The sequence below is a fragment of the Platalea leucorodia genome (assembly GCF_965183815.1).
Source record: "Platalea leucorodia genome assembly, chromosome: 13".
In the NCBI taxonomy this organism is placed as follows: Eukaryota; Metazoa; Chordata; class Aves; order Pelecaniformes; family Threskiornithidae; genus Platalea; species Platalea leucorodia.
The window spans coordinates 13493710-13766458 of record NC_138835.1 but is presented as its reverse complement, the minus strand read 5'-3'; the positions used below and the strand labels follow the sequence as shown (position 1 = coordinate 13766458).

Below are 272749 nucleotides of genomic sequence, written 5' to 3'. Positions count from 1 at the left end.
TTCCATTGCTTCGCGTTTCTGACGTAACACACGAGTTTTTATAATGTAATTTGAAAGAGCTGCTTCAAGGTTTTGCCTGTTGTACTTCAGGTGTTTAGTTTTAATTTGAACTGCTTGGTTTTCTGGTAATGTAAAGCTTCTGAAGCAGTTATTGTGAAAGAAAAATATTATTTCTTGGCTCAGACTACACTGATACTCAAACCACAAGCTTTGCTGAGTTATCATTGGGCATTAACTTCAGATACTGGATTAGAAATAAGGTTCGTTATCCTGCAGGGATGAGATCATAGCCACGCTGTCAAACTCGGGTGTTTAGAAGCTCGACAATCATCCTGACCTTGCAGTACTGTATTCTGACACCTCTGAACCTGCTCCTGCTTTGGGTGCCAAAACACACCAGAAATTGTTGCCTGGTGGGTTTGGTTTGGTTTTGTTTTGTTTTGTTTTTTTCTGTGGTCAGCTCTTCACATTCGGCTTTGGCATTGCATTTGGGGAGTGCTGCGCTCAAGGTGCTAGAGCCGTGCTAACGAACCCATGGGATCTCGCGTGTCATTCTAGTGGGCCACTGCTTTTGGCAGTATTATGACTTGGTTATGTCTTAACAGCATTAAGCACTGTATTAAATTGCTCTCCACGATGTTTTCCTATACTGTCTGCAGAAATTGAGGTGCAATAAGTGCTAAGCTAGAAGCAACTGCTGGCACTAAGATACGGGTAGCAGAAAGGGGAAAGAATAGGTGTTCAGAGAAGAGCGCTTTATACTTTCGTGTCTTCCAGTGTCTCGTTAAAATCATCAGCACCTCTATTGGAAAAGAGATTTCTGATTTACTTCCACTATAATTCCACAAGGACTTAAAAGCACGGTGTCTTTTCTAGTGGCATAATGTCTCTCAGATTTTTGTTTTGCAGGAGGGATGCAAGAAAAGGCTATATCCTTTCGTCCAGGTGCTGCTTTTGTGATGGTAGATCTGTTTGCACACAGCAGGTTTATTTGTCAGGTGGTAATTAAATAGAATGTCATCTATGTTTTTGGTAGTTTTAAAATATGCCAGCGTGATATGCCTAGTACTGAAAACTTCCATTGTCAGCCGCATTTTACCAATTCATAATATCTGCATTTATACACAGGCTGTCCTTCAGTTTGTCTGTTCTCATCTGTGTGCTCTCAAGAATTACCGAGAGGGGTTATATCCAGATTACACCGTGTTCGCTCCTGCGTGGTCATCTCTAGGACAGTGTGTGCAGTTGTCCTTACTCCAATCTCTGCACAGGCGCTCTCTCATGATAGAAACTGTTTTGGTGATGCTTTCCTGTTTATGCTGTAAGCTGTCTCCACGTAGAGCTGGTTACCATGTGGCTTATTTCTGACTTGTTTGCGAGTTACTGTGGATGCATGTGGGTGTGGGAATCTTAAGCCTCAGGCTTCTCTCAGGAGAGCCTGGAATAGGGATGCTATCGCTTCTGAACTAAGGAGGAGGATGGCTGAACTACCCACGTGTAGCATCTTTCTCCTTATCTGTATTTTTCTTACTTCTCAGACATGTCAAAATGCAGCATATTCCTTTGGAAGACATTGACACCATGGATGTCTTGAATCTAAGCATAGTGAATCATGCCATGTTAATGTGTAGTTGCAGTGTGGTGTGGTTTTTTTAATTTGAATCGGTTTTTTTTTTTTTTCAAATTATAAAGTGAATTAGGATTTCAAGTGTAAGCCACTGTACAGATCTAATGAAGTACGTAACTAAACCTTTGTTTCAGGAGGAATTTCATCAGAGAAGACCAAAATCAACAGGCTGTTAGCCCTTTTTAGCATATCTATAAACTAAAACATCTCTGGTTATATACATTCTGTCTTCCCACTGATAACACTTGAGTTTATTAGTCCTCCTCCAAGCTGATAGCACTTTTAAAAGATAAACTCCTGGATGTTTCAAGTAAGGGGGAACTCAGCTAAAAAGACCAAAAAAAGGCTTCATGCTGAATTCATGTTGAACTTAATAATACAGAAAGCATGTGAGAGAGATACCTTTTAAATACCACAAGCAGAAAAAAAAATGAACCCACACTTTATTTTTGAGCTGTTTTCTTCTGACATCTAAGACAACCATGAAAGAGGCATTAAAGAAAAAGGGCGGGGGGGGGGAACGGGACAGGACGGGACTGTTAGTTGTGATTCTCCTGGAAATAATTCATTTTTCCAGCAGATAAATCTCTGAAAACACTTTCTGGAAAGACAAATACAGTCTCCAAACTGGAGAGATTTCAGCTTGGCTTATGTCCAATCCTCATTACTTTCCTTTGTACACAGTAAAAGGAGATAAGTTTTAATTGGACTTGATGTTTCTTTCTGACATATCTTAAATTAGCTGCTTCTGCCTTGGCATTAGGGTAGAACTTTAAATAAAACCAGTAACTGTTTACTGCTGATAAATGCCTAGTTTACCGAAGAGTTTAAATATTGTTGACTTGCTTCTAATCCCCTGGGACTCTGTTCGTCCATGTGGATTTCAGTGGAATTCCTCCATAAGGCAAAGTGAACTGACAGCTTAAAAGCTCCAGATGAACTTGAGGTCTCTCAGATGTCTTTTTAAGCAATGAAACTCCATTAGCATACAACTATACCAAATTTACACTTCTGTAATGATTAAGTATTTAAGAATTATGTTGTAATTTAAAACTTTCTTTGCTTTGTAAAACTGATCGTTGCCGTTTGTTTTTTCAGAATTTTAAAAAATTGAAACAAATTACTTTTTCATTAATTTCTTGTCAAAATAAGCTTATGAAATGTTATCGTGCCATATCCTAAAACCTAGTTCAATTGGCAATGGATTAGGGCTAAAGGCTTCCTGAAGTTCACACCGTCTTCAGCGGCGAGACTGCATAGCACATGAGGTCATCTAAAAATTTCTGCAGAATCCTAACAAGGGAGGACATGTGTCCCTTTAAAAATTAATTTTGAGTTGCATTTTCTAGTATTGTGATGTAAAATGTTCTTTGTTTTCCTGGGACAGGAATAGTTCAGATCTTCTAGAGCCATGAAAGGGAATGAACTGTACTTGTACTGTACAAGATGGACAGAGTTGCCCTTACATGGTTACATTGCACCAAGTCGTGAAATTCTTTTCTGTTACTTATGAGGACTTGGCAGTGGCATCCTAAAGACATCTGATTTAACTGGGGCTATTTTAGTGTCTTTGGCCAAAATTTTGCTGCTCAGACAAGAGCCTGTCCACTCCTTAAAACACCTGGTTTTTTTGGGTAGGAGCTTGTAGATGTTTCATAATACTGATTTTTTTCTTTTAAGCCTTGACGTGCTTTTAATGAACCACGTGGTGTGAAAAGCTGCTTTAGTCAATCTCAGCTGTGTGTTGTACTCAGAGGTCCGAGGTTAGGAGGCCACTGCATCTTCTGTGGCTGGGGGCACAGAATTAGCAGCTTTGATAACATCACCCTTGCTTGCAAGGTGCCAAACGGGCAAAACGCTGCCAAGGCTGGGAGAAGACGAGAGGCAACGTGCTTCCCTGGCGTCACCGCAGAAAGGAGCACTGTGACTCAGAAGGGGAATAAAGGCGGCCAAGAGTGGCTTTTGCCTTCGTGTCTATCCGTTACTGCTGCTCTGCTTCCTGGCTCAAGCTCCCAAGGAGCGCGTGGAGCGGAGGCTGTCCCGCTAGTGCTCCCTGCAGAAAGGAAGCCGGGACAGCTTGCGAGGGATATAGTTGATTTTCCTAAAGCATGCCGTGATGCTGGAGGCTGCTGAAAGCCTACCTGGAGGACTGAGCTCAGCTGGTACACTAGGTTTTGGAGCAATGTTGTTTTTCAGTTGGGTGTTAGGGAGAGCTGTCTATTCCCATCTCCTGTTTTGTTTGGTTGCTGTCACTCTTAGCGATACACAGAGATAAAAACACCTCTGCTGCAAATATTACTTTGAACAGGTTAAGGACGGTTTTGATTTTATTTAATTCATTGATGATCATTTGCATTGAGGCATCCCAGGGGAGGCAGCTTCCCCATATGTATGTTAGACTAATCAGCCATGGAAAAAACATAGAAAACTAATTAGGCTTGTTTTTTCCTGCTGGGAAATACACTATTGTTTAATATCAGACAGGAGTTCTCCTTGACTAAATCCTCAATAGGAACCACAGGTACTGAGATTTTAAGAATTAAGAACAATTAATAAGGTCAATGTGGGATTTTTTTTTAATGTATCATGATGAAAAAGGTATTATTTTAACATCTATTCTCAGAGAGCTGATAGCGAGTGAAACAGATGTGGCCAGGCTGAACCAAGCCTATTATTCTGCAGTGTACATACCTGAGCTTTAGTCTGTTAATAAATCCTGTTCTGTGGTTTCTTTCTACTGGGCTGGGACTGTGAAGGAAAGCAGATAAACGTGTCTTCTGCTGAGGATTCGGGACCCTCCGTCTGGGAGCAGAGCGTTAGTTGATTTTTGCGGTCCTGTGGCAGGTTGACCATGGCCGGCTGCCAGGTGCCCACCCCGCCGATCCCTTGCTCCCCCTCCTCAACGGGACAGAAAATAAGATGGAAAAGCTCGTGGATGAAGGCAGGGAGATCACTTACCAATTACCATGATGGGCAAAACAGGAAAATTAATTTATTGCTTAATAAAATGGAGTTGGATGGTGAAAAAACCCTACCACCCCCATTTTCTGGGCTCAGCTTCAGGGGAACACCCGCTCTGGTGCCCAGAGCCTCCCGTCCTCCCCTGGCCTCAGTGCTCGCAGGGCTGTCTCTCACAATTTCTTTTTTTTTTTTTTTTTTACCTCGCCCGTTTTGCCCGTTCTTAGGCACATTTTCCCAGCCATGCCCCCAGCGCTGCCGAGGGGCTCCGCTGCGCCCTGTGGCGGGGCGGCTGGAGCCGGCCGGAACCGGCTGCGTCCGCCATGATGCGGCGCTGCGTCTCCTCACAGAGGCCCTCCTGCCGACGCCTGGGCACCCGCAGCCGGCACGGCCCTCGTCCCGATCAAAAGGTAGTTAAAATAAAAACCTTTGGTGCTACAACTGGTGATAGGCTTCAGCAATGCCTCGTTTTTATGTTGTGCTTCTCCTGCAGCAGATCTCCACTAGCTTTATGGGGACGTATGTATATTTATCCATATTTCGCACCTGGGAAAGCGATGGTGCTCCAAAAGTGAGGTATGGCCATCTGTCAGACATCTGATAGCACCAGGATTAAAATGCAGATCTTGGGAGCCCCAGAGCTGTACGTATATTATCTGTTAACCCACAGCAGATGTTCTTCTGAGAGGATGGAGGACGATCCTTCTGCAGGGAGGCCATTGCTGGGTGTCAACTGGGGATTATTGCAGGGATCAAAGTAAAAGTTGTGCTTTGCATTTTGATGAGCCGATGGTAAGCTGTGCACTAGGACATCAAAATTAAGCTGTTGCTTATCTGGCTCTAAATGCAATAATCTTTACACTGCTTTCATAGGGCACCAGAGTCCTGAGAAGCACCTTGATCCATCCATCGATGCATACCAAAAGGTGATGCACTGGCGTCCTGATGTGAAGTAACTCAGACTGTTGCATGCTTTTATGAGTTGCAGTGCCTGTCAGGTAAGTAAGGTTGAGCAAAACTGCTAAGATACTGAGTGTTTTATTTCACAAAACAGCATTTTTGTAAAGTGTTCAGCACAACTCTATATGGGTTACTCATTGAGCTGGGAAATGTGATAGTTCATGCTCTACACAGTGTTTCAAATGTCTGAGGCTGAATAAAAATAGCCCTTCAAAATAAATTGGGTAGTGCACTGGGGAGGTGGCAGAGATCATTACTTGCAGCTTGTCCCTGGTTCATTCAGTTCTTTCCTCTACACGGACTAGAAAGGCTGGGGATTTAATTCTCCCTTTGACTAGTATGAGGCTAAAAGAAAGGGATTTACACGCCTGATTTCTGTTCTGGCCAATGGAGCCATGCTCGCAGCGAACTCCCTCTGCATTCCTGGGAAAATGGGGTCATTTGTGCCAGATCACTCAGCCAAGCGCACGAGCAGGATCTGTGATTGTACAGCCCAGAAGCCAGCTGTGCTGAGGAAATAACGACCTTAAAAAGTTGATGCTGCCGTTAAATTCAGTGTCTGCTGATGGGTCACTTTTGCTGCTGTCTTGTGTCTGTGCTCAAGTGCCTGGAACCATCATCCCAGAGTTCAGTACATTAGCTGGTAATCTCAAACTTGGAAGAGTTTCTGGGCAGGCTGACCAAAATCTGAGGATCTAAGACTGCCTGTACCCAAAAATAAGTAAATAAAAGGAAGCTAATCCCAGATGGTGCCGATTAAAATGTGAACTGCAAAAGGCAGATTAAGGAAGCAGCTTTCAGGCTGCAAAGTATATTACCTGAGAGGGAGCTTGATCATTGTAGCAGAGAGCTCATATTTCTGGAATCCCAGCACATCTTGACACAGCACTGCCTTTGGAGAGCCTGCATCCTCCTGCAGAAGATAACGGCGCCAAGCTTTGGGTCTTTTGATCGCAGAGGGAATTGATGTCTCGGCAGTCACCTTCTTGCCGAGTGATACAAGCGTGACCACGTTAGGCACAAACCCTCTCAGGGTAAAGGGAGGCAATTTTATAAGATTTTTCTGACCTTCTCCCAAATGCTGGACTTGTCTAGGGACCGGGAGGCTTTGCAGGTGTGGGACAGGTGGCAGCGTACCTGCCTGCCAGCGACACTGCAGCCAGCGTTCACTTCTGATCTTGGCTACTGAATGGTTGATACCAGACCTGGTTTGGTCTTAAGGCCCCAGATGCAGATTTTTTATTTTCCAAAGGGTATTGTTTGTCACATATCTCTGTGGGTTTTCTTTTTCAAGGTGGTTTGAGACTGTCTTGACAGCAGAGTTAATCCTTGCCTCAGCTGGAACCAGTGCTGACTCACTGCCCTAAGTCTTAATTCCCTGAAAACTTTAAATATTCAGGGAAGTCTCATATTCATATATGTATAACAGCTTTCCATGCAGTTATGTAAAAATCTCAAACTACGTCACTTCACCAGGTATCTTGTGGCTCATGTCTGTTCTATTACTCAACCCTCATTGATTTTAGTGCCTTCAAAAAAAAAAAAAAGAAAAAGAAAGAAAGAAAGAAAGAAAGAAAGAAAGAAAAAAAAGCTTTGTTTCTGCTGAGCAGAGAGCTGTTCCTGGCATGCTTCCCATGAAGTGTGCATCACAGGCATTCAGGAAAACTAGAGCAAGGCTCAGGAGACCTAGTTTCTACTTCTGACAGTGATGTTTGTTTTGAGCAAGACCTGTTGACTGCTACATCCTATACTAGAATTTACCCATCTCTAAAATGAATGTGATGAAAAAAGTAGGAAGCTTTGAATTGATTTGAGGAGTACTCAGAAAATGCAATATGAGGTGGCACAGTTCTTGAAATAACTGTTATACAAGGAACAGATACTTTAAAGAAAATCTGCAGTAAACTCAGAGTTGAGCCAGAGGCAGGTGTTCTGATTTACTATTTTAACCCCTGGTTTTATCCTCTATTCAGCAGGGAAATTTAACACCACCAATTTTCTGGACATGCAAATAAAATAATCCAGGTATCTTTTTTTCTCTTTTTGAATCCAGTACCATTTATGGGGGTAGGACTGTTTGAGTGGTTTTTCTTCCTTTAGGGGGTGGGTAATGAGAGGGAGGGTCATATCAAAGTTGACTGCTGGAAAAAATGACTCTGATTTACAACGCTCTGCAGCTTGAGATAATGCCTCTGGTATTTGGAGACTTCCAAATGCAAAAAGCAATGCTCATGGGGAGCCTGTTCTCAGTCACCCATTTCTTGTATCAGCAGCTGGGACCCAGGAGTCACAGCACAGACCCAGGAGCACAAAGGACTGATCATTGTACAACCCACTGCTACTCCAAGGCACACAGTTATAGCTGCCACGTTTGCTCCTACTGCTCTGGCCCAGTCTACAGACTTCTTGGATCTCTGAGGTCAATGGAGCCTTTAATGCAAATTCACAGGATACCATTAGACTTAGATTCCCATCTTCATGAATTTGCAAAAGACAAAGCTACACCGAACACTCCAGAAGTGCTCAGAGCTGGGAACAGAACAAACCAAGAGAAATTCCAGCAAAGGGGGTGGTAACTGATTCTAGCTCCAGATAACAGTTGTTATCAGAGAAGCTCATAAATCCACCCAATTTAAACAGAGTGTCAGGCAGCATCCCATTCTGCAGTGTGTGTCGCCTCAAGGGATCTATAGCTGCTTGTTCTGATCAACGACTTCCATTCGATCTTTCGGGTTCCCAAAAGTCACTGCTTCCTGGAAAACGTCTGGGGGGGCGCTGGTTCTGAGTGTCTGTGTGGCCTTAGGGAGAAGGAGCAGAACATGTTACTGTTCCAATAAGCAGCCCCAAATTATTGTTTGGCTGTCACTCGGGTGGCTGGAAAATGCACTAATGAATAAAACAACGTACGTTGGCAAAAACAACATGCCAGAAGTATGGATGTTGTGTAAATGTTGACTTTGGGATATGATTTTCCTAATCCGAACTGTCTGTTGGAATAAGAAAAGTCTTCATTAAGTGCCAGTGTCTCTCCTGGGACTTGTAATTAGATGCCTGATAGCCCTGTGCTTCTTGAAGCATGAACACACTGATAGCAACACCTTTGCTGCGTCACTGTCACCCTTTTGGTGTCATCGCTGCAGTTGCAGAGCTACCCTGCATCTTGGCAGATGAAGATTACTTGAGGAGAAGGACATGAGACCACACCAAGGTAATCTATGTATCTTAAATCTGGTGTTGCCTCAAGCATTTGTTTTGAGGTACTACAGCTTGATAAAAATGAGGCAGGCCTTTGGGAGAAAATTATGTTTCTTGTTTGGGAAAAAAAAAAAAACATTGTTATGGAAAACTATGGATTTTCTGTTAAAGAATAATGTAGATGTGAGAAGATGAGCATCCCTGGCAAGCAGTTGGTCCCAAGTACAGTGTTAGGCTAATCCTCATGCACTCCAAGTGATTTCTCAACAACTCTCCTTCCTGCTACATGAAAGAAAAATATTTGTATTGTGGTCAGCCATCCCTTTTAGGGACGTGCTGCAACAATTATTAGGAGCAAGAGGGAGTCGTGACCTTGTTATTATTCTAGCAGCTCTATTAGGGGAAAATATGTGGATTTCAGGCACATTTTGTCTCTTCAAGCAGTTTTGTAGTTTCCAATATGCCAAAAAGAGCATAAAGGGATTTTTCCTCCACTATGATGGCTTTTGAATGACCTCACAGGACAAGGACTAGATGATGAAGTGACCTCATAAAATACTCTTTTAGGAGAACACCATGTCATACGCTGCTGGGATGAATTGTCCAGAACAGAATGCTGGGAATAACACTGACATTTTGGATGAACCTATAAAGCAAGACTGTGGGCTCACCCCACAAAGTGGAGAGAGATGTACGAACCTGCGGGACGTGGTGTCAATCAAGCAGATGCATCAAATCTCTGCGGCAGCCTGCAGTGTCAGCGGGCGCATGGAGAGGGGAGGGTTGTTTCTTCTGCCATATGAAAAGGCTCAGCATCTTGGCTACCTTCACAAGTGTGTAATATCGCCTCCCTGGCTTCTGCGGTGAGGAAACTCGGGTCACAAAAGCTGTGTCCTCCTATATATCCAGGTAACTTCTAAATCGTCTGTTTGTGCCTAAGTAGAATAGTAGCTCTACGCTGAGACCCAGTGCTGTAACAGCTCTGGCACCAGGGGTGACACAGTGCAAAGTGGTATTCCCGAAGAACAGCTCTGGGGAGCAGCACTTAAGGGAAGAAATTGATAAAATGAGAAAATAGTGACACAATCTTTTTTTTTTTTTTTTTACTAGTGTAAAAAGAGATTGAAAGAAAGGAGCAGATGGAAATGTTTTGTTTAGTGAAAAGCTAAAGGTTAAGCAGAAAGCTCTTACTGTCCTGAAATGAGCTGCTTACCTAAATGCTGAGCCTGTGATCTTGCTTTAAAAACCATCCCAATACAGCGTCACACAGTATGGAAGAGACATTACGGTGATATGGATTTCTTCCTGCACTGTTTTGAAATGCATTGCGCTAGGTGAATGAGATGTTTTACAGCTGGATGCAACCCTCTCCCATGGCCAAGAAGGGAGGGCAAATGGACCATAACAGAAAACAAGAGGTGAGATGTGAAGAGAGACAGAGGGCTTGGTAGTTAGATAAAGAGCAGGGAAGCCACGAACCTGGACCTGATGCCACCAGAACAGGAGATCTGCTGAGCATCTGGAGTGGGTCTGTTAGTTCCCCATGCCTGGCCCGCCCTGCTTGTAAGGAGGGATAAAGCAGGATAAATGCAGGAGCAATGGACACGTTCAGGCAGGAGGAGTGGGTGAGGAAGGAGCGAGCAGCTGACAGGGCTGAGAGGTGCTCAGTGATCATGACTTAGGGGAAATTTCAAGGAAAGCTGCACAGAGATCTGGAGGGAGGCACTGCTGCCTGCTGGAAGGGATCGGGAAGGGAGAGGTTTTGTGTATTTATATGCTACGTGGGGCCCAGACATTCAGACCACTGTGCAAGCACTGCGCTGCCACATGTGCTTTGTAAATGCGTGGGCAATCACAGCTGAATGTGTACTTTCTAACCAGCAGCGCTGCATTCATCTGCACTGTCTGGTAGTGGTTAATCTTGAAAAGCAGTACTCTGCTGTCTCCTTGTTAGAAATGACCTGAGCAGCAACAGCGTAATCACTTGCACTAAACACATGCCTGGAATCCTTTTGATAAAGTCCAAGACACAGGACAGCTACCTATGCACGCTCTCCTAATGGCCTGGCTGCCTCAAGGGCAGACCTGGCTGTCTCATTCCCCTCGTAGTGAAATTTCAGAAGCAATTTTATTTATTCTGGTTGGTTTTAATTGAACATCAGGGTTAATAACAGGGAGATTCCCAAGGTTGGCATCAGAGTCGGGAAGGAAAAGGAGTCATTTTGGAGTCCTTCCTTAATCCCAGCTTCTTTGTTAGAAATGTCGGTGTTATTTAATTGACTGTTAAATCCTAATCACATGAGCACCCTCCCCGAGTGTAATCTCCTGTGATAAATTGCCCGGTACTCGTGTCAGAGGTGCATTCTGGTCTCCAGCCTTTGCAAGACTGAGAATGCCCTGTGATTACAGCTGATTTTTGGAGCGGGAACAAGGGAGGAATGGATCTTATTTCAGTTTAAATTGATTTAAAAAGACAATTGACTCCAGATTTGGATAAAGATACCATTTTCTAGTCTGCTTGAGGTCTTTGTAGACGTAGCTATTTTTTCCATGCTTTTCAGCAAATGCTTACAGGGTCCAGGTCTTATCAGACGAAGGCAAGGTGGTACAGCCAGCCCTTAGAGGGGAGCAACCAGACAATTGCACAAGGTCTCATCTCACAGGCAGGTGAGAAGGAAGGAAATGGGCTAGGTTAGGGTTAGGTAGGAGCTAGTTATCTGTTGGAAGTGGCCTGCACACAGTCAGATCTCCAGGATTAGGAAAGAGAACTTGAAGGTGTAAATGGTAACGAGATATGAAGAAGGAACTGAGCAGATAAGAGGAGGATGGGAAGGAAGGCCTGTAAGTCTTCAAGAAAACCTTTCTTGTCCTACAATCCTCTAATATTTCCCCATTTGATTCTGGTCATTCTCCCCCCTCAGAGATTTCACCCTGTGTCTTGGGGGTCTCTGAGAGCAACCAGAGCCAGAACGATAGGCCAGAGTCAGAGCAGGGTGCTGGCATGCCTGAGGAGCACAGGTGCTTGTGCAGGGGACAGTAAGTGACTTCTGGGATGCTCATGACTCCACTGGCACTGCGCTCCCCAAACCCTGGGAATTAGGAAGGTGGCAGCTTCTGTGAGCTGCGCACCCGAAAAGTCTCTGATCTCAGACCTCCACACTTGGAAGAGGGGCAGAATTTGTTGGCACTCAGATGCAGATTTCCATCCTACTGTGAAGCCACTTACATTTACACCCAGCTGAGAGGGCAGGTTTAGCTTTGCTCAGGCAGTTTCCATTTAAAGATTCCTCACCTAATGTTTTCTTAACTCTCAGGGCAGCAGCAAAACAGCAAAGGACTCCGTGCCTGCCTCCGGGAAGGTGGTGGTATGCAGCAGCAGCCTAGAAGTTTGATGGGAGCAAAGCCAAGAAACCAACGTTCTGCTAAGCAGAAGAGGAGCAGCCCTGTGGGAAGCAGCTTGCAGCATGGACACATCTAGGTAGGACAAGAAGTCTGGCCCAGACTGGCTGCACATGTGTGCCAGATGCAGGCAGCTACATCTGGCAGAGGCATGGTCTGCAGTGACTGTCTCTGGTGTCAGGCATCTGTCTCCCTTCTGGAATGCAAGGCATGTGCTGAGACCAGCTTGTTGGGTGCTATTTTCCCTGTAATTTTAAAGCTCTGGCACTAAGGGAAATGGCAGCATGTATTGTGGTGGGGTCAGGAAACACAGCCCCGGCTGAGTCACTGGGCTGTGATGCGCCCTGTTTCGGATGCCTGTTCCCAGGCGTGCTGCCTGCGTCCAGCCCAGCAGCAGCTGTGACAGGGCCCGATGTCCCACCACCCTCGCAGCACGTCCTTTGGCATGGCCCTGCTGATAACAGCGTGTTCCCTCAGCCCATCACAGGCACCTCACAGGCCATCTCATTTTATCCAAATACCATTTCCCTCCCCAGTCCTGAATCATCACCAGGTTAATACCAGTGCTTGTGTGTCAGTACCAAAGGAATGCCTGATAATATCCCTTTTTCTCCTCAGCTTTCTCCCAGCTCCCTTTAAATCCAAAATAATTTGTACTTCCTTATGACCCCAAAGGCAGTACAAAACAAATGTATCAACATGAAAGTAAGCACTTTAATCAGTAAAATCCAGGATTTTTTTAAAAAATAATAACAGGACCCTGAAGGGAGAGAGACTGAGAAAGGAAGAGCAAATAAAAAGAAATGCTATGTATGTTCTGGCTAGGAGCCAAAGGCCCTCTGGGCCAGGTTTGGATGAAATAGGGCTTAATTTCTGGTGTGAGAAACCGCTAGAGTGAATCTGTAGCAAACAAAGGCCAATTCACAAAGGGACATAGGCCATGGATGGAGGAGGAGAGGGCAGCCTGCCAGTTCTGCCAGCTCCTGTGATTTTATCATTTCTTGCAATATCAGATGTTTTACTCGGAGCTTCCTTTTCTGCTTGCATTTTTTAAAAAATTGCATTTCTACTCATGAAGTCTGTAGGGAAAAACTTGAAGTGCACCCCAAAGATGGTCCAGAAACCAAAAGGAGGATGAAAAACACCAGAGTTCATTAACTTAATGAAAATTAAATTGAGATTCTTAAACAAGACTCAGGGAGAGGAGGGGTTTTTTTAAATGTTTGGGCTGGGCAGTGTGAAATGCTTTCTTGGACCATGAACAACTGTTTACATTTGAAAAGAAATGCTGTGTCAGCAGTCCTAGCAGGCTCATCGCTCAGTGACAGCATTATCTCCCTGGAGAGCTTCCAGCGCCAGAGGAGTGTGAGATCCCCCAGAAACAGTAGGGCTCAGCACTGCCCTCTTCCAGACCACCAAACCCTCTCCTCTGCCGATCAGGGCGGGCAGAGAGATGACATAAAGCCAACTATGGTAACAGGGTAGTACAAACCTACCAAGGGAATTCTCTCCATAATGGGAATCTTGCCCGATTCTTAAAAGTTCAGTTCACTTTTTCCCTTGGGAGCATACCAAAGAGCATGTACCCAGACCTGTGCCATTTCCATCGCAGCCCACAGCATGGGTGGTACTGATGGGAATGAATCGCGCTCATGTCCTGTTACGTACTCTGATTCTTTCCGATAAACGGAGCAGAGAGAATAGCTTGTTCTGAAAATCTAAAGCTTTTCTATTAGTTGTACGCTGTGCTTAACACCCTTGATAATTAAACAGTTGGCTGGTAGAATATACTTTTTTTTTTAATTGCTCAGATCTAGGCAGTGTCTTGGGTAGTCAGCTCTCAAACAACTAGGCATTTACTGCGTTTACAGAAACTAATGGCATTATGTATAGTGAAGACAGCTTTAGAGTCACGCTCCAGAAGGCTGTTGGGGATATAGGATTGCTTCCCCCAGGGGTCATCCATGTGTTTTCCCATGATATTATCTGATTTTTGAGGCCAGTTGTGGACTCAGGAACTCTGCCCACGCACATTTCTTCTGGCTCTTGTAGGTCCTGGGATGACAGTAGGTCGGCCCACACAGGGCAGCCTGTGGCCATTTACCAGCCCAAGCCAACATAATTTCTTTCCTAATTTTTGATTTTGAAAACACAATTATGCGAGCATAGGGAACAGAACTTTTGGGTCACCATGTCTACTTTGGACTTACCTCAGGCAACCAGGACTTGGGCTTTCCCCATAAGCTTTGTGATTGAACACAAGTGGGTGTGATGTGCATCTGTGGAGGGGTTTTGGCTGTTTTGAGGTTCAGTCCCAACAGAGGCGCTTCTAGAAACCGCTGCTTGAGTTGCTGCCACTCTAGCAGACCAAATCCATTAAGTTTTCAAGCAGAGATTGAGCTAAGGATCTGAGATGTCATGATGTAGTTGGCTGAGAAGTTGGTGGAGTTTACATCAAACTCCGCTTTATGTTACTGAAGCATTCAAGGCCCATCCCAAAAGCAGGGAGGCCGTATATACAGTGGGAAGGAGAGGGATGAAATAACTTACTGCAGTTTGCATGACAGCTTGTGCTAGGAATCCAAATCGCTCCATCTCCTCTGTGCTGGAGGGACACAGCTGGGCACAGATGTATACAGACTTTTGTATGCCCAAGGCACCAGCTTCAGTGACAGCCAGTCTCGTAGCATCGGTGAGAGATACGTTAAGTTACTTTCCAAGACAAATGTACTGGAAGTGACTGAATGGACCGCTAGCTCTCTCCCAGCCTCCCGGTGCCATGTGCAAGTGTCCCTTGCTGGGGAAGGGAGCCATAGCCACCGTGTGCTCAGCCACGTGCCACTGCCTCCAGCCTGCCTGTGTCTGGAGATGAGCCCCGGCATCGTTAGGGACCCCTCGATGGGCTCTGGCCTGCTCAGCGCCTGGAGGTGGGCAGATGCAGGTTTTCCGCTGTGTTACACAGGCTCGATGTGACTAATGGAAGGGAAACGAGGAACGTTTGACCCTCGTTAGTGTCATAATTTCAAGCGATGCCCACCCATTGCCTCAATAGTCTTTTACGCTTGCAGGGCTCTGACAAAGAGGGCTGTGTTCTTGCTGTATATGATTAACTAAATCCCGTGTTAGATGTAAGAGGCTGAATGGGGAGCTGAGGACGCTGTTTGCAAAGATAAAGGATGTGCAACTGTACTGGCACAGGCAGTGCCTCTGCAGTAGTGCTTTTTGAGTGGAAAGAGAGGCTGGCTCCTGTTTTTATCCTGTTTGTAGCTGTGGTACTAACAGTACATACTTGAAATTTGAAAAATCCCTTTGTTTGGCCTCCCTCAGTCTTCCCACGTGGAAAAAGGGTGTGTGGGGATGGGAGTGTATATGGCTGTGAACACAGTGTGCTCTCTGCTGCTCGCATCACCCAGGCTAATCGGGCAATGGTGAGGGAAGGAAAAGTCACTCTCCTGAGTAACGGGAATTGCTTGGCTACTACAGCCGTGGTGGAGAGGCTCTGTACGTCACCCATCGGGGAAGCCCCCCAGGGATCAGGTTGTCCTGTACAAAAACTGTTCTCTTCCCTGCCTCCACCTCAATGTTTCCCACTGTTTAGACACAGACTTGCTCAGACACCACTTTTTTCCTACTGTCTCCACTTGCCTCTGTTCTGAACCAAGACCACATATATCAAAATATTACAAGGATCAGCTTCTTGGAGGATGAGGAGATACCGATGAGTCCCCAAGACTTCACATGCTAATTCATTTCAGCACCACCTGTCTCCTCTGCTCATCATCTAACACTAGTTTTATTACTCATAATTTTTCAAATGGAGTAAAGCAGTTTGGGCAGCTCAATTTGACTGCAAATGCTTTTGAAGATTGACAGGAACAACACTTACATTGTCGCATTCCAGCACGAGCATACCTTTCACATCACTGATTGGGATAAAAATGATATATTGTCGTGGTGTTCCAGGTTTAATTTCACCTACAGCATCTGTATATTATGTGGCAGCAGCCATTAGAAATGAATGATGCCAAAACCAGACAGAGCTTGTGCTCTTAAGTGTAGGGGCCATTTGCTCTGCTGATGACAGACAGTGACTGCCTGTGTACGCTGACTTCACCCCATTCATGTGTTTCGATGTTTTTGCTGCAGTGTTTGCTATGGAGGCAAGTGGGAATACCCTTTTTTGCACCATCTGTGGTGGGGTTTTTTTCCAAATGTTCTGAAAGATTGACTTGTGCTCAGACAAGCGCGATGGCTTTGAACTGAATGGAGAGATGCCCGCAGGAATTCATGCCAGCTTCAGGAACTGGTCTAGGAGACACCTTTCAGAAATATTAGAGTCCAAAAGCTCTCCACCTCATCCTGGTATGGCTGTGTCTTAGCTGAGATTGCTGCCCGCAGCACAGCTCCTTCCAAGCACATTGACTCAAGGGTGGAGCAAGCATAGAGGCAAAGGTGGGACAACTGCCTGTGCAGTTTATTGCCCAAATATGAGTCCTTTGCACGTAGAAGTAGCTCACCGCGTCATAGCGTGGCGTTCGTTAACGCACAGGGCATCATTTTGAATGGGTTTATGTTGGTGTAAATATTTAGCATGGGTTAGGGTGGCCAGTGGGATTGGGACAAGTGTGAGATCTATACGAGATTCTTTCTGAAAGCGTCATTAGAACAGTGTATTTAGTGAGGTTTTTTTCTGTTTGCGAATATTTGCGTGTCTATGTACGCACATGGTGAGTCTCTTTTGTAATGAGTCTTCACCTGCTTGCTAATTGCTGCAATGCAAAGCACTGCTGCGTTTGGCCTCTGGATTCCTATGAACACCTTCACTTCTGGATATCACTTTGGTAATCCTAACGAAAGCCATCCTGACAGCTCTGACTGATTGTCCGCATTTATAAAAATGCCTCTTAATACCTAATCCTCACCACCACTGCCAGCCAGGCAGTTTCAGTGTTAAAAAGATTAAACTATTATCCCATGCAAATACCAACCTCTCATTTTTAAATGTTAGGCTAGAGTCTTGCAGTGATGGAAAATGCCGGGATGCGTGGGACATTGTATTCTCTGGAGTTTCATGGCCAACACGTTTAAACCTCTGTGAAATATAACCCACTGCCGCACTCGTTATTTCTGTAGGTGAATTAGTGTCCCCTCCCCCAATCCAAACTCAGCTGGTTTGTAACTCAGAAATGAAAGTGAAGCATCTTTTGTTTTGATTTTAAAATATTTTTTGAATTCAGCTTGAGTCACAGGCTAAAATTATGGTTGATTTTGGACTATTTACAGCACAAGGATTTTAATAGCAGGCGTTCACTGAAAACTCAAAGAACAGTCCCCAGACATGGACAACGTAAACTCTTTGCTACTGTGTCTTGTACTAATACCAACTTTTTCCCATGGATCAGTATCAGACAGAGACATGATCTAACTGAGGTGCATTTTGAGTCAGATTCCTGCTCTCTCAGAAGAGCAGCCTGCTTGGCTTACATATTTAGGAGGCTTTCATGAAAAGTCATTTGTACCACATTGGGTTTTCAAGCACCTTTGGGTTTTATCGAGTCCGCTTTGAGAGGTGCGATTACACCCCAACATACGTTTTAAATTAAGCCATTTTGGCTGACGGGAGTCTAATGTAGAACAGATTTAAGTAGCTTGAGTTACAGTCAAAGATCCCCACGAGATTGAGTTTGGCCAGCTGAACACTTGCTAAAGGATGACTCATTTAATCTTTGTCAGCACGGTAGACGGTGCATGTTAAACCGCACAAGCGGACGTATCTAACAGTAACCCTTTGTCCAGGCCAGCTCTTGGTGTGGGGCACTGCTGCGAAACAGCCCTGCCGAAGCTCGCAGGGTGGCTGCAGACGCCTGTTCTCGCGCGTGAGCGGAGGCAGCGGCAGCCCGAGCCGTGGGGGTGGTATATCGGGCTGGCGCGTTTGTTCATGTCACTTGCTGGAATTGCTGAGCTGTTGCATGCAAGATCTGGAAAGTCAGCATGGTCTAGAGAAAGTGATTAAACAAAGATACGGGGGCCTAAGGAAATACCCTGGTTAGCTGAGATTTATGAGCCACGGTCGGATGTGTCACTTGTAACTGCCAAAACAGAGGGGGATGGGCCTTGGCCCTTCCTGGATGTGGCAGAGAGCTGCAGGCTGTACTTTCCCATCCATTTGGTGTCCATGCTACAGTATAGCTGTCTAAGCGATGCCTGTAGCTTCAGGTGTCTAGGCTCTTCCTTAGTGTTTCTTGCCTTGTCTACTTTCCTTTAGTAAAAAGAATTCTGCAGTCTCGCTTATTTTACATCTTCAATTTAAAAAAAAAAAAAAAAGATATTTTTCTACAGGGACTTGGCTTTTTCTGCAAATTTCTCACTGAGCAAGGGAGCTGAGGTGAGGAACTGTGAGGCTGCATGGTGGTGCTGTGCGGTACTTGTGGTGTGATGGCACTGCACTACACTCGGGGCAGGATCCGACACTGAGAGAGCTGCAGTATGGGCTGAAGAACAGATCTCTGGGTTTGCTCCGTAGCTGCTGATGTGGCTGGGGAGTCTCCTGCTGGCATTAGAGGGCCTCTGTCTATAGCAGAAAGGGATTCTGAAGGGTTACATTTTAATAATGCAGCATCTCTCTGCTTTGCCTGAAGTAAGAGAATGACTTGGAATTAATGGCTTGTGCTTTGGTGATTTCTGCTCCCACCAGTTCTGGAAATGAAGGGTAGTCACCAGCCTCCAGAACAGCTCCTGAGGCTTCATTTTAGACCTAAAAAGAGCCAGTGTCCAAGCTGGGAAGAAGACAAAGCAGATACCCACTAACTACAGTGCTCTGAAGAACCAGGAGCGACCTGTGGGAAGAGGATCTGTCCTATCTCTCCATGTTGCACAGCTGTGAAAGGAGTGAGAAGATGGTGCCAGGTCCCCTGTGGCAGTTGTCCCCTTTGCCACAGCCACCTCATCATGCCAGGAGGTGACTGGGAAAACCACCAGCCATGAAGCACTGAGATCCCTGGAGTGCTGACTGTCTTCATCTCAAGGGAGGAATCTTCTCCTGGTACCCTTTACCTTTAAAATAGTTTATTAGGGAAAATACGAGCTACAAGGGCTAGAAATGGCAGGGGAATGATTTCAGAGGAAAAAAATGCTCATGAACCTCTCTGCTCCTCCCAGGCAAAGAAGCTGCCAGCCTTGATGTGGCATGTCATTCATCAAGCTGTCACCCCGGGGCCTGGAGATCGTTCCGCCGAAGTCGGTTCACCCGGGAGGGAGCGCGGGCACACCTGTAACCTTTGCCTCCCAGAGCTGTCTGCGGTTGTCCCCAAGGCTTGCTTTTGACTGCAAATGCAACAATAGGCTGTGGGGGAGGTGGGGAGGGGCTGTGGATTTCGGTGGGTGCTCATACCTGCCGGGGTGGGAGCAGGGAGCGTGCGGAGAGTGCCCTGGAAAGCCTCGGCTCCCCTGTTGCAGGGGTGTGTTGTAGCCGAAGGGGCACACTCCCGTTACAGTGAGCAGCAGCACAGCCCATCTGTCCTGGCATTACCTGTGCCCAAACCCACAGAGGATTCATTTTTGGGGAGGGATCCCTAGTGCTGGAGTTGCTCATGCTGAGTGTGGTTGAGAGCTGCTTCAGAAGATTGCTGCTCGCCTTTCTGGGATGCAGAGCACCTCCCAGACCTGACTTACTGCGAGCAGCTAGCTCCTGTCTAAAGGTTGGGGCTGTCGAGTTTTGTTTTGAAGTAACTCTTCCTCTCTGCATCAGCTAAAGACCTGGGCGTCCACGTTCAGATTTTCTTTTTAACGCTAGTTTCCAGATGTTATAGCAGCTTAGTGGCTTATCTTACAGCAAAGCACAAGAGTCCCGTGCCCGTTCCCCAGCTGTGCATGGGCAGGACAGCTGCTATCCAGCCCCTCTGAGTGACGGGGGGCTGTACAGGCTCTGTGTTTGCTGAGGGTATGAGCTGCAATGTGCTAGCAGAGACAATAGCTAGGCAGGAGATGAAAAACACACCTGGTAGGAAAAATGAGTGGATGCCAGCTTTTTTTGAAGTAACATGCGAGTATCTGTATAGAGGGAGTGTTTTTTAAACCAGGGTAAAGGCCTATCAGGCCAGTAAGTCCCGTTCTTCTTGGTTATTGTGTAATTTATATAGTACTTCAAAGGTATCAGGGCACTCTGCAAGCAAATACTAGGAGAGAATCCACTCCCCAGAAAGTCTGCAATATGACCTTGCAACCATTAAATCCCTGACTCTCCCTTTTCGCAGTAACCTGGAACACCTTCCTGCTCCAAAGTCTCCTGAGGTCCCTTTTCCTTCCCTTCATCAGTTGCTTTGTTCTTATTACATATAAGTTTCTAGATTAGAGCAGACTCTGTTCTTCCTGATAATTAAGAAGATGCTGTCGTGCATCAAGGACTCAATTTCATTTCTTAGCCACTGAATATTTACAGATATTTCATTGCCTTTTTTTTTTTAAGGTCTTGCTCCTTTTTTGGTTTTGGGTTTTTTTAAATTTTTTTTTTTTTAACCTTTCAGCTCAAAGGGAAGTGGAAGCCGGGTGAAACCACTTATTGCTTCAAAATAAAAGCTACACTATTTCTGATATCAGGGCTGTAATGTTTACTGAGGATCAAAGGAACCCTTGCAAACATCACTTCCCGCTAAGAGGTGGCAGCCGCTTCTTAAATAGCCAACCTTTTCATCCAAAGGAGTAGGCATTGGTGATTGAGACGCGCTAAATCCAGCAGCATGGGCTGGACTTCAGTTACTTTCTGGTCAATTTGGGCAGCCCAGTTCTTGTAGCCGAGCTTTGGCCCCAGCGAGCCCCCAGGGGATCATTTGACCTTTAGTATGAATTTAGATCAGCACTATGACTTTTCTAAATTATGCCTGCCAGAGGTCTTCGGGTCACAGCGCTCTATCGTCAGAGCACTTCCAGCTCCCAGCACGCTCCCAGCTATGTGGGAGAAGGGATGTAATTATTGATCTTAATTTTAAAAAAAGCTGGATGTAAACTGGGTGGCAAAATGACAATCTGCTTGGGGTGTGTGCTTGTTATTTGTCACTAATATGTATTTAGAGATGCTTCTGCTGATGTAAATGGCATCACCTATATTACTGGTGTAGGACAGCAAATTAGCTTTGCACATGTCCCAGATGGTAACGTTTCTGCCACCATATAAATGGTTAAAGTAGAAGAGCCGCTCTCTCCGCTTAGATAAACAGGGTCCCTGTGTGAATAGCTTGCAGCCCCCGGTCGTAATCCCTTTCTGATCTCTGGTTATAAAAATGATATATGGAATGTAAACTCCATAAAGATTAGTAATCACCAAGAGAGTAGGAAAAATACTGGGAAGAGTTGTAAGGCTTTTCTGCATTCCTGAGGAATTCTGCAGGGATTCCTTTTCTTCGGTGGAGCTTGTGCTATTGCCCAGCTCATCTCCCTTCAAACTTGCTGTCTGGAGACAGTGGAGATGTTCGTGAAGGATTTTCAACTATTTTTAAAGAAATCTGGCATGGACTCACTGTGACCTTGTGTAAATGACATGATGGTTCTTTGCCTTCATTTCTGCAGTTGTAAAGCAGAGTAACAGGATGTATGTACTTGTCAAAGAATTTGGGGATTTACTGCTGGCTCGGATGATGCTGTGATGTTCTCAGGGAAGGAGTCTGACAGTGAAGCATCGATGTTACATGGCAGAACAGCAACCCTCTGTCATTCTATACATTTCAGCGTATTCATGTGGGATCCTGTTCTTCTAATCTTTTGCACCCAGGGCAGCTCTTCTGAACACAGCTATTGATCTTGAGTGTCTGGTGTAAGCATGTCTGATTTTCAGAAGTTCATGGTTTATCTTAAAATGTAACCATTTTACAGTGTACAAATTTGGATTGCAAGTCACGTATCTCTCAAAAAAATCTCAGTCCTTCAGTATACCTTGTGAAATACTCTGAGGCTAAAAAGTGTGAAGGTGGATCTTCCCAAAAACGGAATATTTGGGAACTGGGTTATGACAGCTGCAGCCTTTGAAAAATCCAGCGCATTGCACATATTTTGGGGCATTTGCTGTATTTGAAATAAGTTTCTGCTAATTGGTGATAGTAATGTAATTTGGAGGAGGGGGAAATGCATTCAAATTAGTCTTTACCCACACCTGTGAGTTAGGATTTTGTTGGTCTTGAGATCCACCTGGAACAGTGTGTTCGGAGGTTCGTGATAGATTGGAGGAGGTTAATGATTGATTGCTAATGCACGGCAGGCGGTAAAACAGAAGAGCTAAACCTCTGGCTGGCTCCTGCTTCCTGTTCCCTGGGTGTAAACCGCTGAGCTCCATGGGGGTCCTGGGCGAATCGCCAGCAGCAGTTCACCAAGCTTGTCATCTCACAGAGCTCCGCTTTGGGGAGGCTTTGGATGCAGTTCAACAAGAGAGATGTTCCCATCCTTTGGGATGGGGTGGGGCGGGGGGGTGAAGGTCCCAAGTCCAGCTGGTGCAGGCGGTTCAGTGGGGTAGGGAAGATCTGCTGGGAACGAACTCATCGAGCAATTGTGGTGTGGTTAAACCACCGATGCAGAAGCCATGCCTGGGCTGTAAACTGAGGGATTTGGGGGAAACAAGGAGGTGGTTTCACCTACACTTCTGCAGGGTTTTCCCATGTGCCTCCCACCCTCTGCAGGGCCTTTGGACTGTGTTCAGAGCAGCTGTGTCAGGTTGAAGAGTATGCTCCAGGGACACAGTTGGGCTTTCATTTAGTAGGAAGGTGTTTGTGGTATGTTGCCAAGATGGTGTTTTATTGCAAATTACCAGTGCAAGCTGCATCGGAGACCACCCAGATCTCTCCCTGAGAACATGGCCGTGCTTGGAAACTCCTGTCAGGGGAGCCCATTGCCATCTTGTCCCTGCAGTGGGTACAAGCTGCCTGTCCTGTGCTGATGCCGTGTGCTGTTACGTGAGTCTTTTTTTTTTTCAGTTATCCTAGGAGAGTGTTTTACCTCAGTGTGTAGCATCTCATCTGCTGTGTCTGCAGTGCTATTGGGGTGCAGGCAAGCAATTCTTCCAAGACCATGTAGGAAACTCATGAAAATCAAGGACTCAATCCAGCACCCAGATAAGAACTTCAAATATTTTTGTTTTTTCTCTTTTGCTGCTGGTTGCTGCAGCTGATTTATCTTTCCTGACTAACTCTGCTATCCCTATTGCAAATCTGGATTTGGCTGGAGACTACTTCAGCAAAACATTTGGGATTTTGCCCTAACAAGATCTGTAAGGCTAGCTGAAACAGCACAACTTATGTGTGCTCCAAGAATTAAAAACTCTGCTGTAAGTGCATTGACATGTCTTCCTCTCCCGCAAAATGGATGGATCACTTTCGGTTCTGGCCTAGTGACACTCCACTTTGCTATACATCAGTGCTCTTAATATTAGGAATTGCTGTCTTAAATCAGCAAGAGCTGGATGTTCCTTTCAACAACTTCTAGTGCTTACCTGTGTTAACAGCCTCGCACAGAAATAGTGCAGTTTCACAGGGAGGGCTATTTCTTAAATGGATTAAGATAGCTTAAAAAAAAAACCCAAAACTGTAATAAAATTGTTTACATCCCTTCTAATAGCTGGGTCAGTTCCCTGTTCTGGTTCATAGCCTGGTTCCACAAATGGTTCTGTTGGCACAAGCAGAAGGGGAAGGAGGGCAGAAACAGATTAGGTTAACACTGCTGCCAAAGACAACATGTTGTCAAACCATGGCCTCGGTCCCTCCTGTGTGGGTAGCAGGTCTCCTCTGTTCTCTCCAGCCCTAAACACGGTCAACAAATAGCAAAAGAGAATCCAACGTTTCCTCTCCCAAAGCCAGCGAGTGCCTGTAATAATAAGGATTTGATAAACACCCCAAAGCACTTAATCTGCTTTTTCAGTGAGCTGCAAGCCAGGGAACAGCCAGAGAGACATTCAACAGCAAAAGCAGACTAGATTGTAATTAACTTTAAAACCCTGTGAAACTCGCACTGCTGCGTGTGGCAGGCTCACTTTGGAACAAAGTTGGGTTTAGTGCAAGTTCTAATCTTGGTATCAAGTCAAGGCTTGTCCAGAGAAAGTATATGTGCCTTTATTAGCATGCAAATCACATACCCTCTTTATTACACTGTCTCTGCATCCCTCCCTCCAGAGCGGTTTGATAGAAGCAGGCAAGGACTAATTAAATTCCTTTATTCATACCTCATGCTTGAAGTGCAGAGCTGAAGGCAAGAATGCCAATGGGCACACGCCCATACCCTCTCCGTTTCCAGAACGAGTGTGGCATGCCTGACCTTCACCTCATTAGGGAAGGAATAAATCCCCTAGCATGAAGATGAGGATGTCAGGCACTATATGCATAAATCACGTAAGGAGTTTCCAAATGGCTTTCATCTTGGGAGTCCTTAAAAGTTCAGAGCTATGGATCAATCCAGAGTGGATACCTTTCAGCAGTAATTCCACATCTAAAGCTCTTTAATAATGTGGCTCCTTTAAGTAAAATTCTGAAAGCCCAACCTAGCTGAAATGGCAGTATGCAATCAAGTTAATGACTTTAATTACTATAAAATTACCAGACAGTGTATTTATAATTTTAGTCTCCTAATCCGCAAAGTACCTTTTTCCCTTTAGTGTTCCTAAAGAAAGTAAAATAGCTTTTGGTTTCCTTGCCAGTTTTTCAAGGATCTTTGAAAACTGAGGAGAAACCTCCCACAAATAGCCCAGCTGTGGTTATGAGGTTTCTTTTTTCTGTATTTAAAATATTATCCTTGATATTAATGCGAGGTATTTAAAAGCAGTAACAGGATCTATCCCAGCAAACCAGCCATTCTGAGCCCAAGAAGGCTTCCTTGCTTACCTGGATGACTGTACAAAGGTTATACAATACAAACTTTCCTTAAAGTGCTGAGGAAATTGAAGGTTATTGCAAGGGAGGAAAATCTCATGCTGAAAACCCGTATTCAAAGAACAAACCCAGGACTACTCTCTTCTGTCTCCAGCTGCTTTATTTGAAGTGTTATGGCTGGAAAACCGCGCTCAAAATTCTGCACAGAAGGATCCCAAAGTGCTTCCCCTTGCGAATAAGCAGGGGTTTCTGACCTCCAGGGATGCAGCCACTCTGCACACCAGCTCGTCCTCTGGGAAGAACTGAAATTCTCCAGCTTAGCAGGGCAGTTTGTAGAGAGGCTGCTGTAGCAGCCTGCCCCAACTTCCCGAGCTCATAGCCTTGGAGAATCTCCTGGGCTGCCCTGCGTGTGAGAGCTGACGATGGCTTTTCTATTCACCAGCCTTTGGAGCTGAGTTTAGCGACTGTTGTGTTTCTGAATTGTGTAAATCCTGACAAACCTGTCAGTTTTTGTGCTTGCTGTTTAATCTCCTGGAAGGTGAACTGGAGAGGCTGTGCAGAATGTGTGAGATTTTCACTGAAGTTTATTAAACCTACAAAATCAAGCAGGGATTAGCTGCTAAATCCATTTTTTACAAACTTAAAAATGCACCTACATTTGATAGTTGAGAATCTCACAGCTTTTATTCTCATCATACCCCATGACTGCTCCTACTTTTCATTTTGAGTTGATGAAGAGAGGCAAAGAGAAAGTTGATGCGTCTGAGGTCATGCATGAAACTAGCAGAGAAGGGGTCTGAGCCTCAGCCGTAGCCTAGGCTCTTGGCTGTGGCACCATCTTTCTCTGTGATGTTAGAAACAGGCTCATAGCTCTTCTATTTTGGAGAAAGCACCTATTTTCCTATTTGCTATCTCTTCCTACTGGGGGGAATTATTTTTAAGCGCAAAATAGCTAACTGTTCCTATTAAGCTACTGTAGGAGTAATCTGCATGGAAAAAACTCAGGTGCTTTCCCAAATAGGAAGTAATTTAGATTTCAGATTAATGGCTGTGACAATGGAAATATGTAAAATCTTTTCCTGATATGGAGCCCAAACCATGGCTAGTTCTTATCTATGGTGGACACAGGTGTGAAAACTCATTTGTGCTGCATGCAAGGGACAAACGCTAATGAAAGGCATAAATATCCCCATTACCGCAGCACACCCAGACTGCGGTGTGCATCTAGAGGGTGAATCAGCTGGCACTGGTGAACAGCTTAAGAGCGGGCAACAATATGTTTTCCTCTATCCCCTATAAATCGACTCTTAAAAACTGGTTCGTATGCAACTTAGTGCAGCACAAAACCAAACCGTGAGTCCCTGATGCCAGGAGAGATTGTGCTGCTACAGTTATTGTTAAAGAAGCCTTTTTTCAGGAATAGGCTATGCTGATCAGAGTCCGTGGCAGACACCAGGAGGCTCGAGCACCCCATGCATTGCAGCTGTCCTAGTTTTTACCAGCCGGTCAGGCAAATATTGCAGCCTGAAAGGAGCTCTGCCTGCAGCAGCTGATCTGTTAGCGAATCTGGTGCTGCTTGTTTCAGAGCTAAGGCAGGTACGTCTGCAGGAACCACAGCTGCAGACTTGCAGCAGCCCTTTGTTGCGCACCTTGAGCTGTAGGAAGGAGATCCAAAACTTCTGTGACCTTTTGCTTTCACCAGGAAAGCAAGGCCTTAGCTGGCTGAGGCTAATCGCTGCAGAGGATATGGTTATGGCTTATGTCCCGCTTGGAGATGAAAGCCCACAGGCAGGCACGGAGAACCAAGTGGTCTTGTAGCTGCAATAAGATGTAGCTCAGTGGTTACCTTGTAGGAGCTACACAGCGCTCGCTGAGCTGTGCTGAGTCTTTCAGCTCAAATGCCTGGAGAGCTGCTAGCATCCTCCCTCATTTAATGGAAGAGAAAACATCACAGTGCACATTGTCACCCTTATCTTCTCTGTCTCTGATATTGCAATTGTCCTCTCTCACGCCTAAAGCAGGAGTCTTGGGAGCTTGGTGTGCTGGACAGAAATAGGGGGGCTCTGAATTCTGAGATTATGTTGTCAAAGGAAATTATTTTGTGTATTTCCAAAAAGTTTTAAATAGATGGGAACTCTTGATTTTGCAAGTCTTCCTCTCTTGCAGATGCTCTGCCCCTGATCCCACTCAGGGAAATGAATCGTACTCCTAGAAACAAGAGGAAGAGTGAGAAGTAGGGAGGATCAGGGCACTGAGTCGTTCTCTCTGGGACCTATAAATCCTCAGTCCTGGCAGTGAAAGGAGCTTTGTAAAAGGAAAATTAAGAGTTGGGCGGACAGCTGGGATGGAGGCAGCCAGCACAAGGAGCGAGCCCAAGTTTGGACTAACGATAATACTCTGCTGCTGTCAGCTGCAGCTTACAAAGGAACCACTTAAGTTTCCCCTGCTGTTGCAATCCTGTGGGTGGGATGGTGCCAGCCTTCCTGGGGACAGCAGGACTGCAGTCTAGGGCTTGCTTTGCAGGCTCCTGCTCAAGCAGAAGAAAATCTCTCTTCTTTGCAAGCCTTAAGCTGTACATGGTCAAGGGCATGTACATGAGCAGTTCAGATTCCACCCAGCAGAAGGGGAACGGTGTGCATGCAGCGCCAGGGCGCTTGTAGGGAGGGAAGTGATGGGGGGAGAAAGCTTGTTTAGGTCAGGTGAGGATCTCCGTCAGTGCCTTTCCCTGTGTGCCACGGTTCTGCTGGTTTTCTCTCACACCAAAGGCTTTAAGTTGCTGAGAACTGTCAATTGGATTTTGTGGCAGAGGGGCTGGTGAGGCCTGGACATGGAGTGCTTCTTGCTTTGCATTGCATGAAGGCCCTCCACATTCCCCACGTGTTACGCTCACTGATGGTTAACAGGATAAAGAAAATGTTACCAAATGCATTTTAATAGATATCTGCAATTTGCACTCAGCTGTTTTTTCTGTCTTAGGAAATGCAGAGCGGGAAATCCTACCTTGAATTAGTGAGAGGGGCAAGATGAAAGTGAGGAGCTAATGAATGCAGAGCGAAGCTCTGCAAATTTCTCTTGTATTCAGTCAAACTACAAAATAATCAGATTAAGCCATAACTGTATAAATGGGGCTTGAGTGTGTTTGCTCTGCTGACTTGGTCATGCATTCAGGACGTTCAGAGTGGTGTAACTACAGCCCAGGAGGTATTAGTCACGCTGGGGGAACTTCAGTGAATATAGGAGGCCTTCATCTGGGCAGTTACCAAGGCAACTCTTGCTAATATTTCATTACAATGCTTTCGCTCTCTGCAAGTCCCACGGATTAGGACTGGGAATCTCAGAAAGAAGAGTTTATTGTCAATATTGTGCTTGGATTGAGTGCATCCCAGAGAAGGAAAAAAAAAAAAAGGCAAAGCATTCCCCATAGGCAGAGCCCACAATGCGCAGCTGGAGCTAAACTCTGTCATCCAGCACTGCCTTGTGCCCTGTGCGGAGTCTTGGGTAGTAACTAATCTCTCTCTTTCCAGCTCTGAAATAAGGAGAAAATGCAGGTATGAGCTCATCCTCATCTGTGTTGAGGTGACGCTAAGACACCCTGCAGCAGCGCTGTGCCAGGTTCCATTCAGAGTGGCTGCAGCACAGCTTGCACCAGTACCAGCTGGTGCCCTCAAAGAGGGGCCAGCGTGCTCCAGATGGGCCGACTTCACACCGAACTGCTGCGGCTGCGATCGGTGTGTTTGCTGGAATCGCGTCCCCAGAGCCAGCATGGGGGGGTACGGCAAGCAGAGGCTGTCTGACCGTCCCGGGTCGTGGGGCTGAGGCATTGCACACGAATGTCTGTTAACTTTTTTTCTTTGCATTGCAGCTTCTTCCCTGGTAAAGGATGGGGACTACTGGGCAGAGTTAGTGGTATCACATTTATGTCTCCTAATGCGCTTAAATCAAATAATGAAAACACAAGGGTGTTTAATGTCGATGGTGCATACCTGGGATACCAGCTTCTTCTGTTTGTCCCCAGTGATCTTTGTTACTCCAGAGGAGTTATCCCCTCCCTCACCTTTTGTTGCCCTTGCCTTGCCTGAGGTGAGAAGAAAACACAAAACCTGTGCATCAAGACTGCTTTTTGCCTTGACAGCTTGTACACAGGAGGTTCCAGTAATGGTCTTGGTCTATAATCCTGAGAAGTAACGCGAGGCAGGGTGGCGGATGGCTGGTCTTCGCTTCCCGTCTTGCAGCCGAAGCCCTGTGGCTGCTTGGTGACCCCAGCACAGCCTGCCTGTGTGGCAGAGACCTTCTGGCAGAGGCCCCACGCACTCATTACACCAGTGCTGCTGGTATTGGCCATTCAACTTCCTGGACATGGGGAATGAGGTTATTTCCCACGTTCAAAAACTGCTTTGAAAGGGATGAGGGATGAAACCCTTCATATTTAACTTTTTTTTTTCCAAGCTTTGCATCTAACCTCTTTACCAGCTGGCACTCTTTATAAGACACACAGTTCTCATTTCATCTGGGAAAACATGTGCAGGACAATTAGAAAAGCTGCTGGGGAGCAGCAAAAACTGGAGCTTCGTGGCTGGAATGTGTCTCTGCTGCTTCACTCAGTTTTCTGCATTTTTAAATATCAAGCTAAACCGCAGATTGGAGGTAACAGGGAAATTCCAAATTTAAACGTTTGTTCTGCTAAGTCCAACAAGTCTGTTGGGTTGCTGGGTCTGTGCACCTTTCTCTAACTGTATTCCTTGTGACTGACACGAGAGCTGTTGCTGATTCCTTTGGGGAGCCACAGCCACTGTGAGTTGGACTGGGCCTCCCCTTCGGCTGGCAAAGCACATGTGAAAACCAAAGGACATCTGCTGGTGTGGGGTATTTGTTGAGATGATCCTTCCTCTGGGGCCAGCTTGGCATTTGTAATGTGGCTGGGGTCTGTTGCTTGTTCCTAATTACACTTTTCATTAACGATGTATTATTTCTCACTGAAGAAACAGGACTTAATAGGAAAATGCCAATACTACTATCCCGTATGGCAGAGAAGATAGCCTCTCCATGAAGTCCATGTACTAGAAATTGATAGCAGAGAGGCTTTAAGGCATGATTTGGGTCTCATCAGTCCTGGGTAAATAGGCTCTATATGATATGATCGTGTAATTAGCCCTAACAGGAACCATTTACGTTCGTACTGGGTATTTGAGTGTGTGCCCCACCATCTCATGACTCCAGTTCAATCTAGGTTATAAGCAGAAAGATTTCCTATGCAAAACCAGAAGAGTGGATTTGGATCAATCTGATTATAGGAAAGGAGAAGTCTGACCTTCAAGTCCCTAAGCGTTAAGTGACAAAAGTTACTGACAAAAGACCAGTTTGAAGGTAGAAGTTGTTTTCACAGTAGGAGCTCTGTGCAGGTGTATCTGTATCAGCGCTGTGTTCCCTGCAGACAGCCGTGTCACCTACCAAACACAGCACGCAAGCTCTGTTTTGTGCTGGTTTAGTAGCGCTAATGAAATCAGAGCATTTCCCTGATCTAAGCAAACCCGTAGCTTTCCAGCTGAACAGATGCGCAGTTAATGAAAACGCAGTCACAAGGGCAGGGCAGGCAGAGGCAAACTGCAGTGGTCAGTTGGCGTCTTGCCTTTCTGATCTGGATGAGATCTTTCGCTGTGTTATCTACTAACTTTCTCCAGGACCTGTTGTTTTCAGTGATTTGTGACATTAGCACCAGCTCTCCAGAATGGCAAGGAGCAAAGAAGCCCCTTGAATGGAAATGAAGTGGATGATTTAACCCAAGCAGTCCTTATTGGTGTGAATCATTCCTTCCCCTCCTTCAAAGAAATGTGTGTGTTTGCATTAGAAGTGCTAACTGTTTTTTCTGAAATTCCTGAAGTTCCTTGCTACTAATAATTTCCACCTAGGTTCTGAAAAATTGGATGTGATGTGACGTTTGTGGAAGGCAGCAAGGGTCTGTCAGGACCCCATGCCTGAAGAATATTTGTGCACATAGCCACAGGGTACAGAAACAAACCCGGGTGAAGTAACCTGTGGGAAAATTAATTCCCCGGTATCCAAAGAAGTTATAATGACATAGTAGGCAAAATCCTATTCTCTGAGTCAGGCTTGACTCAGTCTCCCATTTGCAGTGCTGGATATGTCCCACCCGTCAGACAAGAAGTAAAAGCGTGGTCTGTGTGTCTCTAGCTTGCCCCCACTGTTCTTTCACACTCGAGCGGGTGCGTTAACTCCCATCATTGGACTGGTTTTCATCCCGAGCACATTCGCTCATCCCCCTGCTTCCTCTGTGGCTTCAACGGCTTCAGCTTGACACAGCAGCGTTCCTTCTCCTGCAGTGCTAAACAGCTACCATGTCTCACCCCAGAAGTAACTGCACTTTTCTGGTGGGTGAACTGATCTCTGTTGACATGTCAGCTCGTTAAATCTGCAGGGCCCTTCTGGCTGAAGGGAGAGCTGTGTGGCATAAATTTAAAGCATGATTTAGTTATTAACATAAAAGCAGCTGTGTTCCTGTTTGATTTGTGCGAAGAAAAACATGTGGCTAATGATGACCAAGCCTGAAGCGTGCCTAGGAGACAGCACATATGTATGTTTTCAGTGCACCCCAGAATAATACGGAGTTTTAGGCTTTAAAAGAAAGTATTTGGGTCCGTGCCAGGTAGACAGACAGTATGAATGAAACACCTGTTCTGGCTTTGGGAGGGTTTTGGAACCATTTGATTACAGGGAAGGTACAGGCTGACCTTAAAGTGAATTGAATTCTCGGGTGTAGAGTAACATGTCCTGCTACATTATGAAACTTCTTGATCTCTTCGTGAAAATGTCCACAGCAGACAAAACACAGATGCATGCCTCCTTTTGTTTTTAACTAAAAGGTGCCATCCGGGCATGGCAAATTGACCAGCTGTGTATCAAAACAGTCTTTTTCAAATTTGAATAAATGTTAAAGGGGGAACACTATAAAGGAAACAAAGATAAGACATGTTAAAGTAATTTTACGGGGGGGGGGGAAATAACTGTTAATTCCAGATGTGTCCTAATTCAGCTCTTGCTAATGCTCATTTGGCGCTTGTCAGTTTTAGGGGTTTGCATTTTTACGTAACGTAATCCAATTCTGAAAAGATAAAAAGGATGCTCTCTTTCCTAGAGTTGCTTCCTGTTGTATCACCCTATCAGTCTGGTCTGGTTTGTCCAGTTCTAACTATTCCTGTTAACATTGCAAAACCAGCATCAGGAATATTTTAATAAAAGCAGAGCTGTGCCGGGTATAGCACTGTGGGGTGCAGGTTTATGGCCTGTAGCAGGTAGCAGATGAGGTAGTGCGATGAGTCCGTCCCTTCTGGCCTTCGGCTTTATGTGTTCGTAAGAACCAGCCTGAGAAAGCGAGGCAGATCCTGGTCAAATTCCTCATGCCCTCAACAAAACTCTTCAGTCGTTTCCCACTGTAGATTCAAACTGTGCCCTAGCTCCCCACATGCAGAAGGGTTTAAAAAGCTGTAATTGAGCTGTCAGTTTGAAGAACAAACAGGGGAAATGTACTTTGGGTCTGTGTCTGTGGGCTGTTTGCAGAACTGTCTGCATGTGCATGTGTGCGGGGGTCTGTGTGAACAGGGGGGGGACTCCTTTCCGTGCCTCTGAACTCAGCAAACTCAATGAAAGCCTCACTTGAAACCTGCTTATGTCTTTTTTTATTTTGTTTTACAGTCTTCTCAGTTACAGCCCGTGAAGCTTGTAAAATTATAAAGCTGGAGATGTGCTTGAAGGATATTGATTGCTCTTCTGGCTTGTGTTGGTTCAATTCCAGCTCATGTGGAATTAGTTCTTAGCTGCTAGTAGCTGTTCTCGACACACTTGTGTCAAGACACGACATGCTTATGGAAATGGTGATCTTGGTATAATGCTCTTAGGTCACCACAGAGCAAAGCTCAGGAAACACGTTCCTTCACACTGCTTGCAGCAGGGTAGTAGAAAAGTAATTAAATCTTCTGTAAGATAACATGTTCCTGACCCTATACAATACACGGTACAAGAACCATATGCTCTCCTATTTCTCTTGGCTCAGGCACTGCTTTTACTGATGGCTCCTACTGTGGTGGTACCTTGCTAGGAAATGCTGCACGTGAAGGCAACGGTTCTTTTTTCATTGGCCATATGTTCGTTTTCCCAGAGTGAGGAGCACTTCTTTCTTTTCTCTGTGTAATAGACAATACAAAACCAGAGAATTTATTCACAGCAAGCAGAATGTGTTTGCATTGCCACTGAATTACTCGGTGGGCCTTGCTTCTGTCTGTGGGACACTTCCCTGCACTTCTGCAGCAGGCTAAAAGGGTCTGCGTAGACAGGAAAACTCTTGCTTGTAATTTGCTGAATTTTTGCTCAGATTTAGGAACTGGGTTCCCTCATCAAGGCAAGCTGTTGGGAGCCCAAACACTGAATTTATTCTCGGATCTCTTTTAAGCTCTTCCTGTCCCTTGACGCTCCCCAAACAGTCATTCTACAGCTTGCTTGAAGAAAGAGCTTGCGGTTTCTGATGGCGGCTTCTGGCAAGCTCCTCATGGCCCTGCAGTTCGTAGGGAGGCAAAAGTGAAAACTTCAGTGGAACTCAGATGCCTTTAACTGTTGCAGATGGATAGCAGCATGGCTGAAGTCATGTTGCTACATGTAGGTTCAGAGAAGCTTGGAGTAGGATTGCTACGGGCTGGATTTTGTTTTTTCAGTTCTTTCTGTATTCACTGGTAGTGGATTGGTTTTAAATGGAAAAGTCTCTTCTGCTTCAACACCTCCTATTTGAGAGTGTGTCACTATGACCAGTAGCTTTGTGAAGCCGAGCCAAGAAGCACCATTGCTGGGCTCAAGAAACTAGTAAAATTCAAAGAGGGATCAGAGCAGATAATAACATGAATGGTAAATGTCCAGGGCTGTTGAAGTTAACGCTTAGAAAAGCTTCTTAAATGGAAGAAAAGCTTCAGTATTCAAGCTAAGTTCTGGCTGTTACAGGTCAGGGGACATCTTTTTTGGGAGCAGAGTATTCCTTGCCCACCCACAGGGGTTTTCACCTGACATGTTTGCTGCTGGTGACTCTCAGATGAGATGTTGGACTAGATGGGACTTGTGTCCCATCCAGATTAGCAAATATGTCTTGTTTTCCTGAGTGTGGCTGACCAGAGATGGCATCAGAATAGGAGTTCAAGCTGTTAACCGCAACTTTTTGGTTAACCTCGGATATTAAATCAGATGTTTAGCTATGTTATAAACCCTCTGCCCCTTTCTTTCTGTGCTGGGAAAAAAGCCTCAGAATCCTCTTTCTTTAAACCATTTCTATTGCTTCTCGGAAAACTTCAGATCCCCCCAGTATAGGTAGCCTAAGTACATTTTCAGTCTTCAAACTGTCTTTGCAAAGTAGCTCTGCGGTTGCCTAGAGCCGAGTTCAGCCTGCGGAAGGGTCATTTTTTCTGCGTGGTGCTCCTGAGTCATGCCACAACACCCACGTGCTAGCTGTGATTTCACTCTGGATGGATTGTTCATTTTCCTTAATTGCATGTTGGAGGGGTGATTAATTACGCGCCACGACGTTACCACTAGAGGGATTACGGATAGTAGACTGGCCCAAGTGGTTTGCCTTGTAACTCTCTAGAGGGAGTGGGAGAAAGTTATTTTCCTAATCTGTGCCCTGCTTTCCTTGTTAACTCTTTTTACATATTCACAGGTGCCATGGGGTGTAAGTAGCTAATTAAATATGGCATTTGACAAAGTTTAAGGAAGTTTCCTTAAGTTTCCTGTCCTCTGGAGTATTGGTCTCCCATACATAAACATGTTAGTTAAAGATTACTGCAGAGCACATGTATTTTTCAAAGGTGGCCATTCTACTTTCCCCAGAGCAAGCTACCCATTTTCAAGCACAGTTTAAAGGGCAAGGACTGCCTGTTCTCCTTATAAGATTTGTGTTAAAAGGTTCTATTTACCTTTTAAAGGATACATTCATCTGCTGAGTGCTAAGATCTTGCATTAAGGGGGGAAACCAGGGGAAAGATCTCCAAAGAAGCGGACAAGCAGGAAGGGGTTAAAAGATGTCTGAAAGCCCTTTAGGAAGTCTTTCTAACTGAATGGGCTTGGCGGCTGTGCTTCAGTGCTTCCTCGCCATGTGGAACCAGGCACCTCTCACCACCCTGCCTTCACAAGTCCTGATGTCATGCGAATGCAATCTGGCGCTGCGCGGTGCCAGGAGAGGAACAGCTGGCACTGGATGGCTCCCTGGGCCGTGATGGCATCTGGGTCCGCAGTCCTCCACCTCCTGATGGGGGACCGACCAGCTTCCCCAGGCAGCGCCGAGCCGGAGGGCTGCAAGTGTCCGACCGCCTGCAGCACAGGGCGCTGCGGTGAGCAGGGCTCCACTCGCACCCTGCGGTAATCTTACAATAGATCGCTGTGGGATAGGCCGCGTCCAGTGCTTTAGAGACAGTAAAAGGGGTCTTTCGAAGGCCCTCGAAAGCTCCGAAATGAGCGTAATTGCATAGCCTGCCAGGTACACGCCATATGCGAGTGCAGTCTGCGGAGCTACGTATTTGAACTATACACATCACAACGCGTTTTTTTTTTTAAAGAGCTTTTCATATTTAAGACAGTAACTTTTCCAAGAGGGCTGGTTCCTGCTAGGCTGTCCACAAAAGAGAAACAAAGAGGATGATGTGAGGCAACGAGCAAATGCCAGCAGTAGCCTGTGAAGACCTGGACACGCTAAAGAGCTCGTTTTGCTTCTTGCGGGGTTCAAATACTATAGCGATCCAACTGTACCGAGTCCAGACCTGATCTATGTTGGTCTACTCTATCTTCTTAGTTTAAAGAAACAGTATTGGCCAGTTCGGGCACAACATTTTATGTGTATCGTTCAATTCTTGGATTTTAAAAAGTCTGTCTGTGCTAGAAAATCAAAGTAGTGTTTCGATAAGTTAATTTATGTATTGTTATATATAACTTCTTGTAATATGTTCAGTTTCTTATCCGTAAAGCATCTTCCCCCCAGTAGTGTATAAAGACCTGACAGTGTGTGTGTCCTTGCAGGTCACACCAGGGAGGGACTGTCCGTGGGTAGCGAGGGATGGGGAGAAGGTTGGGTGCTCGCTGAGCTGTGTCTTCCCCCGAGGTGAGAAGGCAAAGCCTTTCCCGGACAGCCAGCCTTTCTGGGGAAAGCGGAAGCGAATTTTCACTGTCCAAATCTAATGAGAACCAACAGCATACCCCGAGGAGAGTGAACGGGATTTTGTGGAGCCTTTTACTCTTTTGTTAATTAGTAATAGAGTTTTTCCTGGAGATAAACGGATCTATCGGTTAATGGAGTTTAACGTACTAAACTACCAGCCGGCGCGACCAAGGCAGATACAATGGGCACATTGTTCCCCTGGGGATCCTATCCCCCCTTTGGCTTGGGGGGGTGGGATCACTTCACCCCCTGTGGCCTCTCCTCCCGCGGGGCCGGGGGATCCCGGGGGGGTCCCGGGACGAGGGCGGGGCGGGGGGGGGGCTGGCAGCGGACCCCGCCGTCGGCGCCGAGCGAAAGGGTTAAGGGCGGCGGGGCCGCGCAGGGGGCGGGCGGCCCCTCCCCGCCGCCGGGGCAGAAGTAGCGCGTCCGCGGCGGCGCGGCGGGCAGTGCCGGGGCGGCGGGACCGGGGAGGCCGCGGCCGCTGCCCGCCCCCGCCGCTCGGGCAGCCTCGGTGAAGATGGCGAGGGCGGCGGAGCGGGGCGGTGCGCGGCTGGGGTTGCCGCTGCTGGGGTTGCCGCCGCCGCTGCTGCTGCTGCTGGGTTTGCCGGTGCTGGCCGCCGCCGCCCGCCCGCCCGCCTCCTTCCCCAGCGATGTGAACGGGCACAGCCTCCACCCGCCCTACTTCAACCTGGCCGAGGGCACCCGCATCTCCGCCACCGCCACCTGCGGCGAGGAGGCGGCGGGCGCCGGCAGCCGCCGCGCCGTGGAGGATCTCTACTGCAAGCTGGTCGGGGGGCCGGTGGCGGGGGGGGACCCCAACCAGACCATCCAGGTACGGCCGGCGGGGGGGCACACACGCACCCGCACACGGGCGGCTTGCGGAGCCTCGCTAGGGGGGCAAAGCCGCCTCCCGGCCGGGGTGGGGGGTGGGTGCAGACGGGTCCGAGCCCCCCTTTGTGCTCCCTCGTCCCAGCCCTGCTCTTCAGCCGGCGGTGCGAGAGGAGGCAGAGCTCGGTCTCCCCGGGGGCTGGGAAGGGCAGAGGCTGCGGCAAAGAGTAGGGCAGCTCGGAGATGGGCGAGCAAGCGGCGTGCGGGGTCCCACGGCCCCCACTGCCACTGGTGTTTTCCCACGCATCCCCACTTGACGGCCACCACAGCCGGACCTTATGCAGAGCTGGTGTCGGCCAGCTGGCTGGTGGGTGCTCTGGGAGGGGGCAGAGGGCAGGCAGGGGTGGTCCCCAGGGCATCCTCCCTTGCCCGGGCCTGTGCACCGGGGCCGGGGGCCCATCTGAAGCCCCGCGGAGCAGCGGGGCGATGAGACACGCGTGCTCTTTCTCTCCCAGCCTTGCCAGAAGTTGCACACGTGAACCGTGGCTTGCTGAGTTCCCATGGCATTATTTTTAAAGTTGTTGGTTCTTTACGTTGACAAAATTCTGGGCAAACCAGCTCCTAAATTCCTCTGCCGGTCAGCGAATTAATGTATGATAAACGTGCTAATCTTTACCTTTATGGGTCTTAACTCCACCATTCTCTCTGAGTTCAGCGGGGCATTAGGATGAGCAGAAGAGAAAGATAAGAGGGTGAATTTTACGAGCAGATGTCAGGTGACTTATCTCGGGGGTCCCATTTTGAGTGGACCAGAAGGAGCTTGTAGCCAGGAATGTAGATGGTAAAAACTGCTGTACAGTGCAACGGCTATGGTCCTCTTGAAAAGAGGAAAGAACAGTTGTAAACAGGCTTGTAAAACACTAGTTATAGTTGCAGGAACTCCAGACCCGCTGCCCCCCTCGGGGCAGCCCAAGCTGGGAAGAGCAGCTCTGATTTGAAATGCTTTGCAGCCTGAAGCCTGCCAGGGAGCCGCCAGCTGCTCCTCGCCAGCGTTTTCTGCTTGTTGCTTATGAGGTTCACAGTGCCCGTTCACCTGTTGTGACAGAGCAGTGGGGTTGTCCGTGTTGTGTGTAATGGTAAGGAAGAGCAAGGGAAAACTCAGTTTCTTGGATCAAGCCTTTCTTGGCCCTTTTGGGAGGGGTGGCTTGGTTATAAGATGATCTCTGAAACGTTTTTCTCATTCTGGCCACATTCTCCCGCATTAGTGCTGTACTAGGAATTTTCTGGTTATTGTGTGGTCGTGACATGGAATTTTGCCCTGTTTGTAGTAGAAATTGTTGAAGATGTTACTGGATGGCAAAAAGCTGACGTATCCTCCTCTGAGTTTTGCTACCTTTTAAAGTGATGTGTTTCACTTTGCTGCACTGTAAAATAATGTAACTTGAAGAAACTTTGCTTTAAGTACTAGTAACAGGAGACTTATAGGGACTTAGATGTAGTAATTGTGCCTACAGTGAGGCAAAGGTAAAGAAGTAATTGCTACTATGTGCACTTGCAACCAAATGTGAATGATCTGCCAAGCAAAACTGGGAGGATAAGGCTGCTTGGAAAAGCTGGCAAATGTGGGTATGCATTTATCGCTCCACATCTGTCCACACTGCTGGTTCAGCATGACGCACTGCACTAAGGATGCTGGTGACTAAAATAAACCCCGTACCAGCTTTGGGGGCAGTTGTAACTCATCCTTCAAGTACAGCCCTTTCCTGGCACCGCAGGGTGTGTGCATCCTCCCGGCTTCCCCCTGCTGCCCCACAGGGCTCCTCGCTGCGGATTGCTGCAGTGACCCCCTCCCATCCCCTCTGCAGCTTTGGCACAGGGTCGCTTTGATCTGAGCACCTCTTCCCAGGCCAGTGGTCTTTGGTCACTCTGAAAGCTTTAGAAAAATCCTTTTGTAGTGGCTCCTTTCCATGACCACAGGCAGAACCTAAAAGGGAGGGGAGGAAACAGGAGGCATCAGAGCAGAGGTCAGAGTTCCCAATTCATCCCCTTTAGGGGTTTTGGCACCACCCGGTGAGTAAAGCAATGAGGGAGGTGGGAGGGAAGTGTTCAATTTGAGCAGACTGAAACGACAATAACGAACTCCACACGCGCATGTCCTCGCTGCCCATGTGTCCCACCGGACCGAGTCCCTTCCCTTCTCCGTTCACCTGCTCCGTGCTGCTCGTGCACAGTGCGGCTGTGGTGTAAAGGGGTTTTGGTCAGGAATTCTGGAAGAATGCCTCTTGGGACCCTTCAAGAGATTTCCACGTGCTGTGGTGGTGAAGGGATGTTTGCTTGACTAAAGACCTAGCGTAAACACTAATACAATCATCTAGTCAATCAGTTCAGTCAGCTCTCTGTTTTCTCCTTCTTTTCGTTTGACATCGTAGAAGACTTTCAGGAAAGGGAGTTTATTGACTTTAAAACATGATAGTCTTAAAATGTCGATAATCGTTAAGCTTTCTGAAATAACGCTCCCCTAAAGACACTTGCAGTGTTTTTGGCACAGCTTGTGGGAAGGCTCTAAACCTTTTCAAGGAGTTTCCTTTGCTTTATTCAGGGCTCTTTGGCAGAAGACAGCAATTCTAACCGTGGGGGGCTTTTCGGTCTGCAAGGATGTGATGCACAGCGATGCTGAGGTGTGGTGAAAGGGACTCGCCATGGAGGCTTGCTTCCCTTGTCCCACTCGCTAATCAGCCTGGGCGATCCTACCTTAATGTCTTGAAACTGAGGCAAAAGAGAGATTACAAGTTTATTTTTCTGGTCGAGCTTTACTGAAGAAGCTTGTAGCTGCCTCCCAAGACAGAGACAGCTCTGCAAAGGCGTAGCTGTGTGCTCACGTTCCCCATCCTGCCCAGCTGCCTGGGGGCTGTTCCAGAGACCTGGCAAAGCCGTCAGGGATTGTACGCTGCTCTGAGGCAGGGTTGTAGATGATTACTTTATTGCAGGAGATGAGTTGTATATCAATAAGGGAAGTTACTAGCATTAGCTGAAGCAATTATAGACCTTAGAATTTTAAAACGTGCAACAAAACTCACTGATTTCAAATCAGTGCTTCTTTTGCTTTGTTTGCACGTTGAATTGCAGCACTGAGCTACACTTGCCAGAGCAGCATTGGTGCTTACTGGAGGTCTTGTCCTCTTGCTCTTCCAGGTGTTGGTAACAGATGAGGTCTGAAGCTGTTTCATACCTGAATGTCTCTGAATTAAGTGGCATTCTCTTGCTATCTGCCATCGTCAGTGACCATCTGGCCCTGTGCGCTCTTTAGCCCATGGCATCTCTCGTGCGTGGTGCCGCGCGGCAGGGGGGAGCTGGCTCAGCCCAGGGCTCTCTGGGGTTTGGGTGACACTTGGTGTGGTTCCTCTCTGTACGTGTCTCTTCTGTGTTTACATATGTGATAGCATTGGACTTCAGTGGTGTAACTGCAGCTGAAGATATGCAGTTTTTAAAACAAGTTGCTGTTACCTGCAGAGAAGATGCCTGATGAGATAGCGCCTGCTTAACTCTGGGTGAGCAGTTACTTGATCTGCGAGGACAGCCCCGGTAACAGCTTGCAAGCAGGCGCTTTCCTTGTCCGAAGTATTACTTTTTGCCCCCCGTTTCCTGCCCCTCTTACCTCATCCCCTGTGGCCCAGGCTGGGTCACGCTCCCTGTGGTTTTCCGATAAATTAGGTGAGGAGAGCTGAGGTTGGGTCATGGTAGGGCCAGATAAACCGGGACAAAGCCATCTGCTTTCCCTGAGGCAAGCCGTGCCAGCGGGGTGCCAGGCTGGCCTTTATGCTCAGGGGAAATTTCAAAGTTCCCATTGACGTGAGCAGGAACAGGATCAGGCCTTGCAGGTCTCTGGAAGCTGCCCTCCATTCAAACCTCCTCCTTATCTCTCTCCCTTTGCAGTTTGCTCTGATAGTGGCAGTTTTATGTTCTCTAAGCTGCCTTGCAACTTCTTGCATTGCTGAAGTTCTTTCTTTGGTGTACCTTGGTGATGTCCATGCCTCTCCTGCTCTGGCAACCTGCTGTCTCTGCTAAGCCTGTGGCTCACAATTGCTTTTTAATTAAAATCCTCTGCTGATGTCAGAACTTCTCTCTTCCCTGTAGAGACCTGACTGTGCAGGAGCCTGACTTGCTCTAAAATAGGAAAAGCTGGAAATGATTCTCATCAGGTTTAGGTCTGGCTCTAATGAAAGAACTAATGAGCAACTGGTGCATCAGAGGGGCTAATCACACTTTTAACAGCAAACTTAGTTCAGCTGTTGATGTGTTACCAGCCCAGTGGCAGCTAACACATGCCAGCTGCACAGCAGTGGGGAGGGATAACAGCAGCATTACAAATGTGGCACAGCTGATCCTAATTTTTAGTCCTCTCTCACTAAACTTGAATTGACTGTTGCCCATCAATGTGAACTTTGAGTTCAAAATGGTTTTCCCATCTGTGGCAAGAATTTAAAGTATGAAAACATTTATTTTTTTTTGTTATTTATCCCCATTTTGTAACCTTGCCTCACTTCTCCCCCCGCCTCAGTGTTGTGTATTGTGCAGCAGAAATTTCCACACAACCTGTTGCACCGGTTCCCGTTAAAGGTTTGAGCTGAAGAGTTGGGTCAGTTTTATCTGGTCTGCTCTCCCTCCTCTCTTAGTGCATGTTCAAACGAGTCCTGACCTCTCCGTACAGCCGGAGCTCCCTGCATGGGCATCAGGGTTACCTGGATGGTTTCAGCTGCCCTTTTCTTTGGCCTTGTGCTTGCCTGGCTGCTATTTTCATATCTCTAGAGGAATTAATTAAACGATGTACTTGTTCGGGATAATTTGCATTGCATAATTGCCTGCAAATAACATAGCACATGGCCGTGGGGAAGAATGCTAGGAAATCTCCGTTTCCTTTGCACTGAGATTCCTGCGGAGTTTGGGGCATCTGGAAAAATCACTTGCTCTGCGGTGGCTCTGTCTTGCCTCAGCCTCGTAGGGAGGGAGTACGCAGGAAGGAGATTGCCTGTCTTGAGATCTTGTACCTGGTATAATATTGAAGCTGTCTGCAGCTGGGACAGGCAAGGGCAACTTGCTTGCCTGGGGATAACTGCGCCTTTAAAAGGAAAACTGCCTGTAACAGAGTTCCCTTCTAGGCTGTTTGTAGCAGCAATTTAAGTGACAGAACAGTGGCTCCACAAAACAAATAACTTGCCAATTTTCAGGGCTATTTGCAGGTTTCCTTAAGAGTGGGTCAGATTCATTTGTGCATTAAATGGGAAAGAAAGAATTGCCCCTAACAGCTCAGGTCTTTGTCTGATCCTGCTCAGGAGGTGCTGTTAAAGTTGCAGAGCTGTTTTCTCTGGCAGCGTGTCCATGGAGCTGACAAAGCCACCCGCGCCACAAAAGCAAGGCAGAAAAGTGATTGCAGCTAGGTCCCTGGCCAGCTGACAGCAGGGGCTGTCCCTTTCTGGCCTTGCATTGCGGCATCACCAGCAAAAGGAACTTGGCTGCTAGACTATTAAGCTTGAAAATGCAGCTGAAAGGACTGTACTTGTGAAATGAATAGGTTGACAAGAAACAGATTGCAGGGAGTTGGGCAGAAGAACTGCCGGTCTGGGTCCATAGGAATGACTGAATGGTCCGGGTCAAGATCTCTGGCTGTCAGCAGGGGTGTGAGTGGCAGCCTCAGCGGAGGAGCTTGTGGGCCTAGAGCTTGAGCTACTGCTCTCCATCGTGGTTCGGCTTCTCCCTCTGCATGCTCTTCTGCATTTGGCAACCACTTCTTTGTGTCTGGGTCCCTTTGCCAATGCTCAGTGCATATCTGAAATACAGAAGGGGTGCTTGTTAGAGCAGCCCAAATTCTGCACTGGGTTGTTGTGGGTTTTTTGAGCTTTTTCTTGTTCCTTTTTCCATCTGTGCTCTAAATTGGTGCAAACAAAAAGTTTATATATTGATTTGTATTAGCAGGCTTACACCCTGTGTCTTCTGAATTGCTGCAATACCTGTCTGCTTTGTGCCACGTTTTTCTGGCTACAGTTAAATGTTATTTTTGTACTTTCCAACAGGGCCAGTACTGCGACATCTGCTCCTCTGCAAACAGCAACAAGGCCCACCCCATAACAAATGCCATTGATGGGACAGAGCGCTGGTGGCAGAGCCCCCCTCTTTCCCGGGGGCTGGAGTTCAACCAGGTCAACGTCACTTTGGACCTTGGACAGGTAACCCAAGTCCTTCTTGATTGCTGTAGACCATGCTGGCAAGGAGCTGCCCCTCTGCTTCTAAAATCCTTCAGTGGCCCTTTCTGGAAGGGTGGGACAAAACCCGCTCACTTAATGACAGGGCAGGAGGCTCTGGTTAAAATATGGAAGGGAAAAACCTCTTGTCTGTCTGTTTGTAGTATTAGCTGCAGTCTGTGCTATTTGCTGTTACTATTGAGGCTCTCCCTAAAAGTTGAGTCACTCATGGAAACCGACCACAGTATGCAGGTGCCATTCCCCTAAAGAGGGTACCTGGCTCCCGAAGGGGGACGGTTAGCAAGGCTTCACCCCAGAGCTCGAAAATACAGCCCTGAGGAATTTAAGGTTGTGCTGTAAAACTTCAACTGGTTCGTTTAAAACTCTAAAATCAGCAAGTCCTGCTGAAGATCTTCCTATAAAAGACAAAGAATGACAATGGATGTTTGGTCTCTAATGCTGGCAAGTCAAAGGGAATTAACATTGTAATAGCACGGCTGCCAGTCCCCACCGCCTCCTCTGATGCTCCTATTCATCCGCAAAACTATCCCTCTGGAAATGGGTTATTCTCTCAGACTTTTCTCAGCTTAGGGGAAAGCAGCAGAAAAGATGGCCCGGCTGAAGCCGCAGAGGCGGGAAGGTAGTATAAGCCAGAGAGGTGAAGGGCTGCGGGACGTGGGTCTGCTTTCTGGTATGGGACCATTGCTCCGGCTGTTGGATGGGGGAACTCCTCAGTCCTCTGCCGTGCAGCCTCATCTCTGGGAGCAGCCCCAGCTGGTTGCTGGCAGCCATTAGCCCTGTAATTCAGGATTGGGGCATTTGCTCTGTAGTCTGACAGTTTAGCAGTTAACTACTGAAGTGCCCCCATGAACAGGTAGGGATGGGCTTTCACCTCCTCTGCTGCACTTCCCCGAGCTCTGCTACCAGCCCTGCAGCACCGAAGGCCAAGTTTGAGTCTTCTTGGCTGAAGGTCTGTGGGATGGGGCAGTTGTGGAGCTGTGGACAGCTCACCTCTTGCGTAGGAAACCTGGCTGCTGTGATTGCTCAGGCAGCCTTTCAGGGGCTGAGTGCGCTGCCCCTTTATGTGGGAGTTTGCACTGATTGCAGTGATTTCAAGCCTTGTTGGGCGCTGAAGCTTTGCACTGACCTTGCAGGTGGCTTTTTCACGCTATGTGGTGGAGTAAAGGCTTGTTTGTCACTGCTGTTTCTAAGGCGCCTGACTCCAAATTTACAGCGATAGATACCTGGGATGTATGGGTGATGATACCCTTCTGTTAGATGCCTCAACATGCACTTCAGCCCCCAGGATTGTCTCTGACCCACTCCCTGCCCTGCTGTAGCACTCGCTTGGAGCCTCTCAAACACCCTCCAGAAATTTGTTCTCTCCCATGAGTGCCAGCTATCTAAAGCTGTGCTATACACAGCACCAGCAAAATATCTCCTAACGCCTGGGGCACATCATGCATCGCATAATAGCTGTGTGGGCAAAGCCTCCCGGGGCCGCACACAGTGTGCTGATCCCATTAGCCAATGTAGGTGGCATCTGCTGTGTCTCTTAGAAACTTTCCAGCTGGCGGCGATGTGCTGGGTGGGTGGATTGCTTGCACTCCCTCCTCCGACCAAGGGCCAGCCTGCAACGCTGCTTTCTGATCGCTCACTGCTTCTCTGGAATGGGATTTTCAAAGACTGTCTTTCCTTGAGAGTTTCTCCTCTTTGTCATTCTCTGTGGCAACTTTCTGGCTTTAGGCCAGAGCTAACCCAGCTGTGCTGTGCGCTTGCAAGCTGCTGCATTTGGCTCACCTGGGGATTTGCAGCCTTCAGAGCTGCCACGCTGGGAGCCAGAGCCTGGAATAATTCGGGGGGCTGCAGTACTGCTAAAACTGAGCTGGTGTAAGTTTACCTTCTCTCTCCTGCCTTCCTCTCCCAAGCCTCTGTATTTGCTCTCGGTACCCTGGGAGGTGGGATTGCACCATTGTTTCTGCAAGGTTAACAGCAGAATTTGCACGCGTGGTGCTGGTTGCAGTTGCTTCGCCTGATGGGGAGTTTCTCTGGGCTCACAGATCCTCCGCTTCCCTGCCACCTTTGCAAAGTAAGCGGTTGCCCAGCTGGTCTCAACGGGAGTGCAAACCTAAAGCTTCAGCTCATTTTAGTGGCTTCCTCCTTATACGTGCCCTTATTGTATGTAATTGCTATAATAACCTCTTTATTCTCCTGGTGAGAGTCAGTTCTTTGCTTTTCCCTCCTTTGTTTTGGTAGGTCGGGCAATAGAAACAAGATGAAATATTACAGAATCGCTAATTTCCTCCTTTTGAAGTTGAGGTTGGTTGAAAGGATGGAAGATAAAAAGAGGAATTCTTGGGACCCAGCGGGGTCTGCAGGGCGAGTGCTGGATCAGGCCGGCGGGGTCTGCAGGGCGAGTGCTGGATCAGGCCAGTGTACCTGGCAGCCAGGCTTTGCAAATTCCTTGGATACCTGTGAAACAGCGCAGGTAACACCCTCAAAGGCATGTCTGAGAGCAGGGCTTTTTTTGGCTGGCAAACAAGGCCTCTCCTTGCTCTGTGTAACCCTCTACGGTGCTCTTGGACCAATTAAGATTTAATTTAAGGGACTGACGGCCACTAAAAGCTTTTGTCCCTTTGGGGGATCATGAGTGTCTGGAGTGCTGGTGCTGATGGCATGGTGGGTGCTTTGGCGGGGGGGCATGGCCAGGGTTGGCACAGGAGCTTACGGTGTCAGCCCCCTCCGTTAGCTGCCGTGCTTCCCTGCTGTCTTCATCCCTCTTGAGCCATAAGTGCTTAATTACCAGCTGGAATCGGGTTTCTCCAGCATTTGGCAAGGCTGTGGCAACTGGGAAAGGGGCAGTTAATTAAGCGGCCTGTTGGTCTTTGCTTTTGCTGGCTGGGAGCTTGCTCTCCTCACAGGGATGTTAAAATCCTATGGGAAGGAGAGAGGGAGGAATATTCACAGCCAGCAAATAAGTTAAAGAACGGCTCAGGCTGGCCACCCAGCTGGTGTGAGTATATTAAACACTTGCATCATGTCATCTTACTGCCAGCGGTGGCCTAATCTTAACGGCTTCATCAGCAAGGCGGATCAGAGCTCCCACCACAGCATGGGAAGAGATTGTGTCTGATTATCTGCTGGGGGGGTCGGATCTGAATTGCTCCCGCTGGTGCCGTGTCTGTTCCTGCCTCCTTAGGGAAGAGTAATTTTTCTTTTCAGAATTGGTAGGAGGAAAAGTCGCTTGAGGGTTCCCATGTCAGTCCTGGGTCTGAGCGCCAGGAATATGGCAAACAGCTCCAAGGAGGAAAGCTAAATGGATTTTAGGAGCTGCTGGGGAGGGGGGACTATGAAGATGGAATTATTTTTTTTTTTCTTGCCTTCATTCATGACATTGTGCTTAAAGCTTTAGTATATTTAAGATGAATGGCTGGGCCACTGCATGGATTTGCTGCAAAATACAACATCACAGCACCATGATAAAGCACAGTTCAAGTTTTGCAAGGTGGAAGAACTGAAGGGTGCTGTGTGCTGGGAGGACACTGTTGTGTGTTGTGGTATTGCTGGACAATCCGGACTTGTCCCCAAAACTGGCCATCCTGCCTGGCTTGGAGGGCAAAGGCCCATGTTGTGACGGAGGCTCCAAGCTCTTTTTTCTCCTGCCCGGAGCCTCCAGACCAGCTGGAAATGGGAAAGTGCCTCTGCTGCAAAGGGGTTGTGCAGGGAGCAGAGGGACAAGGAGACCATGACTCACTGCTACCATGAGAATTGTCCCCTGTGATCCTCTTGTGATTAAGTGCCACGGTGGGTGGAGGGGAGGAAAGGGTGTGATGGAAGAGTCCTCGTCTTTTTTTTTTTTTCTCCCCCCCCCCCCCCCCTCTTCAAGAAGGTCATTTGAGTCAGAGCTGACAAAAATCAGGAGGCTTAAAGAAACATGAATGGCTGGCTTCCTGCCAGGGCCTGACATCTTCCTTGCATGAAGGTGAACCCAGGCCAGCCCTTCCCAGAGATGTTTATGGATAGTTGGTGCTTTCTGATAAACTCTGTGGAGAGGAATGCTTGCAGTCATGCAAGAGCAGGAGCTTCGTGCCAGTGCTTGCTTGAGGTTAATTACTGCAGTGAGAAGGTGGCTGGATAGCATCCCCTGTCTCCCCCCGCTCCCCAGAGTCTGCTGGCCCCAGTGACACTAGAGAACAGCAGGATTTCAGACTGAGGCTTTGCGGGAAGTTTTGATTTACACCCCAAAGGTATTTAATTCGGCAGTGCCGCACAGAGGGCGCGCAGCCTCCCATACACACCGGTCACCGGCAAGAACACTTATGTCCCGTTCACCTCTGCCACCAAGAAGAGAAACCTCCTCCTTTGGAGAGCTCCAGGCTGTTACTGCTTAAAATGCAGCTCCCTTTAGGGTTAAATAGAAAAAAATTGCATTCATTGGTAACTCATGAAGATAGAAAGGAAATGAAAAGGATTGAGAGCTGACCTCCCGGGCCAGTCTGAAGGTGTGTTTTGCAGTCACTGTAAGATGTGTCTAGGCAAGGGAGCAGATCGATAGCTTACTGGGTGCCTAGAGAAGTACCTCTTGAGTTTTCTAGTAATTACAGTGGGATCTGCCAAAGTTACCATTTTTTCTGGCCTCTGTTGAACTGATTAACTTATGCTTGCCAGGCTCTTCTGGCTCCAAAGTAAAGGTGTTCGTTGGCACAATACACACTAGGCGCTTCAGCCCTTGGCCAACAGGCTGCTGTTCTGTCAGTGCCAAACTTCTCTCCAAAGGAGGTGGGTGTTTTTCCTGTGATGGATTTCCAGGGCATAAACCTACTTCCTTTCCCTCTTGCACTGCAAACGTGGCCCCTCGGGACTGGCTTTGCACGATGGTTGTACGTGCAGGACGCTTGCAGGTTCTGCGAATGTGGCTGAATGCCTGACTTGCATGAACAAGTCAATCCTCTTTGTGCAAACTGATTTCTTGTTAATGAATATTACATTTGTACTCATCCTTGGTAGATCTGGGCTGGATTCTGTAGGTGAAAATGCCACTTGGCCTAATGCTAAAGGAACACCACTGAACCAGAGCGTAGTACCTTGTGTGTCTCAGTGCTCTGAAATCTTTCACCTCAGTTTCTAGCCTCCCATTTATTTTCATTTAATTGAAATAGTAATGGAAGCTGCTGGTGGAGATCTTCAGGAGCCCTATTGGAAGGAAGGCCTTGCAAACGGATGGGCTGAGGCTTACCTCCCTGTCCCTAGCAAAAGCCTTCAGCACACAGATGAATCTGATGTTTATTCTCTGGCTTAATTAATTGAAAAAGTCCTTCTTGATGAGTAAACTCATGAAATCCCAAGAGAAAGTTCATGGTTGTTCTTGAATGGAGCTGTTGTCCTAGTGGCTGCTTTCCCTAGGCTTGGTGTGGGATAGGGGTGATGGCCATCCAAGAAGAATTTTCAGCTGAAACTAGATAAATTCTCCCTTCTTTCACCTTCTTCCTTTTGCACCTTCATTTCAGTTGCTGTGAGAGTTCTTAACATCTCCGGGTGATGTAGCTGCTGCCTATGTTTCCCTCCAAGGCATCCTTGTTCATTCTTGTTCTACACGGGGAAACTTGAAATGAGTCTCTTCCTTTCCTTCCCCTTGGTGGGGAAGTCTTCCCCATCGTTTTCCCTAGCACACATCGCTGGGAAATGCACAGCTTCCATTTCTCTCGGGGCCACAGGCTGCCTCATCTGCCTGGCACATGTTTTTCACAGAGCATTGCAAGAATGGGTGAAGATTTAAGATTTTTTTTTTTGTACGTAGTTTTTACTTTTCTTAATTTCTGTTACTGGAAGGACTACTTGGTTTTCACTGTACTGGGGCACCACTGTGGGAAAGGGGTAGGAGGGTTCAGTGACATTTATTGTGAGTTTTTGCACCTTAAGTAAAGGGCTGGGGCGTAAAATCTCTAACAAAGACATTCTTTCTCCAAGTTGTTCTCTAGCTCTTGGAGCAAAAGCAGTATTAAAAATAAAGCACGTTAAGCAGGCTGAGCAGAAATCCGCATTGCTTTCAACAGCTGAGCCTACAGTCTCTTCTCCTGTGTCGAGTCCTCTGTAATTGCCATAAAATCCTCCAAAAGTAGATCAAGATGTCTATTTGTCCGTTTACAGCCTTCAGAAACCTAGTTCTGCGATCTGAAATGGCCCGTGGCTCCCCTTCAACTATGGAGCCTGTTCAGTGCTGCTGTATTTTAACATGACTGTCAAGTGGAAGCGGGGTGCATATTTGTAATGCTTCTCTGGGAAAAGCAGAAAAGGTGTGACTGTGAGAGAGCGCGCCGCGCTGGGAGCTGGCGCTGAGCCCAGGTGTGTGGATCTTCTCTCCCAGTACATTTTCCCCTTTATTGTTTGAAATAACTTAGCTTGTGAAGGCTGTTCTGTTTTCTTCAAAGTTGCAGTTCCCCTGACCCGGACCAGCAGCTTTTTTTTTTTTTCTTTTTTTTTGTGCTGTTAAGGGGAGGTTTTTGCCTTCGCTTGGCCCTTCTCGACCTTTCTGTGCTTTTTGCCAGCTCCCACCGGATTCCTGGCTCCAGTGGCTGTGTGGGAGCCGCTCAGGTGAGCGGGAAGGGAGTGCCTGATTGTTAATCAAGTGGGGATCTGTCTCCTCCGGCAGCAAGAGCAGACCCATCCTCTCCTTTTCAAGCAGCCTTGCCAAGTCAGATGCCAAGCTCCCCTCTCCAGGATCCAGAACAGCCAAGGCTGAGATTTCTTTCCTCTTTGTTAGTGCTGGTGGTGGTTGCTGTAAGGGAAAAGATGTGCGGAATATCACTTTCAGTAAATCATGGATGACATGTGAATTTTAATTGTACGTTACATTTACTTATGTCATGAACCAGTACTGCTTAAAATCAGTTTTCTAGGGCTGCAATGAGTATTTCACTTGTAACATTTGATTCCCGAGAGACCTGCCATGCCTCACGTCTGCCAGGCTGTGAGCACAGAGAAGGCTCCCAGTGGAGCAGGAGGCTCTGGGCAGATCACTCAGCATTGTGGCACCTTTTGTGGCCCCCAAGGAGGGGGTTTCTGCCCGTCCTTTGCGTCTTGTACAAATGACCCTTGTGCTTCAACAGCTTAATCTTCCCAGAGGCTGTGCTTGCTCTGCCTAGACCTGAACAAGCTCCAGAGAATTCAGGTGTTAAAATAAGCCTCAGCCTCCCCCCAGGAACAGCTCCTGGTAACAACTGGTGAAAGGATAATTACTCTGTTTCTAAAAAGTGCGTGCAAGATTTCCACTGTAATTTCTCCCTAGATATTGTTGCCTATGTTTAATTTTGGCGTGATGAGAAATGAGGAGGCTGATGGTGAGGTCTCCTGCCACAGAGCTCCCCCTTCCCTCCAGGCTGCCTGTTCCTGCTCAACTCCCTGGGATTCTTCAAAGATTAGGAGAAAGCCTCAGGCGAGCACGAGCTGGGGAGAGGTCAGGCGAGCTGCAAGCAGGCGTATGGGAGGCTTTAGTTTGTAATGAATAGCTGGAAGGCAAGCCTTGTAATTTCTTGCTGTTCTCCTGGAAAGTGTCTGCTTGGCTGGGCTGGTAAACAAGAGCGTGCCTTGAATCGGGTGTGAATGTGTGCAGATACGCGTGCTCCAGGGGTCAGCTTTGTCCGGCCTGTTTGCGGTTGTACCAGGCAAGTTAAAACAGACCAGAACCATATAGGTCAGGCCTCCGTTCGCTGGAGACTTGTGTTTTCCTACTTCAGACAGCTGTTGCAGGGAGTGTTCCGTGAAGGTCAGTGTACCTGGTGGAACCGGAGAGGTTCACAGCTCTGACGTGGAGCATGCTGGCGTCCAAGTAAGTGGGTTAGCATTTTCTGCACTTTGGCTTGTCCCATCTCCAAAGTGGGAATACTGCGTCTGTCTCCATCATTTTGTGTGCGCAGCCTGCGTGCTGGAGCCTGCCCAGCACCAGACTAATGAGTACAAAATCGTTTGCAGAAGAGAATGATTTCTTGAGTCAAGCTCCCAGGATAGCTCTTGGTTTGGCCCTGTGCAGTCCTCCTCTTCTGTCCATCGTCTTCCTCCAGCAAGTGACAGCATCCCTCACCACTGCAGGGGGTGCTTGGCTGTGCATGAACTCATGCCCTGAACACACACCCGAGTGCACGATGCTGAAGCTGAGGGCTGTGAACCTGGAGGTGCTGCTAGCCCTGCTCTTTGCGTGACCCAGGCGTGGGCTGGGAGACGCGCTCGTCCTGTGGCATTGCCCAGTCGGTTCAGTTCTTGACGCCTGTCCTGCTCACGATGAGAAGCCCCTCAAGTGGGCTGTTCCTGCTTCCTGGGGCAGGTTTCCGGGAGCCGTCCTTGCCCTCCGCAGCTCCGGCACAGCTATCTCCTGGCTCAGATCCACCCGGCTGGCAGGGAGGATGCTAAATACACTTCTGCTCATCTGCCTAGTCAGCTTCTCTGCTCTTTCAAGCCTGTTCTAGCCCCCTGCACCTTTCTTTTGATGCTTTACCAAGCCTGGCTCAGCCCTGCTTTCATCTCTGCCTTATCCTTTTATTATAGTCATAAACGTAGGCCTCCGGGCTGTGCCCAGCCTTGATCCTCAGACGTTTCCTGTTTTCTGGATTCAGTGCTCTTCAAATTCCAGACCTGCCCTCCTATGTGTGATGCCAAGCAGTGCAATAAATAGTACATTGCTTCCCTTTGATAGAAAATAAAAGGGAGACCAGCAGGAAGACACAAAGTGAGAGGCGCGTGCCTGGTGTGATGGGATGGGAGAGTCTCTCTAAGTGGCTTATGAGTAGACTCAAGATCAGTGGCAGCTAATTAGGGAAATGTAGCCTGTTCACACAGACCTCGTAACTGAGTTTTTGCTCCTGGAGGCGTACTGAGGAGATGGTTAGAGGAGAGATTGGAACAGGCATTTGTCATACTGGGAGATCCAAGGAGGAGGACGAGGCCTTGAGAGTGGCACGTGGATGACTGCACAAGGTGAGGATGGCACAGTGCTTTGGGGCTACCTTGGTCACCAGAGGCTCTGATAAGCCTGGGCAGAATGACGTTAATTTGTGCTCCATAGAAGGACTTGCCAAGCATGACTACAAAGAAGACCTTTGTTAACATGAGGTCACTGCTAATGGAAGGTGGGTCTGGATGGTGCCAGCTCCTGTTTGAGCAGCTCAGGAAGCAACGCTGCCTGTTTCCTCCAAGTGTCCCAATCCAGCCCCATGAACGCTGCTTTGGAAAGGGCAGCCGCCCAGGGACAGGGAGAACAGAGGTCTGGCTGTTGGTGCAGCTTAGAGACTCAACATCCACTTCCCTTCTCAATCCTCTTCCGAGATGGTTTGTTATGTTCTCTAGGTGGACTGGATATCACCTACTTGATGTCAGCAAGGGTGTGTAGCAAACTGCCTGCCAGCACGGTGGTACCACTGCTAGGATGCTGGGTGGCTCTGGAGCAGCAGGGATGGGGGCGTGCTCCTTCCTGACAGGTCTGCTTGGGGGTGACAGCCTCTGGCAGAGAGGATGGGCAGGTAACGAGGCCCAGCAATTGCTGCTGCAGCAAGAGTTTCTGGGGCTTGTCGGTCAGAGCTCCTGGAGAACAGTGTTAGGATGGTAGTCTGACTGTCTTGTCCTTTTCTCTGTTGAACAATAAAATGTTTGTGGGAGATGTGAGTCTCCTCGATGCGGTGGGAAGCTTCCCACCTTGTGTTCCCAGCCACATCTACCTTGAGGAGCTTTAACCCTGCCAGCAGGGTTAAATTAGCTGAGCTCCTGTTGCACGGATACGTTTGCCTGTGTTGCATGGTGTACATGGTTATCTGGAAGTTAGAACAGTTTCCCTTAGAATAAGTTGCCTTTGTCCTAGAAGATTTGCATATCATTGATGGATTTTATCATTGTACCTGTGTGTGCTGAAAACCACATCTTTGGTGGAGCAGATTAACTGTCAAAGCCTGTGCGTATAACTCAGCTCTAGTTGGTGTGCTCTGCCTGAGAATAATTTTGCATCTTTCGCTTGCTATCCTGAGTCTTTTCAGCGATTGTTTGCATAACCCATGCAGTGACAAGCAAACAGCCAAACCTTGAGAGCTGCTGCAATTTTTCACACATGCATTTAGTTGCTCTTTCCCGTTTCTTTCTTTGCCTGCTTTGATACAGAGCTCTCCTTCACACGCACGCTCAGCTGAGCTCTATTTATGGGTTCCTACAAGTTCCCGTCACTGTGGATCAGACCATGCCCTGTGACCAAAAAACAGTTGGCATGCTGCTGTAGGCATCTCTTGGATCTAGTTAAATGTGTATGATGCCAAGCCCTTGATGGGAAGGAGAAAAGAATGGCTTTCTGGTATTTGCACATAGTTGCAAACCGTAAACAGAGACTCATGACTGCAAACAGAAATCTGTATCACTGGCTTCATCATGACTTCACTGTTGTTGTCCTGACTGTTTGCTAAAGCTGTTCCTTAATCCTTTTCCAGGCTTTTGCAAAGTCTGCATCCACGCAAACTTAGTGGGCACGAAGATTTTGGCTGGACTCCAGGATTGGGCTTCCGTTTTTTCTTTCTTTACCCGTCATTGCTTTCTGCCTTGGAGTAGGCTTACTTTGGGTCTCTGTAAATGGGACTGTAAATACAAGGAGGCTCTTGGGGGATCATGAGTACAAAACCTGTGTTCTTGTGAGCTTTGTATGTCTGAACAGCAGCAAGAACTGCCGCGCGAACGCTGTAGCTGCAGATCTCTGCTGGTGTTAGCAATGGCATTGGGAATGTTAATCCCGCTGTGGCCCTGGTATGCGCTGCTGTTGGGTCAGCTAACCCGGCTCTGAATGGCAGTGTCATGGTGGGGAACTTGCTGACAAATGCTAACGTAGTGCATGGCTATAACGCAGATTTTTAGAAGAATGAACCTGCTTGCACGTGTCGGGTTTGGCTTTGTTGAATTCTGCTAACAACTATAGCTTTAAACCCAGTGTTGTCAAGGCTTGCAGGAGCCACGTAGAAGAATTACAGAAAAGCCATGTTGCTGAAATGTCTGGAAGCTTGGTTCAGTCGGGTTTGGCGTAGGGAGCTAATACGTGGTGCAAGGGAGACTCTTTTTCCTGTTGGAGCCAAGTCTTCTCTGGACCTGTGGGACCCGGAGCTGCTGCCTGACGATGGTCCAGAAAGGGACCTTCCAAAACCACCGCTTGGCCCTGGGAATGGGCAAGGTGGGAGTAAGAAAGACAGGGAATGGAGAGCAGAAAGGAAATGGTATTTGCCACCTCTTAGACCTGGGGTCAGAAGCAGACAGAAATAAGGTGTGGGAGCATCCATATCCTCTTCCAAATGCAACGGAGAAAGGATTTAGGTATACTGCTCTTGGGTGCCAGAGAGCTTAGGCCTCCTCTGAGGTTTGCGTGAGTCATTCATCTTCGGCATTTGGCCATTTTAAAATAAAAAGCCTTTCAGTGGCTTTGGTGGCAAGCTAAGACCTCTCACTTTGTGCCAATTTTTAGCTAATTCATCCTCTTCCGTTTCCTTCCCCTCCTCACCCTTCCCATGCGCGCAGGTTTGCGACAGGATATCCAGTCCATTCAAGGGAATGGGGGAAATATTTGCTTGTAGCGTGGCCAGTTGCCAAGGTTGCTTTGTTCTCCTTGTCGCTGAAAGGACGGCCCAAGGAAACCCTCGGAGCTGAAGCTGGCATGGGACTTGGAGTGGATTTCCTGCAGCTCTGGAAGTGAAATGCACGACATTGGGATTTGTTTTTTTGTTTTTGGTTTTTTTTTTTTTAATCCCATAAACGCAAGGAAAGAGAAGACCTGGGTGGGCTACAGACAGGCTGGGTCTGAAATCCTCTCTTTGATGGGAAGTTGCTGTGTCACAGCCATACAAGTTGTGCCTTGTCAAGGTTAAAATTGGTCTTGGGGGTTTTTTTAGGTGAATTAAGGGCTGAGCTTGTGACAGGCCTGGGTTTTCTAGGAGAATTCAGTTGTGTGGTTAAGAAGATGGTTGCCTCTGCACTATTGAGCATGTTGTAGCTGGAGGCTCTTCTTGGTGACACCCAAGCCCTGCCATGATTGCAGGTGGCCTTTTTGTAACAAATTCAGAGCTGTAATGATGGTGGCAAGAAAAGTAGTGAATTGCAGTGTCTGGGTTTTAACTCCCTGGTACGGCCAAAGCAATGATGTCCAGGGCTCTGGGGCAATGGAGTTACAGGCTGTATAGAGAGGGTGAGAAGAGCTCTTCCTCGGTGAGGCAGGCTGGCGCCTGGGCTGATGCTCTAACACCTTGTTCTGCCCACTGTGCCCTGCAAGACAGAAGATTTGACTTGTGTTGGTCATAGTAGATGAAGTGGAATTTATCTGTGTGCATGCTGCGTTGTGGTGGGATCATTGCATCTCCATCCCAGGGCCCCCAGAAGGCTCTGGGAGCTTCACAGATATCTGATTCGCTGCTGGCCGCAAAAAGAGCAGGAGCTGTTGCAAGCCTCCTGTAGTGCTTAAAGCACAAAATCCTATTTGTATCCTATGGAAGGGGACTCATTTCTTTTTTCAGTCTGTGATTTGGCCAAGGACTTCCTGAATAAACTTAGCAAATCGGCAAGGCTTTTTCAGTACAGAAAAGGGTCTTACTATAGCTCTTTTATAGTAATTTTTTTTTTTTATTTTTAGTACTGCAGGGCCTAGAATGTCTGGTCATGGAGCAGGTCCCAGATTTGTACAGCCCCTAGCATGCTCTGGAGAGCCCGTCCCGACAAGCTTGTGGTCCTAGCTGACGTAGCTGTGCTTGTAAAACTCTGGGTGTAAACCATCCTGCAAGCTCTCTAAAGCAGAGACAAGTGTTCTTTTATCTGGCTTCTCCATTTTGGTTGTAAACTGGCCCAGGAACTCCTAAAAATATTTAAATTGTTTTGCACAGTGAACCTGGATTGGTACTACTGTAACTTAAACAACACATAGAATGTACAGTTGGGAACATTTGTTTGCTCTGGATGGTAGGAATGTCCTCTTGAAAATGTGCTATGCTTTGGTAAGTATGAATAGAGGGTTTTTCCACCCCCCCCTCCAGGTTTTCTGAAGGCCAAAGTCTTGAAACAGCTTAGAACGCTGCTAAGCTGTGCTGATAAGATATGCAGCAAATGTGCTTGAGAGCCTAATGTAGGAACAGAAATGCCTAAGCTGTTTGCTTTCCCCCTTAACAGTGTGAAAAATTAATACGTCTTATTAAGGAGCCTGGAGAATTGTGTGCTCAGAGTAAGGGCTGTGCCGAAATACTATTCCTGGTTTACGTTATCCCTGAGGCTGGCAGCTGAAATGCTTGGTTCAGATTTACTGGGTAGGAGACTGGAGCTGGTTTGGCTCTGCAGAGCCCCAGTCATTGCAGTTTTGTTTCTAGCAGACTCCCTCCATCTCTCTGAGCTTGGTACAGAGATGGGATCGCCTCTCAATACAGCAAGTCCCCTGTTGTTTGGAGATGTGATTTTTCTGTCCAGTTAATTCCTTATTTTATTCCCCCACCACTTTGTTGTTAACTTGGCTCACTGGCTGAAGGTGGCCATCTCAAACAATTTTGGTAGTGGGTCCTTGCAGAGGGGTGCCTGTTAGAAGAGCAGGCCGGGAGCTTTTGGTGAGTCTGGGTTCATAACGCTGTCAACGTGAGCCAGAGGACGGTGCTGCTCTACACCCCCTGTTTTACGCGAGCACTCTCCTTCCCCCAGTCCAGCACCCAATCTCTATCGCCACGTTCAAGATCCACAGGGCAGCTTAAATTCACACCATGAGCACAAGTGCTAGAGACTGTTCCCTGGAGGTGATGGGACTGCACGAAGAAAGCGCTATTCAGTTGTGTGTCACCTTTAATGTGAGCAAATGGCAGATCTGGGTCTCCTGCACTGGCAAATGCAGCTGGAAATCCAGCCTTTTCCAGAACATGCTGCTCGCCCAAACCAGGGCGAAGGCAGATGTAGCCTGCCTAGCAGAGAAGCAGGTTGGCTTCCAGGGAGGGTAGATGGGTGCTGCAGGCAACATTCACGTGGCTTTGCTTCCCTCTTTGCTGCTTGTTGCCTGAAATGCTCAAGCGGTTACCCCAAGCCGTGGGCAGAGGAGTGGGGCGCTCATCTGAGCTGCAGGGCCCCTCTCTGCACCACGCTGGACTGCCCTGACATCCACAAGCCATCTGCAGAGGGCTGCTTCCGTGGAAGGCCAGTTGGACATATTTCATCAGACTGTGGTGCCCTGAGAATGACAGTGCAGTTATTGCTTAAAAACTTGGTTTTAACCTCCCAAGTAAATGACATAGCTGTGCTGTGCCCCCACCCTGGACACACGCCGTCGCACATGCCCTCCCTTCTTTCAGCAGTGGTCTTTATTTCAGTGGTGTGTGCTTACACACCCAGACCTTTCATCTCCACTAAATCACAGCTTTCTTAAGCCCTTGTGTTTTCTGTAGCACTCCCCTTATCTCTGTTCCTTCCCAGGGCTGGGCAGTGGGAGCAGGGAAGCAGGAGGGGCTGAGCGGGCTGTAAATGCGTGTTTGCCCTGCGGTGATGCTGTATGGCTTCCAGCGAAAGGCAAGAGTGAGAGCAGTAGGAGCACCTATGGGACAGCTGGGTTTTTCTGAATTGCTGGGCAGTTGGGGTTTCTGCAAAGCAATTATTTTTTTTTAGGGTCTGAGGCAGTAGGATTTGCAGCATGTTGGTGCAGCACAAAGTTGCAGTTTCTCACATGGATGTCGGCTCACAGAAAGGAGCTGAAAACTGGCTTGAAGGTCGCAGTCGAGTGTGTGGTCTTGTCTCTGTTGTCTGTCCCCTTGTCTCTGCCTTCTCCTTCTTTCCAACCATCAGAATAAGGATACTGTGAAGTCCTGCGAAGCGCTTTCCGTAATTCTAGGCAGACTGTGGGACCAGTATGCATCTGTGGGACCAGTATGCACTTTTGCAGCCTGGTGTGCTCCAGGTGCTGGGGCAGGACTCTGCTGTCCGTGCAGTCGGCGGCTCCAGCCAAGCCAGGGCTGGGCAGCACCACGCACCCCGCTGTGCCTTTCGGTGGCATGTAACTTCATCCGTATGGACGGTGCGGCGGGTGTCCGGCCCAGCTCATGAAATTACTGTGTCTGATGAGAAGTATTGCGGTTTTTTCCATGTTTTCCTTCCCTTTCCTACAGTAAGTGTTCAGCAGTGGCTTTGCAGCATGCAGTCACCTCTTGGCAGCTCCCAGGCTCTGGATCAGTTTTGTGTGTGTATGTGCAGGGTGTGTGTACGTCCAGGTGTGTGTCCGTATGTGTGTATGTGCTGTTGCCCTCTTGTGGTTGAACCTGCAGAAGAGGCTGTGGGTTTTAGGGCTGCTCCTTGCAAGGACGTCTTACTTGCTTGTTGACCCTTTGAGTTGGAGAGCGCAGAGTCTGAGCTCTGCTTCCCAACAGGTTTATCTTCTGTATGGGGGTTTGCCATCCACAGTGAAGGGCAGTAACTCCGCAGCTCGCACCAACTTTGTCCCATTCTGTAGCCAGAGCTGAAGGTTTGGGGCATGGCGCTAAGAGTTGCATCTTCACATGCCATTTTGGGGGAAACCTGTGCAACATGGGTGCATCTGGATAAGGTATGATGCCTGCTGTGGTGAGACCAGCTACGTGGACATGCGTACCCTTTGAATAATATGCAAATAGTTTCACAGCAGTATCAGTTTTGCTCAGTTTATAAGGCATCTGACCTTTCTTTTGCTAAGGCTTTCAACAAGCCAATTTACAGTCTTGGAAGGGACCACCCAGAGTCTCATTTCATGGCCAGCAGAGGGGGAAGAGAGGGAACTCTTCAAAGAGCAGAGGAGGTGAAATTACTACCGCAGCCCGTATATTGATTTCATGAACCGTGAGGCTCAGAGTCAGATGCCAGTCTGCTTTGCTGTGATCTTAGCAGAATGTGACCCCTGTCCCTCAGCAGCACAGGCACGGAGGCGATCGCGTTTCCCCAGGCAGATCCGATTTCTGGAGGCCGTCAGGGCAGTGTACCCTGCGCCTGGGAACGGCGCTGGGAGGCATGGCAGGGGAGGCTTTGGCTGCGCCTGGTAGGCACACCATTGAGTATAAACACCCACCCCAACAGCTTTGGAGATGAGTGCCAAACAGTGTGGATTGCTTGTAGCTACCCTGTTTGCATGAATGGCTTTGCCTCCCCTCCTTTGAAGATGATGACTCTCTTTGAAAACAGGAGATCAAGAATCTGGTCTCAGACAAGTCGAAAGACACTATTTACAAATGTTTATCCTGGAAAATATTTATAAATCTCCCCTTGGGAGCAGAGCCGTACAGTACAGTGGCCTTCCTTGGACTGCGAAGTACAGCTATCTAATGGCTTGTGAGCCAAACCCACTCAGGTTAGCGTGCGTCCTGCTGAGGGATACCGCTTCTTCTCTGCAGCCACTTATTATTGACCCCACGCTATTTATATTGCTGTTATACACAGTGCTGTATTCAATGCCAAATTGCACTTGCAAGGTCCCTGCCTCTCGAAGAACTGCGAGGGTTCAGCAAAGGATAGAAGTTAAATGGCTGCTCTGAGCAGCTGCTCTAAAGGTGTTTTGGAATATTCACACCAGGTTGTTAAAAGCTTCTCGTTAATCTCATAGCAGCATGACATGCTACAACAACACTACTGTGGCTTCCAAAATAACAGCCTCGTGTCCTTCGTTCTTGCTCTGTGGCTCAGAGGAGCAGTACAGGCGCAGGCAGCGATGCGGGGTAGGCTGCACCTCCCCGCGTGCGGTTGCGTGCTGCCCCTTTCGCCGTCCCTGCCCGAACAGCAGAGCAAACCCTGGAGCCTGGCGGCGGCGAGCCGGCGGCGGTGGTGGTGGTCCCACACCTCTCCAGTGAGGACACGCACCGGGTGTTCAGGGCATGCCGAGTTCGTAATCCTGCGCTTACGCTGTATCCATAACTAGTACTTGAATTGCTGTCCTTTTTTCTTGCGTTGAGGGGTGGTAAATCCCCCTGGTGATGCTATTTTCTGGGCAGGGAGCAGGGATAGGGGCTTGGATTTCTGTGCTGGTGGGACCGATCAGTTACCACGTACCTACACCACTGGGAAGGAGGAAACATGAGATGGCTGCCGTGCAGACTGGGACGCTGTCTTTGGTGCCGGTGTTGGAAAGGCTTTGGTGTTTATTTTCCCCACGTCTCAACGTCCCCATCTCACGTCAGCAGTGAGGCCCGGTGCGGTTCCGTGTTCCTGCCCCGTGTGCCTCAGCGTCCCCAGGGCCGGGACAGGATGCGAGCGCATTCGTGGCGTAGCTGCCCCGGGTCGGGTTGCTGAAAGGGAGAGGGGCTGACAGGTGCGTTGCCGGCAGCACCGCCGGGTGCCGCGGCGCAGCTCCCTGCAAATAGAAACCGCCGGGATTTGAAATTAGGTCAGAAGCATGACCCGAACCACGCCGCTGGGCTTGAGAAGTTTTGGGCTGCACCTCTTCCTCCGATCCCTAGCTGCTCGTGCGTGCCTCATCGGCCAGAAACTGGTGTTAAAAATGCGAGCAGGTGGATTAGTGCTGCTTCTGGCTTGAAGCGCTCGCAGGAGTAACGCTGTTTGCAGTTGGCCTCTTCTTTGTGTGCTTTTTGGCCAGGATAGCTGGAGGTGTGTTGAAAGCATCAGTCCTCAGCTAAGCAAATCTGTCACGTTTGAACTGGGCTTGTCTTTCAGCAGCAAGACCTGCTTTCTGCAGCAAAGTACCTCCAAGGCAGCCCTGGGGCAGCTCAGAGAAAAGCAGGGCTCTACAGCCAGCAGAGCAAAGCAGCTGCAGATGTCTGAGCCGCGGGAGCCACTGGGGCTTGAGACCAGAGTGACCGCACGTGTCCGCAGCGTGCTTCGTCTTAATGCGTTGTTTATTTGATGTCCTGTTTGTTCTGGCAAAGCCCAATTGCCTGCTGAGATAGATAACTGAATGCTGGAAAACAGTGTAAGCTAACTGTTTCTCAAAAAGAAATGTCTTGCTTTTGCTGGAAGCAGCTTTTCTCCCAGTGGCTGGTACGTGGCAGCCAGGGACCCAGTAAGGGAGGGGGAGTCTCTTTGCCTGTCCCCAAAGCAGGAGAGGTGGCATGGTTCATTTTGGAAGTGCCTTTGGTGGCCAGGGTAGGTAAAATAGACCCAGACAGAGGCTTTAGGCTTCAGTTGCCCCACAGATACAGGGCATGTGGATGGAGTGCATGGGAAGGCTTTGGCTCTGGACTGTGCCTTCCCTCTTCCCTTGTACCTGCTGCTGGTCCCTTGAGGGGTGTCCGGTGCTTTCGGCGGTCTCTGCTGCATGCGTGCTCCGGCACACGTGGTGGGGACAGTCAGCAGCCTGCCCCAGAGGGACTGCCTTCTGTCCCACCACATAGCGAGCCATTAATTTCCTGTTATTAGTTACAATAACACAGCACGTATTTAAAAACAACCCCACATTAGTCCTCCCTCCGAAAGAATTCGAACCTGTCATGAAATTTAGAGGAGAAACATTTTCCCAGACAGCCTGTCCAAAGCCGAGCATTTCTGTTCTCATCAGCTGCTCGCGCTTTTGGGAAAAGCAATCGATGGGTCCAACAGCGGGGCTTTCCCGGAGGTGCGGGGGCAAGAAGCGCAGCCCCGGGGAGCGCCCATCTGGCAGGAGCTGCCGTAGCCTCCCCAGTGGAGGAAGGTTTGGGCAGCCTGGCACCAGCTTTAAGTTGTTGTGATTCAGACGTGAGGAAGGGCACAGATCTGTGTTAGCAAATAACGCGTAGCCCCGCTCTCTCCCACCGCTCCACGATGTTTAATCAGCAACTGGCTCCAGACTTGGGGTGTGCTCAAGGTGCAGAGAGCGATGGTGTAACGGTGGATGGAAAGAACAGGGGTTCCCTGGTCGTTTGGAAGGGTTAGCGTGAGCGCCTGGCCTGGACAAAGCCGTATTTTGCACATGTGCAGGTTGTCGCTCCCTCTGCTGCATTCCTGCTGACCTGGGTTAGAGGAGCTGTTCCCAGGGACAGCTTGGAGCTGAGGGGGTGAAGGGGGGCTCGCTCGCCACCCCGGGGGGCAGGAACGCGTTGGCATTGCCCAGAGTGTATCGGCCGAAGAGATGGGGGTGGAGATTAAAGAATTCCCTGATATTTCAGTGGCTGATCGAAACCATACTGAAAATCTCTGTCTGGGGGAGTTGCTGCATTTCATTAAATAAAATCAGCCTCTTTTCATCTGACTGGAGTCAAGCTGCTACGGGCAGAGAGAAAACACGTTGTTGATATCACACTCATGATATGATCTTATCGGCTCCTGCCTGTGAATTGTGACTGACTTTAATTGACTCTTTCCCCGGGTTGGTTTGGGAGGGTGCCTCTTCCCCAGCAAATCAGTTTTCCAGATGCTTACTTTAAAGGAAGAAAAAAAATAGTTAGGGATTTTCTTTGGCCACCTTTCCAACTTCCAGCTGTTAAGTACTGGAAATGTGTTCTTCATTATGTCCAAGAGAGAAATGTTTCTTTCTTCCGATTGGGGTGGCAATAAATATTTCAAAACATAATATGCTGTAGACAAGTAAGTTAGTATCATTTGTTTTCCGCACAGCAGCGTGCAGCAGGCTGAGCTGGCCGCGGTGAGGAGCGAACGCCGGCGTGATGAACGGGCCGGGGAATCGCTGTGGTCATGCCTTAATACATCAGCTGTCCCGGGGCTGCGCACAGTCGCTCTCTTTGGGTATAGATTCAATGACCAAGTGTTTGGTTCTGCCTTCAGGCAGCTTTGCATTAATTAAAACAAGCAAAACAAACAAACAAAGTCAAAACCAAAAAAACCAATCCAAAGCAGAAATAATGAGCAATCCTTAGCAGCTCCTTTGCATTAACCTTGACTTGATCTTAAAGGTCTTTTCCAACCTAAATGATTCTGATTCCAGCGCTACCACTTTCAGCAAACACGCTGCTGCCTTCACAGCACATCTGCAGTCTATGACTGCTTTCTCTGCATCTGACCCCAGAGTGGATGAGTTCTGGAGCGAGCCTGATGAGCCACTGATGGGGCTATTTTGGATTAAGAGGAGGAGGGGTGAATTCCAGCTTTGTGGAGTATTCCCTCCTCTGCCAGTGTTGGCTTTGCTCATAGCAAGGATGCTCCAGTCTGCATGCTTTTTAGTGATCTTGGCCAGCCCAGCGTGGCCGGGGCCCTTCCACAAATAGAAGGGTTGCAGGACACTGCCTTGTGCTTATCCCAGCTAATCTTAAGTAATTCAGTTGCTGAAGTTTGCTACGGTTTCCCTCTTTGGTCAAGAAGGTGCCTGGAGTTAGAAGAGATGAATTTGGGCATCTGCAAGAGTTGCTGCCTGCAGTCACTGCATCTGGCTGGGGCTCCCAGAGAGGTGACTGCAGCGTCTGAGTCTGAGGGGATCTTCCCAGAAAGGCAGCGTGAGACGGAGAGAGAGGGCTGTCATTGATAGTTAACAGCGACCCGTTATCTAAATCAGCTCGGCTGAAAGTGGTGTTATAATTGGGGTACATCCATGAATGAGCCCTTGGAGCAGAACAGCAGTGTCTGATGCTGTAAATGATAATTTGGTGTGAGAGGAAAAAAATATCAAAAATTTTGCTACGGGCTAATTGAATTTCAAAGGAGTGTGAGCCAGCGTAAGCCCCAACTGTGAGATGAGATGGTTGAAAGAGAAAGAGTGGAGCTGGAAAATGCAACTGAAGCATTTCTCAGGCAGGAGAGGTAGGAGCAGCCCAGCCGGCGGGGAGGTGGCTGAGCCACAGAGCTGGGGTTTCTCCCCGGTCTCTGATGCCGTCCCGGTTCTGCAGCTGGGACGGACGGCTCTCGCGCAGCCCGTGTGGGGACGTAAGGAGGCACACAGGTACCCGCCTTGGAGTGGATGTGAACGCTGCATCGAGTTCCCACGGGTTTGTGTTGTAACTGCCATCGCTGCAAAGACTAACCTGAAGCTTAAATCATCTGTCGCGCTCTCTCCTGCCTATCTACCTTTAAAGATATCTCCATCCTTTTTGTCTCTCCCCTGTTTTCTGTGGTAACAGCCCAAAGCTAATCGGAGAGGCGGGATGTGAATGGACTTTTCAGATGTTCTAGACCTTCATTCCCAATGTCGGAAATGCTTTAAACTATCTGTTTTGCCCGCAAAGACTGCAGCATATTTTTCCCTTTTAAAATAATGTTTAATAAGATTTTTTTTTTTAAAGAATTAAAATACCAATAAAAGCAGGAGGGTATAAGCTAAACATTAAGAAAAAAACCCTTGAGGATAAAATGAGTCTGTGAGCAATTTGGTCTTGAACTCTGTGGGAATTGGACTAGATCTGTGAATTCTTCCCGGATATCCCTACATAATTTGGAGCCCTAAAAATAACACAAAACTTGAATAGCCTGGATGACCTCGAAGCTGCTTTTCAAGAGACTTGCAGTGTAGCCAGATTAGGTGAACACCCTGCAGCACATCCAGGTTTCAGAAACCCCTGATGAGGCAGTTGGGGGATTGCTAATTGGTTACTGGTCTTCGTTAGCATCAGGCTTTGATGGATAGGGCTCCTGAGTTTGCTTCTGCAATGAGCAAATAGTGATGGGGGACAGTGGCTTCTTTTGGAAATGTGAAGCAAGTCTAAAGGGTCCAATTAAGCCGGTCCCAGGGAGGGCTGTTTCACAGAAGACCGCAGCCCTCGCTGCTGGCAGGGAGCCTGCTGCAGTGATTTATTCTTGGGCTCTGCTGTTGCACGAGCCCCAGTGCTGACCCACGGGGCCGAGCAGCCCAGCGGAGGAGATGCAAGCATATGCAAAAAGGTACTTACAGCGGAGGTCTGGTTTGAAACAAAGCAGCCAATTTCCTTTCACCACAGACAAGCCTTATCTCGGGAGATTAGGTTTGTCTCGAATGGAGCCTCTGGTGTCATAACCGCGCTCTTCCTGGGCAGATATAGGCTTGTGCAAAAATCCCGTAGCGGCAGGCTGGGCTCTGGTTGTGGCTGTGACTCATGAGCCCTGGCCTATGTGGGACGTGTTAGGACCAGGGAGTTTGGGGCTTTTTGGTTTGTTTTTTTTTTTTAAAAACCTGGCAGAGAAGAGCTGCAGGGCTTGTTGTCCTGCACGTTGTTGAGTGGGGCAGCTCAGGTGCCTTTCGAGGCATCTCGTCGGTGCCTGACTGCTGCCGTGGGTCTGTGCCCCCACAGACGTGTGCATCCTGCTGTGCTATCAAGGGAGAGTGCTACCTGCTGCCTGGCATCTGTCTTGCTGGTCTGGCAGGCATGGGGATTTCTCCTAGTAGTCATGAATGCATGTTGCCTGTAGAAAAGGTCTTTTCTGGGACATGGTCTCCTCATCCAGACAGAGAAGGTTGTTTTCTCCAGCTCCTCGGAAACACTTTTCAGTGCACTCTGACAAATACAACTGCAGGAATCAACTGCTACGCAGTTGTTGTCCTAAAAGGATTGCAACATGGATTGCAGATAGGCTGCTTAATTAGTCCATCGTTCCCAAGAGCAGACCATGTTTTATGGTCCTGGCACAAACATAGCTGAGATGTGTTTGCTTTTTCTTCTCCTCCCGTGAACGCAGTGGATGCTGCCTAGCTTGAGATCAGCGATGGGCTGCAGATAGGTCTGTCTGGTTTGACCAGTGCTTTACCCAGCTGCGCTCAAGGCGCTGGGGGAATTTTGTTGTTATCCTGTCCTCATCAGCCAGGGGAGATCGCTTCTCCTCATCTCTGCATGCAAAACTCCATCCTGCCTCTGCAAGTGTGCTGGATAGCCTGGTTGCCAAAGAGTTTGGACTGGTGTGTATATATATATACACTTTTTTTTTTTTAGCTCATTCATATTGTTCTGTGACGTTAAATGTTCTTTTTGAAGCTGGGGCAGGAAGAGGCTGGAGATAAGACGACAATAAAAGGCTGGAGTAAACCCTGCAAGCAGAGATAATGCACTTCAGAGAATACGGGTGAACTGGCAGACTGGAAGGTTCAAGGAAATCTAAACTTCTGGCCAGTCAGGATGCTTGCTCTTCTTGCTAACTGCTCTGCACAGCCAGCTTGGCTTGTGATGTACCTGAAACAGCTTCTAGTTTAACTTGGGCCACCCGTTAGGTGCAAGTTCATTATGTTCAGAGCTGTATGACATCATGTATATTACTCCACTGCGTTTTTATTTTTTTTAATCTCAGTCTATTTGAAGGATTTTGCTCTTATACCTGGCCTAAATCACAAGGTCTCTCATGTACCCTTCTCAGCTTTTTCTCCCCTGCATTCTTGTTCCATGAATCCGTCTTGTGATGTCTGACACTTCTACAAAGAGGAGAAATTCATTGCTGTGCATTTTGTCTTGATTTTCTACCTGCCCAGCCCAGCTTGTTGGGAAGTCGGCGTTACATCATTAGGGATTTGTTACCCCAATGGAGAGAGGTCTCCTGTGTGTCCGCATTGCCGGTTTCTTTCTCTAACTGCCTGAGTTCGGGAGGTGTTGAAGGCAGAGCGATGGCAAGGAGATACAGTGAGCAACAGGAGCTGATTGCAGGGTCACGCTGGCTCCAGGGGGTTTAAGACACTTTCAAACCAAAATACTTTCTTGAAGGATGGGTTTGAAAATTGCCGAGCATTACACCTCATAGGAGCTTGAGAGCGAGCTTGGGCTATCTACTTTCCTGCTCAGTTTAGACCCAACCTGAGAACCAGGCAGACTCTCCTTTCTGACTGTGCCAATTTCTTTGCTTGGCTTGAAATGCCTTCAGGGGTTCTGCATTAGTAGGCACCTCATCTTTATTGGTGTGTAATTTAACCACAAACAGTGTTAGCTGAGCTTAGACATCAGCAATACAGTGTAGGCACCACATACTGTGCCACACAGCGATTTACTTCAGCACTCCCAAGCTGATCTTCAGTGGCCCACGCTGTTTCCATACAGAAATTGTGCAAAAATTGATGGTCGTGCTGTACTGCTGCTGCTTTTTAATTGTGGAGCAGAAGAAATGAAGCGGTATGAAAGGTCAGACCAGATTTCTTAGCGAAGAGCTGTTTGCTGTTTGGAGGAAGTTGAGGAATTTTGGCCCAGGGCACGCTGAAATTCCTGCTTGGTTGTGTGGGAGCTTCAGCTCGGGGGAGGCAGCTCCGCTTGCAAATTCATTGAGGCTTTGCCTTGACTTTTATTTATAAGGACACAAACACTTTGCATCTTGCAAGCTGTATTGTGCCTATCCCAACTGGTGGTGGCTTGCAAGAGTGGGAATCGGAGGAGCTGTGCAGAAGACCCTTGGGCTCTCCCCAGCCTCCTCCCAGGAAGGTTCCCGGAGAATGGGCTGCAGCGCGGACAGAGCCTGGAGGCCCCACGTACCCCAGAGGCTTTGAGCTCTGCTGCGCTGGACCGTGGACCTGCGCTTTCTCACAGCTGTGCCCATACAGCTGGGTCTGGAATGTGCCATGCTTTAATGACTTGCTTTTGTCACGATTGCTGCCAAAGTCACGGATTCCTTCTATATGTTTTAAAAGCAAACAATCCGTGACTGTGGACACTTCATTCTCTGTATCTCAGCACACATGCAGCTGGGTGAACAGTTAACCAAATTAACTGAGAGCTGTTAAATTATACTCGGAGGAAATGAGAAAGATCAGGAGCAGCGCTGAGCTCTGACTGGTAAACTCTTGGTGAAATCCTCTCATGGTGATGTTGTCCTTGGCTGGAAGAGGGATGAATATGGTCTTGTAACGGGATTCTTTCTTTTCCTTGTGCTCAAGGTCATAGTTCCTACCCTGTTAGACTGCATGTTGATAAACAGGAGGTACCAGGCAGGGCCGTCATTACTAAAAGTATTACAGCTCTTGACCTCAAGCCCATTCTGAGTCCCAGGAGCGGATGCCCAGGGAGGCCTTACAGACTGTATCTACAGCTGCTGGGACACTTCAGCAGTAGGTAGGGCCTGGGCTGGGCTCTCCTCCCAGCCGTGCTGGTGCTTGCCCTACAGAGATGGTCAGTCACTGGGGAAGAAAAGATGGACAGATTTTTCTCTTAACGTTGGACCTTCTCCCTTCTGCACAGCAAGAAGTAATGGATAGATGGGTTATTTTACCCATGTGGGGAGAGGTTGTGGCAACATACTGTGCCATCCCCTCCTTCATACGTGTGTATTGTCTGATGTTCAAGTCTTCTTTCACAAAGCAACGAGTTGGTGTTCCTGAAATATCAGTGTAAGGTTGTTCCTTGGGCAAGGGTGGCGTTGGGGTGAGCTGCTTTTGAGGGAGGTTGTCCATGGGGACAGGAGCATTGGAGAATGACCCAGATGGATGCAGAGTAAAGTGGACTTAAAAGGTCTATTTGCAGAGCAGTGCTGTGCCGGAGCTCACCGTGAGGCACTGAGCCCTTCATCCTGGGCATGGGGACCGGCCATGTCCTTCCAGGCCAGAGATGTGCTCGTTGTCTAAAATTTGCCATGGTAGGGTGGGGCACTCCAAGGAGATCTTTTTTCCATTAGCCTCTTGAAGTCTAGCTGGCATTAAAAACTGAGTCAGTTCTTTCCCATTAGTTACCAAAAAAATACTCTCCCTATGTGTGAACTGACAGCTCCCTGAAGAGACTGCTGCTTCTTGCTGTCTCAAGTAACTGCTGTCAGATTACATCCCTCAAGTCATGCTTTTTTTAACAAATTCAGATTTAGGATGCAAGCACACCAGTTAGTATCAGCAAGCAGGAACTTCCTGATTTTTCTATTTATAGAAAAGCACATTTTTCTGTATGTTTTGGGATTACTAGAGTTGGTATAGTTTTCATTTTGCTAAAATTAGTCACAAACTCCTGATAGTTCAAGGGAGGAGAATTAAGGCAATGGATCAAGGGCCTTTGAAAATCAGCCTCAAGAAGGCTTTTTTTCTGCTCAAAGCCATCATCATGTAGGTGGCTGGATTTATTTAGCTGTCTGGATTTGAGTGACTTCCAGTTAAATTCCTCTACAATACCAAGTCTTTCTGGGGCACCTGCTCATTGCTCACCTGTCTACATGAAGCAGCTTGCAGGCAGTTTGGCTTCTCCGCTTCTGCACATCAGACAGCACGGCACAAGCACATGTTACTTCACATGGGGCCATCGATGCCTACCCATTAGTGCACCTTGTGCCTCCATGAGCCCAGAGACAGATCTGCATTTTCCATTTTTCTTCTTTGAGCCACTTTTTTCCTTACCCCTCTTTTCAAGTAATACCATATTTTACTGGGAGGAAGACTCTGGTATGAACTGCTGCTAATCCTGCCAGCGACTAATTATGATGCAGATATTTTCCCAGAGCACTCAACTCCCAAAAAACATTCCCAGAAGCTTCCTAGAAGCATTTAACAGTCAAAAGACAATTGACACCTCAAGGTGAGTAGTCTGAGAATCTGAAATCCTGACTGTTGCCGTGGCTTATCTCTGAAGCATTAGGAAGTTTTAAGGACATCTTTACAGCCACCACTGTGCTGGGCTTCTGCTGGTGTTTGCAAGAGGATTAAAGCGTCTGGGGAGGGTTGCAGTCCTCGTGGTTGGGGCACCCGCTCCTCTCCATCTTCTATGGCCTCAGCCTGCTCCCAGGCTGGGCTGGCCTTGTGGGCCAGTGTTTGTCCCCCTTTATAGGGTGCCCAAGGCTGTCCGCATTGTGGTGGCAGGGGAGTCCACCTAGCACTTCCCTGAGGGTGTGCTAATTCAAGTTTGGGCTAAAAGACAAATATTTAAGCTTTGTCTCTAAGGGGTTACTTTACACTTCTCCCAGCAACCTAGAAAGTGCAAAGGCCGTTTCAGCCAAGTGCAGAGTATCTCCTAATGCACAGTGAAAGCCTAGTGTGGGTGAAGTCCTTATCTGTGAGTGACTGAAGCCTCATCCTGGGGAATTCCAGCCATCCCTTTCTGTCCTGACCATGTTTTGCTCTGCTGTGACACGTCCGGTTACCTACACCCGCCTTGGGCACGTCTGGCTCCAGTAAGTGACACCTGGGTGGCTGTTGGGCAAACACAGAAAGGGCTGGTTCAATTCAGAAGGGACCCCACTTGCTGGGGTTTAAGCACAAGCTTGTGTTTGAGGATGTGCAGGTTGGTCTGTCAGCATCCCCTGAACGCTGCACGTGGAGCTGCGTGGCACTTGCTGTTTGCAGCTCCAGGCAGGCACAGATTTAATGGGATGCTTCCCAAACCCTGTGTCCTGCCCATACTCCTCCATGCCTCTCTCCTTAGTGTCAGCCAGCTGAACCTGCTGCGCATCAGGCTCTGCTGCTGCCCTGTTGGTGGTCATTTCTAAAACTTGGCTAGCCAAATCTTCAACTCGGCACTCTGCAGGCTTGCCAAGCCACAAGTGGTGTTACCTCTCTGTCCTGGCTTGTGCCAAGTGCTGCAGATTTGGTCCCCCAAGGGTTTTTGGCAGGAGACGTGTATGGCGCTGGCTGGGGAGGGACAACTCGCGCAGGAGGATGCTGTGAAGATAAAGCAGTGCTGTGTGTGAAATTAGTGAACGAGCCAAATCCTTCTCAGAAGTGGTGTTTAAAGAAAAAATCCTTTGTGGAAAATGCTCTATGAGCTGTTCACCTAAGCCAAGCTGCTTAGAAAGGGAACAGGCACTGTTTAGAAACTAACATCATAAAACGTTGGGTTGCTGTTGCTGTTATGACACTGAGCAGGTTTCGTGCTGGTTGTGGTTTCCAGGGGAGTCTTTTCTTTGATCTCTCTCAATAAAACTCTTGAGTTTTGAGAGAAAAATTTGAAAACAGGTTGGCGCAAAACTCAGTCCCTTTCCTGTCCCCCGAGTCTCGGCACTCGCCGCTCTCCCCAGCCCTGCAGAGATGTTTGAATAGCTGCAGCTTTCCAGCTCTGTCCTCTCCTCCAGGTATCTCGGGCTTGGGTCTGCACAGGGCTCTGGCTCTCTGGTTCGTGTCCTGGGCCAGGCAGGGGCTGGCTGTCACCTCCCGCGGGCTCAGGGAAGCCAGGGCACTGCTGCCCCCAAGCCTCTGCCTTGTCCCAGACTTTCTGGAGGAAGATAAGCGCTAACCTGCCTACTGGGGCAGGCAGCTCTGGTTTCTCTCCGAGAGGCGTGGGGCACCCCGAAGGGTTTCTGAGCATGGGTGTCATGAGTTGCAATGGACCTGCAGACGGTGAAAGGGGATGGGTGGTTGTTTCTAAAACTTGGCCATTAAAATCTTGGGACACAAGCATATGGGAATTTCTCATTCAGAACCCTGTAACCCTGCATGAATAATTTGGAAAAATGTCATTTTTAGGAGTGAGGACTTGACACCCAGACATATGAGAACGAGGCAGGAGGTGCTGTGAGCAAAAGAGGGGGCAAAGGGTGTGTTTCGATACACGCCTGTCTTTCAAACACTAACTTTTGTGCTTTTTTTTGTGGGGGGTTTCTTTGGTCTCAGGGACTTGAGTATTTTATAAAAAATGACTGGATAAAAAGCCATGCCTGCTTGGAGGGGAAGCACCTTTTTTTACTGCCTTGAAGGGCTGAAATAGTTCTTGTGCGTTTGGAAATAAAAGGTAGGCACATACTTACCAGCAGCTAAATGTGAGGGGTTTTAATAAAGGGTTCTGATGTATGGGCTAGGAAGAAACAAATCCGCTGTAGGACAGCAGAAGCTCAGCAGGGGGACGGTCAGGCTGTTAATGAGTAAATCCATTGCTTCAGAGAGAATAAATGATTACAGGCAAAAGATGCAAAAGGGGCAGATCACTGACCTAGCGAAATTCAAAGCAAGTCAGAAGCTCTCTGGCTTTCTAGGGCTTCTTCACCTTCCACACACTTGTTTGCAGGGATAAAAGGTGCATGAAGAGGCTTGATTGCGTATTAGCTTTAGCTTCTGCCACTGCTGGGAAGGGTGGATGCGGTGCCAGCGCTGCCGAGCGTTTCCAAGCCTTCCGAGTGCTCGCTGTGCCCACGGTAGCTGGGCAGCCACTTGCCTGACTGCTGGTGCCCGGGCTGTGGACGGAGGTGACCTGCGCTCCCGGGGAGCTGCTTTTCCCTGGGGCTGTGGGCAGGTAGCCCCAACCAGGCTCTGGCCTCTGCCACGTCTTCCAGGTGGGCTTGTGGCTGCAGCGTTGGACCAAGGCAGTGCCTGGGGGATGGATGGGCTTGGGAGGAAGCAAAAGCATTCTGCACTTCTGAAAGCTCGGGGAGGGGGAAGAAAAAAAAATGAAAAAACCCCACTACTTTCCACAGTTGTTCTGCAGCAATGCTTATCTGAAATAGTTCATCTGGGTTTTCTCTGCTTTCTCTGCTTTGGTCTAGGTTTTGGGGATGTCTGGAGCTGCAGTGCAGTGGCCCAGACTGGGGTGCAGCATGCCCCGAAATGCCGTGGGTGCCTGCTGTGTGTGTGCTGAAGCCCTTTGGGCTGACCACCGCTCCCGGCTGCGCCGCGTGCATGCAAGAGGCCTCGTGTGCCCCTTAAGAGCGGGATTTATTGCCTGTGCGCTGCGCCGTTGAGCCACACCTGCTCTCCTGGTCCATCCGATCCTTCCAGGAAATCCGAAGCAGGAATACGGCAGCACTAGTAATGCTATCCACACGCGTGCTCCACAGGGATATTTAGCAGCGGTTGGGAAGAGATGAACTGCTTTGTTTTTACATGGTGCTATTTTAATAAGTCAATGCCAAAGGTAATAAATCTGTCCTGCAGAAAATTAGAGAGTGGTTTACTATATAAACTGCTCCTGCGCACTCTGGGGCTGGGAGTGGAGCTGCACATAGCTCCCGGCCAACGTAGCCAGCTTGTACCTTTTTGTCAGAGGACCAAAGAAGGGCCTCTCTTGCTGTTTGTCAAAATGTAGTTGCCAAAATTACAACAATGTGAAGATTTATTTTGCTTATTAAATGCTACCGTATGGCTTTGGGGCACCTTGGAGGAATATCAGGGAGACTTCACCAAAAATCTCTCACCAAAGAAACACAGGATGCGGCTGGGTCCAGCTTGCTGTCTTCTTTCCACATGTGCCTCCCAGAGCTGGAAAACTGAAATTGGTGTCTTGAGGGGAGGGAATAGAGGAAAAACGTGCAAGTTTGCCATCATGTGCTGCTTATGCAGGAGGATAGATGGATGGATGGACAGAGAACGTGCTGCTCCAAAAGCAGCTGAGTTTCTCTTGCCTCTCTGGGTCCTGGTTTTACTCTTCAAGTCTTTGCACTGTCACACTGGGCAGTAATCAGAATTATATTGTCATGGGATTTTGGTGCTGGATAAAGCTGCCCACCATCCAAGCATGCAGAGTGGGTGGGAGATGGAGGAAATGCCCTCATCTCTGTCTTCCTCTGCTGGCTCCAGGACTTGCTCCATCCTTCCAGGCACAGGGGCAGCCACAAGTGATTGTTACTAAGGAAACGTGCTTCAAAACCACTAACAGCAACATCAGCTAGATGTAGGGATGTTACTATTTTCAAAGAAAGCTGGTTGCTAATTAAAATACTCCTGTCAGAATTTCCTGGCTGAAAAACCATTTCATGAAATCCCAGGCGATGGTCGGGGGTTGAGTTGTACCTGTCGTGCTTTCAGAGGTGGCGAGAGCAAGGGATCTGCCCGGAGACAAGTGTGTGCACCAAATCTGGTGCTTCACCTCCTTCCTCCATGGAGAAGGGAAAAAAATTGCCGAAGAGGCTGGGAGCATAGAGGTTTTTATTCATCTGACTGATAATAGGAGCTAAATAAAGGCTTTGGAAAAAAACCCAACCATTTCTTTTGCGATGTTGGTTGGGCAGAACTGTACTGGAACTAAACATGGAATGAAAAGTCTGGCTTTTCTGCCAGCTCTATTTTTAGAGCTACTGCTCCGTCTTTGTATATCTCTTGAGTTTTCTCAGCATATGCACTTGAAGCAGGCAATCTGCCTTTATTTTTTCCGGCAGGCTGTGATATTCTGCAAGATAAGGATGTTGGATGGAGGGGCAGGGGACTCACCAGATTTGACAAAAATCCCCCTGAATACCAGGATGTGGGTCTTGTTCCAGGGTTGATTCGCTGCAGTCACAGGCTCCTGAATACTTTCTGTGCTCCATGTAGGAATGACCCTGACCCTTACGTACTGGAGGGGAGTGGGTGTGCAGTGTTGGCTGACTTCTTCGTGTCCCAAAATTGCGGTCATGACTGGAATAAAACTGAGCAGCAGTCTAACAGCACACAGCAGTGCTAACGATGGGTTTGGGTATAGAGCAGAGGAATCGTGTTTGGCTTCGAGGGTGGGAGCAGGGTAGGAATATCCGAACTGTGATTCGGCGGAGATACTGCTGCCGATCCAGCAAGAGCCCAGAGGTTCTTGTGCTTACCTGTGAAAAGCAGCAATGAAGGACAAAAAGTTAGTGTGCTAGCCCTGGTCTTGGATATTTAACCCTGCGGGGGGGGACGACTACCCTTTCAGAGAGCTCCCAGCAAGCACGGACATAGTTCTCCCCAGTGCCCAGTGTGTGCACATCCACAAACCCACATCTCCCATGACTTAAAATGCACTGAAACCAGCTACATCTTCTTTCAGCTAGCGAGGGCTGGTACGGGTCATGAGCCGGTGTGCTGCCTGACCCTGCCACTCCCCTGTCCCAGGAGAGCTTACGCCAGGGCTTCCAACCAGCAGTACTGGTTCTTTTTTTGGCTGTTGTTTTCACTTTATAAAGTACTGAGCCTAGGCTTGGTTTTGCATGAAGTTTCAGGGTTTGTGCAAAAAACGACTCTCACAATGCACCAATTTGACTGGATCGTAACCCATGCTCTCCTGAGGCGGGGGACTTCTGAGAGCTAGAGGCGTGCGAGGAGTTTGGACTGAAGGACATTTAATTAGGAACATTTCTTTCCAGCATGAAACTGGACAGCAAGGAGGACCCACCAGAAATTCTGTGGGATGTACTGACTATAAACTCATAGCTGGCTGTCTTTGCAAAAAGATAAATGCAGAAGATAGGAATATGCCTCACATTTCTAATTGTATGTTTGTGGTTGCTGTTCATTTAGAGTATTTCCCCCAAGTGTGAGGACAGAAATGCATACCTTGCTCTTTGAAAGTGCTAAAACAGGTGACCTTTTGGAAAGCATCTTTCCTCCATGGATCTCAAAGCAATTTAGATGTGCCACGAGTAAAGCTACACAGTGCTTCTGTGAAAGTGATCTTTCCTCTGGGTCGAGAGACGCTCCGAGTGCGTATTGCAGACCTGACCGGGGGGTTTCACTAAGATGCATTAAAGGCAGCTGAGGGGATTGTACATTGTGGCTCCTTTCACTACCAGTTGCTTCCCATCACTTTGAGCTGGGTACCCCAAAGTCAGTCGCCAAATTCACTGGTTGAAAATACAGATTCCTGATGTCGGGGTTAGGGTGTCTTATTTGACAGTCATTTCTTTCACCACAGCATGAGGCAGGCACCAGTCGTCTTGCTGTTCTTCAGAGGTTTCACCCCAAAATGCCTCTCCAGCTGAATGGCCGATGCTGCGTCCTGCGTAGCTCCTGCCTGCAGCTTGCCTGCAAAGACCACTGTCTTGAGCTGTCATTTCTTCCTAGTTTCCTTTTATTCCTGCCTATTTCTAGTTTGGTTCTCTTGCTTTTGCTGCTGTCGATTAGTTGTAAGGCTTTATCATGTAGCAGTACAGTCCTGTATCAGAGTCTGTCATTCTGAACAGTGAAGCGAGGCTTTTCCCCGAGGAGCTGCCGGCTGAAGTTTGAGACAACGCCGAACAGATGGGGAGATGGTCTGGGTTTGACTTGACACATCTGTCTGCAGCTGCCTGCTGTGTGATGCTGTGTCCTTCAGCTGTGAGCGGTTGGTAAAGGGGTGATGGCTGTCGTGTTTGTGCAGACACAGCACGTGGGGCTCTGCTCCAGCTCGGGGGCTGTTAGATGTAGGTGCTGCAAATACAAAATGATTGTCCCTTTGCAGTGAGTATAAACCCCAGTTTATGGAGGAAAGGAAGGTACTGAGAACGTAAAGACCGTATTTTCAGAGGCACAGAGTATGTGCATCAGGTGTCTGCTAGAGCCATGGAGGGCTGGTAGCTCTGAGGGCAAACCACAGGGATGGAGTTAGCACCAGAACAGTCATTTGAACATGTAACCCCAAAGGGTGCTGTTTTGCTTGGGTTTGCAATATCGCTTTGTTTTATCAGTGCTTTGTTTTGTGTTTTGGTGTGAAAAGGCAGGTTATCCCTTTTGCAGCCCATCAGCTCTCCCGGTGCCTGAGAGCAGAACACTTGCAGGTACACTGGAGTCACAGTGAATTTCGTCTAGGTAAAGGCTATGCCAGATTCCAGCAGGAGCATGAATTTATTCACTGTAGAATAAAGCTGGAGGAGGATTTACAGAGGAGGGAAGGTGTAACTTCACTGGCTGGTACTCAGCGCTGTTCTCATGCCAAGAGGCAGATGTTAAGCTGTGAGAACTGGTCCTGCAGAGAAAGCAGCTGCCTGAGCTGAAGCCTCTTGGGCTTCACTAGCAAATAACAGCTCCACTGAGTGGGTAAGCAGGCAGAAAATGCTGCTCCTCCAAAAAAACCTTAGTCTTGTATGCCTTGACAACACGTAGGTTGCAGAGGGGAATTAAGGCAGCCTTTAGGTCTGTTCTTCTTCAGTTTTTAGCAACTCGAAAAGGATGCCCCTTTCCTCCTTGGTTGGGCTCACAAGTCTTTTGGCAGCAGGGAACGGTGTTGGGTGACGACTTTGATTTCTTCATTCTGGATGGCACCAGTCCTTACCGGTGCAAACCCTGAGAGTGGTGACAAATCCCACCCTCCTGCCCATTCACAGCTGCAGAATGGCCTCTGACTCACTGTGCCTCAGGATCCTGCTGCTTTCCCAGCTGGATCTAATTCACTCTTCCCTCAGCATCTCTCTCAAGCCCCCTTAGCCTACACCCAGGCATAAGTTCAGGTGCCACCAGCCTGCGGTGAGAACCAGAGAAATCCCCAATAAGCAGAGGAGAGGCTGCCTCGGAGCCAGAGGAGCGTCGGCAGAAGCCTGAGGAAGTTTTTGTCTGTGTGTCCTGCTGAGGAGGAGGCTGAGCTGGTGCCAGTCGGCAGGGCTTCACCCGTTCTCTTGCTCCATACCCACACAACAGCACTCAGACCGCCTCGTCTGAATGACCATAGCAAGACAGTACTTTATGGATGACTCGGTAGATTTAAATGCCTCTTCGTTGTCTCTTTTTCCCCTTAAAAAGTCTCCTGTTGATTGTCAGGGCTATTTTGGAGGCATGTTATTATTAATAGTCACCCTCTGGCCTGATGACGCGTGTGGCTGGGGCAGGCTGCTGTTCTGGCCCTCCTGCAGCTGGTTATGGCTGGGGCGGGCGGGCACGGAGCCGTCCTTTTCCTCCCTTTGTAGAAGTGTCCCTCTGGGTACCTGTTAGTCTTTGGGGGATGTATGCTCCTGCAGCAGCAGCTTTGTATCAGGAGGGACTCCTGAGCTATAAATCTCTGCTTTTCAAGCACTAAACTCCCTTTTGGGTTGTTTTTGACATTAGGAATTTTCTCTGATAAGAGAACTTTATTTGCCTTTAAATATCACTTTGTGACAGGATGATGGAGTGGGGATTCTTGGAGCGAGCCTGTGCCAGCCAGGGAAGGGAAATTCTGCTGGGGCTTTTGTTTCTCTCTAGTACTGATATTTTAGCTCTTTAAAAGAGTATGTTTGTTCTATTCTTGGTAAGGGTGTGTGTGCACACATTGGTGATCAGACAAATGGGAGCAGCCCAGCGTTAGAGCTGGGTGTCCTGCCTCCCCTCCCTGCGGCACCTGGGGAAGAGGAGCTGTGCTGGCTCACAACGCAGCTCGCGTGGGTGAAGCAGGGCTGTCATGTAGAGAGCCTTTAAAAAACAAACAAACAAAAAAAGGATTTTGTGGTATTGTGTGCAAGGTGCGGTTGGATATTTCTGGGCTGACGGTCCAGGGTGTCACCTGCTACCCCAAGAACAGCCCAAAAGCCGAGTCCCCCAGAACAGCTTCGTAGCTGGTTTATAGTGCTGCCTGCTGCGGTCAAGGCTAAGTCGAAGGTGTCGCCCAGCCCAACCTCCCAAGTACAGCCCGTAGCCACAAAGTCTGTGTTTTGTTTGCATTCAGTCTGGTGGGAGCTGAGCTCCCTAATCTGGCTCTCTCCAGCAGCTGTGCTGTATCACGATCCTTTTAGATACGGATGATTTTGCTCCACAGGCTGCTTGTGGGCAGCAGGATCTGCAAAGTGCCAGCTCATTTATTCAGCTTGGATCCCGCTAAGCTTTCCCTGGTTTTCATGATGCCTTGAGCAGCCAACTAACTCTGTGTTCCTTTCTTTCAGCTCTTCCATGTGGCATATGTCCTGATCAAATTTGCCAATTCCCCTCGTCCTGACCTCTGGGTGCTGGAGCGATCTACTGACTTTGGCCTTACCTACGAGCCCTGGCAGTATTTTGCCTGTAAGTATGCCAGTGTTACAAGAGAGCTGCAGCTTAGCGCTAGGTAGCGAGGCCACAGTGAAGGCAGCTCTTTGTGCGAGTACTGGGCTGGGTTTGGAGTTGTTTCTGTGTCATCGCTGCGATGCGGTACGTGTCCTCTCTTTCTTCTGCCCAATAAGGCTGCAAGAGTTGAAGCTCAGATCGGAGCAGCTGGGTGAAATTGTGGTGCTCCTCAGGGCAGGAGAACTTCTTTGCTCTCTGGGGACTAAATGTATTTTTTAAAGTATTATCATTGGTGCCCACCCACTATGTGGATGCCAAAGTTGGCACCAGTGTCAATAGTTGGGCATTGCTGATCTAGGTCTGGAACATGAGATTTCTTATCATCTCCTCCCTGCCCTCCTCTGTCTGTCTGCCCCAAACCATATCCAAACTGGTGTTTTTCAGCTCCTCCAGAAGCAAACCAGCAGCTCGCTTCCAAGTGGCTGCTGTAACAGAAAAGTCTGGAGGCAGAAAACAGTCCGCTTGCACTCCTCAGTACCGGAGATGGGATACAGCCTGTGCGGGGCAGGGAATCGCTGTCCTGCCGCTGTGCAAGGTGGGATCAGAGAAAGACAGCTGGAACGGATGGCTGCAGAGATCCAGGCTGTGCATTTGACTTCCCTATTCTCTGATTAAAACCGGATCCCTTTAGAAACAGCTGGTTCTACAAAACTCTTCTCCCAAAGGGTCTATGGGGTAGCCGGATGCTGAGGAACTTGTTAACCACCAGCCCCTCCCAGAAGCAGCAACAGTAATTGGGAGAAGATGTGAGTTAAGATCTGCAGCTGGAGCTTAAAACCTGGCAAGGAAGGCCCTCGGAGCACTCAGAGGCTTTGCCCTGGGCTGCCCCTAAAGACTTCTATTTCTGGCTTACCTGTCAGCCCGTGCTTTAGCTTTACTGGCCTTTTCTTGTGCAGGAGAGAGCTGCAGCCATTTTACCTGGTGTGTTGCCTTAGCATGGTAGCTCTTCTCCAGTGCGGATGTTTTCCCCTCTGCTGTGTGATAGTGGGGAATTACTGCTGTCAAATTGTTATTTTTTTAATCTCTGAGAATTTCCCTTCCAGCCCTGAAGCCTCTCTTGGGGCCCGTTACGGTCACGTTATTGCATGGTCTGGGGCTGAGCGGGGAGCTCTTGTCCCACTTGCTTGTTCCTGCGTGTAGCGGCAACGCTGCAATGTCTGGAGTCCTCTTCCCTCCCGCACCATCAGGCCCTGCCTAAGCCACCCCCTCAAGAAGTGACATGCAGTGATACAGCCCAGTGGAAAATTCCCATGGAAATACAGAAGTGGCTGCTCCAAAACCTGCCAGATTTGCTAGCACAAGAAGTCCTTTGCAGAGGTTTATTTTTGGCACGGGGAATTCTGTAGGTGGTCTAATAAAAACACTGGTCAGTTCAGTACGAGGGTTAAAAGCAGCCAGCAGAAATGTAAGCGTTCTCCAGAGACGCCAGCGAGCCTTGCTATGGGTGACACCATCCCCGTCGGCTCAGCGCTGCCCCTCGAGCCCCGCTCGTGGTGGGAGGTGGTCAGTTCCCCAGGCTGCCCCGTGACCCCGGCCAGGCTGCTGAAGTGCTTTTGGGCTCAGCTCTGTGGGAGGAGGGAAGAAATGACTGTGGTGGAAAGCATCTGTTGGTGCAGCTGATGGGCTCTCTCGGGGAGCAGGGGCTGGAGGGACCATGGCAATGTGAATCCTCCGTGCATCGCGGCGGGGAGGCACCGTGCTTTCCTCGGCCACCAAAGGAGAAGCAGGAGCGCTGGGGAGAGATTTATGGTGGTGTTTATCCACACGAAGGGTTCCCCACGTGGCGTTTCAAATGGGGACAGGACATGAAAGATGCCTGGTCCCAGCTGTCCGTCCAGGCCTGCAGAGCCTTGCCTGCCCCAGCTCAGCGTGTTGTGCAGGATTAGCCCGTTTCGTCTCGCTTTGCTGGGCAGTGGCACTGCGGAGGGGAAGGCAGCCATAGCGCAGAGCGAGGCTCTGTCCTTTTCTGCTCTGAGGGTAGGCTTCTCCAGTCTGCTGTTTCCTTAATGCACTGCTGTGGCTTAAGGCTGATGGGTTACTCTGGTTTAGCTCAGAGATAGAGTGCCTGGCTTCTGGCTCACATGGTTGTGTAGATTTGCAGTAACTGGAGGAATTTTTTGGTTTTCCCGAGTAGCTGCTCTTGCTGTGCATCCTGTCTCCATGCCCAGCCGTGGCAGCGCTCTGGAAATCAATCAGCTCAAGCCAGTGGTGACAGGCTCCTCGCCTGGGGCTTCAGAATAAATTGCCTTTAAAAAAGCACCCGGTAAAGCAAAGCTTGGTGGCCAGAGACCTGATGTTAAATGTTTCCACACCACCTTCCTGTGGATGCAACTGAGCTCCTGCTGTTGCCAAAACAATGTTTCATGGAGCGAGACCATGTTGCTGGAGATGAGGTGTGGGCGGGTGCAAGCCAGAGGTGAAGGCAGGGGAGGCAGAAGCTCTCCGTGCTCCCTCCTGCTCCGTGCTCCCTCCTGCTCCGTGCTCCCTCCTGCCTGGCTTATCCTACCAGTGCAGCACGTGGAGTGAGGGGCAAGCCTCCTGGAGGCACACTGCAACAGATTTTGGAGGGTTATTCCCATGAACTAGGCTAACGTTTCCCCATCAGCTCCCTGCCTGAGCTGAGCAGCACTGGCAGGAGCAGCAGGTTGTGTTGGCTGCCTTTTCCTCCCTCTTCTCCCCATGGAAACGCCTTCAGGAGCGCGGCAGCGACGTGTGCTTCGGCACGCACTGCTGAGAGCTCCTGGCGCAGGTGAAGCGGGAGTGGGAAGGAGCAGCAGCCTTTGTCCCAGGCCCTTCCCTGGGGGAACAGCCCCAGAGAGCGGCCTGAGAGTGGCACTGTGTAGGTTTTTGCGTGAGTAGATGTGGGTGCTCACCACCCTGCACAATCAGGTCCTGAAGTGCCCAGCACGTTCACTGTGGTTTGGCTGGCTCTGCTGGCACAGGGATGTCAGACATCCTGGGGATGAGGGTGCTGGACTGGCAGGAGCGGCTGTGCAGGGAAGCCAGGGCGCTCCTGCAGCTGCAAGGAGACTCTTGGCATGCAGTGTCCCCAGAGCAGGTTGCCGGGCCAGCAGTGTGACTGCCTGGCTGTGCCTGTCCCCTGGCTTTAGCCAGCCTTGCATTGCCACTTAGTGGCAGGAGCCCTCGATTGCTGTCCCCAAGGGGCTGTTCTGGGCAGCTTCAGTATTTCTGTTCTGTAGCGTTGGTTTAAGAGCGATTGCAGAGTTCAGAGGAAGGTGAGAGGAGATGTCCTGCAGGCAATCGCTCTGCTTCTCCCAACCACCGCAAGCCCCCTCCCCACACCTGTGTGTCCCCCCTGCCTGATGGGAGGTGGCGCAGCGGTGGCTGGGGTTTGTGGTTGCTCCCATTGTGTGGTTCTGGGCCAGCTCACTTTTTGGGAATTACCCAAGAAGTTAAGGAGCCATGTGAACGGGATGGTACAAGCTCCTACAACAGGAGCTCTAGCAGCAGGTAGTCCTTCTTCAGTTCAGCAGAAGCAGTGTACCAAATCCAGTGCCAGCGAGGCAACAAATTCAAACCGGGTTAGAGCTCAAGCTGGCTAAACTGTGAGCTTAATGCCAAAATTAAGGGGTGGGTTTCTCTGCAGGTGGTCGCAGTAGGTGCAATGGCCGTTCTTACTTCCCTCATTTACTGCAATGAGGTGATTTGGGGGATTTTCTGACCATGCATATTACTCTCATAGTGACTCCCTCCCTTAGTGGAGTACCTGTATGTTAGCAATGACAGAGTTAATGATACAAAGCAATCTATATGTAGTAAATGCTTAACAAAGAGTATAAACCCTTCTTTCCTGTTGGGCAGTGTGGGAAAACCAATACAGGGGTCTGAATTGTTCCTTTTCTCTTACTGCTCTTATCTCTGGTTGATGAACAGCTTCCAAGAGGGACTGCATTGAGAAGTTTGGACTGCAAACCATGGATCGCATCACCAAGGACGACCACGCCATCTGCACTACTGAGTACTCCCGGATCGTGCCTTTAGAAAATGGGGAGGTGAGCAGTTGCACGTTTTCATCCCCTGGAGTTTCCAGGGTTTCTCAGTGACTGTAGGTACTCTTACTAATTGGTTCCCTCTTGCCTTATGGATGCCACTTAAACTACTCAGTTAAACCAAATGAGACTGGCAGGGAACTGATTCAGTTGTCTTGAAGGGAGGTAAAGATTGGGTTCGGCTGAGGGAGAGATTAATTTCCTCCCACTTCACAGGATTACACAGATTTGTTTTCCTTCCTTGCATTCACAGATCGTTGTCTCTCTGGTAAATGGGCGCCCAGGAGCCATGAACTTCTCCTACTCTCCTCTGCTGCGGAATTTCACGAAAGCCACCAACATCAGACTGCGCTTCCTACAGACAAACACTCTGCTCGGACACCTGATGGGCAAAGCTTTAAGGGACCCTACGGTGACAAGGAGGGTAAGGCAGGCCTTGATACCTCTTGCTAATGAGGTGGAAATGTTTGAGGGCTGTGCATGCCACTTCTGAGGAGAAGACATCCCTGGATGTTGCCTGTGGGGATTTTTTCTCTCTGTCCTTGTGCTCCCCAAGCTGAAGGTGTCTGCAGTGGATGCCACTGCTGCTGTGGCTGGAGCTGGAGGCTGCCTGGGAAGAACTGTGCTTAGTAGCAACAATGTGAAACTGGGAAACACCTCTTGGTGTCACATGTGGCTTTCTGGCTGTGCTGGGAGGCCCGACTTGTAGCTAATGGGCTCTGTTAGTGGTGGTGGGTCTTAGCATAGGCAGATATTGCAGCCTACAAGGTCCAGCTTGTCACTCTAAGGGAGACACCCCAACACACCATTTTACTGGATAAAGTCCTGCTGAATCCTGAGTAGGGCAGTTAAGAAACTTATTCATAAAGATATTAATTGTCAACTTTTCTTGTGCTCCCCAGTATTACTACAGCATCAAAGATATCAGCATTGGAGGGCGCTGTGTCTGCCATGGCCATGCAGACGTCTGTGATGCCAAAGACCCTAATGACCCTTACAGGTACATTTTTTTTCATTTTTCTTGAACTCGTAGTAGTGCCAGCACTATTGTTTGTGGCTCTGCCCTGAGAACGAATCAGAAACTGATCCAGTCAAAGTAGCAAAAATGAAACGTTCTGGCAGGCTATTTTCCAGCCAGGCAGGCTCCCTGGTCTGGTTTCCCTGCCTGCAACTTTGCCACCCCCACGGGAGCAGAGTGCTGGAATGGGAGGGTAGGTGTGCAAAGCTGATACTGTTGAACATGGAGGTTTCTCGTCAAAACCCAGGGCTGGTTTCTGAACTTGTTCAGAGAAGTCTCTTGCTTCCCAGGTGGCTTCTTACGAATTGGGGCAGCGCTCTCATAAATAGATGGTCTCCCAAGAAACCAGACTCCACCATCCAGTTCTACTCATAAGAACCATAGATTGGTCATGTACGTAGCTGTGTGTAGCTAAACAACTACTCTCTGCAAAAGAGCATGCCAAGCCGTTACATTTTGGCTCACGGGACTCTTCCCATCCGCCTTGGCAACTTGAAATGCCAAAGAGCTGCTTCAGACCATGAAAGTGTTGCTGCTTAGCCATCTGTTTGCAGCCTGAACGTTGCCTTTGTGAAAGGGATGGGTAGATTCAGCTGGATGAGGGAAGCTTATATTTCTTTCTCATCAGGATCATGTAGAGCTTTTGGATCTTCTAAAATAAAATTCCAGTGAGTCCCAGCCAAGGTTAAAAGCTGCTAAGTGTTAAAACAAAGATGTATTGAAAAGCAAGTCTGTGTTAGTGTGCCTAGCTCTCTGACAAAGGGAAGTTCATAAATATTTGAATGTACAGTTCCTTGGTTTTGTTTTAGACTTTGGTGTTGCTGGATGCACAGCACACCCATGTACCAGGGCAAAAGGGCTTCACGGTGCAAAGTGATTCTTTAACATAGAAACACCCTGGCATTTCTTGAGTATATCGATGGCTTGGGGCTCTCCGGGAAGGGAGGGAAAATTGAGGAAGAGGAGATGTGTTGGGATCCTTGTTCAATGCCACTTCTGTTGACAACTGTCTCTGCCTCACAGAATTCCCCTCCTCCACTCTCACTTGGATGCATTTGGCATCTTCGCTCTTGGCCCCAAACTGTGCTCTAATGTTGCAGCACATGTTCGTAAGCAGCTGTTGCATTTCACCCAGAGCAGATCGCGCTTGCCTGGAGGAGAAAACATTTCCTACTTAAGTGCTTTGTACAGTCAGCACGTAACATCTGTAAAGCCCTTTGGGATGCATCAGGACAAAGATGCTGGTAAATAGAAGAACTTCTCATGGTATTGCTGTACCCTGTTAGCAAGCCCAGGAGCACGCAGAAGTCAGCAGAAATACGATACTTTCAGTTGAGAATATGAGTAATCAGTGAAACGCTGCCATTCTCCAAGGCTCCAGCAGCAGCTGTGTCCAGCCTTCCCGCTGAAGCGGGCACTGCTGGGCAGGCATCCCACCCCTGCCACCCTGATGTAGCACAGAGCCAGCACGGTGATACCTGCCGTAACGCTGCATGACGAGAGGCGTCGCAGAGGCAGGTGGGGCTCAGACACACTGTCCCTTCGTGTCATGGGCCCCAGCTGTCAGAAACACATCCTTCCTTCAGAGATCTGCGTGACCCGTCTGAGCAGGAGGTGCATCCCTCTGCATGTCCTGCCTCTTCAGATGCTGCTGTGTGACAGCAACAGGGCAGGGAAATGCAAACAGAGGGAGACAAGGAATGTGAATTGGCCCAGCCCTATTAAAAATCCCAGTTATGTCTCAGCCTGTCTGGGAGGTCTCTGCTTCTCATTTTAACTTCTCTCTTCTGCACATGCCTGTGTTTCTTGTGCCTGTTGCCCAGAAAGGCAGGATGAGCACTCTTGATAGAGGTGAGGTGAGCTAGAAACCTTGGCAAAGACTTTAGGACATGATGGAGCATGTTCATGAGCTGACTTCCTGGCCATTATAAATGATAATGTTTATCCAGCCTTGGAAAGTTTCTCTGAAGTGCCAAGTTACGGAGGCTGCACATCCAGCTGTGTTAAGTTGGCAGCACATCTGGTCCCCGTGTGAGTGTGTATGTGCAAGGGCCTACAGTGTGTGGGCAGATACAGCCTCCTCAAGGGTCCTTGCACTTTTCACAACTGTCTCTCTTTGCCCCAAGATCGAATGGGCTGAATTAAGCAGAGGGAAAGAAAGTTCTCCTGGTTAAAGGTGAACACCAGCAAGATCAGGCACAAACCTTTCTCCTGGCAAACCCCGTGAGCAGTGGGATAAGCATCAGCGGGGACCTGGCACATTGGAGATGGAGAGCCCAGACAGTAATAGTGTGTTAACTTGGGGCTGCTGTTGATGTGAGCTCAGGAGAACCCTGCAAGTGCTCTGCATCTGTCTGATGAGAGCAACTCTTTCCATGGATTCACTGCCCCATCACAGATGCCACAAGCAAGAGAGGAGACAACCGGAGAGTCCAGCTGCTGCTTCTGTGCCTGATGCTGAAGGTAACCAGCAAGACAACAGCAGCCCGGCTGGTCAGAAGCAGATCTGCAGGAGGAGATCAAGGATGCTTCCCCGCTGCTGGATCCGGAACGCTAGCTTGCTCTTCCCCATTTTGGAAGGGAAAGCACCATCTGTGCTAGTAGATGGGTGCCATCTGTGAGTCCCTTTTGCAGGTGGTTTTCCCTCAGTACAGTCAGAAGCAGTTAGAGGAAGGGGCTTTTTTTTCTTGATTGCGCTACTCAGATGTCCCGGCCAAATCCAGCTGCTGTAGCGCTTGTGTGCCGCTCTCAGCTCTGACACAGCTGCTTGCTGGAAACTGTTCATAGTCTCTGTTATTGAGCATCAGTTCCAGTGGGAAGACTGTGGGTTTATTTTTTACGGCAGGATGACCAGGAAATATGTGCTATGTGAACACAGCAGCTCCCTCTTCTTCCTTGTATATATTCAATCAGTGAAATATTGTAGCTTATGCACATTTGTCCATGATTCATTAGCAGCACAGACTTGGCACAAGGTGTGGTAAAGCTGCCGTGATAGATGAGCTCTCTGAGAGGTTGTTGCTAACTCTGGACAGCAGAGACTAAATAAATAGCTCCTTCTCCATCTGAAATGTGCATCTTTACTTATTGAATGCCATCTTTTTGCATTCTGGGAGCTGAACCAGTGCTTTTCAAACGTCTTGAACATTAAAGAGCTGGGGTGTGTGGCTGGAGCCACGTCCTCCAGCCAGGGAGATAAACACTGCTCAGCAGGTTTGTAACTTCCCTGACTCAGTGACCAGCTTTCTCCACACATATGTATATGGACGTTAATCTTGATCTCCAGCTGCTGCCATGGAAAAAAACCATAAAAATTTGTTTCCTTGGAAGTGCTAAGTGGTAGTCAGCCAGGTGAGAGGTCTGCAGGCAGTTTCATTACAGAGGCATGGCCAAGATTTGCCTCTCATTGAGTCTCCTCCTTGGGTCTCCAAAACACGGGGAGAACAAAGTTCCTGGTGAATATGTCAGGGCTCATTTCTGCCACTTAGGCTCCAGCCAACCTCTCAGGGGCTCGGGTTCATGCCTGGGCTCTGCCAGCCACAGCCCAGCCTGTGAATGTGGGTAGGGACGGGGCATCACGGGCGCTCAAAGAGCTGACTGCGGCCAAGCGTTTCATGGCATCTGCAAGGGAAGGACCGGGAGCAGGGCCAGGACCTCCTGCTGCTCAGCCTCCCTGGCTGAAGCAAACATGCTGAGTGTGGATCCTGCCTATGTTTCCCCAAACTTTCAGATCATCCCGTATTTCATTAAAATGAGTTCACTTGTCCCATGCTGCTGCCTCTGTCTGGCCATTCACTATACATACACTTGCAGGTCTGCCATCTTAAAAATAGATGTAGGTGGTAACCGTGACACTCAGCTCACTGCAGCCATGGAAGAGTGTGTTTGCACCCCTGCATTTCACCCAGAATGACTGCTCCATCTGCTTTTAATGTCTTAAAAAATTACATTTATTTTTAAACACTGCTTTTGAATGGAAAAGCATTGGAGGAGGGAGAGATGGGAGTGGCAGACCGGCCCTGAGGGGAAATGAGTAATTGCACAGATAAAAGCTGGAACATGCTGTATTATCCATAAGTCTAATACAACAGAAAGCGTTTGTGTTGGATGGGAATCGCCTTCTGCTAAGTGGAAGTTTTGGAGATGATGTCACCGATGTTAATGAATCACCGTTGCAGTCGAGTAGGGACGAGATCCATCAGTCGACCGTCGAGATTTCTTGCCTGGCGCCTCCGGAGCCGCCTGTTTACCCAGCACAGCCCTGCCTGTGCCGGCTGAGAAAAGCAGGAGGTGCATTTCACAGGGAGCGTGGGGCCAGCATCGGCTAAAAGACTTAATTCAAATTTCATGGCCATCCTCTCTGCAAGCGCAGGTATACTTGGAGGAGCAGGTGGGACTCATGTCGCCCCATCCCTCTCCCGCTCTGGGCTATCATTTATTCCTTTCACGCTGCCCCTGCACAGTGGTGGGGACACCTTTGTGTCCCTGCACCACGCAGCTCCCTCTCAAGTAATTTACTTCAGCTCAGGTTTCTACTACTGCCACCCCCAACTGTTTCACATTTTATTGTCTGTAGAGCTGGCTAGGCAGTGGCACGCTGATTTTTATCTAATCCTTGTCTCCCTGTGAAGAAAAGAGGAGTGATGGTGGAGGAGAAGAAAGGGAGAGAATGGCACTGGAAGAACAAAGTTTGCTGTTTGGCTCAGAAAAAAAAATAATCAGCAATTCAAAGGTTAAAAAAGCCTTAGAAGCCTCTTTTCCAGATTATTTGGATTAACAAATGTCAGTCATTTGCGTATGTGACTAGCGATAGTTATGCACAGCAGGGTTATGCGGCGGCTCCCCATCCCACACATCCCCGTCGTTGCCACAGAGTTGGCTGAACCTCATTCCTCTCCCTTGCAGGCTGCAGTGCGACTGCCAGCACAACACCTGCGGCGGGTCCTGTGATCGCTGCTGCCCTGGCTTCAATCAGTTCCCATGGAAGCCCGCCACTGCCGACAGCGCAAACGAATGCCAGCGTAAGTTGGAGTTGGGTTTTTCCTTCCTTTTCCAACTGTTTTGCAAAGCACAGATTGACCATGTTTCACCAGTCCCTTGCCGTTCTGGTGCAGAGAAGCCATGCACCCGAATGGTTGGTTTTATGGTGCGTGGCACTGGGTGGAGATCACTGGCACTGCAAAGAGGACAGTTTGCACAGTGGTTAATCGTGCTCAGTTAAGGCTCGTGCAGGGAGGCCCACTAGGTCTGTACGGGACTTTGATTGTGCTTACGTTCCAGTTCCTTCTCTGTGTCCAAGGGTTCATGCAGGCAAGTCTCGTTGCTCAATTCTGTCTCCAAGATGAATTACATTTGGATGTGTTTACATACAGGACATCTTTATTTGTCTAGAGAAACCTTTTGGTACATGCCGACAGTGGAATTTATGCTGCACTGGGAACGCAGAGCATGGAGCATAGCTACATCACACAATCTCTTATAAACGCAGGGTGGCAAAGGACAGTTGGATCTTAATCCTGTGGGTTTATAAAGAGCACCCTCACCGTGCGCTGAACTTTACAGCTCACCTCCATCCCGGATGGGATACGAGGCGAAAACATTGCCCTCTAAACCAGACTACTTGAGGCCCCAAAGTTGGGTAATTTCTCTTTCTCGTCTCTACTTGCCTGCACATATTTTACTTCTGATTTTGGCCTGCTGCATTTTTTTAGTTGCAGACTAGACTTTGTGAGAGAGTTGCTGCTTCCGCGCTTTTGAACTGGAAGACTTCTGGGAGCTTGGGTGATCGTGTAATCCCCCAGATGCATTCGAGCAACTTTCCTCATTGATATGTAACCCATCTAATGTCAAACCCACGAGGAAGAGTTCATACCTTGAGATCCAGCTGGTGACTGAAGGACCTCTGTGGGCTTGCGGCTTAGCTAACGTGTCTTTGTATTTTCAGCTTGCAATTGCAACGGCCATGCCTACGACTGCTACTACGACCCAGAGGTGGATCGCCACAAAGCCAGCAAAAGTCGTGAAGACAAGTTTGAAGGGGGAGGTGTTTGCATTGACTGTCAGGTAGGCCTGAAGGGCTCTCGTGGAAAAGCCTGTTGCAGATTCTTGCGTTTGTTTCTGCTGTCACCCTGGAGTTCAGCCTTGCTGGCAGCTCTGGCAACCCCATCACACGCTCTCTGTTATCTTAATTAGGTCTCTCCCTGGAAAGTTAGTCTCTTTGCCATAGATTAAAGGAGTGTGCAGTTAGTAATGAAAACAGCACTTGGGTTCCTAGCTGTCCCCTGGGTAGTACCATTACCTTTCTGATGCTTTAGGGTTAGGTCTGCTGAGGCACTGTGCATTGGGAGCGACAAGTTGGCGCTGAGCACGTTGGAAGGTCCCTGCCTAGTTTGCAGTGTTCAGGTGCTGTCATCTCTCTGGATCTCTCTCTGACCACCAAAATGCCAATCTCCTTAGCCTCTGAACTTCCCGATGGAAGTGGGAAAGCAGCTCTTCCACTCCCAAGGTGACTGTGAGCTGGTTAATTCATGCAGTGGTATGAAGCTGGAGTGACTTTTAGATGTGCTTTATTGCTGGGAGGAAACAGATTGCTCCCATCCTAGCACAAAGTGGTCAGGACGTTTTACCATCTGAAGCAAGTGAAATGGGCTTGAGGTCAGATATGAACCTGAAACTCTGACTGGGCTTATGGGAGGATACACAGTTTGCAGGAAATGCTTTGTTTTCAAATCAGTGTACGTGGAATTTTGAGCAGATTTAGGTCTTCTGTGTGCTGACACTTCTGAGTTGCTCCCTCTGGACCCTGAAGCTGTTAGTAAACCTGACAGATGAACATGAATCCTGTGGGCAGAGGAACTGATGCCCCTCTAACCCACTGTCTTTCAGCATCACACCACTGGCATTAACTGCGAGAGGTGCATCCCAGGATACTACCGGTCCCCTGACCACCCGATCGACTCTCCGTACATTTGCTACCGTGAGTGTAATTTCCTCTGCAGGCTGTAGATGCCTGCTTGGGCTTAATAACGCTGGGGAAGGCGGTCTGAAGGATGGGGCTCAGAGATTTTTCTGGTGTAGGGAGTCCAGCACCATAAGAGATGTGGCGATGTGAGCTGTTCCTGCTACAGCTGGCATTGCCCGTGGAAATGTATGTGTGCATACAGCCATCTGTACATGCAGACAGTATGTGTGTCTGCAGCATCCGTGAAATCAGAAGTGGTGGCATGTTCTAAGGCTGGAATGAGCTAAAAATGTGTTGTTACCCCTGCTGTTGCCTGCAGGACAATCCAGTCGTAGCTGTCATCTCTCTGCCCTTTCAGCTGCCACTTGCAGACCATTGCTTTCCATGCCCTGAGACAGGGATTTCTAGGCACCAGTGGATGTTATCCAGCTTGCTGGGGAGCCCAGCTCATTCTGGTAGCTGTGACACATCAGCTGTTCTGCACTGCGTCCTCATGGCAGTGTGCCACCACCACCTCTCTGGGGAAATTGGGGTCTCCTGGAGAAGCAAGTTGGGGCTGTGCTGCTTTACTTGGGACCCTGCACAGTGGGAGCAGTTCCTCTAAGCCTGACCCCTTTTGAAGAGGCAAAATCACACTTTTTATTTTTGGAGAGAATTGACAGCAGATGGCGGGGTCTCTTATAGAGGCTCTGTGTTGTAGTGATGCTTCTGTGGTGCTCAGGGCTGGCCAAGGGTCTCAGCTTGTGACAACCACTGCCGGCTTGTCCCTCTCTGCAGGCTGTAACTGTGAGTCCGACTTCACTGATGGCACATGCGAGGACCTCACTGGCCGCTGTTACTGCAAGCCCAATTACACCGGGGAGCACTGCGATGCCTGTGCTGAGGGATACCTCAACTTCCCCCACTGCTACCGTAAGTGGGGGGTGCGGGGCCGTGGGGTGGCCCAGTCTGGGGCCCCACAGACCCAGCGGGTGCAGGAAGGGCCAACAGCTCCAGTTGGGGCTGCTCTCCAGGTGTCTTTTCCCTGTGCCACACGGCACTCCTGTCCCAGGAGGAGTTGCTGCAGGTGGGAACAAGCCTGCGTTTGGCTTTGGTGGAAGCTGGACCAGAGCTGAGCTGGGCTGAACCTGGCTCTCTGGAGTCAACGGGAGCTTCCCATTTAGCTGGAGTCTCATCTCTTGCTTTCTGTGAAAGACGTGTTTCCAGAGCCCAGGTTAAAAACGGTTGTAATGTATCTTTGTTTAGTGGGATATCTGCACTTTTTTCTATATTCCATGTTTTCATTCAGCCTGTTCAGCTTTGGGACTGTCAGCCCATTGACGTCCTGACAGGATTTCTTTGACCGTGTGTGATGACGAGTGCAATGTCTCTTTCTCTGTGTAGCTGTTCCAGCTTTTGCTCACAACGACACTGGAGAACAAGTGCTGCCCGCGGGACAGATAATAAGTAAGCAGTGCAATTTTCCTTGCTGCTTTGGTAATCGCCATGCTATTGTTGCTGTTGTATTTCACCACCCAATGCAAGATCAGGTCTTCAGCTTACTGGGCACATAAGTGGTTCTGAGAGAGGAGGCAGCTGAAGGGTGGGGGAAAGGAAGTTTTATGATCTCCTTTTTATAGCCAGGGAAAGTCTAGCCTAGAGTGACAGTGTGATTGCATGCTTTTTTCTGGGGCCCAGGCCATGTGGGTACATTCCTTCTGGCCTCCCTTTAAGGAACCTCCCAAGACTACAGAGGGGCTGTGGCTGAGCTGGAACCCGAGCTGAGTTCTCCCAGATCTCGGCCTCTGGGTTTAGATCCAAACCTGTCCTCCTGCCACACCTGCATGGCCTGCGTTTTCCATGTGGTGGGCAGCACAGTGGGTCTGCACCGATGGCCCCCTCTGCACAAAGCTGTGGGTAGCACGGCTGCGGGCGCCTGGGAAGCGTGCGCAGGCGGCCGCTCGCTCCGTGTCGCTTTTTCTGTTATTTTGAAAGCTCACCTGTGCCCTCATCCCTGCTCCCCTCCACCTTCCTCTTCTCTGATGCTCACTCTTCTCGGTTCATCTCCTCCCTTGTGCCTTTTTTTCATCTCTTTTCCCACCGAGTCCTCCTCTGTCTCATGCTCCCTAGTGTGCTCCAGATAACCTTTTCCTTCCTTCTGATATTTTGAACTCTGTATCTTCCAAACAGGTTTTTCTTTCCTGAGCTGGAATTTCTCACTTCCCTTCTCATTCCCCCCCACCCCCCCCCTGGTTCTTGGATGATTTTTGCCCTTCCCTCTCCCAGCCCAGCACCCCACACCACTGCTGTTGGTGAAGGCAGGGCTGGCCGAGGGCCTCAGCACTGCTGGCCCGGAGCACCCGCCTGCCCTGGGTGCGGGAAGGTCTCGGATGCAGCTGAGCATGGAGTGACCAGAGAGAAACCCCAAACCCCACCCTGGTTAGCTGAAAACTTTGGTTATTCCCACACAGCTCTTGGGCAGTGCTGCATGAAATCAGCCCTGTCTGGGCTTGTGCAGCAGTGTTTCTCTGCCCTGTGCATTGCCCTGCAGCACCTTGCACATCTGCGTGATGCTGAGGTCTCCCAGCCACGCTGCGACCCCACGAGCCAGGCGTGCTGGTTGCCTGAGCAGGGTTTGGTTAAAACATTTGCGTCTCATAGGAAGGCTATTAGGAGGGAAATGCTTGAGCTGTTGCCTCTCATGGCAGCTCCTTCCCTGTCCTTATGGGAGCTCTGCCCAGCAGCAGAGATCAACTGACAGCCGTGTGTGGTGTTGCTCATTGTGTGTCCCCACTCCAGACTGCGATTGCTACGCCGGTGGGACAGAAGGCAACGCCTGTCGCAAAGACCCTCGGGTGGGGATGTGCGTGTGCAAACCCAACTTCCAGGGAACACACTGTGACCAGTGCGCTCCAGGACACTATGGACCCAGCTGCCAGCGTGAGTGACTTGTGGTTAGCGGCCCCCAGCTCGCCCTGCTCGCCTCCCTGCTGGGGAGGAGCGTGCCTCTCCCTGCTCTCTGCTCGCACTGGGGAGGAGGAATTCTCCGGCCCCACTTTCAAGTGACAAATTCCCATGACTTTTGCTGGTATTTTCCACCCCGCCCTGACCCTCCAGCATCCTCCCACCCTGGGGGGGTTCTTGAGAAATCCCCTATGGATGTGAGCTATGGGTCAGGCATGCTTGCCATCAGCTGTGTCCCCCATGGCTTCTCCAACGACTGCATTTCTTCCCCAGAGGAACAGGCACTCTGGTTCCTTTCTTAGGAAGGGGAAAGACTAAGAAGCTGTTTATCTACTAGAGCCCTTGTTGCTTTCCAGCCTGCCAGTGCTCCGGCCCCGGTCAGTACGATGGCACCTGTGACAGCGAGACAGGACAGTGTCTGTGTCGAGCAGGATTTGAAGGGCACTTGTGTAACCAGTGTGCTCCTGGCTACTTCAACTACCCTCTGTGCCAGCGTGCGTATCTGTCCTCCCGTGGGCCTGGGTGGGCACGCACAAAGCCAGAGTCTTCTGGCAGGGTTTTGGAAGAGGACTGGGAAGTGGTTTTGTGGGCGTTTTGGAGGATATATCCAAAGGGCAGAGATCGATGGTTGGAATGCTTAGAGCAGCACCTAAATGCCCATCTGAGAACCTCAGAAAAAAACCCATATTGCCATGAGCTTTGCCCCGTGCTCCCGGCACAGGGCAAACGGTTTCTCTCTGTTGCAGTATGTGGCTGCAGCGCGGTCGGGACGCTGCCGGGAGGCTGCGACTCTGTCGGGAGGTGTTTGTGCAGACCCGAGTTTGCTGGGCCGCGGTGCGAGCAGTGCAGCCCTGGGCACCACTCCTACCCCCACTGCTACGGTAAGGACGTTAACGTTCAGTTCCTGCTGGTCTGTCACCTTCTGAAAAACGTGCCTGTTTTTGCAAGACTTTGGTGTGTCTCAAAATCAAAACCCATGTGGTTTGCACTGTGGATTTGGCAGGCTTGTTCTGGAGGTCATGGATCATGCCAAAGCCTGGAAGACAAAGCTGGTTTTATTGGTCACACTTCCTCATCACAACCCCGCTGTGACCTGGTTTCTCAGCTTATGCCTTTTTTTGTCTTTTTAGTGCATTAAGCTACTAAACTGCTGAGGAACATTGAGTGGGCTGTAAAAAACTCTCAGTGGGATTTTCCTGGTATGGCCATGACTTTAGCTGAAAATATTCCCCATCTCTTCAGGAAATTAAGAATTAATTTAGTTCTGATGGAAGCGGCTAATTCCTGTGGGGCTGAATGACAATTCAGACCAGCAGTGGTTGGCCACGGATCACATGTGTCATCAGACTTATTGAGACTCCTGCTCTTACAGCTTGCTCCTGCGATTCCCGGGGTGCGGTGGACAACAACTGCAGCCCAACTGGCCAGTGCCGATGCCACACGAATTTTGCGGGACACACCTGCAACCAGTGTGCCCTGGGCTTCTATGGGTACCCCAGCTGCACACGTGAGTAACCACTGTCGGATCTCAGGGGATGGAAGGGAGTAGCTGCTGCTACTGGCTTTGTAATGGTTTTCCTTTCCATAACCTGTCTCCCAGGGTTGTATACAAATCTAGTTGGCTCTTCAGCAGGAATCAGTTTTCCTGTGCACAGTTCACCTGGCTATCTCATCTGACATGCGTGCTCTATAATGAGTAAACATCTCAAAGAAATGCTTCCCCAAAGGCCGTGTGGTTTGTCTCCCCCAGTTCATTCACTGTCACTAACAGCAGGAGCTTGGGTCTGCCTGCTCAGTTTGGAAATAAAACCCAGTCTGGACGTGTGGCCTCTAATCCAGCGACCTATTAAGAAACAGAGCTCCAGAGTATGACTTGGGGAGCAGCTGTGGTTCGGACTCTCTCTCTGAAAGCATTCTGTGCAGATGCACATAAAACACGTGCTGAATTGCATCTACCTATCCTCAGGCTCAAGTGCCTGCAGCCAGAGAGAGCAGGGCTCTGAGTGGGGTAAGCAAAGTCTCAAACTAGATGTTCGGATTATACCCTGGTGCCATAAGATGCTCCGATGTGGCTCACATGACACATCCAGGCTCTTCAGGGCTTATTCCACCTTTGTTCACGCCAATGCACAGGAGGAGCAACTGTGCTGAAACGGGTAGGAGTACAGTTGTGTAACAGGGTGAACAATGAGGATCAGGATTTGGGATTTCATGTCAGCCCCGAATGCAAGGTGTCTGCTGGCATGGTGAGAGCTTTGCATCTGCTTCGCTGGGCACTGCATCGCTCCTGGAACAGAGCTACTGGTGCCAGAGCTGAGCAATGCCTGTGGCAGGTGCCTGTGGCCCCAGATACTCCGAATAGCCCTCCCCAGCTCTGGGCAGAGTGTCCCCATCTCCTCCCTGTCGGCAGTCCGACTGGAAGCCAGATGTACTCTTATGTCTCCCAGCAAGAATTTACTGCTCATTAAAAAATAATCTGTGATACAATTTCCCTGAAGCAACAAAAGAGCATCATCACCCTCTTGCACCATACTAAATGTAGACGCCTGAGCTGCAGCCAGCTGGCAGAGCACTGCTTGCAAATGCTGATGCCGGCAATATGCCTTTGAAGAGGCTGGAGGCACAGATGAAATGGTCTCGCAGGAGTTCAGTACTCATTTAGTCACTTCTTTTTTTTTTTTTTGTCTCATAAGGCAGTGTCCAAACTGCAGAGCTGTAGAGGAGTCACAGCAAGGAAAGAAGAGGCGAACCTGATTTTATTTTTCTTCTATTCTGTTGTTTTATGAACAATGTTTTGCTGATAGCCAGTCTAGGGGTGTCAGCCTAAAACATCCCCTTTGGCGGGGATTTGAGGAGCGCTGTCTGGGCAAGGAGGCATGGGCAACTCCCTGGCAGCTCGCTGACCTTTCATGCGATAGGGCAGCAGGATCTCTACGTGCGTTTGCAGAGCCATTGCCCTGCCCTTGCCCTTGGCTGCCAGCAGCGCCATGGCTGTGTTGTCGGCCTCCTGACCGCGCACAACGTCTGCAGGGCAGACACTGATGGCCGAACACTGCTCTTAGGTGTTTGGGTGCAAATGGGCTTTTGTAGGGTCTCATCTGTCACTGGTTGCTGACCTTGTGGGGATGAGATCACACAGTCCCCTTTTCCTTATCCAGAACTTCTCCCTCCCTCCCAATATACACATAAAAGTATGTGAATAGGTGCGATAAACATTGCAGCTTCTATTGTTTTTCTTAAAAGATGGGGCGTTTTTAACCAAAAGCAAAGAATAAGCGTGTATGTTATTTATAACCCATGTTTCTGGCTGCTTTGATGGTGGTGAAGGTCAGGCAGACAAAAGAGGTTGTTGGTGGGAAGCCTTGAAGGCAGGAGTCCCTGTGCCCTGCGGCTCCAGCATCGCTCTCCCCTCTCTTGCAGCTTGCCAGTGCTCCCGGGAGGGCTCTCTGCACAGCACCTGCGAGCAGGAAACGGGGCAGTGCAGCTGCCGGCCCAGAGTGACGGGACTGCGCTGCGATAGCTGCGTGCCGGGCGCCTATGGATTTCCACACTGCGAAGGTAGCTCCCTTCTCCTCCCTGATCGGGGGGAATCCGGTGTCCTGGCACATAGCGGTGCGGTGCTGGTAAACGACAGAATCATAGAATAGTTTGGGTTGGAATGGGCTTATCATCCCCCAAGAGCTTTGCAAGGGAAGAAATAACCCCCTTTAGGAACAGCTGGGGTGTGAGCTCTCTCTTTATAAATCCCTCCTTGTGCCTCTCTTTTCTAGTGGGCACCTGTAACCCAGCAGGGTTGGTGACTGCAGATCCCTCGCTGGCCCCGGTGAGTATGAAATGAACCCACCAACCCCTGAAGGCCATTTCTGTGTGATCCCCCTCTTTTACTCACTTTGGGCCAAGTCCTTCCTTAAGCGCAGCCTGAAAGCAGCCATTACCCACGCCAGAGCAGCAGACACCATGTTCAGCCACCGTGCTGCAAATTCTCACCTGCTCTTTTCTCCCCCTCCCTTTCCCTAGGGCTCCTGCGCGTGTCGGGCGTACGTTGAAGGCCCAGCTTGCGACAGATGCAAGCCCTTATACTGGAACCTGACTCCAGAGAACCCCTACGGCTGCATGAGTAAGGAAATGGCATTTGCATGGCCCCAAAAAGTCCCCTCCATGCTGTAATGGTGTCAGACCCAAACCTAAGCCACTGGGGACCGTCACTGCTGGATGGAAGTGATACCCTTCCTTCCTTCTTCACCTTGAAGTGACATGTCAAAGCTGGAGTGCTCTGGGTAACCCCCACTTGAAGAGGGGAAAGACTGGAGCCTGGAGCTTTTTGCTTGGGATGAAATACAGGGCTCATGCAGTGAGTTGTGTCATTCTCAGCCCTCCCTGCAGACTTTGCACACTTACGTTTTCATGGCCAAATGTGCAGAAAAGGCAAATGTCTTTGGCAGTTGTCCTCAACAGTAACTGTGCAAAATTAAATGTGAACCCTTGTGCAGTGCTACCCTCTACTTGACCAGTTCTCAGCTCCTTTTACCCTAGCCGATGTCCTCTGGTGTCGTGTGGGTATTGTCCCCCATCAGGCTTCTCAGGGGCTGATTGATCTTCCGGCTTTCTTGTTCATCTCCCTCTCTCCAGGCTGCAAGTGCAATACCAAGGGCACCATCAGCGGAATCGCAGAGTGCCAGCAGGTGGGTTTGCTCCTCTCTGCCTCCAGGCACCTCCAAGCGTGTGCTGTGTTGGGAGTGTTTCAGCTCCGGCTCTCCCAGCAGCTGCTGGAGAGGCCTGTCCTGACGCTGAGCTCTCAAACGTTGCACCACAATCTGGGCTTGTGTAAGAACATAGGATTAAGACCTGTCATAAATTAGGCACCTAAATATTTCTGGGTCTGGCCCAGGATCCCTGGATTTTTGTTTGCCTGCTTTGTTGGGTAATTTAACTTATCTGGCCCACCCATGCGCAGGAAGCAGTGTAGAGCTTGAAGCTCCAAATGCTTCTCCAGTGTCTCAGACTAGGACCCAAATAACTGAGAAACAGCTTGGCCGTGACGAGCAACGGGAGGGAATGAGCTTCCATGCCTGCTTCTCTCCTAGGGCAACGGGCAGTGTTTCTGCAAACCGAACATCTGTGGCCAGTTCTGCTCGGCGTGCAAAGATGGCTACTTCAATATGGAGAACGCAAATTACTTTGGCTGCCAAGGTGAGCCCCCTTCATGATGTGTTGGGTGAAGGAGGGGGGCCACAAGCAGCTCTGCATATACCAACTGACTGTGGGCTTTGGAGAGAAAGGGCAGGAGATGTCCCACTTCTTGCCTTTGATCATACCATGGCCCAGAGCAGGGGCTGGGTCTTGCTGTGGATCTGGAGACCTGGGTTCACACTTTTGTCACCGTTGGACAGAGGTCTGCCAGGCTGGGGAATGAAAGGCCAGGAAAGGTGCCCCTTTGGGTGCCAGAAACTGGTGTGTTTTAACCGCTGGCTGTGACCTTGCAGCTCTACCTCTTCCTCCTGTTGGGAGCAGGTGGGCACGGACGTGTGGGGTTGGCTGCTCTCCATCATGCCCATGGGCAGCAGGGAGGGAGGAGATCCGGCCACTCTCAGACGGCCCACGTGGTGCTGGCAGGGCTGGGAAGAGGGAGCAAGGCTGCTGCTGGCAGCAGGGCTGCGGCGGCCAGCCATGAGGGTTTGCAGACCTAGTTCCTCCCGCAGCCGTCAGCTGTCTGGAAATAGCTCGGCGCTGAGGTGGAGAGGAGCTGATCCAAGTGGGGCCAGGGCCAATATGAAAACAGATACAATGGAATAAAAATAACGGCCCCAGCCTCCCCGCCCGCTGGGACGCGCCTTTGATTAGTGACCAGGCGCTCGTTAGCGTGGCGGGAATGTAAACAGGCGCTTCCTGCCCACAGGCTGCCGGTGTGACGTCGGCGGGTCCCTGGGGCCATCCTGCGAGGAGCGGAGCGGAGCCTGTCGCTGCCGGCAGAGCACACGCGGCCCCACCTGCACCCAGTAAGCTGCTAGCGGGAGATGCACCTTGGGGTGCTGCGCTTTCTGTTCACTCCCTCCGGAATGGTGTCCTCGGCCACCATGAGGATGGGGACCTCATCATCTGGGCTGCTGTCACATCAGCCGTGTGCCTGGTGGAGGTGTCCTCTTACCTCTCCCTCCAGGTAGCCCAGCAGGTAACAGTGCCCTCTCTTCCCCAGACCCGTGCGGGACCATTATTTCCCTGACCTTCACCACTTGAAATTTGAGCTGGAGGAAGGCACCACGCCGGCCGGGAGGCCTGTGCGGTTCGGCTACAACCCCCTGGAGTTTGAGGGCTTCAGCTGGCGAGGATACGCACAGATGTCCTCCATCCAGGTACGCCTGGTGTCTCCATCCCAGCCCGGCTCCCCCTGGGGAGGATGCAGCCAGTGGAGGACTGATGTGCTTTTGGCACACATCTTTCACCCCAAGTGCTTCTCAGCCCTCCAAAGTCACATGATGGCCAACATAAACAGCACAGTGTATATATAGCCTGTTTGCGCAGATATTTCCTGTAGTGCTGGGGATGGCATAGACTGATGAGGGGAAAGATCCTAAATTGGGAATCCCCTGACATCCTAATCCAGTTAGACAAAGGTGGTAGCTTGGTGATTACTTACAGGGATGTCTATAAACACTGTCTTTGGGTTTCCTTGCGACTCTTTCATCTGACTCTGCTCTTTTCCTGCAACTCTCTGCATAATCTTCCCTCTCTTTTCCAAAAATAAATTAGCTCCTCCTTACCTGCCATGTTCGGCTTGGACCTCTTGTTACCGTTCTGCCTCTGCTCTTGCTGTTAGATGGTTTGCTGTAACGATGGTTTACACTAACCTGGAGTTGCCCTAGCCCTAGAAGTGAAGCCATTTCATCTGTTGACCCTTTTTTCTCCTCGGTGGATTCTTCTGCATGGCCCCTGCGGAAGTGTTGCCTGTGCGTGTGTGTTTGGGGATGGGGTGCAGGGCAGCAATTCTCTGACAGTCTTGTCCCATGTAAGATGTTCCTTATTCTGGTGCGTGTACTTTCAATTTTCTTTGCTTTTTCATGCTTAGGTAAAATAACAGAGGGGCCAAATGTGTTAGCCATTTCCCATTGAATTTGTAGGTAGGAGCTAAGCAACTAACTCCTGTAGGCACACTTGAGAAAACCCCAGCCTTCAAGCTTAAGGATGGAGCTCATGCTCAAGCGCATGGCTTTTGTTTTGCATCCAGTGTTGGCATTTGAGATAGAAATAGGCCTTGACAGAAGGGCTAGCACATGGCTTTCTGCTGGCAGGTCTCACCTGTAGTCTCCTCTCTGCAAGACCCTTCCAGTTTGCTCTCCAGTGGGAAGCTTCAAGGAACACACAGCCCTCCTTAGGAGCCTCCCTGGGCAGACCCCAGCTTTGCCCTGTAGGCAGGAGGGTATTTAAGCAGGTGCTTAGATCTCTTTGAAATGGGTAGGACTTAAGTATCTGCTTAACTGGAATCTTTCTGAACAGGTCTAGGCAGGAGGGTTGATGTGCCCATCAGTGGCCCATTGCCTTAGCACCTCTAGTCCTTAGCGTTGCCAGTTCCGAGGCACCATCTCCATTTGCAGCCTTCTCTGTAGGCATCTGGGCAGAGCCCCGTAAACACAAGGGCAGGCGCTTCAGCATTTGGTACCTCCTGGCTGGTTATGGCACACTAAGCCCAAAAGCAACATGCCGATAACAAAAGCAAGAACTTCTTAAAACCTTTCCTCTGGCATGGCGTGTGCCCCAGGGATAGCCGAACCTCCCTGCTGTGCCACAGCATCTTCCAGATGTGAGCAGAGCCTTTCCACCCCCTTCCCGTAGGCAGGTTGCTCCCTCGGTGACTGGCCCCAAAAGGGACAGCGTCGCGAGGCGTCCGTGCCGTGACTGTGCAGCAGGGCCGGTGTGCTTGTCTCCTCCTTGCGCTGTGGCATGTTGCTTTGGGAGCAGTGAGCCGAGCGGCTGCGCTTGGGCTGGTAGCTGTCGGCGGTGGAGGTAATTGAAGGTGTGCTCTGCTTCTCTCCCCTTTCTCTCTCCCACCAGCCCAAGGTAGTGGTGACTCTCAATGTGACCTCCCCCGACCTCTTCCGCCTCGTCTTCCGCTACGTCAGCCGGGGGCCCGCCAGTGTGGAAGGGAGGGTCTCGGTCGTTGAGGAAGGAAGGTTTAATGTTTGTGGCAACTGTAAGTGCATTTTTCACTTCTAGACTAACTCAGAGCATCCCACGCTGCGACACTGCTCCTCTGCCCCTTCTCCTGCCCCAGGTGTGCCCATCCCAGGTGTGCCCATCCCAAGTGTGCTCGTCTCAGGTGGCCGGCCAGAGCCGTGCCGTGGGATGGCGAGGGAGGGGGAAGAGAGGCAGGCAGGCAGGCAGGCAGACAGGCGGGTACGGCTCTCCCGCAGAGCGGGTGGGCGGTCAGGAGCTGGCCCCCCAGTGACGTGTGCCCCATGTGCTTTTTTGCTTTTTGCAGAATAAAATCAGAGTCTCTGTAGACGTGAAGGAGGCAGAGCTCTATCTGTTCCATGTCATCCTGAGGTATATTAATTCAGGAGGGGCCACTGTGTATGGCAAAATTACAGCTTATCAGCCACGAAGGAGAGGTAAGGATCCCAGACTGCTCTGCTCCCCTGCACCATCGCCACCTCCTCCCCATCCCAGGCAACCTTCTGCATCATCCTTTCCAGAAGACACTTCCATATGGCTTTACCCATTAGTCCTGCCCTTCCAATTGAAAGGCTGATTTGAGTTTGCAGCCCCCTTTATTTAACAAAGCAGCAGCGAGCTGGCCCCCAGTCCTGGGGCTGTGCACTGAGGACTGTTATCAGCCAGGCTGGTGTGAGATAAGGCTATCGTATGCTTCGATACAACCTTTCCAGCATGGGACAAGATCACCCCAGTGCCCCAGGCAGAACTGAGCTGAGTTTCCACAAAACCAGAATGGGCCAAGTGCTGGGAACTGGATCCAAACTTTGGCAGCTGGACATGGTTTTATTTCGCAGGTGCCTTCATGTGGCAGTCTTGCCCTTGCCTTGCGCTTCTCCCAAACCGGGCTGCTGGCTTCACACATGGCGTGGGGTTTGGAAGTGGTGTGGAATTCCACGTGTTATACAGGCATTGCACTCTCGTGCAATGTCTTCTCATCAAGCCATGAGCTGCTGGAGAAGAAGAGCCACTAAAAGATGGCTGAACAAGCCTAGAGACCTGGACAACAAATATTCTGGGAATCAAAATGAGCAAGACTGCATGGGGACAGAACTGAGGCCATGCAAGTGCCCTAATGGGTGGTTGGCTGATTGATTTTACCCCTTTGGGTGCTACAGCCACAGCATCCTGCTGAAGCTCTTCCTCTGGACCATATGTGCACAGCACAAGGCTGTTGACACCAGCTACCTAATTTATCAGTGTGTGAAGTTCTCCTCTGTCTTGAATTGACATAGAAAGTGTTTTGTCTTTGATGTGATACACAAGCTTTGAAACGGCAAGATACTATTTTTCTACTTTTTTTTTGAGGGGAAAAATAGCTGGTTATTTTTATGGCCAGTCATATTACGCAGCAGAAAGACAAGAGAAGTGTGAGCCGTGCTCAGGCTTTAGGATCCCACCAAAGGTCAGGAAGTGTTTAATCTGTCCTGTCGAGCAGCAGAGCCCATTTGCCTTATAACGTGCTTCCCTCCTTGCTTAGAAGCAACGTTTGATTTTTCTAGTGCTAAAGGTAAGCTGCCAGACTGAGGCACCAGCAGTGGGATCTGGGAGGGCAGCTTCCTTGATAGGCCAGATCAGCTCCAGAAATGCTGAGCCACCTTCTGCCTGGGTGGAATGGGCTTCACACGGTAAAGGACAAGCAGCCTGGAAAGAAGATAAGTTGGAAGATGCGGCTTGCAAAAAGGGAAGCCTTTTCCGAGTGTATGATTTGCAGACCAGTTTCTCCCACCCCACCTCCAGAAGCCATCTCAGTTTGAGTTGTGTATCGTCTCAAAGGGATGTGAAACTTGAGCTTGTCAAGAAATCTACCCCATTGCCTGTTCAGGGAAATCTCTTCATTCCTTGCATCCTCACCTCTGCTTCCCATCTGAGAAAGCAAGGGCTTGGCCTCAGCTGATGCCAGGCATGTCGCAGAGCTAGCACACATGGGAAGGGGCTGACCCATCCCAGCAGTAGCACAAGCCCTTGCTTTAGCTTCTGCATTATGCCTGGATGTCCGTGTACCACACCAGGACAGTCAGCGTGCCACATTCCCTACTTTCTCTTCGTCTCATCTGCTCGCCATACGCGGTGAATCCCTCTCGCTCCTCAGACTGCTAGACAGGCAGGCAGTCTGCTTCTAGGTGCTGTATCGTTATTACATCCAAAGTTAATGAATTCAAAGTTTATGGGACTGTATCACCTGAGCCAAGGAACTGTTCAACAGCAGGAGGATCAGGCCTTAAACCCGTTCTGTCCTATCAGTTAAAATTACTGTCTGAATCTCGGGTGCAGAGTCTGTGGCTGCAAGAAAGACAGGAGCACAGCTTGAGGGTCTGAGAGTTTGCCAGAAGACAGGTATCTCGCCTGTGGAGCTGGAGTCAGAATCTCCCTAAGGGAGAATGTATCTGGGTGATTCTTTTTGTCTGTCTCAGAATAAATTCTTCACAGATGAGTTCCTTCCTTCTCTAGCTGGCAAAACACTCCTTGGCGTGCAATACTCCATGCTTTGCAGTCTGGGGATGCAGAGCACACTGTGAGAGCTGCGGATTAGCACTAAGGATTGCAGTGATTTATTTTTTTTTCTCCCATTAAGCTACTGAGTAGATTCAGAGTGGATGTCTCTGTTACAGGACAGTGTGGGATTGTGGTGCATCTGCTACAGCAGCGCCGAGAGAGCAGGAGCCCGGGGCTCCCCGCTGCACTACAGAGCTGCTTCCCTGAGCGTAGCCTCCTATTTGCAGCCCCAGGTTTTCCATCCCAGTCCCTTCACAGCCTCTCATCCCTCCCGCTCCAGGTACAGAGCAGACCAAGCAGATTGTCTTTGCTCCCAGCACGGAGCCAGCCTTTGTCACCGTCCCCCAGAACAGCTTTGGGGAGCCCTTCGTACTCAACCCCAACACCTGGTCTCTGGTTGTTGAAGCAGAGGGTGTGCTCCTGGTAAGGACTAGGCCCTGTGCTCTATCTGCCACAGGGGGCTTCAACAGCTCCCTGGGGGCAAGGGTCCCAAACATAACCGACTCTCCCATCTCTCCTCCTAGGACTATCTGGTTTTGCTACCCAGCTCGTACTATGAAGCTCCTATACTGCAGCTAAAGGTCACGGAGCCATGTACCTACCAGCCGTCCCCAGAACAAGCCACCCAGAAGTAAGGATCTCCATGTCTTTGTGCTGTGTGGGATGTACTCAGCTCCTCTTGGCCTGGGGTTAAGAAATATATACAGCCCACACTCTGGGAGGGTCTGGACGCACTAAAACTGCTTAGTGGAGCACTTTGCCGTGGTTGATAAAGCCTGCTGAACCTGCACTGTCCCAGAAAGCCAACGCGTAGATCTCCTCATCCACGGCACAGTCAGTCAGTGTGTTCTCATGGACCCTGAAGGGCCAACTCACCCAGTAAGACCATAGCTCTCTCCTCTGCTAGGCTGGGTTCCCAGTGCCAGGTTGTATGTTAGTCAACAGCCCTGGAAAACGGCTACAATGAGTTAGGTCTTGCTGGACTATTTAAAATGAATGGGCAGAGTCTGGTAGTGCTTAAAGCATCTCTGTGCATCTGCTTGCTCTGCCCAGGACCTCTGTCCATCTTGGCAGAAAGGCTGGTTGGGCTCTGGACACCAGTTGTCCCCTCCACTATAGCAATGGTCCCCAGGATAAAGCATATTGCAAGGGGAGAAGCTTTTTGTTGCTACTGCCACCATGGGTCCTATAATACAGAATCTCTTGTTCCACCCTAACCAGAGATGTTCCTTTGGGCAGTGGAGCCTTCACGTTGGACCAAAGCCTTTTGCAAATCTTGCTGGGATAAGGCTGCACGGGTGCTCTCGGTTCTTACAATCGTGATGTAACAACGACACTTTGCAATTTTTTCCTTAATGTTTTTAGCTGCCTCTTGTATAAGTACCTGTCCGTGGACGGCTTCCCTGCTGCGTCAGGGGTGGATGCGGTGTGCAGGCTGGACAACCGGTTACCCAGAGTGTGTCCCACAGAGCAGCTCAGCCCCTCCCATCCCCGGATGGCATCATGCAGCGGCAGTGATGTGAGTGGCACTTCTCTTTCATCCCTCGCATGGGCACTGCGGCACTCATCCCTTTGCTCCCACCGTCTGGTGCTTTACATACACCCGGGCAGGTTGGCAGAAGGGTTTTGCACCCAGGTACACCCCACTGTTGTCCCATCAATCTTGCAGCTGTGTGCTTGCGTACCCTGTTGTTCAAGGCACCCAAAAGCAGTGTCACACATGCAAAGGGCTTGCGAGGGCACGCATGGTATCTGGTAAGAGTTAGCCCGCTGTCCGCTCAGCTGCAGAGGAGGCTGGTTTGTAGCACAGGCATCCTGAACGCGCTCACTACGGGGAGTGGGATGGGAGACCCTCACTCAGTCATCTCTCTGTCCTCCAGGTGGAAGTCCAGCTCTCCTTGCCTATTGCCCAGCCTGGGAAATACGTGCTGGTGGTGGAGTACGCCAACACCAATGCTTTGCAGATGGTGGGCATTGCTGTGAGCTCGCCACACTTAGCCATGCAGCAGGCCACATTCATCTTCTACCCGTGTGTCTACAGGTATGGTCAGCTCCGAGACAGAGAAAGGGTTCAGTCCTCCGCTGACATGGCAAGGACAGGCCCCCCCAGTTCAGCTTTTTGTGCTTTATCACATGAACAAAGCAATGCCTCAGCGTTGTACATCTAAGCTGTGTGTGTCCAAAGTCATTCTAGCTGGGCATGGTTTTTAGTGACTGGGAAATGCATGGCATCCCTGGCACACTGCCTGTGCCAATGTAGTCCTCTGATGCCTCTGCCAGGAGATAATCTGTTGCTCCCATTTACAACTGGGTACATTGGTAGGGGCCCTGATTTAGGGAATGGCCTATGGGCTTATTGAAGCTGTTGGTGCAGGTCAAACCCTGTCCCTTACTGTAAAAATGTCTGACTTCAGACTGCAACCTTTGTGACAGGAAACACGTCTGGGGTGTCCTTGGGAAACTTCACTCTTATGACTTGCCAGAAAAAGCATCAAAAGATTTACAGGGACTTCGTATAAATACCTTCAGGACCTATAGCTGGCAAGACAAGAAATGGGTCATGACCTGGCTCAAGGCTGGCTTCAAAATCTGTGTTTCTCTTACAGTTTCCTTTGTCGAGGGATTGCTGTAGATTCCCAGAGCCGCATGGCAACATTTGAACTTACCTCAGAGGCTACCGTTCGGTTCACCTCTGATCTGGCTGACTTCTTCCTGGTAAGGCTCCCTTGCGAGGGCAGCTCTGGTTGCAGGTTGCAAGGAGGAGAGGCAGGAGCGGTACCTATCCTGTAGAAAGGTTTTCTAGTCCTGTTTGGACTGGATACTAGATCTTAGTCTATGTCATGAGCAGTCCAAGGTGGAGAACATGGTCAGTGGTGTGTTTTGAAGTAGATCATGGGACTGGGATTTTGGAGAAGATGGGGAGAAGTAGCTGCTCTTTGCAGAGGGAGCTCTGCAGCAGTGTGGCGGTACTTCTTTTTATTTTACCTTGAAGGCATTCAAAGTTGCTTAGCCAAGGATAGAACAATCCCATAAATATGTGGAGTTTCTAAATACCTTAGGGCTTGTGCCAAGGAAGAGAAGGGGCAGTAAGCAGAGGCGTGACCTGCCCTGCATTAGCTGATATGTCTGATAAGGAGGTGCTTAGCGTGGTCAGCCTTGATCACTGGTGGGCACAAAAACTGCTGTAGGCTCCCAGTGGCAGTCTGTTGTATAACTGGGCATCTCTCTGTTTCATGTGCGGCAGCACAAAGTGTACCTCGTACCTGCTGCACAGTTCACCATGGAGTTCATTGAGCCGAAGGTGCATTGCATCAGCATCCATGGCACATTCTCATCCAACAGGTAAGAGTCTTGGGTCCCTCAGCATAAATGTGGCTGTTTCCAAAAGCAATTGCTTCCCCCACTTCCCTCAGGTTTGGAGCCTTTTCAGTTCTTGACCCAGGAGGAAGAAATCTGTGGCTGAGGCGAAGCGCCTTGCCCATGTCCACCCAGCAGGCAGCAATGGAGTAAGGACTGAAGTCAGGCTGCTGGCCCTCTACCTGAACACCACACTGCCTCCTGTGGCAGACACTCAAGTGTCATCCTGAATAGCCTTTCCTGTGCTTGCTCACATAAAGCAAGAGACACTTGCTGTATCTGAATTCTCGATGCTGCTTTGAATCAGTATTTGCACAGGAATCAGCCTGTGTAAGGTTCCTGTTCTTCCCACTGAGCCTGTGTCCCAGAGCCCCCGGGGTCCTGGCAGAAAGCTCTCCCTCAGCAGGCATGCTTCTTAATCTGCCAGGTGTTACAGGGCGTGATTCTGCTGCCGTGACCCCCATAGCCTCTCTCTTTCCTTGTTGGAGATCTTTACATCCCATTTTCTCTTTGTCTTGCAGCAGCTCCTGTGTTCCCTCAAGGTTCCTGAAGCTTTCTCAGTCGATCATTTTGGAGGGGGGCCAGGCTCTGCCCATCGCTCCTGATGTCCCCCTGGCTCAGGCAGTCCACGTGGCTCCAGCCGGGGTCCCGGTGGAGCCTGCACCTCGGCCTCCCACAGCAGTGGACCCCACCGCAAAGCTCATCCTCCTGCAGTCACCACAGGTAGTGGGATGGGTATGGATTGGGCTGGTTTGCTGGTCCTGTGACACCAGACACCTGGGGCACAGAGATGTTTTCCTTCTCTATTCAGTAGCTTTAGCAATAGCAATTTAGTGATTAGCATTTTCAGAATTTAATCAGGACTTTAAACTTGTCCCTGAACCTGTAATTCCTGTGAACTCTCCTGTTTTGGCTCCATCCAACCCTGCTTGGTTTTATGGGCTCCCAGGAAAAGCTTTGCAGGTGGCACCATTAGAGGGGGGAGTATGGAGATGGGGGGATCAATTCACCAAAAGTCTCAAGACCTGGCAGCTGTGCAATAAGAGCACAAATTTGTGCAATAATGAAAAATATCCCAGCTGTGAGTGCAGCTGTAAGGTGTGGGGTTTTGTCTCTCTGTTCTCCTGTTTTGGGCCAGGCTGCTGTTGTGTTTAACAGCCGGATCCAGACCCTGGGACGCTATGCTTTCATCCTACACTACTACCAGCCCAACCAGCCCACCTTCCCGGTGGAAGTGTTAATCAACGGTGGGCGTATCTGGCAAGGTGAGAAGAGCGGGGACCTGGGGGAAGCTGCTGGTAGGCAGAAGCCCTGGAAAGTTTTTCATGCCGGCGGATAACTGCGGGTTCTCTGAGGAGTGCAAATATGAAGCAAGACTGACTCATCTCTTCCAAACTGGGAGGGTGTGATGGGGACCGCAAGGGAAATGTGGGACTGATACGTTTGTTGTCTTTTCAGGTCAGACCAATGCTACTTTCTGCCCACATGGCTACGGGTGCCGGAGCCTGGTAGTTTCTGAGGACCAGATTATCCTGGATGTTACCGATAATGATCTGACTGTGGTTGTTCGAGTGCCAGAGGGCAAGCAGCTGTGGCTGGTGAGCCTCTCTCTGGGAAGCTCCCAGGGCATGCTGGACCAGGCTCCAGCAGGGCTGGAGTTTGTCCTTGGGGATTTTTGTCACTGTGTGACTACAGAAATGTTTCCCACCATCACTCAGTTTCTGAACTACCCTAGAAAGTTGCAATCTCCGGCCTTAGTGGTGTAGAATTGAGGGCAGAATTCTCAGAGACGGGATCTGTATATGACAGTTATTCTTCACTGTGTGGTTTTGATACCAAAACAAGGCAGAAATGGAAGCTGTTGCTTTGCATACAAAGCTTGTGGTAATCCAGAATAAGCCTTACTCCTGCCCCAGCAATATTTTGCACCTGCATAGCATTGTTTGTCCAGGCAGGTCTCATCATGGGAGCAGGTAGCCCTTGTTATCCTCAGGCAGCAGACTAGAAGATTGACCAAAATTTGGGTAAATGGCTGAAAGACAGAATTAGAACTGAAGTGCCTTCATGTCTAGGAGTTTGAGACGACAGTGACTGCCTGCCTCTGTGCTGAAGCACAGCCAGTACTGCCCTTTTGGAGTATCCTGCCTTTTTTTATTCCAGTGAATTTGGGCCACTTCTCACATGGAGCATTAGAGTAGAGGGGTGCTGATGGACAGACCCCAATAGAGAGGTGGTCCCTGGTCTTTCAAGTACTTGGGGACTTTATGTGTTATGTTCTGTCCCAGCAAGGGATGAGCTGATGAGAAGTTGGTGCATTTGGACTTTTGAGTGAACTCATTTTGGACTGCATCTGTCTGGCTCAGCTAAGGAGCCTGGCTCAGCCATCTTGTCCTTGCTACGCAGGATTACATCCTCGTGGTGCCTGAAGACAGCTACAGCTCTCAGTACCTTCAGGAGGAACCCCTGGACAAGTCCTACGATTTCATCAGCAGCTGCGGCATCAACAGCTTCTACATCAAGTGAGACCCTTGGCATTGGGTGGCTGCTCTGCTATCCATGGGCTGCACGCTCCTCAGGGAGCAAAAACCCCTTCCCTTCGTGGGCCCTGTGTGTGTCAGGGGAGGGATTTGGTTAAGACTTTCCTTATCTAATGACCAAACCTGCAAGTATTAAGGGGATGTCAGTGTTACAGGGCTGTCCCTCCCACTAATTCAGTACCTGTTGCTGCAGGAGATCCTGCTGGATTTTGGGGTGATGGGGAGGCTGTGGGGGTGTGCAACACAGTGATTCCTCCTGCCTTCCCCTGCAGCCCCAGCACATCGTCGAGGTTCTGCCGCGACTCTGCCATCTCGCTCTCCCTCTTCTACAACAACGGGGCACAGCCCTGCCGGTGCCACGAGGCAGGGGCACGAGGCAGCCAGTGCGAGCCCTTCGGCGGGCAGTGTCCCTGCAAGTCCAATGTCATCGGGCGAGAGTGCTCCCGCTGTGCCACCGGCTACTGGGGCTTCCCCAACTGCAGGCGTGAGTTGTCCCATCTCCTGCTCTGCTTTCCCAGCACTTGCTGGTTTGCCTCTTACAGGGGTGAGGCTGATTTGGGAAATGGCCGCATTTTCCAGCTCTGTAATGGCTCCACTTGCATGAAAACAGCCCAACCGCCCGCAGAGCAGTGGAGCTCTGCGTCCATTGCCCCATGCTCTCCTTGGGCTGCCTGGTCTTGCTCCCCCAAACACAGCCCCTTTTCTGCCCCTTCCAGCCTGCGACTGTGGGACACGTCTCTGCGATGAAGTGACGGGGCAGTGCATCTGCCCTCCTCACACCCTGAAGCCGGAGTGCGTTGTCTGCGAGCCCCAGACCTTCGGCTGCCACCCCCTCATCGGCTGCGAGGACTGCAATTGCTCTCGGCCCGGTGTGCAGGAGCTGACGGAGCCGGGCTGCGACGTGGACAGTGGGCAGTGCAGGTGAGGGAGCCCTGTCCCAGTGCAGGGCACGTCTAGCAGCATCCCCAGTCCCTGCTGGAGTGATGGGACTCATCCCAGGTGCAGGATGGAGAAATCCTCATCAGCACTGTGTCCCTGCCAGTGCAGGGGAAGCCCTGAAAGCCCGGCTGCTCCCCGCACAGCAGCACAAGGCAGAGGTTTCTAATGCTGCAGCTCTTGCGTCCCATCCAGGTGCAAGCCCAATATCATAGGGCGACAGTGTGACCTCTGTGCCCCTGGCTTCTACCACTACCCCAACTGCCGGCGGTGTGACTGCCACCAGGCTGGCACCGAAGCAAGCGTGTGCGACCCAGTCACGGGGCAGTGTCACTGCAAGGTCAGTCCTTCGATGCCTTCACGCGGTGTGTTTCTGCTCAGCTCAACTCTCCTGCTCTGGCAATACAGCTGGTTCAGCCGGGGGGGCCTGTGGGTGTCTGGCGTGCCAGGAGAGAGCAGGGCTTGAGAAGGAGATTACCTGCGTGCTGAGCTGCAGCCAGCCCACCCCATATGGTGGTGGGTTCAGAGCAGCCTGAAAGACTCCTTCTCCTCATCTTTCCTGGCCATGACTGTCACTGGGGAGACAGGCAGTCTGAGGCCAGCCCTGTGTCAGAGCCCACTGCAGGTAAAGCTGTCAGCCCTGTTGACTCCTCCTGCTTCTGTGTGACAGCAGAGTAGCCTAAACTGCTGCTGAGCTACCTGCTCTGGCCCCTTTCCAGGGCTCACAAGGGCTTTCTCCAGGTGAATTTAATGTTTGGTGGGTGGTGTGCAAGCAAACCTGTTTGGGGACTGCTTGATCATCTTTCAGCATCACATCATTGTGATTTGATCACTCGTACGGCCATCTCTGTCCTCCACTAAGGTCTAGTGAGGAGCCGCTTACTCTGTTGAGCTTTGCTTGTCTTCCAGGAAAACGTGGAGGGCCCGAGATGTGACCAGTGCCGCCTGGGGACATTTTCTTTGGATGCCAGCAACCCCAAGGGCTGCACCAAGTGTTTCTGCTTTGGTGCGACCGATCGCTGCCGCAGTGCTGAGAAGCACCGAGCTGAGGTGAGAGGGGCCGGGGGCCACCAGAGCCTGCAGGTCAGTTGTGTTCCCATCTGCCTGGCTCCTTGCTGCCCTTGGGTCTCTGTCCTGCAGTAATCTTACCCCTCTGGAAGCTACACTGTGAGGAGGGTTATCTTTGTCTCCCTGTGCCCATCTCCCACTTTCAGCCCCTTTTCCTGGTCTCTGGGGTCTCATAGGGTGCAAAGTCATGGTGTGGGGGGACTGTGCCGGGGGTGGTGCTCAGCTTTCCAGTGGCTTCATCAGGATGCATGTGAGGTTGTGAGCCTGTTGGCATCCTTTCTGCTCTGGGACTTGCTCTTCTGAAGCATCAGCACCCGAATACATTCTGTAGCTCCACCAGATCTATGGTTGCTCTTCCCCCACAGTTTGTCGACATGAGCGGGTGGCTCCTGCTGAGCAGTGACCGCCAGGAGGTGCCGACAACTCTGAGCCTGCGGGAGCAGCTCCTCCGTGCTGATCTCAAGAACCTCCTGGATGCCTACCAGGAGCTCTACTGGGTTGCACCCAGCTCCTACCTTGGGGACCGGGTAAGAGCACAGTGGCAGCTGGACCAGCAGTCATGCCCATCCCTGACCCCACCAGCAGCATGCCCGCTGACATGCAGGCATTGCTCACACTGTGGTTGAACATGGACAGCTCTGAACCAGCTCAGTGCTGTGGACTTGCAGCAGCACATGCGATTTGGCTCTCCCTTAGGTTTCCTCCTACGGTGGGCACCTGCGCTACGAGCTTCACTCCGACCCACGGAGGGGTGACGTGTTCATTCCCATGGAGTCCCGCCCGGATGTGATCCTGAAGGTGCAGCCCAAGGAATTCCCTGGTGCCCCCTGCTAACGCGTGAGCAGGATGAGGTGGTGACTGACACCTTCCTTGCTTTTCCCAGGGAAATCAGATGAGCATCATGTTTCTGGAAGGCACCTACCCTTCCCCAGGGGAGGTACATGAAGGCCAGCTCCAGCTGGTGGAGGTGAGTTTGCACACACAAGTCTGTACCAAGTTAAGTGCTCAGATGCTACTGAAAGGACAAGACTAGCACGTAGACAGAAGGGACAGTTGCTTTGAGCTCAGTGTTGTAGGTGCTGCCTATTGCAGCAGAACTGGCTGTGAAGACCCAGGGGCTCTTCTGCCTCTGCTGTCCATCTCAGCAGCAGGGAAGCGAAGGCTGGGCTGCGGATGTTCAGGTGCCTGTGCTTCCCACCAGTAATGTCAGGTCTTCTCCCACTAGGGTAACTTCAGGCACACAGAGACACACAACCCTGTGTCTAGAGAGGAGCTCATGATGGTGCTGGCAAACCTGGAACAGCTGCAGATCCGGGCGCTCTTCTCCCAGCTCTCTTCCTCCGTGTCTCTGCGCCGTGTGGTCCTGGAGATGGCAACAGATACAGCTACGGGCATCCGCGCCAGCAACGTGGAGCTGTGCTTTTGCCCAGCTAACTACCAGGGGGACTCCTGCCAGGTAAGGGTGAAAGTGGACGGGCTGCTCCAGGCAGAGGAGGGTCAAACAGTCACATTTTGGGTCTCAGCCACCCCTCGTGCTTGGTGTGGGTGGCAGCCGCAGGGTTTGGATGTTTGTGCAAAGCAGAGTACCAGCTTCCAAGCCAACCCCTGAGGGCTGCAGTTGAAATTACAGCTCAGGTCGTACCGGAGGAAGGAACAACATCTCCCTGGCTCCCCAGCATCAGCCCGCACCCAGCTTCCCTCCCACCACAACACAGTGCACCTGGGAGAGGTGTGTTAGCTGCCTCTGCCCTCTTGGAAGAGGCACAATGGAGAAATCGTTCAGCTGGTGCAGACCAAAATTAAGTGCATGGAATACCTTGGAGTGGGTCCTTCTGTCTGGCCAATTATCTCCTATTGACGAGGAGCAGGAAGGAGCTGCACTGAAAAATCTTCGTTGTTGCTTTTAATCTCTTTTCCATCAGCACACCCCTGTGGGAATTCTGTCATGGAAACTAAATTAGTCTCTTTGCTTTGCCTGAATGTATTGGGCTGTTTTTCAGATCTCCATCTTTTTCTCTGTCCTCAGGAATGTGCTCCAGGTTACTACAGGGACACCAAGGGGCTCTTTCTGGGAAAATGCATCCCATGTCATTGCAATGGCCACTCAGATCAGTGCCTGCCAGGCTCTGGGATATGCCTTGTAAGTAAACAGTGAACCAGTGTGATGTTTTGGAGTTACAAGGTCTGTAGCATGTGATTAAAAAGCTCTTCACCTACTAACAGAGCTGGCAGGACTGTGCCTGAATTGGAGCATTAGCTGCATGCGCCATTTCAGGGGTGGTCCCGCTCGGGGTCAGCTTAGGGTGAAAGACAGTTCTGGGAGAGAGGAAGGACTGAAGCATCCAGATACCTGGTGGGGAATTCTTTGTGCAGCCCACCATTTCTTGTTGTCAGTGCTGAGCCCACAGCCTGCCTTCTCCTTGCAGAACTGCCAGCACAACACGGAGGGAGACCACTGTGAGCGATGCAAGGATGGCTATGTGGGCAGCCACTCTGCCGGAGAACCCCTACAGTGCGTTGGATGTCCGTGCCCTCTTTCAGTTGCCTCCAACAAGTAAGCGCACCCTTGGATGGGATTGTCTATTTGGCGTCACTGTTTAACCACTGGGAACCACACTGTGCCACATCAGGGCACTGGCGGGTGTCCCTGTGCCAGCCTTGTCCATGGCCCCACACCACGTCCGTGGCCTCTTACCCAAGGCCCCAGCAGCCCACGCTGAGTGATCAGCTCCCCTGGCACCGCGTCAGGGGTAATGGCACCTTCCTGTTCACCCCTTGTCGTTTCAGTTTTGCCATCGGTTGTGCCCACAAGGGCTCCAACACACAGTGCCTCTGCAAGCCCGGCTACGCTGGACCCAACTGTGAGCGGTAAGGGTGATGGCACCCATGTTTCTGAGGCCATGCACACCCAAGTCCTGTGCAGCCACTGCTGTGGCAGAAGTAAAGTTGTCCTCATAGAGACTGCAAAGGAGACGGTTGGCTCTGCCCCCAGTGTGCTTTGCTCTGGCAGGATTTCTTTCAGTCCTTTTCTGCCTGCAAATGCCCTATTGCTGTCTGCACTGCTGATGTATTGTGTTATTGTGGGTGGATTACTTAGCCGTGCTTTGCCTTGACTTGCAGTGTGCAATAAAGGCACCTTTCTGGGGTATTGTGAGGCAAAACACAAAGTGCTTGGAGATCCCCGAGGGTTGCAGCAGTTACAAGTGTTGGATGTTCACACTGTTGTGATTGCACAAGACTCGAGCGTGGTGCAGGCATGAGCTGTGGCGATCCCCCCGATGCCTGGCTGTGTTTTAACTTGCCGTATTTCTCCAGGTGTGCCCCAGGATACTACGGCAATCCCTTGGTGATTGGCAGCTCGTGCCAGCCCTGTGACTGCAATGGGAACACGGATCCCAACATGCTGTTCAGCAGCTGCGACTCCCTGACAGGCGCCTGCACAGGGTGCATGCACCACACGGCCGGCACGCGGTGCGAGGTCTGCACCGCCGGCTACTACGGGGATGCAGTGGTAGCCAAGAACTGCACACGTGAGTGGGGCAGGCAGCAAGCACTGCGGGGGGAAGATGGACAGACTGACAGCGGACATGTTTAGTACCTTAGCCAGGCTGTGTGTTGCCCCGATGAGTCACGCACTTGGTTGCACACATTGCAGGCATCCTCCAAAGGCGATAAGAAAAAAAAAAAAAACTCCAAAACCCTGCCCTCCAGCATCACAACTCCATAACCTCCAATCCACCCCTGAATATGAGCCGCCAAACCACACCCAGGCTGGAATGGTCTTGCCTCCGAGCAGCTACCGCAGCAGCGGTGCCGGCACTCCCTCAGGAGCGTGGGTCTGCACAGCCCACTCCCAGCACTGCTCAGCTCCCTCTGAGGAACAGCAGCCAAATTGCAGCTCACAAAAGGGAGTCTGCCCTGGGCGGGTGTCCTGGGAATAAGTTGTTGGCAGGAGTAAATCCAAGAGGAGAGAGGCTCTGTCTTTGCTCTGACTGTGATAGATAAGGGAGAAATAGGATTCCCTGTCGGGAATAAGGTTTGCGAGTGGCTGAGCGGTCTCCTTGGCATATAACTGAGTGTATTTTTCCCTTGCAGAGTGCAACTGTTCGCCTTGTGGGACAGAGTCGTGCCACCCACAAACCGGCCAGTGCTTCTGCAAGACTGGAGTGACAGGCCAGCGCTGCGACCGCTGCGAGGTGAGGGCCACCTGCGTACTGGGATGGTGCCTGTCCTTGGCACCGGCACGAGGGGCAGCCCCGGTGTGTGCCCCTGGGCCTGTGAGCAGAGCAGTGCTGGCAGCTGCACTGGCAGCCAGGTGGTTAAGACTGGATTTGCTTGATGTGCCTATGCATGGCAAAAGCCTATTAAAGATTGGCAGCAAGCGATGGAGGAAGCATTCAGCTGCAGCCTGGGCAGTAATGTGGTACCCTTTGGGAAACTGCAATAAACCCCATTTCCTTGCATGCACCCAGTGTGGGCGTTGCAGGGCAAGGGCAGGTTTGCAGGGTGGTGCTGCAGTGTGTCTGGGCTCCTGTTGCAGCTCCACATCTTTGCCATGTTGATGAGAGTTTTGTGATGGTCAAAACACTCCTAGAAAGCAAGACTGGGGTCCCACATCGCCTCAGCCTGCCCCAGGAGGGAGGCACGCATGCCCTCTTGCTGAACAGGGCACCCACTGCTCTGCTTTTCCCTAGGAGGGGTACTACGGCTTCGAGGGATGCTCCGGCTGCCGGAGGTGTGACTGCGACGTCGGCGCTGTGGGGACCAGCTGCCACGCACAGACCGGCCAGTGCAGCTGCTTGCCCGGCGTCAGCGGCTCGCGCTGCCAGCAGTGCGCCCCGGGCTACTGGGACTTCAGCGAGAGCGGCTGTACAAGTGAGTCCTGCTTCCCGGGTGTTGGGTCCCACGCATGGAGGAGTGGGACAAGGCACTGGGGGCATGTGTGCTAATTGAATTGCTAAAGGTGAAACACAACTGATTGCTATTTGAGTTCCTGTGCATGTTGCTAGGTTGCACAGGGAAACCCCTAGCAGTGACATGTAGATAAGCAGGGATGCAACTGCACAGCTGGAATAAAACCACCCTTTCCCCTCCCTCTGGGGTGGCAACAGCACAAAATGATGCCGCGGGCGTTTCCCTGTTATTAAACTCTGCAGAGTGTGAGTGCAGAGGGGGCTCCTGCGACCCACGCACCGGGGAGTGCACCTGCTCCAACGGGCTGACGGGGAAGCAGTGCGACGTCTGCATGCACGAGTACGAGATCCCCGTGGCAAACGGTCCAGACAGTGTGAGGTGTGAAGGTCTGTATCCTGCAGTCCTGGGGAAAGAGGCAAGGGAATCCCTGGGAAAGGGCCCTTTGCTGACCGCTCCATTGCCCTGGCAGTGTGCGACAGCTGTGTCCTGCTTCTGCTGGAGGATCTGCAGAGCATCGAGATGTCCTTCCCCTCCATTCGCAGCCAGTTGGTTAACCTCAACGCCAGCTCCATCGCCTGGGCTCGCCTCCACGCTCTCAACAGCACTATGGCGACCGTCGCTGTACGTGGAAGGTTTAACGTCACTTTCTGTCCATGTTTCCTGGCCCATTCACCCGATTTCGGCTCTTTTTTTCCAGAACCAGCTGCGTGAGTACCAGAGAGCCATGAACAAGGTCAGGCAAAGGGCTGACGAGCTGGAGGATGAGAACGTGGACCTCACGCAGGACTTGAACGCACTACAGCACAAAGTAGGGTATTTTTCCATCTTTGACAGAGCACAGGTTCCTCCTTTTATATATGAGGTCTTTGAAGGCTGTGAGGAGCCTAGTTCAGGCAGGATGGGTCTCCTGCCCGGCTAGCACTAGGCTTGGGGGTCGGAGTCTCATACTTAGATGCTCAAGCTAGATTGCCTGTATTCCTCCGTTGGAGGGCTGTTAAACATCTTGTGATATTGATGGTTGCTTCTTGATTTATTACTTGCTTTTCAGGTAGCTCCAACTTTAACCAGTAAAAATAAATTCAATAAAATGTCATTTATAGAGGAAGGATACGAGGAAAGAACATAAACATCCAGGTCCATCCTGGATGTATCCATGCTGTGGCAGGGAGAGCCTGGGCTCTGTCAGCAAATGAGCCGACCTTTTTTATTGTAATAGTCCTCGGAGACCTCAATACAGCAAGACCTTTTGCAAGATGCAATCTATATACAGTCTAAAAAACACCAGTTGTGTCTTCAGAGAACTTATAAACTGAGCAAGTCTTGATTTGATTTGATTTATAAACTGCCTGCTCCTAATCTAAGGGAGAGGGAGAAGTCTCTATTTTATGGTGTATGTCCCTGGGCAGCTGCATGGATAAACTGCCTCTGTGTATACGTACGTCTGCGCTCTGAACGGCTAAACTGCAGCCCTCCATCTCTTCTTGTGTCCTGGTCAGGGTTTTTTCTGTGTTAGGAGCGCAGGACAGTGCTGTCCTCTGTGGTCTTAGGACTGTTTCAGGATGCAGATCCTGCAGCATTGGAGCTGCATTCATTGCTTGTGCTTCTCTGAAGGTGCTAAATAAGACCATCACTAAAAGCATTATAGGTGAGCAGCACAGGGCAAGCTGTTGGAGGAGACGTGGTTCAAGGACCTCAAAAGCTGCACATTCCCAAGCCTTATGTGCCTTTTGGGAACATCTTTCCTGCTGACAGATCACATAAAACATAATCTCATACTTCAGCTAAGCCAGTGTTTTTTGTTGTAGATGACAATGACTCGCAGAGAAGCAAACCAGATTGAGCAGCACACGAGAGAGACTTACCAGAGGGGGGAGCAGCTCCTGCTAAATATCCAAAGCATTCAGAAAGGCATTGCAGGTAGGTAAAGAAGGGTCTCTGTTTTGTGGATTTTTCCTGCTGGGAATACCAGGCTCTCACTTTCAAACAGCACTGAGTACTGCATCACTTAGAGCCGTGGAGAAAACAAGGGGGCATACAAATGAAATGGAGATCCCTGCAGAATTCTGGCTGTTCAGGTAGACTAGGCTTATTGTGAGTCCCAGCTGTTTGACTAAACACAATCTTTGGAAAAAACACGTTATACTTGCACAAATGTTATTAAAATGCGTAAAACTGGGGCAGTCTGCACTGCTGCTTCAGGACAGATTTAGCAAAACAGGGAGTGACTGGACCTAGGAAAGGAGGTAAAGCCACAAAAAGATGCTTGGGATGTAGCGTGCGTTACTGTAACGGCCAAGGAGACAGAAATGAGGGGCAGTACCTCTGAGTGATCTCGAGTAATTCGGGTGCCTGAGTACTGCATGAAAGCTGGCTGCAGTTTGTTGAGAGTGATGTAAGAGGAGGAGGAGCTCGGGGGATTGTGAAGGACCTGGGCTGGTCAGTGCTAACGGGGGATCTGGATTTCTCTGCAGACTTGGTGCGGCAGATGGCCAGGTTTGGGGCAGCAAACGCCAGCACCACCTCCACTGAGGAGTTTCGGCAGAAGATGGCTGAGGTGGAAAGAATGCTGAGGGAGATGAAGGAGCGGAGCCTGAGCAGCCAGGAGGAGCTGGCAAGGCGCGAGCACGAGGAGGCTCAGAAGTGTGAGTCTGGCTCAGTGGCATGGGACAGGGCTGCACAGATCCTACGGGGTCGAGCCATTCCCCAAAGCCTGGCGTGGAGCCCATGTGAATGCTACACATCATGGTCACGTTGGGAGAGTGCTGTTAATAAAGCAGGCAGCCCCAACAAGTTTTACAGTAGTTTTAGGGTCCCCTGTGACATTCCATTTATGGTTCCTTTTCCCGTAAGGTGAGTTTAAGGTGAGTTTTAGAGCAGATTGTATTAGCTGGGTAGTTCTGTTTGAGGACCAAAAATGAGAACCCTTAGAACCAGGAGTTACCATTATTATGTATGCATCACATGTGGACGTGAATAAGTCACCCCATGTTTCTTCATATTCGCTGTCCCAGGAAGGGGGTCTAGAGTAAGAACCAGCAGCCCACCAGCCTCAGCAGCTCTGCCATCCCGAGGGCATCCGTTGCAGGAATCCCTTGGATTGTGCTCCCACACAAAGCCCCGCTGCATAACCAGGCACGCTGGCACTGCAGGGAGCAAGCGCTTCTGATTAACAGGCAGTGGCAAAATGTAGTTCAGCAGCTGAAAGCTGGAATTATAAACTGGCCCTTGCTAGAAGTAAGTAATTTTTCACAGTGGGAGTAATCAAGCACTGGAATAGGTCTCAGGTGGGGTTTCTCCATCATCTGGAGCCTTTCAGGCATGGCTGGGTGTCTCTCTGAAAGAGATCCCATCCCTTTCACCAGCACTGGGGGTTTGGAGACAATTTTGGATAAGATCCTGTGCTATCGAGGCTGAAGGAGGGAGGGAGGGAAGATGGTCACTTCTGGCCTTGATACCTGCCAAGTGAGACCAGAACCAGGCTTTTCCACAGCCAGGCACAGAAAGAGCCCTTTAACACAGGAGGATGAATTAGCAACAGTTCTTATCTCCTCCGTTCTCAGTGCTGCATCGGGTGAAGAGTGAGCTGCACACCCGCTGGGAGTCCAACCAGGATCTGGTGAGCAGCATCCGGGACCGGCTGGCGCAGCACAGCTCCCAGCTGATGGATCTCCGCGACGCCCTCAACGAGGCTGTGAACAAAACCAGGCAGACGGAAGACTTGAACAGCCTGAACCGCAACAACCTGGAGGAGAGTCAGGTAGACCTTCACCGGGTGGTCCCGTACTGCCGTGCAGTGAGGGGGGGCCTACCTCAGCCCTGCCAGTGCCTAACCCTGCGTCTGTGTGTCTAGCAAAAGAGCCGTGAACTCCAAAAGCAGCATGCGCTGGTGCAGGAGACCCTGAGGATGGCCAAGGACTCCCTGGCCCAGGTCTCTGACTTCCTACAGAAGATGGAGAGTGCAAAGGAGGTGAGTGGTGGAGGTACTTCGGCATGGGCAGAGTGCGAGGGGGTGGCAGCCCTCAGGAGTGATGCGTGTCCTTGCAGGCGTACGAGAAGCTGGCAGCCCTGCTGGATGGGGCGAAGCTGCCCCTGACTGAGCGGGTCAAGAAGTTCTCCCCGGCCAGCAGCAAGATCCCCATTGTGGAGCAGGCAGAGGAGCATGCCCGGCTCCTGGATGAGCTTGCAAGGAACCTGTCCAGGTGAGGCACCGGTCTTGACACTCAGTAGTCAGGCCATCTCCTACCAGAGTTGGGGATGGAAAACTGCAGCCCCATACCATGGCAGGGGAGCTGCGGGGTGCCATCTCCAAAGCTTTATCCTGGAGAACATGTTGTGATGAGGAACCCAAAGGGGTTTGTCTGTGGAATCCTGGGCAAGAGCCCAGCCTGAGCAGTCTCCATGGACTTGATGGCTTCATCTTCCAACACAGCATTATCCAGGGCACAAACCAGGATGGCTTTATCCAGCGGGCGATTGATGCCTCTAATGCCTATGCCAGCATCATTGAAGCTGTGAAAAAAGCCGAGCGAGCAGCCCACGATGCTGATGAAGCAGCCAGCGAGGCTTTGATGGTACGTGCTGTGGGGAGCCCCGTGAAGATGAGCAAAAGCCAGACTCCCTCAACAGTCCTCCAGCTTTTCATATCCACAAGTAGGGCTCTGCTGCCCCTTCCCTCTGAGACTTGAGCACTTCGTTCTGTGCCAGAGAGCAGAGCCTCTGCCACAGCTGGGCCCAGACTCTGGAGGTTTGGGTCTCCCCATCGCACCCCTGCAGCCCACCCCACTGCAGTTGTCTGAACGAGCATTTTTGTGTGCAGTCAGGGCCAGAGACTGGAATTCCTCTTCAGACTCCCAGGCAGTGCATGTTTGTTTTACAGAATGTCATATCGGAAAATCTCGGAGCCATCTCTAAAGAGCTGAAGAGGAACAGCAGCAACCTGGAGGAGGCTGTCAGGAGAGAGCAGAGAAAACTCAACGGGGGTGAGAGAGGCTCCTTGCAGGGTGTGGTGTCCTTCAGGCTGGACTGAGATCCAACACACAACATATGCATTTCTTTAATTCCAGCTATTAAAGGCACTCTGCAGGCAGCAAAGGACAAGCTGGCTGACCTCCGCATGAAGAAGGAGCAGCTCCTGAGCCAGCTCCAGTCTGTGCAGGACATGTTGGGCAGGGACCAAGGTTTGACCTGGAGTAGCTAGACTGGTTCCCTCTGCTCCCTTCCTCGCACCCAGGCTGTGATCCAAGGGTGCTTCCTCCCCACTCCTGGCCATCCCAGAGATTTTTCTCCTTCCTTTCCAGAGGACACAAAAGAGATGATCCAGAATGCCAAAGCGGCGGCTGCCGAGGCCAACGAAACAGCTGCAAGAGTGGAAAATACCCTGAGCACCATGAGAAAGAATCTGGATGAGTGGAAAGACCAGTACGGAGACCTTCGAAATGAAGACCTGAACCAGGCAGTCCAGGATGCCAGGAAATCTGGTGAGTGCTGAGCCTGCTGGGCTGCCAGGGCTGTGTCTGGCATGAGCCAGTGCATGGACAGATGTCCCCAGAGAGCTCTGTGCTTTTGGAAGCTGTGCTTTGCAGCTCCAGATCAAGAGCAGAGGGAGGTAGCAGCCAATACTGGGTGCTTTAAGTCCTGTCCCTTTATTTTTTAATGTCCCTGCAGTGCCTATATCACCTATACCTTTAGTGCAGGAGATTGCATGCACTAGAGCATTTTCACAACATCCAGGCTGTTGGATTTAGGGGATCATTCTGTGACTCTGCTCCCAGCTGCCACTGCTTTGACTTGCATGTCTCAAAACTGCCTGAGCTTTACATCTCCCTTCCTCGCTAACCTTCAAAACCCCTGGCTCCTCCCCAACCCCAGTGTCCAGCCTGGAAAGCACCATCCCACTGCTGCTGGGGAAGCTGAGCAACCTGGAGAACAGGAGGAACAAGAATGCCACCGTGTCAGAGAACATTGTGCGGATCCGGCAGCTCATCACGCAGGCGAGGAATGCTGCCAGCAAGGTAGGCTCGTGGGAGGACTGTGCATGGGGTGCCCGGGGCTTGGGGTGAATGAGGCCTTGCCTGAGGGTAGTATGCAAATGGGAGGGTATCTAGAAGAGCTCTGGGCCCACCAGGCAGGGTCCCTTTCTCATGGGAAGACTCCAGAAAATGCTTCGACTTGGTAGAGCTGGCAATGACACGAGAGGCAGCAGCAGTGGTTTCAGTGCTATGGGTTTGGATTTCTCTCTGGCCAGGTGAAAGTCCCCATGAAGTTCAACGGCACTTCAGGTGTGCAGGTCCGGATGCCCAGCAACCTGCAGGATTTGGCAGCCTATACGTCCCTCAAATTCTACATCCAAAACCCTGAGCCCAGGAGCCGGCAGCGACGGCAGGACGGGACAGAGGAGGGGCGGTTCGTGTTGTACCTGGGCAGCCGCGAGGTGAGACAGGGCTGTGCGGGCAGGAGGAGCCCGTGTTGGTAGCGTGGATGGGGGATCACGCCTGGACATTGGCTCCTCTCCCTTCATCTGCTCCCTCAGTGTCTTTGTGGGGAACACAAAGAGGTCCTGAGTGCAGGCGTCAGCCTGGCTGGCGGTGGATGGGGAGGGCAGTGCGAATGGGGGTGCTTGGCCGGTGCAGCCCTGGGAGCACCAGGGAGAGGATTGCTTCGCACTCCTGCCTGTCCCAAATGCCAGCGTGTAGCCCTGTCTCTCCCTGCATTCAGGCCACTGGAGACTACCTGGGCATCGTGCTCAAGGACCGCAAAGTGCAGTGGGTCTACAAACTGGGCAATGAGGAGCCAGCCTCCCTAACCGTCGACGAGGATATTGGAGAACAGTTTGCCACCATCAGCATCAACAGGTAGGAGACTGATGGGACACATCCCGAGGAAGTTCAGCGGGAAACCGTCCCTGCAGCAGATGCGGGTATTGCTGTGCCCAAGCCCAGACAGGCCCTGAGCTTGCAAAGGTGCTGCAGACTCCATCATCCAATCATCCCTAGATGATCAACACTGAGATATCTCAAAAAAACTAGCAGGGAGATGGTGTCTTACCAGGTCATGGAGGGTCTGGGGGTTCCTGCAGGAGAGGAAAGATGAAGCTCATCATGTAGGGTCCATTCAGCCTTGTGGCAGCACTGATAACATCAGTGCTGACTCCTTTCAACGCACTGCTGCTGTGGGGCTCCCCAGTGGGAGATGCAACCCTTTGTGGTAGGGCTGTGTGGGGAGGCCCTTTGCTCAGGGAGGGCAGGGTTTGCTCCTCTTTGGGGGTCTCCCCTTGTCTTGACCATCCCTCCCTGCTGCAGGATCCTGCAGTATGGGCACATGTCAGTGATCGTGGAGAGGCAGACGGTGCACGAGACCAAGGGAGACAGTGTGGCCAAGGGGGAGCAGGGGCTACTCAACCTCGACCCGCGCAACGTGGTCTTCTACGTGGGTGGCTACCCTACCAGCTTCACGGTGAGACAGGCAGTAGGGAGGGAGGCTTGGTTTTCTAGGAGGTATCAGCGATACCTTTGGAGCTTCTTGTGGGGGAAAACCCTTGATTTCATGGGAAAACCAGGATCAAACTTGCCCTGACTGTCCGGTTTCATTCCCAGCCTCCTCCCACTTTGCGCTATCCCAACTACCGCGGGTGCCTGGAGCTGGACACACTGAACGAGGAGGTGGTGAGCCTGTACAACTTCCAACGCACCTTCCAGGTGGATACCACTGCCGAGAAGCCCTGTGCAAGGTAGGGCACCGTGCCCAGGCCGGGGGCAGCTCTGGTCCGTGGCACTTACCCTGACCCTTGGCTGCCCCAGAGCGTGGCAGTTGGCTCTGGAGTGATGCCTTGGGTCTCTTGCGTGGCTCAGGTCCAAGTCCACAGGAGACCCCTGGCTGACGGACGGCTCCTACTTTGATGGCACTGGTTACGCGGAGATCAAGTTTGAGAGCCAGTTTGGCACAACCAAGCGCTTTGAGCAGGAGATCCGGGTAGTCTCCTACAACGGCATCCTCTTCTTTTTGGAGAATCAGGCAGGTGCTTGCTCCCCTGGGGAGCCTTCACCCCTCAGCCAGTGGGCTAGGACAATCCCAGTCCCACTTGCAGTCATTCCCAGTTCAGGGCCCTGGGGAGAAGAGGGCTTTGGAGATGGCAGTGCTACTTGGAGCAGCGTTTCTGCGCTATTGTTAAAAACCACAAGAGGGCTAGACCCAGACCTCATGGCAGAGGCACTTGTCTGGTGCTGGAGGGACTCCCCTGAACTCCAAGAGCACCCACGCACAGACCCTCCGAGCTGGGCCAGGGTTCACTAGGGCAGGCAGTGCTGCAAGGAGCATTTCCCGCCTGCGGTGCCATCCCTGCGCCCCACCAGAGGGCTGCCATTTGCAGATAAATCCCCAGTAATTGTAGCAGTGGTGCATCAAGGCACCCGCAGCAGGACCTGTTCCCACTGGTGCTAAAGGGCAGGTCGGGCTCAGCGCCACAGCTGCACGCTGGACACCGGGACATGGGGCTGACTGTCCCTCCTGCCTCCCCCAGGGTCAATTCCTGTGTCTGGCCATCCGGGACGGGAAGCTGGTGCTTTACTATGACTTCAGTACCGGCCTGGAGATGGCAAAACCCAGCAGCAACTCCTCCTCCCTCACCATCAGCAGCACCACAAACAAAGCGGTAAGGGGGAACAGCTGCCTGCCCAGCTTGCTTGGAGGGCTCCTCATTGGGGGCAGGGGGGCATGTGGACCCTTGTTTTTGGTGGGGGAGAGCTGCAAGAAAGTCTTTGACTAGAGCCATGAACCAGACACATTGTGCTGCCCTCTGTGATGGACCTAATTGCCCCAGGCTGGCGGATCATTTTTCTCCTCTGTCTCCAGATCCAGATTTTCCTCCTCAAAATGAATAGCAAGAAGCGCATCCTGGTGCGGCTGGAGCGCCTCACCATCTTCATGGTGGAGCAGGAGAACTCCCTGGAGAACGCTGTCTCCTACTATCTGGGTGGTGTGCCCCCAGCTGTGCTGCCCCCCAGGTGAGTCCAGCCCGTGGTGGGGTGGGGCAGTCCATATCTTCCCCTCCAGTGGCCCTTGTGGTGGCCCTGGCCCTTTCTCAGCCATATCCAGGGCTGTTGGGGCCCTGCTGAAATACTGGGGGGAGATTTCCTCTTCCTGCCCATCACCATGAGCTTTTGAGGGTGGGACATCATCTCTGGTGAGGAGTGAGGTGCTGGTGGGTGTCGCCAAGTCCTCCTTTGCTGTGCTGGGTGCTCTGGAAAGCCTTGTGCCTGGGGTACTGGAGATACCTGTGGCCATCACGGGTCCTTCCCAGGCACTCTGTTTGAAGGGCTGCAGGGCCAGGTCCTGCGCAGAGCTGGATCCTGCCTGGTGCTGTCCTCATAACACTGCTTGCTTCTCCTGCAGCTTGAAAGCGCTCTTCCCCACGGGTGGGCCCATCCGGGGCTGCATGAAGGGCTTGAAGGCTCTCGGCAAATATGTCGACCTGAAGCGCATGAGCACCGTTGGCGTGAGCTACGGGTGCACCTCGGACCTCCTGGTAAGCACAAAGCCCTGGCAGCCTGGCCAGCACGCTGGGGAAAGGGAGCACAGGCCCCATCTCCCCTCATTCACACAGAAACAAGCACAAAACCCCCAGGTCCTCGGTGCAGGGGGGGTGTGGGAAGGTGCTCCACATGGCTGGCCATAGCACTGGCCAGACCCAGCGAGGGCCTGAACACCTTCAGTCACCCTCCCAGCACCCCTGCAACGCCAGGGCCGGGCTCTCACCTCATCTCACCTCACCTGCATGGTGTCCTTTGCAGGTGGCTCGCTCAGTCAGTGTCCATGGCCACGGCTACCTGACCCTGGCCCTGAAGGACGTGCCAGGGCTGCAGGACTTCTACAGCGGCTTCGGCTTCCGGACGAGCCAGCGCGAGGGGCTGCTCTACCACCATGCCACCCAGGTGGGCACCTGCAGTCCCCCCAGGTGTCCCAGCAGCAGGGCATGAACATCCGCTCCTGCTCTGGGGATGGTGCTGCTCCCCCTTGGGAAAGGGGGGGATTTTGATGGGGCCAGGGGGTGCATCCACAGTGAAATCTGCACCCTGAGCTCCTAGAAGGTGGTGGGGAAATGGGCCTTTCCTTGGGGTTCAGCTCCTGAGTGGCAGTGGGGCAATGCTTTCTGCAGGAGGGGATGTGCCAGGTGTCCCTCCAGAGGGGCCAGCTGACCTTGAACCTACTGGAAACAGAAGTCACCACTGAAAATGCCTATGCGGATGACAGGACCCACTACGTGGCCTTCTACAGCGATGCCCGTGGGTACGTGTCCTGGCAGCGCACAGGGGATGGCGTGCTGGTGGCCACGGGGACCCACTTGGCCCACACTGTTCCCCCCCGCAGGGTCCGGCTGTACGTGGACGATGAGCTGCAAGACACCACAGCAAGCACTGGGCCCAGCCGGCGGCAGCGACGGCAGGATGGGCAGCCGCTCTTCCAGCTTGGGGGCTCACCAGAGCCGGGTGCCCTCAGCAACCTCACCGGCTGCATTGGGAATGTCTTCGTCAAGCGGTGAGCATTGCTGCGCCCCTTCCCAGAGTGCAGGGCGCAGCCCCTTCCTGCCTCCTGGCTGGCCCGGTGACAGGGACCCCTTCTTGTGTGTAGGATGTCAGAGCCACAGATGGTGGTGGACCTGCAGCAGAACCTGGAGAGCATCAACGTCACCATGAGCTGTCCTTGGGGCGAGCAGCCGCAGCAGCTCAGAGTCACTCTGAAGAAGGACAGGCGGAAACCCAAGGTATGAGCTGCTGCCAAAACTCCCCACATCTTCCTCCTCCTCATCCTCAGATGCCACCATTGCCCCCTCGCTGAGCACTTCTGCCTGGTGGCACCTGCAGGGATGCTCCCCTCACTCCATTCCTTGGTACAACTTGTGTAGGTGCCGGGCAAGCCTGCCTCGAAGGACCGCCGCCATGATCGGGATGGGCTCTGCCGGCTGCACCCACAGCCCCATGCAGCCGGGGGCACCTTCCGCTTCGGGGGTGCCCCAAGCAGTCGGTGGGAGTTTGAGGAGATCCCAGCCTCCTTTGGCTGGAGGTGAGGCTCACCCTACACCCACCCCACACCCACCCCACACAAGCTTGGCCCTGGGGACCATCTCTTGGAGAGCAGGTGTCCCTTGCAGTTGTGGGAGAGCAGGGTGCTCTCATCACCCCCCTGTTCCTGCAGGTCGCATTTCTCCCTGGAGGTGAAGCTGAACTCCTCCAGTGGGCTGCTCTTCTACGTGGCGGGCAAGAGGGGCACCTTCATGGCTCTCTTTGTTTCCAACGGGCGCTTTGTCTTCCTGGTGGACGTCGGCGGGCACCGGCTGCGCATCCGCAGCAAAGACAAGTACCGCGACCGGCGGTGGCACACGGTGAGCGGAGGGCTGGGGCTCAGCAGGACCTCCTTGAGCCACGTCGCTTCCATGAGCCCCGCATTGCCGGGTGCCTGTGCAGGGGTTAGCTCGGTGCAGCCCTGCTCTGGGCATTGCTTCCTAATTGCACACGGGACACCCGCGGTCCCACGGGAGCAAAGCGGAGAGCAAAAACACAGCCAGGGCTGGCTGAACCTCCCAGCTGAGGTCTCCCTTCCCTGGCTGCAGCCCTGGGGCTCCTCCCAACCCAGGAAGCCCCCAGCCCTGGCTCTGACCTTTGGTCTTTGCAGGTCGTCTTCAGCAGAGACCAGAGCCGAGCCCAGCTGGTTATTGACGGGCTGCGAGCCCAGGATGCTGCAGTGGCCACTGCGGGGTTCTTTGTGGCCCAGACACCCTTGTATGTGGGGGGGATCCCAGATGGAAAAGCCAAGGCTCACATACCGGTAAGGGCTTGGTGGTCCCATGGCACGGCCCTGTCTTGGCCAGTTCCCAGTCCCGTGGCATTGCCCCATGCCTGCCCTTTTTTGGCCCCTCCACGCTCACTCTGGTGGCCACTCTCCACAGGTTGCATCGGCCTCCAGCTTCGATGGCTGCCTGAGGAACCCACAGCTGGACGGGAGGCCCCTGGGTCCCCCCTCACGCACCTTCGGGGTGACGCCGTGCTACGAGGGCGCACTGGAGAGCGGGGTCTTCTTTGCTGCAGATGGCGGGTCCGTCGTCCTAGGTAGCCCACAGCAGCCTGGGCTGGCTCCCACGGCCCTGGGACTGGGAGGGACGCGTCTCATGGGAGGTCCCTTGTCCCCCTCCTCACCAGTAGCATTTCTCTTCCAGCTGATGCAGTGGCAACTGAGCAGGACTTGGAGGTGACGCTGGAGGTCCGTCCCCGCAGTGCCTCTGGCCTCATCTTCTACATCAGCACGAGGAGAAGCTACCATCTCCTGCTGTACATGGAGGAGACAAAGGTAGTGAGAAGGTGGCTTCCTCACAGGTTTTCAGAGGCAGCGGCCATCTCCTGCCCATCCCGCTCAGCTCACTGTGCTCTAATGGGTTTGTCTCACACACCAGGTCACCGTGAGAGTGAACGCTGGGGCTGATGAGTTCTCCGCATCAGTGACATGCCCATCTCTCTGCGATGGGCAGTGGCACACCATCGCAGGTGAGGTGACAGCCAGCACTTGGCTCTGGGACGCTGCTCCACTCCTGCTGCTCAGCCCACATCTCCAGGGGGGGAGCCTGGGGCCCTTCCTTGGGTATTTAAACCCCAGCTCCCACCTGTGTGCACTTAATGTGGGAGATCGTAGCTGCTATTAAGTCATTTCCTAATTAAGAGCCCTTGCCTGATCTTGTTAGTGCTGGCAGATCTGGTGGGCAGGAGAGACAGGGTGCTTCCCCAGGTCACGGAGCGGCCGGGGATGTCCCACGGTCCTGCTGGGCCAGTGCTGGTCTCGGCTCCATCCAGGGCTGTCCTGCTGAAAGCAAAAGCCCGACTTGTGCAGATTGTGTCCAAAGGCTCAAAGCCCACAGCTGGGGCCACGGATTTGCAGGATTCACGCTTGTATGGGCAAAACTCAGCCTTTAATGTATTTGCCATTGACAAGTGGGTCTCTTCTCCCCAGTAACAAGTGATAGGATGAGAGGAAACGGCCTCAAGCTGCGCCAGGGGAGGTTTAGGTTGGATATTAGGAAAAACTTCTTCACTGAAAGGGTGGTCAAGCATTGGAACAGGCTGCCCAGGGAAGGGGTTGAGTCCCCACCCTGGAGGTATTTAAAGGACAGATAGACATGGTGCTCGAGGACATGGTATAGTGATGGACCTGGCAGTGTTAGGTTAACGGTTGGACTTGATGATCTTAAGGGTCTTTTCCAACCTTGACGATTCTATGATATATGAAGTGCTAAGGTTTTGCACCAAGCCCTTTCTGGGGGTGGGGGTCCCAGCTACAGCCCCCATCTGAGCGCAGCTCTGTTTTAAACCCTCATCTTGCTCGACCCAGCGCTGGGTGAGAGCCAGCATGGGCTCCTGGTGCATTTTCAGCTTCAGGACCTCCCCATCTGTGGCCAGAGCCAGTCTGAGCTGATCCCCTTAGGCCTGGCATGTGCTGTCCCACCCCGCTGGGAGAGGGCAGCCCTCTTCACTACATCACGACTCAGTGCTTTGTGGGTGGCTGCTGTGGCCAAAGGACAGATTTTTGGGGAGGATCTCCAAGCTCTGGCTGTTTCCCCAAGAGCCAGGCCAGGCCCTCTGACCCTCCCAGAAGTTTTGCTCTGCTCCAGCACTGGTCTCTGCCAGAGGGCATAGCGGACTTGCAGCACTGACTCTTGTTTCCTTTCGCAGTTACCAAATGGAAAAACATAATCCAGGTGGATGTGGACACAGAAGGCAACTACACGGTGGGACCCAGCCAGCCTCCTGCGCCCAGCGCAAGGGCAACCTTCTATGCGGGAGGGCTGCCAGGTGAGTTGGGAAAGATGCGCTCCAGAAAGAAATACCGCACAGCCAAGAGGGATACTGTTCCAGGTGCAAGACAGAGGTACTTAATCCCCTGCCCTCCTAATAGCCAGGCTAATGCTTGCTGTTACTTGCTCCTTCTGCAGAGACAGACAAGGCCAGCACAGTGTCACCGTTACCTCCCTCATTACGTCCCCTCCCTCATTATGTGGGCTGCATAAGGAACCTGGTGATTAACCGGAGCCACGTGGACCTGCCACGAGCCGGGACTGTCAGGGGCTCCGTTGGCCTTAAGGGTTGCCCTGTGCTGTAAGTAAGTGCACCTCCGTGTACAGCCTGACCGACAGAAAGCTGCGCTGCTCCCCGGGCCCCAGATGTCACCTACTCGATAGCATTAACTGTGGTCAAACATACTTGATCTCCAGTGACTGCGGGCGCAAGTCTGGGGCCAAAACCAGAGAGGGGCCACGCATCCATGGGGAAGGAGGGCAGGGGAGGAAGGTGGGGAGGAGGGGGCACTTTGGGGACATCTTTCACAAATATAACCAAAAAGTTGGAGCAGGATGCGGAGGCAGGTCCGAGTCCTTCCCCCGGGGTCGAGCATCTGCAGCAGGACTCGTGCTGCCGCGTGGCTCGTGGTGAGAGCAGCTGTCCTCCGCGGAGCGTGAGCTGACGCGCGCAGCAGCTGCGCATCGTGTCCCAAATCCTGTTCCCTTTACCCCACACTTACAACGCACATAGATTTAGTTCACGGAACACTTGAGGCTATTAATAACAGTCACAGACTGTCTTCTGCTAAAGGCTGTAGGCAGTTTCTGTTTTATAATAAATGCAATTAGGACAAACTGGATTAATTCAGTCACTTTTGTGTTTTTAAAAGCAAAGACGCATTTAACCTCCCCCCAAGAGCAGTCGCAGTTCACCTGCCGCTGCTACGCGGAGAGCTCTACAAGGGGGAACTTGGACAAAATTCTGGTCACAGAATTAGCATCTTCTTATCAGATTAATTTATAAGACTCAAAAAAAGGAAGAAAATAGGCTGGGAGAACTGCTGAGGGAAAGCAGAAAGACACAACCACCACTCTGACTCTCTGCAGTTGCATTCAGCGCTGGTAGATACACTGACAAAAGTCCTGTTGCGTGAAGCAAGAAACTTGCTTGAAAGGGAATGAAGAAAGGTTACCTCCGAGCCTGGCGGGCACGGGCGGCGCTTGGCCCTCGCCCGCCCTGCCAGCGGTTGCCTTCTCCTGCTCAGCCTCACTCACGCCTCTCGTAGTGCAGCCTTCACTTGAAAACAACTTCTCCCAAGACACCTAGCTCACTCGTGCACTTACACGTCATATATGTATCTGTGTGTGTACATATATAGCCGGCCACCTGGGGACAAAGTCTTGCTTCTGAAATGGACTTATAACTTATATCATTACACTGCGGGATTTTTTTTATGAGGGGTAAATATTGTAAAATGCGTTTTTAACATGTCCATCTTAAACAAATGTAATTACGACCTGTTTCTAAGTTGTAGCATTAAAGATGGTCTTTGTAAATCACTGGTACATACTTTGGAGTCAAATAAAGTTTTATGTTACTCTCTTTACTGGTGAAGAGCAAGTATGAGGCTGATGTAGAGCTGGAAGAGGAACAATCACCACCTCAGGCAGTGGCAGTTTGTGTTTGCCATAAGCAGCTCCCTCCTCGTGCGGCAGCTGCGGCAGCAGTGCTCCAATGTTCACCAAGGTGCCCCTGCTCCTGTTCAAGAGCGAAGTCCTGCAGCCAGGACAGGACAGGACGTCTGGGACAAGGACGGGGTGAGCTGGCAGCCCTGCAGATCACAACCTGGTGGGCCCAAAACTGCCCGGCCGTCAGCAATGCGTCCCTGAGGTGCTCGTTACTCACAGAATCACAGGGCTCGACCCTCTTAGCACAAGGAAATCAGAAGAATTAGTGGAGCCTGATGTCAAAAGCATCAAAACCGAACAGTAAGCAACTCCACTGACAAGGAAGAGCAAGTACTGCTTTAAGTGTGCACGTTAAACAGACTGAGAAGGAACAGTATGGCAGATAAAGAAAATTCCTTTATTTGTAGATTTATATAAGCATAATATGAAGTTAGTAATCCTACTGCAGTTGCTTAAGTTAGTATCTAGGAATATCTGTAAGGAAGAGCAAATAACTTAATCTAAACTCATATCTTCCTCTTCGTCTTTCTTGTCCTTAGAGTCTCCTTCCTTTTGGTCTGACTTGACACTGTTCTGCATTGCTTTGGCAAACGCTTCTACATCTAGAAGTTAAACACATTAGTTACTTAACTTTGCGCTTTCTGGGACAGAGTTCATTGTCCACAGGAGGTTAAGCTTCATTACTTGGAAAGTAAACTTGATTTAATAGGAATCTATTAGTAGGGAAGAAAATTTTAACACATTCAATATATAACACGCCCTTGGATCTCTCTGACACAGCCAGCATTTTAACTCCTTTGCACAGGCAGCCTAAGACCAGAATTACATCAGTTGTGGAATGGAGTCTAAAAGCTCATCAGGGAACAGTGACAGCCCTCCCCCCAGCTGCAGACCCCCCGTGTTCACTTAATTCAGATGAATCACTAAAGACTCCCACAAAAAGGCGTTCTGAACAAGGTGACTCTGACATCTCGAGTCCTTTGCATCTCTATCAAGAACACAACGCCAAGGCTGCTCAGCACATCTCTTTGCAGAACCCCGGCTTCTCTAAATGCACACCTGACAGCACCCCGTGCCTGCTGGGGAACACCTGAGCCACTCGCCTTCGTAAAAAAGAGCGGGCTCCTGACAGCCACTCAGCAGCTAATCGTTACATTCCCCACTCAATGGCTGTGTGCAGTGAAAAACCAAAACAAAAAACACAACCCAACAAACCACTTCACTGTGTTCCCAACAGCACCAATACTTACCGCCTTTATTTGCTGCATCTACCGCCTCTGCGGGTAAGCCAAACTGACTCATTAGTGGGCCGAGCTGTCCTGAAGCTAAGGCAGCACTGAACATGCTCAATGCCTGTGAATTGGAGTCAACAGCGTCAAAAAAAGTTTGCATCATGTTTTTCCAGCATCAGGTGGCTGCTGTGCAATACCGGCCGGAGAGAGCCGCCCCGGTACGGCGCGGTGACGGCGCGGCCGGCCCGGGAGCAGCCGCTCTCCTTTACAAACTACTGCGCTGTGGGCAGGCTTCGAAATGCCGCTACGCCACAGGCGCCGTGCGGATTCTGCCATCGGGAACAACGTCTGCTCTGAACCAGCCAGGTGCCAGTTAGCACAAACTGGTACGCCCCGCTAGACTGAGCGACGCAGCAAACCACGGCGCCGGAACCTCCGGTCGGTTTAGTGCCTGGACAACTTAAAGTTTTGTCTAGATGCAGATACTCTATCAAGTCACCCCAATTAAAAACATCCCTCATTTCCGAGTCATGTCTGCACAAGAGTTCCCATGGTTTAAACTAAAAGCAGTCATCTTTTAGCCACTGAAATTTTGCAATTTGACAAATTTCAATCACTCAGTGTAACCAGTTCAAATTGGCCTGTGATAGAGCTTTAATCACACACAGCCAGCTCTGGAACTAAGCACTAGCGGTTCAAGAGGAACAAGGGACGCAGTGCTGTAAACGTGAGCATCTCTTCCTGTCAGTCACTTGACCATTACGGAGGCTGCTGACAAGCCGCTCTCCGACAGGGACTGATGAATTTGCTACTGCTCCTGTCATTTGCCAGAGAGCATTTATAATAAAGAGAAAGGTAAAGCCCAATTCCAAGCGAAAAAGTAAAAAAAAAACATTCTGATCTGCTCTTGGGTGACCGCAGGAAGGAAGAACTAGTGCTCCATTAAATCGTGTCCCTCCTCCTTTCCACGTCTACAGAGCAGCTTCCTATTCTGAACAGTGTCAGGAACCTGAACAAGCAGGGCAAGGCGGGTCGTGACGCACGGGGGAGGAGGGAAGGAGAAGTGCACTTCCCGTGACAGCCAGGCATCTACCTGCTGGAACTGAGGAGACGTCAGGGTATTCTGAATCTCTTCTGCAGTCTGCGGCAGAGATTCCCCCGAGGGAAGGTAAGGCATCAACCGCTCTTGAACTTCAGCGTTGGCCAGGATGGGAGCCATTATCTCGGGAGTCAGAACAGTTGCCAGGTCAACTAGGAGACAAAGAAATGGTTGGCTGTTAGACTATGCACACAACCCCATGGTTTTGCCATGTAAACCAAAAGAGGAGTACGGAAATGTAGTTGGCACACTGCGAGCATCCCTTCTCCCTCTCTCAAGTTTTGGAGTGAGAATAAGACACTTGAAGTGGCCAAGAACAGCAGTCAAAGGGGAAAAAAAACAACAACAACAACAACAACAAAAAGTAAGAGACCTTTCAAACCAATTTGGACCAGGATAGGACAGTAAAACAGCTCCAAAGGACTCCCGGATCCAAGGGCAGCACACCGTTACCTTGCTGTCCTCCGGCTCCGGACGGCACGTTCATGGTAGCTAAAATGTTCTGCAGGTCACTCAGTTGAATGGGCTGGGTTGGGCTTGTGGCCGAGCTGGTGCCATTACCCGAACTCGGTACGGGGCTCGGGCTGGTCACAGCCGCAGCCGCAGGAACGGACGGGGCAGGCGTTACACGTGTCGAAGAAGTCGTGGAAGATGGCGTCACAGCAGCTGACTGGCTGCGAGAGCTGGAGGAGATAATTAGTATAATTAATTCCCTGGGAAAAACAGCTTTGCCTCTTTTATTTTGAAAAGCTTCTTGTCAAGCCCTTACAATATGAAGGGCTCCTACCCTGATTTTAGAGAGGTAGGAAGCAGTCTTAATCCGCATCATGCTTCCTATTCAGTAGGCCACGATTCCTCCCACAGAAGTGGCAACTCTACGTTACGAAAGTACTACAAACCCAGACCTGACCCGACCATCCTACCTTGACGACGAACTGCTGGTCGGGGGTCCCCCGCTCCCAAGCAGACTGGCCAGCCCAGGACCCGTCAGCGCGCCCAGCCCACCTTCCGTAAACATAAAAGAAGAACAGGTTTAGAAACTTGTTTCTTCGGGTTTTTTGCACCCCTCTGCTCTAGAGAGGTCACTCTTGTACCTGAAAGGTTTTATTTGCTAAAACAAAGGAGGAGGGGGTGAAAGAGCCCAGACCAACCCCCCCACCCCTTCTGTAAATCAACAGCTCTCATTTTCTGATCTTGCATCCCTGTTAGAAACTGCCCGAGAGAGCTGCACGTTTCAGAAATGACTCAATTTCTAGATGTACACAAGGATAACATTACTTCCGTTTGTGCCGTATGTACACCATCATTGTAACACAGCCCTCTCCTCTTATCTACCGGTTCCCAAAAATCCAACTTTTCTCTAAACTTTAAAGCCAAGGCCCTCAGCAGAAGATGACAGAGGCAGCCTTTGAGCCACCGCCGCCGCCTCCCCATACACCTGGGTTTTGCAGCTTCAAACCTATCGCAGAGATGCGGCAGCAGAATCAGCTGAGTCCTTAAATGCTTCATAGGCAGAGCAAAGGAAGGACAACCGCACGCAAACCAAGTGCTCCCAGCAGAGCAGCGATAGGAAACACAGCAGGAAACCAACACCCGGCCTTACAGCCGGCTGCCCTAAGGAATCAGAATCGGCCTCCTTCATCCACACATCCCAACTACCAAGGACTTATCGCAGCATCAAGAACATCAGCTAAAAAGAGCTGGGGAAAGGCCTGGCTTCTAGGTCCGCTGGCGCTGTCAGTGACCGACTGTCCCCCTACAACTCCTTTGAGCCACATCGGCCAAACGAACGCTCCACTGACCACACGCTTCGCATCCAGCGGTTTCTTGCACCACATCCAATTAGATACGTGTCCCTGCGCAAGCACCTGCGTTCATCACCCACCTTTTGGGAACTACCTGCAAGCAGAGGACAGAACGGCACCGCTCCGTTAGCAAACACATGAGTAACTGAAGCTGCAGGCCACCGGCGGGCAGAGCGAGCACCAGCCACCAGCTCCTCCTTCGTACAGGACCCCTCCTACGGAACCATGCCCGTAACGCTCGCGTTCACCGGTCACAGAGCTTCCGCCGCAGCAGGAGCGGCAGGGCGAAGCTACCCGGGCTGTTCCACACGCTACTCTGCTCAGTTTGTCCTGGCTAGGAAAGCTTACCCAGGAGCAGGAAAGCTCCTTTGTTGCAGGAGCTCTGCAATACAGGCAGAGTCCTGAGAGAGATGCAAACCAGATGCAAAAGAACAAGATGCTACTGGGGGAAGAGATGCACACAGATTCACCACAACCACTGTTTGCCGAGGCAAGCAGATGGTTTTCTTTGTGTTACCGTAGTGAGTTTCACGTCAAGCTGTCTTATGGTTAGATGAAAAGGCAAAGAAAGAAGAGCTGCTGAGAAAAAGTGTTGAGAAGAAGAGGAACAGAGTCTCAGGAGTCACATGAAGCTTCAAGAAGGAAGATCTTTTCCAAACACATCCTAAAAAGCCAGAAACTTCCAACACTAACATTAGATTTGCATCTGAACATCCCGCCAACGTGAGATTCGCATCTGAAGCTAAAGAGACACGAGCTAGATCCACAAAAATGGACTCTGGAGCTTAAGCACAGAGCCTCAGTCACTGCCACCTGCTAAGTGTTACTTTGCCTACTTCCATTCGAGGGTCTGACTTCTCGGGAAACGCTCTACCGGGCTCGGAGCATGGACAGCGTTAAGAACGGACGACAGCAGGGACCCCAACACACCTCTCATCCCCTTCAGAGAAACAGCACGGTGACCCAAGCTCTCCCCAGCGCTGCCCAGGAGAGAAAGCCCTAACCTGAGCCTTACTCCTCTGACTAGAGAGCGCTGCGGGGTGGGTACCTCCAGCCTTCCTCTGGAACGCTTTCTGCTTCGCACACAAATATTCACTGGATCAGAGACAGCAGGAGCAACTCCGCAGCTCGGTAACTGGGACATTCACCAGGGATGAGTCCTTGGTTTTCAGTCCCTGCTCCAGTGAATATTTAGGAGGAAGAGGAGGGGTGGAAAAAAAGGAGGAAAAAAAAAAAAGCAGAAGATTCAGTGGAGCAAGGAGCAGAACCGACGTTCCTTGCGGATCAAGCCCTAAGAGGAGTGCCGTGTAGAATCTGGTACCCTCCGTTTCCTGCATCCTTTTTTTGCCCCTTAGCTCATCTTTGAGGCAGGGCCTTGCTTTCTCACATGAAAGCAGCGCTATTTAAATCAATAGCACTACTTGAAAATATTGTCAGGTAAGATTTAACCTGGCAGGAGAAAATACCATTTTGGCATAAAGATATTAAAGCATTTTACCAAGTCCTCCTAAGCCCGTTGGTCCGATCAGCTGCATGAGCTGGTTATGGCTCATGTTTCCAAGAAGGCTTTGCAAGCCACCCTCACCTAAAAACAAAAACATTCTGAAACACAACATATTCACATAGGTTTTTTTTCACAGCACTCCGGCTCAAACAGCAGGAGATTAATTGGCATCACATTCTGTATGGAAAAAACAGTTTCAAGTGTTTACTGATTCATGATGCTCATAAAAGATAAATGCAACTTGGCTTCGTAAAGAGGTAAGACTCCAGAGAATCTACTGGAAACAGAGAGAGATTTCTTCTGGCAGTCTTAACTTTCAGCCTGCACCTACTACAACAGCACAGTTTATTTTGCTAAAAGCACGTTTACCCTTCTGGTATTAACATTGGCCCCAACTCACCCTCCACAGCCATCAGGAATTTCTCCCTAGGGAACTGTAAGTGCTCATTCTAAAAATAAATTTTAAAAAAGCCTCTCACGTGAAGGAGCAGAGAATGGACTGTACCTCCTAATGCCGAGAGCTCGTGGCCTCCGCTCGCATTTCCACCCAAAGCACCAGGCATTGGTGGATTGTTGAGATACTCGTTCACTTTACGGCAGTGTTCTTCATCCTTGTCCGTCTTCGGCTCCTGCAAGAAAGCTGCTCTTGGTACGAGGCAAACTGGAAGTATTTTGTTCCAAGACCTTTCTAATTGGCTTCCCACAAACCTGCATCCAGAAGAAGAGTCGCTTTGATCCTGCCTTGAACTTCAATACATACACACGGCCAGTGGTGCACTGAGGTACCCTCTTGAATTCACAGTCATCAGGAAAAATAATCAAATCCTGGAAAATGTGGCAGTAGAAACAAACGTTTGAGGAAATACATGAATATTCCTTTTAGCCTCCCAAAGACCTTGGCCCCCCTCCCCAAACCTCCTTCCATCTGCTCTGAGGAGCAGAGAGGATTTGGAAGCGCAGGGCTGTCAGGGCACAGTGGCATTCTCATCCCAATTTGTCTTGGAGAAGCTCTTTCAGCAAGGCCAGCAGAACAAGAACAAGACAGAGCGTGACTTAATGCCTCAGCACCGAAACACAAAACCATACTCACATCTTCGACGTTGCCCGAAGTCCTGTCCTTCCAGCAGAAGTGAATGAGGGAGTCATCGGTTTGCTGGATGTACACAAGGCCTTTTCTCTTGTCTGGCGTCACCGTGCTGCCTTTCAGGGACATCTTCCCTGCTCGAAATTCCACCAGGTATTTGCTCGAAGAGCCACGGGAGCCTGGCACCAGGCTTGGAAATAACGCACCTGAAGACATCCTGGAAAGAGAGAAAGAGCAGCAGATGTGATGAGAAACCTTCCAATATTCTCTCTTCTGAATATCAAATTTCAATCTTTATCAAGTGAGCTCCACGAGAGGATCCTGTCCCACCGCCCGCGGAATTTCAGGGCGATCCGCAAGAGCTAAAGCGGAGCCCAGGATGAGGACGGGGCGCTCCGCAGCTCTCCGCTAATAACGAGGAGCGCGTCGGCTAAGGTACTCGAAAATGAAACCACCTTCCCCCGACGCTTCCTTCTTCGGTTCCTATCAGGGTTCACAGGATCAGGGGCGTTTTAATGGCAAGAAGCCCTGCGGTAACGCGAACCTTCAGACTGCTGGCCAGCACCGCAGCGAGGACCGCAGCCGCCCCGGTGCCCGGCGGCCTCCTCACGGCTCAGCGCCCCGCCGCACCCGGCCTCGCCCACGGCAGCTCCGCGCCCCCCGAGCAAGGCGTTCGCCGGCCCCGCGGGCCGAGGCCGGGAGAGCGGCCGGCCTGCGTGACTTGGCAGTTGCTCCTAAGCTCGCACGGCCGCTGAGCCCCCCCGCGCCGGCCGATCCGAGCGCTCCGCCGGTAGCGGCCGGTCAGGCCCGGCCCCGCCGCAGGGGAGCCCGGCCCGAGCCCCTCACGCAAGGCAGGAGCGGAGCTGCCGGCACGCCGGGCCCGCGGGCAGGCCGCCGGGGCAGCACAGCGCGGCCCGGCCCGGCGCCCCGCAGGCCGCCCGCCCGCCGCCGGCGCTCCCCGCCCGCTCAGGAGCCGCGATCTCCAGCCGGGCCCCCCGAGGCCGCGTCCCCCCGGGCCTCCCCCGGCAGGGGACCCCGCTCCCCGCACGGGGCGCAGCCGACCCCCGGGCCGGCCCCGGGCGAGCGCCGAGGCAGGCGGCGGCCCGGGCCCCCAGGAGCCCCCCCGGAGCCCGCCGGTGCCGGTGCCGGTACCTGCCGCCGCCGCCGCCGCCGCCGCAGGCCCCGCGCCGCTCCGCTCTTCCTGCCCCCCGCGCCGGAACCCCGCCCGCCGCGGGGCGGGGCGGGGCGGCAGCGGGCGCCCCCGCGGCCCGGCGCGGTTGGACGGCGCGGCTGTCAGTCAGGGGCGGCGGCCCCGGCGCCCTGCTGTGTCACGGCGGCGGAAGATGGCGGCGCCCCCGCGCGGCAGGGCCCGGCCCCGGCGCTGCTCCCAAGCGGCCCCGGGGCCCGGGCCGCGGCCAAAGACGGCAGAAATGAACCCCTGTCGCTGAAGCGGGGCCCGGCGCGGGCAGGTCACCGGCGCAGAACTGAAGTAGTGCTTTGCGGTGCAGGGGTCCCAAAGCTCCGCTGCTGCCAAGGGGACGGACAGACAGACGGACAGACAGACGGGTCTGGTCCCAAGAGGAGGGCGCCGAGCAGCTGCCTCCCCCCGCCGCTCCACTGAAGAGGGTGGGGGAAGTCTTGATGTTGGTTTTTAAAAACATTTTTCGACAAAAAAAAAAAAAAAAGATTCCTGAAAAATTATTTTTAATTAGGAAAGAGGAATAAATACTGCCAGTTAGCTTTCTGGGTAATTTAGGGTACGTGCTTCCTGTCCTCATTAATCTGGGCACCAATAATGATATAAACACCCGATGCCTGAAAAACCTCCTCCCGATTCACGACGACGTCTCCTCAAAGACACAAGCGCAGCCGCTACGCAGCAACGATCGAGCTCGTTTTTCACTCCTGGGACGGGTCTGAGCGGGAGGCCGCTCGCCCCCGACGCCGTCGCCCGCAGCCCCTTCTCCTCCCCGCCGCCATCGCCCCGCGCTGCTCGGGCCCCGGCGCCGCAGGGCAAGGGGCTGCTCGGGAACCGAGCCCACCCACGGCTGGGAAAAAGCCTCGACGGCAAAGCTCCGACTTAGATCATCGTCGGCTGACGGGCGTCACGGGGAAAGCAGGCAGCACAGACGCGGAGCTGGCTGAACGAAGCCAGTCGTCCCCAGCCGTCCTCTTGCCCTGCCAGACAGCGGCCCTGGTACGGAAAGTCTCACCTACACAAATCTCTCTGTCACCATCTACGGGCCCAAAGGGTAGAAGTATTTATTATAATTTTCTAGATGGTTTCTCTACATAGCTCTATTAACATATACAAACACAGTTATCTTATATACAGTGTTTAATCAAGTTATAAAAGTGACATTCTTTCAAAAGGTGCAAAGTTATTAATGTTTTGACACGTAAACTACTGAGGCGAGACCTGCATCGAAAATAAAAACTTTTTCACTTTCAGAGCAATCGAGATGCGGCAGTAGGAGTGCCATGGCCAGCCAAGCATAGACGGGGCGGCAGTGACGGGAAAGTGTTTTATAAGTGTTGTCAATGAAGAACAATAAATAAAAAGAACGGATTTGGAACTAGTATGAAATTGTACTAAAATCTTTACACTAAAAGGAAGGCGAGAAGGGGGTAAAGACACAACTAATGAAGTGTTCTTACTTTAGAAATCTTCCCAGTTTCTTTTTAAATCCCATGAAGATTGTATGCTGAAGTTTGGAATAAACACGTTGTTACAATTTTTTCATGCTTTCACATAATGAAAAGGGGTTTTAGGTCTTCGAATTTAAATCATAACTTAGATGAGAGGGATGCTAACCCATACACTTCTTATAAACAGAATATTTCTTTAGCAATTACTCTACAGTTTTTCCATTCAGGCAATTTCTATTTATATGTATTGGTTTAAAAACACTACTCCAGCATTAAACATACGATTTAGTTTAAGCAAGTTTTAAACTCCCATGAGATGTTAAACTGGTTTATTACGTGAATCCTCTCACTCCTCACCTAACAAAGGGTGCCCTACGCTGCTTGCAGTGAGTTTGGAAAGGGGGTTACAGCGCCTGGCGCCGTCACTGAACTTCAGCAGGTTTTAGAAAGCGTTTCCGTGCTGTCCCACGTGGGCCAGCCACGGCTTTGTACAAGGCAAGTGTCTACGCACTCATAAAGGACAAATCCAGCCCTACTGTCTGCACCGCACTGCCAAGCCGAGCTCGTGAGCCCTGAAGACTTGCAATCAGCACGAAGTACGATTTCTGGCGACACAATAAAGCTGCCACGAGCACGTTTCAGACTAGGCCCTTATCTATTGCCTTGAAGTTTTACAGCTTCTCTTATTTTTCCAAATGAAGACAGCAACTAAATCTCCCCAAAATTTAAAGTTAATCCAATCATTAGATGCATGATTGGACAGAAAAATGTTTCTCCATGAGTATGTTCATTTTCTTTTGCTTTTTAATCCTGTAGCTGGGAGAGAAGCACTTCAAAAATCTACTCTTTGGATGAAACCACAGATGTGTTTGGACATCCATCAGACCAGTTCTTCCCTCAGTTCCTCAAGCTGCTGGAGCTTAACACCAGCAATTTCTGAATTACTGTAAACTTAACAGCAGTGTAGCTGCTCTCCATTTTTGCCTCGTTACCCAATTCAAAACATTCATAAAAGCAGCAGCAACATTAGGATTAGTTTTAATTACTGGACCTAATCTTTCAAGCCTCTCTCCCCCCTGCCCCCCAGAGTGTACCACTTGAAAGAAAATCAATGCGTCAATTCAGTAATTGATTATTTCCAGTATTACACGGCTTCGATGGTTCGATATGGAACAAAAAATATCCCACTTTTTGACAGCACGTGCTCACAGAGAACTCGTAACAGGTATAACTGCCAAAGCTTTAAATTGATTCTGCTTTTTCACAACATACAAAACAGACGTGACCTAATAATGAAAAACATGCAAACCAAAACTTCCCCAAAATATGAACCTGTGTGGATATACATACCAAAGTACTTCCAAATAAAAGTTTAGTCTAGAAGCATACATAGCGCCGAAGCTGCCAAAGGTAGTGCAGAAGATTTAAGCCTCCAAGTGGTAGCAAGCAATATATTTTACATTGTAACCACCTCTACATTCCTACAATTGCTTCTGAAGCTTCTCCGATTTTAAGAACAGCATTTGACTTCAGAAAAAGCACACTTTTTAATGCAGCCTTCCCTTCTCCTAACGTATGCTTTATGTAATTTTATCACAGGTATACAGTTTAATGCTCACAGTGTCCAAAAGTTGTGAAGACTCTGTAACAGACAACTACAGTTTGAGAAGCTCAGGTTGGTTTTTGTTTCCCCAAGTCTCTGAATTATTGAATCGTATCGAGAGAGAGGGGCCAGGAGCTCCAGCCCCCACGTAGTGCTACATACCGTATGGAAGTTCACATGCCTCTCTTCACGGGGAGTATCGACAGTACTAGCTTTGATCCTGTTGGTACCATATTAGCTTTTCATCCCTGCTCTGAGTTCCAAAAACTTCAGATTCTTCACTATTTGTACTAAGTAACAAGGATATTATTTCTATTTTATTTAAGTTACGTAGTTTTCAAGGATGTTATGTGCTCTACTGGATACAGCGTATCTTCCTGACAAAGAAACTAGGGAAAAAAATGAAGAACCAAAGGTCCCTTTGAAAATTAGTGAAAACATGATGATTTCAGGTGCAGCTTTATGGAAAGAATGCAACAGTATTTAAATATTTGGCAATCCAACATTAGTGATAATTAAATCCTTGATTGTTGACCGATAGAATTTTTGTTAAAATTTACTTAGAAAAGCTGGTTTTTGCTATCAACAAAACCAGAGTTAACTGGCTTGGAATGAAACCTAGTAGCTAGATGTCCAGATGAGATGAGCAATTGGCTCCGTAATTTCAGTATATGTCTGGACAGTCTGAGAAATTTCTATCAAAATAGCCACCTGAGTACAGCCAATCTGAAGTCCCAGTGTATGGGTTAGTGCCTTGATGAAACCACCTGTAAAAAAAAAAAAGAAACAAACAATAAAAGAAAAAAAGCAAACAGAGTGAACAGTTATTAACAGTGGAAAAGAACAACTTTGCTTCTTTCACAAAACATTGTAAAAAGGCACTGGCAGTTCTTACCAGAAAAAAAAATTCTCAGGAAATATTCTGAACATGAAAAAATAAGGCATTCAGCTTTATACACAATTATCACCACACCCTATAAAGCATCCTTTTTTAATTATTTTTTTTTTTAAACATAAAGTCAAGGAGGAGTATGAAATCGATATTAAAATTGCTGTCCCATTCCAAATAAAAATAACACTGATACTCTAGATCATATATTGATTATATATATTAATTTCTACTTTAAAAGAATGCCAAATCAGTTACACAACCCTTTTTGTGAACCCGTCCAAACTGGAAACAGTTTTCTGCTGTGGAGCCGTACTTTGCACAGAACATGAACAGATGCTCACTTTTTAGCCATGTTGACTGAAAACAATTTTATGTTCTCTGGAAGAGATTTTCAAAGATTAACTGGAATTAGTCTGCGGCTGCTCCTCCAGGCTTCGGGAAGAGAATGCTTTCTCTTCTGAATTTCATGAAATCATGGGAGCATCCCAAAGTTCTTGCCTTTGAAGGAAGCACCTGCAGTAACTGGCCATGAGCGTACACCTGACTGCACAGCACTGGCATCTGTGAAAGCAACCATCAGGAGCAGGAGCCAAATCACACATGACTCCGTGACGCCTTCTGTGACTGAGAAGTCACCTGAATATGCAATCAAAAAAAGCGATTTCTGAAGTATCCAAGCCAAGAAGTCCCAAGAGTGTGAAAATAAAAGGCCCTAAAGGCCCACAACATTTTAGTCAACTGCCAAAAGCTGGACAGGAATTGGTTAAAGGAGAGAGGAGATTTAACATTTTATTCATTCTAACAAAAATGTGACCTCTGTAGGTTTCAAAAAACAAAACAAAAAAAATCCAGGATTACCACAGTAGTTAATTATGACAGGTTTCAGCATTTATTATTTGATAATTTCTCCAGGACAGTTATCAGCAATTTTGGCTTCCAGCTACATTATTTAATTGTTGACCCAGCAAATGCTTTAAGCGACACTACAAATTGTGCTGTCATGCAGGAAATCAAACACACGCTGTCTTGAATAAAAACATTTCAAGCAGTATACCAAACCATTCCAAGCATCAAACAAATGCCCAGCTTCCTTCCCCCTTACCGTGTGTGCCACTCCACTTCATCTTTTGCACGCTCCTTGCGAGCAGCTCTTTGTTTCTCTTCTAGTCTCTCTTTTTCTTTGCTAGCCACATCTAACAAACATTTCAAGAGAAAGTGGTTACTTAGCAAAATAGAAACGAAAATGCAGAAAACACAGAAAAGACTGCAGAGAGATGAAATATAGTTCATTTAAGCAAGAGAAAGCATTTGCTGTACACAATCTCACGGAACAATGAAAATCGCAGGCAACAAAAAACTAAAACTGTCATTTCAGAAAAGCTGCTGCTACAGAGTCGAAATTGAAATTTTGGCTTTTTATCTATCAGAAACACTGCACCGAGACAGCAGGAAAGAACTCAGATGAGGGCATAAGAGAGTGATTTTTTCATATTTGGCCATGTGTTTTTTCTGACAAAGGCCAGAGCAACAGAGCATGTCTGTTCACCACATGTCTTTCCAGACAAACTCCAGAGCAAGAGAGCATGTCTGCCAGATCCCCACGAGTTAACAAACATGCAAATACACCATAACAGAGGATAGCAGTCTTGGGATCTGCCTTGGACACGTTTGCTCTCCCAGACTTTTCTGGGAGAAAACAGACACCATACATTGTTCAAAAGCGTGTTCATTAACACAGGATGAAGAAGAGGTATGGTTACTCTGGAAATGAGAAACTGAAGACAGCGTTCCTGTATCAACCAACGTCCCTTCAGTCACCCCTCTCAAAACTTACTCATTTGAAAAGATTTCCTCCAGCAAACACATACCCATGTTTCCGTTTTCCATATTTCTGATATCTGGACGTAGCCGACAGTCAGTGGGAGCCAATATTGCTTCCATGCCCTTTTCTAGCTCATTGAGACTCACAGCAAAACTGGTGAAATTGTACATCTTCAAAGCAAATTAAAGATAACATAGAAGTTATTTTGGCCAAGTGGCACCGGGTTCCCTATTTCAAATGGATACAACAGAACTTCCAAGAGAAATCACTGAGTCAAACATTCTCCTGCTGGCTACCCTGAAAGCAAGGTTTGGTTCATACAAAATCAGTTTTTTTTGTTGGAGGGGAGGGACAAGGAAGGGCAGAAGGGGATGGAAATCACAGCTTTCATTTTTTAAGCAGTCTTTGCTTCAGAGGATCAAGACAGATTTTCCCCCATATCTGATATTTAATGTCATGATTTTTATGAAAACAACACCCACAGCTAAAAGACCAAAAAGTCTTGTTGAAACTACTGAAGTTAATATCCAGCTGCCCAGTTACTGCATTTTTTGGAAGCCTGTCTTCTAACAGCAGGGTCAGCAGAAGGGACCGTGCGTCCGTATTTCAGCCACTCCAAGTGCGAAGATCTCGCAGACAGACAGGTTAACCTAGGACACCAGACTCACACTGAAGCAGCTGCAGTCAGAGCGTGCATTCTTCCTACCAGCTTCGACACGGCAGTGATGCTCTCAGCCCAGGAATGAAGCAGAGCGCTTGCTGTAGTACAGTTTTACTGCTGCAGCAAGAACTGCCAGAGCCTGTCAATAGGACAGGCACTTCAACAAGGCTTCCCTTGAACATTACTCATGTTTCCTTGGATAAGTCACTAGCGATAGCAATACACAGACTGATTGAAACAGTTACCTGTGATGAGTTTGGTGGCCTACAATTTATTCTCCAAAGCAATTTACTGCCTGGTATGAACTGCACTGTGTCTTGAACCTCTGGCATATCATCAGCCTCATCATTTTCGGATTTAATAACATCTTCACTCTGAAACAGAGGTAACATTTGGCAGGGGAACAAAGGGAAATTGGACAGTTTCATCTAGAGTGACTGTTGAAGAATCTGTTCAAATTTGAGATATTAAACACTCTCCTGTACTTCTGCCTCACCCCTCGTGTTTGCTTTTCCTCACTCTGTATACTGTTCCTTTCATTTTTGTTGTAATGTCTTGCTCCTGATATCTCTGAATAGTATCCCACCACCTACGTGCAACTTGAACGTCTGTTTAAAAAAAAAATAATAGTAAATTAATGTCTTTCAGAAGTCTTTTCTCTAGCTTCCCTTCTATCCCATGCCATAGCTTAATTTCACCTAACATGACTATTACTTCTTCAGGTTGAAATGAGCAGAGACTGCAATTTAAAGCAGTTCCCACAATGGCCTAAGATAGATAAATAGGGCATGCCTGCTTTTGGATATTGCTTCATCATTTGCAAAAGATTTGGATGTGTGATTAAAAAACAGATATGCCCTAGTTTCAGTCCGATTTCCTATGATCTAGATTCTAATAACTATTATCACTACCAGTTTTCTCACTATGAGGACTGCGTACTTAAGTTTATAAACAGTGTCTTTCCTTCCAAGTTCCTTTGTTACCAGATGCACTGCTATAATACATATATAAAATCAAACGCAGCATTCTTCAAGAGGCTGCTCTCAGAATCTGAGAGAATCTGACTGTTGTAGGACACAGACAGCTACATTGTAGGATTTCAGAGGATTTCACCATGAGAAACCATTTAAAACCACAACAACCAGATGGGAAGTTTGAGGCAATAACATCCCAGAGTGACAGTATCACAGTTTTCCTCCCTCCCTTCACTCCCACCCCATTTCTATTTTCTTTCTGCCCCCTCTGACATGGCTCATTTATTTTATTCAAAACTACCCTATTAAGTTAAACAGGGCCTGTTTTATACACTAGAAAACAGCTCCATATGGTTAAGAGTCTAATTTCAATCATTTGGTTTGAGTATTCATTATTTTAAAAGACTCTTTTAGGCTACTTTCCATGTCAACATCTGGTTTACTGTTAGACAGTTCCCCATCTAAATATAGACTCAACAGGAAGGAAGGAAAGAAAGAGTTGATTTTTGTAAGATGAACAGAACCTTATTATTTAAAAAAAAAAAAAAAAAAAGTCAAAATATAAGCCTGTACCATGATGGAATCCAGAGCCAAAAGCAAGGCCTGTTGCTCTAGATTCTTCTGATGTGAATACTTTTTAATAAAAAGTTTGAGCCTCTTAACATTAAGAGTGACTAGCTTCTGTCAAACTTCTCATTTTCATTTGCAATGAGCAACCAGGGTCTGCAAGACCCTGTTGATATCAGGAAACCCAATAGCCATCTGCTGCTCCACACAAGATTTTACATTTTCCATATAACACTGAGGCTTTAGTAGTAACTCACCTGACACTGCTTACATGTAATGAAGAAACCCTGCATGTTTCCAGACCCCTTTGTTGCCAAGGCTGTCTACATCATAAATTCCGAAAGGCTGCATTGCCAAGAAGTATAACTGACTTAAAAAACATGTAAATTTTTTTTTTAAATGTCCAAATCCTAGTATTTTTACATCTGGAGTTGGCAGTAGAGCCACTTTCCTCATTCAAGGACTGAACAACATCAGCTTGGGGGTTGATATTTGATGACTTCTCGTTGACAAATCTCTAGCAAACACCAGTCCTGTGAACTCTCTTCAACATCAGCAGCTCACACTGAAGTTTACACAGGTTCTAAGTGCAATGCCTTCTCATGGGACTAACACTGCTCGCATCCAACCCCTACCAAAAGACAATTTAAACCCTCCATTCACCACCACCTGACCATTTCCGTAAAGATGATGTTTTCCTTCTCATATTTCAATATCTTTTCTCCCTAAAAAATCCTTAACCTTACCGGCTTCAGTTTCTTCTGCTCACCACCTCTCTTCTCGTTCTTTTTGTAAGTCTCATACGTAGTGGGATCAGTGCACCATAAGCATTCTGTCCACTTGCCATAGATCACGCACAGCTTCTTTCTGCTGCAGAGAAAGCAAAGGAGACTTAGCTTTTGCTTCTTATAAAGCCTTCTAAGCCAAGTCATGCAGATTCTATATTAAATATTATATCTATATTAAATGCCCAGCTTCCTACTTTGTTGTATTTTGTGCTTCTTTGCAGATTTCTTAGAAGTCAGATATTTGATAATGCAAAGAAAAGGCTTCAGCTTATTCCAGTCTTTCTGGCATCCAGTCCTGCAGAACACATCCTCATGACTTAGTCGCGCGCTTTTGCCACTGTTAAAATGAGCGTGGGTGCCATAAAGCCAACAGTTTCCAATATAGAGATTCAGAATCACAAGACAGGTTTGGGTTTGATTAAAAATTTCTAATAACCAAATTGTCATTATTGTAAACTGAAGACTGGAATTGTGACTGTACAACAGTGAAATCAGTTACGAGTACTCTGCATTTTCCCTGGATATCTTTATTTCCAAAGACTGGACCAGAGACTTTTTCTAATAACACTTAAAATGATCATCCTAGAATCAAGGGGTTTAATACTGACACAGAGAACTGAAATGGGTTACCATCTGCATTGCTGGCAACTTTGCAGTCACATCAGTTGCGGTTACTATGCCAGCACTAAAGAAATGCCACAATGCTGAGAAACGGAGAGGCCAAGAGGCTTTTATCACTTACTTTTTGTCCTGAATGTATCCCTCTACTCTGTGAAGCTCTTTCCCAAACAGTCCACACGGTTTAAAATTAAGGACACATTTATCTCCAGTACTGTAGAGGAAATAAATACATGCTTAAAGCAGCAAGCCCCTAAATACATTAGTACATTTACTTTTTTTATCTTATTTAGTGTTTTTCATATAGTTACAGTTAGTAGTTAGCTGGGGGGTAGTTATTTATATAATTATTTTTCTTTAACTATGATTTATTATCTGACTAGAGCATTAGAAAAGGCACACACATTTCAAAATTCCACAAAAAGGACAAAAAAGAAATCAACGTGCACACGAAGACATCAGCCTGTGAAAGCCAACTGAAAACATGACCATACTTCTGAGTTTCATGTATATCTAAAATTTATCAAAAGTACTAGGAATAAAACAGAATGCAGTCTTGCATACTAAACCCACACTATTAGCACACTGCATTTCAGATTAATATCTATTTACAGCTAATCGTAATGAGAAAAAACTTTTACAAATGACCTGTGCAGGAAAATCTAGTTAAGCGCATTCAAAAGTTACCTTTAAATTGAGTATCAAAAATTCTGAACTAAATATTTTACAAATGTAAACCAGCACGATATTTCAGCATCTTCCTTGCATTGAGATGTACATGTATGTCAATCATCTCTCCCGGCGAGGTATCAGGCCCCGTTTCTATGTCAAGCACAGAGCACACAAAGACCATCCAGGGTCTTTTGTGCCAATATAGGAGACAGGATTGTAGATTCAATGCTATGAGAAGTACCAAAACAGCAGCCCTGCTGAATTAAAGCTCCCATTTATTGACAGAAAAACATGTGCAGAAGTAATACCGTTTTCACAAAATTCTCTCCATCATTACAGCAGGTAATTTATTTTATATAAGGTAAAAAGCTTTTATTTAGGCAGTTGGCAAAGCAACTGACATGCTCTAAGTTCACATTACTCTACTCTGCAGTCATTTTTCCATGCTGTACCCTTAATCTAAGACATTCTCTATTTTCAAAACTAAAAAGAGGGCCAAATCACACTCAACATGATGGAGGTCCACTGCAAGCCTCCAACAATTATTCCATTTAATGGTTCTGGAGTTAAATTTAATTTCTGTTCTCTGCCAATATGGCTGAATTTAATGAGTAACTCACAAACGTAAAATCTTTGTATCCCATAAGCCATCTAGCCCTGTGCCTTTTCATTAATATCATCATGATACTAAGCCAAGTCTAACAAATAGTTTGTATTTGTCAGAAGAAAAAAAAAAAAAACACAGAAAAAAAGAAAAAAAATACAAGACTTTAGACCTACAAAACAAAGCTTCCTGTGTAATCTGACAAAAATCAAAACACCCTGTAACAAAAGTGACCATGCACCAGTCCCTCTAAGCCAACCCTCAGTTTCATGATTAGCATTACCTGTGATTTACAATTTCTACCGTTCCGTATTGTTCTAACCACAGTTTACCAATAATTACATTATGTACACAACAGGTTGGATTTGTCCATGTGTAAGCTTCATTATGTCTGTGAAGAAAATAGAGAAATAAATCATTTTCTTGAGTTTGAGATGGAATGTAAGCCTGTTTTCAATTCTGCTCATGGCAGGGCAAAATATTTAGCACTCCTATGAACAGCCAGCAGTTAACTTCAAAAAGAGAAAAGGAACAGATTTTTCTTTATAAGCCAACAATGCGTTGTATCTAAACATTAGTGCAAGTTAATAAAGTGATATCTTCCTTCTCACAGAGTTGAAATAGAAAGTTTTACAGTTGCTGTGCTTCTGATTACAAATTCCAGCCCAATGTAAACAGCACTCCAGGAATTCATCTTTTTCATTTGCACTGTTAAAGTTGTATGTGATAAACCATAATACTTGCAGGAGAACCAGACTGACAAAATAATGCCTAATAGTGCCTTCTATTCAACTACTGCAGCAGCACTGCAAACTTCTTCCTAAAGCTCTTTCTTGTGAACCTCTAGTACCCTTTTGTGATAAAAAATCACCGAACATAAATATTTGAGCCTTCCAGCAGAGAGGTTAATCGCTACCACTTCTGGCAAAGGTTTGATATGAAGACACTCCTCCTCGAGGGTGGGTCAGACTAACCCACTTAAACAAGTTTTCATTTTACAAACACCGAGTGGTAAAGGGTTTTGAACCTGAAGAGAGTGACACGAGTCAGCAAACTGCATAAGTAGTTTTCATAAATAGGCCACAAGCTTCCACATCGGTATATGAGGTCTGCTCCAGTGTCACTGAAGGCAGTTTGGGGATTTTTTTTGGTTGGTGGTTTAACACCAGTGGGACATGATAGCACTATATTCAAGCTTCATAAACATGACATTTAAAAATCCAGTTTATGACTCAATTCCATCCTTTTCCCAAAGATTTACTGAGAAGAAGGAAAAGTCCTGGAATTGAAGATTTTTCCACTTAGTTTCTTGTTGCTCTTACTGTTTTGTGAAAAGCTTTACAAAGATGAATTAACAGATGCTAAATCCCTAAAAGGCATTATTCTGAAAGTGGTCAAAATGTTAAACAACAGGATTCCTATTATCACTAGCTCGGCAGAGTCATAGCCACCTATTCTCACTCATCTTTCCATGCTGGTAAAAGAAATGAAGTTACGTGGTTGGCAATCAATCCATCTCAGGAAAGCTTGCAAACTCTATTTTAATACAAAAAATAGAGAAACAAGCAGTGTCCTCTCTGTAACAAATGCCTCGTACTTCTACTTCCATTAAGTATGGAGAGAACACTCCTATTTAATGTTTCCAACTGCTCTGTCATTTTCCAGTACAGAGAAAAGCCAGATCATTGAAGTCTGACTATTTTCCACAGCAAACTGTCTTCAAGCATACTGCAGAACAATGACTACTCTTCAAGTGGGGAAAAAAATACCATAACCCCCCCAAATCCATCCCACCAGCCTTAGCACACATTTTTATTCGTGAACTACTTGACACCAGAAGCTGTATAGCATAAAACAAAACACAAGACACTTACGGCCAGTGCTGATAAATTGAAACACTTATTTGTGCTGGAAAAGTGAGGAAGAAGTACATTTTCTAATGCATGTTTTGAAAACATAGTCATGGTTAACATAAACGCAGTACTTAGCATTGTCTTGCAATTTTGCTGCCTAAATGGTTACTTGTTCACTCAGGCCCTGAGGAGTTCTCAGACTACTCAAACTAACAGAAAGGTATGAATCACAACACTGAGAGGCTCAAAATTTGATTTCAACTTCTGCTGCTAACTTGAAGCAATTATTTAAAATAAATGCTTTAATCATCTATATTCCAGTTTAAATCTGTGTCCTGTAACTCAATTAGGCAGAGCAAGAATCTTAATAGTCTTCTAAATAAAGGCGCTCTGTCAAGCAACAAATTTTATTTTTGTCACGTCTGCATTCTACACTAACATCCATAGTTCCTTCTACATTCAGAAGAAATTTCCTCTATTTCCATCACCATTTAGATCCAAGACCAGTTCATACTTTCATAAGCTTTGGAAGATTAGATGCCAGCAGCTTGAAAATTAAACTATGCTTTCAAAAGAAACTGCAGGAAAAGTCAATGCTTGATATGGCAGGCAGGTTGACTCCTTATTGAAACCAAATGTCTAGAAATTTCATAAGACGACATTTCAAAACAACCTCAGAGTTAGGGCTGAGGAAAGCTTTTATAAAGCACTTGAGTGTTCAATTGCAGAATACTTCTTCTGCAACTATCACCTAGTGCATCCTTGTGTCCTACTTGGGAAAGCTCAAGAGTCTTTGTGCCATCAGGGCACAAATGAACTTATGGAAAGTCACATACTTTATGAGAGACATACACAATTAGAGACAAACCTGGGAGTAATCTGGAGAGGCATTCTTGATTTTAACGGGAAGGTGATCGCACACGGGAAGTGTTAAACAGGTGACAAGGCAACCAGTTTCTCACATTCCCTTATCACGCAGAACAGCTATTCTGAAGATGCAGTTCTTTCCATGCAAACATAGGCACGCAATCAAAACCAACAACAATATTTAAAAGTGAGATGAGCTTGAACAGCCTGGTAATAGAATTTTATCTCTCTATTTAAATTTTACATGCCTTCACAGAACTAGCTTTCAGTAGCATTCAAGTTTTACAGAATGCTAATTTTCATAGTGGAAAAACTAGGTCAAATTGCTATAGCTATGCAAGCATGGCATAACTTAAAAAAACAGAGCCCTGAAATTAAGCAGTGAAAATTAACTTGTAAATAAACTCTTACAACCTCTTCAGCAAGAGGTTTTTGGATAGTCACCTATGAAGAGCCAACAGGACGATTATCACCTATCTTTTTATTCAAGTAAATGTTAAGGAGATTAACATAAAAAAAGGTATTTACTTCTCATACTCACTTCAGAAGCTCCAAAGTAATTGTTCCCCGAGGCTCCGCTTCTATGCTCTTTCCCCAGAATTTTAGTTTGGGATAGATTGATCCATGAAAAATAAAGTCCTTATTGAGGCCTTCGGAATAAAATGCACTAATAGGTGGGTGGTGGCTGACTTGCTCAGATATAAACCTAAATCCTAAATCCTCCCTAGCAACAACAAAAAAAGAGCATTAAACAGTAAATATTTTTTTTAATATTGCAAGAGAAAAGAGTTACTTGATACTTTAAAAAAATTCGAAGGATTTTTAGATTAAACTGAAGGTGAGATTTTTCCTTTTCTAGTCCCACAACACATTTACAATTAATGAAATGAAAGAATTTGTACTCTGAACACTTTCTCTTTATACCCAAACCCAACCCACAAACACCTTTTACCCAGAACTTTTTACCCAGACTTTTTACCCAGAAAGGCATTTGAAAAAATTTCACTGAAATAACTCACGAAAATACCAAAACTGTTTGCGCAGCAGGAGAAGGTCTGACTGAAAATTCTTTTCTCCACTGCAGACATATCACCCATTTATTTAAGCAAGCTGGAAGCCCTTTAGACTAACTCCTCTGACATGATGAGTAAAACACTATTTAATAGTGTCTGGTCAGGAAGTGTCTTTGGTGGAAGGACACGGACCAATTTTTCTCTGAATAATTCAAAGAATACTCTGCCTAAACCTAGAAATAAAATTATTAGCTTTTATAACAACTTCTCAAAGATTTTGAGATAGTTGGGGGAAAATAATTTTAGCTATACTCAAATATATTTTAGTAGATTCCCATTTATTTCACTGAATAAACAACCATACTAGTATGAGAGTCTGCTAACTCAGGAACACAAATAGCCCCAGCTCCCAATTTCAAGTAATTATTACCTGGTTAATTCATAGGTTTCTCCTAACAGTGGGTTAAATGGTTTGCCAGTTCTCTCCCACTGAGAAGCTACAGCAGAAACTGCAAAAGCAGCTACAGCCTATAAGCAAATTAAGAACACAGTGTTATGAGAACAGTACATTAAAACTTAAGTTTAGTATATTATATTTGTTGCACATTACAGTAATTCATTATTCTTCCAAAAAGAAAGCGCTATCTATTGCTTAAGGCCAAAACATTCGTAAGCCATAGGATTAATGATATAGAAGTGGGGAAATATAGGCAGTTAATAAGAATCTCATTTCCAAAAGGAACTTTTTACTGTAGTAAATTTTGTCAGGTTACACTCTGCCCCATGCTTCTCCACATACCTCTAAGAGAACAGCCTCATTTTTTAAATCTACTTTTCCCCTATTTTGACTGTCCCTCACACTCAACTCATTGGGAACAGAGTCTTGCTTTTCCTAGTGTCAGGCAAGCATTATTTCTGACACAGATGAGCTTTCTTGAATCATACCAGCAGGTACAAACAACACTTAGAAGCTCCTGCAGGCTGATAAGTAGGGGTACATACTACACAAACATTCCAGTTTCATTTAAATAAAAACAGAGCTATGAGCAATACCAGTATAACCTAATGTACACAGGCCTAGTTTCACCATATTCAGTTCCTTGCTGTAAGACCAGCCAGTTACTATATTATTTTCCCAACAACAACCATTTTTGGCAAAGAAAAGAGTGGTAAGCTTGTCTCTGTCACAACAATTTTTCATCCAGTAACTTAAAAATCACGGAGCCACTCAACAAATCAATTTAGGGTGACTTAAAGCCAAGATTTCATCTTCACAACACATAAACCCACAAAAAGTCACAGTTAAAGCAGTCCTGAAAAGGGTTGAGGTCCTTGGGCAAAAGGGTTGAGGTCAGTTGCGGCACCCTCCAGCACTAGACTTTTGGCTCAAACTGCAGAGCATCCAGTGGGAAAGTGTCACAAATATCTGATACAGACACTATGAAACAAGAAACTTGTCTAGACAGGCAAATACGGGCATTCTTATGACAGCCCCAAAGAAAGAAATACACTCAAGTGATAAACTGTCTTAAAATGAAAGATTTTGGGAGAGAAAAATTTCTTCTGAACTAACCAGAAGGTGGTAGCTGTTACTTACCTGCATTCTTTCCAGGGGGTCTGCATGACTGCAAGCCTTATTAATGAGGTATATATGTTCCATATATTCTGTTATCCGTTGAAGGAAACTCAATGGCTCGTTGAAGACAATAGGCATCGTAATCTTAGACAGCTCCTAGGTAACAAAAGGATAAGTTAATTTCTTAGACACAACACTAAGTTAATAACTGACAACAACAAGAATTTTGAAAATAAGTTGTGGGTTAGTTTATTTGTAGCATCATTCAAAAGACATATGGCAAGCCCACAGTAGACCTTGAAATGCTACAGCTGTAAGGGGCTAGAAGCGCTGCAGAACCCTACTAGCAATCTGAAAGAATAAAGTTCAAAAATCGATCCAGCTAACCTAGTAAATTCAAGAAAAATGCTACCGTCTATGCTGTGATCTACATAAACCAGAAAATGTTAAGATTTCTGTAGATAGCAGCGATAATGTGCCAACCAGCTCATTACTGATATTTAAGTACCACACATTCCTTTGAAATCCTCATGTACCTATTTGCATAAAATCTAGCTATTTTACTGAAGTAACCACAAATTATTTTTTAAAAGGAACAGTTACATAAAGAATAGGATTTGGATTGCTCTAACAAATTTTAGTGGCTTTATTTAAGCACCCTGTTATTTACATCAGAATGTTTCTCATTTCTCATGTGGATACAAGACAGACATGAAGTTCACACAGAGATTTCCAGTTCCCCAGGTCGTCTACTATATCTAACCAAGACTGACTGTTTAATTAAAAAGTTGCACTCATGACTGAGCACTAAAGCATCGTTTAAGTGTTCAAAACTTAGTGGAACGGAGAAAGCCACCAGTTAAGTTAATGCAACATTTTCCTCATAATGTCACAGGCAGTAAGGAAAAAAAAAAAAGTTACCCCTAACTCACTTAAATTGATTTGGTCCCAGCAAAGCATTCTAGTAGACAGGTCACTCATCCTAACAAAAGGAGTTTTGACAGTACAGCTATATCTCTTTGACGACATAAATTAAGCTAGCGGAAGGGCTCACCGACTTGCCTGTTGCATTCACAAAGGACTGTACTGGCAGACCTAGACTAGATATGAATGTAATTGCTTAACACTTCTAAAAAGCGGCTATGGCAGCAACGCCCTCCAGTGCAGAACATCATTTTCCTTCCTAATAAGAATGAAGTAATCAAACGTGTAACTGAATTCTCAAAGGACTGAAAGAAAACAGCAGTGATGGCCAATAACGACGCAAGCGTCGGGGTCCTTTACCAATGTAAAGGTCTGTGTTTCTGAGTCCAAGAATAAATCTTGTGATGCAATCACATCACACTGTTAATACTCCAAGCCTACACTGGGCTCTCTAAGAAACTCTAACAGATCCCAAACTTTTATATCTCTTCAATCAGATGAAAGCAATTTTTTTGGCACAAACCACTTAAATTATGGAGGGGAAAAAAAAAATAACACAAACACACCAAAATAAAGGCCTAAATCACAGTTTGCTAAGTAAAGAATAAAAAAAAAAAGCAGAGAAAAGAGCATTACGTTAATCAAACCATATTTGACTATATTTTTAATGGGTTTAGTCTAGTTCTTATAGGACAGCATTAGAAATGCCAATCCACATGCTCCAAGAGCTAAAGCAAGTAAGGAAATAGTACCATTAGTAAATGGATGTTGAGATTTAGAGAGTTGCAGTTTAATATGATGTTCCCTACAGAAAAAAAATGCAAAATGCACCAGGTATTATTCTGTGTCTTAAGGTTTAAGCAATAAAATGAACCAGTTGAGGTCAAGAGACCTAACATCAGCATATTTCATCCAAGCTAACTTACCAGTCCAATGCATTTTTTTAATATGCTCCACACACTAAAATCACTTCTAGAAAACATTGGGGCAGGTAATGATGTCCTGTAATTGGAAAAAAACAACTGTCATTATCAGCCCCTTAAACAACAGGACATTTTCATTTGTAGGTATTGAAGTAATTTATAAAGGAAGCAAAGCATTAACCTAGAGTTGACATAGGAAGCAGACAAGTGAAGTATCTTTTCAGTTCCAGAGAATTAACCTCTTGCAACGAGAACAGTAATGCCCCAAAAGATAATGAGCCAGCACATACTCACTTCTCATTTACTGTGTAGTACTATGTGTTTACCTGTGTCTCTTAATTCCATTTTCTTGAATCTCTGTCTCTCCGTTATGCTTTCCAGTCCTATTGCTTTGGTGTGGATCTAGATCAAGCATTTCTGCAACTTTATGATTTGCTTCTGAAAAGTCGCCTGAAGAATTGTCAGAATCAAAGCCTGTATAAAAATCATTAGGCAATAGTTTTCTTAGGAACCTTATTATGCCACAGAGTGCTACTCACATTTTGTAACTCTCACAGCATAAGTACACTTATACCAGGTTATTTTATTTCAAAGAATATCAGAGTGAAAACCCTTTATTAAGCGACCTGATTTCCAAGAGTATTCAGAGCCAAGTATTGCATTAATCAAGCATTCTCGACTAATTTTTCACACTGCTGAATATAAAACCAATTTAGAATCTTACAAGCTCTTTGTAGCTCCTAATCAGATTAGCTGTACTGTCTCTTCTTCAGAGCTGCAGTGTGATTACAGTAATTTTGTTCAGTTATGTAGTTTTCCTCAAAGACCTTAAAAAATTTAACTTAGCCTACTTATACTGCTAACAGGCAAGGACAAAAAAAAAAAAAAAAAGGGGGGGAAAAACCAGATAAAATGGCTATTTCACAATCCAGTGGCAAATATCCAGACTACGAGAGCAACAGACATGTAGGATATCAACTTCTTTTTGCCATCCACGTGTGCAAACCAGGTAACACTTCCCTAATGGTTACAGCAAGAAGCTGTGGACACCAGGATGACCCAAAGCATGACCTGCAGTAAGTGGCTTCATTTCCTATGACCCAATTCCATCCCCTTGGGTAGACAGCTACTGGAAACACCGTTGTAACTCAATGCCAGCAGTAACAACATACTTTGAACAGCTTTAACCATAAAAAAAAAAGTTAAACCAACAGGAATCCTCAGGAAGACAAGTTTCTGTAATCAAGCAGCCCTAAGTACAAGCTGGACTAAACCAACAATCCCAAGATTTTAGTCTAATGACTTTATTAAGTCACACTACTTCCCCACACACACTTAGAATAACAACAATTTATTTTTGCATATGCCTTTAAATCGGAAAATTGTAAAAAAAACATTTTATGCCTATACACACACACACACTCTTGGTCACTACCAACAGCAACAGGCCTCTTGTCAATGCTCCTACACAGACTGACTGCAGAAACAAAACAATTGCTAAGGACAAATAAGGATCAGTTGCAGCATCAATACAGAGCACCCCAAAATGATGCATTAACACAATCCCCCTTCACAACTGTTGCAGTGTGCAGAAAGCACCGCTGATCGTTCAGTGTAATAAAGGAACATTTTTGTTGAAAATAATTCAAAGAGCATTAAGTCCTTTCTGAGTGCCACAAGGGTCAATGCTTCATCGAGAACCACAAGACAGCTTTAGTCTCCAGCTTCCAATTTAAGAGTCAGAACCCAAAACCAACATGAAAACATGCCTATTTGCTGGCATGCAATTCTTGCCACAGTTTTAAGAAATACACCAACATCATTTTTGTATTCCTTTCCTTCCAGCTATCACAACCTGGGCAACCACTTCTCTATGTGCTGACAGTTACCATCACGCTCAACTCCAGCCTATCCCAAAGTCCAGCTGTGGGTACAGAAAGATTCCGAAATATTACAAAGCATATAAACACTCTAATGGAGAAAAAAAAAAAAAAAATCAGTTTTGACATAGATTATTTTGATTTTAAATAGAGTAAAATGTTGCGATCCTCTGGCATTGACTTTTTAAAAATAGATAGTATCTACTGTAAGTAGTACTTCAACTTTTCTTTTCGTTACCATCTCCAATAGGGTGCTTTTACTTTATTAGAGCAAGTCATGCAAGGCACACGTTCAGAAACAAAAAGCTGCATCTTTTTTGGGGATCAGGACCATGACAATAACATTCAAAACTGCACAAGGAAGTACCACGGATATGATCTTATTTGGTAAACAGCCAGTGTAATGGGTGATGTCATGTATTAAACCATCTCCTACATTTTGATGTCACAAGCATTTAATTATACAGCAATAACCACACCTTAGCAGTCTTAGTACTTAACTGGAAACTATGATAGTCATATATATATATATTCAGGTCATTACAATGAAGACTACCCTGAAACACCTGTCTTAAGAAAACATGTGCCTATCTTCAGTCAACCCACAACAAAATATTTATAATTTTAAAATGGCATTTCTAACCACATATTAGCTTTTTTTGGAACCTCTTATAGTACAAGGAGATGGAAAAGGCAAGTACTGTAGGGCGTAACAAAATAACTTTTATTAGTTTGACTGATGAAGTTGGAAAAAACAGATGAGCATTCTGGTACATGTGCCCTCACCCAGAAAGCTGACCAAGCACCTACAAGATAAGGAACAGCATCACATTTAATGGGCACTTCAATGAGATACACACACCTAGATGTAAAAGTAAAGCTTTATAACAGGAATAGTCAACTGGCTTATAGGGGAACAGTTATGAAAAACGTTACTGGAATTACAGTCTTTACATTGTACCTGGAACCTTGCAAATCCTATCAAATGTTCATTGTTTTTATCCACATGAGTATTTCTGCTGCTCCATGATTCAGAATTGTTTTGCCCTGTTCCTGTACAGCACAACGGGAATTTAGATTCAGATATATATTATTTATGGACAACAATGTGTCATTGCTAAGTAAAAAAAATGCCAATTCAAACAAGTATCTTGCATACAAACAACAAAAATTAAACCCCTGCTCCAGAAAAATAAGATATCAGAAGTATGAAGTCTGCTTTATTAGAGTGCATCTCCACCTAAATACTTTAAAAAACAAAAACAAACAACAACAACAACACCCTAGGGTACACAGCTAAATAATCACTAGACTTTCAACTATACTTTCAACCTTAAGTATCAGCTGACTTATCTACTACAAGCCCATTGAGAAAGTTTTAAAAGCCATTTCTCAATGAAGTTCTAAGTATTATAGTTCTGTGAAGAACTCTCCAGAGAATGTTCTTCACAGACGAAGTACTGATCTGGAATAAAAACAGTTTACAGAAAAACTGCAACAAATCATTTCAAAGTTACAAAAAGAGTCTTTCTCCAGCTGCCATTAAAGTGTTGAACTTGCAGAACTGATTAGGTAAGTTTTACTTACAGGACAGTTTTTATGGTGAAGAGCCACTGGGAGCAAGGATAAAAATGGGGATTTAAAAGGAGAATAGGGGATCACACACAGAAATAAAATGTCAAAACTTAGCTTAATCAAAAGTTCCAACTTACGTGTATTAAGGGTGAAATAAAAGCTTTTAAGAAGTCTTACATTTTCAAAGTCAAATACTTAACTTGGGTGCCAACATTAATCTATTTCAAGAGCTTAAAGAAAAGTGACTTGCCAGTAACTCTAGTTTTCTTAGCCTTCTTCCTCCACATCCTGCAAATGAAACAAGTCCACTCAGACTACGCTACACATCCACCTACGAGGGAGCAGAGAGGCACACTGTTCTGTGAGTCATGTACAAAGACACAAGACCTCCCCTTTCACACCGTCAGCAACTTCCTTAAATACTAATTAAGCCCTGTCACTCAGGACAGAAAGGGAATCAAAACAGCGTAGTGCCGAGAACCTTCAGCCCTTCAGAATAGGGACAGTTATGCCAGAAGCGTAGACGGCAAGTGACGTGAGAAGTAATTTTTATTTGCCAGAAATTACCGTTCTCCACGTTTCAGAACAAGTCCATCTTCCCAACACGCAGCCGTATCGCGCTGCTCCGACAGGAGGCAGGCTGGTCTTTCACAAGATTTGCAATACTTAAACATTATGGCAGAATCTGCTGATTTACTTCGATCCAGACAGTATGAAATTATATACATTTGGCAGCAGATAGCTCACTTCCTCCTCCCCAAGCGAAAGCAATAGTTTACAGTGAACAACAGCCAAGCAATAGGAAACAGAAGGCCAATATCCTCACAAATACACCGGGCCAGATTAACCTCATGGGCACAGAACAGATTTCCATGGAACTGCAGGTTAATATTTAAAAAAGCAAAACTGAACTATTTATGTTTGTCAAAAATAAATTACCCTGTAACTAACCAAGCATTTTCCTGTTCTGGGACAATCCTTTCACAAAACACTTTGGCAAATAGATATCAGACAGAATTAATGAAGGATACAGTTCTGACACAGCAGAACCTGATGGCACACAGTCTTTAACAAGCCTGCAATGAGATTAATAAACCCAAGGTGACATAGGCTAAGGGCAAATGATGAAAGCTATATGCTCCCATAAAATTTCCAAGAATCTGAAATTCATCAAAGGGTTGACCACTTTATCTGATCCAGTCTCAGCAAAGACTATCTCTTGTATTTGAGAAAAAGCAGATGCTGTGCTGTCAAGAGTTAACTGAGACCACAGGTAACATTTCCAAGAGATTCCCAAGGGGAGTATTCATTCATAAAGTAAGGATGTCAAGTCTCCAACTAATCAGCAAATGCTAATAACCTCTGAACGCAAAGAAACTTCTCTCCGTGGAAACTCTTTACCGGTCACTAACTGGATTCATCACTTATACAACACAGTCCATCCTGCATGTTTACAAGCGTAATCATCATCCAGTCAGGGTCAAACCATCTGCCAGGAGGGCGATTCCCAACCACACAGCACGCAATTCCATCACATGAGCATGGCTTTTGGATTATGATGGGGACAGTGTCAGAAGCAGGGAACGTCTCAGCCAAAGAGATGAAATCCACCGCAACAAAACCCAGGGTTTTCTTTAGGATAGATTCCCATTCTAGAAGTGGATGTCACCAATTAATAACTACAGAAAAGTTGTGGCTTCCTCAAGGAGTGAACTCATAGTTTGTTAAAGGAGGCAGCATACTACTTGGGCTGCTGCTGAGACTGCTGCAGAATTCTAAAGCGTAACTTCCCACGGAGCTCAAGTGCTTTACTAAGCCTGGTTTGCTACCTACAGGACACAAACCACAGTACCCAATTACTAAAATCAGTGAACTTGTGGGAATACATTGCAGCTCCCTCTGGGAAAAACATGGCCCAGGACTCTGGGGGAGCAAGAGGGGAAGAGTATGGTGTACATGCTGTTTTCATCTCAACATGGAGCTAAGACACGGCTGGAGAATGTGTTTGTACCTGGTAGCCAAGTCCCAGTCCTAGGAAGGACCTAAAGGAAGGAGAGTATCCTTGGAAAGAACAGACTGAGGAGTCTGCCAAGGGCATTTCATTTTTTTATCAAAATTTGGAACCCCAAATCCTGAAGTTTTCACTGTGGAACCTGAAAGCTCACCTTGGCTCAAAAAGGACCTTGATTCTGAACTTGATCTCATGGGCGTAGTGGGTCTACACCTACCATGTCCAGACCATCCAAAAACTACATGATACGCAGGCACAATCAGGACCCATTAGAACCTAAAAAATTCAGCAAAGCACCGTCTGAAAGATACACAGTCCATGGTGCTAACAGGAGCAAAGAGTTGCTACGGGCATCAGCAGTTGGGCAACATGAATGCAGAAAGACCAATTTACAGTTGTTCTTAGCATCACATTTATGTATGACTTGAACAAGACACAGCTACAAAGAACCAGGTCCAGATTTCACTAGGTTTGTGCAAGTAATCCATCAAACTGTCAGCATCTTCTAAAGCATCTAGCTGGAGAAAGAGATTGAGCACCTGTCTTTAAAGACAGTCCCGAGGGAGAAAGAATCTGAAACAAACTATTCCAAACTTAGCACTCCTCTTAAACAAAGTACCTGTGGGGCACACTCCGAGGCAACATATGTAAGGGAAAAAAGTTCAACCTCGTTTAGTTCCTGGAGTGGCTGCTCTCATCAGATGAGAGCCTATGAAGACACCAGATCTTCTTTTGCTTAGAAACTTCTCTCTTGCCATCACATTCCTCCCTGTGGAAGGATAAGATTAGGACAGGACAAGGAGTGCTCACAGAACTGATGCACAACATCCTGCTTCTGAGCAGAGCCAGCCAGGACTGCAAGGTACAAGAACATCTCACACACAATAGCTCAGAAGTCATTCACCTTGAGCATTTGTGGGATAATCAATCTTTTGAGGTTGAAGAAAGAGGAAAAAGAAGCGGAAAGTGGACAAAACCAGAGTGTTCAAATGCAGATGACTCAAACACGGAGGGCTGTGTATTTCTGCAGCAAGAGACAAAGGAATGCGTCAACATCAAAGCTGTACGACACAGAGCTCATGCACACACATTTCTGTTCACCTTTTTCAGTATAAAAAAAAAAAAAGAAACCAAACCAACTAGTTCACTTATGGCCGTGGTCCTGAGCTCTTGGAACTGAAAGATTACTAACGACATGCAGAAACAATCCATTGTGTTTTCAAGATTTTTATGGTACAACGATTTGACTTTACAGACGAATTTGGAGTACTAGCCCCTATCGCTCCTAGCTAGCATGAATGCAATCCAAATTTCCTTCTCTTCCCCCTGACATAATTGTGACAAGTCCGATACAGCCTGCTGTCAGTCACATTGCTTCACCCAGCCCCCTCTGTTTACTCCTCATATGAATTTCCAACCAACCATGTCTAAGTCTACCTCACCCACTTGTATCTACCATGCTACTTCCATTCTTTCATGCTTCCCATTATTCTCTTTTCATTCCCATGATTCTACGTTAAGCGCTCTACACTCACCATTGCCAGCATTTCTCATTTCACCTCTATTACAGGATTTCTAAGGAGACATTTAAGTGGAAGACTTTAAAATTGTTTGAGAGCTTTGAAAGGATTTCTTTTTTTTTTTTTATTAAAATACTTTAAGCAGTTTATTTCACCACTAAAACCATGTAAGGCTCTTATAAATAACCATTCATCCTTATTAGTTCAAAGAAAAGTACTATTTGATACACTGCTCAAGTTTGAAGTGATTCATGTTTGCTTTTCTAGAAAAAACACTGGATTGCAAAGACTTCTGGCTCCCTATCTTGAAAGCATAATTTTACAGTAATTTGTTTCTGACTAGAAAAACATTTTCTACTTCAATTCTTCAGGATAAGTTTTCCATCAAAATAAATAAAATAACAATAAAAATAATCCATGGAAGATATTGCACCTTTCAAAGGGTGTTAAAAGCATTACTTCAAGCTGCTATTAAATTACCTGCATTTTACAGAAAATGAAAGCAAGACTTTGCCACTAAAGGACTGTTATAGTGATAAAATGATAGCGAGCATTAAGCTCTCATAAAAAGCCTCTTCATTTCCAAGTCTGAACCCGAATTATAATTCTTTCTTTCTTCTTTTCAGAAAACAGCACTACAAGTTTTACCAACAGCATTCTACTTTTTATTTATTTCTTAACAGCAATATATTACTAGCCTCTCACCACACACACCATGCAGTTTATAGTGGGAGCTTTTTCCTTTTTTTTTTTTATGGCACTGTGCCCATCACTCACCTGTAACGGCATCATAAAACTCTTCTTCACTATTCATCCTTCAGTGTGAAATCTCTGTACAGCCAATCCAGCTTCCTCTAATGCATTGTTGAACTTGATTTAGCGATTAAGTATCTGTGTGCTGTCGAAGTCTTCTTTTGCAACTACCCAGCTGCTTTAGATGATCTATTTGACAAGACAGGGAAACAGAATTAGCAACTTCCACATTTCTTATGTGCACAAACATGCACACCTGACAAATACCAATTTTCCTATTTCTTCCCATGGCAAAAGATGGATTCTTGCATTCATAAGTAAACAGCCTTCTTTGATACCAAAGTCATTCTGAAGATGAATGCTACCTACCACAAGAACAGCTGATGCACTATGCCACGCTTCTCTCTGTATAAATACATCATATACATTACTGTAAAACATACCTTATTTACTGCAAGTTAAATTTCAGGCAAGTACAGCTAGAAGGAGCAGAGAACTGAAAGAAGGAAAAGACAGCTGGCAAAACAGAAATTCTCCTCTTCAGCAAGAGGATAAGCCTTACGGCATCCTTAACCAAGAAAGCTGGGAACAAGAAATAGAACCTTATATCTCAAAATCTCACTGTTGCATAAAACTGTTGGGCCTCACTGTGCACCACGCAATCAGCATCTAGTGACCATTAGAGAAGTTTCGTCAGGCTACTGCTATGAACTCTTGAAGGGACAACTGGAGATTTTTCCCTCTAGAGGGAGAGTGTAAAGAAACAACAAACTTTTTCTCAGTAAAGCCAAGCACACTGCAAATAACTTACAGATTTATGAAGCATTCCAGCTCTACTTTATGGATAGACTAAATTAGATTTTTTCCAGATGGTTGGCAATGGTGTAACGTAAACATTTTTCCTTCACCCAATTTTAGTCAAAGGAGAATAATGAGAAAATTTAGTTTGCACTCTTACAAATGTTCATCAGGTACCAATGACGAGCCAAGCACACAATGATAAACGACAGCATGGCAATGCTATCGATATCTCCTCCAAAACAACCTCAATCTGTCAGTCTCAATTTTTTATGATCCTTGAAGATCCCACCGCTTTTGTGACAGTAGTTTTTCCAGAGTAATTATAACTTGCACAATTCCATTCCAATTAAGAGAAACAAAGCCAGAAGCGCACTCTGTTCCTAGTAGAAGAGCTTGCCATATTTGAAGCCAATTCCTTCTGTCTTCCTCTCTGCAAGAAACCAAACTGCATGATTCCTCCTGTATTTCAAGTCTTTTTACCTCCCTGCCCAGGACAAAAGCTATGTGAATGTCTCACACACATACAGCCCTTCCAATTCTCCATTCAGAAGGAGGAGCTAAAATAGCCTATTTTGGAATCTAAGTTAATGAATGTAGCGTTCGCCTTGAAGTGTTATGTCTGTCAAAGCCAGGTATCTCAGTTTGGCGCTTTTCCCTTAGGAACTCCCTATTTTGCTTGCCACTATAGGATTTTACATCAATCTCTGCATCACGGTGAGTATCTAAGCCTCCACATAATCTTCAGCAATTTCATATTTACAAGTCCTCACCTCCGCAAGGACAAAACTTTATGCAGCTGCTTCTGACTGTTGCTACAGTGCTGTTGCAACTGCTCTCAGCTGGATGATCGTTTCCTTCCCTTTTTCCCATGCTGTTCTCCAGTCACGGACCTTTAACCTTTCAACTTTCTTGCTCATCAGTAACAAGTTTCTGACTTACTTTTGTCAAAGTGCTGCATTCTCCTAGGCAAGGATGCTCAAAACATTAAGAAGTCAGATACATGTATGTCTGAAGACTTCCAGTGCAAGGCTATCGGCAAGCGCTCTGCTTGCATAAGGCAAAGGAGCAGCAGCTTCACTTCAAAAAGATACAGGCGGTTCAGGCCACGGGCAACCGTGGTGCCACAGAATCAAAGAAAGGAAGAAACCCTCTTAACGGTTGGTTCAAGAGTAGCAGCTACCTCAGGTTTCTGGGTAAACTAAACAGCAGAATTGATTACATTGTTCTAAACCCGTACTGTAAGTACAAGTCAGTGTACCTATCCCTGTGTTATCTTGCCTAGCAGAAGCCAGTCCTTGACTCTGTAAAAAAAAGAAAATGCTTGTTCATACCAAAGCTGCTGTCAGTCTTACAGTTTCTCCAAACTTTCCAGCCCCACCAGCAATGTATCTGGAGGTATCACTTCCAAGGTCTCCAAATATGTCATATCTTTGCAGAAAATCTGTCCTTGAGGCTGCAACTATGTAAACCTTTCAACAGGGGCGGAACGAGGGAATCTAAAGAAAATTATTGCTACAGAAAACAGGAACTCGACGCCTCGGGACAACTGTTCACCCCAGAAGCCGTTATCACCACAACGGAATGACTCCCCTAGTTTGCCAAAAAAGAAGTTACATTAGAGGGCTTCTTTAACCCTCCAAGGTACTGTATCCTTGAAGATGCAAGACATTTATGGTTTCAATGGTCTGCAAGTATTGCATCCTTCTAGCAAAACAGCAGCCAATATTTCCAGAAGGAAACTTGTATATGCACAAGATACAGCCCTCATGATCAGCGCTACAATTCCCTCATTTAAAGTAACATATTTTGCATCAGAGTTACACTAGGAATAACTTAGCGCTCATACCACTTCTCTTACATTCAGTTCTTTTATTTAGCAGAGATTAACGTGAATTTGCATGTAGCTGAACACACAATGATAACATCATTTGGCTTCATGAGCCAAAAAGCTAGGATTAAGTCCTTTTCTCTTTACTCAAAGCAACAACAAAAAGTTACTTTCAACTAGGCTGGAATGCCAGAAGACAAAACCATCTTGTTTGCTTCATATTCAGCATTTGTAATCCGTATTTCCTCCTCCATGTCCATGATGTACGCAGAAGAATTCACTTACACACTAGCTTTTATCAAAATTGCCCTTCGAGGAAGGGTGCAATACTGCGTCAGACAGACCTTCAGGAGCTCAGGACCAACTGCCACCCTGGAAAACCTTTCATAAAGCATAAACATCATATCCTATTCACACCTTTTAGCCCTACAGTGTAGAAGAAATACAAAGTATATTTAGATGTTTTCTGACCTACATAGTAATCATGAGGAATGTAACAAACAGTTTTCCATACAGGACTTCGCTCGCTCTTTGTTGTAGAGAACTCTGTTTCAGCAATCAGGGTTTGCTGGTTTACAGGTTAAAATTATCTTGGTGGGCTTCACTTTAACAGCCAGTGCTAATGGGCTGGGGCTGGGCCTGGGTACTCGAGGCACGGACACCTAGAAAGGTACTTTTGCCTGGGGACTGCAGCCCAGCTGCATTGCCACATTTATGACCAAAGAGAGACTGTACATAAATCATTTTATAAATAATAGGAAAAAGCTGCAAGTAGAGGCATCTTAAGAGAACTGGAAATTTGTAATTTAATGATGATGACACACCCCTGACCACAAGCAGCCCAGATTTTGTGGTTTACAAGATAAGCGACAAAGCTCATATATTTCCTCATATTTTAAGGCTATGGATTTGTATATACTAATTGGATTTACTATGGGATTTGTGTGCATGAGTAAAATCTGCCACATTTATTTTTATTTTTGTAATGGATTGATTTCCCTACAGGAGAGATGCTATTTTTAAAGCTCAAACTGAAAGACAACAGAAAAAACATCCAAAAAAAAAAGTATAATACCCATCACAACAGTACACCTTCATAATTGGTTGGTAAATCTGTACTGCAGGCTGTATTATTGTATATTTTGTTCTGAGAAATTCTCTGTACTGGGTTGTCCAGAATATTCACAATATAATTTTACTCTTTGAAATTACATTTAAAGTGAGTGCCAACGCAATTAACAGAAAACAACGAAGTTTAACATAATTTATTGAAGCAAGTCTTGAAGAAGTTATTTGGGCAGAAGCTAGTTTTTCTAGTCATCTTGCTTATTTGCATGCAAATGCCTACAATACACAAAACCAGACTAGCAAGAGTTAAGCTAAGCATAGCATGCAAGTCAAAAACTTGTAAGAGCTTCTGGTATCTTCTAATCAAAGGACTACCATTTTGGTTCCTCTGAAATAAGCTTTGCACCTTAGCGATGTTGTAAAGCCATCCACAAACAGGTTAAACAAGATATTATGCTGTCCAATAACACAATTTAGAAATGCAAATACCAATGCTGAAATAAGAATGCCATGTTGGCCCCAAGCAAGTAACCCAAAACCTGAACAGGTAAGGGATGGAAACATAACTAACTACTAGTCCCATGGGCACAAAGTCTCTTTTGTACTTCTGTTATTAAAAGGTTTCACTGGTGCTGCACAACTAGTTGAAAGCAGGTTACTCATTAAAACTCCTTTAAATTCTCACAATTTATCAGAAAAGGTTCACATATTCCTGTATGACTGATGACTACGGACAGTCCTGTCCTTAAAGGACATGAGGATGTTTGCAAAGGCAAAGGGCAAAAACAAGCATGCAGTTGCAATAAATGCTGTGGAAACACAAGAAAACACCTGCACCACATCCATAGCACACCTTGAAATAGGTTCTACAGAGAGGAGGGAATTACTGAGACTGACGTACTTCTTCCCAGAAGTGTATCTGTCAGAGCAAACAGAAAGGGCTGTTCCTAAACACGCATGGCACGCCAATGGTCACAATACGTACTAAGATCCCGAGAGGCTCACTCTCAGGAGAAAACATGCTTCTCTCAGTGATCTCTGCAGCCTTGATGCAGAGAATGTAACTATTCATACCACCTACGCTACGGTCCCATGACGAAGGAAGGAACAAAGTCATACCGTACCCGTCCATCAGCTGGTTATGAATAACGTCCCAGCGTCCTGTCAAGCACTGCACTGAACATGTAACTCAACAGTAACTCGTACCAGGTGATCTGGCTTCTGGTAAGATGCTTTGCTTTCAAAAGCTTAACTCTGTGCAGATGGCAGGGTCCTGTACAAGCTCACAGTCCCCAGCAGCAGAAGGTACAGGGAACTCTTTTCCAGGGATGCAGCATCAGTAAGATCAGTCCCAGACTTTGCACAGTTCCCACCTATTTTAAATGATTTACTCCCACGTTAATTTATTTTTAAAACCTGGACAACAAAAGTGAAAGACTTTGCCATCACTTTATAAAGTATCTAATTTGCTCAAGCCGTCCTGTGACATGCGTATCAGTGCCTGTATGAGGAGAGATGCAGGCACTCCTTGCAAAGAGAGTTTACCTTCATAGCTTCTCTCTGAAACCAAAGGTGTGGAGATCCACTGCCTGCTGAGCAGTCGAAGCTGCTCTCTGGCACCTGTACTCTCCACACCTATGCGCCAGGTGAGGCTGCGGAGGTGACCTGTCACAGTTGTCCGTAACATCATTTCATTTGCTTACAGCTCTATCAAGTACTAAAGATTGAAATTTCCTATGCCATTTATCTGGATGGGTTAGTAACCCCTCAAATCTGTCATCGCATATGCTTGCTCCTTCTCAAATGCCATTCCTCAAGGGAAAAAAGAAAAAAAAAACCAACACCTTGTCTGTGTCACTAAGATCCTGGATCCTCACAACTTATGCACCAATTCAAAAACCCCAAACATTAGTACCTTTCAAAACAACCAGTAAGCGTTTGAGCATGCGATTACTAAGACTTAGTTAATTTAACATAACTAGCTACTCCATACTAACTTGTTCTTCTATGTTAATCCTCAACAATAACCCAGCTGGTTAACCAAAAGTTACTCCTCCTTAAAGAAGCATTTACATTTCCATAGAAAGGTAAGCATTTACAGCTGGAGTAGCTACTTTGACTGGAATGCGGTTCAGCAAGATCAGTTTTGCAGCCTGCCTGGCTGACTACAGCTGCAGTGTCTTATTCCTCCAGACCTGAAGGTGAAATTTCACATCACGCAGCAATTCTGCAAAGCCACTGCTTTGTTAACACCATCCTGCTACCTTTACAAATCCTGGGTTTTTTCCCCGCTCTTAAAACACATGTTAAAAGACATACAAAACACTATGTCATGTTCATTATACAGACATTAAATCTACTTGTGAGATCAAGGAGCATTTAAGTAAAACCAAGTACGGAAACAGTAAGCAGTCATGAAAATAAACACAAGCGTTCACCAGCATGAGCAGGTAGGGCGTTAGAAGTTCAATACCCTGGAATTAGAGTGCCACCAAAGAATGAATGAACTAGCACATTCATCAGCTTTTTCACAGGCCTAACAAGGTTTTGTTGGATATGCACTTCCACAGCAAATTTTAAAACAAATGAAGTTTATTAACTTGAAAGGAGAATACTTGCAAGCAAGGGGAGGGGAAAAAAAAAAAAAAAAAGTAAAAAAAGAAAGTCACTTGAGGCCTTCCTCACAAAAAAGAACCTGAAAACTTTCTGTCAAATCTCACATGATAAAAAAACTGCACAAGTATTGCCGGGGGAGCAAGAGAAGGGGCAAATCCCATGAACTCTGAAAAGACACTCAGTTTTCAGGTTTTTGCTTTTCTTTAATGGGTCAAAAGGGCACAAGCTCAATTTAATAGAAATAGTATCGACATAATTTAGAAGTAGCTCGATACAAAGGAAAATTCATTCCATGCCCCATTTAATCCACCTAGCAGCATATGTTAATAAAGAGCAACATCTTCATTAGTTTGATATCCTGCGTCCAGGATGCACCGTCTGTCCAGAAAGAAACTCCAAAAGAGCCAGTAGAAGGTCAAATATACACACCCTTCATATTAACAGTAAAAATAATAACTGAAAAAAAAAGGAGAACAAAAAAATCCAACAGTTCTACAGCATGACTGGTGGAATAAGAGCCAACCCCATCTTCTCTTGAGTTGCCAGGTGAAATAAAACATAGCTATAGCACTTTAAGGGACAGAAATAAATAGCTTGAACTAGAAGATAAATATTCATGTGTTTTTGCTTCATACACATCTCTTGAAAGCTTCAAACTGCAGTGTTTCATCTCTGAATGAAAGCTTCAGCAAGGATGAATCCTAATTGACTCATAAAATTAGGTTACCAACAACACTGGATCTAAAACATCTACAAAAATTAGCCAAGAAGTCAATTTAATTGGCAATTTAGATACCTGCTGTAATTATTATGCGCTTAAAATCTCTTCAACCAGAGAACAGCTACACAGATGGCAGGATCCAGAAGAGGATTTTATTTACCAAGTTAGATTTGTTTCTTACTCCAAAGTTTGAATGTGATAGCATCTTCCACCAAGAGGTCTTGGCAAGACGAAACTCACTCCGCAGCCACAGTAAGAGAAGGGCAACTTCCTTCTCACGTCTGTTAAACAAAGTGCAGAGAGGTTGAGTGAAGAGGATCAGCCGAAGACCTGGCCCACTGTCACTTTTCCACTTCTTTGAAGACTGCAGTTATCCCTATTATAGGCCTTAATGTAGCGGGGAGTTACTAAATGCCCTGGGGACAGCTCTTGACCTGTATGGGTCCTGCTGGGATGGAATTAAATTCCTTTCTAGCAGCCTGTATGGTGCTGCGCTTTGGATTTGTGACCAAAGCGGTGTTGATGACGCACCCATGTTTTATTGCCAAGGAGTACTTACGCAGCATCAAGGCTTTCTCCCTCTCCCACTCTGCCCCCGCAGCGAGCAGGCTGGGGGTGGACAAGAGGCTGGGAGGCAGCGCAGCCGGGCCAGCTGACCCCAGCTGACCGAGGGGATATTCCACACCACACACCCTCACGCTCAGCCATAAAACTGGAGGGGAGTTTTGCGAGGGTTGCCGTTGCTCATGGACCGGCTGGACACGGGTCAGCTGATAGCGAGCCATCGCTTTGGCATCTCTTGTTTTTCTTTATTTCTATTTGGCTTTTCCCCCTACCTTTACTTACTAAAGTGCCTCTGTCTCTACCCCCAAGTTTTCTTGCTTTTGCCCTTCCGATTCTCTCCCACACCCCACGGGGCAGGGCAGCTGTGTGGGGCTCAGCTGCCTGCCAGGGCCAACCCACAACAGAACCAAAGCACTGAAGCATCCTAAGCTGATAGTTTAGCTGAACTTATTTTTAAAGCACTTGAAACAATGGTGGCAGCAAACTGAACATCGGAAAATTTAGCTTTGAACACATGAGCCAAACAGATTTATGGCAGAGAATCACGTTCTGTTCTCTCAGGAATACAGATTTTTGGTGATACTTCACAAGAATTAGAGCCAACTGAAACGCTAGAAGTCTGGTTTGCAATTGAGTTCAGGCTACAAAAATTTGTTTCTGCATCAGAACAAACCACAATAATTGTCCCACGCACTGAGTACTGCCCCCAGCACAAAGCTACAGTGCTGCTATCGGAAACATTATTTATTGAACATAAAAATTAGAAAGATGAAACTGGACAGAAAATACCCTAGCAGCATAGTGCTCAATCACCTACAGAACCGACAGCTATCCCCAGTTTCACTTCAGCCAAGAATTCTGTTCTGTGGCTAAGGATACTGGTTCACAAAACTTCTACCAAACATAAACAAGCAAACCAAAAAAGACCAAGGAAACGTGATTCCAGCAGATTAATATTTTCTGATGCAAAACACTTCCCTGAAATTCCCACAAAATTCTGTACATGTTCTCCTTTTTTTAACGCTACACCAATATTTGAGACACTTTTCCTCCTGAGAGCATCTGGTACAGCATTCTTTGGACTTTGTAGCCTTCCCTTGGAAACTATATCATTGTCCACAATTATAAAAGATCGCAAAATTCTGGTTTACATGCCTTCCCTACCAATGATGCATAATGCAAGGCTTGGTCATGACTGATACACCAGCTCGCTTCTAGCCACACTGTTAAAAAAATGAGTAATTCAATACTGTCTTGTAAAACTAGTTACTTCTTACTAGCTTCCTGAAGGATTTGTTTTATTTTATTTGTAAGAGAGACAAGGTGGAAAGTAATCAATAACTCCAACCACAGTGGCTTTGGACACAAGTGTCAATTGATACATCATCAATCATTTATGAACACTTCTCTTTGAACCAAAGCTTACTTTGAAGGTAAAATTAAATATGCTTGAATATTCCTAACCACCCCTAAAAATTGATCACTGAAGTTTAAGAATGCAAAGACAATTACAGCATATAACATCACTAGAGAAAACTCCTAGAACAGTAAAAACAGTTACAGGTTTAGTTTATAGATCTTCCTACTAAAAGGCACTTTTTAAGCTTTGTCTCTGTGGACTCATTCTCTCTGGGTAGGCGTAGTTTTACATTTATTCTGTACAAGGTATCTTACAAATCATCTTCATGGAGACACTTAAACAATTATGATAGCAATCATACTGCAAATAAAGCAGGACAACAGCTGACTAACCTACTGCAAAGCCCTACAGCATAAGAAATCATATTTTTATGCCTACCACCAATTCCTCACACACTGAAATTCTGCAGCACGAGCTCATGCACACAGCTACTGGACTATTTGCTAAAGAGTTTTAAGATGATACCACAAATTTGCAAAAGCTTTAGAAAGTCGAGTTTCTGCTGTGGTTGAATTTCCTTTAAAGCTACATTTATAGTAGATACTTAATGGATTCCATTATAAGGGTGTTACTGTGTTTGCTGTTGTCAAAATATTAAAAAATTGACTTCTCAGGACAGGACAAGTATCTCTAAATAGAGTTCAGTTTTAATAAAGAATCCACCTAGCTATCTGCTCAGTAACATTAACCCACTCAGATAATAAAACGAGTGCACAGCACTTAGAACTATGTTTAAGACAAAATAAGGCAAAATAAGGCCATGTAAATAAAGTTATTTGCATCTCTAAATAAGGATAGCATTTTTGTTTCATTATGAAGCAACTGTTCAACAGTTTCATTGATGTTGTGCAAAACCTAGAAAGAACACATGTACGGGGCAGAAGTTATGTTCTTCTAACAAAGTTCTCGTTTCGTCCAGCAAGCAAACGTGCTGCTAAATGGACCATTATAAGCAGGCCGGTGAGCTAACTTCTCCATAGCCTTACCGTGTACGAGTTTTATAATTGAGCGTTATTAAAAGGATTCTCATTCGCACTTGATCACACTGAAACATTGTAGGAAACAGAGTCTCTCTCAGTGGCCAGAGCTGGTTAGGTCTGAAGTGAGTGACGTGAACCACAGACACCTCAGAATTCAAATGCTTACCATCTTCAAACTTTCCATATCATCATTACTTTTGAACTATCATTAGAATCAAAACTCAGTAAGATACATCAACAGATTCTTTTGGGAGCCCTAAAAAAAAAAATACCCTGACTCAAAAGAGTAAGAATAATGCTAGTAAAAATATAATGAAGTCATCCATTCATGAAAACACATTTCTTGACAAATATCATAAGCATGCAAACTTCTTTGTAATAGCCCAGACGTTCATAGCATCCCAACAGCCACAAAGCTTATCTCATCTACAACTCTGAACAGCATAGCAAAGGAATTGAATTCAAACAGGAATGCCACAGATCAAGGTTTCCATTCAATCTAATGCCAAGCACAGACGTTAAGTGTCCAACAGAGCAATATCCAGTTTAAGTTTTGGACTATAAAACCAAGAGGGACAAGATTAAAAGGTGCAGATGTAACTCTGCAGCTGCAGGCACAATTCACCTTTTGTGCACACTCCCGCCAGATTTATAAACAATTACAGGCAGACAACGCTATCCAGCCTCCTGCATTTTCTGAATGGAGGGCTGCTGTAATTTGCTAGAAATCTGTCTCATTAAATTATGTGCATAATAAAATATACTGAAATAATCTAAAGGATCTGTCTAGACCAGCAAATGAATTTCCAATTGTAACTGTATTAAAAAAAAAAAATCAAGTTTAAGTAAGCTTAGTCTATTCTTGTAACTTATTGATCCTGAAAATTAAGACTTTATCTTTGTGCACTGAATCAACAACAAATTTTTGAAGAGTATAACTGAAAGTAATGGTAAGCCACATTTGACACATTCTAATTGCTTACTGCTCTCCTGCAACTTGCTGTTACAGGCCTTTAAGAATACAAAGTAACTAACTACATCATCATACATTCTTCTGCATAGTAATTATTAAGAATTCGAGGACTGAGATAATGTATTCTTTCATTCCAAGTTCTATAGTGGTCTATTCCATAAAATAATAAAAACCATAAAAGAATCGATGTAACGCATAACCTATGTTTTTTTGCAACAGGAAACATATCACAGTCCCATACCTTCCACAAGCGGCAGATACAGGGTGACCAGCTTTTTCATTGCTCTCACTTTCCAATTTACTCAGCTAGCTGAAGATGCCCCCGTGCTCAGTTACATGTTCAAACTCAGCAAAAAACATTCAAGATGTTGAGCGCTCCATATTTAACGCATATTCTTTCCATGCCCAATTTTGTGCATTTCTTCCAAAAAATGTAGGAGAACCAAACATTTTAGTCATTTCACAGAGAACACGCTAAACGCTAAGCATTTTAAAACATCACATTAGTATCAAATACAGACATTTCTTGTCAGATCTCTTCATGACTCAGGTGACAAAATTGATACCGAGTGAAAAAATGTCAGCTTGTAAACAGAAGTTCTAGTTATCAAGTAGCATGATGTAACGTTGCATTGTTCAAGGACAAGTTACTTCAAATACCAAAGCTAGTGAATTAGCTCCTTAAAAATTCAGTGTACTTGCATGTGAATCTTGCTTTCAAACAACAACAACAACAAAATCATCTGACTGGCACTACAAACAGTGATATAAAAATACAGCCTTATCAAAGCCAGAAAACCTGATTGGTATGTTTTCCAGCCAACACTAAAATAACAGAAAGCTAAGCTTTCCACCTTAGTTCTAGGTCAGCATGTGTGAAGTTCGCACAGTAGAATTCACAAGAAGAAAGACTGAAAGAAACACCAGCTTCAATCAGAAGACCTGTCAGCTTAAGCATGTACATATCACCGAAAGCAGTAACAGTATTAAAATTGATTTAAAGAAACCATCCGGCAGTGACAATTACCCTCCACGATCAGTTACCAATTAAGTGGATTTGCATAGATGTTAGCAAACAAACAACTACGTGCACCACACTCTTTTTCAGTATTGCATCAACTGAAACCTTTAACCTATCTAGTCTTCGACTACTTGCAGGCACAGAGTTTGTTGTCTAATCATCATTTTCTATCTTGAACTTTTGTCTTCTCTTTATAAGATTATATTTGCATGGCTGAAGAGCTAGTTTTGGAGAAAAATGGCATATTTATTCCTGGACAGCAGATGTCTCAGTGTTTCCTTTTGAGCCTTCCCTGAAGTTACAAGTTCATTATGAGGTGCTGTTGGTTCAGGAAAGCAACATTAAGAATCACTCCTGATCTTATCCTAGATTGCCCTCAACTTTCTGTCACGTGGTCAAACATCCGTATGACTTGACAACTATTTTAAGAAAAGCTCTCTTTACAGTAACTGAAAACCCAGGGGTTACTTAGGGGAAAATCACTGCTCAGAATTTCTCGCTTCTGTGCTAGTTTAGCCAGTTCTCCTACTCCCATCCCACAGTGCAGCACTTTATGTTTGGAAGTTACCCAAGTCACTGCTTCCAGAAATTGCCCTGAGGTTTCAGAAGTCCCAGAGCATACTGGTATAAAGTTTGTTAAGATGGTATATATGTGGCTGCCCCCAGACGTCAACGTGAACGTGGAGTTACTGAACTTTGGAAGGTTAAGTTGGAATGAAACATATTTATTTTTCCTTGCGTGCATAAGCTTTAAAAACGGAAACACTATGAGAAGAGTGGTACAGTAGTGCTACTCTACACTGCAGATCTGCGTCTCCTTTTTACTTTTCCTTTTTGAAATCTTAAATGAAGGCTAGTACTTTAATTGAGAAAATTCACAGTAAACAAAAGCAGTATCTGCTTGCATTCAACATGCTTGGGCAGATACTTCTGAGGGGAAACACAAGGCTATGGCAGACATAAAAAACAGAAGGCGATTTCGAACCCACATCTGAAATTCTGGCCTGCAAGTGCTGCAAAGTAACAAACCGCTTCCAAAAGGAGTCCTGAATCCAAACATACAGATAGCACAAACATGATTAATATCCAAATTAAATAAACGGCAACATAATTTATACCTTTGTTACTATGCAGAAGTTCTGGTGGCATGTTATTTAAAAAAAAGCCTTTTTTCCTGCTATTTTTCCCATCTTGCTTTTCTCCCTTTCAGGAGCTCTGTAAGAGAAATATTGAGTAGGTAACTGAAGAACAAAAAAAAAAGCCAAACTCAAATAAATCCTAACTGCTCGCTGTGCTTCAGCTGTGGCCTGAAAGGCCCCTCGAGGCTCCCGTATCGTGCTGAAGCTGAGCTCAACACTTTCATCTTGGGAACTGGGTGTCATAGACTCCTTCGCTAAACCACCCAGCTCCAAAAGCAATCAGGGGAAAAAAATAAAATTAGAAAAATCCCTACAGCAGGGCTGACAGGGCTCCGCTGACCCGCAGCCCGCGCTCCGCACAGCCATGCCCTTCAGCCCCCGCCACCTCCCCTGTCCCACGGCTGAGGAAACGGTTCTGCCACCCAGCCCGGGGCACCCGAGGTTCTGCCGCCTCCGCTGAAACATGGAAGGGCAACAATCACTTCAATCCACCAGGCTACTGCCTCGGCCGCCCAGGCCTCCGGCTCCCGGCGCCCTGAGAAAGCAAGCGAGCGGGTCAAGGACCCCGCGTCCGCCGGGGAAGGGAGCGCAGCGCTGGGGCGGCCGCGCTCCCCCGGCCCGGTGACGGCCAGCGGCCGCCCGGGCCGGCCCTCGCCCTCGGCCGGACTGACAGGAGGCCCCGCGGCGCTGAGGAGAGCCGGCAGCGGCCCACCGGGGAGGGGATCCCCGCGCCGGGCTGGGCCGCGCCAGGCCCGGGCGGGGCTGGGGGAGGCGCTGCCGCCCTCCCCTCAGCGGGGGCGCCGCTGCGGCAGGTGGAGGGGAGCCCCGAGCGCCCGAGGGGAGCGGCGCGGCGGGGAGCGGAGGGCAGGGCAGGGTAGGGCAGAGCGGGGCGGCCCGGGGCAGGCGCGGCAGCATTACCTGGCACCGCGCTCCCGCGACGGCCCCACCGCAACACCCCCCCCGCCCGGTACCGCTGACACCGAGGCGGAAGTGCGGCCCTCGCAGCGGCGGAGTGACGCGCCGCTTCGCCAATCGTAGAGCGCGGCCGCGCCCCGCCGTCGCCGAAGCGACGAACCAGCTTCCCCGCCCACCCGCTGGGAGGCGGGGCGAATGCTAATCAGGCGCCGAGCCTCACAGCCCCGGGCCGCACCACTGCTGGGCAGACTGCCGACCAATGGCGCGCCGGAGGGGCGGGACTATGCAGATGAGGACGGTACCGAGAGCCCCCGCTGCGCCGGGCGGTCTCACCTGCGCGTCTCGGAGGGGACGGTGCAGCCTCCGCTGCACAAACGCACACAGTTCTGCTGCAGCCGGTACCTTCCCGTGGTGCTTTCTGGGACGCTTGTACCGTCAGCCAGCTGCGGACCGTGAGCCCGGATCACCATCACCTCTGTAGCACTATCTGTCCTCCTGGTTGAGGGCTGGGAGGAGTTGCAGCTTTCCAGCCGCGTTCAGCCCCCCCCGTGGGTCCCCGCAGGGCCCCGCACGTCCTGTAGCGGTCTCCAGGCCCACCTGCCGGGGCTGCACCTGCCGTAGTTTGCTGTGCACCGATATGAATTTAACCAATTTTGTATTTTTTTAACATTCTAGCCAGCTTTGAGGCATGGCACATGCCACCCCTCGGCTGCAAGATCCGAGAGTTTGATTTTCAGGGCATTCCTTCATCCCAGTGAGCTCCGACACGCGGCTGCAGCCAGCGCTGCTCCGAGCAGGTTAGCGGGGATCTGGACGTCCCAGAGACATGGTCAAGCTGGCGGGTCAGAGCCGGTCCCTGCCAGCAGAGAAGCTGGCAGCTGCTTTTATGTCTGTAGCCCTGAACTTGCACTTGTTCAGACACGACAGGTAACGGGAGGCAAGTTCATAATCATCCCCTTTGCTTCAGAGTAGCTACTGGCGTGCTAAAGCAATTGAGGCTATTTGTAGAGGTTGATGCAAGCATCAAAACTGTGAGTCAAGAGTTTAAAATTAATGACTCATAAAATTTCTTTTAGATAGCACCTGTTCTGCTCTTTTTATTTACCTTTGAATGTCTGAGTCTGCAAGGTGTTTTCCTTCACATGCTCTTAAACTTCTAACGTGATCAGAGAGATCCGAAACTCTTTTCCACTGAAATGTCTCCTTCCCTCCCTTTTTGTACCTGAAAGCTAAGAATGGAATGAAATCTCATTGGACCCAGCCACCGGGACTGGAGAAGGAACAAAACTTAAAAAATGGCAAAGCACGCACGGAGCGAGGTGCCTCAGGAGATCAGCCACAGGGCTAGCAGGCACCCGTGCTGCGGAGCGACGAACCCATCGGTCGGGGCGAAGTCGTGTCGCTGCGACAGCGCGACGCCCTGCTGCGATTGCCGAGGGGTCGCCTCGTCCTCGTCCGCGGGAAATCCTACGGGGCGTCAGGAGGGGCCAGCGCAAGAGGGAACAAAAACCGCTCGGGAATGACGAGCTGCAAAGGAACGGTAGGGAGCGAAGGAGGCGGATGAGTCACAGAAATATTTATCCTCAAAATGATCTTTTACCATTGATACACTTCTCAATGCAAAGCAAATATAGGAATTAGCATATTAATTCTGTAGCACAGAAGTGGTTCATCAGAGGTGGATGTAAATGCTTTTTAATAGGGGAACGGCTGCAAGGCTGGCAGGGGACATCGTCGCTACGCCAGAGCTTTGCCATCAGACCAAGTCACCGGTGCGGGGGCTGGGAGGGGGGTCGGCGGGGCCGGGCAGGGCTGGAGCGGTCCTGGTGGGGTGCTGCGTCTCGGGGGTGGCCCGGGGCTGGGCACCGTGCGAGGGCTCCTGCTGGAGACCAGAGTCCGGCCGCAGACGTAGCACCACGGGCGCTCTTCTCCTTGCTGCTTATCTGCCCTAGGCACCGAAGAAGCCTCGCAAGGAAGGGTGATGGTCGGAGTGACGGCAAGGGCCCACATCATGATGGGATTTATTCCTCCACCAGCACTTGTGTAAAGTATGTTTTCGGAGGTGCAGCAGCAAAAATACAAACCACTCCTTTGCTGCACAGCTCCCTCCTGCCTTCCCCAAATACTTTACCTGGCACACTTGATTCTGGAGTATTGCTCATCCCGAAATGAGCTGACAGCTCCTGGCCATCAGCCACCTGCTGACAGTGTATGAGACATGAATTAACAGTGATAACGCTCCTTGCTCTGGCAGAAATGTAAGGTTTTAAATGAAACCTCCACTGAGAGTTTCCCACACGCGCTGGGATTGAGGGGCGTTTTGGGGTGGGCACAGCTGGCTCTGAGGGTGTCCGTCAGTCTTTGGATCCAGTCTTGCTATACCCTCCCGTTGTTTTATCCCTGCGTTCACCCAGGCGAGGTGTTGTTGGGCTCGTCTTTAGGGAATACAAATCTTTAGGGGTAGAGGATAATTTGTATCATTCCAAATCTAGTTTTAAGATTTTCCTGATTTGCCCAAAAAAACGATGAGTTTTTTCCAGTAAGCCCTGATTCAGCAACCCACTTCTGGATTGCTCAACATTATAGGCTCAACATTAAGCACAGAAGTATTTCTGTCATCATCGCAGCTTTTAAGCAAAGGCTCACAAACAGAAAGTAAGCATGAATTTAAATTATTTTCTGACTGAACAGGCCTTTGTCATGACTAAGCAGCTGATCTGGAGGAGTTCTCCGAAAGGATCATGGAAAGAGAAATCCACTGATTAGATGACCAAGGAATACTGAACTTGTGTAGCTTTTTCAGGTCTTAATTGAAGGCACGGGCATTCTGAGCCTGCCACAAAATCCTCTCCCAGGCATTTCGTAGGCATTTGAGCTAAATGCCCATGCTCAAAACGAGGCTAATTGAAAATTTCTTCCTTTGTTAAGTATTCAGGGGCTACTCTCTAGCAATCTAAAACCACAAAACCCCAAAATTGGACAAGGAGAAGAATCTAGCTCCGTATTTGTCTCCCTCCTGTGTTGGCAATGAGGGGAGAGAGCAGCTACCTTTTAAAGGAGATGGCATGGAAAATTTTGCCTTGCTGGCAAAAGTTTTGCAACATTAAAAGTAATTAAAATGGGGTTTTACAGTGGAAAGTCTTGAGCAACTGTCTCAGGCATAGGTGTAACCATCAGCTCCACCTATAATCAACCCAACTGTTCCCCGCCTGCGGAGGAACGCAATCCGCTCAGAAAACTGATCCAAGCAAACCTTGTCACTGCGCTAGATTTACAGAACCTAAATTGCGACGGAGTAAGGAAGGGCAAAATGAAAAAACAAGACACATTGATCCTGTGATCTAGATATAATGCAAGGAAACGTGGCACGTTACAGCGAAAATACTGATCGTCTTTCACCAGTGGTACTTAGGCAGAGACAAATGCCTCTTCTCTCCTCCTCCCAATAAGCCGGTGGCCAAAGGCCGCCACTTCAGTCCCAAGATCTGTGGGCAAGTGCTCACCTCTGCCACGGGAAGCTCTTTTCAGACAGCGACTTCTTGCCAGAGAGCTTCAAAACCAAACCTATTTGTTTAGCAAGTGCTCCAGCATCTTCTGCTTGGCGTTGCTGTGGTCCCTCCTCCATGCCGTGCCCGTCTGCAGCGCGAGGCCGGGGTTCCCGGCACACCGTGCCTCCACGGCGTTTCAAAGACACAGCGTCGTCCTTATAGTTCTGTGCCGAATGTGCTTGGAAACGCTCCCGCTCCTGTTTACCAACAGCTTCACCTCGGAGGAGTACGGGGCTTGTCCACACCTGAAAACTAATTTGGATTAAGGGAGGTTGTGAATTAAAAGCAGAGCAGGACTGCCAAAATATCTCTGGGCGTAAGCCCCAAGCTATCAAAACAATTGATTAAATGTACCATCACTAATTGCAAAATCAGTGGAGAAGGGAAATAAGCGTGCTCAAGAGAAGAAGGTCACGCATCCCGGCACCGGCAGGGCCGGGGCAGGTTTGGGTTTACCCTCAGCCACAGGGAGACGTGGAAGCGGGACGTGGGGAGGGAGCAAACCTCGTGAGAGGATGAGCGGGACAGCAGCCAGAGCACAGCCCTCGGCTGGTTATTGCCCGTCGGGGGGTCCCGGCTGCGGGGCAGGAGCTCACCGGCCCCGGGGTAGGTACCAGCCTGGATGACCGCGCTGTGCCCAGGTGGAGACGATGGTTTTCACATCCTGTTCTCTGCAGTTTTCTTGTTAAATATTAGCTGTGATTCTTCTAAAACGGCACACCCCTGTCACGCCGTGCCGGAGGCTGTGCAAACATAGAATAGAAAGAAACTTTCTGCCTTAAAGAGCTTGCGGTGGCAGGCTCTCCCTCTTCCCAAGTGAAAGGAGGCTGCATCCAGATACGCGTGAGCCAGACACCGCTTTGCAAAACGGGTAGCATGCAAATCTTCCACAATCTGAATAATAAAGATTTCCCCCTATAGCGTGTCCCATCTCACAATATGAACTCTATTGACAACGATAGTGTATTTTGAGTTGCTGGCACTAAAAAAGGGAAGATATTGTGAAAGAGCTAGCATCACATAAATTTATTTAATATAAAAAAGACATTAAAGAAGCAGACGTTGGTAACACTGATGGGGCTCTAGTGAAAAACATGGTAATGCTGAAACCACATGAATTTCAACCAGAATCTTGAAGAAAAGCAATTCAAGAGAAAAAGGAATCCATAAATAATGAGGAACATGGCAAAAGCTGAATAAGTAGAAATAGCCAGGCTGTTAAAAGGCTGAATAAGCATGTTCTTTGTAGCGGCATGGAAAGGAAAAGACACAACAGCCTGTATCCTCCGCTTCAGCGATAATTTCCCTGGGAGCTGCACCCATTCAGCTGAGGGCAGCTCAGGGTCTGAGCCACTTCTCTTCAATATAAAATAAAGTTTTGAAAATCTCTGTGGTCAAAGTTGTGAAAGCTTAAAAGCTAGATGCTGAGCGTACCAGAGGCTTTCCACAGTAACCCAGAAAGCTTCTTAAGAAACATGCTTTCTCACAAAGTCTAGATGTTACTCTCTGCTGAATCCTGAATTCTTCTCATTCCAGATAGGACTTCTGGCACTGGAAACTCCCGCTCCTGGAGGGAGCAGGGATAAAAATAGTCAGACAAAACTAGGTCGCTTCCATATCCCATCTCACCTTCCCTGGGATGAAAGTCCATGGTTTTCTTGCATCTCCATAGCAGGACAGGTGGGGATGGATCAGCTTTGACCCACAGCTTCCATCCCCCCGCCACTGGTAGAGGGTTTGGGAAGCACCGCAGGGGGATACCAGAGCCCCCCCGGAGCCCGACTGTTAGAAACCCGCTCCCACTGGGTACCCACCAGCTTCGGCTGTCTCTGTTCCAGGAGCAGATCTGAAGATGCTCTATTTTCCCAGTGCCCATGGGCCATCGTGCTGCCGCCAGTTGATCTGCCAACGATCAATGATGCTTTATATCCTAATAGAGGTTTATTTGTCAAACTTGGCCAAAAGAGCGTCTCATTTAGAATTAATTACAATGTCTGGTTTTAGCTATATGTACGGCAGCATGGCAAGTTACACTTGTACTCTTTGGACCAAATTTCTATCTATGGATGGCAGTAGTTACATCAGAGACTAATTCAATGGCTTGTATGATGCTTTCTTTCTGGAAATTGAAGTCAATAGAAGCTAATTATACTTATTGATGCAAGACCAGAATTGACGTGTGAGTAAAATTTAACCTGTCTGAGTGCTTCCTTGGTAACTTATCTCTGTCTCCAGGATCTCACCCGTCACAAGCGGCGGAGCGGGATGGGTGTGCAGGAGGCAGGGCAAAGGGATGCTCCTCGCAGCCCACAGCGTGAGGGATATTTTCCTTTGGATACTCCCCATGCTAAGTCAGAAAGTAGAACAGATTTCTACTGCCCAGGTAATATGGAGGTGTTTCTGATGTCGGGTAAATTAATTTCATTAAGTTATTCAGTGAATTAGACACTATTAATTCAGTAGCACGGTGTTTCCCCAAGTCAGCCCCAGTTCCCTCTCCATTTTGCTGGCTTCGTGGATGAACAGATGGCAGAGGAGTGTTTCCCGTGGCATCCACATGTATTTTTCAAGCGTTCCTGATAACCTGTCTACACTGTGCCCCACAGCACAGCGAAGAGCCGCCGGGGCTGGCAGAGGTCACAGCACGAGGACAACTGCTCTCACACCCCGGGTACCACCTCCTCACGCATCTGCCAACCCTGGGAATGGGCTCAGGCCCGTTCAGCCCTGCAATTTTGTAAAGAATCCCTGGATTTTAACCCTACCGCTTGTGGTTGCCAGCAACACCTGCAAAAAGAAAAAAAAAAACAAACCAAAAACCAAACCACTGGTATAGCAGACTATAAATTTTTTTTTAGTAGTACGCTATAGACTGTTCCAAATCAATTCAGCATGTAGTTTTCTTTAGCTTTGTAAAATTAGCACCTTTGAGCCAGCAAATATTTATATTCACATATTGCTTGCTGGGACAGTCTCCTGCACTGAACGTAACAAAGTCCTGTTCACTGGTCCCTAGGCAACCACTAGAACAAACTAATTAGTAACTACAAATTCACACACATCCATCAAAATAAGATCCAGATTAATTTTATGTTGCCTCAGTATCTTCTGTGCTTGAAAATTAGCATCTAAACTTGCCCAAAACAAATGATACTAATTTACAGATTGGTTTTAAAAATAAGTATAAAAAGGATCTCATCGTGAAATTCCACCAAAAAAAAAAAAGTAATAAAGTAGATAGGATATTTGAGCATGAACAACAACAGAAAAATCAGATCCTGTCCCAGATCCTGTCCCAGATGGAGCTGGGAAGTTTGGCTCTGGATCTGAAGTCCGCTATACAAGCAATCCCTGACAGGCAGACAAAATAATGTGCCTCCCTCATCAGCTTCTGTGTCAGCTACAGCTGACTCTATTTACTTTTAGCCCAGAGGAGGAACTGGGAGCAGAAGGAAAAGAAAAAAACCTTCATTGATATTCACAATGATGTCTTACATGTCCAGCATTATTTTTGTCTAAGGAAGCTCTTTCAGAAAATGGGAGAAAACAAGTGATTAGGTGGAAGAATGGCCATCAGGAGTGAAGAAAGGACCCTGTTGTGGAAGAAGGGGCTGTATTACTCTGTCTATTAAAGTACCATGAATCATTTTGATTACTTTGTGTATATTTGGTAACAGAAAAGTAAGGTGGACTCAGTCTGGGCACTGTGGAAAAACAGGGTTTTTTACCTTAACTAAGTGCCAAATTAGAAGTCTCTAACGATGAAGGCAGATTGGTTGAAACTGCACCAACCCGTTTCCCTCACCCTGATGGGGAAAGAAGGATAAAATCCCTCCTTGTCCCCATTTCCACGCAAAAGAACTGATGTCTGAACCCAGAGCACAACCCTGCCGCAGCCCAGGGAGCTGGGCTCAGGGTAGGTGTTCACCACGGGTGCAAATCCAACCGCTGAGCTTTGTAAAGAGAGAAATCATCCCCGGGTGTCTGCCTGGCTGGCTTGGCGGCGGCGTTTCCCAAGCGCCGAGCACAAACACCCGCATCCCCGGCCATCCGGCCCCACGGCCGCGGGCGGGCAGGCAGGAAGGAGCCCTGCCAGCTGGCTGCCTGCTAAGGCTTTCCAGCAGTGAGAAACCGCTCTGCCCGCATCGCTGCCCAGGGCCCCTTTCACATTTCGATTTATTCCTCGTCCCCGGGGGAGAGGACCTGGCTGGGAGGGGAGGAGGAGAAGCTGCTTTACCTGTGCTCGGCCGCTCTGGATGCAAAGCACGCTTGCATTTTTCAAGCCCTGTCATTGGGAAGCAGATTTTGCAGGTACTTTCTCCTCATTTACACATAGGGAGGGCTTCTCCCTGGCTGACGGAGCTCAGTGTTGGCTCCAAGCATGGCATTTACACTGGTGTGAATAATGTCCAAGAAGGCACGACTCACAGGAAACTTCTAATTGACCAAGATGTGACTCATTAGTAGGCTTGCACTGGCTGAATTAAAACAGCATCACCAAAAAAAACCAAATCACTGAAACCCCCAGGCTGGCTGGCAAGCAAGTGTCCCAGTAATCCTGCCGTGCTGGTGGGGGATGGCCAGGACTTCTTGCAGGCTGCTGCGGTGCCGGAGCTGCTGCAGCCCCTCAGGTGCAGGGCTGGGGTCTGCCGATGATGCAGCTCGAGCTGGGCCCAGCTGAACCATCCTCCCTCCATGGCTCTCCAGGTGCAGCCACTTGGTTTTTTGGCAGTGGCTTTGCACAGCTCAGAAGCTGCCCTTCTCTGGGAGCAGGGAGGCAGAGGGAACGAAGGCTGGGGCAGGAAGGAACAATGGCCAAAGAGCCTCTGATTTCCTCAAATTAATCATAGAATCACAGAATGGTTTGGGTTGGAAGGGTCCTTTAAAGGTCATCTAGTCCAGCCCCCTGCAATGGGCAGGGACATCTTCAGCTAGAGCAGGTTGCTCAGAGCCCCGTCCAACCTGACCTTGAATGTTTCCAGGGATGGGGCATCTACCACCTCTCTGGGCAACCTGTGCCAGTGCTTCACCATTCTCATCATAAAAAAATTCTTCCTTGCATCTAGTCTGAATCTACCCTCTTTTAGTTTAAAACCATTACCCGTTGTCCTATCGCTACAGACCCTATTAAAAAGTCTGTCCCCATCTTTCTTATAAGCCCCCTTTAAGTATTGAAAGGCTGCAATAAGGTCTCTCTGGAGCCTTCTCTTCTCCAGGCTGAACAACCCCAACTCTCAGTTGTCGTAAACACAGAGCATCCACTCCAGAAGCACAGAGCAGAGATCTGGGAGGATTTCAGGCAGCGGGAAGGATGGACCTTGAAGGGACCCCCAACTCCTGCCTCCAAATTAAAGGCTGGAGTGAGGCTTGTTGTGACTTACCATCATCTCTGCCTTGGCAAAACCCTCTGCTCATCCAGGGCCTGCTGCGAGGTGGATCGCTTTTCCCGTCTATTCCTCTTCCCATCTATTCAATCCAAACTCACGAATTTGTGCGCGTGGCCCCAGACTGTGGCCCCATGGATATCCCACCACTGCTTCGCCAGGCAGCACCAGAGGAAGGTCTCCTGCACACGTCTGCACAAGCACAGGCAAAACCGAACACGCAGAGGCAACTGGAAAGCCAGGCAAGCGACGGGGACAGTCGGGGAAGAAATTTCAGCCCACCGAGCGTGAGCACGAGAGCGGCCACGCACCCCTCACTTGGCTTGTGCCATACGTGGTCCACCTGATGATGCCCAGCAAGCTCAACCCTCTATCTGGTGGTAGAGGGGAATAGATACACTCCCAGGGGAGGGACATGGTGATATTGGGCTTTCCAGATTTTTCAGGCACCCAGGTGCCAAAATGCAATGGTTGGAAACTAGACAAATAGCCACCCCTGGCAGCGCCCAGGTCAGCGCTGGGCGTTTTTCTAGCCCAGAGGGGGATTAGTCCAGAGCGGCCCTGTGCCAAGTGTCAGAGAGGAGACACAAGTGCCCTTTCAGCCCTGGTGAACTTTATCAGGTTTTGAGTAGGAAAAAAAGATGATCTGCTCACAACAGCAGCCTTGTGGGGCTGCACATGTTCTCACCGCTTCAGGCAAACAGAAGTGGAAGGGCTTTTTCCTATCTTTTGTATGTGCAGCCGCTATTTAATGTAAATGTACTTACCAGAAATTGAATAACTCCCACACGAGTAATTTTATACCCATCCAACATTTAAATTATAAATGCAATAATCTGCAGCACCACGAGTTGCAAGGCAAGGCTAGAATTCCCGAGGCAAGAAAAGTCTATTTTTAGACCTTTCAAGCTGAAATTTTTCCTAGATGTAGAAATTTGCTTCCTTCCGCTGCCTTCGGTGTTCATTTGCATTAAAAGTTTCAGGGTTTTGTTTTTCACACTTTTGGGTGGTGCCTGGTCAAACAGCAGCAAAACAAACCAGCTATTTTCTGCCACCCATCACTGGGGAAAGAGCGCAAGAAGGAACCCCCCACCCGTGGCTCTGCAGCTCTGCCCGGGTCATTGATTGCCTAACAGGGTTACTTGAGATCACAGGGAAATGATGAAATCGGTTGCTTCCCCTGATGCCGTCCGCTGGCCGGGATGCAACCTGGCTCAGGAGCTGTGTGCGTCCTCCTCGAGCAGGGGCTGTGCTAACCCTCGCCGAATCGTTCCAGTTTCAGCCCGCGTAGCTGGCAGCGGTTGTACGGCTCTGCTGTCTAGAGATTTCAGAAAAGATGCTTCTGACTGATGTTTGCAAATGCCATTTAAATTCATGGGTTATTTTCTTCTCCAGCCTTTTTGAGGCTTTTTTTGTATTGCAGGGACTTGATGTTTTTACTTGTTGCTCTTTTTCTGTCTCTAGTACCCAAGAGAGACCAAAACACAGTGCAAACCTCTTGTTACCCACTTGTGCGTGGCAGTAGCAGAAAATAAATGAGAGAGAGAAAAGGATCAGATACACCACAATAACCAGGAGCTCCTTTCTGCTGGGCCCTGCGAGGGGTCTGTGTCATCCAGAGCACGGAAGAAGCATCGGTCCGGGATGAGCAGCTCAGGGTTAGATCACTTTTTGCTTCATATAAAGGCATCTATCAGCAGGGCTGATAACAACTGCTTGGCGAAATGCGATGCTCCTTCCAAATGAGGACTGTAGAGCAATGCCTTCCATGCCAAGCTCCGTCTGGGATTACAGCAGGGCAAGAAATCCCAGCCCTGGCACTCTCTTCTCCAGACAAATCACCCCATCACCATTTCTTAATCAAACACTGCCAAAATGGGAGTGCTAGTACCAGCTTCTCTGCCCAAACCCAGCTGTGTGGCAGCTCGGTGGCAAGAGCTAAGCATCGTTGTTGTGCTTCTGAATATCATATATGGATAAGGTACAGAAACAGATGCTGAAGCTATGTAGGAGCCCAGGTTCTCCAAGACCCCGTGAAAGGCTCTAGCAGAGTAGATGGACCTTAATTTCCTCCCCTCTGCAGAGAAATGCACTGCTTTCCCTGATGTCATCAGGCTTCAGTTGTGCTTCAGAAAAAAAAAAATAAAAGATTGTGGCAAATGGAGATGCAATTCTTTTAAAATGTTGCCTTTTTTGAGAAGTAGCAGCAACAAAAATTACACGAAGATCAAAGAGAAAGGAGGCTGTACTCAGGCACAACTCAAAAATAATGTGGGGCAGTTGCTGAGCAACTCTCCAATGCAAAATATTGCTGTTTTCTGGTACCTCCCCCATCTGTACCAGAGGGATGGTGTCTAGTATTAGCCAAAGAAAAAGTCTGTGTGATTGCCTGAGTACAATTAGATCTAAGGTCTTTGCAAACAGCTCCTATCAATCAACCTCAACCCATTGATCTTACATCTAAAGCACTTATTGCAAAATAAATTATGCTTTTTTGATCTGATCAACTATTAAGGATTCTTTTCTTCTTTTTTGAGGCTGGGTAAATAAAATTCTTCCATCAGAACTTGCTTAATAATTACTCTGGACCCACAGTGGACCAAATCCTGAGTGCGAAGCAAAGTGATGACTCAGAAACCAAAGGCTGATTTCTTTTCTCTGGTCTTCTTTTTTTGTTGGAATAGCTATTCTTCAACCGGGCGTGCACACGATTTGCTGCACAATGCTAAATGCATTCCCATAATCAGGGTATTGTCTGTTATCTGCCTAGAGCTGCAAAGCACATGTGCCACGGGGATCTGCCTGCTTCAAAGTGGTACCCGAGGATTTTACCTTTCTCCTCCAGCGGTTGGTTCATCCCTGTCCTGCTTTTGTGCGGCTCCAGATACAAAAATGCTTTTGTCCTCCGAGGAGGGGCAGCGAGCATCCGTCCGTGGGGATCCTCCAGCATCAGGACTGCGCTGACGCTATCAGACGGCGCGTGGCCGCGGGAAGGGCCTGGAGGGGCTGATGCCATGACAACTCCATAGCAGGGCTGGGATCTAAGTCAGGTGGTCGCCATCCTTCGCTCCTGCTGGGGTCTCTGGAGAGGAGATGTTTAGATCCCTGATAGCCATGGATATATGTCACTTCATCTCATTTTGTCACAGAAGTGAATAAACTTGAGGCTCCAAAAAGTGAGGAATTAGCAGGACTGGCTTGGGGCTGACGCAGGCGAGCCATGCAAGGAAGCAGGTCTGTGTGTTCTGCTCTCTGCCAGCGCACCTCTGGAGGACCAGGCTGTGGCCCACTGCCTGCAACCCCTCGTCGCACACAGAGTGATGCAGGGGAAAAGCCTGGAGCTCCCCAATCTCCACCCCAGCCCACAGAAACGAGAGGACCCCATTTTTCCATCACCCTTTCCAGCGGGGTGGGATGGAGATGAGACTCAACACCTCGCCGTGCACCCCACTGGGAAGGGTCCCTGCAAGCGTCCCCAGAGCGGGGTCAGCTACAGGATCAGGGATCGGCCAAGCCCCCGCACGGCGCTTCTTCCCAGGGGACGGACCCAAGGCCAAACAGGTGCTTGACCCAGGCGGGCATCGGCACGGCAGGGCTTGCCCTGCTATTTCCCAGTGTTTTTTTAAAAATACCCCTTGGAAAGCAGCGGAGCCAGCTCAGCTCTGCCTCTTGGGTGTTGGCAGGCTGCCACCCTTTAATTAAGTCTGCTGTTATATCTAACGCTGGTGGCAGCGTTTCAGGGTGGCTGTGGGAATCAGCAGCGGAGATCAGGTGGCTGCGGAGCTGTGTGATGACTTAGACGTTCGGGCTAATATGCCAGCGTAATAGTGTCGATATTACCACCCTTGCTGATCAGATTGGCTGGTGAGCACAGGTCCAGCCAGCGCATGGAAAAACTCCTTTGCCTGCAGGGAAGAGGGTGGCTGGAAGCAGAGAGCATTAGTTTGAAACCCAGCTCCTCACTTCGTGGCACAAACCACGGGGAAAAGTGCTGCCGGAGCCCTCTCTGAAGTCCCCTGGTACCAAGGTGTCTGCCCGCAGCATGAAGCCAGCTCAGCAGGCTCGCAGCCACACTCACCTATGCCCCATGCCCACGGGCAACCAACGCCTTGGGGGCTGCCGCTGGTCCGTGCCCAGCTGAACTGGGCCTGAGCTGAGTTTCCAGCCCAGGTGAAAGGCTCAGGGACCGAGGAAGGGGCAGCTTTTGCATCTCTCACTGTGCTGGAAACCAGACCGCAGGCCAAGTCTGGGTAGGTTTGCCTCCACTTCTCGTCACTCTGCATGCAGCAGCTCAGATTCACGCTGTATCACATGCAAATCGATAAAATTAGAGTCTGTGACCAGCTGCATTTCACTGTTACAGACCCTCTTTCTTGCAAGATGCAACTTTTTTCGGTGCTTTCTTCAACCTCATTTCTCCTCTCACAGCCTCCCAGGAGGAGAGGTCTGTTCCTCTCCGGTCCACCCAGCTGCTGCGGTTGTGCAACCCTGGGATTGCGTTTTCATGCCAGCGTGCAATGACGGTGCACAGGACACGGTGAGGAGGCACAGCAAAGTCCGTGCCCACCTCAAACCCAGGTTTCTAGCAGCCACGCTGCAACTCCCTGTCCCCGCTGTCAGCTGCGTCCTGCGGAGAGTGTGAAAGCTGAAGTAGATGCTTTGGAAAATCACCTTCATGTCGCAAAGTGCTTTGGGATGTGGGACTCTGCCTCCACCAAGTGATCAGCAGAAAGAAGAGGAGAGAAAAGCCTGCTCCAGGCGGCACTTGTGTAACTGCAGACTGGTGCCCAGCGCCCTGCAATTTGTATTCTGCCTCTTGATCTTCATCAGCTGTACCCCGCTGCCCCGGGGAGGCTAATCGCTCCCTTGTCCCCACAAGGCAGGCTGATTTGATCTGCTCTGCTTGCAGATAATGCCATAGACAGAGCGGTGTTGCAATTAAATATTTTCCCCGCTATGCTAATGAGAAGCAGAAAGAGCTAACAGAATGCACAATGGCAGATAATTACAGGCCAGCAATTACTGAAACAATCCTCTCTCCTCCTTGTCCTTGCGCTGCTACAGACTTGCCGTGAGCCTGACGCAGCGCCTGGAGCTGTGAAGGTGATGAGCAGAGCAACAGAAGAGCTTTTTGAATCCCATTCCCCCGAAGCCCCATCAGCCCTGATCATCTCTTCACGGCGTGCTTCTGCAGGGCTGCACGGCCCGGGCGGGGAGGCGGAGGTTGGCTTCAGCTGGTCTGAGCTGCTAGAATTAGTACCATTTAAAAAAAAATCTTGATCATGATAATTGAATTAAAGGACTATTATGGAATATTTCCTGCTTGTTTTCAAGAGGGCCTGTAACTTGCTAAAACTTTTTGAAGTCTAGCCGCTGTAAATAGCAACCCACGTGCTTTCCCAATCGCTTTAATTTCTTGCTCAATACAGAGTTTCTGTTTAGGAACTGTTTTTCAAAATACTGTGTACTTTGCACAATTAATTTGGATGTGAAAGCCTGCCAGTGTGTGCCGATGCTCAAAAAAGGGCTGTGACAGGCTGGGGAGATCACACGTATAACATCGATGCGTGCGAACAAATGAGCACATTTTTATACACGCAAGCTTGGACGGGATTGCTTTGAAACTGGTGAAGTGCTTTAAAACAATGCCATAATATTCTTAAATGCGAAGTGTCACATGAAATGTTCTTCAGAATCACTTCCCTCTCCTTCCCAACCTGCCTGCAAACAAGTGGGATCTGCAAAGCCCGGCTGTGGGTGCTGGGAAGAGCATCAGCTGCGTGTGATGCATTATTAACAACTGGAATTATTAACTCCGTTTCAGAAAACTGTTCTGTGCCTCTACACACAATTGTTTGCAAAATTATTTGGACAATTCATCTTGTACCTGAGGAAATGCAATTAATTTACCGCCATGCTCTGCATTCCCTCCCTTTTTTTATTGCACCATGTCATACTGTCAGACAACGCTGACAGACAGCAGAAAACAAAAAGGGCAAATGGCATCTGAAGTGACAGGTAGAGCCTTTCCCGCAAACCACCCAACTCACAGAGCTAAAGCAGAGCAAGGCAAGGGGAAATTAAAAGAGAAATTGCCCTGGGGTCCTGGCTGGGAGGCGGCAGGGTGGTGGGACCTGGGTGGGAGGTGGCGAAGGTGAATATCCCAGCTCCACACCTTCTGCCGAAGTTTTTAGCCACCAGGGAAATACTAAAGGCAACTGGCACCAGTTTGGTCCCCTCCTCTGTTCCCAGTTGCTCTGACCATGCCCAGCACCAGCGGCAGCTCCGGGGAGCACCCCTCTGCCCATGGGGAATCGTTGCTTTTTCTCTCCTTCAGCATCTGGTTGGGAAATAGGAAAACCACCTCCGCAGAGCGGCCGGAGAGATACCCCCGGCCCCGCGGGAGCTGTGTAGCCACAGAAAACCTCAGCGCCCTCACTCCAGGTGCAGGTCTGCATCTCATTCCTGTTTTTGCTGCTCTCCTCTGTTTTCCAAGCAAATTATTGAGGAATCTTCCACCTGCCTAGCACCAACCCAGCCTTCATCAGCTAATATCACCCACGAAAATTGCACGACAGAGTTTTGTGCCTGGTTGGCATTCATTTTCAAGCTTTCTCGTGTCTTGTAGGCCCTGTGAAAGAAAGGAAAGAAGAACAAAAGAGACAGGTGGGAATTATTTCTTGCTTCCACTTCCCTGCTAACAGGCGATGTCTCACAGCCCCCGCAGAGTGGGGAGGCGTGGGAAGTGACAGGGTAAGAGGAGTTTCTGTGGCTGCTGGTTTGGGGATAAGCAGGTAGCGTTTATCATGCAGGCTAGAAGGAGACCTGGCTCCTGGTATCCCCCAAATTCTCACTCCTAGAGCGTGCACTCCTGTGCTACAGGAAAAATGGGTGATTGAGCGTCGTTCCCTGGAGGTGCAGGATCGGATCAGTGACCCTGTGCGTTACCAGCCAACGACCAGGGGGATGACAGCAAACGCCCTCCAGAATGAAGTCCTGGCTCCTGCACAACTTGTTTTCCTACAGCTCTTGTGTGATTCAGTCCCTTAATTCACACTGGAGGCGTTTGACGTTGTTCTTTGTCCTCAGCTTCTCCCAGCACCCCGACTCCCACCTCCAGCACGGCTGCACCCCGGTTAGGCAGCGATCAGTGCCGGCAGGACATGATTACTTATTGCAGAGAGGAGGACTTTTGGTTTTCCTTTCTTTTTCCCATTATTTGGTCCAGGATGTTCCGAACTCTGCCAAATCACAGCGACTATTACATTCAGTGGCAGCTATGTAGCATTTGGAGTCCCCCGAGACAGCTTAGCTGAGTGGTTTCACAAACAGAGGAGTATCATAAATGCATTCAGAAAAATGAGAATCCTGTTACAGCAGCGGCAAACTCCCTCTCTTTACAGAGGAACAGCCCAGAAACCTCAGCAAACACCAGGCTGGGTGGTGAGATGAATTTGGTTGCTAAAACACTGTTTGCTGCAAGCCAGCCCAATAAAAAGAGCTGCTGGGGGTTTCAGCTCCTCTCCGGACCTGGGAGAGCTCTGGTTCCTTTGCCTCGCACTCTTTCTCTCTGCACAAATCTGACTCCAAATGATTGGCTTGTCTAGAGGCCAAAGCAGCTCCAGGAATGTAGATTTAGGCTTGGAAGGGGAGGATGGTAGATAGCAGCACAGGCAAAAACATCCTGAGCATCGTCTGATGCTTCCTAAATGCTTTGTCTTCCTCCTGTCACCGTGTCCCTTTTGATCCCTCTTCCCCATGCTTTTGTAGTCGGATGCCTGACATACTGTCTATTAGTCTCTGCTGCCTTATAACGAACATCAAAAGGAAGCCTGAAAAGATGAGGAATCAGAGATCAGGACCTGGAGCAATAGCTAATAGAAGAGAATACATTAGGCACACGGAGGCTCAATATGAAATATATTTTCCATCTGCCTTTGTTAAACAGATCTAAGGGCAGGCTTGGCGTTGTCACGAGCAGCAAGAGATGGGGTTGAGACAGGGGCTTTTATGAGAAAAGCCAGGAGTCATGGAAGATCCTTGTACAGATGAAGGTCTTTCTAAATTAGACTGATCTGGAGACGGCAGGCGACTGGGGTCAGGCTCTGGAAGGCAGCGGGCAGGCGGGGGGAGCAGCATCCCTCTGCTAGCAAACTTGTAACTGGGGAGCTGAGCAGAATCCAGCCTCTTCAGACACGGAAAAGAAGGGTCACGGTGGGACAGGGAACCCGGCAGAGCTGACGAGGGCTGGAAGGACAGAGGGACATGTTCCCTTCTCCCCAGGAAAGGTACCTTCCTTCGGAGAAAATGCACTTGATAACTAACTATGAAGCTGTTGGACCTTTCACAGATTGCCCTTGAAAGTGCTTTTAGCAGCACAGCTGCTTGAAATTCCTGCTAAGAGTGACAACAACAGCACCTCCAGTAACTATTGCCTGCCCTTCACCCCCAGGATCCCTCGGGAGCTGGGTCTGCGGGTCAGCCCAGGGTGCCCGTCTGACGAAGGTGCCGGTCACAGCCCATAACCATACAGCGACTTTTTGGACAGGCAGCTTTGGTCCAGCCAAGCCAACTCCACCTGCATCTCCGCTTGTTCCTCCCCAGCATCTCCTCCCTGGCCTCCTGGGCAGCAGAGCAGAGTTTTTAATTTTAATGCCCTGTTCTCCCCTCTTAGAGACAACCCGCACACTTCAGATGAGGTCTCCAGCCGGCACGGAGGTCACCGGTGAGAAGCCGTGTCCCCGTCCCAGGGCTCCCTGAGCGCGGTGCCGGGCCGGTGCAGGAGCCTTTTCTGTTTCTCATGGCTGGCTCAGATGAAGAGTCCCCTACCCCGAAGAGGTGCAGCCCAGCCTGGGGCAGCAGGGATTGCCCTGTCGGCGTGGCAGAGGCACTTCTGAAGAGGGTGTCTTGGTGAATGAGAGTGCTGTCCATAGGACCTGGACAAACACTGCTGCATCATTTCACAGGAGCCACCGGAGAGGGAGAGAATAACAACAAGCTTCAGTCTCTGTTGGCTAGACAATGTCCAGCAGCCTGGAGACACGAAGCTTCATTATCAAGGGCTTTGCAGAAGTCAAATGGTCAAATAAACAAGTTAAAGCTAGCTAGACTGCTGATTTTCCTAATCTCAGCAACAAAGATCTTGTTTGCCTTCTGCTCTTCAGAGCAAAACCTTTCCTTCTGTGCTGTTGTTGCTTTTACGACCACATATGCTTGGGGAATAAGTACCAGACAGCGAATCCAAGCTTTGACTTACAGAAAAGCCCCTCAAATATTGTGCCTGAAGGACCCTCCAGCTTGTAAGACACCGAGCACCTGATGGAGGGTTTGGGGACAGCTTCTGCTCTCTACTACGCCGGCGTGACTCTGAAGGAACTCTCTTGGTTCAGTCAAGTTGTGCAGAGACAAGAGCAAAGTTGTCTTTCTATTTCTGCTTGGAGACGATCTGGCAGAACGAGGGCTACGTTGTCCTCCCTGTTGCACACAATGAATTAATGTGGTGGCATCTTTGTAAGGGAGAAGAGAATTGGGCCCATGTTGACTGGCAGTAATGAATTAAATTTTGATACATATTAGAGACATGTTAGTTACTATATAAAGTAATATACTTAATTAGCCCAGGAAGTCCGTTCAATATTACATGAGGTTACCAATGAGTTCCCCGCCTCCAGGCCCCCGCGGGCCAGCGGGAAGCGAGGGAGCTGACATTTGTAGGTCTTCTCCCATGAGAACCTGGTGGTAGCTCTGAAGAAAGCCATGGACACCAGAAGTGGGCTTAAACTCTACCCCTCTAATTGCATAGCGTCATGAAGTTTTATAAAGTTTGATGAAACGCTGCACACGCTGTGCTGCAGCTTGCACCACGGCCCAGAGAAACTCAGCTCATTTCTCTACAGCTGCTCCGTTTTTCCATCTGCCTGGGCACAGCGCAGGCTTCAATTAGAAATTGTTTAGTCCTTCCCAAATGTCCTCACTTCACTCCTAACCTACACCACTTAATGCCATTAAGAGTATTGGGAACGAAGCCCAGCCCTGCTTCTTTAAACCATCCCCTGATGGAGTACCAAATTTAACTCATACTTTTTCAACAGAGCTTTAACATTTACTCCTGCATGTGGCAAAATGCTTCCAGCGTCGTTGGTAGCAGCTGTATGGGGATCTCATGTCTTGTTATTCAGACCCTGCTGTCTCTGAAAACACCTATTGGTCTTAACAGCAGCTGCCAACTCGGTCCAAGCTGACAGATGCCGGATGACTTTTGGGTTTATTCCCCTTGTGCTCTGAAATTTTCCTTTCAAAATGCGATATTGAATTGGCCTTGACAAGAACCAGGTGTTAATTCTGATCAGACAGTTACTTCATTACTAACCATATTACTCATCCTGCTCTGCTGTGTTTTCCTCCCCCAGAGTAGCTAAACTCAGCATTTTCATGCTCACAAAAGTGCGGTTGGTTTGCACAAGACTGGAAATGTGATTTTCTTTGATGACGAGGTGATTTGTAATTTTAAGAAGTTAGTTCCCAAGAAGCCAAAAGCAGTCACAGTAGTCTGGGACAAGTCCAACTACGAGCAGTCTTCCCGCGCTAAAGGATACATTTTTGAACACTTGGGGAGTTTGGATTTGCAGGTTACAGCTACAGCTGGGAACAGAGAGAGAGAAGGAAGAAGAGGGAAGAAGGAAGGAAAAGAAAAAAGTGGAAAAATATAGGAGTTTTTCTGAGCACAAATGACACACACCATGCCCAGGCTGGGGACAATTCCCCTCCAGTGGTTGTGGTCCTTCTCAGAGACGCGGTGGCTTTGGTGCCGCCGGTGCCGTGCAGTATGGCTCTCAGCACGGGCTGCTTTGAGAGTAGAGGTGTTAGTGCTCTTCCTACCTTTTTGAAAGCTGGTTCACAGGATATTTCTTACCATTTTTGAGGACTATTCTTGTCAGCATCATCGTCTTTGTCCAACATTAAACTTGCTCAATTAAGTCCCTTGCGATATAGGAAAAGACCTTCTGCCACCTGCAGAAGTAATTTTGGCATCTGGCTGAGCCGCAGGGTGAAGCGTACCCAACAACTGATGCCATGATGTCCCATCCAGGTTTGGATTGCCATGCTACTTTTCTGTCCTAATAGCTCCCCAAGTTTGATGGGCAAGTTGTTGTTGTTGCTTTTATTTTTAAAAGAGAAATATATATCAAAGAGTAGCATTTCACTGGAAAGGTGTCTCTAGAATGGGAAATGTTCCCCTGGCATTTTCTATGTCCTATCTGCTGATGCTACATGTGAAAAATTTATAGCGGGGGTTGGCTTCCCTGTTTGTGCAGTAGCTCGATGGTCTGGCAAAGCAGGAGCTCAAGGGCTCCTCCGGAGATTTCATCCTCAGCTGCTCTGGAATCTCTTTTGTCTGCCACACTGCCCTCACCCTCACCCACGTGTGCCGGTAACTTGCAAGGGGATCTCAAAAAAGGGAATTTTCCAAACTGAATAAACATTTCCCATGATGAAAGGCAGAAGAAAAGGAAATAAAACAAAGGGATGGGTTTCATAGTGACAGATACTTGTGTGAATGCCAGGGCACTTTCAACCCTCATCAGTAAGGACATGAACACAAACAGGTTTTTTAATCATCTCTTTCTTTAAAGTTTGTTTCACAGACAAGCTGGCTCCATGGGACAGAAATAAGCAATGGAAAAACTGCAATTCATGCACAGCAATGACAGCATCTCTCCTGGAGGTTTGGAGCTTGCGCTGCCTCCAGCCCTGTGCATCCTCGCTGCCCCTGGAAGAGCAAATTCCTCAGCGTGGAAGCTCTGCCTCCATGGAAATGCAAAGACAGACAGACATCAAAGAGAAGGTATTGAGAAAGGTCTCATTTCCCCATTAAATGTTACTGATGCTAATGTGTCTTCCGATTTCCATAACTCTTGGTTTTGGGACACAGCTGTCCTCACTGTGTAATTGCAATGATGCGTATCTAAACCTGTACCGAAGTGCAAATTCCTCCATGGGAGGGTGGGATGAGGCTGATCAGCATCCAGGGGACGTTACTTCTGTCCCTACGGATCATGAATAACCCCTTTGTCGTTAGCACCTAATTTACTGGTTTTACTTGATTTATTCCAGGAGAAACGGGAGCTTCCATCTCTCCCCTTTGCAAAGAAGCAAGCGAGAGCAACGCCCAGACGGGCACACGCGTGTGCCCCGGCGCAGCTGAGCTCACCCACGGCGGGGAGGCTTTGCCCACACATCTGTGCCCCACGACGGAGGCACTTCTACGGATGCTGAAGAGCCATATGATTCCTGAGCTGGAGCCAGGCACATCAGTGCAAGCACTGAGTTATAAATGTGCCTGGAGTAAAGGGGCAGCACATTTTTGACCCTTTTCAGCCATCTGCTGCTTCATAGAGTTGGGGGTATTTGTACGTAGAATTTGGCTGTGACCATCTCGGTTGGTTTGGACTGGGATGTCTGTGAAAGCAGTTTCAGGTCATGCATTCTCCAAGACAGACCACAGAGAGACAGTGTGTATTAAGTATAAATTTGGTTTTGTTTTAATGACTCAGGCATGATTATCACTTTGTCGTTTGTAGAAAATCACAGTCTCTGAAGGTGGGAGATGCTGTCGATTATGTAGCAATATTTAATCAACCAGCTAAGAAGCAATATCCTCCTAGCTCCGGGTTTCTGTAAGAAGAGCTACCTGTGGGCAAGTTGGTGGCATCTTTAAGAAACTCTTTAATGTACTCTTCAGAGCTAAAACGACATTTCGTGGAGTAAAACTTAAGTGGGTCACATAAAAATAACAAAGCAAGCCAACAAACTTATCTCATCACAGACATATTGACATGCCTCCCAGAGCAGGGAGCAATCCAACTCCTTGCGTCTGGATTTCTTGGTTCATTAGAAAGATAATGAGCATCTAACCAAATCTAAGAACATGAACAAGCATCTAACAAAATCTCAGCATCTCTACAGCACTCCTAAGAAGCTGAAAACAGGCTTTGTGGCATGATTCTCCACATCTAGTGTTTTGGCCTATGTTGTCCTGAGATTTTCATGAATTGCAAATAAATGCATGAGGTAAGCAGTGACAGTGATCCAAGACAAAACAGGCGCCTGTATAATAGGCTCTGATTTGACATGGACTATAGCATGTGCCTTGTAGCTCAAGGAATCCCTCGAGTGCTACAGTGAAAACATCTTGAACTGGGTATGTAATGAAACCATAGCGTCTTTATAATATGGAAATTACGGGGATTTAATACAACTACAGGATGCTAAATTTTAGAAACAAGGAGAATTAAATCTGGCCTGCTGAAGAATGCGCCTCACTGGGAAGAGTGGATCCCAGCACTGTGTCTTCGGTGACCAGGATTATCAGTCCACATGGGAACTGTATTTATTTGGACGAGAGTTTTTGGAGCAGGCAGAACTCCATACCTCCTCTGTCCAGTTTGTAAATCTATGTGCAATTCTGCATGTCACAGGAGAAAACAGAAATGAGATGCTGAACAGAGGAAATATATCTGTGCAAAGGAAACTCCAAATTGGTGCCTCTAGGACCTCCAAACTAAAATACTAAACAACGGAAACAGAAGCAAGTGGCACTAAGCCCCATGCATACAGAGCATGTACAAACACCCCGTGAGCCAGACCTGGCCTGTTTCCCGCAGTAGCCGGTACCAAGCAGAGAGGCGATGGTCACCAACAAGGCTCAGCAAAGCCAGCAGCAGTTGATGGTCCCCAGGCACTGCTCTGCGCTGTGGCAATACACAGGCTTTGCGGTGCCCAAAACCCAGGATAGGGCCAACTGCTAAATTACTTCCAAAGCTCGAGTTCCCTAAACACCAGGAGGCTGCAGAAGCTATTTGTCTCTTAGCCCGAAGGCTTCACATCATAGAGAAACTCCCCAGAACAGCCATCTTACAAGAGAGTTATTCACTTCTTACTCACCCCCTGCTTGAATTCGAAACAACTTTCAAGTGCAGACTTCTCTTCCAGTACAAGCAGCCTTAAAAAAGCCACATATTACCCTTGCCTCTTTTTAAAGATATAGAAGGTCTGTAGAATTCATGTTCAAGCTAAATGCTTCTCAAAAATAAAGCAGGGAAGGAAGCAGAGAGGGGAGGAGAGCTCCTGGCCCCTTGCTCAGGAGCCCCCCGGGAGAGGAATTGCTTTGCAGGCAGTGGCAGCAGGGCTGCCCCAGCTCTTCACCCTTCCTGGGGGCTTCGAGGGCTTGTCTGCTAGCGTAGCTGAACCAGGCGTGTGCGGTCAGGGGACACAGAATTACCTTAGCACCGAGGCTGCGAGCTGCGGCTCTTCGCTTGCCTCGCTGCAGCCAGCTGGGACGTCCCTGCCGCAGGGCAGAAGCCCTCGGGAGCGGGTTCGGGAGGGAGCTCAGGGCTGGGACGCCTGCATCTGCTGTCCCCTGTCCCTGTTTCTCAGTCACAGCCTTAGAGGAAACAGAAATCAGGCTCAGGAGAGCTTACAGCTGAGCTACAGCTCTGACCCGCCAGCGAGGTCCCATTTTGGCCCCTGTATCTACACAAGAATTAAGCACTATTCAGGCTCTGAGGCTCCGGAGGCCTCCTGTCCCAGAAGAGGACCCCATGGGCTGACTGCGGGGTGATAGATACAGCCTATATGAACATATATAAGCGCTTACGAACGTAGGGGATATCTACATGTGGCACATGTACTGCGTAAGCCAGGTCAAAACGTCAGCTGTCATACCATCTCCTTGCATGGCTGTATGTAGCCTGCTTTACCTACCCCTTCCAGGCTGGGTGATTTCCTTTGTTTTATTACCAAGATAGCATGTTTCCTGAAATATATTAGAAATACATTTGTCCTTCTGCTGAAGCAAGAGAGAAACATCAGGACCAGGAAAACTACAGTCTGCTAAGCTCTGTCATCTCATATTTACCTAACATTCCCAGCAAATTACTCTGGATAAGCAATAATTGAGATTTGTCTACGTTACATTTTGCAAATCACTTTATAAATTACCTTAGGTACAAAGTACGGTTTCTGCTTTCTATCTGGATGGTGAAAACTCTGAATAATGAATGACAGCTAGCAAACAGCAAACAGCTCCTAGTGATAAGGCTGCAACATGCACACAATAACATGGAATTTGTAAACATTTCAATGAATACTAATGATTGTCTGAAGAGCTAGAGATCACAAATAACACCAGATCACAAACAGTCACAGAATGAAAGTGGTCTGAGTGTTCATTAAACATCACGGGGAAAAAAAGCCCTTTCTCCACCACATCTGAGGCAATATGCACAAAATTCGGGTCCTCTCCACTGCGGCCATGCCACAGCTGCACAGCCGGGCTGCTCACCACCCCGCTGGGAACGCAGCTGGGTGTGTGGTTAAATCCGCTCTTCCTCAAGGCAGCTCCGAAACCACGTGTGAAGTTCCTTGAAGCCTCCCATGGGTGCACGGCACCCTCCAGCCGTTATCCCACCGACCGGGAGTTTCTCGCACGCAGGCAGCATCCTCGGCTCTCCCACCCGCGGCTCCCACGAGCCCACAGTGACATCCTCCGTCGGGACACGGCAGCGGTGGGGACCGAGTGCTCTGCTTCGTGGAGTGGCCTGGGGACACTTGGCTCCCCGAGGAAGGGGACGCATGGTGTCAGGCAGCTGCAGGCCTGCCCGCTGCCTGCCCGCCAGGCACAGCCTGCCTGCACTGCTCCTGCACAGCACCTGGAAAAAGAAAGCCCGGATCTAAACGCGGAGCCAGCATGTTGCCGCAGTGCTGGGCAAGTTAAGGGACAGGCTGAGGCTGGTCCTTGCTGGAGGCCACCCTTCGGTGGACCTTCGGTTCCCTTCGGGAACGCTTGGCAGGCTCCCAGCCTGCGCTGCGCTCAGAGGTGCTCTCACCTCCCGGCTCTGCGGGCTGCAGATGATTTACCGTGATTTAAAAGAGCCCTTTCAGCCTCCTCCCAGCAGGATCAGCACCTGCTATCGAGACAGTGGCCACGGTGGTGGGTTTGAAGAGGAATTCTGCGAGGCTCTAACAGTTCCTGATGTGAAAATAGGTTTTGGAGTGACCAGAAGGCAGCAAAGCCCCTGGGCATTAGCTTCATGCATGTTTCTGGGTTTGCACAATTTTCTTGCTTTGCTTCTTTTGATCTCTGTTCTTCAAAGATGTACACAACTTATCAGACTTCCCCAGAAAGAAAGGCGCTTGGCCAGGGTCTCCAGCCAGTGTCCGTCCCTGGTTTCCAGCGTTGCTGCTCTGCACGTCCCCGTGCCGTTCTGCGGAGGCGGTGACTGTGGTGAGCTGATCCTGCCCTGGTGACACGACACCCGTGAAGACGTTTCCACTCCCGCGGTCTGGAGCAGGCACTGCGCACAGGGGTTTTACAGTGGTAGGTAACGTCATCCTGGAGTATCACCAACCGAAGAAATTATTCAAACAAAAGTTATTCTCTTTAGCTATGAAAAGCTAAACAAGTGGAGTGGAGGAGGGAGCATTAATCATCCCGCTGTGGGGGTGTGGGCAAGGACTCCGTGGTTTGCAGGCCAAGTGGCATGGCCACTTGGTAAAGAGTTGCCGGCTCCCAGGCAGCTTTACCTCCTCCTCCTGCTGCCAGCCAGGGGCACAGGCCAGGGCATCACCCTCTTTCCTCTGCCTGCCCAGAGACCACTCCTGGCTGAGCTCTGATTAAAAGACAAGCTAAGCCTTGGCCTCCTCTCCTCTCCACTGAGGCAGAGACGCCAAGGCAGGAACCATAAGCGCTCCCCGTGGCCTTTATCCTGGGGGGATGCGCTGGGGAGATGCAGGGACGTTCCTGTGGGGAATGCAAGGACACTCTGGGAGGAATCGAGGATGCTCCCGGGTTCAAGGAGGAACGTAGGGGTGCTCTGAGGGCAACTCGGGGATGCTCTGGGGTAATGCGGGGATGCCGCTGCGTTGAGAGGGGAAGGGCGCTCTGGCGGGATGCAGGGACGCTCTGGGGGATGCAGGGTGGCTCCGGGGGGACGCGGGGACGCTGAGGGCTGGAGCGCGGGTCCCCGCGGCCGCTGCGGCCCCCGGCGGGGCGGGGAGGCGGGGCGGGGAGGGGCGGCAGCTCCGCGGCGGCGGCGCGGCGCGGGCGATGGAGAGCGGCGGGGCGCTGAACGGCTCCGCCGCCGCCGGGCGCTTCGCCGCCGCGGGTACGGCGGCGCTGGGAGCGCTGATGGCCCTGCTGATCGCCGTCACCGTGGCCGGTAACGCGCTGGTGATGCTGGCCTTCGTGGCGGACTCCAGCCTGCGCACCCAGAACAACTTCTTCCTCCTCAACCTGGCCATCTCGGATTTCCTAGTAGGTAAAGTGCCGTCCCCCGCCGAGCTCCGCGCCCGCCGAGCCGCTCCCCGGCCCGGCCCGGCAGCAGCGGGCAGGGGCGCCGGGGCCGCCCCCTGCCCGGCTCGGGGGTTCCCCCCCGGCACCCCCGGCTCCGCCCCGGCGCTGCCCCGCTCCTGCCCCCCGGCGGCCTCCCGCAGCCCCGGGGACCCCCCGCCGCCCCCCGGCCGGGCGGGCAGAGCCCGGCGGCTGCGGCTCCCGGGGGGGCAGGCGGCGGGGGGCTCCCGCACCTCGGTGCCAACGGACCCCTCCGGTTGCAGGTGCCTTCTGCATTCCCCTGTACGTGCCCTATGTGCTGACGGGGAGATGGATCTTCGGGAGAAGCCTCTGCAAACTCTGGCTGGTAGTTGATTACCTGCTCTGCACCTCTTCGGTCTTCAACATCGTCCTGATTAGCTACGACAGATTCCTCTCGGTGACAAGAGCGGTGAGTCCTGTCATGGCAGCTGAGAGGGGCATAACCTTCCTCCTGCTTTATTCTCCAGATTCTCCGCAATAATTAAAAGCTCTTTGAATCCTCCAGAAATTATGAATCTTTCAGCCTGGTGATGGAAAGCAATAATTATCCACAGATACATAATTCAGCTGTGGTTTTAGATTAGTATTTCTGGCATAATTAAATCGTTTAAGGTTCAGACCCCATTGTGCAGGTGTTCCCTTCCCAGATGACAGGACAGTAGCGTACAAGTGAGTCAGCGAGGTAAGCAGACCTATTACTAACTTGCAGGGACTTCTTAACTCCAGGACAAACAAGCGAATTGCAGTGGGACTCCCAGCTTCTCCCTGGCTGCCACGGCAGGAGATTGCAGTGCCAGCTTCGGCAGGGCACTGCCCGGAGCTGGAAACACTCAGCCTTTTGCAGGAGGTAATGAGCAACCTGCAGGCAGATGAGATCCATTGCTGTTTGCTTGTTCCCCAGCTCCAGATACACTGTGGATTAGCTACGAGGCTCAGAGAGGGGCAGAGTTGGGTGCCTGCCTAGCCTGGGAGTTTGATGCATGCCTCTGCCCGGAGTTGCAGAGAGCAGCTGGGGACAGCTCAGCGAGTGGTGGGGCGCAGCAAACTGCCGGGCTGCGAGCAAGTCAGGACATCTTCACCAAGCAGAAGCCACATCTGGTTTTGGAGCTGCAAAATGAGGGGTCTAAGTCTTCCCTGCAGGAGTGTGATTTATCTAGCAATTGCTCCTGTTGCCTATGGCATGTCAATTTGTTACCCTGCTGGGATATTGCCTAGCAACTTTACCAGGAACGCTAACAGTTCATTTGTGAAGAGCCTCAACCAGTTGGGGTGTGTGGCCGTCCTTAAGAAAAGGTTTCCCTGTTGCAGGTCGCCTACAGAGCCCAGCAAGGCAACACCAAGCAAGCGGTGCTGAAGATGGTGATGGTGTGGGTATTTGCATTCCTGCTTTACGGACCTGCCATTATCAGCTGGGAGTATATATCAGGCCAGAGTATCATACCCACCGGGGAGTGCTACGCTGAATTTTTCTACAACTGGTATTTTCTCATGACAGCCTCTACGCTGGAGTTTTTCACCCCTTTCATCAGTGTAATGTTTTTCAACCTGAGCATTTACCTGAACATACAGAAGCGTACCAAAATACGCCTGGATGTTTTCCACGAAGTGCACAACCAGTCCTTGACTGAAGAGATGGAAATGAGCCCAGAAGCAAAGCTTTCTTTGAAATGCTGTAAGTGGGAGCAGAAGGAGCCAGCTGAAACCCTCGACCTCTCTAACAGCAAAGCTCAAGCAGCAGCCTCTGCTGCCAGCCTGGGTGCCAAAGACCTGCTGTCAACAAGCTCCGAGAGCTCCGGGAAACCGAGGTGTTGCAACAAAAGGAGCTGCAAAAATTCAGCATCCACTCTGTCCTTAGAGAAGCGGATGAAGATGGTGTCCCAGAGCATGACTCAACGCTTCAGGCTCTCTAGAGATAAGAAAGTGGCCAAATCGCTGGCAATCATCGTGGGCATTTTTGGGATTTGCTGGGCACCGTACACTCTGCTGATGATCATCCGCGCTGGCTGCCACGGCCACTGCATCTCTGACTACTGGTACGAGACTTCCTTTTGGCTGCTGTGGATCAACTCGGCCATCAACCCTGTCCTCTACCCTCTCTGCCACTACAGCTTCAGAAGAGCTTTTATTAAACTCCTCTGCCCCAAGAAGCTGAAGATTCAACCTCGCGATCCCCTTCAGAACTGCTGGAAGTGAAGTGTGCGGATGAGAGGAGCCTTGTTTTCATACACCTGTGTTACGGAAAAGTGCTGTGGCTTCCTTCCTCGGAAGAACCTGGGAGCCCTGGTCTGTCTGGGGCATGTGAGGGAGGCAGCAGCGAGACCACTATTCGTTTAGTCTAGCCCATCAACAACAAAACCACGCAGAATAGAAGGGGAAGGGGGTTCCGGCATTCATCGCAGGCAGTGAAATCTGTGTCCTCCACTTGAGGTGCCACAAAAGAGCTCTGCTGCCACCTAGACAGCCAGAGCGGCACCAGTGTTTTGTTAAAATAAAAATAAAAAGCTAACAAAAATAAATGTCTAGCCTAAAACCACTGGACTAAACTACAGTTTACCTGCTTGCAGACCTGATTTTCCCCATGAATGGGAGGGTTTTTCCCTTACACTTCCGATATTACACGTGTGTGATGATACAGAACGAAAAGAACGAACCTCAGAAGGAAAACACCTCATTGATCATTACTGCTACAGCCAGAATCCAGATTCCCGCTGCACGTGGTGCAAGAGGTGGCCCTTCCCCTCCCCAAGAAGGGACAGATCTCTGCCCGAAGGAGTCTACAGCCAGACTCGGAGGTGCTGAGCATCCTGAAGCACCCCCTTGGCATTCCCTGATCCTTGCTTCAAAGCTGATCCGGTTTCCTTTGCATCCAGCCACGGGCTGACCAATGCGCCCGCAGCACATGGGAGCGCTTCCCTCCTGCCCGGAGCTCAGTCCCTGGCCCTGAAGGACGTGGGAGCCCGGGCAGACCCAAAGACGACCCAAAGACATTCTAAAATCTTTTCTGCAGGATCTTAAAAATACTCTTTTGGCAATATGCTAGTGAATGACAAGCACTGGGAGCAGCAAAGCTTGTGTTTCATTTTTTAAGTTAGTTTCAGACCTCTTTAATTTTAGCACGTTCCAGAACTCTTGCGTGCTGCCTTTTAAAATACATCATTTGAATGGAGACCTGGGTCGAGCTGAGCCAGGCAACATAAGCATCAGTTTATTTATTTATTTATTAAGGAGTCACCTAATTCCACAGGTAGAGCACCAGATCAAGAGACTAGGGCTCTATCCTCAGTCTTAACGTGAGATCTTGAGCGTTTTATCTCTGCTTCCCATCTCATGCTTCATCATACTTGCCCATTTAGTCTGTAACCTCTTTGGGAACAGAGGCAGTATGACCATAAAGTGAAACACTTCAACTCCCCATCTCTGTTGGCGCTGCTCAGTGATACAGTAATACAAATACGTAATGAGTTGCCATGGCAAACGCTCATATTTAACAGTATCGTAGAGGGAAGCTCAAGATCATTGTCCTGGTTTCAGCTGGGATAGAGTTGATTTTTTCTTCCTAGTAGCTGGTGTAGTGCTGTGTTTTGGATTTAGCGCGAGAGTGATGTTGATGGCAACAACTAAAACATCAGTGTGTTAAGTAGTGCTGTCCTGGTGAGCGAGTGATACATGATACAATTCACCACCCGCCGACCGATGCCCAGCCCGTCCCGGAGCAGCGATCGCTGCCCCCCAGCCAACTCCCCTGGTTTCTATACTGGGCACAATGCCATACGGTATGGAATAGCCCTTTGGCCAGTCTGGGTCAGCTGTCCTGGCCGTGCCCCCTCCCAGCTCCTTGGGCACCGGGCAGAGCAGGGGAAGCTGAAAAGTCTTTGACTGGTGTAAGCACTACTTAGCAACAACTAAAACATCAGTGTGTCATCAACATACTCTCATACTAAATCCAAAACACGGCACTACACCAGCTACTAGGAAGAAAAAATCAACTCTGTCCCAGCTGAAACCAGGACAATCATAAGTCTGAAAACTACATTTACAAATAGAAACCCAAATGCTGTGAGTAGTACCCCAAAGCTTATGATGTTGTGATTGCCGGTTACACTTAGCTGTTGTAGGCAAACTGCTTTTTGGCTGCTGCTAGGAATAAAAGAAAATGCTATCCAACTTTATTCCAGTGACATTTGTTGAGCAGATCAGTATTGTCATCTGAAGTCAGGTTTTAAATGATGTCTCGTTTTATGTATATGATATCTCAGTCTTGTGACATGTTCAGTCAGCCCATTATATATGGGTTAAAATATATCCTTTGAAGTGTGTGTACTGAGAATTGACAGTATGTACTCTTGAGCCTGCTTGTACCTTTCCTCGTGTCTGCTACCGTCTGAAAACCCCAATAAAGTATTTTTATATGAAGTCTGCCAGATATTTTATGGTAAACAGTGTTACTGGAAATTATAAAATCCAACTGAAAGTGAAACATCTATGGATTTGTCTGAGGAGACAATTAAAGCATACACATTTTGCAAAACATTAGCTCCTGAAACAGTTGAGTTTCTCTCACCTCTGATTAACAGGTTCCTGACAGCACGGTGAGGGTGTGGTGAGAGCACATCACTTCATCCTTTCCAACTCGGGTTCTTTTCCAGAGCATGTTACACGCAATTTAGATCTGAAAAGTGTACGTTAATGTTCCTCTTCCCGTGATTTACAGAATCCACTGGCCTGCCTAAAAATGACAAAGTCATAACGTGAACAAAGTACCAGTTTCCAGCTTCATTTGTTCAGAAAGAGAGGTAGGACTACGCGATTGTTCAGTCTGATAAAAAGAAAAGCTACCGACTGCATTACACCTTAAGGAAAGGGTGGAGAAATGGTTGTGTCTGTCTGTTGTTTTTTGGTTTTTTGTTTGTTTGTTTGTTTTTTAACCTGGTATTAAATAGCGGTTACCTGCTTCATGTTCTCATCCTCCAGAAAAAGGATTTTGTTTTCCTCTTTTAAAGGTCATCCTGCATGATCTTCACTGGATCAGTGGAAGGTCTTTGAAATACATTAGAGGCCAAGTAACTGTTAAAAGGATACTAAATTGGTTGCAAAAGAGAAATAGGCCCCGTTTCATGTGATCCTCCATCATTCAAAGAGCCAGCTTTCTCCAGGAAGGTTTCATCAGCTTCTGAAGTCATGCCCACAGCACTTGCTCCTGTGCCGCTTCTGCCCGCACGTGGCACACGAGGCCATTGCTTGTACCTGCCGAACACGCGTCCCTCTGGTCCCCTGCCTTCTGCTCACCGGTCCTCAGCGTGCTTCAAATGAATGTTGATTGCATGCCATCTCCTGCCACCAAAACGAGTACGATGCTACAGGTAGCTACTGAAAAGCCAAAACAGATACCAGTTATTTAACAAAACTGAGTAAGGTTACAGCATAACGCACCTTGCTGGGTTCCTTCCCTTCTCCCATTTTGGGGGTGGGGGGTGTTTTTTCATAGAAATACCGCGAAACATAACTGAAAGCCCAGGAATCTCATTGTCACAGACACTTCTACCATTTTAAGAGAGAGAAAATTTAACAGAAAAGATGAAAGTTCATCTAAACAAACTCTCGCAGCTTTCTGTGGTTAACAGCTGAATCTCTGACAAACTAGACCTGAGAATACTTTCCGTACTGCTGTCTTGTTACTTCTGACTAAACGAACAAAGAATTTATCAGTCTTTCCTATATGAGGCATTTCCCTGAGCAGGGACTGGTAATTGGGCGTTCTAGTAGCATAAACCAGAAAGATGACAGAGGGGGTTGGTTTTGTTTTTCTTATTTCCTCCACTTTCCAATACACATCAAGAATGTTAAAACATCATTATGCAAGAAGACCAGAGCTAAGCAACAGGGAGCATAGCTGAGTTATTTTAGCAGGCTTTTTTTCCCCATTTCTCTATATTTCCCCTTCTTAGAGCTTGAATTCATTGAATCAAATAAAAAAATAAACAAACAAACAAACAAACAACACATTAACACTCCTAGCTCCAGAACTGGTTTTCCTGCACGTGATGAGCTGAGCAAGCAGCCATTTAAAGAGGGAGTTGCAACTGTTTAAATTTTGAACATGACTTTTTTCCAGATAGTCTGAGCCTCTGATCTCAAATTCTTAGCTTATGATTAAGTAGTTACTTACTGAAGGCAAACAGCGGGTTTCCCCCTACAACCGTTAGTAGTAACTCTATTCAAAAGTGATGAGACCAGCTTTAAATTTCAAGGTGCATTTGCAAGCACGTGGGCTAGGAATTCCCTTCTTTCACACGTTCACCCAGTCAAAGAGCTAAAGCTGTAAACAAAATACCCCGTTTTAAGAGACTCATAAAATTCATAATACTGACAGGGAGTTGCTGGAGATTGGGTTTGCTTTCAGTGATGGATAATGCCATGATATACCCGCACTGAAGTGCAGGTGCCATCCGTAGAAGCACCATGCTTTCTCAGAGTCTCACTGGTGACACCAATATATTTCTGTATAATTTAAAATCCTAACGGTCCTTTTCTCTGGGCTTTCAGAATGCACTTTTGGTCTTAAAGTCCTTTCCCCACAGAGTAAAGAAACGGACACGTTTCACTGTGAGCCTTTTGCACAGCATTTTTATGGTCTCTGACCTCCATATGGGCAGAATCACCTAAACTTAGCTGAAAGTCATTTTATTCATTGGTGGATTTTGCAGGGAAGATACTTATGTTCCTTCCTGAAAGAATAGCTCTTGCCTTGCCAAATAAAAAAAGAAAAATAACTACTGAGGTCACACCTGAGCCTGGTTTTCAGACTGAAAATGTTATAAGCTGGTTTGAAGTTTCCGAGTAGCTGATGACTAATTCAAATATGCTTAAAAGAGTATGCGAGTTCTGCTGGTTTTTCGTGTTCAGAATATAAACGTCTGTATGCATTTGGAAAAGGCAGGGACTAGGGAGCTTCTAGGCATAATCAAATACGAACTGTGAAAACACATTACCATTAGGCAAGGCAGGACTTCTTGTCAACTAACTTAGCTAAACACCTACATATATTTTTTGCTACCATACCTGCTAAAATAATGCCCTGTTCCTATTGTCTAGACGTAAACCGAGCAGGCAGGACCTGTTTTCAAAAACGATGTAAGACGACTTGCTGTAATTATGAATATGCATCAAATATTTGTGGGAGCACACAGGCTTCCACACAGAAAAGAAACCCAGTTATTTCCAGAGAGAAGTATCCAATTTACACACAGTGTTCAGTAAACAATGTTCATGCAGCTGTAAATCATACCCAGGAGATTTTTAAAGAAGCGGGCTAAGCGACTTCCCCTAAGACCTGCGCAGAGGCAATGCCGGTTCCCTTCTCTTAACGCAAACCTACACTCCATTAACTCGAGGACGTAAAAGCCACCGTAACGAGGTCTGTGGTCCTTCCACAGCGCAGCGTCTGCATATCAAAAAAACTATCAAAGAACATTTTTCAGCACAGCTGCTTTCTTTTTGGCTCTGTAACGCTTCCTCCCTCATCACCAATAACGAGAGGAACTTTGCTCCCACCGCCGCTCCTCAGCGCCCGTCCTCAGTTACCAGCCCTTATTTGTTCTCTCCAACCCGCAGTTATACAAATTGCTCTATTGTTCCAAAAGCATCACTGCAGCTTCATTAGCTCAAGTAGGAGGCTAGAGAAGGAGCACGCAAGAAGGAGCTTTTGGTGAAAAACACCTGTCTGGGATAACTAATGAGATTTGCCGAGAGGGATGGACTTTGACATCAGGAAGATGTGATTATATTTTGATTTGAAAGAATACTAATGGGTTTCCTTCCATGTTTGTAAATGAACATTCATTTTCGTAGCAGAACTAGGCTGGAAAAATCGTAGGTTAGCAGCCTTGCTGAAAAGAAGTTTAACAATGTGATTTCTGTGAGGGAGGATTAATTTTTCATAACTCCAGCTCCCGTGCAGTGACACCAGCACAACTTTGCAGTACAGACCTGGTCTTGAAAGAGACCTTCTCCACTCTACAGAACTCATATCTTCATAGATAGGACACAATAAGGAGTATTATCATCTTTACTTCTGATGTGGGAATTGCAGACAAGAACAAACACACTTCACTAGCTGCCCTGGATGAGTGCCACAAAAGGGATTTCCAACACCACCAAGCGAGCCTTTCATGCAAGATTTCACAGATATCCTTGTGGATAGTCGGGAACTCACAGCACTTCTGTGTTCCCTTAACCTTGACTTAAATCTCCTCCGTTCCTCCTTGCCATCGCACAACATACTTTTCTGCCAATATAGTTGTATTTGCAGGATTAAGGAATTACGGGGCTTAGAAAAGCAGCTAGGAATTCCGCAGGGTGAAAGGTATTATTTCTAACCTGGTACCATCATTTTATTGAGATATAAGGGTATCACTGGGATTCACTTCAACAAACCCAACTGCTACCTGGGAGAGGAAGACTTGTACATACCTCAAAGGCAAGAAAACCCAGGTCTGTCCCTAAACCCCTTGCTGTGAGCTCAGGAATGCTGACGACTCATGAAATCAGCACCATTTTTATTGCTACAGTCCAGGATGCATGAGCATTACTCATTACTAGGTATTTACAAGCCCCACATTTTTAGTCCATAATTTACAAGCTGCTTGCACAGTCTGGGTACAAAAGGGAACTAATACTTAATCCAATTACCAAACACTATAGGTAGAGCTATGCATGCACATTTGTGGGGGAAGAACAAGACTATTATTTTTCCATTTGTAAAATTCTACAACCTGAAACATTTCTCTAAATGACTCAGATGCACCAAGCAGGACTTTTTGTTGCGTTGTAAAGGCTTTTCTTATACATCAAATACCTGTCAGTAATTCCTGGGACCCCCTGCCATAACATACAATGATTATATATTAGAGATGGCAAGGAAAGGGTATGAAGGTAGGCAGTTGTGGCGCGCGTGCGTACAAACATCACAAGCATCCTTCCTGGGCATGGAAAGGCACAATGCATGACAAAAGTAGAGTTTTTATAGGCAGACCGTGCCCACAACTTCGGCATCTGCTCTTTTAAGCACAAAAGCGCATCTGTGATGTGACACTGACTTTTGAATTATTTTTAACACAATATCCTAGGATTTAGCAGCACAATTAACACTGAAGGAAAACTGATTGCAAAGTAGTTCATAATCTGATTCAAGATATCTCTGAGTGTTCACAAACAACAAGCTCTCTGCTAGAAAGGCAATGACAGTTCTGGCAAATTTTTTAGCCGTTAAGTAACAGCTCACACACAGCTTTAGTCATTAGAAGCTGTTTATTGAACAACAAACAATAATGGGAGTTGCATATATAATTCCTTGAACATGAGGTTGCGCGTACACCCTGCAGTGTTCATGAATTGATGATGGATTGACAAAGCAGAGCAATTACCCTCCATTATGAAAATAATTTACACTCTAAGCAGCACAAATTTAATAGACCATTACAGCTAGAGCACTGTTTAATATCTCTGATACAGCTTGCATTCAAAATACACAGGGATAAAATAATAATATGTATAATACTTGCATGAAGCCCATGTTAAGCGCTCTGAGAACTAGGAATTAAGCTGTTGTTCAAGAGCTTTCATGAAAGTAACAAGTAAGAAGATCCTTTTTTCTTGCCGTTAATACTTTTAATCAAAATGAAGGTCGCAAAGTACTTTACAGAACTATACAGAGAGAAGAATGCTGACACATAGCTAATTCTAGAGTAAGGGAAAGACTGAAGTCAAGCATGCGTGGATGATAGTCATTGCAAGTATACAGCAACAAGGTAAATTAAAACCTCAGCAAAGGACCAAAATGCCCAACATACCCTTTCTGAAGTTCTCACTGGGAAGAACTCATGCAGACTGAAGTATGCAGAACAGGTCACCTATTTCAGAAAGATAAAGAGCTGAAATCCCTTAGAAATTCCCCCTCAGAAATCCCACATGTTCCTGACCTCTGCTTCAAAGTCACCATCTCAAGAACGGTTTCTGAGAACACGGGGTTTATAGTAATTTCCTTTGAAAAACCTATAAATACAACCTTCCCTCATCCATCTCTGGAGAGGTTGCCCCAGCTAAAGTACTGAACAGAAGACTATCAAGGAAATCAACTATTTAAGGTCATTACGATCAACTCATCTCAATAACCGTATTTTCACCTCAGCAATTAACTCACTCAGTACTATTTGCTGTGCACCACTTCAGTAGAGTGCCTTTCAAGCACAATTTATAAATAGGGAAAATTTCTAATCAATATTAATCGCTCACAACTGTGGCATGACAAGTTATCAAATCAGCAGGTGACAGAAGAATTGCCTCCTCCACAGCAAAGCAAAACAAAACATGAACTTTAGGTAGCCGAAATGCCACTTGTACAACAATCTCTAAAGAGGTATTTGCGTGCTGACAGGATCTACCAAGCTGCCTTAGAAAAACACATATATTAGCTATCAAAGACAAGAACAAGCATAAAATATTTTCTGAGAAAATCTGAACAAGTTCCTTCTTTATTCAATTACATTTGTGACCCTCTGCAATTATTTTCTCCATTAATACATAAGCATTTAGGCTTTACTAGCATGGAAGTGGGAATATGGCTATTTTTTAGCTTGAATATTCACTAAAAGCACGTTTCCAACTATGCATTCATTCATCAAGTGACCTGGTTAGTTAAATGTATTATTGGTTTTGTTCCAGACTAAACACGTTAGGAAATCAACTTCTGTAGAACTAACTTAATTTAGTCTTAATACATGTTTCTAGAACTGTTCTGTGTTGATCAGCTTCATAAGCCACTTCAATACATCTAATAAGCATTAAAAAAATCACTATCTTTAGAACATTTAATTAGTGATAATTTACATGAATTAGCAGCATCAGTTAATAAACTGTACATGTTTCACATGGCAATTTTTGCTATTCATCCACAAATCACGTTTTATTTACTGTGGAAAAAAATCCTGAATACCTTCAAAAAAAAAAAAAATAGGAGATATCTCGAGTCGCCTCACAGAAAGCTCCTAAACACTAAACCAGCCTGCAATACCATGAAGAGGGTAAAATGGGTACTGGAGGATTTTGTGGAGGGCAGATAGGAAGCCGCATGCTGAACTGGGCATCTCTTCAGCGAGCCGTGTGTTTCTGTGCTTCTCTGCACACCTTTAGGTGAAGCCCTTTGAAGCTACAAATGCAAATATGACCTATATGGTTAGCTATAAGTTACGCTTGTACAAAGTACCTAGAATAAAAACAGTGTTACAGGACTAGCACTACACTGGATTTTTTCCAAATTCCAGGTCCTCTGCCTTGCCGCAGATTTCCTATGGGACTGTGCAAGTCACTGGGCGCCAAATCCAGACAGATATTTAAATTCAGATTTTCTAAAATTCAGTGGGACGTAGGCTTTTCCCAGCCTGGCTAGATTTGGACCTCAGCGTCCTGTGATTCAGTTTCTACCAGTGAAAGAAGGTTAATAAGTCACTCTCAAACATAAGGTATTGCAAGATTAAAAAAAAAAAAACAAAACACATGATGTAAAACACATGAAATTTTCATCCTTCAAAGCCATTTCCCTAATGGCAATAAATTAGCTAATGAAGCTAGAAAATTTTGCTTGATAGAGAAACAGAGATGAGTTAGCTTCCCAAAATAAAATACATTTTTTACATCTATAGTTACAGGGGCCATAATGACCTTGCAGAGCTAGTATGGGACTTAACCCATAGCATAGGTGGGCAAGCTTCAAAACCACAACTTCTGGCACTGAAGTTATCAAATGTTACCAGTTTTTGTTTTTCTAGACAGAGCTCAGTGTCCCAATAATTGCTGATTTGAATTACTGTTTCAATCTTCCATTGCATGTCTGGTGTGGGGGTGGGTAAAGGAAGAAAATAAACATTTTCTAAAATAAAGCAATAAAAAAAATGTCGACAATACAGTGACCTTTTACCAGGTTATTTTTTAAATGTGATAAATGTGTGTCCTGTCTGGACAAGGCAAACTGGCTGCCCAAACTCATCTTCCTGATTTGTAACAGAGGAAAACAACAGGAAATGAATAGCCACAAACCAGTATGATTTCACGAATAAGATAATCAAAATATGGATACTTCATCTGTAATATCACAGATGTCCTATTGACAACCAGTGTTTTAGCAATTACATTGCCTCATGCAAATATTTTTCTTCATAAGCATTTTCCACTTTTAGTGGAAGATTAATTTCTCTAGATTTAGACAGTGAATAGCTAACTTCTGTCACTGGTTGATTAGTGTGTGTACAAAGGAAGCACGGGGTGGGGATTCGCGTCTTTGGAAAACAGTGATGTTCCAATCTCAACGGTAATTAAACCCTGAGGAAACAAGTATCAGGATTCAAATGAGTAATCTTTAAAACTATGACCAAGCTTTTCCATATGCTAAAATTGATCCCAAATCATAGATATTTTCTAAAATACTGACTCTTACCTACAAATGAGTAGACTATCCATTTCTCCAGTTACAAAGACAAAAGGCACCCACTGAGGATTTGGAGAACGAAAGATAAATTTGTTCTGCAGTTAGTTTTTAGTCCTGCTTTTCAATCAGTGCTAATAAGTCTGGATCTAAGTGCATTTCTAAAGCGTGCATTTTGAAAGGTGATTTAGTCTGTGTAAAACATTTTCAGCGTATGTGAATAAGCACAAGGCTCTTCATGTTTTGTGCCTTATTTTACCCAATAACCATGACACAAAATAACAGTGTTTGAGTATACTGAAATGCTGCATTCAGGTTAAAAAAAACCCCACCAACCTGGGCCTGGGTCACCACTGCATTATGCCAGAGTGACTCCAATTAAAATTAATGGAACGTTACCAGAATAAAATGGATTGCAAGAAAGTAACCAGCCATACGCATTACCTCTTACTGAAATTGAGCATGCAGACACGAGTTAGTTATTAAACCGTAATTATATGGTTTAGTAGTATGGCTAGTCTTTTGTCTTCACTCATCATTCAGGAAACACATACATCAATACACAAATACTTCCACCTTGGTGACTTAACAGCATAGCAATAAACAAAGAATAGAGCTTAACCAAGGAATGCACCCTTCAAGGAGTCAAAGCCATATTTCATATAAACAAGGGCAGAGAAAAAAAAAAACCCAAACCTGTGGATATGAAATCAGACGCTGTTAAGGCCTCCTTGGACAATTCTATTTCAATCAGGAAAAAGGAGATGAAAAATTACTCTGAGTGGGAAAATGAAGGACAAACACAATCTCAATATTAAAACAAGGTTGATAAAAATCTCCCTGCCTTTGTCCTACCAGCTATGTTTTGTGTCGCAGAAAAATGGGCACATACCACATAATAAATTTCAGAATCGCATAGAGAAAAATTGAGAGTGCAGCCTGAAGGTAGCTTTGTTCTCTTATCAAGAGTTGCAAAATCATCCTTTATCATTATTGGCACGCATATATAACTTCCCCTCCAAATATTAATAACTTCAGTCTTTCCAGACCTCTGTCATGCAGGCACAATTAATCCCTATTTAACAAGATGGGGAAACTTAATGGGCAACAGCACTGGAAACTGCAGTGTGGAAGACAAACAGAAGAAAACAAAGCTGTTCTTTAAAGGCCAGGCACACATCAGTATTGGGATGAAGTTTAGCAATATCAGGATGAAGTTTTAATTTATATCAAACCCATTTTCACAACGGTGATGAACTTCATTATTAACAGAAGCGGTCCAAAACCAAAACACAACTTTCACGGGAATGACAGGGCTGTGGACCTATTGAAGAGACGCCGAGCTCCAAACTTGCCTGTTCTCCCTACGCACGCTGTAAACGTACCACCTCTCCCAAAAAGCCTCATCTCTCATAACTTGTATGCAAGATAACAACCTCCAGATTACAGGCTACGGTGTCCCCAAAAATAAGAGCTCCCAAAGTAAAGGTAATCTTGCTCCTAGTGAAAATCCATTTTTACACAACAATGATATTTGTAGAAAGATTAAGCCAAAGCATTTATTCATTGTATTTTAATTTCCATTGCAGAGTTAACAGTTCAAACGACACAGCAGCCTGTTGCTCCCTATTTATGTTCCACCTGCAATTCAATTAGTAACTCATTAAGCTGCACACCTGCAACCCGCCTAACCTCTGGTCCCAACCTCAACCTTACATTACAGGTGTCGGACAGTGAGCCCAGTTAGCAATATCCTGTGGAAGACAAGACAGAAAGAAGTTAGACTGGTGTTCTGTATCCAGGAGCTTGTACAAACACATGCGAACTACGGCAAGGTCCCATTCTATCCGTACCAGCATCTCTGGTTTGTAGCCATCCCTGTAATTCTCTAATTTGAATCAATATTTAAAAACGACAGGTTACAAGTTTTTAAAGATGTTTAAGTCAGAGTACCTATTCACTTACCACAAATTTACTTAAAAATAAAAATCACTATGAAGAGGCTTAATAAATACACATATAATAATGAAATTTTCCTTGCAACAGAAAAAGAAACCAAGTGAGATCTAACACTTCTGGCAGCCTTCACTCTTCATTGCATTCGAGCAACTGGTGACCTACTGCTGCTGTAATATCACAACTCTAAGCATACATATGACCAGAACGAATGCAGGCAGACATCACCTAGCATCTGGCGTCGTGTCCTGCGTCCCCTGCCCCGTGCTGAGGCCCCGAGCAGCGCCGTCTGCACGGCCTCCCCAGTGCTGGAAGCGGGGTGGTGGCGGGCCTTGCTCTCGTCCCAGCGCGGCGCTGCAGCAGAGCAGAACCACTCCGTACAAGTGCAGCGAGGGTCTCGGTTTTATTGCTGTCAGTGCAATTCATTGCAGACACATTCTGATCCACCTTAAAAAAATATTACGTAATACAAAAAAAGTTCTTAACAAAACCGTATAAGTAAAGCAGATTGCAAAATATACCATGCTGAAGCACATTCAGTGTTTTATTTAATGTACTGCAATGAGTCCTCAATATCCATATGCTTAAAAAGTGTGGTCCTTTTTAATGCTTGTTTTTACGTTAACATTTAATTTGCTTTTTCTGTTCAATTGATACCACCTACAGTTTCCAAGAACCTACAAAGGGGGAGAGGATTGAAAATAAATATAAAAACACACAATTAGCACTAGAACACTCTTGTAATCATGTACTAAAAAAACGTATTAAAGATGAGTACCAGAACTGTAAAATACTAAACAAAATTATGGCTCAAGCTTCTCTAGGAAATGTAAAGTAGACTGGACTTCAGTTCACATTAAAATAAGGCGTATTATCAGAATGAGAAATAAAAATCCCTATCTCTTTCCCCTTGTCAACTTGAAAATCAAGGACAGCATCAAAGGTTTCAGCAGAGGAAAGCAAAAGCTAGTTAAGGAAAGTCATGCAGAAGAAAGCCACCAAAACCCCTCCAAAACCTAAAACAAAACAAGCCCACCCACCCCAATCCCAGCAAAAAAAAAAAAAAAAAAAAAGTGGGAAGAAATCCTATAGCACATCATTCTTCTCTGAAACAATTCATCATTCTCTCTCTTAACCTGATTATTTTTTCTTCTTTGTTCCTAGACATAAAACGAGTTCCCTTTGTAAGTACCTTATTTTCAGCAGAACCAGAGGTTACTCCCCAGTTCTGTCCCTCATAATTAGAATGGGATGCAAGAGATCTTCATGCAAAAGCTGAAGGAGCGCTACGGGGAAACGTGGCGCAAGCTGTTAACTCAGTACTGTGCTGAGCAGCAGGCAGGCGCTGCTTTTGTTTGGCGTTAACACACGGACCTCTAGCACGAGGTTACCTCATTCGGTATAGATGTATATTGACGACAGTAGGTTCAAGCTCCTACAAACAGTTGTTCCAACACGAAAGCTGGAGCTATTTGGCACTTTTCATCGACAGAGGAAGGAGTATGTTCTCCTGTAAAGCCACTTTGAACCCTACAAGCATGTGGTTAGGAACGTGGTACTGTCACCTCAGAACAGGTGGCTGAAGTGTTAAGAACAAAGAAACCAATTATATGATCGATAAGACATTCTGTTAAGCTATCTAGCAACCTGCTGGGCTTTTTGCACATCAGTACACAAAACACTCTCCACTCCAAGAACCGAGGTTGCACGAGCACTAGAAAACAAGGGTGAAAGCACCTGTGAGTACAGAGGCTTTTTAAACAGCCTCTGTCATTCTCGAAGACTGCCAAACACTAAAAATACAGTCAGAGAGAGCGCAAAGTATTTGTAGGTGTCCAATGTTCTGCGAAGAAGCTGCACCAGCTTTTGTGTTCAGGCAATCTTCTCCTGGTTTTATTAAATGTGGCTGAAAAACATGTAGCAATAGAAGGAGATACGACAGCGAAGCCTAAAAATGCTGCACAAAACAAAACAGAAGGACGGAACTGAGAATTAACTTCTACCTAATTCAGTCTGGTAAATCCCAGGGATGAAACAAGTACGAAACAAAACATGAGAGCGACTCTGGGATTTGATACTTGTTTTCATTTTTTCATGATTATACCAATATCACTGCTTATCATGCATAGATTACTTTCCACACCTGACCACAGACAGAAATACTCAGAATGTGAATTTAGGCGAGGTAATTACCTGTTTTGCCCATATTTTTATTTAATAATTCAGGCATTTGAGTCGACCTTGCACTTTTTCAGAATAAAAACCTGCTGCTCTTAAAAATAAGGGGCATGCACGATCTTCCTTATACAGGCAAAGTTAGTTCTAATTCATAACCACAGAGCTGATCCCAACACTGATACAGCAGGAGGGTGCGAGCTGAGCTTTAATTTAGAGATTGAACAAGACTGCCCCTTTCCAGTCATAGACAGTCTGGGAAAAAAGGCCATCGTTCCTGGAAGCCAGGAGAAAGCCAGCCTTTTAAGGATGCACCATCCAGAAGCATTAGAGATGAAATCAAACAAAGTGTGCAAAGTGACAGAAACCGAGAGAATTATCACCTTCTCTGCAGCGTACAGAAGGAAGTAGTTAGAGGCTACAGCTGATTTTCTTTTTTAAACCCACCAAGTAATTCCTACTACTGCTGATACAACAGAAAACAGACAATTTTAGCTTAAACAAATTCTTACTTGTAAGCTAACAAAGCTTAACCAAAGACAAATGATAGGTGCATGTTGTATAATGCACTAAACTGTCCATAAAACTTAACTGTTGTATTTCCTGAAAAAACAAAGCCAAGTTTACAAACATCACATCTTCTGTTTTATGATGGTGCTAATGAGTTTACTTTGTACTTCACTGATGTGACAAAGTATGCGCAAAGTCTGTAATTCCAGACTAACTTTGCCTTCCAAACCAGCAGTCTGCTTTAAAAATCAAGAAACTGAAGTAAAGGCTCAAGTACAATTGTTTCTCTTGACTACTTAAGTATTTGTGTCTCCGCATTCCACAAGTCTGCTAGGGTTCCTTATGAAAAAGCTTAATAATATGTTTTGATAAATTTTGACTTTTCATTACTAAGATAATCATCTTCTACACATAATATAACCAGAATATACAGAAGCAGGTCTTCTTTCAGCATGAGGAGAGGGCAACGACCCACTGTTCCAAATGAAGATTTCTGAATTCCTAAAGAACAAAATTTAAGAACACTGTCCACAAAATGACATAGTTAAAAAAAAAAAAGAGAGAGAAAAGAACTGTATTTTTCTTTTATTTGGAATATCTAAGCCTAGGATTTCTCAGAACATTGCTTGAGATACCTCAGGGAACCTGGAGAAGAACTCAGAAGCGAGTCACAAATGACTGTTCCCTGGCTAGTTTGTACAGCTAGGGAGCTGCTGCCAGCATTTAAAGATAGTTATTCATACTAAGGAGGAAATCATTTCAATCATTAATGGCAGCTGTTTCGTGGTTCTCCTCCCAAAACCAGTGAGCAGCTGTGCCTCCTCTGAGAAAAAAACAAAAAACCCACCCCAAAACAGGAGAAAAGTTTAAGAGAAGATGACTGAAAGTGGTTACGGTATAAAAACAGATAAACATAGGACCACCTTATCTTTATTCTAGAACTTTTGATTAGTGAAAATTGAGAAGTCACTTCATTCCGATTCAGAACACAAGCCAGCATCTCCTGCAGATCCTGAATTTCAGTCATTTCTACTAGATAGCATTCTCTTCATTTCATAATTAACTATCTAATGCCAAACAAGATCCAGGTTTCCAATTCAACACCTGTCATGGTTACAATTTTCAAATTTTGTTGTAAAACACCTGAGACACCTCAAAGGTGAACAGACAAATCTTTCCAATGTAGCAGTCTAGAACAAATCCAGATGCTGTGCCCCCTGCATTTAAAAAACAAAAACAAAAACAAAAACCCATAAAAACACACAAAACCACACAGATGCAATCTAACCAAATTATGATTTTTTTTTTCCGCCTTCCAGTACAGTTCACAGTAGTTCTGGCTCCTACCACTTGACCGGGCTTTGCCCTCGTGATTGTTCTGTCCTCACGTAAGTGTCATACAGTTCTTTCAAATGCAACAACAGTTCCTCTAGGTTGTCTCCTGTCAACGCAGACAACGCAATGACCCGCTCATCTATCTGTTCTTTAAGGAGTGGCAGATTGATCCTCGACTGAGCAAGGTCAATCTTATTCCCGATGACAACGCAAGGCCTCTCAGACAATCCTTTTCTATATTGCTCCAGTTCATATTTTAAGTCTTGCAGCTGAATCCATGGCTGAGACGCAGAGAGATCCACCACGTATAAGAGAAAGCGGCAGCGTTCAATGTGCCTTAGGAAGGCCATCCCGAGGCCCCTGTTTTGATGAGCACCTTTTATTAGGCCAGGAATGTCAGCAACTACAATGAGAGAAATTCCACAGTGAATCCAATATATCCAACAACAACAACAACAACAAAAAAACCAACAAAAAAAAAAACCCAAAACCCAGTCTTTTACTGGCCAGTGCAAGTACTTTTAGAATTACATCTCAATGCATCAATATTAAAGCATACCTCATGTTAAGTTTGGCTGCTATTATCTTTTTAAACCCCTAAATTTAGATTATTCCAGTGAAGACAGAACACAGATTGCTACTTGATATTAAGGGCAAATATAAGTGAATATGAGGTGGGCTTTCAGTATTGTTTTGTTTCAAGTTCTTTAGAACTAGTAAGAATTCTACAGCACTGCTAAACTTAACTTCTGCAGCATTTCAAAGAATAACCCAGGTGACACAAATTGCTATCAAGGTACACACAACGTACTATGATTCTTACCTGCTACTTGTTCATAGTCGTGATAGCGGACAATGCCAACATGGGGATTTAGGGTTGTGAATGGGTAAGTGGCCACTGCTGGCTTTGCATTGGAGATCGCTCTCAAAAGCGATGATTTGCCAGCATTAGGAAAGCCCACCTGGAACACAAACACTCATTAAAGCCACAGTTCTAGGTTAATCCCAATTAAAAAAAAAACCTGCAAGCCTCTGCAGATGTGCAAGGTTCTTCCAACATGAATATAACAACAATAATTTTGCATGCTTAGTTCTGAAAAGCGTCCTGGTTTCCCTTTTTTGTTTCTCCTAAACCCTGTTTTATTTACATGTGTATTTGCTCATAAACATTAAATAAATCAAACGTAGAAGGGTCCCCTTAACTTTTTTTATGCCATCTGAAGTATTTACTTTGTTCGGAACCAAAAGATCCATAAGATCTCTTTTACCCTGAAATAATGTTATGACACTTTGCCCTGCACTTCCCATTATATCTGTGTTTTCTAACTCTGATTTATTATTTTCCAAAAGAATTCAGAATTGGCTTTGTCCCTGATTCAGTAACATAGTTTGGCCTATAAGTAAGCAGAACACCTCCAAGTTTGGGATTTTCATCGTCTCAACATCAAAGAATTAAATTGAAACTTGGCCTTCTGCGGAGAAGGCAAGAATTTAAACAAACCTATCCCAGAAATGAAGTTACTCTGGGATATCCTGTAGTTGACAAGCGATAGCTACGTACATGGTCAATACTCCCCAGATGAAAGTAGATCAAATCCTAAATTCTCCTATTTGCTGATGTCAGACATTCCGAATTCTTGAGCAAGTGAAGTACAGAACCAATTCATCTCAGATTTCCAAATTAGTGCCAAAAATGTGAGAAGTGGACCAGAGTGTCCAGCTGGTCAGAGAATTAAGTGTATTGATCCACCAATGCCAACTCTTTTCTTAGTCTCTAAATAAATTCACAAAATTCTGCTAGACCAGACAGTTATTCTGCAGTTGTTGAACTACAGCAAGAAGTCTTTGCAGCAAAGCATAATTCTAACTGCTTTACCAGCTGGTGTTAAAGCATTTCCATACTTAAAAATGAAAACAGCTTAAGCTGTAAATTGACTTAGCATTCATGTCTAAATAATATTTTCGTATCAGAGGATGCTAAACCTGGAACTAAAAGTCAAATGTTTAATATCTGTAAAAAGAGAAATATAGAGGTGAAATAGAAGATGATTTGAACTTTACCCATTTTCTTTTTTTAAAAAAACCAAGAAAACAGAAATTAACTTAGAAGAACTCTCCATACTGTTCATCTTCAGCACTGGCAGACAAAGCCTGCTGTACATCATCAGTGAGTCTGTTGCTCACTGATAAATCTTGCACATTGCTCTTCTATATATAGTGATTTTGGTAAAAGTAGAATGACGTCAAGTAGCAAGAGTGACAGCTCTGCAAATCACTTTGGACACCCTTGTACCAAGTAACAGCAAGAAAGCATCGAGTTCCATCTCTAAACAAGCAAGCCAAAAGGCTAATGAAAATGTTATCAAGCATTATTTCTTCAGTCAGTCAAGTGTCGTCCTACAACGATAAGGAAGTTGAAGAACCACAGCGACACTCACCAATCCTGCATGAGCTGTTGTCTTGAGTTCCAGATGAAGGACCCTCTCCTGACCTGGCTCTCCTGGAGTAAATAACGTTGGAGCTCGGTTTTCATTGGAAAGAAAAAAACGATTACCTTTCCCTCCAGCTCCTCCATAAGCTGCAACATACTCTTCACCATGTTGAGTGAGGTCAGCCACAACTTTCCCATCCTCCTTAACCAATGTACCTACAGGGACCTTAAAGTGAAGAGAGATGCAAGCATTACACTGAAGCTCAAACTCTGCAGCAGAGCTGTCTTCAGCAGATCCTTTACCAGCTGATTTCAGATTTGTTGAAAATCATTCCTCCATATTCTCAAGCTGGGGAATCCAAAAAGAGAAGTGTACTTCATGAGGCTCGCTTTCTGGACCCAAACAGCACTGTCAGACGTTAACACTTCATTAAAATGCTAACAATACCATAACCCTCTTTCTCTCCTTTTATGCAAAGAAGCCTAAGCACAGTAGTGAGCTATGAAACATATTGTAGGTGTGCACCAAAAGAGGTATGTTGAAGAAAAACCAAAAAGTATGGAAAAAAAAAAAGTCTGCTCCTGTTTACGAAGTTCTGTGTTCTGATTGCTCTAGGCATATGACTCCTAGAAGTAAAGCAAATCAGAATTGTATTTGTTTTGGCCAGATGTACCTTCCAAAGAAGTCTAATTTTTACAATTTAAAGCAGCCTGATCTGCCTGTGTGCCAACCAGCCCAGCTCAGCAGAGACAGCACACAAGGCTCCCTGAAAAAAAGCATGTGAGATTTTCTCACAATGCGGTCACCCAGCTTGAATATCAGCAATGTTAATACAAAGCTAACACACTAGCACGCAACCTTAATTTACTTACTTTAACATACACATATGCACCATTAGCTCCGTAACAGTTTTTGGCTCCTCCTTTCTCTCCATGAAAACCCTGATAGAAGGGGAGGACTGAAGAAAGTGATTTCATTTGCTGGTCAGCTGTAAAGCAAAATATACATATTTTAAACACATTGTGTTAGCTGAATAGGCATAGAAGAGCAACCTTTTGACTGTTCTTTCCCGTTCAGAATATTGCATGAATGCATATCCTATTTACTGTCTCAACAATAACGTATCAGGGAAAACTAACACTCATTTAAGTTGTGATGAAGTTTAACTGCCTTTACTTAGGTTTATTAACCATGGACTTTATTATGTGGTCATTCAAAAATCAATCATTAGAAAATACTCTGGAAAATTAATTTGCTAGATTAGCAGATTTTGCAGCAGGGTGGTGGCAGAAGCAGCTTTATCCATCTTAACAGTAAAATTTGATCAGATCCCAGCCTTCTCATAACATAGTCAGGCGCCAGCCACTAAAACGTCTGCAAAATATCTTGATTTTCAAAATGCTTTCTAAGGCTGCCAGTGTCATTTATGTCCCTGTTACCACAGCTCAGGACAAAGCTTAAAAAGCAAAGACATCTTATACAGAAATAACCATTTTAACATTTTTGACATTCACATTTACCAGCTCCCACCATACAAAGTGTGTTGTAGGGTTGTTTTTGCTGCGGAGGGTGGGGTGTTAAGCAATAGGACAACATAAAACAAAACAGATTTAGTGAGTCTTACCCTTCAAAATGACATGGCCCCCATCACCTCCATTTCCACCATCAGGCCCTCCAAATATTTTTCTGGGTTCACTATAAAAAGAATGACCCCCTCCTCCTCCTTGTCCTCCAACCACACGCACTTTCCGGTGATCCACGAAATAGCGTGTCTGTAACAAGGATGGGTTTTGTACCCTTTAAGTACAGTTTATCAGAGTCATCTTCCAACAAGTTGATTGTTCTGTAAAACTTAGTAATATGCAGACCTGCTATTTTTAGTCATGATGAGTTCCATTCAACAGTGGAAAAAAAAAAAAATCAGAACTCTGCTGCCATTCACAGATCAACTAAACACAGCATACTAAATATAATAATAAAGAAAAATAGACCTCATTTTTCAAGTATTTTTAAGAACCCCCTTAAAAGTACATGTCTGAGGCTATGCTGATAGAACCTAATGCAGCAGCTCAGACACCAGAAGTAAAAAATTCATGTTCAGGGAACTAATAACAGGAAAAGTATCCTTTTAATACACTTATATAATGCTGACAGGTAGCTCAAGACAGCTACCACACTATAAACCAAAATCACTCAATAATTGTGTCCCTACTCATGAAAACAAAAATTTAAAAAATTAGATAAACTTTTTACTTCTTTACATTGAACTGAAATTTGCAAAAAGGACATAGTGCACATGTGGGAGGGATATTCTCATACTGATTCATGCTTTCTATACCAGGTGATGAAATTAAGGCAAACTTCAACCTTCTATCAATTAGGAAAAGTATTAAAGATAAAGAATAGGAAGTATTTGCAAACAGAATAAGCAGAGGAGATCTTAATATATGCCACAACCAGTTGCTCAGGGGGTAAAAAAGATACAGTGTAAAGAAAATCACAGATCTTGTTCCTATTTCTGACATGAACTTAATATTTGACTTCTGGCAAACTAATTATGCTGCATCACGTTTCAGCTTTTCTGTCAGCAAAATAGGTTTGATGATATTTACCTCTCTCTAGGAAGTGGGCTGAAATCACCAAGGGAAAATATTAGAGAATTATATTCCTACAGGTAGGTGAAATTGTTTACGTATCAGGATGAACAGAGAAAGCATGACCTTGACTGTGGTAACGTTCAAATTCTGTCAATTACTGAGGGACTTCATAATGAGAATGAGCAATAAGGGTCACTTTAATCAAATAGCCCAAACAGTATGCGAGGGAGAAAAAGTCGTATTAGCATTACGATACCAAGATAAGGAACTGAAAAAAAACCTAACTCTTGATAACTAAAGTTATACTACGACCAGTGATTTCTTAAAAAGCCTCTTTTAGAAAAGTATTTAGCACCACCACACGGCGAGACAGGAAACTATTGCTTTAAATGGGAAGTGGTTTGTTGATCATTAGAAAATAGGATTTTCCATAGACGCATGATTAGAAGAACATGAAGAAAAACTGCTAGGACTCCGCAGTTTCTCTGACATAAAATGACTACTATGCAAGACTATAAAACCAGCGAGAAAAAAAAAAGGTATTTTAGCTTTAAAGCTACATAAGAGTTTTTGCTTTCTCGACCTATGCATGCTTTCAGCCCAAGAGGTGCCTTCTGAACACCGATAATGTCAGAGGGCAGACTTATTTCCTCACTATTCACAAAGATAATCAGATTTTGGAAAAATAATCCCTCACATCAAGAGCCTATACTTGATCACTGTGAGGAGAGAATGGCAAGCAGCAGGGAAGCTGTTTTCTAAGGCGCGTCTGGGAGGTGACCGCCCAGCAAGGTAACTGCACCGCAGGCTTACAGCTGATTTACTCTAGAACTTACCAGTTTCCTTTCCGAAATGACTCTTTTTTGCCTCAGCCGCCTGTTCTTTGAGCACCTCACGCAGGTTGTGGAGAAAGTCGGTTGCCGGCCCCCCACCGGCAGCGGCACCGGGCTGAGGAGGAGGAGTGCCGGCCGCCACGGGGGCCGGCCGCCCAGTAGGGCCCAGCACCGCGGCAGCATGGCGCTGACAGCCGCCGGGAGAGCCCGGCCGCCCGGCAGGGCCCAGCGCGGCGGCAGGATGGCGCCGGCAGCCGCCGGGACGGCCCGGCTGCGGCGCAGCCGCGTCCCGCCCCGCCGCTGGGCGCCCGCCCCGCCCCACGGCCGCCCCCGGCCGCTCCCCGCCGTGCGCAGGCGCAGCTGCGCCGCTGTGGAGAAAGCGCGGGAAAACCGCGGCCTCCGGTAGTTTCCCTCCTGCCGCGCCTCAGCCCACGGCTTCTCCTCACACAGCGGCCGCTCCGGGGAGGGCGTCGAGTCTGGGCGCCGGGCTGTGCACGAAGGCCCGTGGTACAGAGTTAGCCCGTGGCTGAGCGGTGCGGAAAGGCGGCGGGAAGCCTGGCAGGCCCGGATTTGGGATCCCTTCCCCTCAGGGGCGCGCCGAGTGTCCTGCCCGCTTCGGACTTAACGGCGCCAGAAGTCGCTGTCCCCGCGGTGAGCCTGGAGCGGGCTGCGGCCGCTCCCGTACGGCGTGTGCCGCCCCCGGGGCTTGCTGAGCGACCGGCGGGTGTCCGGCCCCTTCGGGAGCCCTGCGCCATCGGCCGGCGTGCCCGTGTCCCTGCCCGCCCTGCCCGTGAGGTGAGCTCGTCCTTACATACATCCACTCCGCGCACACAGGGCGCTTGATCTTTGCATAATTTGCATAATTTGCCAAGCTGGGACAAGCTTTCATCATATATAATTATCTATGAAGTGTATCGGAGAAGTGGGGAGAAGGTGCACCTTCCCTTTATCTGTTGTTTCCATTCAAAAGTCTGTGTCGTAAGAAAAGTACCACCAACTTCATTTTCAGATAATTTTTAACCTAAACAATTTTCAAGCATTCTGTATTACGAAACAGAAAATGATACAATTAATGGAAGAAGTCAAAATGCTGGCATCACTTTGTTTCCACATTAATACATAAAAATGGACAACACATTAAATAAACATTTTGTTATTAACAATTAGAAATATTAACACCAAAAATCATGTATAAATTAGGAAATAAATGTACAAACTATTTCCAAAGTGCTCTTTCAAATACATTATATACACAACATTCAAGAAGTTCTTAATGTAAGACATTTCAGATTGATGTAATGTTGCTGTTTCATTTTAAGTGTTGTTCATATTCTCTCAAAAGTATTTCAGCACTTTCAAAAACCACATAAAAGGCGTATTTCCAAGCTGGCAAAGAGCAATATTGCATTCTTCTGGCTACCTGTAATATTAATACATTGTAAAGAAAACAATCTTACTTCCTTTCTGTTCCTTGCTATTTGAGAGTACTTATTTGTATGAAAACACCAGCAGGAAAGGTGAGAGAAATGAGGACTGAATAAAAAAGGTCTTCTGTTTTATCAGTAATTAAAATTATAAATGTAGCAAGGGCAGTGCTTGGACAACATTTAATAATAAACTCTTTAGCTGTCCAGTTAAATACTTTCCTCTACAGGAGAAAAAAAAAAAGTAATGAATTGAGAGATCTTTTATTTTCCTTGTGGTTTTGGTTTTTCAAAATATAAAGTACTAGAACTTGAAATTCCCTAAATACACCAGCTCAGACAAAGAAAAGGAGAAAACCCTACAGAGGGTGTGTTTACTCTATATTGTAAATTTGCAATTAATCTCGTATTAAAAAATGCTCATGTAGTATAGTCATCCTAGCCTTCTGCCTCAGAGAAGTTTGGACACAGTCTTTTGTTCAGCACTTATATAAGCACTTTGTAAGTGCTGTTTTTCAACACTTTATGAGAACATATAAAACTGAACAGAAGTGACTTACATTGTTCATACTGGCTTTTACATACCACTAGTTTTTATTTCTAAATTCTCCTTCTCTACCTGGTTATTCTCTCACTGGTTGACCCCATTAATAGTTCTTCTCTCTATATGCATAATATTTTTTCACAATTAAAGCTGAATTTAGTTGCTTATCTGCAATAAAGATGGATTTTTTTTCTTTTACTTCTGAACTATTTCTGTCAAGCTACAAGAGAAAAATAAAAGTGATGATGAGCTGTAAGAACAGTCAACCAAAAGATTTGACAATATTTATGGTTATAATGCTTGCTGGGAAATCTGAGCAAGGGCAATAGAAGAATCAGAAATAAAGAAGGATGCCAGCCACCTGCTTGCAAAATTTGGCATGAAAATGTATATGCAAGTTATAAAATTTGGAGTAACATATTTAAGACTGGAGTTTTGCCAGATGTTTTTCTCAGCTAAGCACAATATGAAGCAATATTGACGTCTAGTAGGCTGACACTGCAGATCTCGGAGCTCCCTTCTATTTTTCTTTCAGTGATAGAAATACCGTAGTTTATATGGAGATATAAAAGGTGCCTCTAGTGATTAACATTTCCTTGAATATAGGTTTTGAACCTCTTTCTGTACCTTTTGCAACAGAAATATGGACTTATGCAGATTATTGAATTAAAAGACTTGGGTTGTTAGCCCTGGTAGGTATTGTAGAAGTTGCAGTTAATTTTATTTTTATCATATATCATAGAACTGTCTTCACATAAGGAATGTATCCATCCCCTTATTCTTAATTAGTAAAGTTAAGAGCCATGGATTTCAGAGGCTGGCGGGTAATCTTCAATGCATTCAGTTTAAAAAAGATCAATAACCTACCACAGGATACCTCCCTGGTCTGAGATACGACTGCATGGCTTTGTATTGAGCCAGACTGCAGAATAACCTGGCTCTTTTCCAGAACGGGGCACAACTGTGATCAAATGATCCTAAAGCTATTTAGAAACATCAAGAATGGGGAAGGGGAGGGGGTGAATGAAAAACTTCTGCATTGTATCAACATACAGTACTATACACAGCACCAAATATCAAACCATTAAAGCATTGTCTTGTTACCAGTAGTGCACTGCTTCATATCCAGCATGAAATGAACACTGTTCACATACAGACGCTGCTTTGTGCTAAGGGGTAACCAACATATTACAATTAATCAAAACTGCCTGTACATCCAGTTCAAAAGATGGAGATACTATTGAAATGAATCTGACACAGGATCATATTCTTTTATTGCTGGTAATTTCCATATTGTCCCTATAAAAAAGAGAAATAAAAATGTTGGAGAATAATACATCAGAGGTTTACAAACAGTGAGTTAGACAATTTCTTTTGGTCTATGAATTTTGAAAGACCCACTGAAGTATCACCAATACACCTCCACCAAATTATCAGATGGATTTATATGCAGAGCTAACAGCTAAATCTGCTTTTTCATAGCAGAGATTTAGACAATTTACCTGCTCATAGCCGTAAGGCCTCTGTTGCTGAGCAGATGGGCCTGTCTGAGACGCTCTGTAACTTCCATATTGCTGCCCCTGTCCCTGTTGGTAGCTGGAATACTGTGAAGAGGCTCCTTGTGCAGGACCTGAGAAGACAGTGACATCTATTACTAAGGCTCGATTTGCTAGGGGGAGTTCTTACGGTGAACATAATGTAGAACGTGATGGTAACAAAGTAAGCTCTGCAGGTGTGAACTGTGAGTAAATTTTGCCTAGACTTCCCCTCTAGCTTTACACTAGAAAGTGTTAATACTAATAATGATCTAGTTGCAGCAGTGTAAACTTCAGTTCAAGTTTTAAACTTCGGTCAGAAAATGTGATATACTTCTGAGTGATTTGCCTCTCTGAAATCTGTATTGGCCCAGCTCAATTATTACCTATATGCAACCTACCTGGCCTTTATTTTAGTAACAACTGCACGTTTAACTTCCTATTTAATCAGGCTGGGCCACCATAAGCACTGCTGACCAGGTAGAACCTAAGAAATCTCTTGCATATAGAGATAATTTTAAAAAACATGTAGATCAGACACAAAGCTGCACAGGGATATTGATTTCCTTTTATTTGGGACTGTGTATGTTGTGTATAGACTGCTATGTGCACTTCTTAGCATTATTGGTGGATTTCTATGAAGGAGAACCTTTAAAAAGAGGAGGACAGATTTTAACGTCATAAACAGAATTTTGGGTACAGTTTCACAGATTATGTCTGGTTTGAGTAGTCCAAGCTATCGACTGGCACTGCAGAGTCAGGTGTTAATGATTTAATTAACTTTTGAGGCAGGTTCTATTTCATGAGATCTTACATTTCTAAAATGGATTTGCTGTTTACAGCAACATTATCAAGTTTGGTAAATATTGCCAGTTCAAGCTCAAGCACCATCACATTTGGGAGATGCACCAGAAATCCCTTGCCTTGAAGCTAGTATTTAGATTATTCCAATTTCTACGGCCCCTCTTTTTGTACTAAATAACTTGAAATGATTTCTTTCTCCCGAAGGCTGAGGATACATACAAGATGCCTCCAGCTGGTCAGAAAACTCTAAGACAGCCATCAAACTCGGATTTTTTTGATGGCAGCGGGGAGATTTGCCACTGGTGACCTGAAGGGTTTGAAAGCCCTGCGCCAGTCTTAGCTGCATGTTCAAAGCACTTCCACTTTTTTCCTTTCGCCTCAGTCCCTCACCAAGGAAGAAAACCCCCATGATGTTGCAAGAAATCTAAGTGAGGGAGTAGTGATTCTCTGGACTGTTGATGTTATTTTTTCATGTTAGTTGCGGAACTATTAGATGTGTAGGAGGCGTGAGAATCCAGGCGCTCACCTCCTGCTCACACTTACCAGAAAGTCAACGTGAGGCAAAAGTGTACTTTCTAACTTTCTAATTTTCTTTCAAAAGAGAGAGGGATTCAGGATGCTAACATACCGGTCTGGAATGCAGTGCTATACTAATGTATGTTACTGCCCAGCATCCCTTTACATGCTATGCTCTTTGGCTAGTTTTGTTATGTGGATGTCCAAGATTAATCAAGGAAATAGTTTACAGCATATTTTAGTTTAGGAATGGAGGCGTGAGGATGAAGTATTGCAAACGCTTGACCGGTCAGTGACAGTTTTCTTACCGTATCCTTGCTGTTGTCCTGGGTAACTTTGTTGATTTGGGTATTGCTGCTGGGAATATGTTTGCTGTTGTGCAGCTCCCTGTTGGTATCCTGCCTGCTGCTGGCTGTACTGAGAATTTCCTGAAGAGGGGAAAATTTGAAATAGTTTGGTTATAGATGAGGCAGGTATTTCACTGTCCATGCGGATCATAAGGAAAATAAAGGCGTAAGGAGCCTTGGTCTGGAATTCATAGGCTCTTTTCAGATATAGATGACTGCATTTTGCCTATCAGGATGTTTATTTCTTCAGTGATTTTTAGTTCTTTTGAATGGGAGAGAGTTGTTTATTTGTACACATCACTAAAGAAACAAACAAGCAACCTGTTCCCCAAAGGATTTTTTTTTACCCCAGAAGTGTTTCAGAAGAAAAACACAGCGTTACAAAGATAAGGGTGCCAGGGTAAATAGCCGGTTTCTCAAGAAGCCCTCCCACTGTATTTTCTTCCAGATAATGATGTTTATTCATATATCTCAGAAAGACCACTTATCTAGTTGTTACTGGTATTTTTTGAAATACCTATGATGGAAAATCCATTTGCAGTATCCTGAAACAACAAAATGAACAGAGACTATACAGATGACATTGCTTTTCCTAAATGCCACCTCGCTGTATCGTAATTAATATTTTGCAGTTAATTTAGAGTTCTGATATCTTAATAGTATGACTGAATTTACTCGTTGAGAGTTTTTTAGTGGTAGAATTGCAAACTCATAGTATTGGTGATTTTCAAAGATTAGTTTCCTTTAACCCATTGTTTTTCACAATTTGTAAGGTGAATTAAGTAAGATTAAAAAAAGTTGGTCCTGGAATTAACCAGTAGGCTTTCTTACTTTAGAGAAATTTCCATTTATGGCTGCCATTTTTTTCCTGCTCTGAACCCCATTTCTAACTGCAAGCACATTAGTTTACCTTTGTCAGCATAGCCTTTTACTTTAATATAGCCTTTTTTACTTGCATTATATAAAATGTTTGTTAAACAGCTTTGTAAGAGTGGAGGATACTGATATCCTGGAAGTCTTTTCTCTTACTGCAAAAAAAGTTCAGTATCCATAGCTATAATTCCACCTGCCTCAGCTACAACCGAGGATCATTTTTTCTAATGAATATGAGGCTACGCACAAGTTGTTAGTGATCCTACAAGGCTCCACAGCATGACACTCCTTAAGTAACAGCTAAGTAGCAGTTAGTGATGCAGAAATTGCAAGTCATATTTTACATTTTCATAAGCATTTCATTAGTATTTTAGGGGATTAGAGCTTTGGTTTACAAAGATTGCCAATATTTTTTCCTACCTCCTTCATAATAGTGTTGTGTGGAGTCATCAAATGACCTGTCATAGCTCTGCTCAGTATAGGATGACTGCTGATAGGCGTAATCACCATGTCCTACAAGGAATTGCAAAGATTTATCAGATACATTGTTAATATAACTATAGATATATTGTTGAATGATATATTGTGAAGCTGCTTATGCACAAAGATGAGGCTAAGAGGAAATACAGACCACTTAGGAGATCGAATACATGGCAAGGAAAGTCACACCTGTGGATCAATCTCTTGCCTTTACTAATCCAAACTTTGTGCTCTTTTGGAAGCAGTTTGGATAGCAGGGTGCACTGCTGCGTATGTTTGTGTACCGGGCTCCCATGCCCTGGGATTAGAATTTTCTAGCGTTTAAATTGGATATCAAATGTAATGGGTTTGCCATGTCCTTGCATGTGGCAGTCATGCTGGTCTACACTTGAGCAGTATTACAGTGACTACAGCTTAGAGGAATTACCGTCTGGGTAATATTGCTGATTCATAGGTTCTGATGAGCCTTGTCCATGACTGTACTGTTCACTGTAATATTCTTCCTGACCCATGTACTGCTGCGAGGAACCTGCAAGGCGAAGGCAAGAGAGAGCAAACTGAGCCCATGGACTCCTAAGGGATGTTTTTTTTCTTATCTAATTTATTTTTAAGAAAACAGAGTTTACATCTGGATAAATAAACAAGCTATGTATGTTGAGAGCAGTTTCAAAGATGTTTGGCTCACTAGCAAAAGGAAATAAATGCGTATTCTCAGAAAAAGCTGGTTGAAATTGAAATTACGCAACTCTCAGTAACATGTCCTAAACCCACTCGCTTCTGTGGCAATACCAAAAGTAATGGCTACATTTCATCTACTAACCTGAGTTATTAGAAAGCACAGGAACGTATTCCATGCTCAAGAACACAGAATGAGATCTATTTTAATTAATGTATTAATTTGTTTCTTAGCAAAATTCAGTTTATGTTAGAATCAGTCTAGCAGCTTTATTACCTCTTAGTACTTTTTCCAGAGAGGTCTTAGAGCATGGTAGTTATCCTCTGGTGTTTTCCTTTCCTTGGCCTAATTTTTCGTACTAATTGCTGGCAAACTACATCTTCTTTGCAGAAATGTGTTCCTTGTTAACTGTGCCACGTTATGGCTGATCCAACACCATTTGAAAGAACTGAAAAGATTCCCAGTGGCTTGAGTGAGCTGTATATCAAATTGTTCATCTTTTCTTTAGAGATATATGATCCCTTTTAGACAGAATTATTTTTCTAAACACCTGAAATAATTAAATAGATAAATCTTGAAAACAGATTAAAGCTCATCTGATTGTCGTGATACTTCCACCATTCGAGATTTCCTGTGTTCTCAGATGGGATTCCCTGTTCATAAACGTGACTTGGAAATTTTGCTGACTTACCTACCCCACAGGACAGACTGAATATCATCAATCTAATAATAATTATATTAATAATCTAATAATAGATTTTACCTTGCTGCGAAGCTCTGTAAGGGCCCATTGGTCGCTGACCCATCATGCTGTTGCCTTGGTTGCTCTGACTCATCATGGCAATGGAGGACTGCCCCTGGTAATGCTGGCTCCCTCCTTGTGCTGAGTTGTAATGTGACGTTGCTGCTTGCTGGTGCATCATGGAGACTACAATGTACATGGAAAATCCTGTTTTCTAAAAGGATGTGACAGTTCTCTCCCTAGTCTCTTTGGAAACAAGTTAAAACCTTCAACCAACATGCATCCTGATAATTCTGTGAATTTTCCACAGGGGGAGATGTTTTCCTACTACATGTATATAACTCTTCTGCACTGTAATCCAGAAAGGATGTTATTACATGGTCATTTGCTTCAGTGAGACATTTAAAAATACATCTAGCCTTGATTATTGTTAGCTTATGAATGTAATCATTATTACAGTAGGATTAAAGACAGAAAGAAGAACTGGTATTTGTTCCTCTCTGCCTCCTGACTAATTCATTGCTGCACTTCTTTTCTAACCAACTCTTTCTTCTACTTCCATCTTATCTTATACCTGATGATTATACAGTTTAAATAAACTGACATTCTGGGATTTATTTGATCCCTAAATTTCATGTTGTCAGAAAGAATTCTTAAGCATTGGACATCCCATTCAATACTCAGTAGCAAACATTTTTACAAATTAAGAGATGAACTCTGAGTTGTCTGCTAGTCTCTCTATGCCCTGCAAGCAGCGTGAAGTATCAATAAAATAACAAAAATGGGGTAGTGATGTACAAACAGTAAATGTGTAATACTCTTTGGCAGGCTCTTTCAGCTAGGACAGAGGTGCTTCTCAGCTCCCTCCCACGGTTGTGGGATCTGCTGCCAGGGGCTGTCAGATAGTGCTGCTGCACTTTTAGCGAACCCTCTTTTCCCAACTCATTGCTAACCACAACAAGTCGGTGTAAGTTAAAGCCAGCCTGAAACTGTTCTGACTTAAACTGGTGCCTGACACCTTGAAATTCAGAGATGTCTTAAAGCTGTCTTTTCCTCTTGTATGTTTGTCGCTGCCTACAGAAAATATTTACAGAACAAATACATGTGTGGTAAACCTCTGAGGTCACTGAAAAGTCAAGTTGGCCCAGAAGGAGGAAGAGGGAGTTTACCTGGATTAGACTGCATGTTGATGTTTGTTCGAGAGACATAATTGCCTATTGACCCCTGGCCTTGCATTGGCACATTCTGAGATGCAGGCACGGTATGGCTATAACCAGGCCCAGTTCCATGACTGCTGACAGTCATACTCAGAGAGGTTGTGGGCATAGTGTTCTGGCCTGACTGCTGCATAGACACGTGATTAGGACCTAGAAAAATTAAAGAGAGCAACAAGAAAATCTGCGCTATTATTGGCAACGTACAGTGAGCATTAAAGCCCTCGCGGCCTTTCTGAAATACCTTATGATAAGGCAAAACAAAACAAACCAAATCCTCATCATTAAAATTCCCTGTTATCTACAGACAAATTAAAACTGCCTACTGCACAGTTAGAGTGATCCTCCTCTTCCTGGCAGCCAAATCCAGGCTGTCCAGAATTGCAGACGGGAAGAACAAAACCAGCAGCAATGCCCTACAACCAGTTCCTCGCAGGCAGCAAAATTAACAGATGCCAGTCATTTCAGATAGATAGTTCAGAAAATACATGGACTCTGAAAACATCCCAGCCTTCTGAAATCTGTCCTTTCCTTCCTCCCGTCCTGCTGTTGACTCCTCTTCCCCCTTCACACAGAGGGTGACAACGGGAAAGCACCGTAGTGGCTGAGAACCACTTTGCACATTGCTGCATCCACTGGGTTCCTCTATAACCAGCTAGCCGTAGGAGGTCCCAAGGGACCCTCTCTTCCAGGGACAAGCCTGTCTCTCCCTTTCCTCAAGTTTGACTGAAAGTACCTCAGACTTTCGGAAAGTAAATTTTCCAAGTCACCATCATAATCCCTGTTGTTACGATACTCCCTTCCCAACATCACCGTATGTAATTATCAGACTGCTCCAATTACATCCTGGGTTTGAGGGTATCATCCTGCTTACCTGGCAGTATGCTTATTTTTTAAAATTCTGTTGTTGCTGTTGGGTAACTAAAATTGGAGAGAATCTAGTCCTTGTTTTTTGTTGTTTGTTGCTGTAAATACTTTTATGAATGAGTTTTGGAAAGTTGTTTTCATTGTGTATTGTTACTGTCTAAATTATGATAGTGTGTATTGTTGTCAATCTAAATTAATTTAGGTAGAATGGAAGACATGCACAATCCCTAGAAGAGACAGAATTATGTTGTAATGTTTACATAACAGTATTTTAATTCACAGTTATTAAGTGTATCTACAGCCTCTGAAAAATGTGTCTAATTCTCTTAGTACAAACCTCTTAATTACTCTTAATGGTTTTTATAGACATCAAAATGAGGAAATTTGCTGTAGATTATTATGTTTTCCTCTGATGGAGAAATGCAGGCAGCATTTTCAGTAAGAGGGAGCCATCTCTACTGAAATCAGTGGAGCCGGGTCAATGTACCACTACAGAGATCTCACCCTGTGTTTTGCTACAATTTTGTATGTTTTGTAAAGCTGATACTTCTACTTGTGCAACACAAGACCACGTGGTGTTTGAATGGAGCTAGCAGTTGCTTTGAGTGAGAGATGGAGTAAAGCAAGTGTTGGTAAACCTTGCCATATTTGTGTGGGAAAACTTAGAGAAACTTGGCCTTCTTTAAAGCAAAAAAAAAAAAAAAAGTTTGGCTAATTTGTCATTGTAAGGGAAAATATGAAAGCATGACCGAAAGTGTTTAAATAAAAACACTAAAACAATAAGATAAATACAAAGCATTGAACCTCTTTCATACTTTCATGAATCTAAGGCAGTTGGGTTTTTCTTTGAAAGGCCTCATTCATGATTTCTGAACAGTTAAAGTTGTCAGTTGGGCCTGATTCTGTCTGGAGAGAGCTGAGTTTCACTGGTTGGTTTATTGAATCTCACGGGTGTGACTGCAGGGCTGTGGCATGAAGAATCACTGACTTGTGAACGGTGGATTACTGGAAATCTGTGGGTTGTTTTTTAACTTGTCCCCATCAACAGAATTATCATTACAATTGACCTAGCTGCCACTACAGGGAGTTATCATGTATGTAGGGAATTACCTAGTTACTGTCCTGCAGAGCTGGTTCCCGTAAAGTCCCGCCTGAGGACAAGAAAGGCCAAAATGTAGTAGCTTCTATGTCTTCTTCCCTGTTCTTCCCTCTTTTACAATGCTGTACCTGTTCATTACAGACTTTCATCTCTATTGCCATTAGATTGAGAAATTTTCACAAGTACTAGAGCCCATATATTTGAATTGTTTGTGCATATTTATTCCTAATTTAAAAAAAAACATGCTGTCCAACCATTCTTGATCAATGTGAAATAATTTCTCAGTCTCAGTCTACCTGCCCATCAAGACTGCTGTGTCATATAGCATCATTGTGCTAACTTGATTCTAGCTGGCACAGAGACAGCAGCAGTAGAGACTGGCCACCACAGGGAGCGTCCCCAAGCCCAGGGGTGTGAGGGCCCTACTCCCACAGCAGGCACGAGCAGCGTGGCACACGCCATCACTGCTGCTGTCACCTAGGCTACTCGGAAGAGGCAAGCTACTGCATTCTCAGTCACACCTTGGCTTCGAAGCGTAGCTACGTCCTCAGTCTGGTCTCCAGTGGACTGATATTTTCATGGTAAAATACCTGGTGACAAAGTCTCAGTGACTGGGCAGAGGGAACTACCCTGAGACGCCCACAACTCAGGCTGGGTTTTAGTGCTGCGTTGGGGCAACACGAGGTGAACTTGCAGCATGAGGTAGACTGCCCTGGCTGCTTCTGTTCTGCCGATGACTCGAGTCTTCAGGACTGCCAGTCTGGGCCTTTCAATCAGCACTAAATTACTATAAAGAACTGAAGGGTGGGGGCAAATAAGAAGAAACAGCAACAGTAACACTGAAAATGTAGATGCTTAGTAACACTGACTTATAATACTTATACTAGGTAATAAATCTTTCAAAAAGAAGGCCCAGATAAATTTAGTAAGTTCACTTTACAAGCTGTAACTCTTTAAAGTAGGTACCTCATCCATTAGTTTAAAAGTACTATCAGCTTGACCACAAATGGATTTTTAAAAAGTCAGAAGTAATTTCATGGCTAGCATCTGCTCTTGAGTCCCTCTGCTAAGGCCTGTGATTTTACAATCAGATACTTCTATTTATAGAAACTGTTTTCTCTCTCTGTCACTCTGGGAAGGACCCACAGAAGCAAGAACTGACTAAATAACTATGAACTACAAAATAAACAAACAGATTATTCATACTATAAAATGCATAGAGTAAAAAAAAATATTCTTTGTCTTTCAATTAGTTTCTTTTAGTTGCACCAACAAAAACAAATAGACAAGGTACATTATCTTATTCACATGAAACATCTGTGCAAACTCTTTGGCTATGTAGTACAATCTCTGCAAGCTTCTGTAGAGGGCAAAGACTGATGCAACACCAAATTATTTTTAAGAAGGCATGTATCCTGGAAGGTCTTTGCAATCTAAAGGCTTGGTTGTGTGGTTAGTCATGCAAGCAATTCCATTTTACCCTGGCCAACCCCACCACCTTCAAGAGAAAAAAATACCACAATACATAATTTTTCTTACTAAAAACTTGGATGCGTCTTTACTTGCTGATTTTGATTACGCTGTTTTTAAGAAATGTTTTTGATTTCCCCTATAGAAATACTAAGCAGATTGGAGTCCTTGCAGAAGCCAACGTCATTACTGACTGTAGCCATTTTGTGATGATTTCAGCATGTGCCTGAAATCCCCATATGCCTGAAAGGTGAGTTAGGAGAGGTCTTTTACAGCTCTGTAAGTATATTCCGCATTAATGATTTTGTTGCCAAGCAACAGCAAAGCAGCACAAAGGGGACTGAAGCTCACCATTGCTAATCTGACTCTGCATGAGGGAGGAAGGAGGAAGGCCCGTCCCAATTGCATCGCTGAGATTGCTCTGTGAATGGAGAGATTGGTTGGATGCGCTCTGAGTCATTCCTCCTGGGCCCAAGTTTATGTTTTGCGTTGGTGGCTGCAAATAACAAGGAGGAGAAGCAAATTTTTGGTTAGGTTTTAATTAGAAAAATAATAACGCCCAAATTAGCCTGACTAAAAACTGCCTCAACTAAATGTGTGCTTTCTTCACTTTTTGGGCTTGCTTGCATAAACCTTTCTTCGTTTGACTACTACATGTGAATGACATTCAGCACGATACAGAGAAGCCGGCAGGCAGCACAGTGAAGATCTTAAAATTGTGCTTATAATAGAGTCTGGCTTCTGTTCCCATTCTTCCGTGCTTACATGAATTTCATTTTGTGCTGGTCAGAACATAACTGCTGAGGGGATATGCGTTAGCAAAGTGCGTTGACAAACTGACCTTTGTCAAGCATAAAGCTACGCTGTATTTTGTGTTATGTGTGATACCTCCAAAATCAGTCCATTTAGCAAGAATAGCACAATGTCAAACCAATGCCCAAATGCTGAATTAGATTTTTGACATAAAATAGTGGCATTTTTTCCTGAGTAAAGAATACAGTAAGAGTAGGTAAAGAATAATGAATCTGGAACAAATGGAGCCTGTTCAGATCTGTAGCACTGCACCATTTATAGCATACAGCCCTTGAGCTACAGAGACAAGAGATTAACACAAGTGTCCCAAAGAATGCGTTTTAAACACAATAAAAGTAGCTTTTGAATCGTTTAGTGGTCTACTTGACACCTGCAAAACTTTTAGCTGGAAAAATACTAAAAAATGGTTTATTGACAGTTATCAGTAAGAGAATCAAAGAACATTTCCCTCTGGCATAGTAAATGTATCTGATGGTAGCACGGGTACTTACAGCAGGAAGCAAGGACTGCATATTCTGGTTAGAATCTGCTATTGTTGCCAAGTAAACCAGGTTTCTGTGCAAGATTTGTTGGTATCTACAGAATAAGGAGTAAAGCTTATTTGGAAAGGGTTAACAATACAGAAAATTCCAAACCTTTCTTTTTTTTTTTTTTTTTTTTTTTGCTATTTACAAATGATTAGTTAAATTACATTAGCCCACTTTTCATCTGTCATAATAAATAGCAATACTAATGACCTGTATCTGTGCTGTCATGCTTTTCATCAAGGATCAGCGTATTCAACACCTCTTTTACAAATGGGTAAGCTTGGGGGAAAGGAGAGGTAAAATACACTCTCCTTTGAAAGCACTTTGAGTGAACTGTGAAGCTGGGACCTCAGTCTTTGAGTACTGACACCCAGTCAGCTGCTCTAACAATTAGCCGCTTTTTCTTCCTCTGTTTAACAAGGGTCCTAGTAGTAATGAAATTCAAGAACTCCGAAAACCAAAACCTGTTTGCCCGACCAGCAAGCTGAGAAGAACAAGATTTTTGTCAAGAGTGCTCTAACTGGAGTGTTTACTCAAGTAAGCACCACCAGAACCATTTACGCTTCTTCACAGTTCTCAATGAGCTGGAAAAGCTCATAATAAAGAACAGGAGGGCACCCAAAAGCTGTGCCACTGAGCAAAGTGGAGTCAAACTTTTGGGAAAAGGGAAGGTTCCAAGAAGGCAAGAGAAAATGCTTTTTTTAGTATGAGTTTTGTTCTCATAAGGGGAAAATGCCTGGGAAGTGGGAAAAGTGGCAAAAATGAAGCCAGAATGGTGACGTGACTTCTTTAGCAAAGGTATCTTTTTTAGACAATTTTTTTGAAAGTACAGCTTTCTGGGTTTGGCCCCGTAACTTGACCTTTCACGGGGCAGACTGGCTGTTCTTCCTGACTGAGGTTTAACCCCTAAAGTTTATAAAAGTATTTTGCTTTCAAGATTAGGAATAGTAAGCAGTGATGCAAACTAGTATGTCTACATGCATATTGTTTTGGCCATAGGTAACTACATGGCTGATCCTTAACATTTAATTACTTTCTGATGAAAATGTGTAAACAATTTTGTACCTGATTCTACTTGTATTTAATGAATCTGCATAGAGCAAATGGTCCAATAACCATAATTGTTTATAATTATTTTAATAAGTGATCTGTTAAAAATATTGTAAATACTAAATACTCAAATACTTCAGAAAAAAAGCCTCTGTTCCAAGAACAACATGCATTTCTTAATACAAGCAAATCTAAAAAAATAGCCCAACTATTTTCTCAGTGATCAGTGAACAGAACTGTTCATAGTACTGTTCTTGAGAAAAAGTACACCAAAAATTTCTAACATGCTCCACAACTCGTAATACTCACTGAGTACATTCTGCAGTTTTCCCCTTGCTCTGATAATCCATAATACATTGTATTAGGTGGTGATTTTCATCTAGCATCTGCATAAAAGACATACAATCAAAACACGTTACTGCGAGAATCATACTGAAGTCCTGTGGTTTTGTGATACTCCACATTCACCCTTCTTGGCAGTGGGTGGTGTTTTGTGCAGTTTTGTTGCCTTGGGATTTTACAAAGCACCTACACGTGACTTTATCGAGCCACGAGATTGTACTTTTCAAATAATTCATTTATGAACAGTTATCTTTACAGGAGGTAGTTGAAATACCCAACGCAGAAGAATTAATGGACTTACCTTTTTTGGTAGATAGATTTTTACGCTGAAGAAGGGAAACGCTTTTTTTCACTATGAAATACCTCTGCCTCATTCTAAAATATCACCCAACCCTTTCCAAAACTTCAGATTTTACTAACATGCCTACTTTCAAATCAGAAACATACTCTCAAACAATTCAAACCTACTAGTTTTCCTGCACAGGACTAGTGTGTGCAGACTACTGAACTTGATGACGTATAAAATTTGCATTACTGGATCTACTGAAACCACATTTAAGAGAATTACATCCCAGAATGTCCTTTGGGGTAGTTCAGTTCTAATACAGGGAGGACTTAAAATGAAAACACAGAGTAATTATATATCAGTTAATTTATGTGTATCGGTGGCTGCTAGCTTAGCTTCCTTCAGTAAATTCTAGTGACTGACTTGTTCCAAGAAGATCAGAGCTGCTGGACAAAATGACCACTGACCTTTATTTAATGAACTTAAAATAGAATTAAAATATCCTTGGGTTTGTTTTTAAATTTCAAATACAATAGCTTGTCTCTTTCCCCCAGCTTTCTTGTGAATGCAGCAAGCTTTCTGCAGGTGAATGAATGGAAAAATAACAACAGTATTTACAAATTTAGATTTGCCTCTGGCAAAAATTCATTACAGAATACGGTTTGTAGGTACTGCTGATATTAAGTGCTTGCAAGATTGGGCCTTTTGAACCACTGTGTCATCAGGATAGAAGAACTCTTGAGGAAAGAATAACACGTTTTCATACGAGTTAAATGTGAATTAATCCGTGTGGGTATGTGTTCTGATCAGAACAAACGCTTGACCCATTCAGATGCAAATAAAGGGCTAGATTATAGGGAAATGAGCAGAAGAGTCTTTTTGATGCACTTGCAATCTAGCTAGTCACTCCCTTAGAGACCTCAGCTTGTCCTGCTTCTTGCTTGCGATCTGCAGGTTGGTGTCAACTTTGCTGGACACCCTCGTCCATCGCGGGCTCTGACTGCTGGAACTTGCAGCCATCCCCTGTGGCTCACGTCCGCGAGGGTCTGAGGCGCAGAGGCGTTGCTGTGGCCTGCCACGGCAGGGCGGCGGGCTGCTCGCTCCCACGCTGACAGGGAACGTCAGAACCGTGTCAGTCAAGAATCCATCTTCCTCCTGCATGCGTGCCTATGCTCACATGGCAACCCGGGTGCAGCATATAATTTTAAGAGAAAATATTCCTGCCTGATGCACAGTGCAGCTCTTTGTTTCATGCTCTGTACTCATTGTCGTACAGAATTTTCACCTGTGTCAGTGGAAATTTGGTATACAGAATTAGCAAAGAATATAAACCCGTCCTTTTCAGTTTCCACAACAGATATCACTGACAATATTTTCATATTCAGTTAAGATGCGTATTCAACAGCAGGAGTCCAAGCAGTATTACAGGTATCTTCGTCAGAAAAGGGCTACGCTTCTATAATTGGCTGAAAAACATTTTGCTCACTGAAAAAGGAATTGGGAATAGCTCTTTTCCTAACTTACTAGGAAAAAAGAAACGAGTTCTGATCTCCAGTACGCAGAAGAAACTGAAGTTTACTGCCCTGCAAATGCTATTTGATGAACTATTTTAAAGCACCACCATCACTGCTGTCTTGTCAAAAGCTCTACCTTCCTCCATGTGAAGCCTATTTTAGGAATAGTTGGTACTGGAATAATAACAGCTTTGAAAGACTATCAAAATTGAGTTAATAAATAAAAATAAGCTGCTTATATATTACGAATGCAAATAAGAATAATCTTGTTTTTCAATTAAATTGGTATGTGTTCTAAAAAGCTCACTTTAATGAGGATTTTCTGAGTTCCTAGCCCAGCACCTGCTCCTTCTCTCACTGCCCCATTTCTGTACTCGTCCATAGCGCCCGTCTGGCTACTGCGCCTGCAAGTCTCTTCCTCAGCATCGCCGCTCGTCAGAAAGAAAATCACTGCCAACAGCCCACTGCTGAGGAACACTCCTGAAGTAACGTGCCAGCGAATGCACCTGAGGCGGGAGATGTTTTTACACGTTACCGGTAAAGAAATAACATTTTGAAGCTCCCATAAAGTTTATGAATGTGCAAAAAGGAAAGGGCTTGAGAATCAAACTGAAGATACTTTGGCTGCCCTTTGTCTGTGGATACAGTCATGGGTTTAAGTACAAATTGTCTGAGTTATGAAATTCTGTCCTAATTCAACCAATCTGGTGGTTGGAGAAAAACTTATCCACTGAGTCTGAAATATTTTAGTATTGAAAATCAATTTGTGCCCAATACTACCTGTGCTGCAAGAGCTACACAAAATGGGATTAGTTTCCAAATAGCCTCCCGAGATCCAAGTCGTCTCTTCAGGCTCTCTTAGGGCAGTTTGTTCTGCCTTAACCTCTGTTCTGTCACAGTCTTCCACTGAGGTTTTCTTCCCTAGAAGTCATAAATTGGCACCAGATGATGGTTTGGCTGCAAAAGCCCCTGATGACCGGGTAATTGCTGCACTAGCAATGGCACTTCTTCATTAGCCGCTGTTTCCAAATGGCCCGCGTAGGACACACGCCCCTCACGTCCCCCGCGCTACGCAACTCCACAGAAACAAAACACCTCCGCGGTGGGGAACACGCGAAAAATACGGCAGAAGTACAAACGACAAATAGCGGTCAAAGTAAAAACATGCACGTTCTTTATTGACATTTCCAGCCTCTTCCCCACTGACCCTCGCCTTCCGCGGGAGGAAGGGGGTGCCGGGCACGGGCGCGTGGCCCCTGCTGCCAGCCCCGCGCTATAGGAAACAATAACTTCCCGACGGGCAACCCTCCGCTTCGGCCTCCGCAGGAGACCCCGGCGGAGGTCCCCTCGCCAGGGGAAATCTCTCAAAACCTTTGTTTGTCATTAAACGTCAATGAACACATCACAAATAATAGTATATGAGAGATACCAGTGGCTGGTGCTCCCTCTGTCTTCTGAGAGATTAAAATTCTGCATCCAAATACAAAAGAAAACCCTTGCAAATTCAATATTTTAATTCATTTTTGAGGTTGGTTTTTTGGGGGGCCAGAAGCTGACATGCCATCGGAAATTAATCATATATTTGCAGATGTTATTGCCATTTCCCAATGTATTATTGGCAGCTTTTCTCCCCTCTGCGATCAGTGGCGATAACGTGCCATCCCAATTTTATGCCCCGAGTCCTTCCCTCGCTCTCTTTGCGGTGATCTGAACACCTTTGCTTTGTTCCACCTCCTCCTCCTCCTCCTTCCCCCACCTCTCTCTCCAGCTGTCCATCTCTGCAGCCCTCGCAAATCCACTAGTTTTCCTCATCGCCCTAGAAATAAGCCTCCTTCCTCAGCCGGAGGAGCAGGGACGGAATAAACGTCTAAAATTGTCTGTATAAAAGCATGCTTTTTTACCTTCTGGATAGTTTGCTGGGTGACCTCCCCTTTGCCTCTTGGGCGAGCAGAAGCAAAGGCAACCGACATGGTGGGGTTTTTTTTACGTGTCTATAATATATCGGTTCCAGGCTCTAATAATATTGTTATTATCTGGCCGCTATTGCCGTGCGCGGATTCTCCGCAGTGCGCGGGGAGGGGAGCCGCCGCAGATGGTACGATCTGCGCCCCGCAATGAGCCGCGGGCACCGCACCGCCAGCCGGCACGCACCGCCCTCGCCCCGCCGCCCGCCCCGCCGCCTCGGGGCGGGGAAGGCGGCGGCGGCGGCGGGGATTTGGGGAAGGGGCGGGAGGCGGCCGCCGTCGCCCCCGCCGCCGCCTCCTCCTCCCCGCCGGCCGCACATGGTGCGTCCCTGCTGCCGGGCTTCCTGTCGCGGCGAGCGGCGGCTCCTGCCTCCGCCAGCGGCCGGCGGCTGCGCCAACTGCGTAGGGCGTACGCCAAGTGCGCCGGGGAGGGGAGGGGAGGCGAGGCGGCCGCTTACGCCGGGTGCGTAGCGCGGGCTCCCTAACGCCAAGAGCGTAGACGGGGCCCCGCCTCCCGCCCCTCCGCGCCGGGCTGCGGGGCGCGCGGCGTACGCAGTTGGCGCAGGGATGGCGCGGCGCTCCGGAAGCGGCGGGCGGGGATGAGTGTGCGGTTTTGAGGGAGGCGGCTGGTTCCGGCCCCGCGGGGAGGCACGGGCGGCAGCCATGAGCTACGACCGCGCCATCACCGTCTTCTCCCCGGACGGGCACCTCTTCCAGGTGGAGTACGCCCAGGAGGCGGTGAAGAAGGGCTCCACCGCGGTGAGTGAGCGCAGGGCGGGGGGGCGGCCGGGCCGGGCCGGCGGGGCTCGCCGTGAGGGAAGGCCCGGGATGGGGCCTGCCCCTCGCCGCGCTCCCCGGCCTGCCGGGCCCACGGCACGAGTGGCGCCGGCCTTGCGGGGAAGGGTGGTCGGGGGCGGGGAGCGTGACCTGTCTCCGGAGAGGTGCCCCGAGGCCGCAGCAGCGGCGTTCGGCCTAAACACGGCATTTATGGAGCTGCCTTAAAAATCGCCGTTTTCTTCAGAGTGGAAGGCGCGCTGCCGGTGAAGCTCTGGCTCCGTTTCAGGCCGTTACTGGGGCCTGATTTTGCATCGAGGCGCGGACCGTGCGGCCCGGTGCCGGCGGGTCCCGGGCGGCCGTGGCGCTCCTCGGCCCGCAGCCCCCAGGCCGCCCCCTGCCCCGCGGCGGGAGCGGAGCTGCCGGGCACCCGCAGCAGAGCAGCGAGCTCCTTCGTTGTTCTGCAAAATGCGGATTCCCGGTGGGCTGGGAAGCCTGTCAGGAGAGGCATGTAGAAGGAGCCGTCTGGCTCCGAGCTTCCCGTTGTCCCAAGCTTTTGTTCAATGAAGGGTTTTTTCATTTAGGAGGGGGGAAAAAAAGTATTAATTCCCAAATAACAAAATACCTGGAAGAACATTTACTGCCTTTGGGATAGGAGTAAATGTAAGAAGACTTAGTGCCAAATAGGCTCTTTTTTTGTCTTTTTTCCAGAAATGAAAAATACCGTAAAAGTAGCGCTAACATCATATATAATCTACCTCTGTCTGGTCGAGCAGTTGGTTGAGTTTAATGTTTTCGGAAACATCTGTAACACAATAACAGCAGGGCCGCTCCATAAGAAAAAAATATTCCCATCACCCTATGAGAAGCAGTGGGAATGAGTGTGAAAGGCCAACTTTTTTTTTCCACCCCTCCCTGATGTTGGAGAAGGTATATTCAAAGTATGAATTAGGACATTAAGGAAACAACCTACTGACAGGCTGCTTGTAGATTTTGCTTGGTTTAATCTTCCGTGTTTTGGGTTCTGACTTGAGCAATACCAGTGGACTAGTTGTAGTGGTAGTTTTGTTGTTGATCCTGCTTCTGTGGCTGCAGAAACACGAATGCTGGTATCAGGGAAAACACAGGTGGTAAGAGAAGTGGGAATATATCTCTTGGGAGCCGTACGGATTTAAATTGGTATAAGCCGATTATGAAACTGCACCCTGGAATCTAATGCAATTTTTGTTACATCAGTCCTTCTCCAGGTTGTGGCAATAGGCAATAAAATACTGACTTCAAGTTGAAATCATGCTTACAACGTGGGGTTGTTGTGTGTGCTTGTTTTTTCGTACTCATTCCAGTGAAGTCTGCAACTACTAGGTTTTTGGGGCCTAGCTTAACTTTTTTCTTCTTTTTCTCTTAATGCATTGAAGGTTGGAGTAAGAGGGAAGGATATTGTTGTTCTTGGTGTGGAAAAGAAGTCTGTGGCAAAACTTCAGGATGAAAGAACTGTGCGGAAGATCTGTGCTCTCGATGACAATGTCTGCATGGCTTTTGCAGGTATATGATCCCTTCGGGGTTTTTGGCAGTTACTGGAGCACCTGTGGGTATGTTTATGGATTCTGAGAACATAAAATACTTAGCGCAACTGGCTGAGGACTGTGGGAAAGGAATGTATTTCTACGGTTGCTTATTCTTTTTTAAGTAAGAGTAGCCTACTGTATGGATAAATATAGAGAGCGAGCCAGTGATCTAATGAGAGGAAATAAGTGTTGAAGTTAATAAGGTCCTCTAGGTTTAATGTGAGGATGAAGACTGAGAACTGATGTGTCATTGGCACAGGTACACATATACGCTGTTTAAATACATGTATTTGAATGTTTATGTGTATTTAGTTAATATATTTTATATATTATATATAAAATACTTATTATTAATATGTATCACAGGAGCTATAAGAGACATTTGTCAGTTACGGGGACCTTTTCCCACATGCATCAAGCCAAAAAAGCTAAATTTTGCAGTCTTGCATAAAACAAAGAAAAATCTCCTCTGTTCTAGTTCAGAAGACTCCTCCTGAATAAACAGCTCTAGATTTGAAGTGTAAATACTCTAGTTCCACATTCTTTCTGTTCCAAATGCCTTAATTTCCATTGTTGGAATCTTAAACGGGAGGCGTGAAAGTTAAAGAAAACGACATAAATGGAGAGAAAACATATTTCAGAAGGTTTCTTCTCTCTTCGAGTAGTTTAGAATCTTTGTGTCAGTGTTAGTAACGCTTTAAGGGGAGATCTGATTTAACCGGCAAAAATAATGGGGTTTAGATTTGGTGTGCAGGAGTGATAGGCTCAGCTACTTCTGCTGCCTTAGCTAAGAGTTGTGATATGTGCAGGTGGGTTCACAAGCTTAAAGAAAAGTTCTCGAATAAAACAAGGCTGTCAATTGACATCATGTGGCATCATAAGCTAAAAAGTAAAATAAGTAATAAGTTTCTCTAATTTTTTTCTCAAAGGGTCATACTCATTTTTGTCAACTAACATCATGCTGCTCTAGCCTCATCAACTAGACAAGATTTGCTGCACAGATAAAGCTGGCTTATAGTTAGGGGTCTGCATACGAAATAAAACCAATGTGTGTGAGAACTGAGATTGCTTTGCTAATTTGCTGTTGGATGGAACGCTGTCAGTCTGTCAGTAATATTCCGCTTACCTGGGTCAGAATTGCGTGTGTTACCTTACTCACAAACACGAAAGCTGTGAACCGAATCCTCTACTTATTTTGGTACATTAGCTTCTTTCTGTTGCCTTAAAAATGCTGTTCTTGCCCAGCAAACCTGAGAAAGTGTGATCTCTCATTTGCTTTTTTCATTGCTGTTGACACTGACCTTGTGAGCCTTTTGGGGCAAGACTTGTTGTTTTACTTGTGCGTGCTGTACGAAGCATGAATCTGAGAATACGCTGTCATTTCAGGGCTGACGGCTGATGCCAGAATAGTTATAAATAGAGCTCGTGTGGAGTGTCAAAGCCACAGACTCACAGTGGAGGATCCTGTCACCGTGGAGTACATCACGCGTTACATTGCTAGTCTGAAGCAGGTATGTTGGACCGCACAGAGATGCTTAAAATACGTCCTGATGAATTGAGTGTGTAAAGTGTCTGTCCTGGCCTTGTTCTACTCAGCTGGTAAAAATCAGCGTAACAAAACACATTGCGGGTGTTTATTGGAAATAGGGATGTAGTAATAGAAAAGGAGGATTGATTATTGTTTGGGCTTTTCTTCCACAGATGAAGAAATTAATTAGTATTTGTAAGGACTGCATAACTACATTTGTGATATCTTTAGGAACACTCTGCTAATCGATAGCTCTAATTCACTCTCCTAACAATGGTGCTGTGTTATTGTCAAAACGTCTTCATGGCTCTGTTCGTTTTCCCTCCTACTAAGCCATTGCAGGGGAGGGGTAAGAGGGCAGCAAATCCGTGCAGTACTTAATATATTTTACATCGGATATTCGTGAATTTAAAATGAATTACAGTGTCAAAATAGGCCCAACTGCATTCTGTGATAAAATTATTCATTTGCCAGTGTATTAAACTGATTTTCAGCAACTAGTGGGGATTAGAAAAAGTCTTAGTTACACACAGACATGTTTTAGTACAGTGCTGATGATAATTGTGTAATTCTTGTAACAATCCCTGGCCTGCCAGAGCAGAATACCACTTTCCGAAGTTTCGCTGCGTTCCTTTACAGTAATCTCACGTCTGTGTCTCATTCCGGCACATTCCTGATTTCTCTCAAACTGTAACAAACCACGAATCTCACGCAGTATTCCCGCTGCGTACTGCTGCTGGCGTCAGGCCTCCTCGATCGTGGGCACTTCTGGTGCGTGACGTGGCAACGGCTTTGCTAAGCCGGTGTCAGCAGGAGGGCTGCGACACGGGCTTTCCTCCAGCCGGCTCGTGGCCGCAGAGGGTGCCGTGCTTTCTAACGGAATGGTTGCAAATCGTTGGTGAAAACTGACTTCGTGTTCAGGTGCCGTCGTCCTTTCCTTGGCTTCCCAAGCATCCTTGTCAAAGCAGAGCGCTGCGCCTGGGCTCACAGGCTGGGCGCGCTCTGCCTCTCGGCGCCGCCCAGCCGAGAGGGATCCTTCCCGGCAGCTGTAATCGCGCAGCAAACTTCAGCGGGTGTCAGGAACAGGGGTTGAACAATAACCGCCTCTTACTTGCCTTGCTTATGGTCTCCTGTAAGACACGGAATCCTAACTTCCACAGGTAGATTGGTAAGAGAGCCCGCTAAAAATATTTCTGGTGCCCCTTCTGGTTGGAATTTCTATGCTGTCTGCTTTCCCCTCTAAAAATGTTTTTCGAACGGCTTCTGAAATAAGTGTCTCTTCTTTCTGATCAGAGGTACACACAGAGCAACGGCCGCAGACCTTTTGGTATCTCTGCTCTCATCGTGGGATTTGACTTTGATGGAACCCCCCGGCTGTACCAGACCGATCCCTCTGGTACATACCACGCTTGGAAGGTGAGGTGATTCTGTCTCTTGTGGAGAAGTAACAAAATATTTGTGAGTTTTTGTCTCCTTTAAAGAGAGACTGGTGTGGAAAGGAGGTCTCACTGGCCAGGTGATACTGGCTCACAGCTGCAAAAATCCTTAGTGGTCAAATTTACTGAGAATGGCCGTCTGCAGTTCAGCTTTCCTGGGGAGATCTTGTCCTGTTTTGCAAAAAACCATCTGTGCCTGACAGGGGACTTGTGGGACATTTGGGCAGTAACCTGTTCAGTCTCCTGAAAAATACACGGTGATCACAAAACGGTTTCAGATTACATAATTTTGCAACTCGTATTTCTTGCTTATTCTGCAAATGAAGTCTTTTCTGAACTTCCATTCATTATCTTTTTTCCCCTCGATGTTTCCAGGCTAACGCCATTGGCAGAGGAGCCAAATCTGTGCGTGAATTTCTGGAGAAAAACTACACCGATGAAGCCATTGAAACGGATGATCTCACCATCAAACTTGTCATCAAGGCTCTTCTTGAGGTGAGTCTTGTTTCAAATCCCTTGTGTGACTTCTCACTGTACGTCCGGATTAACCTCATAAACGTGAGTACGTTCGCTTTCCCGTGATGCGCACGAGGATTTTCTGTGAAAGGATCTGTGAAAACTCTTCGTCGTAGCCCGTACGTGTGGGAGTAAACTCAAGGTTGAGAATATTCCAGGTAACGGTTTCTGTAGCGTGCACAGAAGAACGCAGTAGCAGTTCTCTGAGGAGGAAAACAGACATCAGTTCTGGGCATAAAAACAAACGCACCAACGATGTGCTAAACCATGTGCAGAATGTTGTGCTTTTTTATCGAAGTTTAAGATACAGAAAATAGCAAAAGCCAGATGGTGGAAACGAGGTGTTCTTCGCCAGCCACCGAGCGCGCTGACGCCAGAGGGAAGACCCTTATTATTTGAGAGTTAGACTGCTGCTGGAGTTGAGAGCTTAGAGCCAACGAGCGAAATCCTCCCACCCCTCTCTCCTTCGAAGAAGGCCCGGAAGGGGGTGTTAGAATTAATGAATGGACGCGCTCCTAATGCCTGCCTCTAACTCCCGTTAAGGTCGTGCAGTCTGGTGGGAAGAACATCGAGCTGGCGGTTATGAGGCGAGAACAGCCGCTGAAGGTGAGGGCTTTGTTTTGCTTTTCTCCGATACTGTCCTTGTTGGTCGGCGTTAGCTTCCAGCCCTTAATCTCGCATTCTGCCCCGGCAAATACTTCTGCCGATTATCAGTGGCCAAGGAATGCTGTTGTGTCTGCTGTGTAAATACCAGTTGACTTTCCCTGTCAGAACTGGAATTGCTTGAACAAAAGCCTCTAAGTTGTGTCTCGAGGGTCACCTGTGTTTGTGTTTTAGATCCTAAACCCTGAAGAAATTGAGAAGTACGTTGCTGAAATTGAAAAAGAAAAGGAAGAAAATGAAAAGAAGAAACAGAAGAAGACATCATGATGAATGAAATGCAACTGCTTAGCTGCTTCTTTTTAATTCAAGTGCTGGGTTGTTCTGTATATTCAACATGTAGGCATTCCACTTACTCATACTGTGCCCCTCTTGAGACCTACAATAAACCTACTGATTTTTTTTTTAAAGCTGTTATTTTAAAAGAGATCTGTCTTGGATTTTAATTACCTGGGCTTGTTTGGTTGGCTACAAAACAGCAGTTGTGACCCATTAAAGAACAAAGACTTTGCCTTTTTTTCCTTGGACACTTCAGATGGTTTAATGATTCTCTCCCACACTCCGTTGTTAGCTGCTTTTTTTTTTTTTTAGTAGCTGTCTCAAGTGTTGTGTTATGACCTCAACAGAACATAACTAACATGGAATTATGCGTTTTCTTCCCCCACAACCATCTTCAAGTTTAGGGGCCTGGCCGTAAGCCTGGCGGCAGCCTGCGAAGGCCAGCGCGGAGGCGTCGGGGGTCGCGTTTTGGGAGGCCAGCAGGAGAAGGGAGCGTTGCGGGCGGCTCCTCGCAGCGGAGGGGCGGGACGCGGTGCATGATTCATCGGGTTCAGAATAAAGCGTTGCTGTTGTGATCGCCCACTAGGGGATTTATAGCCCAGTCGCTTCCTAACGCTAAAAATAACCACACCGAATGTTACATACAGCAGCTGAACCATAAAGCTCTGGTCCAGGGTCCAGTTTCTCCTTTTGCATTTACCCTCACGCTGCTTCCTCCGTGCCCCTTACCCAGGGGAGCTGGGTTTAGCTCCACTTCTGGGGGAGCCTGTTTGGTCCCAGCGCTGGTGTGAGCTGCTTCTCCCTTCCCTTCGGCCCCGGGAGATCGCTCGGGTGCCGCAGGGGGCACGGAGAGCTGCTGCTGTGCACCACAGCCACGTTGCTGTCGAGAGGCAGGATCTGTGCGTTAACGTGGATAACGTAATAAACTTAGAAATATATGAATTTGAGGGTGGCAGGTGACAACTGCGTACTGCGATGGTGTAAAACTGGCCCAAAGGGGCTGGGAAGAGAGCGTTCGTTTCAGAGAGGTATTTGCATTGTGGCACCTCCACGCTGCGGTGCTGGCTGTTGAAAAGCTCTTTCCAGCTGACTCATCTGCGGTCAGCGTCTCTGCCCTGCGCAGCAGCTGGCAGGGCGGCTCGCAGGGCGCCAAGGCCCTTTGCGACACGGAGAGGGGGGAGAGGGGCAGGAGGCCCTGCTCTGGCTCCCGCTGGCCCCGAGGGGCTCGAACCACAGCGGGGCCTCCCGTCCCTCACGCAGCGCAGGGGTGAACAGGACTGACACCGGCCCCGTCCTCCTCCCCGTCTCCATGTTAAAAATTGTACTTTTTATTGCTGGCGCCTTGCTTATCTTTCAGCACAACCCTGAAGTTAAGCACAACAAAAGGCTTTGTCCGTCCTGTCTGTATTCCTAAGGGCGTCTCTGCTCCGGCTTTCAGGGAAGGGGAAGTTGGGTACCCGTGGCTGCACTGCGCTGCTTGACGGTGGCTTTTCCTACCTCAGCCTCGGGCCTCTCCCGCCCACAGCCCTGACCCCCGGGACCCAGCACCTGCTCGCAATAGCAGTAGGTGCCACTCGATTGTCACATTTCCCTGTTTCTATCCATGAAAGCTACTGGCAGCCAGCACGTGGTTTTACGGGCCTAAAGCCACAGGGAAGGGCTGGAAGGGCCCCAGGGCCCTGCAGGAGGGAGCTCGGCTACAGCACCCCAACCCCAGGACCCCTCAGCCGGTACCAAGCTGCAGGAGCTCTCGCGCTCCCCAGCCGCTCGCAGCACAGCCGAATGCTGCGAAGCACAGTGTGGGCAGAGCATCGCACCGGAATCAAGGACAGGAAAGGTGCAGGACGCTCCTTCAGCCCATGGAAGTGAGCTGCTGGGATACAGTGGCAGCTCCTTTATCAGTCCTTGGACAAGAGCTGTGTTTGGTTCCCCGCCCCAGTCACCACCATCCTCCCTCCTGTTGGGAATCTCCTCCCAGAAGCCGACAGGGCTGCGGCGGAGCCCCCGGCTGCCCCAGAGCCCAGGGGAAGGAGCGCTCCTGCGGGAGCGGGGCTCACGCTTCGCTAGCCCAGGGGCCGAGCCGCAGCCGTCAGCCCCCCACACCAGAGCGAGCCAGGCACCGTGCCCAGCACCGAGAGGCTGGGACACGTCCCTGGTACAGCAACTTCAGGGGTGGCAGTAGCAACGCCCGGGTCGTGTGTTAGAGTGGAGGCTTTCTGTAGGAACAAGGGGAATTACTGCCTTCAAATAAAGGCATCCTTACGCAGAAGTTAAGGACGATGCCTCAGTTTGCCACAGCCACCTCGGACGGTCAGTTGACTCCGGCAGCACAATGCCACCCTCACACTTAATGTCACGCTGGCTGTTCTGCCAGCGGAGAAGTTGGAGGCTTGCAGAAGCTTCCAAGGAAGCTGTTTGAGCACACGCCGTTTGGCTGGTACGAGCCCATTTGTGGCTACTGCCCCAGCAGCGCTGCCACCCAAAACAAGCTCCAGTTAAGCCCCGCCAGCCAGGGACTGGGGCTGTGCCAGGCACTGGGAGGCACCCGCTGAGGGGGCCTGGGCAGCGAACGCTCATCCCGCCCACTCCTCACCAGGAGGCTGGAAGAGAGGAGCTCGGGGAACAGAACAAGGGCTCAGTGCCCGCGTTGGGGTTTTTAAGCCCGTTTCAAATACCGTGTAACGCTTTCCAGCGCGGTTTTCTCTGACCTAGGTGTGAGCGCTGCTAGGAGAGGGACCGGAGAAGCTGTAGGGCCCGACATCACCGAGCTATGTACAAACCAAAGTAGGAGGGAAACATGAAACATTTACATGTTTATTATAATTACAATTTACATTACCCCAAAGAGCAGCCCCACTGCTATGTTCTAATTCTTCGCAATGAAGTCCTACAAAAATAAATCCAAGCTTTTACAGTAACCTAGGTCAATGCATAACTAAAAAATTCTAGCTATGTAAGGGGTTCAGTCATCAAGGTGCTTTTTCAACAAATTTCCCTACCAACCAAAGAAGGGACACATGCCTATAGCAATTTACCCCACTTACTCATGCAAACAAATGTAACCCCCCTCCCAGCCCCTCTCCCCACATACAGATTTTTAAAAACAAAAAGAAAAACAACTAAACTATTTACAGTAGGGAGGGTATAGAGATAACAAATTAAACATGCCCATCTGTTAAGCTTCATTATATGGACTCCCAAACCTAGTTTAATGAAAACATTCCATAGTGTTCCACCACAGCCTACTAGTGTACAGAGAACTGTTTGCGTTTGGCACTGCCCACGAGCGAGGCACAAACCGAGGCAGGCGGCAGAGCTTCGGGTCTCCTTCCCAGCCAGCCCGCTGCTGCCAGAACCCCTCCATTCCGAGCGCACGAGCGGAGACGCTTGCGGCTCCTGTCCCACGAGGGCACAGCGCGCTGTCCCCCCGCGCTGCCCCGACCCCGTAAGGAGCTCCGAGCCCCCGAGGAGCGCCCAGCACCCTTCAGCTCGAGGGAGAGTCACGGTTCTGTGTAAACCTGCAGCACCTCCGCGTTAGTACCAGCCGACAAACAGTTGTACATTTACGCTACTACATGATCAACAATCCAGTACTCCCAAGTGACAATATACATAACTCCTCAGCACCAGGAATCCATTCTTCCAGATACCAAGTGCTGCTCCACACCTGCTGCTGAGAACAGCGAGACCAGCAGCACCAAAGAATCCATTTGGCTACTCAGAACAAACAAATAATAGCTGGTTTATTTCAAGTGAGCTTTGGTTCCATGTTAAAATAACATGATTTATCTTCTTCAGGGTTCAGAAAAGGAGTCTGACTTTAAGCTTAGACTATAGCAGCCTTTGAGAGACCCAGAAAGAAGAACCATGTACATTAGTCTGCACTTAAAAAAAAAAAAAAAAAAGAAACAAAAACAAAAAAGACACCCTGAAGAAGGTACCCCTGAACACATTCCCTCTTCCAAAGGATATTCCAGCTGACAGTTGCTGGTCCAAAACAAGTCCAGAATATAAGCAGTAGTACATGAAGTTCTGTTGCTTGAGCTGAGACAGTAAACAATATGAACCATTTTCCCACAACAGTGCAGCAGTTGGTGGTTTTCTTTCTATATACAGTTTCATCCTCTCGGGAGAGATGTTAGAACCTGTTCAAGAAAAAAAGATAGACTTAGATTTGGTATTATGGGGATCTTCTTCCAAGAGAAAGAAAAGCAGCGAAGTTCACACCCATGTATGAACTGAAATGCTGAGCTAAAGCCTGAGCTCAGCCAAGCAGCTCTTGCTTTCTCAGCCAGAAGGCTAGCCCGAGACATCAGCGGAACAGTCAACACGTTAAAACCGCTCATATTTCCTTCTACTGCGTCAAATAATTGATCAGATACAATAAGGAACAATTCTTGATACATCCATGAGACGGGAGAGCAAAAGAGGTTGTGCAGACAGCTCAGGGAAGGAGTAAGAGACAAACCTGGCTCAGAGACAGCATTTATTCTTGCTAAAAAACTTGCCTCTGAAGTTACACTCTGCCAGTACCAGCTCTGTGAGTGGTCTGGTTTCGCCTTGCTGCTCCGCTGCCCCTTCCGCCTCGAAATCCGCCATGAAAGCTGCGGCCACGAAGGAACCGTCCAGACACTCCGAATGTCTCTGTATTGAGCTTCCTTTCTTCAGCCCACGTGGTACGCCTGGAACTGAACAAGACCGCATTCAGACTGAACATTAAATTTAAACACCAACTTTAGCTAGGAAGCTTCAAGCACCCTATTCTGTTGAACTGCACCGCAACAAGGACAAGCTGCAGCGTGCACGCGCTCACTAACTCAATTCCTTGCTAAGCGTGGACTTGAAAGTGGCAGCTGTTGGCTTCTGTAAGCTACTTTCATACTGGAAAACTAACGATGGGCCTAGAAAAGGGCTGGACAGGGTCTCACTAGCATTTCAAACCATCTTGTTTTCTTGAAAAACAAACTCTTGATTCCATAGAAGCCTCTGCAGAAGCCTGTCACACCCGAGGTTCAGCAGGCTGCTGCCGAGGTAGCTCCCCAGCCCCAGCGCGTTCCTTGCTCAGCAGAGCCTGCCTAGCCCCGGACACCGTACAGCGGGCGCTTGGAGGGAAGCAGAAACATTTCCAAGGGAATTTCACATACTGACACTTCACCAGGCAGTTGGCAACATGAGTGTCAGCAGCAAAAGATGAAGCTTGCTTTTAATATTCCCAACACTTAATTTAATGCATTTCCTCAGACAGACCTGACCTCCTCTCTGCCCAAGCTCCAGGCTTAGCCTGCTCCCATCTGCAACTTGCACCATCTTCAGCACAGCATGACCCTGATGCCTCCTCCCACAAACGATAAGCAATTTGTTTAAAATCAATGGGTTCAAAGTCAGTACTGGGAAACAGAACTGGAAATTCCTGTACGATAGTTTAGGCACGTGTATCAGTATCAGCTGAAAACCTTGCTTTTTGTTTGATCCCACTGCATGAAGCTTGGTTCATATCACTCGTGAGCCACCCAATGCATGGCGATACTCCCTTCTAAAGACTGTTTTGCTGACTTTCTTGCATTCTAAGATCTTTAAAGAATTAAACCATGTGACATAGATTATGTCTAGAATTCTGTGCCTAAAACTGCATTAAAAAAAGGCAAGAAATACTCACCTAGATTTCAGTTCTGAAGAAATGTTGTCAAAGAAAGACTTGGATTTATCATAATAGCAGTTGGGTCCCAGAAGATCCTCCTCTGCTTTACCGTCATTGTTTTGAGTTGCCACTCCAGGGTCCCCTTTTTCTTCCCCCGTCTCTGCTTTGTCATCTGAAGATAATAAAACGTATTACACTTCCTTGACGCATACCGAAGAGCCATCTGTTCTCTTGCTCCCTCAAACAAGATTTGAGATGCTGCCACATGTAATCATGCAGTTTCTCAGAACAAGTTTGTCTATGCAGTGTTTACTACTAGCTCAGCAATTCATATTTAATGAAGTCACAAACCTTTAAAGTTTAGTTTCTTCTTGAATTCTTTATCAAGTTCCTCTCTGTTGAATTGTGCATTTGCACTTTCAAAGTCAAAGTCGCCTTCAAACTTTATTGTATTTTCCTTCACAGTAGCTGGTCTGTTTTGTCCCCTAGAACGGTTTCTGGTTCTCCTGTTTCCTGAAAGCAGGAGAGTTTAAACACTTGGTAATGCACAGGGAGGTTAAATGACTTGCTCAAGACCAGAGGAAACCGGGGTTACAACTCAGGAGTTTCTGGCTTCCAGTCCTGCGGTTAGGCCACACCTCTTTGAAAGAAATTTCTGAACTTGGCTGTAGAAGACATATTATAGCAATACTTTAACTTTCTGAACAGCATTCCTGGATGTCAGTCTTACCGTTAACACAGAGTATACCCAACTTTCCTTCCAGTGTGAGGAGAGGAAATCAGAACAAGTACTACACCAAGAAAAGCTGAGAGAAGCGGGGAAAGCTTATCTTTTCTGGCTGCTATTCATCTGCAAGCATGGTACAAACAGTCTACAAACCTGTCATGATGGCAAAGAGAAACAGGTCACTGGTTTCAGAAAATCCACCCAAGACTCATCTACCCACAAAAGGAGCTTGGTACTTTGCGTAGCTTCTGGTTTCCAATTGAGAAGCTATCAACTCCTTTTTGGGGAAGCTATAACCCCTTCTACAGTGCTGCCCTCAGGCAAATTAATTTGAAGACTGGAGAGTCTGAAGTTTTGTTCCATGCCTTTTCTCATTTCACTTGGGCAGAAATCTCTGTTTGAATTTAATTTAACTTTCTTTTGACCTGTGCTTAAACTGCAGTCTTGAGAAAAGACCTCTGCTCTAGGGAAGTGAGGGCTCCATAGTTTCTCTCAGTAATAAGAGCTCTGGAAATCCTTAAAACAGGCTGCCCTTCCCAGTAAAAATCCTTCCAGTTTCAGAGAAATCTAGTTGCTGCTGCCAACTCATAGCATCAATTTTTATAACATACCTTCAGGTTTCTAGAAAAAGACACTAGAATTCTGTCCCTGGAATGTTCTGAACTTCTGTGACTCCAGAATCTATTTGAGCACCTCCAGATGCCCAAAGCCTTATCAAGCTTTATTCTGCTCTCAATCTTCTGTCCAATAATCCCTCACTGAAATTAACAATATTTGCCTTTATAGGCTAATGCGACTGTTTAGTGTCAGGTTAACCTACCAGATCTTCTCCTTTGAGGTCTTCTGTTTTCATCGTTCACCTGTCCTTGGGTTGGCACAGGTGCTGCCTGAACTGTATCTACTGAATAAGAAGGATAAACTTAATAAAAGAGCACAAGAACAAAACTGAAACAGTTTAGTCTTGCTATGCACCTTTGAAGAATGCTTCAAAACAGCACTTTAAAGATGAAGTGGTGCGTACATACCATTTGTCTTACTGTTGCCCTGTGGAACCTGCCGTCCATTGCGCTGAACCCCTGGAGTTACTTTCACTGGGGGTGGCTTTTGTGAATTCATGTTGTCAACCGGGCCAGTCTGAACAGCCTGCTCTACCATGGGGCTTTTGCGGACTGGGTGAACAGAAGGAAAGCCAGCACCTGGAAAAAATCCCAGTGACTAAGTGCCTCTCAGAAAACGTGCCAACACTATGCAAACCCTACCCACTTCTATGGAGAAACCATTTTGTCAAGAATTACTCAAAGCCTTGAGTGTTTAGCATTACACGCTATGTTTAAGTGGCATATACACTAGGTAAGGCATTACTGCCACCCAAGTCGTGGCTCTCAAATCCAGAGCCTTAAAATCAGGAAATCTACCCATTTATTTCTTAAGTTAGACACACATTAGATAAGGTAGCCAGGTCAGTCTCTTCGACAGTTTATACTAAAATGTAATTTCTAGGTGTATCCTTGATTATACAGGATTTTACTTTACACGATACTTCAAATCTGAAGCAAAAATCCACCATTTTGAAACTGCTCAAGAAAGCTTCCCCAACTTTGTCAAAAAAGATTTGCTGCAAAAGCTTAAACGCCTCAACTATATCCCATTTTGTAAGCCGCTTTTAGCAGTCCTTCAACTTCACTGCTTATTGTTAGCTTTCAGACAAAGAAAACCTGAAACCAGACCAGGATCTCAAAGTTACCCTTTTAAATTCCTTCTTGGTCAAGGCCAAAGTGTTACCAAGACTTCTGTTGCTCTTCCATCCAGGCTTATTTATTCACACTACAAAACATGTAAATACTTTTCATGGTTTGGTATACCTTACACCAATTATATTAAAAAGTGACAGTCTTCAGTATTCAGAAGAAACACTGCATTCTAGATTTAATTAGAAGTTTTGGAGTACTACAGGTTTATGTAGTTATGCATAAGAACTGCTTGGAAGCGAACTGTAACTGAATATACTTTAAGAGCAAGAAAAGTGAAAAGCTGAAGAGTACACAGAAACCAAGCCACTGACACTTCTGGGTCACCCAAGTCCACATGAGAGACACCCAGCAGGGAACATCATGCAGCTTCCCAGCTAACATACACCTGGAAAACTTGCAAGGAAGACAGACATATCCTAAGGATTATTCAGTAGGACAAAGCTGCTGTGCAAGTTCAACATGAGAAAGTTTCAAAGCTTAGCCAGAATATTGAGAAAGTATGTACAGATAGATGGCCAAAACCAGGAAGTAAGTAAAAACAGTTTCATGCCAACACAAGCATACATGCTTAAGTTAAAAACAGATGAAACTAATTACCATGTTTAAATGCAGGCTGCACCTGGTCTCTCTGCTCTGAGGATGGTCAGTCTAGTATCTCTACTCAACCTCCTTTAAAAGTTTTCACACACAGAAGCAAGCACCCAGAACTATGTTATCTCAGCTTACCACAACTCAAATTGCTTACTGTTAGTCATGCTTTACTAATTGGGAGTCTTGACAAGGTACTATGCCCCATCATGCATGAAATCTGTCCTGATATTTCCTCAATTACAGCAATACTCCTGAATTTTCTGTTAGCCTATGTCTCTAACAGCAAGGCCACCCGCAATTCAAGCAGTGTGCTCAGCTTTCCAGGAAAGACTAATAATTCCTCGCCCAGTCTCTAAAGTGACATGTTCCTGGACAGGATGCAGTACATCAACATCCCTCAACCTCAGCCCTCTCGATACTTACACAAGAGGATCCGCTGTCCTGTACTTTTTCTTTCTCCTGTCTCTCTAATTGATACTTCTAGGACAGGAAGAATACTTCATGTAATGAAAGGCAAAAATAGCTGACAACAAACTAGTTCTACTAGCATTACCCATATAAGTACTATCATTCTAGGAGGGGTTAACAAGAACAGAGTGTTTGCAAGTGCCATGCAGTTCTTCCAAATATTTGGAGTCCTCAAACTGCTGTTACCCTTGGAAGAGAGCTGATGGGGCTCTGAAGACATGTCAGGCTCTGAAACAGGTTGTGGAGACGGAGAAGAACTAGGGCTGGAAGCAGCTGCTGATGCTGGAGGGCTTACCAATTTCTCTAAAGAGATAGAGGGAAGAAGAGAAAGCAAAGATATATGGATAAGATACCAGGTAGTGAAACATCTGAAGGACTTGGAAAGAGATACAAGAATCTCTAGAACAGCATTAGAGCAGCTTATTTACAGTCCTCTCTGGGAATACAAGTGCTTTTTACATGTGATGTATGTGTAAGGTATGTCAGGTTAGAAATTAACCGGCCTCAACTGTTAGGTATTCACATCGCTTTCAGAAAGAAACTTTAGCTATTTAGTTTGTTTCTTTCTTTCTTGTGTGTCTGTGTGCATGTGTAAGTGAAACGCAGGCCTCCTTGCAATAAGATCATTGCGCAAAGTCGTTAACTACTTATTCACTGCTTGCTGCAGCCTGATGCTTAGCAAGGAATTAAATATTAATTATGGTTACTTGGTTTCACAGTAGTTGCATACAAGGACCATACCTTTATTCTAGCAAGTAAAGTTTTTACTTACCTAAACCTAACGAAGCTGCATACTGCTGGCTAAGTAAAGAGCTGGCAGCAAGCTGGCTGTAAGGTGGCATACCTCTAAACGGGCTGTAAGGCACATGTGGCTGAAAGGATGATGTAGAGGCAGAGCCCAGTGAAGACTGTAACAAGACAAAGTACATTTCCATTTACAGTGTCCAGAAGTCAACTTGCTTTGGCAGCGATTCTCTACTTCATGTACAGCATTACTAAAGCTTAAGTAAATACTGAGAAGGGTTAGTTTACCTTTTTACGATTTTCCTGCATTCTCAGCTAGATAAACTAGCTCTGGCTTTTGTTGACTGAAGTCTTTAATGCTGCTATTTTAAACGTTACAACAAAATTCAGGATGCTTCAATCTGAAGATTCCTGGAGACACTTACTGGCCTTCATTTTCATAAGCTTATACCAAAATCCAGTCTTTCATCACCAATGTTTTATCATAGCTTTTGATCAATACTTCAGGCTAACTTACTTGAACAATGGCAGGATCTTGTGGCAGAGTATGTTGAGCTTTTGGAGGTTCACAGACAGTGATGTCTTTGATGTCGCTTCCTCGAAAAATAATGTATTCATAGATTTCTTCTCTTGGAGGAGCAGGTCTGTCTGTGGGCCGGTCTTCAGTACCAAAAGATCGCACTTTAGCATTAGAAAGATTACTATTAGTCCAGTATTACCACTGCAGCATTGTTTAAATTCAGATTTATGCAATTAAAAAGTACTCTTGTAATACTTGCCAAAAGTAACAACAACAAAAGGTTACCTCCAGAACCCTGAATCTCCTTATCACACACATCTGTTCCTTCAAATGCCAACTTTTTCAGCAGCCTGTATAAACAGTTTTGTTTACATCAAGCTGTGAAGGTAAAGACCATAGACCAGCTGGAGTGAAGAATCCTACTCCAAAACCAAGGACTTCCCCACAGTGCTATACTGCCATATTCCCCCTCCCTCCCCAGCCCCGTCCTGTGTAAGCATTCAGCTTGAGACAACTGCAACAGACCGCAGGAGAGGCCCGTGAAGCAGTAGGGGGGAAATCTTAGAAGGCTTTAGAGCTCAAAGTTGCACCTTTGGTTTCACATATTTATTATACAGATAGAGGTAAAGTTTTATCAATGACAAGAGCTTCCTATTAAAATTCTCTCTCTGTGCCACTGGTTTTATGATTAATATCCACTGACTACAAGGCAAGCTTTTAGTGATAAATTCAAAACCTCAGTGCCTACTGAGGCTTTACTGAGTCCCAGCTATCGCAACACTTGAGCGGGTACTAACCAGTGATGTTACACATTAGAGGGGGAAAAAAGCTGCAGTTGACTGTGTGGCAGCTACCAGGTGGAAGCATAAATTAATTTGAGCCATTAAAAAGAGGAAGAGGCCAGACTCAGACTTACTGGACTGTTAGTGCAGGAAAATAGGTAGCATAGTTACATCAGACACTGACATACAAAAGCTTGAAATTTCAGCCACAAGTTACAGAAGCTCATCAAGTTTCCTAGTCTAGTTGTTTTCTGTCTTTGTGAGGCTTTGCCAGTTCAGATAAGCACCAGCATGTACGAGTTTGATGTATGCTTTCTCCCAATAGAAGAATTCCGTACTGGAGTTGCATCAATTGCTTCTAACAGGTTACCACAGAGCGCTCAACCTCTGCCAGGACACGCCACAATTCCTGCAGCACCTTTACAAAATTACATCCTTAACAGACCTTTCACAAGCCCCTGCCATCTCGCAGTCTGTGGTCATGTGCCAGCCAGTTGCCATTCCCACTGCACAGCTGCAAAGATATAAGCACAGACAGCCCTGTCACATGGATGACAGGGGACACCACAGCTTCCCCAGAAAAAGGGCAGCAAAAAGGTGGATCCGCTCAATCCCAGTGTTGAGCATCCCCGGTATACTACACTGTTACTAACTTACTAGGAGCGCTGACAGTTGTAGACAGGGCTACTCATCAAGAGTCCTGTTCTCAGAGATGAAAAGCAGTATCCAGGTGGTTCCCCCCACCAAGCAGCGGTCAGTGCTGCAAGCGGTCTTCATCTCTGTTCAACACGTATCTCAGCTCCCAAGGAGCAGTAAGCTCCGGGTACAGCAGGTCAATGCCAAACTTTGTCCCTCTCACACCGATGGCGTGTAGCACCTCAGCTTACACCTAACTGGAAGGGAATCTTAACTGGTGCAAGGACAAGCTGTCAGTCACTTCCTTTGAACGACAGTCTTCCATTAGTTCCTAGGGTATATAACCTCGCCAAGTTATTTTAGACCTCCAGCTGCTGTTTGATCATATTACAGCTGTAACCTAGTCAACTAGCAGCAGATTATAAACTGAAAGCAATGCTTGTGGCCTTTTAGACATGAACCGTACCACCGATATCCCTGCTGAAGATTAGATTATTAGAGCACACAGCTCATGGCAAGACATACCGAAGCTACCCAGGGACTACTGCAGAATCCCATGGCTAGCTTGGAAAGCACCGCATCTTCTCTGAGCACTGGGATCAGCCTGTCAGCTTCCACATGGAGAAACACACGACCTGCAAAGCCCAAAGCTGTCCAGGCAGCCTCTCCGTTGGCCGGTCCCAAGGTTTCTAACTAAAAAGGTGGAAAACTATGTTCTTGTTGTAGACAAAAACAGCAGCGAGGGCATTTGAAAGGGCTCTAGGAGTCGAGCATGCCTGCCCCTGCATTTGAAGTGTTTAACGGTTCCTGGTACATCACAAAGTACAGCTTTAAGCCTCTGCCGAGGTCCGAAGGGCTGTCTCCATGAAGAGTTACATGACTATTGTTTACAGATGAACAGGAAATCAATCCCACACCAGGCTGCAGCTAGTGCTTTACCATACAGTTTGTATTCACATGTGGGGCTCTGTTGAGCTAGACCTCTGAAGGGTCAGGATGCCCAACAAGAGTGACTGGACGTCTGGGAAGCAGAGCTTGCGTGGATAGTTGTTGCTCAAAAACTCCAGTTTCTTCAGACTTCTACAGAAGGGGGAGTAAGTTTCTGGTGTTCACTGCCGACAGGACAGTAATAGGCTTAAACTGCCTTTGTTTGCAATTTAAGTTTAGCATCTACCAAGACAGACAACTTTCTTGCAGTGCTTAAGTAAGCATGTAGAATCTCCTTATCCAGTGTTTAACATATTGTGCATGTGTTGAGATGTAACAGGAACCAAATACAAATCAATTGAAGTTAGCCCTGCTTTGAGTAAGAGGCTGAACCAGATTCCTTCCTGAAGTCTCTTTCAATCCGAATTTTTTTTATCACTTGGGGGATAAAAAGTAAAGAGAATAGCACTTAAATTACATACTGAAGTTGTCTGAGCCTTAAACAGTGGCATCTAGGGCTTAATAATAATTTACTAGCTATCTGGACAACTTTAACTGCATGTCAGTAGTTCATGGTTCTTCTAACCCTTCAGAGATCAAGTGTTTCAAACTGCTGTCCCTCCTAAGCACAGGGTTGATATTGCTGTCCCTGACTTCAACATTATTGCTATGTTCATAATTCTGACACTAATTTTGATATAAAGTCTCTAAATTTAAAAAACCCTCTGAGCTAAAATGAAAAGCAGGGTTTGTACTGCAAAGTTTATAGAGCAGCACTTTAAGTGGGGAAAAATGTATTCTCCGTCTATTGTAACAACTATTTCTTAGGCATTCCAGTTCATCAAAACTGAACACTAAGAGACCAATAAATACAAGAACTGCCAGAAATCTTATACAGAGCATGTACTTTCTCACACCATAAAGCACTTTAATCACATACGCCTTTGAAACACACCACTTAACCTCTGAAGTGGCAAGCGCTATGTGGAAGGCAAATCTATGTGAGAAACCATTTCTACTTGCTGCTGGGTAAAGGTGAAGACCTCCCTGCACAAACAGCAAAGGAATTGCATCCTTCCTGCAACCTCTCAACTACTTTGAGTGGAATACTAACACAGATAGCTCCATTTATACATTTAAACAAACAGCTATGTCCCTAGAGAAAAAAGTAAATTTGTGAAAACTCACATTTTTAACTTCAGAATATGCACTAATAGGTGTCAAATACTCACGTCCAACATCACATAAACATCATTATACTGAATAAAGAGTGGCACGGGCTGCCTTGAGGATAGCTGAGAATCAGGCAAGTCAGCATCACGTGCCAGCAGATAGTCTTTCAAAACAAAAGATGTTTGGTTTGTGGACAATCCTGATGGGCTGCTGGAGGCAATGAAGAAGGTGTGCACTTCCCAGAACAGGGAAGGACAAAACTCAGGGAAAGAAAAAGCTGATGCAGATTAGCTGGAGAAGCCAAGCTGGACACTAAAAGCAGTACAGAATTAAAATCTTGTTTGAGAGACTAAACAAGACAGGGCAGGTTTTTCTGAGAGTAAATATGGGAGTTCCCAGCACAGGTGACAACTGAATCCAAATGACACTACTTAAGCAGAAGATAAAGATCACTATTTCTACAGGGAAACAAGATGCAAAACCTCGATGAGCAGCCTGCGAGGTAGGAAGAGCCAGACCCACGGGCAGATACCCCACGGCACTCTGGACACGAGCTCTCACCCTCTTCACCTGACCGGAGTCCAGTTATTGATCACGGAAGGAACAAAGACACATCAACAGCAACGCTGTTTTCCCCAGCACTGGCCTGGGGCCCTGCTCAAGCCAAGCACCGAGACACTGCCAGACGTAGAGAGGGGAACCAAACCATGAACGGCGATGCAGACCGTCACCTTCCTGGCTCTGACAATAGTAAGAGGAGCCAGCGTGGCTGGCAGCTGCTCTTCTCTTCAGGGGACTGGGAACTTCGCCTGAAAACCAAGGGCTCCCCAGCATCCCGGGCCCTGCCCGCCCCGCCGGGGCGGCACAGCGAGCCCCCGCCACGGCCACGGCCCGTCCCCGCGTGGCGGAGCGGCCTCCCAAATGCTGACTCACGGAAAGCCAGCAGCGCCGAAGCCACGGGCTCCAACCCCGCCGCCCCCCGCACCCCCTCGGGGCGGGCGGGCTCCGGCCGCCGTGCGCCCAGGCCGGGCTCATTGTTCAGGGGACGGAGGCGGCGGCCGAGGCGGGCGGGCCCCCCGCGTCCCCTCAGCGAGCGCCGGGCCGCGGCGACGGCGCCAGAGCCAGCCTAGGCCCGACCCCCCCCCCCCCCCGCCGCCCCGGGAGGGCCCCGCCGCGCCGCCTCACCCTTGGCCAGCGCCACGGTTGAGTTCTCGGTGTCGATGGTGTAGAGGATGCCCTCATAGCGGATCTGCGCCTTGGAGATCAGACTGATCTTGCTGCCGATGTAGGGGGTCCCCGAACTCATGGCGGCGGCGCTGGGCCGGGCCGGGCCGAGGGGAAGGAGGAGGCCGCGCGGGTCGCCGCACCGCCGCGCGGAGCCGCCGCGCCCGCCCACGCACACTGCGGAGCCGGGAGCCCCGCCGCGCCCGCCTTATATAGGGCGGAGGGAGACGGGCGGGGGGGGGCGCGGGCCGGGGGCGTGCTGCGGCCGCTCCGCGCATGCGCCGCCGCCGCCCGCTATTGACCAGACGGGAGACGGGGTCAGACGCGGAGGGGAGGGGGGGGAAGCCCGGAGCCTGCCTCACGTGACCAGCCCAGGCGAGGGTGCCACGTGCGCTGCGGGCGGGGCGGAGCGAGGCGGGGCGGGGCGGGGCGGGAGCTCGCGCCCTTCCCTTCCCGCGCTGCACCGCAGCGGCGGCTGAGGCGAGAGCGGGGTTCGGGCCCCGCCCGGCGGCGGGGAGCGGCAGGGCCGCGCCGCTGGCACAGGCGAGCCGCGGGTCGCTGCCCGCTCACCCGTGTCGCAGAGATTTTTGTCACGTAATGCGGGGGGGTCGCCTCCCCCGCACATCCCCCCCCCCCCCCCCGCCGAGCCGGTCTATGAGGGAAGCTTTTCCCGCCCTGAGAGCCGCCTCACCTCACCCCGCTCCCCGCCAGGCCCCCCGGGGTTCTGCAGCAGAGAGGCTGCTCCAAGGCTTCCCGCCGGCGCCAGCTGCCTCAAGCCGCAGCAGCGCTCTGAGAACGGGGATGGCTGCCTCCTGCCCGAGCCCCTTTTCCTCCCCCTGGTGCCATGGCAGCTGAAGGGCCTGGGTGCGTGCCGGGGGCCTGCCCCGTGAGGCACACACCGTGCTTTTGTTCAGCAGGCGAGACGGGACGCACCCGGTGCGCCGATGGCGGCAAGTCGCATCGTGGCAGAGGGACCACAATGCTAGGCCGCAGCTGGAGAATGAATCTTTCAGTGCGGCGTCTCCTGGGATTTCGCCGGCTCCCCAGCCATCTGCGGGT

At 47.3% G+C, this 272749-nt stretch overlaps 8 protein-coding genes across 24 annotated transcripts; 3 read left to right on the top strand and 5 right to left on the bottom strand.

Annotated features, from left to right (window-relative positions):
- Window positions 1–36695: 36695 nt before the first annotated feature.
- LAMA5 (laminin subunit alpha 5) lies at window positions 36696–131338 on the top strand (the record flags this gene model as incomplete). Its single annotated transcript, XM_082325699.1, has 80 exons — window positions 36696–37010; window positions 43075–43227; window positions 78427–78544; window positions 82481–82599; window positions 82850–83020; window positions 83499–83596; window positions 88520–88635; window positions 89559–89677; window positions 90500–90590; window positions 91353–91487; window positions 91959–92021; window positions 93354–93494; window positions 93875–94012; window positions 94265–94399; window positions 94891–95025; window positions 96939–97076; window positions 97289–97341; window positions 97536–97635; window positions 98148–98200; window positions 98603–98708; window positions 99415–99514; window positions 99712–99868; window positions 101565–101703; window positions 104500–104642; window positions 104744–104850; window positions 105585–105738; window positions 106100–106260; window positions 106826–106934; window positions 107464–107561; window positions 108098–108299; window positions 108715–108841; window positions 109035–109174; window positions 109980–110095; window positions 110386–110597; window positions 110830–111034; window positions 111245–111389; window positions 111959–112099; window positions 112483–112644; window positions 112814–112915; window positions 113001–113084; window positions 113343–113573; window positions 114144–114257; window positions 114544–114671; window positions 114905–114985; window positions 115433–115647; window positions 116213–116313; window positions 116812–116992; window positions 117274–117417; window positions 117501–117652; window positions 117729–117839; window positions 118837–118948; window positions 119503–119673; window positions 120592–120788; window positions 120882–120998; window positions 121076–121230; window positions 121461–121602; window positions 121908–122010; window positions 122095–122208; window positions 122329–122508; window positions 122900–123042; window positions 123276–123461; window positions 123746–123882; window positions 124330–124483; window positions 124624–124757; window positions 124879–125041; window positions 125547–125678; window positions 125879–126030; window positions 126419–126551; window positions 126817–126957; window positions 127182–127312; window positions 127394–127561; window positions 127655–127787; window positions 127929–128086; window positions 128219–128405; window positions 128696–128848; window positions 128970–129129; window positions 129237–129367; window positions 129471–129561; window positions 130741–130860; window positions 131001–131338. 80 exons carry the CDS (start codon window positions 36696–36698, stop codon window positions 131165–131167), a joined length of 11124 nt encoding a protein of 3707 aa, XP_082181825.1. The 3' UTR covers window positions 131168–131338.
- A 1314-nt stretch (window positions 131339–132652) lies between these two features.
- Window positions 132653–140489, bottom strand: ADRM1 (ADRM1 26S proteasome ubiquitin receptor). Of its 5 annotated transcripts, none has more exons than XM_082326240.1 (10): window positions 140410–140489; window positions 139264–139474; window positions 138882–138998; window positions 138679–138802; window positions 138168–138254; window positions 135788–135869; window positions 135318–135547; window positions 134859–135016; window positions 133784–133886; window positions 132653–132771 (listed from the first exon to the last, which is right to left on the bottom strand). In XM_082326240.1, exons 2-10 carry the CDS (start codon window positions 139471–139473, stop codon window positions 132755–132757), a joined length of 1128 nt encoding a protein of 375 aa, XP_082182366.1. In that variant the 5' UTR covers window position 139474; window positions 140410–140489; the 3' UTR covers window positions 132653–132754. The 5 variants fall into 5 exon arrangements, with proteins under 5 accessions (XP_082182366.1, XP_082182362.1, XP_082182363.1 ...); XM_082326236.1 differs by lacking the exon at window positions 132653–132771 and adding an exon at window positions 132912–133135; XM_082326237.1 differs by lacking the exons at window positions 132653–132771; window positions 140410–140489 and adding exons at window positions 132912–133135; window positions 139802–140094.
- A 514-nt stretch (window positions 140490–141003) lies between these two features.
- OSBPL2 (oxysterol binding protein like 2) lies at window positions 141004–180145 on the bottom strand. 6 transcript variants are annotated; one of them, XM_082326213.1, is made up of 16 exons: window positions 180052–180145; window positions 179113–179209; window positions 173112–173317; window positions 166027–166191; window positions 158590–158737; window positions 158267–158342; window positions 156438–156572; window positions 155271–155368; window positions 154369–154551; window positions 151391–151498; window positions 149956–150045; window positions 149172–149295; window positions 147130–147258; window positions 146270–146393; window positions 145504–145594; window positions 141004–144276 (listed from the first exon to the last, which is right to left on the bottom strand). In XM_082326213.1, exons 4-16 carry the CDS (start codon window positions 166061–166063, stop codon window positions 144174–144176), a joined length of 1446 nt encoding a protein of 481 aa, XP_082182339.1. In that variant the 5' UTR covers window positions 166064–166191; window positions 173112–173317; window positions 179113–179209; window positions 180052–180145; the 3' UTR covers window positions 141004–144173. The 6 variants fall into 6 exon arrangements, with proteins under 6 accessions (XP_082182339.1, XP_082182341.1, XP_082182338.1 ...); XM_082326215.1 differs by lacking the exon at window positions 173112–173317 and adding an exon at window positions 164349–164498; XM_082326212.1 differs by lacking the exon at window positions 173112–173317.
- Window positions 180146–206040: 25895 nt separating this feature from the next.
- Window positions 206041–208544, top strand: HRH3 (histamine receptor H3; the record flags this gene model as incomplete). The annotated part of the gene is made up of 3 exons (XM_082325665.1): window positions 206041–206298; window positions 206594–206760; window positions 207660–208544. The coding sequence occupies exons 1-3, from the start codon at window positions 206088–206090 to the stop codon at window positions 208542–208544; spliced, it is 1263 nt and encodes a 420-aa protein (XP_082181791.1). The 5' UTR covers window positions 206041–206087.
- Window positions 208545–224118: 15574 nt separating this feature from the next.
- MTG2 (mitochondrial ribosome associated GTPase 2) lies at window positions 224119–232736 on the bottom strand (the record flags this gene model as incomplete). Its single annotated transcript, XM_082325698.1, has 7 exons — window positions 224119–225205; window positions 225626–225764; window positions 227241–227459; window positions 228107–228222; window positions 228859–229006; window positions 230668–230935; window positions 232708–232736. The coding sequence occupies 7 exons, from the start codon at window positions 232734–232736 to the stop codon at window positions 224811–224813; spliced, it is 1314 nt and encodes a 437-aa protein (XP_082181824.1). The 3' UTR covers window positions 224119–224810.
- Window positions 232737–233904: 1168 nt separating this feature from the next.
- Window positions 233905–249757, bottom strand: SS18L1 (SS18L1 subunit of BAF chromatin remodeling complex; the record flags this gene model as incomplete). Its single annotated transcript, XM_082325779.1, has 11 exons — window positions 233905–233931; window positions 234135–234262; window positions 235796–235915; window positions 237128–237220; window positions 237615–237716; window positions 238627–238791; window positions 239775–239972; window positions 243607–243751; window positions 244560–244644; window positions 245955–246031; window positions 249689–249757. 11 exons carry the CDS (start codon window positions 249755–249757, stop codon window positions 233905–233907), a joined length of 1209 nt encoding a protein of 402 aa, XP_082181905.1.
- Window positions 249758–250258: 501 nt separating this feature from the next.
- On the top strand, window positions 250259–256733 carry PSMA7 (proteasome 20S subunit alpha 7). Its single transcript, XM_082326077.1, has 7 exons — window positions 250259–250510; window positions 251941–252067; window positions 253477–253601; window positions 254912–255034; window positions 255430–255549; window positions 256114–256176; window positions 256408–256733. The coding sequence occupies exons 1-7, from the start codon at window positions 250415–250417 to the stop codon at window positions 256498–256500; spliced, it is 747 nt and encodes a 248-aa protein (XP_082182203.1). The 5' UTR covers window positions 250259–250414; the 3' UTR covers window positions 256501–256733.
- Window positions 256734–259309: 2576 nt separating this feature from the next.
- LSM14B (LSM family member 14B) lies at window positions 259310–271920 on the bottom strand. Of its 8 annotated transcripts, none has more exons than XM_082326129.1 (10): window positions 271652–271920; window positions 266946–267088; window positions 266457–266592; window positions 265871–265987; window positions 263900–264070; window positions 263695–263775; window positions 262499–262660; window positions 262166–262319; window positions 260978–261197; window positions 259310–260654 (listed from the first exon to the last, which is right to left on the bottom strand). In XM_082326129.1, exons 1-9 carry the CDS (start codon window positions 271770–271772, stop codon window positions 261026–261028), a joined length of 1257 nt encoding a protein of 418 aa, XP_082182255.1. In that variant the 5' UTR covers window positions 271773–271920; the 3' UTR covers window positions 259310–260654; window positions 260978–261025. The 8 variants fall into 8 exon arrangements, with proteins under 8 accessions (XP_082182255.1, XP_082182256.1, XP_082182254.1 ...); XM_082326130.1 differs by having other exon boundaries at window positions 266529–266592; window positions 266946–267109; window positions 271652–271919; XM_082326128.1 differs by having other exon boundaries at window positions 263695–263772; window positions 266946–267109; window positions 271652–271918.
- Window positions 271921–272749: the final 829 nt, after the last annotated feature.

Bases quoted from the DNA above. Each gene is read 5' to 3' on its own strand.
- ADRM1 (XM_082326236.1), bottom strand. From the start codon at position 139,473: ATGTCTTCAGGTGCGTTATTTCCAAGCCTGGTGCCAGGCTCCCGTGGC. The intron at 138,999-139,263 runs GTGAGTATGGTT...CACATTTTCCAG, and splicing joins CTTCGGGCAACGTCGAAGAT to GATTTGATTATTTTTCCTGA. The intron at 133,887-134,858 runs GTAGATGCCTGG...TCCAATTCACAG, and splicing joins CGTCTCCTCAGTTCCAGCAG to GCATTGAGCATGTTCAGTGC.
- OSBPL2 (XM_082326213.1), bottom strand. From the start codon at position 166,063: ATGAATAGTGAAGAAGAGTTTTATGATGCCGTTACAG. The intron at 154,552-155,270 runs GTAATAATTACT...TGTTGTTGCTAG, and splicing joins GAAACCTATGAATTAACCAG to GGAGGATTTAGGATTTAGGT. The intron at 149,296-149,955 runs GTAAGTGATAAA...CTTTCTCTGCAG, and splicing joins GGATACATTCAGGACAAAAA to CAGAAAGAAGCTGTGCGTGA.
- PSMA7 (XM_082326077.1), top strand. From the start codon at position 250,415: ATGAGCTACGACCGCGCCATCACCGTCTTCTCCCCGGACGGGCACCTC. The intron at 250,511-251,940 runs GTGAGTGAGCGC...AATGCATTGAAG, and splicing joins TGAAGAAGGGCTCCACCGCG to GTTGGAGTAAGAGGGAAGGA. The intron at 256,177-256,407 runs GTGAGGGCTTTG...TTTGTGTTTTAG, and splicing joins GGCGAGAACAGCCGCTGAAG to ATCCTAAACCCTGAAGAAAT.
- LSM14B (XM_082326126.1), bottom strand. From the start codon at position 271,772: ATGAGTTCGGGGACCCCCTACATCGGCAGCAAGATCAGTCTGATCTCC. The intron at 265,988-266,456 runs GTAAGTAAAAAC...CTATCTCTTTAG, and splicing joins TGCAGCTTCGTTAGGTTTAG to AGAAATTGGTAAGCCCTCCA. The intron at 264,071-265,870 runs GTAACAGCAGTT...GATTTTTTCCAG, and splicing joins CCATCAGCTCTCTTCCAAGG to GTGCTGGCTTTCCTTCTGTT.